This window comes from Rhopilema esculentum, chromosome 2 (genome assembly GCF_057945365.1).
Source record: "Rhopilema esculentum isolate cy_ngs chromosome 2, ASM5794536v1, whole genome shotgun sequence".
NCBI classification, from domain to species: domain Eukaryota; kingdom Metazoa; phylum Cnidaria; class Scyphozoa; order Rhizostomeae; family Rhizostomatidae; genus Rhopilema; species Rhopilema esculentum.
Genome location: NC_142816.1, coordinates 5604561 through 5890358, shown reverse-complemented (window position 1 = coordinate 5890358; position 285798 = coordinate 5604561). Strand labels below are relative to the sequence as shown.

The 285798-nt window shown below is 36.7% G+C and overlaps 18 protein-coding genes and 1 long non-coding RNA gene across 26 annotated transcripts; 10 read left to right on the top strand and 9 right to left on the bottom strand.

The window, feature by feature from the left end:
- The first annotated feature begins 1323 nt into the window (after window positions 1–1323).
- LOC135695397 (uncharacterized) lies at window positions 1324–6470 on the top strand. 2 transcript variants are annotated; one of them, XM_065214477.2, is made up of 4 exons: window positions 1324–1528; window positions 2687–2876; window positions 3765–5200; window positions 6073–6470. In XM_065214477.2, exons 2-3 carry the CDS (start codon window positions 2723–2725, stop codon window positions 5177–5179), a joined length of 1569 nt encoding a protein of 522 aa, XP_065070549.2. In that variant the 5' UTR covers window positions 1324–1528; window positions 2687–2722; the 3' UTR covers window positions 5180–5200; window positions 6073–6470. The 2 variants fall into 2 exon arrangements, with proteins under 2 accessions (XP_065070549.2, XP_065070548.2); XM_065214476.2 differs by having other exon boundaries at window positions 3765–6470.
- Window positions 6471–6601: 131 nt separating this feature from the next.
- Window positions 6602–26743, bottom strand: LOC135695396 (voltage-gated potassium channel KCNC1). Its single transcript, XM_065214475.2, has 6 exons — window positions 26590–26743; window positions 16518–17360; window positions 11748–11917; window positions 10416–11000; window positions 9270–9783; window positions 6602–8546 (listed from the first exon to the last, which is right to left on the bottom strand). The coding sequence occupies exons 2-5, from the start codon at window positions 17263–17265 to the stop codon at window positions 9280–9282; spliced, it is 2007 nt and encodes a 668-aa protein (XP_065070547.2). The 5' UTR covers window positions 17266–17360; window positions 26590–26743; the 3' UTR covers window positions 6602–8546; window positions 9270–9279.
- A 143-nt stretch (window positions 26744–26886) lies between these two features.
- LOC135695395 (uncharacterized) lies at window positions 26887–46474 on the top strand. Of its 2 annotated transcripts, XM_065214472.2 has the most exons (18): window positions 26887–28517; window positions 29123–29200; window positions 29818–29960; window positions 32095–32223; window positions 33080–33208; window positions 33624–33684; window positions 34054–34166; window positions 34805–34924; window positions 35848–35994; window positions 38062–38193; window positions 38773–38843; window positions 39596–39656; window positions 39868–41306; window positions 41483–41678; window positions 42421–42881; window positions 43478–43577; window positions 44895–44998; window positions 45280–46473. In XM_065214472.2, the coding sequence occupies exons 3-18, from the start codon at window positions 29846–29848 to the stop codon at window positions 45493–45495; spliced, it is 3594 nt and encodes a 1197-aa protein (XP_065070544.2). In that variant the 5' UTR covers window positions 26887–28517; window positions 29123–29200; window positions 29818–29845; the 3' UTR covers window positions 45496–46473. The 2 variants fall into 2 exon arrangements, with proteins under 2 accessions (XP_065070544.2, XP_065070546.2); XM_065214474.2 differs by lacking the exon at window positions 29123–29200 and having other exon boundaries at window positions 45280–46474.
- A 74-nt stretch (window positions 46475–46548) lies between these two features.
- LOC135695394 (uncharacterized) lies at window positions 46549–59993 on the bottom strand. Its single transcript, XM_065214470.2, has 11 exons — window positions 59698–59993; window positions 58409–58482; window positions 56202–57608; window positions 55413–55673; window positions 54361–54690; window positions 53437–53616; window positions 52735–52941; window positions 52435–52488; window positions 51386–51732; window positions 48750–49560; window positions 46549–48330 (listed from the first exon to the last, which is right to left on the bottom strand). The coding sequence occupies exons 2-11, from the start codon at window positions 58458–58460 to the stop codon at window positions 47906–47908; spliced, it is 4074 nt and encodes a 1357-aa protein (XP_065070542.2). The 5' UTR covers window positions 58461–58482; window positions 59698–59993; the 3' UTR covers window positions 46549–47905.
- A 3861-nt stretch (window positions 59994–63854) lies between these two features.
- Window positions 63855–67361, top strand: LOC135695393 (uncharacterized). The gene is made up of 3 exons (XM_065214469.2): window positions 63855–64275; window positions 64741–64802; window positions 65336–67361. Exons 1-3 carry the CDS (start codon window positions 64253–64255, stop codon window positions 66112–66114), a joined length of 864 nt encoding a protein of 287 aa, XP_065070541.2. The 5' UTR covers window positions 63855–64252; the 3' UTR covers window positions 66115–67361.
- A 541-nt stretch (window positions 67362–67902) lies between these two features.
- LOC135695392 (uncharacterized) lies at window positions 67903–78703 on the bottom strand. 3 transcript variants are annotated; one of them, XM_089108939.1, is made up of 8 exons: window positions 78453–78703; window positions 76709–77642; window positions 75522–75619; window positions 73399–74637; window positions 72435–72491; window positions 69581–69951; window positions 69140–69275; window positions 67903–68426 (listed from the first exon to the last, which is right to left on the bottom strand). In XM_089108939.1, the coding sequence occupies exons 3-8, from the start codon at window positions 75589–75591 to the stop codon at window positions 67963–67965; spliced, it is 2337 nt and encodes a 778-aa protein (XP_088965065.1). In that variant the 5' UTR covers window positions 75592–75619; window positions 76709–77642; window positions 78453–78703; the 3' UTR covers window positions 67903–67962. The 3 variants fall into 3 exon arrangements, with proteins under 3 accessions (XP_088965065.1, XP_065070539.2, XP_065070540.2); XM_065214467.2 differs by lacking the exon at window positions 78453–78703 and adding an exon at window positions 78083–78351; XM_065214468.2 differs by lacking the exon at window positions 78453–78703 and having other exon boundaries at window positions 76709–78042.
- A 216-nt stretch (window positions 78704–78919) lies between these two features.
- LOC135695390 (uncharacterized) lies at window positions 78920–81365 on the top strand. The gene is made up of 3 exons (XM_065214465.2): window positions 78920–79094; window positions 79711–79755; window positions 80417–81365. Exons 2-3 carry the CDS (start codon window positions 79722–79724, stop codon window positions 81121–81123), a joined length of 741 nt encoding a protein of 246 aa, XP_065070537.2. The 5' UTR covers window positions 78920–79094; window positions 79711–79721; the 3' UTR covers window positions 81124–81365.
- A 2360-nt stretch (window positions 81366–83725) lies between these two features.
- On the bottom strand, window positions 83726–92978 carry LOC135695391 (uncharacterized). The gene is made up of 3 exons (XM_065214466.2): window positions 89342–92978; window positions 87399–87529; window positions 83726–86891 (listed from the first exon to the last, which is right to left on the bottom strand). The coding sequence occupies exons 2-3, from the start codon at window positions 87460–87462 to the stop codon at window positions 86227–86229; spliced, it is 729 nt and encodes a 242-aa protein (XP_065070538.1). The 5' UTR covers window positions 87463–87529; window positions 89342–92978; the 3' UTR covers window positions 83726–86226.
- On the top strand, window positions 85104–85667 carry LOC148960580 (uncharacterized). The gene has a single exon (XM_089110504.1). It carries the CDS (start codon window positions 85104–85106, stop codon window positions 85665–85667), a length of 564 nt encoding a protein of 187 aa, XP_088966630.1.
- A 1415-nt stretch (window positions 92979–94393) lies between the features above and the next one.
- Window positions 94394–110830, top strand: LOC135695383 (uncharacterized). The gene is made up of 8 exons (XM_065214453.2): window positions 94394–94542; window positions 99476–99629; window positions 99857–105241; window positions 105757–106647; window positions 107202–107324; window positions 107813–108265; window positions 109213–109353; window positions 110177–110830. The coding sequence occupies exons 2-8, from the start codon at window positions 99521–99523 to the stop codon at window positions 110383–110385; spliced, it is 7311 nt and encodes a 2436-aa protein (XP_065070525.2). The 5' UTR covers window positions 94394–94542; window positions 99476–99520; the 3' UTR covers window positions 110386–110830.
- A 1053-nt stretch (window positions 110831–111883) lies between these two features.
- On the bottom strand, window positions 111884–132797 carry LOC135695386 (SCY1-like protein 2). The gene is made up of 20 exons (XM_065214460.2): window positions 131567–132797; window positions 131022–131234; window positions 129848–130005; window positions 129386–129485; window positions 128994–129038; window positions 128422–128553; window positions 126963–127181; window positions 126421–126537; window positions 122567–122692; window positions 120688–120864; window positions 119949–120071; window positions 118931–119044; window positions 118284–118416; window positions 117584–117702; window positions 116966–117066; window positions 116315–116412; window positions 115929–115954; window positions 114667–115105; window positions 113359–113574; window positions 111884–112913 (listed from the first exon to the last, which is right to left on the bottom strand). Exons 2-20 carry the CDS (start codon window positions 131184–131186, stop codon window positions 112612–112614), a joined length of 2910 nt encoding a protein of 969 aa, XP_065070532.2. The 5' UTR covers window positions 131187–131234; window positions 131567–132797; the 3' UTR covers window positions 111884–112611.
- A 131-nt stretch (window positions 132798–132928) lies between these two features.
- LOC135695385 (uncharacterized) lies at window positions 132929–154477 on the top strand. 3 transcript variants are annotated; one of them, XM_065214457.2, is made up of 18 exons: window positions 132929–133219; window positions 142456–142530; window positions 142822–142887; window positions 143312–143383; window positions 144026–144097; window positions 144653–144724; window positions 144822–144893; window positions 145414–145485; window positions 145942–146013; window positions 146164–146235; window positions 146523–146597; window positions 146911–146988; window positions 147732–147803; window positions 148220–148285; window positions 148885–148953; window positions 149367–149438; window positions 150102–150173; window positions 151377–154477. In XM_065214457.2, the coding sequence occupies exons 1-18, from the start codon at window positions 133035–133037 to the stop codon at window positions 153013–153015; spliced, it is 2973 nt and encodes a 990-aa protein (XP_065070529.2). In that variant the 5' UTR covers window positions 132929–133034; the 3' UTR covers window positions 153016–154477. The 3 variants fall into 3 exon arrangements, with proteins under 3 accessions (XP_065070529.2, XP_065070530.2, XP_065070531.2); XM_065214458.2 differs by lacking the exon at window positions 144653–144724; XM_065214459.2 differs by lacking the exon at window positions 144822–144893.
- Window positions 154478–154614: 137 nt separating this feature from the next.
- Window positions 154615–159021, top strand: LOC135695389 (uncharacterized). Its single transcript, XM_065214464.2, has 3 exons — window positions 154615–155863; window positions 156865–156925; window positions 157237–159021. The coding sequence occupies exons 2-3, from the start codon at window positions 156865–156867 to the stop codon at window positions 158469–158471; spliced, it is 1296 nt and encodes a 431-aa protein (XP_065070536.2). The 5' UTR covers window positions 154615–155863; the 3' UTR covers window positions 158472–159021.
- A 153-nt stretch (window positions 159022–159174) lies between these two features.
- On the top strand, window positions 159175–180224 carry LOC135695384 (uncharacterized). The gene is made up of 12 exons (XM_065214456.2): window positions 159175–161603; window positions 163077–163157; window positions 164014–166664; window positions 167093–167477; window positions 168189–168371; window positions 168578–168739; window positions 169525–169782; window positions 170354–170749; window positions 171642–171787; window positions 172745–172904; window positions 173481–173519; window positions 175228–180224. Exons 2-12 carry the CDS (start codon window positions 163121–163123, stop codon window positions 177900–177902), a joined length of 7092 nt encoding a protein of 2363 aa, XP_065070528.2. The 5' UTR covers window positions 159175–161603; window positions 163077–163120; the 3' UTR covers window positions 177903–180224.
- On the bottom strand, window positions 179433–199254 carry LOC135695388 (uncharacterized). Of its 2 annotated transcripts, none has more exons than XM_089108944.1 (6): window positions 198937–199254; window positions 185808–186133; window positions 183793–183888; window positions 183074–183505; window positions 182443–182563; window positions 179433–180967 (listed from the first exon to the last, which is right to left on the bottom strand). In XM_089108944.1, exons 1-6 carry the CDS (start codon window positions 199032–199034, stop codon window positions 180928–180930), a joined length of 1113 nt encoding a protein of 370 aa, XP_088965070.1. In that variant the 5' UTR covers window positions 199035–199254; the 3' UTR covers window positions 179433–180927. The 2 variants fall into 2 exon arrangements, with proteins under 2 accessions (XP_088965070.1, XP_065070534.2); XM_065214462.2 differs by having other exon boundaries at window positions 179433–181803; window positions 198937–199252.
- A 12121-nt stretch (window positions 199255–211375) lies between these two features.
- Window positions 211376–231357, bottom strand: LOC135695387 (sodium-coupled monocarboxylate transporter 1). The gene is made up of 14 exons (XM_065214461.2): window positions 231010–231357; window positions 228848–228913; window positions 226217–226268; window positions 224351–224418; window positions 222138–222433; window positions 220927–221056; window positions 220373–220461; window positions 219430–219542; window positions 218800–218870; window positions 217425–217511; window positions 216754–216944; window positions 216233–216333; window positions 214729–214883; window positions 211376–213858 (listed from the first exon to the last, which is right to left on the bottom strand). The coding sequence occupies exons 1-14, from the start codon at window positions 231355–231357 to the stop codon at window positions 213742–213744; spliced, it is 1884 nt and encodes a 627-aa protein (XP_065070533.2). The 3' UTR covers window positions 211376–213741.
- LOC148960579 (uncharacterized) lies at window positions 219861–233145 on the top strand. Its single transcript, XR_016143830.1, has 3 exons — window positions 219861–219982; window positions 228763–228819; window positions 229322–233145. It is a non-coding gene; the product is annotated as an uncharacterized LOC148960579 (long non-coding RNA).
- On the bottom strand, window positions 232747–240123 carry LOC148960578 (uncharacterized). Its single transcript, XM_089108923.1, has 4 exons — window positions 237632–240123; window positions 236266–237106; window positions 235488–235622; window positions 232747–234206 (listed from the first exon to the last, which is right to left on the bottom strand). Exons 1-4 carry the CDS (start codon window positions 239875–239877, stop codon window positions 233979–233981), a joined length of 3450 nt encoding a protein of 1149 aa, XP_088965049.1. The 5' UTR covers window positions 239878–240123; the 3' UTR covers window positions 232747–233978.
- A 2785-nt stretch (window positions 240124–242908) lies between these two features.
- On the bottom strand, window positions 242909–251673 carry LOC135695719 (uncharacterized). Its single transcript, XM_089108918.1, has 5 exons — window positions 251427–251673; window positions 249719–249785; window positions 246403–249291; window positions 245737–245928; window positions 242909–244556 (listed from the first exon to the last, which is right to left on the bottom strand). The coding sequence occupies exons 1-5, from the start codon at window positions 251454–251456 to the stop codon at window positions 243583–243585; spliced, it is 4152 nt and encodes a 1383-aa protein (XP_088965044.1). The 5' UTR covers window positions 251457–251673; the 3' UTR covers window positions 242909–243582.
- Window positions 251674–285798: the final 34125 nt, after the last annotated feature.

The following is a 285798-nucleotide window of genomic DNA, read 5'->3' as shown; positions in this document are numbered from 1 at the left end:
TCAATAGCCCTTGCCCTTTGAGTATCTGGCCGCCATTTCCATATGTTGTGAAAATCAAAGCGAGTTTCCCTTGAAAAGTCATCGCTTTTGCCTACCCTACTGTTGCCCAATCGTTTTAAAGTGTAAATGTCGAAAGCACGTCGTCATAAGCTACAAACTCTAAAGCAAGCAAGCTAAAGGTCGTGAGTTTATCATTACACTCTTTTTTTATAAGAACAATTTTATAAGAACACGAGCCTCAAAACTGGTCAAAAGTTAAGAACAAATTAAGAACAAGCTGAGGCTGAGCTTCTGCAAAATGCAATTTTGAACAACGAGGATTTTATCGATGTGTGGGTGCTTTTCCGGTGAATATTCAATTTTGTCAGCAAATTAAGGCTGTCTCACTAACTTTGTTGGCAAATGAGGCCTGAACACCTCCTTAGAGAGAAAAAGCTATCAATCGCACTGCTTACATCCTCCTAATTTAAATTAAGAACAAATTAAGAACAATCCAGCCTCAGATCTTCGAAAAAATTAAGAACAGTCAGCCTGAATTTAAATTTACTGGTTCTTACAAAAAAAGAGTGTTATATACTTTTTCCAGGGCCCATGCCTCCGAGGGGGGCGGAGTGGCCATGGTCCCCCACTTTTTGCGAAGCAAGTAGTTTTGAAATGTTAATATTTCAGTAAAATAAGATTAACTAGGACAGGCACGATGGAGCTAGGGGCTGTAGCCTCCCCACCCCCTCCCAAATTTTTGGTAGAAGTATGATATCAAAGTTTTAGCATCAAGATAACATAACAGTGGCAGACTACCATAAAAGTTTGCCAACTTCTCCCACCAAACCCCCCCCCCCCCCCCCCCACCACCACGACGTAGAAACAAAGTCAAATGGAACATCTGCGCCGACGCATACAATTTCACGTGCTTTTCACGTTTGCTTGTATTAAAGCTTTTTCTTTCATTGCATGGTATCAGTTTACTAAGTCGATTGTTAAAATGGAAACGTAGGGTTTCGAAGGGAAATTAGCTGCGGAGACAAGTCTTTATTAATATAAAGTGGAGGAAAGTAGCCAAGAATTTAAAACAAAAGACATCTCTGCCCCCTAGTTAGTATGCTAAAAAACCCTGGGGAATGAGCCCTCAAAAGAAATAATTTTGTTTCTATTTTCATTTTTCTATCTTTGAGCATCTTCCGCATTTTCTGAAACAAATCCTTCGCTGTGTCGATTCTCATTCTGATTGCAGACTCACACTTTTCATCATCGGTTATCGCGCAATAAAAACAGCAAAACCCTTCTGTGTTCCCCCCCCCCCCCCCCCGAGTCTAAAATACCCTTACCCCGAAGGGCCTTCCCTAGCTAAGCAAGTTAAACATGTACTGTAACCAACAAAGATCAAACAAACAAAAGGCAGACCAACGCGAGGTTACACTCCGAGAAATCACGAGTTACTGTGGTTGACAGAGTTCAAATTTGCATTGCTTTGCAGGCGTTTTTGGTTGTTGTCTAATCGACCGATCAAACAAGCAATAAGAAGACAAAGGTAAGAGCATCTTTTAAATAAGTTGGCAAGTGCAATTTTTACAGAGGATAGTTTTTTATATCGTTGCGGAAGTAAAGTTTACGTTTTGGTTAGGCCTGACGATTCTGACGATTCGCTCTGCCGATTCGCACGCAAACTACCCACCAGTTTTCCTTTAATATTTTCATAATTAAATAAAAATCCCGAAAGTCTCCGAAACTTAGATAAAAATTTCTTTTCGCAGAAAAAAGGTCAAAATACCATTTAAAGTTTAATCGATATAACACAGTTTGCTACACTGTTTTTTACAATTTACAAGAAGTTAAACTTGTTTCAAGAACACAATCCGGAGAGCTACCATTTTTTTCTTGATGTCATATTTCTAGGAGAGCGTTCCCTGCCGCTAGGCGACCTGTGATTCGTTGATGCAGTCTAAAAACCTGGATCCTTCACCTTCGCCAAACGCAATTTTCCCAAAACCGCTCTTCAGTTTTCCTTTAATAACTTTTTCAAATCTCGTTTTTTTTGCCCAAACAGACGTTTATTCATTTTTTCGATACCTGCTATACTGTTTTTTTCCCAGTCTGCAGTTGGGTTTTGCACTTTGCTATGAAATTATTTTGCGTCCGAAGTAGGGGAATTTTTCGAAAGTGCAAAATCCGTCTCAAACCACGATGTAGACTTCAGTTTATAAGTCGTGCCAGGAGCTACCCCCTGAGACTGTTTTCATTTCCACTTGTTCAGTATTCATCAAAATATTTGTTTAATTCTGTTTTTCAAAAAAATCATACGTTTTATTTGACTTGCGAGGTCTCACAATTTTGAGCCTCAATATTTGGGGCTCTTCAAAACTGTAACTCAATATTTGGGGGTGAACAAAAAATTGCTGACATGGAACCCCCATAAAGAAAAGTAGTGAGTACCCCCTGGGACTAAATGAGAGCAACAAATGGGCAGCCCCCCTATATGAATTTCGTTCCGACAGCATTGAAACGTTTTAGTCCCTTCAATCCGTAATATTATCCACGTTGTATGCACATAACAGTAATACTTAATCTCTTTTATCGGTGAAGGTCATTTAGAAAGATCGCGTTTGCTTTCATGCAAGGACAATGTTTCATGGAAATTTGCCTTTGGTTTTCATCTTTAGGAATTCGGAACTTTGAATTTTTATTTTAGGTTTACAAAACTTGTTCCAGAGGTGCAAGTATCAGGATGGGTGGAAGACAATCAAAGTATTTTCCAATGCCTATTGGTTTTGATTACATGTCAGTCACATTCAGAGGTCCGGACACAATAAGAATTATTTATGGCACAGAGAAAGAAATCAATGTTATAAGGAATGTCATCTTGGGTCATTGGAGATTAGGTAATTTTTATTTTCTATGAACATTTTCTTTGGAAATTTTAGAACATTAATACAGTTTGGTCATAATGAAGAAGGAAGATTTTCCAAGTTTGATGCAAATTTTTGCTTTTTATTAGGACCGTCTCTTACTATTGTGGTCAAGAGAGGGGTTGGGTGCTCAGGTTCCATTTGCCGACAAACTTGATAAACCATCGCTTTTTTGCTACCAACAAAGCACCCCATACATAGCAAAAACTCATCGGTTAATATGTTACAATTCCGCTGAAAGAGGCCAACTGAATGTCTGCTCTTTCTTTATGAAATCGCCACGATTTCGTATAAGTTCCAAAATCGATGAACGAGACCAAAATTACAAAGCTCAACTCTTTCATTTGCTATGAAACAATAAGTTTGCCAATGACTTGGCTGATTTTGAATGGCTAGATATATTCCATGGTATTCTTTAAGGTTATTTGGTTTAAAGAGGGAAAATTTTAAAAACAATTTTATGACATCACCCTTTTGAACGATAATAACAACTTTTCTGTCGAAAACAGCCTTTTTATAACGGGGCTCAGAGAACATGAATCAATGGAAATTAGTTTCCATTTCGAGTCTGCCCTTCAAGGGAGGCTCGAAGGACCTGGTTAACAGCACCAACTGGTTATGTATTGGTTAGTCTCCTCATTTTACAGTTTTCAAGCAAGAAAAAAATGCTTAAGCAATTCCGTGTTTCTTTATTTAAGCTATAATTTGATCATACTTCATATACCGCTGCAGTCATCAAATATTCTTTCTTTTATAACATTTTAGTAAATTCAGTAGCTTCCTCATTTTGAATTATTTTAAGACGCGTGGATATACAATCTAGCATCTATCTAATGCCACCATTGGTTTGATTTCTCAAAGGGCTGCAAAGTGGCGGAGAGTTTGTCGGCTGTGGCTATGACTTCAAACTGCGAGGTTCACCATTTGTAAAAGATTCCTCTGCAGGAGTAGCTTTCGATTGTAGGAAGTTTTCCAGTCGACTTCTTTCCCAACTTCATAACCAGGGCCTAAGACTGTTGGCTTCCAGTGATTTATCAAAAACAGCCAAGCTCACAACATGGCTATTTCACAGAGAGCAAACTCAAATATCACTCTTCCCTTTTGCATGTATTGGAATCAGCAATTGTGATAAAATACAATTCATCAACTTTCCTGTAGCTTTTTTTGAGCGCTTGAAATATGTAGTGGAACAAAATTGGCCTAAAACCATCAAAAGGTCTAAATTTATAGGAGATGATTTTGAAATCAAGCTAAGGGGTATGCCATGGCGTCCTCGCGGGGATTCGGAAAATATACAGGCAAAGACGTTGGTGAAAGCCTTGATCAATGAACTTGGAAAATGCCAGTGGTTTTTGTATGGAAGTAGCAACTTGAGAGGGAATGCAGACACTCTGTTCTTCATGCACAACCCTGCAGCACCCAGCCCATGTCTCAGCTGTGGTTTTGTGATGACTCTCAACAAAATTGACAGACTGAGGATAATTGATGCACCGCATGACGCTGCTGGTCCTGTAATGAATGCAATAACTGAATATTGGCCAGGTGGTATACAGAAAGAGAAAGGTAAGTTGAATGCATACGAGTTCAAGCTGAAGGGCCGTCCATGGTGGGCTAGTGGGGAAGATACTGTCAGTGTACGTTATTTCATGTGCAAGATGTTCGAGGCATTGCTGCGCAGTGGCTGGAGGGTGAAAATGTCCGTTGATTTGACAAGAAGCCTTAATGACAAGAGCGTGCTCCCTTTTCAGAAATGCGATCCAAGCAATGGCCCTGTATTTTGCATTTCACTTAACCGAACTGATAGAATACGGTTTATAAACGCACCACCCAATCTATTGTCCACATTGATAGCAACGGTAAGGCGTGTGTGGTTGTTTGGCGTCGCCCAAGAAAGACCTTATGGTGCCAGCATTGAATTAAAGTTGAATGGAAGACCTTGGAATTACGGTTTAAGTGGCCATGATGGAGCTCATGGGCGGGTCATGTTGGCCTACCTTATAAAGGTGTGTGCCAGTATGGGTTGGGACCTTTATCTCTCTGCCGATGTCTCTGCAAAATGGCGTCATCAACGTAACGCACCTGACATTCCGCTTGATTTGCATAGCTTATGGTTCATGTTTATTGGACAGTCTCAGCCTGGTGATCAGGCATCTGGCCATTCACAAGTCGTACCCGCCGCTGATATTGCTCCACCGCAGTATGGCTTTGCTGGACAAATTACATCTGAATTTGGGACCAGCGATTTGCCCCCTGCGTATTCAGCGATGTCCATTTGAAATTTCAGAGGACTTTTAAAGGTATCTATGAGTATCATTATTTTTCAAACATTGATCATAGTGTCGCATGTACTCTTAGGTGCCTAATTGCCGCTCCCCTTCGCTAATTCATTTTTGAAAATTTTTCCAACTCCCTCCCCGCTCTTATTAGGACCCCCGCCAATTGATTTTGGCACTTTGTGTTAACTAATCTAGTGAAATAAGCGTAGCATAAGCTAAATATTGTCGATTATAAATAATAGCTATATAATAGTGAAATAAGCGTACTGATTTTAAGTGCATTATGAGTATTCAGTATATGTAGCTTCATAATTTAGACCCCCGGTAATTGGAACCCCCCCCCAAATAATTTTGAACATAAAATCCGACCCCCCTTGTTTATTCTGACCCCCTCCCCGGCAATTAGGCACCTACGAGTAGATATTAAGGGGCCTCTGTCTTTTAGAATACACTCATCTTCCATATGAACTTGTTTTAAGACACAACTGAGCTTTGAAACAACTGGCACAACTGGGATAAAACTTCAGACCCACTGAATCAAAATATACTTACCTCATCCAAGTACAGCATCAAAACAGATGTAAATATCTTGACAGAAATGAAACAAATGTTAAAAAAACACAAACTTTGACGAGTCTTACTGTTTTGGATCTGCGAAAACCAAATCCAATAAAAAGTGCTGGAAAATTTCCTAGTATTGAAAAATGAATAAAGAGCCCAAATGCTAAAATTAATGACATCTTACATAAGAATCTCGATAGAAAAAGTAAATATTGAAATTTTCTAGAGTGTTAAGAGACTGGAGTACTCTACATCGACCTCTGTTGCTTATGAAAAATGAGTGTGCTTATCGCTTTGCTGTAAAAATGCTAACTTCAGGTACAACATTTTAGCTGTGTGATGTACCGAGTCAAGTTTCTGTTATGTGAAAAACTGGCGTTATCTTATGGCAGAAATGGATCAAATCCCTACAGACAAGAGAAATGGCTTTTGATTTCTCTCTAAAGAGCCTGCTTGCTTCTTATGTATGTATGCACTTAAAATTTTTAAAAGCGACTTTATTGCCTGTTTGGTTTAAAGTTGATTAAATACTGGTTCCCTTTGATGAGATAACGTTTCTCTCTTAATGTTAATAATTTTTGATCTCTTGATTTAACGAAGATAGTCAAAACATATCTCTAAAAAGACACTTAAATCGACAAAGATTATTGTTTTAAATCGTATCCTAGAATATTGCATACTATTGTGATGATCTTAGAGAAATAAAATGATATTATCCGTAGAATCACAATTCTCAGAATATTTTTGTTTTCCAGAACAAATCAATCTTCTCTTACATCGAGAAATCATATACAGCATTGAATTCATGTATCCATTAAAAAGCAGGTTTTCTCGCTAAGCAGGATTTCTCATTAAAAAATCGTGCTGCTTTTTTGAATATCTAGTCAAACAATTTCAAAGGGTCTCCTTTTGAACGTTTTCTCATGTGTAAGAATGAAGTCAAAAGCAGTGAGAAGATTGGACTTGCTCTCGCCCATGGGTTATCGAAAAATGTTATTTCTGAAATGGAGTGTTTCCTAGAGCTATAAATTTTTTGAAAATCCCCTATATCTGTGGCCATAAACCGCTTTGACTGCAAATTTAGATCAATATATTTTATAAAGTCGAGGAAAAAGAATAAAGGCGACATATTTCTCTGGGATATCATCTCTGCATTATCAATGCTTAACGAATCATTCAATCACTGATAAAAAGATAGAATACTGTTGTTTTAACTTAATTCAATATTTTGTATTCGAAGGCAGACATCTCTTTTGAGTTTTTTCACTACATACGAATTTTTCGATTTCCTTAACAGATAACATAGAATCGTTAAAGGATTTATGCCACCTATTTTACCCTATCTTTCTATTGACGAATTCGGTAGAAAATAGGTCAAAATTAAGCATTTCATTTTGAGGGGGCCGTAGATGCAAATTTACAAAAGTATCACGTGACCACGTGACGTAGAAGTTGACAAGAGGAGCCAGGCCTACACTCAAAAAGCATAGGCGTTTCGCTACTCGCACACAAAAAGGTAATTTTTTTTGCGAATATGAGTAATTTCGAGACAGATTTTGCACTGGATGTTGCTATGGGATGTCGTACATTATAGTTTTGAACCATGTTTTAAAAAACGGAAAACCCGGCAAATAAAATAACTTAAGAACGAATTCATCAGAGGAGGGAAATGGACGTAGCCGTTGGGAATCGTGGCAATATTTTGCAGGCATGTTCAGATAGCTTTTACTTACAATTCTCAAGAGGAAAAAATTTGGCGCCGAAATAAGTGGCATAAGACCTTCAAAGGCAAGGATGATATTGTGTCCAGTACAAAGTCCTTCAGGGGGTTCCCGAATAAAATTATTTACTCGTTCTGGAACTGGAAAACCTTCTTATACATGTAGGACTGTACATGTTTCTAAAACGCGTGGACATTTAAAATTACTGTTTCTTTGTTATATTTTTATATTTTGTCAACATTGCTGCAAGAGGCCTTCAGCTTTTCTCGTCATAAATAGACTTTTCATTTTATTTTTGCTTTTTCTATCTAGAATTTATCGCTTCTTCACGAAGCATTACAGAAAAGAAGTCTTCTTCAGTTACGTATGAAAGAGTAAACGTCAAGGGTGAGGGGGGACAACATCAAAAAAGCAGGATTCTAAAATGTAGTCGTTATTGCAAGGTGTTCAAGACCGTTCTAAGAAACTCTTAATGTATCTATAAAACTTTCAGGATTGCCTTGAATAGTTGATCAAAAATATTTCACCTCGTGATTTATTTAAGTTCTTAAGCAAAGGTATTTCAAATTGATTTTTTAAAATTTAAGATTTTTTTTTATTTTAGGATTTTTTATGCTTTTATAACTGGCCTGAATATTCCTGTTTCAATGCAAGCCTTTTTCTTCTAGGACATTCTAGTTTCAGCTGTTTCGCACATGCTTTTTCGCTCACCCCCCTCCCCCCCTTTAACACCATCCATATTTGGTCACTGAAGAAAGGAAGTGGGTGTAATTAAGGAAAATACAGATCTTTTGCATTAACTAGGTTATTTGAAAGTGGAAAAAGAACGTGTTTTGCGTGGAAACTATAGCTACGTGTTCGACTCTTTGCTTGGCCTACCGACATCTCTGTGCTATCTTTATTTGTATTCAAGCTAATACGGACAAAGATTTCTACATGGCATGCTAATGCACATGTCATCATCCGCTTGGAAAACCTGATTGGATGGTGACATCTTGACATTATTACAAGACTGTGTAGATGTCCATTTTGCGAGTAACCACTTGTTTTCCGTTGTTGCTGTTGTTTGAGTGTTCACATATAACCTACAAAGTAGAAAAACTCTTTAAGAAAAAGTTACTGCGTGGCCGATAGCTGTTTTCAGGGATTGATACGGACCTTGTTGAGAGGGCGTAGCCTCTCCAAGATAGTTCTCAAATTTTATTTATTTTAAAAATCAACTAGCTTTCTTGAGCTTTAACATTTTGAGCCTCCCTCCCTCTCCCCCCCCCCCCCAATAGTTTTCAAAATGTACTTACCGTAAATCCTCGAATTAGCCACCTGGGGGCTTATTTATTTTTGATATTTTTGGATGGGGGCTTATTCGAGGGGGGGGGCTTATAAAATTATTGTTGACATTAAGAAGACGTTATTAAATTTTAGTAGGAATTTCTTTATGAGCATTTAAATTAATTACTACCAAAAATATGAATTTGTTGTGGTAATTCAATAAAACGCCATAGACAACCTCAGATGGCGAAAATCATCAAATTGAGGGGTCCAATTTGAGAATTTACGGTAGCAGTGGGGTTTATTTGAAGGGGGGCTTATTGACAATTTGTTGTTCTAGGGTGGGGGCTTATTCGAGGGGGGGGGGGGCTTTTCGAGGGGGGGCCAATTCGAGGATTTACGGTATAACAATAAAATCAATCCCGTGGTGACACCACTGATTCCAAATCATATTATGATTCAATCCCAGTCATATTAACAGTCTTCCGATCATGTTGTGATTTGATTTGATCTGAAATGGGATTATGATTATTGATTACCTTGTGTTGGCTAATCAATTTCTGGCAAGGCAGACATCCCTGGAAGCAAGGACCTTCGTTTCTGCAAGGCGTAATTTTGCACTGTACCATTTCCGATCGACAGCCTACCGGTATCGTGGCTACTGGGTGGGGAAGTACTCGATGATCCACCGAAAAGTTTGCTATCCCGCCTTCCAAATTTCTGCAGTCTGCGCTTTCTGCTGTCCAGCTCGTTCATGGGTATGTCTTCTTGATGTTCCTCATCGGTAATCATAACAGTGCATTGCTGAACGTTTTCTTTGCTCCCTTCGTTGTCACTGTTCTCCAAGTCGTCAGTGATCTGTGTCTGTTGTAGCTCAAGTTCAACTGAGTCTTTTAAAGCATTTGCAGCATTAACAAGAACTTTTCGCTTTTTCTTTGGTAATTTTAGCCTGGCTTGGGCGTGCGAGTAATACAGATTGAAGTTATTGACAATCACAGGTACAGGTAGAGCGATCATCAGCACCCCAGAAATTGCACATAAACTTCCGATCAACTAAAATAAAACCAGATAGGTATAATTGTGTACCTTTTGTGTGTTCGTTTCTAGCATCACATTTCCATCACCTAACTTTAACCATCTCTACACGAATACACTTGTTGAAAGATGCAAGCAAATCTCTTCTTGGATCAAGGTGCTAGCAAATCTTTTCTTTAATCAAGGTGCTAGCAAATCTTTTCTTTAATAAAGATACTAGTCTATTCCCTAATGAAAATACTAGCAAATTTAATTTCTTATGAAAACGGAAGCGCATCTATGCCAATAAGAAAGCGCAGTGCAGATCAGTATAAACTGACCCCCATTGCAGGGACCGTTTGATTCTGGAACACATAATATAAAGAACAATGATGCATGCAGAAAACTTCGAACGGCACTGATATTTAGTTGTATTTTGAAATTTTTTTATGATATTTCCTGGAAACTAAATGATTTTATCCTTGCTTTTTGGCACGTTTTATGCATTTTATTGAAAAGCTTTATTTGTCAACGTTTGGACTCAATTATGTAGTTACATGCAAAACATTTTCGACAAACATGCGGGGCCTTTTTAGAGCTAATGATTATCTCGATGGTTCTAGGATTCATAGCCAACCGCCTTTTTTACTTAAAAGTGTGGAAAGTCTTACCTTTCCGGCAACGGAAGTTGGTGCAAAATCTCCATACCCAACGGTTGTCATAGTGATAACTGCCCACCAAAATGACGTTGGAATGGATACAAACTTTGTTCCTGGCTCCTCCTTTTCACAATAGTAAACGAGGCTGGAGAATATTACTATTCCAATGCACAAGAAGAATATCAATAGGAAAAGCTCCCTGAACGAGGCTTTAAGAGTATGACCTAAAATTTGCAGGCCCACATTGTGTTTTGAAAGTTTTATAATTCGAAAGACTCTGATGACTCGTATTACTTGCAAGTATTTGTAAATTGGTTCATTTGCATTGTTGAAGACATACTTCAACACGAGTTCGATAAAGAAGGGGATAATCGCCAGAAAGTCAATCCAATTCATTACATCCTTTACGAATCTCACTCTGTTCGGGCACACGATGAATCGTGTCGTGAGTTCCACGGTAAACCACGCGACACAAACTCCTTCTAAAATAAACAAAACTTTCCCCCTATCCGTTTCCGGTTGGAATGAGTCCATAGTTTCGAGACAGAAGAGCAGGACAGACAGTAGAATGAGCACCATACTGACGTAGGCCAGTACCTAAGAATAGAAAAAATTTAAAATGAAGTCGTTTTGGAATTGTGAAAAATTTAAAAAGTCATTATTAATAAGTATTATCAAATACATGTTTACTTTGAAAATCTACTCTGTGACCGCAGCACTTGTTTTTAAATAATGGAAATTTGATAATCCAAAATTTTGATAATGGAAATTTGTCACCTCTTTTTTAACATTTGAGTATGATGCCTGACAAAAAGCAGGCCCGTCGGAACCGGGGGGCTGGGGGGGCTGGAGCCCCCCCCCCCCAATAGTTGTCAAACTGTAGTATGTTTCCTTTATAACAGTGTACTGAATGAGGAGGAAAACAATGGGCAGCCCCCCAATGCTCCGACGGCGGCACTGAACCGACGGAACCGACGGCATTGTTCCGACGGCACTGAAAAGGCACACGACTATACCACAAAGTCATATGTGCTTTACATCTTTTCTGTTAAGAGAATATTTTTGACTGGCAGCCAATTTCGCCTTGCAAACTTGTCCAACTGCAGTGTCAGAATCTAGGCTCTTAGCTAGAAGTAATGAGCATTTTTCAAATGTGCGCAAATATATCCAACCATATTTTGTTGCCTTATTGATCACAAGATTGGTAATGTAAAATGTTTTATGATATTAAGCAAAATTTTGAAAGCGAATAATAAAGGAAATACTATAGTATTCAGTTATATTCAATGGGTGAACAAAGGAAAATTATTTGCTGAAATACTTAATAAATGGTTTCAAACACACCTTTGCTGGTTTAGAAGATGGATCATCAAAAAGACTCCAAATTTTCGGTCGAAGTTTGAGCCATTTTTGATATCGTGTAAGTTCTTGCTGATCGTTGAAGTCAACGTGAAATCCATACCGTGCCAAGTCCGGTTCGCTATCATCATCCGGGTTGTAATCGAATTCAATACCTGAAAAATAAAGAAAGCTTAAATAGCATCTTTCGGAAATTAGTTCTCGCATTGATTGAGTTTGTCAATATGACATATTCAAATAGGCCGAAGGTTACCACAAAATTATAAAATGGCAGAAGGCAGCAGGAGCATAACAATGCGGGATGTTTTTGCTCTTCTCTGCTATTATGAAATGTTTGATGTTCCACAAAGTTAACGAGAATGCCGTTGCGACAAAGGCATGTCAACTCTCTTTACACCAATGTATTTATTTAAATAAAAAATAGTCTGAAATGCTTGCTTAATATGGGCATGAATCTATATTTTGATCGACCGATCAGCCTAAAGTTTGACATTCCAACATTAGATAAAGTAAGGCCACTTAGACAAAAGACTTGAAAACTTCACTGCACTTCACTAGGCCCTTTACTTAAAAGCCATCTGCACCACTGTTGCAGGCTACGAAATTGTGAGTAGTAGATTCAGTCAAATCTTTACAAAGGTTAGCAGAGAAAATGAATTTTTCTGCACCCAAAAGGAAAAGCATCAAGAAACCATCTGATTCTCACTATGATCAACCCTTGTTTTGCAATCATCATGCATGGCGGTCTACCTGTGCTCATTCCATTCGTTTTTTATTTTACTGTTGTTTCTTAGCATTCATAACGAATAACCAAATCATTAAATGTAGCACATGGCTTCTATTATGATTTATCAAACAACAGTTATTAAGATAATTTATTATAATTTATTTGGCTTGTAAAAACACATATAAATTATTAATGGCTTCCGAATGCAGCGTCTGGATCCTGTTATTTATTCTTATTAAGTTTGTTAAGACAAGCCTTTCCTTTAAATACTCGCAGTTGATTTTTATTGTGGCTGAAACTCAAACCAGTCAACGTCTGTTAATTTAAACTTTCAAGGCAGAGAAGAATTTAACATAGTTTAAAAGTTGGTATATATATCTATGATTACAAAGAATTGAATATTTTTAGTAAGATGATTTAATTATATTTATCAACGAGCAGTTTAATTAAAGTGGGCGAAAACTAAATTTGTATCTCAGTTGATGCAGTAGCGCGCCACGTGGGGGACTAGGGGGACACGTCCCCCCCCCCAGTTCTCAGCAGAATCGATTTTGTATTTCGTCTTAATTTGATGAGGAAATGTCGGGGGAGGGGTATTAATTTGACACCGTACTTTTTATGATGTAATCCAATGATTTTGAAAATGCCAATTTATATATAATATATAATATATATAATATATATTATATATAATATATATTATAGTAATATATAATATATATTATAGTAATATATAATATTATATAATACGCGTTCCCTTCGGATAAAATTGGCGTTCCCTGTTGGTAAAAGGGCGTTTTCTGGTGGTTAAAAGTCGTAGCTTAAATTTTTTTGGTTTGTCCCCCCCAGAGCTTAGTGGCTGGCGCCGCCATTGAGTTGATGTATACACCCCAGTCAGCTGTATAATCTTTGACTGAGAAAATTTGATCAAAGTTTGATCATAGCATAAATTCATGATGAAATATGTCTACATAAAGACTCGATACTAGTGACACGTGTTTCTAAAAGAACCTTTAGTGACATAAATCACGAGAAGCATTCTAAATTCAGAATTTTGTTTATCAAAAAGTTGTTTATAAGTTTGCTCCCATTATATTAAAATTGATTTACTTTCAACAGGACCCATTGTGTTAGCAGTGACAATTTTCATAGCAGTGCATGATTACAGTCTATCATTAAAATATTCGCCGTGTCATTACCAATAACACGACAGAGTACCATTTTACATCATCACAAATATATTTTAGAGTTTTTTAATTTCGAGCATATAATCTGAAAGAACAGTGCAAATTCGGCAAAAAATTTTACACTCGAGTGGTTATGGTGAAAATTTCTACAAGTCGATTTTTTGATGTTGTCTCTTTTGAACCCTCTATTCTTGAGATTCTGTTATCAATGTAGTGTATTTATCAATATGTTGTTTGTTTGCCTCTGATGTGATACAGAAGATTGTTATACGTACTTTGCATGTAAGCTCTCAACGTATGTAACAAACTATTAACAGAGAACTGTTTAATAAAATCAAATTTTCACCCACACTCAAACCATTACAACGGTGTAGCAAGAATATCACATTTAAGAATAAACTTGACTTTTCTATGCTGCACTGTTAAGTTTGACATTATCATAAAAAATAATTTAAGAAAACCATTGGTAGACAGAAGGAGTTTGTTTTCTCGCTTGGACTCAAGTGGTAATTTTTCTTTCGACACGCGGCAATTATAGGTCAACTATACCGGTCTTGTGCTTGCGTTTTTCTGATTGGCCTATTTCGATGCAAAACTATTAGCAGCAAAATGGTTTTAGAAAGTTAGGGAACAGAGTCTTCTGTTTGGAGAATTGTTGTTATTATCCTGTAGGTTCCATAGTTATTGAAATTCTTTATTAAAATCAACCATTTCAACCCAACACATGCTCTGGTCTCAATGCCTTCTTTTACCGTCAACCATGTTTACTGAGTTGGAGCCGAGAACTGCAGCGAAGCAGAAAATGCCCAAACACCAGCCTCTATAGCCACATGCAACAACTGAAACTTTATCTTAATATTCAAAGAGAACTGAATTCATTATCTCTATTAATCGATTCAAATCAAATCGGGGAATGAGGCAGCCCCCCTGAACAACTCTTTTCTTTTCTTTATCAACCTGTTGCCAAGTAACAAGATCTTTGATTACTGTTGGATAATTAGCCACCTGTCGCGAGTCATTACCTTGGGCTGGTGACCGTCAACTTTTTTCATTGAAAACTCTCAAAGATTTACAAGGAATGAAATTCTAACGTAAATAGTCATCTCCTTCACAGCTGCAAACTTAATATCAAAAATCCAACGCAATTACCACCCGTTGTGTTCCAGTTAAGCAAAACTAGTGTTTCGAATCACCAGTCAAGCTTCACTGTCCAGTGTGCCTTTTGAATGAAATAACTTTCCGTGTTTCTTACTAGGAAACATTTGATGAAAAACCAGATCAATTTCGCGTGCATTTCTTGAATAACCAGAGGTTTTTTAATGAAACAAAGTTGAGTTTATGCAGTTTACGTAGTTCGCAGAGATTCCATAGCCATCAAAAGGCGAACTCGTATAAATTCATGCTCTTTGGCAGAAGGGTAAACCCCCAAGTTCTTTCTGAGTTTAAACAAGGGGACGGTTGGCCCCCCCCTGAGCTCTCAGCCCGTACCCTTGTTAATTATGTCACCGTCTGCGAGTAACTTACAACTGCCAGGACTTTGCTTAATTCTCTTCAATTCCCTATGATTTAATTTTCAGTCCCTAAATTTACCCAGAACTTCCCCAGTTTTTTACTTTCCTTCCACCTGCTAAAAGTTACCTTAACCTTAAGTCTTGAAAGCACTTTTAAAAATGATGAGAGAAAAATGAAAACGGAACTTGGATAGAGTAATGCATAGACGACCCGAGATTGAAAACCAAGCAACTTTTTTTGATGAAAGATAAAACAACTGCCAAAATAAAGCTACAAAATTGGATGGGGAACCATCACATTCTTAAGGAAATTCAAAAGCTTTTGCTATGACCTGTCAACTAAAAATCAAGTGCTGTGGAAGAATCTAGAATGGATGGGCTTAGTTATTTCTTTCATTCGATGACTCTTTGTACATAAGTAAAATAGGTTACCTAAAAAAGTGGAATACACATTTTGAGGCAAACAATTTTTATGCAATGCATATTATGCAACGTTTGAAAGAGATTCACATGAAAGTTCCACGTCCTTGCTGTCAGCTGTACTTTTCTCGCGCTTTTCTGGTTTTCTGGCAGCGATCACGTGCAATTTTAATCGTGACAAAAATACTGCACTGCTATTGAATAACTTGCTTGATATTCATTTAGATTTTTTGGCTCGTTAGAATCAAACTTCTATCTTTGCACAAATGCTTTAAAGATATTTGAAAAGTTTTTATGTTTCTTATTAAAACGCGAAAGTATCATGGTACCAACTTTGATGCACATAGCCACATCAAAGCTTGTTTCACAAACATCAATCCATCGTTCTTTAACGCATTCGCCAGTTTCTCGGTCGCAATCAGCTGAATGAATTGCCGGACCATCAGGCAGCCAGGAACCCTTAGTAATCGAATTTTGTATAAGTACTCTGCTTGTATTTCGTCAATGTTGTCATGAAAAAATTCCGTGCATTGGTGCCCACTGTGAGTCAAACAAGACATCAAGGCTATCGTCACTAGCACATGACATCGTGTTATTGTACGTGATATTTTGCATAAAATGAAATAATGAGTTTCATGCGTTACCATAATTATGTGTGACAGTTCTCTGTTTGCTTCAGCATTTTATCGACCAAAGTTCATGTGAAGTCCTTTAACTTTACAGAAGCTAAAGGGGGGTTAGTTCTCAGCTTTAGAAAGACAATACCCAGGCTCTTGTTTATCATACAGCCTCATTTGCATGAAAAGGCTCAGAAAACATGCTAAAACCTTAAGTGTTTCAAGCGCTTATTATTAAGAGGCATTCCAGCTGCCCTTTTGTACTACGGAGATCAAATTGATAAATCACTTACCTTCAAAGTCTTTAAGGGTGTCTTGGGCATCTCTGTGTTGCCTGTAGCTTATCCAACAACATGACTCTACTTGCGAATCATCAATACCCCAGTACTGTAACTCTTCTTCATAGAGAGGCCCACACACGTCGTAAGGCACATGAAGTTTCCCTGTCCGATAATAATTTAGAATGTGTGAAAAAACACTCGGGTGTCTATCAAAAAAGTATTCGCCAGTTTCTCGGTCGTAATCAGCTGAATGAATTGCCGGACCATCAGCCAGCCAGGAAAGTCTTGTGTCCGGAACATTCCGAAGTGTAGACCTGTACGTAACGTGTCTTTGGCCACCAACATTGATAATCACTTTGTCCTTTCTTTTTGTCGTCTGACCGGCCCTTGAGAATTTGATTTTCGATTCATTAGGGATCGTGTCTAACGAACCATTTACACCCGAATTTTTTGAGCCAATAGAATCCTGTCTGCCATTATCTTCGTTGTTTAGATTTTCGTTGGAGTCATCATCGATGACGGTTTTACCCTCATTATCTTCATCAGGAGATTTAGGCCTTTTTTCCTCAGCAACTGCTTCTGGTAATGGCGTCCCTTGAAGAATACTGTTTTCAAAATCTAGCAGGTTCTTTTCACTGTATCCAACTTCCGTATTTTCAATGACAGGGTAATTATCCGATATCAATGGGTCACTGTATAGAACAGGAGGTGATCTTAGCGAGTTGCCGTTTACATTGAAGGAAGCCGTTTGCTGTTGCATTCTTTGCTCCCGTATTCTTATGTCAGCCACATTCCCGCTGTATGGCAACCAGTTAACATATCAGCTATACAGACTCTGACGTCATCAGCTATCATCTGCATAATGACAAAAAATATGTCGTTAAAAGAATTCTTCAAAAAATTCTGAAACAGTGAAAATGAGTTCACTTCTTGCAATCACATCTCTGTTTACATCTATTATAATCGCGACTCTGATACAGAAATGATAGCATAAAAATTGTGAATTTGAAAATTTTAAAGATCTCTCCGTCCAAACTCCGTTTAACACCATGGTATGGATGCAAAAAGTAATTTATTCTCAAAGTAGCAAAGTAACTGGAGTCTTAGGTTTCTGATTTGCAGAGCGCGTGCATATGTAATCGAAAAGGCAAGTGCGAACTCACAACTAAGGTGTTGAATTCAATTAATGTTAAATGCATTCTGCATTTGAAGAATGCTTTTTCAAAGAGTATCTTGTTAATATTTAAGTAGGGATAGATTTTCTTGTAGGAATCTTTTTCTTCCTAGAACCATCTGTCCGAATTTGATCATTCTTGCAACTCACTCGTGGCCAGATTTGATGTACACCCTCGCATTTGCTCTTCTTTTACCACATTTGCTTTTCGATCAATTACTTCAACCTATTTAACAAGTTTTACTGAAACAAAATGAACAGCTTTGCTAATGCTGTGAAAACATGAGTGCAGAGTTAAACAGACCAAGCATTTACTGATGTTTAGCACCCACAAACAATAAGGGTTGCTTTCTTTCCAATGACAACCCCAAAACGTAATCTAGTGCATCTCAAAAATCTACTAACACTTGTTTGGACACCAAAAAATCGAAACATTGTAGCGAATCAGCCTCTTCTGCCGTTTCCTGGGAAATACTCTAGAATGATTCACATTGATATTTTCGAGGCTGTGCTTGCAAGAAAATTTTCTAGTAACAGTTAAGTTGCTTTTGATAAGGAGACAACCCCAGTGTTGTAACTGGGCAAGAATTATTATTTTCGTTTGAAACAGAGGTCTTGCCATAAGGAGGTTAGAGAGTACCTCGCAAATACCGAGGTTGTCTAAATCGTGAGTCAGTGAGTTGTGAGTCAGTGAGTCGTGAGTCGCGAGTTATGATCAGTAATACATTATACATATATTTACCTCTAGGTGAGGCTACATGAATAAACTGGATACACATGAACGCGGATATCGCATTCTTTTCTAAGCAACGCTACGATTCAATGATACACCTTTGCTGGCATCATCCCTGGACGCAGGGGTGGGGGAGGGAGGGGCACCCAGGTGTAAAGGAGCATACTGATCATAAGCCCCGAAATGCTCTACCTGGTAGATTGGCGGTTGAGCTAGGAAGGACTCAGAATTTAAAAGACAATATATATACATATTTCTAAATATTTTATATAGCAGTATAGTATATCTATACGGACACACGCCCCTTTCTAGTTGGAAACACTAACAACAAACTGGATCCCAGATCTCCTAACGACATAAGATTATGTGAGAGGGCCCAGTGTGATCTGGTTGAGGTTGGTAATACACTGTTTTTCTTAGTTTTTGACAAGCTGTGCTTGTCCTTTTTCTATGGTTTCAAACAAACATTCAAATTTGAATGTCATATTGTTATTCAGCATATGAAATTGCCTTAGGAGTTAAATCGACTTATTGCGACTCATTTCGACTCATTGCGACTCATTACGACTCATTACGACTCATTGCGACTCATTGCGACTCATTGCGACTCATTGACTCATTGACCCATGGGCTCATATGTTATCGGAGTATTAGCAATAAATCGAAGTTTAACCAAAAAACGGAATACAAAAAATGGATACAAAAGAACATATTAATTTTCAAGTCCAAAGTTTCCATATTCAGCATAGGAAATTGTCTTACGAGTTTAATTGACTCATTGCAACTCGTCGCGACTCGTGACTCCTGACTCATTGACTCATTGACTCATTGGCTCAAAAATCAGTAAATCTCGCCAATACCCTACTCTATCAGTAGGCAGCATGACAGCAGACTAAAGTCCCGTTAAAGTTTTTGCTGCTGCCAATTAGGAATTTTCCGTACAAGTAAATTTCCGTACTTCATACCAAATTGAAATATACCCACTGACTTTGACCTAAACACTGCGATTCCCGAAAAATAGACTGTGGATAATAAGAAATTCTTTTGCAAGGAACTGTCTCTATTAAAAACACATAACTCTCCCTCAAAAGCAATGTTTTCTAACTTCCCTACTTTCTAACTTTCCTATATCCTGCCAATTTTGTCCCATGTTTAAACCATTTTGTAAAACTGGTTTTATAAGGTTAACCAAGTGATATGCAGCAAAGCCTATAGTTTTAGCAACACCATCCAAATTGAAGTTCTTTCAAAGAATGGAATTTTGGGTTGGGGGTAAAAAATAACTGCATAGTTTTCGGTTTTTAATGTAGAACTTAAGTAACAGCGTTTTTGCTGTTTTAACCCGCTGATGCTGCCAAATGTCCACTAGCTTTCATTAAATAGCATACTCTCTGTTTATTAAAGAAACCATCTGATTTCCTATTAAAAACATACTTAATGACTCATTCTTTGTCATTGAATTGAAGCCAGCCCCTATATTTTGCAAATAAGGCACAATTATAAGGAAATTTTCATTAGAAGTTTTATCATTAAATGACCAAAGAGGTTTATTTGATAATATCTTTCTCAGATCAGTTGTTTTACTGAATATTCCGAGGGAAAAATAATCTGAAATAATAGTTAAATCATCTGTTGCTTGGAAAATAACTTTTCAAAAAGAAATGCTGAATCGACAAGGGGCCTAGTACTGAAAATAAGGGTTTGTGAAAATCTAGGGGGACGGGCAAGTACGAGCACTCTTTGATTCTTTATTTGAAATGTACCGGAGCAAAAAGAGAAAATGAAGAGTTTTTATCTTGAATGACCATTTTAGGTGTTTTTGCTTCAATGTTGATGAGAAACACATCTAGCCAATATATATTTTTTAAAATTTCAGATTTAGATCACCAAATATGTTTTCGAAACAGCGTCCTTACCAAATGAAGGCTAGGAAGATCATGGCTCCTGCAAATTCAACTAAGATGTTAATAATTGATAGCTAGAATGTTCAAGAAACGCAGCTCCCGATCCCCTCCGTAAAGGTACTTTCAAATAGTGGGATAGAGGTTTTCGTTCTTCAAAGCCTTCAAGATACAAAGTCTTGCATAACTGGTTAGAAATTAAATAAACTTCAATAATTTTTACGAACAGCTTATGTTTGTTTACAAGAACTGCATAATTTATACACACTGGTATTCAATTAAATGCCAATTTGCCCTTCCTTTACCTGCAAATCAAACAAATATTTCACAAGAATTGAAACACTGCTTACTCTTTCCAAACAAATACGCACTACTTTCTTTGTGCATTTTAAATTCAATTTGGTGCTTTTTTGTTGTGTGCACTTTATTGTATATAAGCAATGTTTCTGCTTGATGCAAACCAGCATAAAGTATTCGGTTTCCTAACAATCCGTCTACAAGTGGAAAAAACCTCTCAGAGCAGAAGAACCAAAGTATTTCTCTTTTTCTTTTCTTTGTCCCTATTCTTTTTTCTTTGCAATCCTTTCTTTATGATTGCTTTTGCAACAGTACTCACTTAAACTCAGTTCGATTAGAGCATCTTTAGTTTGTCTAAAGGCACTAATCACTTGTAACGGAATATAATTAATAATTTTATCGCAGTTTTAACGCTCTTTGCTATATTCAAATGATTAAATGTATGTTTGTAACTTGTAATGTAGCTATGGACCTAGGAACCTTTGGTACAGGGGACACTCAGCTTAACCTCACTTTTCAAAACAGGGGTGAAATGCCAGTTCTGACGGTGCCCCTTTTTTTTCCTAGCTATGCGCCTACATTGTAATGTTTCCTACATCTATGAATGCAGCTTTATGTATATCATATCTCTTCGTTAGAAGCTCAGAAGCTTAACGATAAAGATAGAATTAAAATATTGGCTTTAAAGATGGAAGAATTTGGTTTTTTTCTAGAGCTAAAGCTTAAATTCTTTAATGAAATTTGTTTTATGACAATTTTCTGGCTTGATGACAGGGTAGTTAGTATGCAAGAATGCTAAAAAGACAGTCTGTTCCTTAAAAATGAGTTCCAGGGTCAATTTTCATTTATCAGCGTCTCTTATTACCAAATGATACCAAAGTGTAAAATTAATGAATTGATAGAAATGTCTCGAGCAGAATTAAATCCCAACTAAATTATTGATGTTCTATGTCAATTTTTGGCCACCAGGCTGTGCCTGGTGTTGCTGGTAGTCAATCTGAGCATCCAATCATTCTTCTGCCATTTGTGAAAACAATCTAAAAAGCTGACATATATCTTTTAGACAGAATGAAATGAAATGAAAAGAACAACTAAAAATGATCAACATGCACAGTCGTTTTAGGCCAAATTCAGCAACAAAGAGTTAGGAGCCGAAAGATATTGTTTTAACTTGTTTTCCCCTTTGATGTTGCTTGTCGAAGTGCCAGGCTTTTATTTTGATCCGCAAAACCAGGAAAAAATGTGAAATGTAAAATAAGCTGTGGTATACCCAATATGATAATTTTATTAAGTATGGGTTAATGACTAGGTTCGCAGACTACAGGTCCAAGGGCCTTGGGTTCAGATCCCTGGTCACCATAGCAAGTATCTAGCTGGAACTAATTTGAAAAAGACAGCAATGTTAAAAAAAATTACAAAAACATTGATTACAAAAAAGGACGCCATACACAATGGATAACACTTACGAGAGAACAACTTTATTGCTACTTCACTGAAGAAATTTTAATGACAAACAAATCCATTTGAAAACAAGACATGAAACGTCATAGGGTCGTAGGAGCAGATGGATTCAACATAAAACCAGTTGTTCCTGACAAAATACAAAGCATTGAAAATCTGACGAGGGAAAGACGTTTATATCCAGAGGTAAGAGATTAAATGTAACTTCCAGGATATAGATTGCTGTAACCTGGCCCTTATTTGACTTTCATCCTCTGAGCAAAGTTTCCTCTTTTACGCGCTGTTATGAAATTTGAGGTACAAAAGTCCTTATTTGGTGAATTTTTTGTAGTGCTCGAAAAAAAAGTTGTCGAGAGAATTCACTTTTTACAAATTGGAAAACTCACCATAAATAAAAAACAGACTCTACAACCAAATCCATTTTAATTTTTTTCAATTAAATTTTAGAAAATTGGAATTCAATGACGGATTGGTTTAATTTTTCAAAGCCCAGTCCGTTCTGCTATATAAATATGATTATAGCTCAAAACTTAGTCAAGAATGATATGCTTTGTTTCCAATTCAATTTCTTATTTTCATTTATCATCATGATAATTTGAAGAAGAAAGACATAAAGTCACATATCTTTGCATTTTTGAACCATCTCTTTAAATTTTAATAGAATCAAAACAAGAAAAAACCGTGAGGATCTTAGCTCTGGCTTATCGTTTTCACTGAAATATCTCCCATTGCAGCATTTGCTGTGTCCGGTCACCTTTGGTTTCACTTATTACCATAGCAATAACAATGATTCTTCACTGGCCTGCAAGGAAACTGCAATAAACAAACGACCTGATGCTTTTGAAAGCTAGATCAATGTGTGTGGAAGGCGATTAAAAATAGGCCTTTAGTGCATGGATGTGCGTTATTAGCGTGATTTCTCAATCACTGACTTTTAAATACAGCACCACATTTAGCTGCTTCATGCATCAATATTTTATTATTACTTTTACGGTATTACATTAGAGTCGTGGATCACAAATGCCGTCTTGCATTGAAAGGTATTGTTTCCATGGTGATATAACCACAACCACGGTTTGAACTATCCAAGAAACAATGTGATAGTAAGGTTGTTTTTTTGTGATAATAACGAGCTAGAGGTTTTTCATGATGCTCTTTCAGGTTCTGTAATTGAAATTTCAAAATTTTAAGAGGAGTTTTGATGGCATCATCACACAAGGCCTCCACAGACTTCACAACTTGTTGGGAAAGAAAAATGGCAAATATATGTTTATGAATTTTTGAAACTGGCATCAACAATGTTATTTTTAAATGAAATAAAATCATAAGGAAAAGAAATCGAGAAGAACACAGGGAACACAGATTGGTCTATTAGTTGCAGAGAGGCAGCAAGCCTCTTTGTAATCTACATAGGAAGTGAGTTAGCTTGACTTTGTAACAGAAATCTCTAATCTTCCAAGATTTCTATGTTTTCAAGTGTGATATCAAAAGTTTTTTGTTATTTTACATAACAATGTTGTCTTTTGACCTCGTAGCCTGAAAGCATCATGAAATGTCTCCAAAGTGCAAATAAGTCAAATCTGTTGCGAAATTTCCAAAAAGACGCAAGAGAATCAACTCGGCTGTTGCTTTGTTCTGGCTCAAATTGATTTGACAAGGAAAGAGCCGGTGCTTCTGTGGTTATATTATAGCCAATTTTTAACACATTTACTTGATTTTGCACATATAAATTAATTGAAAATGGTATTTCAGTTTAAGTGGTTCAAATTAAAAAATCCTAAGAAATTATTTTATGACATCACTTCTCAAGAGCTTTTTATGATAATTTCAAAATGTTGGGAATAAAACATTTTGTACCCTGTGTACCCGGGGCTTGGAGAGTGAAAGTAGTTTCCCGTTCTCCTTCGCAATTCCTCTCCCCGTGCTTCAATCATTGCCGCTGTTACTTCCTTTGACTCTCTGAGGCTCCTGTGCCCATTGTATATGTATGAGTAAGATTACAGTAGACACGTAGAGATCAAGCAACCCCTCGAAAAATTACCCATGAATGTTCCAAAAGCGTTGTTAATTGGCGAAATTGATATCTAGGTTTTCCTTTTTACATTTACCTATCTAGTTTTACTTTTACACCGTTGCGTTTTATTTCATTAGATTAACAGTTAAATTGACTTACATCTATATATATTATCACGGTGCATGAAAAGCTACCTTACGTCACAGCCCGTTACGGAGAGCAAGTCATGCTTTGTCAAGCAGTCTAATTTGAGTCAAGCTATGGGTGAAGGTTAGATGTCTATTCAGGAGTTGTGCAGTTACCAGAGGGGTCAAAGAAGTATCGAATATCACATTCTATTGGAGGTTTTATATACTACTTGTCCCTGAAGCTGGTCTAAAACGGATTGGTAACAGAAGAAACTGATCTTCTTTATACATTATAATGTATAAGATGAAATCCACTACTTGCTTTCAACAAAAATTAAAATGTAAAAAGAAATTTGGAAGGTTTTGTAGCCAAAATGTACATCATATTTTGCTCAAACCAATATAAAATTGGATTGAAGTTTAAATTCAAATTTATGATCCTCTAAAATACTTGTTATGGCGACCAGGTTTCGAACCCAAGGCCCTTAGACCTGTAGTCCGTGAACCTAGTCATTAACCCATCCTCGTACTTAATAAATTTATCATATTAGGCATATCACAGCTTATTTCACACTTGTGTATATCACAGCTTATTTTACATTTCATATCATTTTCCTGGCTTTGCGGATCAAAAGCCTGGCACTTCGACAAGCAACATCAAAGGGGAAAACAAGTTAAAAAATATCTTTTGGATCCTTACTATTTGTTGCTGAATCTGGCCTAAAATAAGTTAGAATTTCGATATGCGAGAGACTGGTCTGCTAAACAGAGATCGCTAGAGTGCGTTTCCTACTTTTTTGCACTGTAGAAGATAACGGTCGGTGAATTTGCATGTCAAAATGCTTCTTCGATTGTCAGTATTCACTGTTTTTGATAAGACTTTGCCTGTTTGCTCGAGAATAATAGGCTATGTTTCCATGACAACAGACATCTGAGATCATTCTGTTCACGTTGTCCAAGTGATATCTTGTACGATAAAGCAAATTTGACAAGCATGTTGTATGCTAGAAACTGAAGAAGCATTGAGATTAGAACCATAGGATCGACCGAATTGAGATGTTGTGTAACTTTTGGAGTACCGTTGACGTAAATATGCAAGCCATCAGGATAAAAATATCTTCCGACAAAAAGACATTGCACCGTCTTCTTCAATATTGATTTTTTTAATATCTTATCTACAGATTCTTTAGTTTCTTTATTTTTGAGAGAAAAAAGTTAATCGAATTTAAAGCCAAAAAGTTACTGAGCCCAAAATTATTTTTTGTTTAGTGGGAATTTTTAGGTTTCCTGGTATTATATACCTTGTCTATAGCTAAGCTATTTAAACCACTCAATGCTATTATCTTCGAACTTTTATTATTCTTATTTTTACAAGCAGGTCACCAACTTACATAAGAATCATGGTGAAATCACTTTTGAAAATATGCGAATTCCGATTATCGCCCTTTTCCAATAATATTTTGCTTAGTTATAAAACCATGGAATATTGTAAGCGCATTCTATCTAAGAATATATACAACAATCTTATTTGTTTTGCATTGATGTTATGTCTAAATCTTGCTATTTAAAGATGGTATCATTGCTTAGCTATCATTTTATTGCGAGATCTTTGCATCGAGATTTCATTGACTGTATATAAGGAACTAATTTGAAAAAGACAGACTTTTCTCGATGTAGCCTACAGATTTCAGATCAATTTGAACGCATCTTGTTTGCGACTGAATGGCTGACAAAATCAGCTGTATTATAACAAACTGCATCGCTTTCTATCAAAACCAACATTCTTGTTTATCAATTCTAAAATACCTTTTTCGAAGATACATGATATAATGTCTTTCCAATATGTTGACGTATATGATGCAATCAGTTTATAGAGTTAACTTTGTTTGAATCTAGTAATCTTGAACAGAAAATAACATGCAATTATCTTTGAGTTAAACAAGACCTCAAAATTCTTCTTTTCAATTCGTAAACAACCCTGTCTAGAGAGGCATTCTCGCGCTTGCTCCTCTTGTTACCAACAACGAAGCACCAGCGTAACTTTTATGCGATGATTTGTGCAATCATCTAACAGCGAATGCATCTTTTGTAGAATGTTGATTTAAAAAAACAGTGATATTTATCGTGTTTATTATAGAGGCCAAGATACAACGAGGTCACAGCCTGATGTTCTTTTGAATGGTACAGACATCGCAATTGTCAGGCAATGTCAAAAACAGCGAGTCATATTTTAGTATACGAGGCCCTCAGGCTTCAATTCTTGCTCTTTGAATTCATCACATATTCTAAAGGTCAAAATAAAGCTATAATGTGGATAATAAAAATTATCTGCCCAAAAATCTGAAGGAAACATGATTTGTTCAAAGAAGTACTTACTGGCCAGCTTTTTCGGTATGATAAACCATCAACGTAGCAAGGCAATAGTGTCAGTGTTTTAGAGATGTGTTAGTGTTTCAAATTGGACGAATGTTCCTTCTGTTTTATGTGCTCATCTTTGGCATCAAGGTTTCCGAGATAAGAGAAGAAATCCCTAAAACTACTTCAAAGCAGTTAACTAGAGCACGAGCCGGGGGTTGAACTATCTGGTACCTGCTTTAGATTACATTGACAGGTGTTTTAGTAACTACAACTCGCATAGAAAACAACCTGTAAACACTTCTTCCTTGTTGAATATTAATGACTTTTGCAATATTTTAATGTATCTCTAAAGTGCATCGTGTTCCCTCTCAGTAAAATGCTTTGCGCAAAACCTGAACTTTTGTTTATTTTTATGATTGATAAGAATGGGGGAAGAGAAACTCCGGTTCTAGAGTCCAACCAACGATAGTAGTTTCTTGTTTATGCACTATGTTATGTGTAGAATCAGCTATAAACAAAAATCAGCTGAAGTAGTGCATCCAATTTCCATTAGTCTTAACAATAACAGGGTGTGGTATGGTGTGGTATGGGCATGGCCAATCAATTTCTTTAGTATTCAATGACCTTCCTTTCGTCGTTCACACTGTGACGATCGATTTTTCTGGACTCTAACTGAGCAATAGAATATTGTTTGACCTTAAGAATCATCGCAGCAATGTATGCGCCATTTTTCTCGTTTTAGTTCTCGTTTCAATTGATGAAAATCGCTACGTGGACAGAAGCAAGCTCCGTCAAGTTACTGTAGAGTAAAAAAAAATTGAGTTCGCTTGACATTTTTGTAGGGAAATTGAATTCAGTTAAATGCAACATTTTCCGCATTTACCAGATTTTTTAGAGAGTTAGCTTGAAAGTTTTTACTCTTTGGTTAAAAACCCAATCTTTTTCTATGGTTTGTAAATCTTTTATCATCAAAAAAGGCTTTTCTACACCTTAACAAGTGATAAAAGGGAAAAGAATAAACTTTACTCGTTGTTAATTATTCCAAATTAAAAAAATCTCTAATAATCTAAAAATGTTATCTCTATAATATCTATTTATAAAGTTTTTTTAAGAATGACTAAAAAGTCTAATTAATTTTTTACGTAAAAGCTGTTTAAATGAAAACATTTTTACATGAAATTAAAATATATTGCAGAAGCGTTTTGCTTACTGCTTGCTTTTCAAATTGAATCCATTTTGTACCAGCTGCAATCATGCGCAGTGGCACTGTTAAGTTTCATGCGCTCAGTGTTTTCAAGAAATAAACTTACTTTCTCTTATCTTATCGGTTTGGATAAGATCTCATTCGCAAGGAAAATAAGAGCTTATCTTTCGAAGCCCTGTCGTTGCTTTCGAGAAAACGAGTTTTGTGGGCCTGCTTTCTAGTTTTCTTCGACGTGAGCAATCCATTCTCTCGAAACGATAACATTATCGTCAATTTCTTTTATCTATGTGTCATCATCCAATTTGGTATGATCAGGGGATCTGACGCAAGTCGGAATATGAGGAGGCAAGGACAAATGAAAGACGTATGACAAAACACTTCTTATATGTTACTAAATTGGAAAAAGTTGGGGGGGATGGCAGTCTTGCTAATTGTCAAAGATCCTGATAATGAGCACGAATCTGGTAGAATTTTCATGTTTGAAAAAAGCCCTTTGTCATCCAATTGCATATGCCCATCCAAGAATTCTTCCAGATATTTCTATTGCTGCTTAGCATATTTTGTACTCAATTTAGAAAACAGAATTTTTACCAGGGATAGATAAATTGGTATTGGTTACTGTTAGCACAATAGGAAACTTTTAAAAGTTTACATGAAATGGAAAAGAGGTTGCCTCGTATTTTGTCTGGCGCGTAAATTGGAATGACGCGAGCAAGTATAAAGATGGCAACACTGTGATGAGGTTAGTATCTAATCATTTAACTTTTATTTCCAAAAAAGGAGTCGCAAGTGTGAAATAAGCTGTGATATACCCAATATGATAAAGTTAGTAAGTACGAGGATGGCTAAATCGTTTAGTAAATGACTAGGTTTGGGACTACAGGTCTCTTCAGATCCCTACGCACACGACATGACAAAATTTTCTTTTTGAGGGGAGTCTCCATAGCAAGTACTTTAGAGGACATAAAAATATGCCAACAAACGTAACCATACTTGCCAGCTCCTGACATCTAAAACGCTTTCCAATGGCTCTTATCTGTTGTCCTATCTGACTGTTTTATTTTATTCATATTGTTTTAGCTATTTGTATTTCATCCCTTAATTTTCTTTAGCTCTATATGGCTTTCAAAACAATAATTACCATTCTATTCAGTTTGCAGAAGAGTTACACTCAGTTCTCAGTGGTTGCCTATTTAAAGATATGACAATCATCAAAGCACTTTTAACAACAACAAAAAACAGTTTTAGTAATAATGGCTCAAAGAGCAGGCTACAGGAACTAGCTTGGTTGTTAGAGAAGTGAGCCCTGCAGATTTCTGACTGCAAAACATCCTTTTTTCCCTCAAGGTGTCATTAAGCTACAATTTGCTAGATAATGCCCCTGGACGCTCAGAAAAGATAGTGATAGCAATTTATAGAATCCAGGTGAAAATGCTTTTAAATTCTTTGACTGCAGAGGAAAATAGGTTCATATGTTTTATTTCCATGACTGGAAGTTTTATTTCCTATGATCAGTACCATCGCGTGACCATTCTTGCTGGGGGGGGAGGGGTGTGTAAGAGATGCAAAACCATATTTTACCGACAGAAATTCTTTTGTTGCATTAATATTTTGTTATAAATTTAATCCTACCGACAAGTTCTCTGAAAGTTGGGGGTGTAACCCCCACACCCCCCTCCCCCGCACTCTACACCCCTGCCTATGATACTAAGAACATTATCACAATTCTTGAATATTTTAGAATAAGTTTGTGTTAAAAAACAAAGTTAGTGTGTTGCAGTTTGGAAAATAAACTTTTCATATGAGTTTTTGCAACAAAACTGATTAGACTGTCTTTGAAAAAGCATGGCTTGTTAATGTTTCAAAATTTTATCTGATGGTCAAAGTGATTGAAGCATCATATTTTATTTTGAGGCTTAAAAGGCTTATTCTGTTGTTTAGTTTTCCTTCAGTAGATAGAGAAAGTTGAAAACCACTCAGCCCCTTATGGATCAAGATTCAATGTTTGAATTATTAAAAATGCTGGTTTTGTCTTTCTCCAGATTTTGCCAGATTGCTGTCTCTTAGATAATGGATTCAATTGAAGATGACATGAAACTCCTCTTAAGTGCTTTGAGGTTCAATAAAGATGATGTTGAGCAGCAAACACAGACTCTTAAAACCTTAGCAACGTTGTGTTCAAATGGTAAGTTTCATCAAAGTAGTGTAAGATTCTATTTTTATGATAGCAATAAATTTAAAGTTTTTATAAAGCTATACATTTTTTAACAGAATACCAAGTGTCAGTAAGTCTTCTTTCCACCAAACTGTTAAAAACTAGACATTGCCTTCTATTTGCAGTTTTTAATTATTTTGAATTGTTACTTCATGTAACTTCAACCCTTCTTTTTTCCAATTAAGCCCAATGCCTTTTAAGACCTGATAAATTGACCATGTTGCTAAATTTAGCATTCGAAAGACTTGTTAGTCATCATGGCCCACTACAGAGAAAAGGTATGCAGAAAGATATGATAATTAATGTCAAAAGTGTTTGCTCATATGAAGAAAATAGTTGCGTGAAGCGTAAAAATGTGTATGATAAGAGTTGTTTTACCTGCTATAGCTTGCTGTACTCCTAGAACCTAGAATTAATTTATTCTTTCCAATGTGACAATATTATACCCAATGAAGTAAGCATTTGTAGATAAACTTTTAAACATATTCTAAGCTTTAGGTTTAAAACAAACTCTTAGTGTTCATTAATGGTGTGAGGGCTTGAAAGTTATACAATCTGAATCCTTGATAGCATGCAAACTATATTACCAATCTTAATGGCATTGCACACTTTCTTGAAAATAGGGAGCACCTTATTAGACAATGCTTTCATTAGCGTTACTTAGGATTATCTATATATTTGTGGACCCACCATTGGCATTACCAAGATCCACAGTTTTCTCTAGCAGCTTTTTCTTGAAAATAAAAAAAATTGATATAAGTATGAGGGGTCAACTAAGGTTTTTCTTTTGAAAAAATGTTCCTTTTTGTGGTTCAATATTTTATGCGGCATGTAATTTTCAAATATTCATAAAAGATATCTCCGAAAACTATCTTTCTAAAGGGTCAGTTCAGTTCTAGAAACCTTTCTTATTAAGAAATACAGCTAAATGTTTCAAAGAAAAGTATCATACAATATACTACCAATCTCACAGATATTCCCTTTCTTCTTCTTGATCTCATTCAGTTTGGAGTATTTAAAAACGGTCTTCCAAGTTTACAAACCCCTAAAACTATCGACTTTACTTCATAATGTACACACCCATGGTAAGTAGGCAACTGAAAGCTGACATCACATTTTTCCAGTCAGGTTGGCTTCTTCTTGTCAGAAGATTGCTTTAGTAGTAATCAACTCTTCAATCTAAAGCCATGCTAGACAATGATTTGTAACCAGTTTTTCTGTCGCAATCTGAATTTTTAATGTCCATTATCACCTGCGATGTTTCCTTCTGATTTCATCTTTTGTATTTTGTTTGGAGTATTTGAAATCGTCCCTGCAAGAGTTGTTTTTTGAGAATGACAGCCTAGAAAATAGTTGTAGTACAAACCTATCATTTTCAGTATGGGTCGATGTTCCCTACTTTTAATTCAATCGCCAAGGCTAGTCTCCTTCTTAAATACTTTACATTTGTCATGGGTTTGTGGATAACATTGAAAATATAAATTGTATTCGTTCTAAGTTCTAAATTCATTCTAAATAAAAAGGGCTCGTGCATAGGGGATCCTTTTCTTCACTTTTCAGTAAATTATATCGTTACAAATCGATATTCACTCTTCTCATTCTATGGCCCCACAACTTTGAATTTGAAGCCTCTGCCCCTTTCTAGGGGAGCCCCTTTTACACTAATTGTGGTGTCAATATAGCCGACGTAGCAAAGGCAGAAGAGAGACTTTACTTTCTTTCATTGATTAACAAACGCTGCTAAAAACTCTCCTAATCAAATAATTACGCAAGAAATTGTCTTCGAGTGGTCACTGAAGCTTTTCTTAGAACGATCTCCCTCAAAATGGTCGTCTATTGAAAGTTCTCGACATCTTTACTCCTTGTGGAACAATGAGGTAGCTGATATTAGAATGGTGGGAAAGGAGGGGTTTACTGTCTTTGATATTTCGAGCAATGAAAAAAGAGTTGAGGGTGATCGCTAAAAACCATTATGAATTTGACCATCCGGCTCCTGTGCCGCTAGCTTTATTCATTTCAACTCTATATATACCGGCAAGAATAGTGTATATGATAACATCTAAACAGTGCATAAGTTATAAATGAGATTTTTTTATTATTTCAGACAGAGGCAGTGAATACCTGCATAAACTTGGAGGCCTTAAGATAATTACCGAATTATTCTGCAGCTCGTCGTCGCCTAAAATTAAGCAGTGGTCGTTATTTGTGCTGTCCAATGCAGTTAAGGATCATGGTGGGTATTTATCCTATTAGCCTTCTCAGTGCATTTTTCGATTCTACTAGAAACACCAAATCTTTAGCACCGTTTTGGTTAGACGACAATGCGACCTTATTATTAGAACTCTTGCTTGTGTTAAAGGTTAGTTCAAATCCATGCTCAGACTGTGATTTGAACATTCATCAATCCATTAGGGGATTGGGACCTAGTGGCAATACCAGCGTCGTTAATTTCGAGATAGAAACACATGCTGGGTTGCATGCATGCCTATGCAATACACATCTACGCCATTTTCACCCCCCCCCCCGTCATATGTGGGCGCATTGTACTTTAATGGCAAAATCTAAACACCGTCTTAACAAGATTCGAGATTTGTGAAAATGCTCAGGGGGTGGGCGGGGATAATTTGGGTCACTAAACTTTAAGTAATAGTTTGTTTCGTTTTTGTTGAAATGAAACAGCACGAAAAACATAGATCAGCCAGATTCATATTGGCAATCCAGTCCAGCTTCTCGTTTCAATGTAGAGTTGACTCCCAATACATTCCACTTGGCAACACTTAGCATTCAAAGGACTTCTTTTCAATGTCTATGTTGCTGTACAGCTCTCCTTAGCACAGCTTTAACCGTATCACAGTTGAAGGACAATGGATTATATTACGATTTGAAGCGTTTAAAACTTTTTGGGAGGCTTAACATGCTTAAAAAGAAAGAGATAGACAGTTTTTTTGTATAGTTTCAAGTACATTTTGAAAATTATCTCTTTGGGCTAAGCCCCCTCAGCCTCCCTTAGCCCCCCGCTTCCCGGTTCCCGCACAGTTTGTAATTCGAGACATTAATTGGTATTAGAATGACGCCATTTTCTCTTTCAGCCCCAAGCAAGAAGCTTCTTTGCATCCCAGAGATGCTGAAGAGGGTTGAAATACTGCTGAGTTATAAGAAGCCAAATGTTTTGACAGTATCTGCTGCAAATTTCCTCTTGTCACTTTGTGCCAACCACGGTAATAAATTCCAGTTTTTTCAGTTACCTTCTCAAGGCCCATAGGATAAAATTCTTATTGAGGAAAATCAAAGCAGCATTAGAGCCATTATAGAGCCCGAATTGACACTTTGTCACTTTGTTGTTCTTCCTTTATGCAGTTCCGTTTTTCCTGTACCCCTATTAACCCCCACACCTCCCCTTACTCTTTATAAAAATGTTCAAGCAATGGAAGCTAAATAAGGTGTAGAATAGTTATGGATCAGCTGGGCGACAAGCCCTTCCGAAGGAGAAAGCCAAAACTCCTGACGCGATGCACAGCCTTGTGTTCAAAATGCCAATTGAAATGTTCATATGATCATATTAAAAGTACTCTTATCTTTTGAAGTAAGAGGTAATAAATTGATGCACGTCTGCTTACTTTCGCCCTATTCCAGACGCTGCTCAAGACCAAGCACGAATTAGTGGATGCTTACAGAAGCTTCTATCTCTTTATCGGTATACTCCATATGTCTATGTATCTTTCTATGTCTCTTCTTTCATGCTTGTATCTATGATGTAACCCATACTCGTATTTAAGTCACACTGTCATCTTTTCTTGTCAAATCAACAAGAAAAATATCATTTTGACAACCTTTTGCTTATATTTTTCCTAACTAGTGAGTGATTTTTTGAGTGAAATTTCATGTATGCCTCAATGCTATGTTTAAGCACCAGGAAACAAGCAGTAGAGAAATTCTAGTGACAATTTAGCTGTTTTGACTTAACCAGAGACGTAATGTTTTAAAATTTCTATTCTTATGTCTATATCTAAGATAGAATCTTTCAGTCGCTTCTTTCTTTAATCCCCTTCTCCCCTTTTTCCAGACTGTCTTTGCCAAGACCCGATGTTTGGTTTGAAACGCCAGATGATTTCTCAAAGACTTTGTGGATTACCGTATCCACTGTGCTTGGGAGCACTATGAGCAATCCCCACAATGGTGAGATTTTTGTGAAGGGGAAATAAAATGGAGGGGAGACGTATGTAAGGGCCGATTTCCATTTGACATTTTTTGTGCGCGCGGGCGTAGCGCCCAAATCTGAGCATGCGTAGTTTAAATCAAGTGGTCTCGATTTTGCATCCGCTGTGAGCGCCAGAAAATTGACTCAACTTTTTTTTGCGCTCGGCCACTTGACAGCAGCACTTAGTTACGCATGCTCAGATTTGGGCGCTACGCCTGCGCGCACAAAAAGTCAAATGGAAATCGGCCTTAAAAGTTAGTGACACCAATAGACTTTCTATATTTAGAACATGAAATCTGGATTTTAAAGTTAATTGATTTATTGAATCTATTAGCGAATTACATAGATCTAGAACAACACAACAAGTTGCATTTTTGACTACGTATTCAAAATCTCAGGGTTTTTTTAATTTTTTTTCAGTCAACGTTATTCGTATCTAATCATAACATACTGTCTATTAATATGGTGCATGTTTAGAGTTGCATGTCAGTGGAAAGCGACAATTTTGTTGCTACTACTCTCGACCTTTGTTAACATACCCTATAATGCGTATTTTCCCCGCTCTGTCTGTATCTCTTTAAAGCTTGGATTATATTGCCTAAATTTCATTTCAAAGACAAGAATCAGCTTCGTTGTGGTGATGTGCTACCCCAAGCAATAAGCATGCTGAAAAATGCCAATGAACAGGTATTAACCACTGCACTTAATTTTATTGGACATGTGATCAGCGAAAATGGTAAGTTTCTTCTTTCTTCCCATCGTATGTTTGGTTTTAATAAGCCAAGTGAACTGTGCTTACTGACGGCTGTATGGAGGGCTCGTTTCTTGGAGCAAGATAATCGTTAAAAAATTATGAGAAAATGCAAATCACCCGAGAACTAGGAACACAGATTTTTCTTTCTAACAGCTTGCGTCATCAAGTCGTATAATAAAGGGGAACACGCCTTTTTTGAATAAGTAGACATATCAGCGTACATTTTCAGTGCTGTAGACCGATAGGTATGATATAATATGTATGATTTTATATATCGATTGTCTCAGTACACCTGTACCTTGGAATCTTAACAGCAAAACATTGTAAGCCATTTACCTCTCGTTTGCATAATTTGGCTGCTGTAGTGCCCTACCAAATCCGACCATCTTTCCAGTACTCTACTAGAAGTAGAGTGTATTGAAGACATTTTTGCAATATACTTAATGTATGAAAGAAAATGCAATAGTTTGAAAATGCTGTCCTCAAAAGGTTTAATAAGGCAGGGTTGTAGAGCTTGAGGGCCAAGGTTGGCTGGACCCCTTTGTAAACGCCATATGGTATCCCTTTTCAATTTTTGCGGCTTTTTTTAAAAAAACCTTTCGCCAGGCCTCTTTGTTCTTTTTATAGCAACACATTCCTGGGCTTAAGCCTCCAAGGATATCAGTTAGCTTTACGTTAGCAGCCAATCTGTCTCAAGTTTCCGCAATAAATTCAGCACTTTATTGACCTCAAGTAAAACTTATTGTAACCTTGCAAATAAACCTTTGGCATTTCATGGTAACATTATAAACTGCATCATATCCCAATAAACAAGTGTTTGAAAGTCCCTCCCAGGAATACTGTTATCATTTCACTGTGATTTTCTGATATGTTTTTACCTGATGTAAAAAGTGTTTTTCTTGCAGAGAACACCCAAAGAATGCTTGGCCTTGTCGGCGGTTTCAACGGACTCATTTCATTGCTCAAAAGAGCAATTGATGGCAACGAGCTTGACAAGCCAGATCTCCTTTCCCATGTACTAACAACAATCAGTTGGGGTTTGACTCATTTTGGTGAGATTTTCAAATGCTTGTTTCTTTTAATCCATATCATTTTTCTTCTATTTTTCTGTGATTTACCATCAAGGGTTTTCTACAAACGAGGACAGCTTAGATCCTTCCAAGCTCTTTTTCTTTTTCGTAACCGAGGATGATCATGAAGTAGACGTGTTGATGAGTACGGGGTTGATGATCCAGTGCTGGAGGTTATTGTTGTTAGCTGAAGTTCTAATGACTTTTTTACACCTTAGAAGTTTTGTAGCAGTTTTTGTGCCCGTAATTCCAAGCCAAGCGTCTTTGCATGATGTTGTTGATGCGGCTTACAATGAAAGGCGGCTTACATGTTTTTATGAACACAATGTTCTGCGGCTCATTTACAAGGACGGCTTATACACTAGGGTGGCCTACAATCAAACTAATACGGTACTCAGTAATCCTATGGAATATTTGATTCTTGATTAAAAACTTCATCTGCCCCTTAATTTTAAAATTGTCAATTTTTTATTAGACGGTCTTCTTATAACTTCCCTAGAGCAGGGATTTGCTACACCGAAATTCTAGATTGACAGAAATAATTAGTTTTCATAAATAAATGTATTTGTACGAGCAGCCATTTTTACCATACATAAACACTATCTATTTAACACAGTTTTTCCTGCTTTTTGGCGGTTCTTGGTATTGTTCTTTGCCCAATCATTGCAAATTCAGCTTTCTAAAGCCCAATCTCCAGTGAGAAAAAGTCTTGCGAAATTTCGCTGCGAAATACTTCACGCGACAAATTCCTTTGAATGCTTTTGTTGACCTCACGACATTGGAATGTAAAGTTTGGAAGCGTGACAAAAGAATACGGAATATGATTGGCTGTTGAAGGATTTCGCAAGCGATAAGCGAAAAAGTTAAACTCATTTTAACTTTTTTTCGCAGAGAAATTCTTCGCGAGAAATCCCAGCAAAAGATCACTGCGCATGCCTAAGACGTATTTCGCGCGAACTTTTTCGCATTTCGCAGTTTTTTTTCTCACTGGAGATTGGGCTTAAGCCCTGTAGAAAGCGGCTCACAGCTTTCTCAGATTTTCACACTTCCCGAAACGTCTCCGTTGAGACAACTTCAGACACTCTTTCGTACTTTTTTCTTCAGGCTTGAATAAAGTTCCTTTTGAATCTCTATCATAAGCTTTATCGAAGCTTTGGATTTGCCTCCAATTGCCATAGATGCTTCGAATTCTACTTAGGGAACCCACGGCTAATACCAATTTTTCCTGAATGAAATTTTTTGTTTTGAAACTGCATAATTACGAATACCTCGCAGGATTATTTTTGTATCACACGTTTTCTCCGCACATTATCTATTTTGTCCTTCCACGCACTGCGTGTGATTGCAAATTTAAGACCCGATTGATAGTTATTTTGAGATTCTACTACTGCTAAACATTGCCTTCTAAGTTATGCAACTTTATTCGTGTTGTGAGGCTGTATACCACACAATGCCTAATCATGGTTCGCTTTTAGGCAAATTGTTGATAAGTGACCAAGTCCTCTAAAGAGTGTGCTGACCCCCATCTTAGGACTCACTTAAAATGTACATTGAATGATGATAATTTTTAGATGAGAGATTAAAGATCTTAAGATTTCAAAATTTAGGATTTAAGTTGGCAACATATACTGGGGTCGCAACAGTATGGAAATGTTATGTTAAAACACGGCTCATAGTGGCGAAGGGCCTAAGTCGATCAATTTCAAAATTAAAATTATTAAATGAAAGGGCTTGGAAGAAATCGTTTATGGCGGGAAAATGCATTCGTCATTCACGTTTTGGTTATGAGAACAGGACGGTTCAATCTGAGCTTCACACTAAAGGCAATTATCAGGCAACTATTTACAGCTATTGCTCATCTTAAGCAACTGACATCGTATTGTACACCATGGTTTGCTTAGGAAATTTGTTTTAGTAGTAGATAAAATACAGTTAATATGAATAGTTTTTGTAGAAGGAAACTTTTTTGAATCAGATTTATCAATAAAATGTTAAGTTTAGATAGTAAATAATGATACTGTTATTTATTTTTTTTTTTTTTCGTTTCAGAGGAAAATAAGAAAAGAGTTGGATCGCTTGACCTAATTTCACTTCTTGTTGGCGTCTTGAATGACAGTAGAATGTCTGATAATGTTGTTTATAGCTCACTACTTTGCCTGTCACGTTGCGTCGATAACTGCGGTGAGCTTTACGTTGTCATTTAATTTTATAAGTCGTTTCTTCAGTTGAAAATGTTCAACTGGTCTTAAGGCTGCTGTTGCTGTTGTTGTCAAAACTCTAAAACACTGACGTGTTTGATAGTCCAAGAGTAGAAAGGAACTATTTCCTTCTACTCAAGTCGGGAACTTTTGTTTTGATGCAAACAGATTTTAAAACCCCTAAGTGAAAAGGCGACCTTGCCTGCCGAACCAAATCATGCTCGCCTGTCATCTTCTCATGATAATTTGTGTTACAAAGTTGCTGTTCATAACCATTGAAAACACTTTTGGTATTTCGTAATGCGGGCCAAACTCTAAGATGTAAGAGTCATGTTACAATCAGCTCTGTTGTTTCGCATATGGAATGACGAATTATAAATCTAGTTCGATCAATCCTTCAAGATCGTGATTGGTATGAACGACGAACGCTGCTTAGAGCTAACATTTATTATATGCAGATACTAAGTCCTAATTGCACATGCCTAACCTCAGTGACGTCAGTTGCTGCAATTCTTTAAATAATTTACTTTCAACCACAGTATCCATTCTGGCTTTTTATCAGATTTCAATCAAAAGCTGCTGCAGGATTGTAATGGGCCTGAGACCATTATATCAATACTGATTCGAACGGAGGTAACTCATTGTTTCTTCTCATTTCCAACTGAAAATGTGCCAGAATCTGTCCGCTAAATCTGGTTGGCAAATTGAAAATGCATTATGTATAAACTTTAATAAGCCTGGAATAAATCTTTAGATTAGTCATCCAGTCATACATATGTTGTTCTTTAATTATTCGGCTTATTTATAAGAAGAAAAAAACTTAATTATTCGGCTTATTTATAAGAGAAACAAAGGTTGCTTAAATACTTCATAGGGCGCTTATTCGGTCTCTTTTATCTTTTTCTCTATCTGTTAGAGGGCAATTTTATCTTTTTTAATTTGATTTGAATGGATCATAGTTAAGAAGACGAAACGCTAGAGACTTTTCTTAAAGAAAGATATATATAAATAACAAAGCAGAACATATTTTGACCAACACAAAAGTTTGGCGTGATACATGGGCATATCTATAAGCAATTAATATAGCCATTTGCAATCCATCACTTTCCTTTTATTTTCTATCCTCGCTTGCCTGTCTTTAACTATACTTTTCACCTTTTCAACATGTTCGTCTCTTTCTCTTTATGTTTCAATAAGGCAATATTCTGTGAAAGTTTGCAGACCAAATTTTTTGAATTGATAATTCGCAATAAGACTTTTTTTTGTAAATAGAAATTAATTTGTTATTAACAAGCATTTACTTATAAGAAATTATTTTGCCAACCTTCAAAAACTGTTAATGGATGATTGATCAACTTTTTTCATCTTTTTTCATCTTTTTCTAGAACGAGAAAGTGAGAAAAGTTACCCTAGGGATCCTCCAAGACTGTTTGCCAATTGAAAACTGTATGCTCGTTTACTAGTTATTCAGCCTTCAATTTTATATTTTAATTTTATGAGACATATTTTATCTCATATTGGTAATAACTGTTTCGATTTTTGCTATATATGTAAAAATTTCATATTTCAAAGAAGGGTTTTTTCAAGGATATTGAAGTTATGATTAATTCAAATATTTTCAAAGTTACTCACACAATATTTTGATTGTTTCCTTTAGGTAAAAACTTCCCGAGTCTAGAAAGATCCTTAGATGTTTTTCCAAGGAAAGAAGACAAAAAGCCAGTTCTTAGCCCGAAACCTTTTTTTGTTGGGAATAGTCTCAAAATGGAGAAGAATTCGTCAGAGTCTCTTAGGAAGCTAAATAAAGTGACAGATGAAGAAAACACAACGAGAAAAAACTTACGTCATGAAAAGGATAGCTTTAAGAAATTAAGCCAATTGCGATTAACGAACGAGATATCTAGAGAATCTGACCAGGTCTCTATAGCAACTGAAAAGACTTCAAAAGAGCAGGAAATTGATACAGGGAGCATTTTAGACATTCTTGAATGCCAGAACGAAATGATCAAGTCTGTAAAACAGCAACTAGATGACATAAAGGAAAATAGAATGGCTAGTATGTGCGGTAGCTGCTCAAGCTCTGTTGTGATCTCAGCACCCGTGAAAATGAGAAGAGCTTCCGATATGTTGTCAGTTAGAACTGACGTACTGCGTGGCAAAAGGACTGGTAGCAGAGTATACCCAGAGGCATCTCTGTTGAAAGGCACTCCTGCCAAGGTAGCAGATAGATCTTCGGCGTTGCTGACTGCTAATGATGACTCTGCTTCCCGTGCATGGTACCATTCAAGAGAAATGTCCTTAAGTGGGTTGTCCCAGAAAAGATGCGAGTCCGGCCGCCTCAGCAGTCGAAACAGAGCAGCTGGTACCAATGGGATATTCAAAGTTCCAAATACAAATACCCTATCTCTTTCGTCCAGGTTTTCGTCTTTGGGAAATGGTAATCAAAATCTGACGAGAAAGGCCCAAGACACATCTAAAGAGGTAGTACTGAGTTCATCGCAAAGGCGTAAGTTGCGCGCTCAGCCATACCCGATGCTTGCAAAATGCCGCAATAATAATGATGCTGATGGTGAAGAGAGTATTAAGGACCATGTCTCACAAATCGAATCTGTAGGCGGTGAATCTTTAAAAGTAACCATAACTAGAAAGAATGTACGACATGTTGACCAACTGCCACAAATGATCAAGCCAGCTAACGCTGAAAGCAATCACAATGGGTTTTTAATCGTAAGCAGGGATGTACTGCAGCCATCAGAGACACAAAAGTCTGAGTGCAGTAACAATACTTTGTGCACAAGGAATGAGAAGAAGGTCTTGATGAAGCGGAGCTACGGCGAAATGTTGCTCAGGAGCAAACCGCGAGCACTCCGCGGGATTCCCACTGAACAGCAGTCATGCCACGAGAAAGTTGAGGGATGGATTGAGAAGAATCTATTATCTAAAGAAAAATATAAAAAAGGCTCTCTTTCTGTCTCTAAAAGTTCTTCAGTTGAAGGGAAAGATGACTTTTTATCGGCCAAAGGTGGAGAAACCGCGTGGTCAGCGAAAACGAAAGAAGATGCGACAAAAACAAGAGAAACGAAAAGAGATTCTGAGGTGAGCAGTAAACTTTGGCTTGCTTTTTGTGTTTCAGTGTAATCAGCTAATTCTGAAAGATTTTTGAATGTCTTTAGATAGATAAGGAAAGGCACTTTTTGCTCATAATAGATAAAGAACTCTACTACTCAAAGCTCTATGTATATGTAATTTACCTTTCTTTTCTCACCTACAAGGCAAATGTGGAATCTTTGGCAAAGGATGATCAAATAGACAATACAATCGATGAGGCATCAACCCCCTGCAATACTTTGCTATCAAGGTCAATTAATACAGGCTACAAAGTAAGACGGGTGCTTACTTTCAAGAAGGATAATGCTCGTGGTCATGGCAAAAATTCCAGTGCTATTGAAGGCCTTTTGGACTGTGATGGTATGGTAGTAGTCTGAATTTTACTAGAACATAGTGAATGTTTTTAGTTGTGTACAAATTGTTTAGCTTCTATGCTGCCAGGGACGAAAAAGGGAGATTGGCTAGCAGTGCTGTAGGAAGGACCATTAGACTTCTTAAGGGACCCATTAAGAACAATCAGAGCAGAAAGAATTGTTATTTAGAACCAAATGATTTTTATATTTTTTTAGGAGAGAGGGGCTCGATCCCCTCCTCCCTAAGATCAGTAGTGGCTCTGTTGGCTAGTAGTGGTTTGTTTGTATGCCTCGATTTGCTTTAATGGTGGAGAGAAAAGAAAATAAGTATAATGGGAAGGGGTTCAGAAGAAAGCTGTTTGGGTCGTGAATGCAAAATCTTTAAATTCTATTGAGAAAATATAAACCCTTCTTCAGTTATCGATATCTATATTTAGAGTTGTAGCGAGTTATTTTGATTGAATTGAATTTTGGTATTCAGTGACGGTGAGGGAAAAATTCTAAGAGAATTGAAGTAGACAGATATAGAAAACGATTAATTTGAAATAGACAGATGTGGAAACAATGATGAAAGTATCCCAAAATCTAAACGTTTGTTGGTAACAGTATCTGACTGTAGAGGGAATAGGACAAAAATTATCTTGATCTTTGTCTTCGTTGGTAAATTTTAGCTACTTCTCATGGCCCACTGCTCCTCTACTCTGTATGTCCAAGGTACTCAATTGATTGAATGGTTAATGTTTTTACAGAACCAGTAGAAAAGTCAACCGCATTTGCATCAGATGATGAATTAATATCTGAAATATCGAGTCACTGCCAGCAGCTCGAAGTTGGAAATAAACCGGAGACAGCATCAGACAGCAACACAATCTTATCCAGCCACGAAAAGTCAAAAGAAAAGTGTCTCGGCTGTTATCCGTTTGACCGATTTCCATTCTTTGTCTTGAATAGCAGAAACTGCAGTGCTGCCTTGCGAAAAGATAACCATACTTGTGAGTTTCACAGAAGCATGATTAATAACGAGGCGAAACTTGAATCTCGTATTTTCGGCAGCAGCATTTCAAAAAGTTCTGCTATTCACTTATCTCCAGAGACTAGCGAGTTAAAACATTCCGAGACTGAGTCTTTCAAACAACGTGGCTCGTTCTCTGAACATTCTTCTAGCAAGTCAAGAAACGCTTCAAGACAGAATTTCATCCAACCCCGCAAGGTACGCTGTTGCGCCAAAGCTTTAGTTATTTATTGTTACGCCGTTGGGTGATCTTTCTGTCTTTACTCCTTAATTTTGCCTTTGAATGCTTGCATCGTTACTCCATCTCCTTCCTTGCCTCTCTTTGTGTTATCACATTTCATTCTATATATTTATAATCTTATTACGCCGTTACATCGTACCTTTTCTCCTTTTCGCTGCATTTCGCAAGATTGGGATTAATAGTTTTGTAACTCTTCTAAATTTGAAGTAATTTGACGTTTATAGTGCATAAATAGATTTTCAGCCTTCTTTTACTTACAGATGCATTTGCTAATGAGAAGCATCCTGAAGCTTCCAACCCCCATTATTACCCCCCCCTCCCTACTTCATTTTGATGAAACCCCACTTCCTTTTATCACTTATCCGGCTTATTACTACAACTGTTTATTAGAACGTCCAGATAACTGCCTAATAATTTAGCTTTTTTTCTCACCCCCGGTTTTTCCAAATCAGTACTCAGCGATTTATCACCCCAAAATCATTTTGACCTGATAACAAAACTGAAAGACAATTTGATTCATTTGTTATCTTTGAAAGAATATTTTTGTTTGCAGGCGCATGGAAAAGAACCAAATGTTTACACCACGAAATACGGGAAAAGACGCAGAATTAGGAAAAATTATGAAGATTATGAGGTGGAAAATCTTCATAAAGGCGAGGAACTTATGAATATTTCATTTTAAGTTTGTTTTTCTGTAAACTAGTAAATTTAACACAGAATTAACGATTAATGGGATGTTTTGTTTATAAGTTCGTCTTGGCCGCAAGATTATTATAAAAGTACCCATCTTTCCTTACAGAGGTGGTTTAGTGTCAAATTGAGGGTCGTTGTGGGTGGGAGTGTTCTCTTAGTTTCAAGCTAGGCAGCTTTTAGGCTCCTTTCTTGTAATTTTTTTCTCAACCTTAATATCGATGATTCATGACGTTAATTTAATGTATCTTTTCAATAGTCCTTTCCCCTGATTACGTCATGGCGCAATGCATTCTGGTACTTGTAGTTAAACCTGCGAACATTTGTTTATGTTTTGTACGGCGTTCGGGCGAAGTTCAAATATTGTTCAACGCTCTTTGCTCGAAAAATCAAACAACCATTGAACAAATGTTCGCGGGTTTAACTGCAGGTACCAGAATGCATTGCGCTATGACGCAATTAGGGGAAAGGTCTATTGATGAAGTCACATTGTTTTTACATGAACTGAGATAAATCGATTTGAGAAGATATACCTGAACATTTCATGCAAAAGTCATCTTTTAATCCTTTCAAAGAAACCGAACTCGAATGCCTTTGTAATCCGAACATCTCTCTCACGATTCGTTTCTCAAACCTTATAGCACGGCTGCTGTCGGTTTATCAATCGACCACGCCAAAAGAAGTAACGACGTGAAAAAAGAAGTATCGACACAGAGTTTCGTGATAGTGTAATAACGCTTTTGATAATTTAATTGATGCAGCTATGTAACTTGCCTACACTTGTGTCTTGGGATGAAAACGAAGAAGCTGCCAATAACATATTTTAACCACGAGAGAGCTGGCTTACAAAATGATTTGTTTTTGTTAGATCTTTGGCTTTAAGTACTTGCTGCATCCTCTAAATCCCTCTCTATAATTTCAACTTGGAGTAGGTCACCACACTCCCATTTTTCCCAATTTTCACAAAGACTGCTTGGGGTATTGACTTGGAAATTCTACGATTTCATGAATAATAAATAAATATGAAGAGTAAATTTTTCCTTCCTTGCCTTCTTCGTTTTTATCTGTCTATCATTTTGTATTCACAGGATCTCTAATGATTTTATGAATTCTCAAATGATAGCGCAAAAAGAAAGCATCTAAAAAGTGTTGCAATGATTACATCCGGAAAATCACTTAGAATCTTGGGTTGATGTACGTCTCTTTGAAAAATGCATCATTGGCTTTTGAATGGGTTAGTTCTGTTAAAAACGTTACTTATATTTATGCTTTGCTTTTAGGTGTGAAAAGGTTTGGAAAAAGATGGAACGCGATTCTTAATGCTTATAAGTTTCAACCTGGCAGATCTGCAAGTGATCTCAAAGACAAGTACAGAAAATTAAATGTACGTTTCTCAGTATTTGTCACTTCACTGTTTTGGCTGTCAAAATATTCCATCTAATAAATGTTTTGCGTCGACTGTCGAAACACTTCATGCTCACATGAAATATTTATAGGCCTTAGACAGTCAGAGATCTTGTCATTCTAAATTGCACTGGTCTGGTTTTTGAAAAAAACTCTGTAATTAATACGAAAACCAAAGAAATGAAACTTTAATGCTGCCGTTATTTTTATGTTCTTCATCGCATACCACTTTTTTTAAAGAGATTCATCTCTTACCGGCAGAAATCTGCGAATTCAAGTATAGAAACGCAAGAATCGTCTTATGTGAAGATGAACTCTATCTTACCGTTCACTGCTCAAGAGATCGTCAACCTCAAAGTTGGTTTTGGAAGATACGGTGCCAGATGGAAGACAATTCTTAACAATTTCAAGTTTCAAGAAGGAAGAACTGCCAAAGATCTCGAAATGAAGTCCACAAGTGTTCACAAAAAGTTGTAAATATTTAGATAGAGTCATCTTGGTAAATATATTGACAGCAAGGAAGGCTATGCAATGAGGGTGAACTTACTACCCCTTCTCTCTCTATTCTTCTATTTCGCAGTAAATCCAAATATATTTATCTTTTATTAAAGACAAATTTATCGAGCCTTTTTATTAGAATCGAAGGATTTACAGTGGGAATCAAGTCTATTGTTTACCAAGTTATATGGTAGTCCATTAAATTCAATGATATGAGGCTACATCTCATTAAAAGTTGTGACAGGGAAATCTTTGAATGTTTACAATGCTTTTAAAGCATGTCAAGCAACAACCATTGTACTTATGCCACACAATAGAGATGATAGAGAGTGTTGATAAGCTTACCCTTCTATGTTTCTAAGTTTCTTTTGCAGCAGATACCCTAGAGTCTCTCCAGCCTGTTATTTAAAGACACTCTTTTTGTCATCTCACCTCTTCTTTCATTATCAGGAATCAAATACATCGAGAATCATAAAGAAACCATTTCTATTATGCAAACAGTTTACATTTTATGAAGTTCTGATTAAGTGTTTCTAAATATGTTGCTAAGCATGTTTCTATAAATTGATTAGCTGGACAATAATTTTTTAAAATATCTTGATGAATGTTTCATCCATTATTTAATGTATCATTCTCGAACTTTAATTAATTAATTATTTAATTTATTTATTTATTTTCCAGAGCATATGTTACAGACTTGAGTTGAAGCTGAAATAATGTTGAAATAATGTTTGCATTTGTGTTGAAATTTGATTTCCATGAAATACAATTATAATGAATTCTCATGAAACGTTTTCCCTTTTTGCGACATTTCTGCTAACTAAAAAAGAAGGTTTGTAAACTGCATCTCTAATCTACTCCTGAATAATGCTGATTTACCCCCCAAATGTTCTTTAACATTTAATTACCTTTGTATTTCATCTTGCCTAGAACATATTCACACCGACTTAATGGCTTTAAAAAGGCTGCTATTTCTTCTTCAAAGAGTGCTTTATGTATAAATTCTTGAGCCTTGATATCCTAAGATTGGGGTCTTAAAGTCCTGGTGGCTGTCTCTTCCCCGACAGGTCCTCGCATCAGTTAATATGATATCAAAAATCGGTGTAAGTATCAGTCAATTTCTCCCTGTACTCATTCTCTTGGTATCCCTGTTATTTGACGCTTTGCTTGTAGCGTCTATCACCATGAACACTTAATCGTCCCTTCTTGCACTGGAAATATTATCATTTCTCTTTTAAAAACTTTTTTCTCATCAATGATTCAATATTTGGCGCTGTTTATATACCGAAAAGCCGCCGGTTCACGTATGTTCAGAACAGAACTTGAAAAACTTGAATTTTATTTATTTTTTCCAACAATTTTAACTAATCAATCCGGGATATTGTTTCTACAATTTCTATGTTGGCTGTGTCCACTTCAATTTTATTTCGCCTATTTCTCTTTAAAAATTGTTTTTGTGATCTTTTGATTCTTAAAGTTTGTTGCTTTGAAAGCCTAACGACGATATCAACTGCTGAAGGCTGTATCACAGCAGAAATTGGTGCCCTCCTACCAAATTTTTAGAGAGGTAGCGATACACAATTCAGAAATTTTAATAAATAGTTACTCATTTATTATTTTCTACAATACATTCTATTGGCTACAATTGTTACACTATATTTAGCAGTAAGTTATAAATAAGTTTAATTAGAATTTGATATTTAACAAAATTACATTGATTGACTGTACATATTAGTTATTCTAGTGAATACTTATCAACTTGCATAAATATTATTGACTAGTTAATAATCGGATAAAAATAGTCAATGACCGTGAAAACTGTACCCCCTCTTAAAGTTGAAAAATGTTGGCAAGCAAAGAAGCATATTGATATCGAGTAAAAACGTGATTTTTTTCCTCTCCCTGTTCGAATAATGCCTGTTTTTCTTATCTATTAGAGGGGTTGCTGGTGATACGACGAATGGACAGCGGCAAATCGGGTGGCAAGTCAGGAAGTGGTGAGTTCTTTTTCTCGCAGTAATTTTAGTTTAATTTATTGATCTTTTTTCAGAAAACAACCCTTCGTAATCAACCTCGGTAATAGCTTTATCTCGACCTTTTGCGTCAGCAAATGCATGGTCTGCCCTTAAAGCATTCAAAGCTGGATACAACTTTATTGATAAGTCAACTTTTTACGAGGGACGTCTAACGTAACTGTTCTTAAAAACAGTTTTAATCGTCTGGTTTTTATATTGAAATAAGGCCATATCCAAGGCTGTACTTCAATTTATAAAGAACATTGTCTTATCTCTTTGTTTTACCCTCTGGAAAATGTAAAACTATTTTTAACTAATACCAATTTGAAAACGGAGGTTTCTGAATCATCTCCTTCGTTTGCATAACGACCTGCTCAATGTGTTTTTATTTTATCTTTTTTACTGACCACATCAATATCAAAGTCCTTTCCTTGCACGGACGCAATCTCAGCTTTCTCTGTCGCCGTTTCATCCGAATCTTTCTCTTCTTTTTCTTCCTTAGGCTTATTTGCTGACTTTTCCTTCTTCTTCCCTCTAGTATGACTGCTCCTCCGGTGTGGTGACTCTTCTGACACCGTGGTCGGACCTTCACTGCCAATCGTACTATAGACACTGTCTGTGCTTGTGCTTTCCTTGTTCTCCTTCACATTATTCCTGCTCATATGCCGCAGCTTGTTTTTCATAGTCTTCATCAGTGATTCACTGATAAGATTGCTAAGCATTGGCTTGATGTTAGATGCCCGCAATGCTGTTTGTGGTTTCTTCTTATGCACCAAGCTCAAACTGTGTACCAAACCGCCTAGAATGGACAGAAGCATAGTTCAAATCAATTGCAAGTCGCTTAGAAACTCCACTCCAGCTTAAGAGAGAAAAGCACAGATTGGTTACATTTCAACTTAGCCTGATTGTTATGCTGTCAGAATAAAAAGTGCAAAGTGGGCAAAGAAAATCGATCATTTAACGCCACATTTAATATCAGCTCTATTGCTCCTGTTGACTATTTGAGATCATTAAAGTTATGAGAATATTTTGATATTAACATTTGGACTCTGCAGAAAAGCAAGCGCAACATATCAACAGTTATTCATTGGTCGAAAAAGTCTGGACTGGACTAGTTAAAAGTCTTCACAATGCTTACACACCGCTTCGAAATAGGCGCCAAAAGATTTCAACATAGAGATATCTGTATTTTTATGTATATGAACATTGTAAACTCACCAATATTGTTTTCATCGACAGCATTGCCGACTCCTATGCCTTGGTGACTCCTGCCTGTTATTTTCTCGCTTCCGACATTACCAAGATCGCTGCCCATGAAATTGATGGGAATTTTACCAAAAAACTTCTGAATTTCTGACGCCTGACTGCCTTTCTCTTCTTGCTTGTCCAAAACACCGTTTTCTAATAACTCTGAATGTGTCTTTATCTTACTAAGGATGTTTTCCTGGGCAGATTTCAAAGACTGAAGCAGCGAATTCTGTCTTACTGCATTTGCTAATACGTTGGCTTTGATTCCAGCTCCAAGCTGTTGTAAACTTTGAAGCTCTATCAATTGCTTTAGATCACTAACTCCGTTTGCATCAGAGTCATGTTGACTGTTTTGTTTGATCTTCTTTGCACCTTGCTTTACCAATGACGACAGAAGTGCTTCTTGCATTGAGCCAAGCTGCTTTAATTTTGCCAGCTGCAATGCTGTGACACTTTTTGGATTCATGGCTTCCTCTCCAAGTGCTTTTTTCAAATTGTTCAGCAACTCACTTTGTTTGCCTGTGCTGCTCATCATTTTCTCGATAAGCTTCTTAAAACCCTCATCCCCCTTGTCATGATCCCCCTTGTCACGACCCCCCTTCTCTTTCTCTGTTTTTTCTTTGACCTTTTCTTCCTTCGACTCAGCTTCGTTGCCATCCTCTTTTGGTTTTTCATTCGCTTGGGCTTCTACTTGCTCGTCGTCGTTTCCTTTATTCTTGTCATCTGCTTTATTATCAGTCAAAGAACTGCTTTCCTTGACCTCTTCTTTTGAACTGTTTTCCTTCAAGAACAAAAACAATGGTTTTCAAACAACAGCGAGATCTGAGCCTCTTTCAAGGGCTGCGGCGGACTAGGCAATGAGTAGAAGGAGGATTCGGGACGCCTCCTCCAAATTATCGATTTTTTTTGGAAGATAGCTAAACATTTGTTTGTAATATTAAAAGTAAGTTATCGTGCAATGTGCATATCGAAATTTCAGCTATATACAGAGTTGAATTATCGAATGCTATGATGTCACATTTTTTATCAATGCAATGACCAAAACACAATCATTAGCTTTTGAAGTTCATTCCTTCAAAGGGGAACGAACAGACCTTTAAAATATTGGTAATTATTTGCCTGCAACATCTTGCTTTGAAAAGTTTACCGATCAAAATTTAGCATAATAAGATCTATGCAGACTAATTAAAAACCGATCTCACGACTTTGCTAGCACACTTTGTGAGCGTACTCTTTCCTAAATCTTTGTTTCAAAATCTAGAACTTCTACTTTCACCAAATTGTGAGCAGATCGACAAAAATGGAAACCTGAATTACGATAAGACGTTATTTCAGCTTGAAAATCCTGATCTAATTTAGTAATTCCCATCCTATATAAGTAATGTAATTAAATATAAAAATCTTTATTAATAATTCGAAAGTTTATTATTAATATTTAATTATTTCTTTGATATCTTAAGCACTAAAGCTTTGGCTGAAAAATCCTGTAAAAGTTATTTCATCCCATTTTTATCGTATTTTTTTCATTACTTTCATCTCCTTGGTTAATTCTTTTCGAATTGGTCTCGCTAAATGACGTCACGTTTGTAGCATAACCTCAATTCACTCTTAAACAAATGCTGTTATCAGAAATTGCTTTCCTTAACTTTATCTAAGAATATAATGGTATTAGCTAAGAAATATAAATATAATACTATAGAATATAATATTCATTAATTGTAGAATGTGTGCTTCAAAACTTGGTCTTTACTTTAACGAACTCTCTTTATATATAACAAGCTAAATCTAGTGTTTAAGAAGATTTAAAAAGTCAAGCTGCGTATTTGCTCTGTGGATAGTAATGCTTACAGAACCATGTTAATTGATGGTGGCTGACATTTGTAGATGGATTTTAAACTGTTTGTGGATTTTCAAAATCCTTAATTTGCAGCGAATTCTTATCAATTGCGCAAGAATGGGTGATAAACTTTAAACAGATTATTTTTAATTATGAAGTATTGGACATGCTCTTAACTTCAATACTCTCTTAATGATCAAATTACTTCAATTATTGCTGGTATAATTGAACCGTTTAAAAGACCTAATTTTAATTACAGCTTTACTGGTACAGACGGGCTGTAAAATCTCAATTTGTCCTTTTTGGCTACTGTTCTTCAAAGACAAGATGATTTGATATCATATTCCAATAGTCTGTTAGACCAAGTGGTACTCGAATATTTTAATGTAAACAAAATGATTCCTCACACATCTGGCAAAATGATTTTTTACCTAAGGTCTTTATATAAAAGCGAACCAAATTATCGATTGTGTGCAGAGGAACAAGACATAATCGTATTTTGTAAAAATTTATTGCTCAATGACGTGTTGTTACATTGAAGTGTCAAAATATAGTTTGTTTATTCTTTTTACTATAAAAAATATCATAATTTTGAAGGCATTCTAGAATTATCGAATACATCTGTCTAAGTACCCATGGTGCTTTTGAATGAGATTGACGTTTCAAATGCATTCGTTCATCCTGACATTCGTTTACTCAGGTATCTGATTCTATTGCTATTTAACTAGGATATGCAGCGTTTCATAAGGTACTGAAGAGCTTCGCTTACCTCTTTCAGATTCTCATCCACCTTGCTTCCTTCCTCTGTATTTTTTGCCTCTTTTTCTTTATCAGATGTTGAGGTCTCATTTTTTCCCGTGCTAACATCTGGACCTCCCCTTTGCTTCGGTATAACTGGTGCGGGAGCTTTTTTGCCTGAGCTCTTTGCCCCCTTTGGCGACTCTTTCTCGGTGTTTTTTTCTGGAACAGCCTTGGACCCCTCAACCAAGGGACCACCTTTGCCACCCTCCTCTTTGCCACCCTCAATCATCGGGGCGCCTTTCTCGTCAGTTTTTCCTTCAAACGTCAGTGGTGACGGAGGAGGATCTTCTGATTCCATTACTGGGTGATTGACCACTAGAATTTAAGTATTTTGATTTTAGTTAGGGAGCTGGATCTATTCCATGAGATATAAGAGCAGCCTAAGCTTCTCTTTTAATTGACATATTAACAAACAATTTTTCCCGGCATTATTTTTCTGCAGCCAGCGCTCTGAACAAGAAAAGTGTCTTTACAACTGAAAATATGGACGTTTATGTTTCTACAGTTGTTTAGTTTATGGATGTTTCGCTGTACCTGCAAATATTTTACGTCTATATCTATAAATATTCTATCATATCGTATCTTATCTTATCGTATCGTATTAACGTGTATCGAATTGTTTCGTGTCGTTTCGTATTGTTTTATACTTAATCGCATCTTATCTTGTTGTATCAAATCATTTTGTTTTACACTGTTTCGTATCGTCTCATATTGTATCATACTGTAACGTATTATATTATACCGAAAGTACTATACTGTATCAGGTCGTATTTTATTGTATTATACTGGGTCGTATCGTATTCTATTGTATCGTATCGTATCGTATTGTATTGTATCGTATCGTATCGTATCGTATCGTATCGTATCGTATCGTATCGTATCGTATTGTATTGTATCGTATCGTATCGTATCGTATCGTATCGTATCGTATCGTATCGTATTATGTCATACCGCATCTTAGCTATCGTACAACCTAATATTTTATTTCATTGTGTTGTATTTTGCTGTATTCATTACCTGGCACATGATACGGGATCTTCATATTCTCCCATGGATTCTTGTATGCGTATACTGCATGAAAAGAAATACGATCGATTATAAGTACCAGGAAACCAAATTAAATAATTAAGATGGCAAATAGCCTTTGTTGCTTTAAAGACAAAATACAGAAAATGCATCTAGCGGGACGTAATGTATTTGTATCGATGGCCTTGCAAAACCCTTCTTTTCAAAAATTTCCTCATTGCTGATTACTTTTTGAATTAAGTCATATGCTTGATAAAAAGGCAAATAGATATATTTTTAATTTTTACTCACAGTCGTATCCAGTATGAAGATGGTGGCTTCCGTGATGAGCGAATGCGCTTGGGTCCATATGTCCGGCTAGTGTCCCGCCTGTCCCTCTAAGGCGCTCCTCCAAGCCATGGTATTGTGACAGCAGATTGTCAATGTGTTGCTTGTACTCCTCCTCGTGCGAGTCTTCTACGTGCACTGGGTCACCAACAACAGGAGCCAAGTTCATTCCTTGGTAAGCAAATAGAAGATCCTGTAATTGACTTGGTGCAGTTTGTTTATTGTTATAAATTGTAGTATGTTAGGTAGGGGTAAGCTTACATAAGGCCCCAATGCTAGTCGTATTCTTCGCTAATCGCTAATCACTAATCGCTAATCGCTAATCGGTTATCGTAACCAGTCTTTGATTTGGGGCGTGTTATAGACAATGTTGGTATGTAAATGAGATATAATTGCTCTTTTTCAGTTCAATTTGAGCCAATGGGTTCAAAAAACCCCATTTCTTACTAATCCAAAACCCACTTCTTCGGTAACTCCCCCACCCGCCCTAAAGTTGCCTCAACAAACAAACTCTTCTTTTTATTTGTTTTATATTGTTAATTTTTGAAGTACCGAAGAGCTGCAGCAGAACAGGATTAATAATAGGAAAATAAGACCCCCTGAAAATCTGCCCCGACTCACTAAAATACACCCCCTTTTGACTCATATCGATATGAGCATAGCTACCTCCAAACGTGTGGCCCTCTTCGTGGTGGTATCCATGCGAAGCATGATGACCATGCCCCATCACTATTCCAATCCCGTCATGAGGATTCAATTCAGCATCTATGGCAGGATCATCTTGGATTGCTTGGATCGCCTTAATCCGTGTTGGCGAGAAATCTATCGGATGACCGTCGTTATGTGCTGCAAACATATTACAGATTATTATTATCTGGTATCTCATATATCTTTTGTCGCTCGGGATTGAAATAGTTTATCATAAATTGTAAAATTCTTCTGACTCAGATATTTTATGATTTGAATGACAAATTGGTTCTCAACCCTTTTTATATCGTACCCTATTCCTTATCTTTACGGAACAACACACCTTTCTGATTTGCAAAATTGTTTGCTGTGGCATGAAACACAACCCATGATTCGTGTAGGCACGGCAACTCAAAACTTTCAAAACAATGCAGGCATGATTCACATATTTATTGCTTAGATTGCCACAGTTCTTTAAAAATGTTGAATTCAGCAAGAAAGTTCGTTATTGCTCTGATCCTGTTCCTTCCATGCAAAGCAAAATTTTTCTCTAGATGTTTACTCTAGATAAAGGATCATGATACCTGGCTGCAGAAACTCTCAATGACAGTTGCTACTTTTCTAAAAAAATTGACAATTTGTGCTAGCAAATAACAGAAAAGAAAATGCTAGAAATTGTTTTTAAGAACCGCTGATTTCTAATATGTTTAACTAAATGATTTAGCAAAGTTTTGCCAATTCATTACTCCAAGAATTGTTTTGAATGCCACTATTGTGCTTTGAGTATGTATGAATAAATCTCTATTATGCCCTGGCTTTTACAGTGACACCAGTTCTGAGGGCTAAACAAAGTATTAGTACTTGCGCACTTTAGCCTGCTTCTAAATTGTTCTAGATCCTTACAATATTCAGATGAGTGGACATGCGGTAGATGCCCCGTCCAATGTGTATCGATGCCATCTAATGTCTCAGTTGGTAACATTATTCCGGGTGAGCGGTGGCCTCCGAAATATGACTTAATCTTGAGACCATGGTGTCTCTCGACATGATGTCCACCTAAATGATCCTCACCAAGATCATGTTCCCAGATCGAGTCTATCAAATTCGCAGTGTGGTGATCTTCAGGCGAGGCAGACTCCTCCAGTGACTTGATCCCGTCGTCGTGGAGCATCTCATCAGGACCATGACCGAAGTAATCGCCAAGGTAAGCATGGTTGGGGCCTTCTCCGTGACCTGCAAAGTATTTTTTTGTTTGTTCTCAATTTTTCTTTTCTCGAAATGCTTTCTCAATGGCTAAGTACTGATTAACTTTTATATAACTTTGCAGTAATGCATTAAGATTTGTCTAATGTAAAAATGTTAACATAGAGGGGAATGAAGATAAGCGTAATAAAAATTTTAGGCCTAGTAAGAGCTGGATAGTCTCAATTGAAATGAGGACATTAAAGAAGGGCCACATCTTGCCGAATTGCAAAAGAAAAGCACGCCCGGATATTTTCCTGACAAAAAGTAGGTCGAGGTGTTTTCTTGCCGGAATGTAGATCCAGATATTTTCCACTTCGGAATGTAGAACAAGGTATTTTTTGCTGGAATCTAGTCCCGGATCTTTTCCTACCGGAATGTAGTATATTTTTTGTACCGGAATGTAGAACAGGGTATATTTGCTGGAATCTAGTCCCTGATCTTTTCCTACCTGAATGTAGGATATTTTTGTACCGGAATGTAGATCCAAACATTTTTCCCAAAGAATTTCAGTGTTTTTCTACCGGGTTGTAGGTTTAAATCTATTTTCTACTAGAATGGAGGGTGCGTTTTTGTGCATAAATTCGACTCATGGGACATCAACGTCAAATATCAAAAACCAAATATCAACCAAGTCGAAAAAATATTGTCTGCAAATTTAAGGTTCTACAAAGTGATAATAATAATCTAAAAGACATCTCATGAGACATTACCGGTGTAAAATCCATTCCCTGGTGAATGTTTGTTGCTCCAGAACTTATTCGCATCTTCTCTGTCATGCTGTGCGATTTTCATTAGCAATGGTGTCGAATCATGCGAAAGCTTATCGTCCAAGTTGTCATGTTCACTATCCTCAAGAATACCATCATCTTCTTCTGTCCCTCGTGAGGTAGCTGAACCTCCTGCATAATGGCCAGTTAACGATCTCCCTGCAGCTGTGCTTGCAATTTTCCTTGCGTGTAGAGTTGATTTTTCTACAACGAACCAAACAAATCTTTCTAGCAAGGTCTATTCCTAGATTTTCGTCATAATCACGATTAATCAATGATTTTAATCTTAGCTTGTTGGCATATGATTGTGAAGGTTCATTATTTCATCAAATTGAAGCCTTTCTCCCCATTTCACACTAAAGTGATAAAGACACGGGAACTATATGCACACCCCTTGGACTGACTGACCCTGTTTCTCTTCCTGCATAAAGCTTGGGAATTTCGTTATTGGTAAAGAAAGGTCTCGGAAAATTATCACTTGAAAATATTCTTTTTCCCTTTCTAGAAAAGACACTTACACACGATTATGTGGAGAATTCATGTTTCTGTGTCGATATTGCAAATGAAATTTGACAACGGAACATTTAGGAGAAGTTGCAAAGGTTTCATAAGGAAAAATATTTTATATGAAATTTTTCTTATTGTAATAGGGCTTTTCACTATGAGAGCAATTGTCAAATCAACGTTTCTTGATGATAGCAGTCAGCCAATGTTTGAAGGTAAGCAACACACCTTTAACTTTCTTTGCTATCGCATCTGCTAGACTTCGCTTCTGCAACATCAACAACGACCGTCTATGCCTCATTAGGCGATGCGCGAGAGTCTCGGGTGACCTGTGAATCGAATCCCTCACGTGGGCACCGTCCGGTGATATCTGTATTATACCGCTGTCAGTTTGCTTTGGATCTTCTTGCTGTATCCCAGCATTATCAAGGAACAATGATGGTGTTGAACCGTGGTTAGGAGCTGCTACGGGCGGCATAGTTAGATCTGGTGTTTGCCCACAACCTGATGCTCTCTCCCCGTTCAATCTGAGCAATGATTGATCCACATTCTGGCCGATTTCTCCGTAGGCATCAAACATATGCCCTGTTTCTCCCAAGGAACCTCCAAGTGATCTACCAACTCCCATTACATTTCGCTCGTCCTCTACTGGCAACCGTAACTTGTTAACCTTGCTCCTTCGCCATCGCTTCTGTATGTTACCCCATAAGTGGTTTTTCTGCAATTTAAACTCGGCTGGCACGTCTCGTGTTTCGTATTCATCAATCAAATTATAAGGCAATTTTCGATAGAATTTCCTGTCATTCTCTTGTGAACCGAGGAACTCTGATACAGGCAAAGCTAATGTATCATATGGGTCTGTTATCAGCTCCTTTTTATCCCCAATTTGCTGGATCAGGTTATTGATCTCTTGATGATCATCATTATCTACAGGTATCTCGTTGCGCAGATTTCGTATGCTTTGAATCAAGCTATTTCTATAAGGTATATCGTATCTTTTATGCCCATTATCTTCAATCTCAGGCTCTTCAGTATCCACGTATAGGCCATCCCTTTTTGTTCCAGGCACATGCACAAAGCTCCTTCTGCCATTCAGGTTTGCTTGCCAATCATCACTCGGAAGGCCAACGTTGTTTTCGTTCGTATCTCCATTTTGCCCAAACATAAACTGCTTTATCTCATCTTCGGCATTCGGCCGACTCCCCCCTGGCAGTGAATGATATATTGGCTTGGATATAAGTGAAGCAAGCTTCAATTCTGGGCTTCTGTCGTCTTCGTCTACTTCATCTTTGCCAAAAAATGTCTCTGCTTCATAGTTTGATTGCTTGATGTGAGGTTTCCTGACAGGCTTAGGGTTTAAGGCATTTCGAAGCGCAAATAGTGCCGGCCCGTCAAGCTCACTTTTTCGATGTCCCAAAAAGTCTAATTTACCCAATTGGAAGTTCTCGTTTCCACTGAATTTTTGTGGATCGTTTTGCGACTTTTCATCTCTACCGTACTCTGGAATTATTTTCGATGTTTTCCACGCATTCAAGAAGGAACTTATCACATCCCTCGCCTTTTTATTTTGAATATTGTCCTTCTTAAATTTTAGTACGCTTTTATCTACAGCTGTCATACCATCAATGAGAATGCCTGCAAATACCAAGAAAATGCATTTTATCAACACAAAAAATCAAATTTTTATGAGATCCCAAACAAAAAATCAAGTCATTACCTTTACCATTATTGCTTGGAAACATATCCAATCCAGCAGTTTTTAGTAATAAACAGGGACGGACATTTGATCAAATATTGGGGGATATAAGCCTTTTGTTTTAATAAGATGTTTTAAAAAGACCATCATCCTAAAAAATGTTGGGGTTGACCGACCCCTTCGCCCCCTAGATGTTTGCCACTGGTTATAAATATCAGCTCCATAAATGTAAAGCAGGAGATGTATTTTGTCGACCTTTGGTTGATATGTATTTATTCTAGACACCGAGAAGCTATGTTTTTCGAGCAGAATTTCCCGGTTCTTTCTTTCGATATGACTACACTTTGTGATTCCTACGCCAGGAATTGTAGAGAGCTGGTGACTCCCCTCACTCTGGGTGAAAGTTTCCTCATGTATCTTGCTCGTGTAGAGGAACAGTAGTACGGATAATTATTCTCTTGGACTCCAGCGGTAATCGTTCTTTAGGCACGCGGCATTGTTGGTCAACTATACTGGTCTTTTTCTGATTGGCCTATTTCCATCTACAACTGGGTATATATTTTTCATCGTGTTCTTTCGGACCCTTATTCTGACGTTTTATTCTCCGAGGAGTGTCAGACGAAAAAGCTTTTAGCTAATATGTTGTAAAATGTTTGCTTTTTTCAAAGCCTTTTGTAAGTTCTGTACCGCCAAAAAACTGTTCAGATAATTATTCTGTAACAAATGAATCGTTACTTACCAAAGACTAAAACCGATAGGACTGTTGTGGCCTTCACCATTGTGTAATACATATTTTATCATCTACAGTAATACCTGGAATAGATTTGTATCCATTATTTGTACAATACTGTACAATTACACATAAAATAAGCTTTTTATACTTCAAATTTCAAAATGGCTCGAAAAGTATAAACGCAAGTTATGGTTCCGGATTTTATCTTGTTTGACGTGACGTCACTATTTCCTTGGAGTTGAATTTTCTCAAGAGACTTATTTAATAGGTGAATATGTTTGTGTACCATGTTTGGTATCAGTAACTGGAATTATTTGGGATCTTGTTGTGCCTAAACTTGTTTGGGTTCTCTTGATTATATGCTTCAATACTCTTTGGTGTTGGGTATAATGTTGTGGTCAATATCCTGCCAGTCATACGAATGATATCAATCATATTGCCTTATATGCCATGTAATATCATTCCTGGTCACGTTACGTGATATTACCACATGACATCAGGTAATATTACTAGCGCCAAGTACTAGTAATATTGTATCGATAACACTAGATAGGCGGTGTCAAATCAATCCTTTATTAACCATTTCTTTTAAGCCGTATAGTCTCAATAATTTCTTATCAACCATTTCATATTAATCATTTAATATCAATCATTTTTTATCTGTTTTATATTTACCATTCTACGCAGTTCGTTTGTAATATAATATTAAATGATACATATAATATCTATCATATCATAGCAACAGCTTCGTATTGACTACTTGATACCAATCATATCTTATTAATAACCTCATACCAACAGTTTAGCATCAATCAGATCTTTCCCTTTCTTTTGTATTAGCCATGCAATATCAAACATATCGATATTTTTATTTCAGCGATATCATTTTAATCGCAGTGTGTAAAAAATTGGAAATTAAGAGATATTACAATGTAATACCAGTCATTTTCCCGGTTCACTTCTCATATCAAGCAGATTCTTGCAGCCTTGATAATATAATTTAATTTTTCCTTTTCTTGGACTATTATATTTTTCAGTCCAAGTGATATTTTCCAGTCGGCGAAAGTTTTGTCTAGTTATCCTGTAAAAAGATCTCAGCTCCCAACAGTTAATCGATATTGCCTCAAAATGTTTGTGCAAATAATTTATAGAATATATTTCTAGCTTATAAGAAATTGCTTTTTTTAGCATCTAAGTGCGACGACAATTTTCATAAACTGATCGTATGCTATTTTTAGGCCTTCTTGCTATTTTATGCTTTTAACGTTATAGAAATTCAAATACATAACCCAAACCTGGGCTTTTTGCTTCCCTATCACCGCTTAACCATTCTCAGCCTTGTCTTTGTTTTCATGCAGTATGATAAAGTTAATCCTTCGGAGTAAATCTTTTTGGTATTTCCAGTAGTTTGATCCTGCTTCCGTAATTGCTCTTATCAACTAGATTGCATTTGGCATGGTAGCTAATACGATTATCTCATTTGTTTGCCAAAACTGTATCCGAAGACCAGCCGGAGAATAAAGCCGTAATTCATTCACTGGGTTTTCCAATAAACAAATCTTGGTTTATACCATGGCTAGCCACTCACCCTGACTTCTGTTCACCAGCCTTGAGACTCTGTTTATAGCTACGATTACCCGAGTTAAATCTAAGATAATTTTTTGAATGTAATTAACTATAATTATCACAGAGGTCATTGAAAGTTGGCAATTGTCTTTGGGTGGGTGGGGGGCAGGTTGATGGATAGGTGAGTGGAGGGGAAACTTCTTGCTTAGCAGCAGAAGAGATATCTTAGAACAGTGCTAGGCCTAATGATACTCAAATTATCACCATCCTTTTTTGTCCCTTTTGATAATTTTTGTTTAACACGCAAGTTGACTTTTACACTTCCAATAATTTTGTAATGATTAAATTAACCTTAGCTATTAAAAAATGAAATTAGATTAAGAGATCGAATATTTGTTCACGTTTTAACATTATATTTTTCCAGCTGTAACAATAATCGATAAAATTTCATTACAATGTTTTCAGTAACGTATGATTGTTGAGTTTTCTATAACTACTAAGCAGCTGGCGAATTTCAAAATCTTTTATTAGCTTCCAAACAGCTGGGTTAGTGAATGAGCTTTCTGAAGCTACCAAAAATCGCGCTTTGTTAAGGGGAGCACCTCATTTAAGGAGGGTATGAATCATCGTAGGAGAGGCTTGCAGATGATTGGAAGCACCCCTAAAGGATATGGTATCTTTTATCTAACATGACACCCATTACATTGCGGCTACGCTAAATTGTTCTACAATGACGTATGTTCTACAGTGACGTCAGTTTGAGTGACTGATAAAAGAATACGATGTAAATGTTTTTGGTTCAAGAACTTCAAAACACTCAAGTTTTTTTATATCCTTTTGAATTTATATTTTACAATTTGACGAATGTTGCAGATTATTCCATCTTTGCACTAACTTGTTTTACATTTGTAAATTTTATACAGTTTTTGATTATTTGCTCTAAATGCTATAATGTAAAAAATAATTTTGATGAACATAGAATCTCTTGCGGTTGTCTTGAAGTCGCAACCAACGGATTTTACAAATTGTCTGATATTTTTTTTAATACATTGCTGATAGTTTTTATAAACATTTCCAACTAGGTTCTAAATTTCTAATAATTTTATGCAGAAATTCGATATCCTTACTCGCTTGATTTGCGATACCTTTAAACATGTTTTATTATTTAAGGTTTGATACTTGAACATTTGCTTCATAAAGCCACTTTTTGGCAGATGAATTTTAGTGAATAATTCTACCATTACAATTTCCCTCTATGATGATTAGCAGCTCTGTGCACACAACACCTCGAAACATTTAAGCACTAATTTTATATTCGCTAAGGTCTGATGGCTAGCTAGCAAAATTAAGTTAACCGAATCTTCTTCTCAAACTTTCCTTTTACTTCACAAATTTTGCAAGCAAGAAGTTTAGAATAGCTTAAAGATTTATAAAGTTGTTTATAATGAGGTAACATGTTAAGATTGAAAACTATCATTTTATTTGTTTTAATGCACCCTATCTAGCCTGCGTTCTCTATTTCAAAATATTTTTAATCTGCTTATTTGATTCAATCTGAGTAAATGTAAACAATGAGTAAGTAGCCTAGTTTTTTCATCTGCTCTCTATCTTGAACATTGTTACTCAAATCATTGGTTTGTTATTTTTGATCGTTTAAAAGCATTTACCGATATTTAGTTTATTAGTATCCATGGCTAGGGATGTATTTGCAATCCAACTGTGAGTAAGTGATATTAACGATCAACTTACTCATGAATACTTAATCGTACTTAATCGTCTGACATTGTTTGTGTAGTTTGTTCAGTTGTATGATGACCACTCATTCATTTAAAATGCCTTCGCGTAGTCTTTAAATGCCAACCTCTTCTCGACCTATAAAGCTTTCAACTTTCTAAATTTATTTTGAAAAAACATTCACCAATTCAAAATACCAAATGCACTTTCTCATCCCTTTCAATTATGCCAATGGATTGATTCTCCTTATCTTTCTTGTTTTCTGTCAGCTCAATTTTCACATTCATCCACCTCCATCTGTACAATGTACTGCATTCAACTGAATTTATTTAGTCCCAGGAGAAAGAAAGAGAATAGAGTCTTTAAGAAGGTTACAATAGAGGTGTGTTTCAATCGTGATAGTGATTTCAAGTTGTTTTACACGTGGAAGTGTGTCAGTATAAATAGTCTGTACTGAAATTTTAAGTTCACACGTCGGTATCTATTTTGCGGATAAGTATTCCCTCCCACCCCATCCCTAAGGATATCAGAGCATCTGTACTGTAGTGGATATCAGAGCATCTTTTACTTGATGACAAACTTATGTCTACGTTTTCATTTTCTAGCTAGAGTTATTAGCTTTAGCAATCTTGTGTCAAGCTGATGATATATTTTCTTTTCGTACTCTTTGTAAATTGATTTATATTTGACATGCCGATGTTTATTCGCAAAATGCTAAACTGACTAGTACTACTGTTCGAAAGACTCTAATAAGTAATTTTAATTAGCTACTGAATAAATTTTATTATTTTCGGTTAAATGAAATGAATTAGAAAATAATCACTTTTCCTTTCTTACGTTTGACATTTTGTTACATGTTCCTCCATTCTTACATTCACGCGATGTTGCAAGTATCATCATGATTGCTTATCTGCTTCATTTTGCAACTACAGAATCAACTTATTCATTAAAATTTACGATCAACAGTTAATTTATCATATCAATTTATTCTATTCAGAGTGATATCTTTTAGCAATAAAGTACACTATTTTCTACTTTGTACATTGTACACTATTTTCAAACATAATCATCATCGGTTATCTTCTTCCGGCTCTTCTTAAAAAGGCTGAAAAAATTGTTTCAAGTTTTAAATATAAGGCCTACTGTGTGGTTGCTGCGTCATACCTACAAACAGCAGACAAAATTTATTTTTTGCTTGCAAATCCTTTTATATTTTGCCCCAAACTTAAAGACATTTCTCCACAAATGTCATATGGAGGTTTTAGTTTCAGATCAGTTCAGTTTTTTATTTCAAATTCCACTGTATACATACATTTGCTGCAAGTTGGCATCAATCCAATTTTGAAAATTATAAACAATGTAAAAGGAAGTTTAATAATATAAACATCACAGAACAAATTCAGAGTAGATAAACAAGTTAGTATTGCACACAGAGAATTATTTTAATCGTAATCTTCCCTGTACATATCGTTTTCACACAGCAAATTTTCGTCTGCTTTCTCAAACAGTACTCAATATATTGCGGGCATTTGTAGTCAAAGTGTTGTTCAAAGAACACCTTTTACAAAGATTATGCTATTTCAATTATAGGATGCCTGGATAAAAAATTTATAACATAGGAAGCGAAATATAGTTAATCTCGATGCATTCTCCTTCTTCTTCAGGTGCCATGCCGAATTGCTTGGGCGATCATGGGCCTCCATTGTTCTCTAGCTCGGCAACTGTGAATCACTTCGCAGCTCCTGTCTAATTGTAACCAACCTCTGATGTTGTCAAGCTGTTTTTTGTCTCCCTCTGTCCCTGGTGCCTTCAATTCTACCTGTTGTAGTCAGTTCTCTATGTTTCCTTCTCGATGCATTAACAAGGGAATACACTGCAATTTCAAATGAATTTTGCCATTACAATATTTGAAAATAGAAATAATCGAGTATTTCAAATTTTGATAACGATATATCAAAAAATGCAAACATGAGGGAGGGGGCATACCCTCCCCTCAACACAATATTGCGGCATTAAGGGCGATGAAAATACTGTATACATATACTTTTATAATCGTATATTTATCGCTCAATTTGTTGTGTAAAGGGGGAAATGGGGTCGGTGGCGGGTTAAACAATTCCTTAACTTAAGAGGGGGTAGAGCTTGGAAAAAACTCTTTTGTAATGAAGCCAGTGAGAGTTGCATTTGTTTTGCTGTCAATGATCTGTCAGTGCTCTTTCTCACAATCCTTGCTATCATGTTCATTGTTTGGAGAAGGCCCAAGCTCACACGGCGTATAATTTGCATGTGGGCCTGAATTACTGTTTGTAAGTACGATAACCACATACCAGTCACCTACCTGTGAATCGAATCTCCCGTTGGTTTTTATCGTTATCACAGATATATCGAATAGAAAAACCAATTTAATACAGTGTTTTGATATAAATCTAACTTCCATGAGAAAATTTATGTGTTTTTACAAAGTATTCAATCGTTTAGATAATATTTCAAGACAAAATGGAGGATGTTAGAGCTATGGCACACTGAGAATCTTTTGTTCAATCAAAGGTGATGTCAACGATGACTGTAAACAGGCAAGATATGATAATTTCTTTATGATAAAGCATTGAATAGTTACTATAAATTTTGTTCGAAGGTGTGAATAATAATCTGATAATGCTGAAGATATTATTTTGAACAAAAAAAGAACAATAATTTTAAACATGGTTTTCGTATTTTTGAAATGCGCAGCTCAGGCGGCCATTGAAATTTTAGTCCTGCATTGATGAACTATTCTTACTAGAACTGTGCTCGAAGTAAATCTTATTAATTAGAAATTTTTTAAGATCTGGCCGCCATTATCAAAACGGCTATGATACTATTCAAAGCCACAATTTGATTGTCGCAAATCATAAAAAAATATTGCACCTGAGTATTTGGAATAATGATGCTATTAAACACATCCCATATGTGATGCAGTAAAAAATATGCGCCAAAGTTGATGCAATGGGAGATCTTTACTGCAATCTTTGATTTCGTCGTATACTTTACCTTTTTAGACTGAAAAATGGCCTCTTTGGCTTAACGTTGGTATTTGCACTCTTCCAAGGCAACGTCTCTGGTAAGTTCGTATTCAAAGTATATGAGATACAGTAATCTTTAAGCGACGCAAAAGCAACGCTTCACACTGCATCTTTGCATATTTATATATTTATGTGTATAAAAAGTTTTTAACCGAAATGATAATAAATCTGGTTTTGCAAAGTGCGATCACAACCTCTATTTGACTGTGCTATGCCTTGCCGCTGCTTTTTTTGTATCAAATTACGACATGGTTTAGCGTCACAGTCTTATTGCAAAGCTTGAGTTTATCCCTAACACCAGACTGTCAAAAGCTAAAAATAGTTTAGGAAGTCTGTAAGGGTATTGTGGGTAGTTGGGGGCTTAGGATTCCACCCCTTCTTCAAAATGGGTATTTTTATTGAGTCGAGAAGAGGGTTATCCTTGCCCCCATACCCTCTTTTCTACGGGCACGAGATGAATGCTCTTTTTCCTCTCAAGATTTTGCTTGATCTTTTCGCCTGCTGTATTTTACCCTGTGTTTGAATTTTCTGAACAGTGAAAGCTATTTTGAAAAAAAATTGTTGATCCTAGGAAAATCAACAGGCATCCAAAAGAAAGGACAACAACGAAGCTACATCGATATCGATGTTACAGATCCTTTCAAAGTTCCGAAAGCCTCAGAATACATTGACCAACCGATTCCTACATATGACAGTTATGGGAATAAAAAATCTGAAGAGAATGATCATACTATCAATTATAAGATTGGAAACGTGAAAATCCAGTCAGAAAACAAAGCTGAGGTTGAAGAAGGACAGAATCATGGGTATGAAGAGCAGGCCAGGCCTGAAGAAGAAGGCAAAGAACAATATGGGCATGGGTTTCATAATTATATGCCTGAGGATGGCCCAGAAGTTCCAGCTGATCAAGAAGAAAGTCCTCATGATGTCGAACCAGAGCCTTTTCATTCAAATTATGACGATGACGAACATATGCATGGTGATAGTAGGCATAATGTCCCAAAAGGGGAGTGGGGACACGAGGATAATGGACCACGAAATGATGAGAGACCTCGCGAAGAATCTGGTGGACATTTAAGAGGAGATTATGGCCCAGGAAATGGGGATTTTAGAAGACACGAAGGTGACGAACAAAGATTTGATCACGGTGACGAAGAAAGGGAGAATGGCGACCATGTAAGAGAGCACGAAGAGGATCATGAAGACAACTGGGAACGTAGAGGCGATGGTGAAGATCATGAACGGGAATTTGGACCACGCGAAGAAGAACCTAGAATGGAGAGAGGCGATAGTGATAGAGAAAATGCTAGAGACAGAGAATATTACGAAAAAGATGATGGTAAAAATTGACTGCAATATAATGGTAATACAACTAGAAAATTCGATGATTGTCCCAAGTGTTAAACACTTAATTTTAGTGCAGGGTAGAACAGGGTTTGCTTACATGCCTTGAATTTAGACGAGTTCTAACATGCAAGACCCGTGTATGTAAGGCACAATAATAGCCTCACATTCAAGCCAGTATGAATGGAAGAGTGCTTAAAAATGATATGTAGAATATTAAAAAGATATGACCAAGGGGTTATGGTATATTTTGGAGCGCAGTATTTGGAATAAGAAAAGTATCCTGATTGTATTTCGAAAGCTCTTTTGGTAGAACGAGGCTAGAAAATTGCGTTCCTACTGAATTGGAAATTTCTAAGCAGATTGCTCTCTGTTGAGAAGATTGCTGCAAAAAACTCCCCAGTTTCAATAAAATGTATAATTTCCAATCTTATTTCATGAAGTCTATTTTATAATCAACACCTTTAGGTTAAAATAGACAAGCAAATCTATTCAGAATTTGATTTGAAAAGGGTTTAGTTCTATTTAAAAGTGATCCAGACCTCTGTTAAAAATCTAGAGGCAATCTTGATCTCAGCTGGCAATTTAGAGGCAACCCTCATGTTTAGATTTCTTGCAATAGCTTTTCATAGCACAATAAATTGTCTATTTGCTTGCACAAGTGATCTGGTTCTACAAGTTCAAAAAATATTCTTTGTCTCATGGTATGGCAATAAACTATGTCAGCCGGAGATGGGTCCTCGATTTATCATCACCAAATTGTGTATTGCCATAGAGGGGATATGCTGTTCTCGATAAATGCTCAAACGTGTCAGTATTGCTGTATTTAATACAAGAAAGATTTTGATTCAATAAATAAAATCCGGAAAGATATTGGAAGTGTGCATTTATCGATCGTTAGAATAAGACGTTTTTGAATTTTAGTCATACTTAATGTTGAAATAATCCAAGATTTAATATATGTTGTTATAGATCTATTCACGCCCAATTTATCTCGTCACTGCCCAAGCCAAATAACTTTATTTCCCAAAAGAAACAATTGATTTGAAAAATTTCAGCTTTTTTTAAAATTATTCGCAGAAATTTATCGCTCTTTGCAAGCTTGAGGCTGCGGAGTACAAAACTGTTGCTATTATCCACTGTTTTAATTGACTTTGCTAAAAATAATTTCTTATATAATCTTTGTGCTGGTCAAACAAGTGATAGTGTTTACTTTCAAAAAGCGTTTATTTGAATCATGTTTTTCGCAAATATTTTACTTAGAAGCATTTCTTCGAATTAAGTTAACATACAATTATTAACATCAGGGTAGGGAGATTCCCGCAGGAGCTCTACATTTAACTTAGTCACTGCAATCTATTAAATGCCTCTCCGTCTATGGAATTTTTTGCAAGGATGCAGCCTCTCTTTCAAGATAGCCTCGTCAACCTGCTTATAACAAAGAGTAGGTTATTGTGATGCTTTGATTTTGTCTGCTAAAAAGAAACCGCTGAACTGATTGCAGAAAACAATTTTGAGCATACTAAAAGCACTTGATTTAAGGAGTTGTCATTTATTTAGGAAAATTAGTTGCATTTGATGTATTCTACCAGCATCAAGATGCCTGCCAAATCTTGTACATCATAACTCTGCTTAGTTTCCTTCTTGTACTATCGATTCCAACCAACACTATTTAAGAAGAAAGGGGATGGGGTATCAGGAACTGTTATCAGAATACGTTACTTCTAAAAGCCATTGCTTAAAAACAGGTCTTTTCAAGAACTTATCGTAGGGAATGTAATTTGTTATAGTGTATTGTTTGTCTGATTACGGAATACACGAATGTTTAGCTACACTCTTAAATGATAAAGCTACTCAATTCTCTTTTAATACAGAAATCCCCTTGTTCCATATGTATTTTATAACAGTAGGTTGTTTTCTTCTGATTCGCATTGGATCAGAATTCGACGATCCTAACTGGTTATCTCCGAGCCTCCCCCGTTTCTCTGCTATGCCTTGAAGATCTTTCATCAACTGGCCTTCAGATGCAAGTTCTGCTGATTTTCTTCCATTACTTTTCTTGCTTTCTTCTACGTCTTTTACTAGCTGCTCCGCAATGGATAGTTTGTCTACGTTCAAGTGCTGTGCAACATCGCTCAGGAAATTCACAAATTTATGTGTTATGTATTTGCCGGAGTTGACGTTTACTTGTTTGGAATCTTTAAACTGCTGCTGATGAGCGCCAGGCTCCATATGCCATTGTTGTCCTTTGCGCATTTGAGGCTTGCCTCCGAGTTTTGAGTATTGGCTGTTGCTCTCTTGTTTACTGAATTTTGGTCCTGGAAAAAAGTATTTAAATGAAAAACCTCAGCTTGAATGATTTCATTTCTAATATTTAATGCCATTTTTACGATCACGATATTCGAAGGATACTTCGTTCGGATAAGGATGCTCATTTTGGATAAAGATGATTGGGTAAAATAAAGAACATCTTTATCTGTAAAAAAATCTACTTTATTACACATGTTCGATTCCGAGACAAAAGATGCTGCTCAGAATTCCTATTCTGACTAAGAGTTGCTAACATTAAAAGCCTTGCAGGATATGGTGCTATGTTTGGAAGCTGGGGAGGTCTGGGTTCTAATGACGATGCAGCTGGTTTTATACCAAGAGCATCTGTCTATTGTGAAAGTTGCGTGTCATGTAGGATGAAAAAGCAATGTAAAACGTCAAGGATGAATACGCAATGTAATGTTGAAGATAAAAAACGTCAAACTCTTTCTTTCATCACATCTTGTAGAAAAAGCGTTTATATTTATCGCTTACAGTAAGTGGGTTCTAGTGAATTTTGAAAGGCTTATTCTCATGAATAGGCGCGAACCCCCCTCCGTTTTTTGCAGTTAAAGAGCATGCGCGATAGCCGTTGATTTCCGTTTGGGTACAGTATAATCCGGTTATAACGTACTTTAAGGGACCAGTGTATTAAGTACGTAATAATCGAGTACGTTATAACGGGATTCTACTGTAGCACTAAAACTTATAAAAAACATACCTTGGTCCTCATCGTCTGTATCTGTTTGGACACGTGATTGTTGAATCTTCTTACTTTTCAATTTAAGCATTTCACCAGCATTTTCATCGTCATCTTCTTCGGAATTTTGCTCTTTTTGTTTCAAGCTCGGTCGAAACTAGTAGGAAATGGGAAAATTTATGTCGACAATTCCCCTTTTCTATATGGAATAGCAAACTTTCTGATCACCTGCAAATGCTAAACCTGCCTGCAATCCTATGCCAACAACATCACTCTATATATCTGTTCTTTGAAGAGCAATTTTCAATATTTTTGGTTTTCAATACAAATATATAGATTTACCTCTCTTGCCGTTTTACTTTTGCTACATCGAAAATATACCATTTTGCTATTATTATATCGGGGCTACTTGTTGTAGCAAACATGATAATGTGCGCTAAAAACACAAAAATATATAATCACCTTTCTTTGCTTGTAATTTTTAATCTTCCTATCAATCTCCTTTTCTTCTTTTTCATCGTCCTCCTGATTTTGATTTCTGCCGAATTTTTTTCCTTTCACGAAAACAAGACCTGGCTTTTTTCTTGCGCTCACCCTGAAACTTTGCTTTCCACCCTTGACGTCTTCATCATCTTTTTTTTCATCCTTTGATTCCACTGCCTTGCTGACCTCCTTGGCTTTGAATTTTTTCCCCTTTACCTTTGTTAATGGTTTTCCAACTGATTCAGTTTCTTCTTCCGCCATTTTCTCACCTTCAACTGCCGCTGACCCTTCGCTGACTGACGATGGGGTGCTCGTCTGTTCGTTCATACTTGCGAGTGGAAAGTTGTCGTCTGGAAAATGAATGCTAACAAAGTCAATCACATACAAGGATGTTACTGGGCACTTGAATACAAAAGTATCTTTAGTATTTACTCTCCATAGCCACAGTTTCTTATTTCTATCTAGCTATTAAATGACGCAAACTTAATCGATACATCTTTCAACAAAAGTCGATGTTTGAATAGCAAAGAAATATAGCTTCATAAAATGTTTCCTTTCCATAAGCCTAAGACCGCGTAGCGAAAAGGAGTTTATAATATGACCCGGTGGAAGTTCTAAATCACTACATTGTAACTCAAGTGAATATAAGATACTATGCTTATAGAAAACAAGAAATGAGACATATTACCGATATGATATCAGTCGTTTAAACTCTTATCTAAAGATTTTTTGACAAAATCTTGCGAAGACTGCATGTATACCGAACATCCTAGTCATGAACATTTTGATTACATCACATTTTAGATTCAATTAGTATAAGATTGCATTGTGAAGTTGGCAGAAAAGCTAAAACACAATCCAGTAAACTTATTTGGTTTCTTGTAGCGTGTAAAGGTTGCAATCTTTCTGAAACAATAAATCTTGTTTATTGACGCTGGTGGCCTGGGGAGAGATATTTCGGCGGGAAAATTACGGCTTTGTTCTTCTGCTGACGTGATCGAAGTATTCTAATGGCAGATGGCAAAAATATTTTTCACGTGGAATATGGAACGAGTTTTCACATGTCTGTTCACATTTATGATGTTTCTTTCCCGGGAAGTCTAAGACGATTACTCATGGTAAATTTATACCTTGTTTTTTTCAATTTTTGTTAGGACCTTTTACTTAAATCACGTAAACATTCAGTCGAAATATGAAATAGAAAATTAATATTGGATTGTGAAGGAATTCCTATGTAAGTTCGAGGGAGGGTCAAATTATAGATTAATTACAAAAAATAGAGCAAGAAGCATTTTATTCATTTTCCAATGAGTGGGTGGCATGTCTCCAGAATTTTTTTTGTCTACGACCCCAGCTGCTCTACGATAAGCAAACCCTGAGGGCATACACTCATTTTTTTAAGGAACTGGCTATTAGAAACGAGTACTGGACAGTCAGAAAAAATTAAGAAACTTATGTATTCGAAGCAAAAAAATTAGGAAACTTTTAAATCGTGATAAAACTGAGAACAACGAAATTTTGTAAAATCCAAGAACCTGATTGCCCTGATGGCCTAGAATTTAAGACACAAGGAATAAAAAAATACTTCCCTCATCTAAATGCAGCATAAGAACGGAAGCGAATCTCTTGACGCGATCAAAAAGGTCATGAACATTTCATAACATCATTCATGGCATCATAATTAAGAAGCACTTAAGAAACAAGGAGTATTGAAATTTCCAGAACATTTTGAAACTGGAGTACTCAACATCGATCTTTGTTTCTTATAAAAAAATGAGTCACTCCACGAAAATCCAGTACGCTTTTAACAAAATCCTTTTGTTTTTAGAAAAATCCTAAATTCCTCTAAAAAATTTGGTAGGCTATTTGGAAAGAGCTATACACCCCTTGACCAAACCATTGTTTCGATATAAGTTTTCTTTGTCTTGATTCTCTCTTTTGAAATTTTCTGCATCGTGGACATTTTTTGTTAAGCTCTGGTGTTTTAAGGTCTCTCAGGAATATCAACACGAAAATTGAACGGAATTTGGGAAGCAAAATGTTTTGCAAATGCCCAAGCAAATTCAAGCGGCCATTCAAGCTTTGAAATTGGAATGAAAATATCCCTGCATCATTTTCGTCTTGCAACCCATTTAGTCAATACTAGACATACTTCGAAAGAACATGGAACCATTTAAATATATGTTGCTTGTTCAAACAGGGTGTCACAACTTATATAAAGGAACAGTATTGAGTACTGAGATGGCTGCGAAGCTGAATTACCGAACCTGCAAAGCTGATGTGCTTTCGGCACTATCTCACAAGCTATTTTCCGTGAGTAAATTTCAGTATTTTATTCACCACTATGATACCTAATTGGAACCAGACACGCAAAGTTCACGATAAACTAGCTTTTCGGCTGAGAATACATTTTCACACAAATTTCCGTTGCAATTATAGGAACCACGAGGTGTGGTCACATCGAGAGGAATGGCCAGGATACCGCTCGATAAGCACAGCTTCTCAGTGTCCTAAAAACTTTGCTAAGTAGCAAATAGAATACAAATATAAACTAAAATACAATTGATATGTTTTTAGATAGTTTTCGAGTAATATGTTAACAAGTAGTTTTTAAATAGAGCAGTGTCGTGGCCACCAGCGAGACAATGGCCTCTTGTCAATCTCCGCATCACTCCGTGATTTTGATAGCAACATTATTTGATTCAATCTCTAACCTCGGAGTACCCAGATTTCACTTAAAAGCCTACCTTTCCTGGCTGTGTGCTGCTCATAACCCATTTATCAGAATTTTGCAGAATAATTTTTTGAAGGTATTCAGAGTGACTATACCAACCTGCATGATCATATGTGGTTTGTTTCAGATTTTTCCATGGATTTCCAACAGTTTGCACTGGAAGAAAAGAAAAAGAATAAATTGAGGTAAATAAAGATGATAAAATTGATTATCAAATATTGCCAAATCTTAAACATGTTGCTATCTAGTAACAGTCTTTTTATTTTGGGGTTGGGTGTATACAAAAAACAAAACCAAAATTAGGAAATTCCTTTTTTCCATATTGCTAGATGCTGCTTAAAGATGTTTTAGGTGTATTTAGTTTTCTTTATAGTCTTTCTCAAGGATTTCAGCAAGGGATCAAGACTTGGTGCTTAAAAAGGGTACTACTTTCTTTTGTCCTATACAAAATATGACACATTGGCAAAGGTTTACTTTCAACCTCTTTTTAAAAAGGTACAGTTCTGCTTTGTTTAATACAGTTTCATAAAACATTTCCTCGTTTATGATAACTTTAGTCGGCCATTATTCACTTGAGTAAGATAAATATCCAAGCTAGATGAGTATTTGGGGTTACTTGGGGGTACTATATGAAAATGTCAAATGGGATTGCAGTATACTGTTTGGCATTTTGTTCGGATGAGGAATCATGCCCGTCTTCCAGACATGCACTAGCCCCTGTTCCAGGGTCATTGCACATGCGCATTATCACTCGAAGCCTTGGCGGGAAGTTCAAAAGTTGTGTGGTCCCAGACAGAACAGCTGTGCGAAAACTGTTATCAATGCGCATGTGCTATGACCCTGCAACACTGATTGGTTTAAGATGGTATTGTGTCGAAACAAAGAACTGAAGTTTCGTGTCCCAAACAAATTACCGTTCCGTAAAACATTTTTCAGGTTGCTTTCAGTTTGTTAGCAAAGCTAATGAAAGGCATTTTGAATTGTTTCTTGCATATACACTCCCTACCAAACCTTTTTATATAGCCATTCATGATAAAATATCTTAAGGGTACATATTGCTCACCAATAGCTCCACCCACATTTAGCGCATGGCCATCAGCGCTCCCTTGGGCCATTGCCTGACCTGCGTCACTTTGTAGATTTTCCAGTATACTTGAATGCATATGATGGTTGGCTGGAAGATATGCCTGTCCTACCGGGATGCCATCTGGTGGCATCATTTCTTTCTCTATTTTGGTCATTGGCATCTGCATTGGTATCACTCTTTGGCCATGCTGAGCAAGTATCTTAACCTCCATTGCGTCCCATGCCGGATCAAGCTGAAGCTTGTTTATCATATCATGTGTCAGAGGCTGATCGTGCATGGCACTACCAAAAAGACTGTGTCCGGGTAACACTTCGTTACTTAGGCCATGGTTGCCATCGAGAACTCCAAACTGGTTCGGCATAAATCCTACAAATCGTTTCTTGTCCTTGTTTTCAAGGGCTTTGTATATTTCTGGCTTATCTTGTGATGGTTCTGGCTGATTCTTTGCCACATTTGTCTCTGTAGTCAACGAATCTGCATTGGGATTCAGTTCATTTAGAATTCGCTCAACATTTTCTGACCTGTGGACTTCATTTTTCACGTGACCCCCTTCTACACGATACGAGTTGGCACCTTGCCTGATGCTAACAGATACGGCATCAGGGTTTCGCTGCGTCGATACACGTTTCGACGCTGTACTATCCCCTCCTTTGATGAAAGTTGATGGAAAATGTCTAGTATCCATTGAGCCTCCTTGTTTCTCCCAATCCATAAACTTTCGTCTTTGTTCATTTGATTCTGCCGTTGACGTAATTAGCGCAGCCTGTTGAGGTGAAACATCTAAGGGTAATGTCCCTTTTATAGCAGATAACTCACTGCTCCCCATTTCTGGATGAGTCACAATTTTTTCCAGGCTAGAACTCTCATCATTTCTTTGTTCGTTTCTATTTTCTTCTTCATCCGCCAACCATCTTTGCCTCGACTGGCTTGGAATAAATGATCCTTTTAGGCCTAACAGCTCTGAAAGGTGTCCGAATGGATTTGACTGCATTCCGCTTTCAATCAAATTTTTGGGTGAGTTTTTTCTAAAATTAATATGATACTTTTTGTCCTTGAAACCACTTTCTATTTCGTGCTTTTTAATTGTTGATACGGGATCTGTTTTCTGCGAATCTCTACCTCTTTTTGCAATGGCATGCTTTTCTTCACTCACTGTATGTTGAAATTTTGTTGATCGAGTCTCAAAATTATGGACCAGATGTGATCCTTTTTTAGCTACGGAATAACGACATAAATAAATCCGGGAAGCTAAATATTAAGCTATTCACGATGAAGTATCAAGAAAAAGAGAATCACTGTCACAAACAAACGGCACAGAATTGGAACAATAGAATATCTAGGAACTTTTTGGGGTGTTTTCTAGAGAGTCAAATAATTTTTCCCACATGCGTACGGAATTTGCCGCTGCTCAACTTCCTATACTCAAGTTTACAGTAGTAAATTTGTATTATTAATACCGTCATTTCAGTACTCCACGTCTAGAACTATCTTTCTGACAAAGCTTGTTTAAAACAGAAGGATTGCAAATGTTTAATGACACTGCATGCCAAACCATAGTTTTATAAAGCAATTATTATTTTATGATGAAAAAACCCTCCACTTTTGTGCAAGATCCCTTTTTTCATTTTGCTTTCTTCCTGGCAACCGAAACTGCAAAAAATCAACCTTGTTATTTTTTGGTGTACTACATGGCGCTTCTTCGACGTGAATTCCGTCCAGTTTATTGCAAATTCAAAGCATTTGAATCAAAGAATCAAAAATTTAATTCAATGATCTTTACTGTGTTGGTGCTCTGAATTTCTAATAAGGCTCTGCCGAACCTCTATTATGCTTTTTCTTTTATTGAATTTTCATGATATAAAATTGCTGTTTCTTGTCTTATTTAACAAGTTATCGTTGTTGCCTTCTCTTGAGCTGGTAATTTGGCTCATAGTCCCTATTTTTATTTTATTTCTAATACGAACTACAAGAGAAACATATTAGCGAGTATTTCCTCTATACATGAAGATATTATATGAAATTTACAGCTAAACAATGAGCAATGCTCCTGTATGTAGCATTGTTTGTCAGTAGTTTTATGTTTTTGTCTACCGTCATACCTTTTCTACAAAAATGCACTTTGAAACTCTTGATCAATATCAAAAGAAAAAGAGCTGTCTGCAACTTCATCTTTAGTTCTAATGTGTGCTTGCTTGTCCTGCAAACAAATCGAATAATCTTAAAGTTAATAGTGATGAGAAGTAGATACAGGGCCTGTTGCCCCCAGTGGCGTACCCAAGGGGGGAATAGAGGGTCCGGACCCCCCACTTTTTTAAAATATGATCCTTGAAATTTGCCCAAAAATGATGTAAAACTCACTGGGGGGGGGGGGGGTTGGTGTAGTATACTGTATGCTTATGTCAACAACAATTGTAAAATACTTTGCTATTTACCGTAGCTAACATGAATCAAATAATGGGGGGAATTTTGCAAAAAAGGGCGTTTCCCCGCATTTGCGAGTGTTTGAAGGGCGTGGCCCAGACCCCCACTGCTACAGCCCTGGGTGCACCACTGTTGCCCAGAAGATATGGGGCAGCTGTGTTAAGCATGTTTCATGAAGTACATTTTTTGCTGGTGTAAAAAAGCAGAAATCTAAGAACTTGAAGTGCCTTAGGTTTAACCTGGAAACTTCTTAACTAAACGAAAGCCTCAGAGTTTTAAATACTATTTTAAATCTTTGAGATACCTCATCCACAGCTGTAATCTTTCTGAACACCTTGATGTAATATGCCTTAATCTTATTTGCCTTAATTCAGTTTTTTCAGGCTTATCGTTTATCTAGAAAGCGGAAGTATCCTGACTCCAATGAAAAAAACATGTTCACCTTAGTATCATAAAAGTTCACCTTCGTTTGTTTCTTCCTTTGAATCTTTTTATACTGCTGATTGGTAACGCGATTGCTAACTCTTTTCGAGCTGATAGGAATATATTTATTTTTTTCTAATATACTTTTTGAATGTGTTTTAAAGATTATTTATCAGGAATGTTAATTGCCTTCTCTTTGTGCAAACTTGGCAGGTTAATTCATACGCCAAGCTTCATTCGCTTGGCCTGTTATTCTTCCACTGTTTTGTTCTAAATACACAATTTTTTGCTGTAAAATGCAACTAAACCAAGTAAACTTCTAGCTCTGAAATAGAAAATGAGATTGTTGATAGTTCAGTAACCCACTTATCTTCTGTTCGTATGAATGCGCTAAATGCAAGAGAACTCCTTTGTCAGTACTCCTATATGAAGTTTGTCTTACCTTCATGCAATTATTGCAGTGTCTCAGTGTGTCAGCATATTATCGTTTTCACAATTTTTTATCGTCATGGATGGGATCTCTCTTTGACGAATGTTTCCTCTTTTATCAAAAATTTGCGATTTTATATAATAAGCATTTATTGTATTTCAGAGCAATATTTTCCTTCGCTATCGCTACCGATCCAGGCCCAGAATCTAGATGTTCAGCGACCTTGTCGTAAACAAAATTGTTTTAGCGCAAGCAAAGTCATAAATAAATTTCTTCTGCAATCGTCATGCTTGTCCTTGTAATCTATTATTTATGTTCTTTCCTGGGTGGATCACAAATGATATCCACACATTTCTGAAGGGTTAAAATGAAATCAGCGTTATCTATTGTAGCTTCAGCTCACTGCCATTTCAGCTTACCGCCATTTCAGCTTACCACCATTACAGTATACCGCCATTTCAGCTTACCGCCATTTCAGCTTACCACCATTACAGTATACCGCCATTTCAGCTTACCACCATTTCAGCTTATCACCATTACAGTATACCGCCATTTCAGCTTACCGCCATTTCAGCTTACCACCATTACAGCACACCGCCAGTTCAGCTTACTGCCATTTCAGCTTACCACCATTTCAGCTTACCACCAGTACAGCACACCGCCAGTTCAGCTTACCGCCATTTCAGCTTACCACCATCTCAGCTAACCGTAATTTTAGCTTACCACCATTAAAGTTTCCTGACATTTCAGCTCACCGCTTTTACAGTATACTGCCATTTCAGCTTATCGCCATTAAAGCTTATCGCTATTTCAGCTTAACGCCATTTCAGCTTACCGCCATTTCAGCTCACCGCCATTACAGCACACCGCCATTTCAGCTCACCGCCATCACAGCGTACCGGATTTGAGCTCACCGCTATTTTAGTAATGTCCGGCTGGCATGGGACTGTCAAATTAGAAATCATCAGTTTGATTATCGAAGATGATGTGGATTGAAAGTTATCAATAAACCCTTAGTTACTTCAAAACCATTGCCAATCTCAAAATCCAATAACACAACATAAAGATCCTCTGTAACATTCTGCAAAGCCCCGATCAATATTTATTCTATTCCTGCATTGCGATCATAGCCCTTGATTTTCTCTAATATATTTGAGTGTAATCTTGGACCCAGGAGCCATGGCCAAAGTGTCGAATCTCTCTTATTTCTTTTGCAAAATCAAAAATGCGTTAGTGAAAGTCATTGAAAAAGTATAAAGCAAGTGATATTATCAAACATTCCTTATTTGTATCAAAATACGAACTCTCTACGCTTATATATTTTAACAGACTGTGCTTAATAAACTGGCAAGGAAAGGAATTAAAAAGAGGAACTAATCAACTTACTTTCAAGCATTGTATCTCACATTCTAATACCACTGAAGAGAAGTTTTTCAAGGCTTATAGATTAGCCAACCAATGACATCAACCAGCAGGGTTTCAGGGACTGTGAGGCCCCTGTTTTAAGGTACAGGGCCCCTTCAGGCTATTATATGCACATGGAACTGGGACCATGCTCCCCTGGACCCCCATATGCCGCCACTGACATCAACGCTAAACTATATTTTGTAACTTCTGACTTCTAACTAAAAAATCTGAAAGAGTACAAAAAAGTCAGTTTATTCTGTTGCGAACTGGCTAAGATATGAATAATGAAGGACTTGAAAATATTATCTTATTTTTGACTCGGTCCCTTTCTGGGAATTCATGTACTTACCAAAAATTGTAATGACTATCTGGAAAGGAGCACGTATTTTTGTGGTGTTTCTGATTTTGCATATTTTGAGGCACTCCGTAAAAGATCTCCTAGACCATGCTATTCAAATTGAAAAATTCTAGAAAGAAACTTTGTTAAAGCTGCCATGCAATTCTAGCAAGCTTTTAGGAACTTTTTTGGTAAGCTTTAAATTCAGCAAGTGGAGCCCAGCAGCTTCTTCTAGTCTAGAAAAAGAACGCTGTCTCGTTATACAGAAGACTGTCCTTCTTTGTCATTGCTAAAAAGTTCTAATCAAGGTAAATAGGTTTCCACTTTGACTATCTTTATGTCTGGTTATCAACCAACTTTTCAAAGCATGGCGCTATATGATGAATACAATAGTTGAAAGCACAAATACCAGTCTGTAAAGATACGGTATATCAGGGGTCACGAATAGCTTCAAGTAAAGATACGGTATATCAGGGGTCACGAATAGTTTCACGTAGAAGAGGTGTGCTGGGAGACCAATGAACAAATTGTAAACAGAAAGGAAGTGCGTTTCAAACACCAGCATGCTTTGTGATGCTTTTTAATCAAGTCTTAAAACACAGACAAGCTGATAATGGCTTTTACATGAACATGCTTTTTGTGATGATATTAAATGTGAGTATTCATATTACCAATAATTTAATATTATGCATTTATATGTATTGCTTTCTTGATATTCAGTATTTTTAATTACTTTCATATCATAAGTGAAAAATTGTACAATATTACTTCGATTACACATTCTACAAGAGACACCTCAGAGACACACCAACAAAGATCTCATCGTAGCATTCTATGCTTTCATGACCATACTTTTTAGAATACAGCATTCAGAATTCAGAAAACAAAAGTTTCAATTTTGTCTTATGAACAGAAACGTTAATGCAAATATTATCATAATATTCACTAGAAAATTATCAGAAAGGTATATTTATGGATTTGACAGCAGCAAAATAAATGACATATAAGTATCCTACAACTCAGTCTTTGTCTGTGCTTCTTTTCCTTTATCAGTTTTATAACTTCTAAATTTAAGTTCTCGTAAATAATAAAGATGCCATTTTATCCTGTAACATTCTGACTACTAACTAAGAATTACATCTAAAGAACGCAAATAGTTTTCTCTACATCCTATCCCTTTTTGCTAGAGAAAAATTTAATTACAATTTCAAGCATTCATTTATTTATTTATATATTATCGATAACATCAGCATCAATTCTTTGTTTTAAGACACCAGAAGAATGACATCCTTCCCGATCTTTCTTTGCTTCTTGGGTAAGGTTGAGACACATTCAATCTTTATTGCTTAGTTGTTTAACGCCTACATTTTAGGATTGTATCTCGTAAAATATTGAGTACAACAAGTTTAGGATTACTTTTTTATTTACATGAATAATGGTGCTTGTATCTAAGTTTGGCAGTCATAACTGTCTACATTGAATATCTACAATTCTAACTCATAAGAAAAAACATATGTCGACAAAAGGGCATCATTTTATCGGCAAAAGGGCTTCATTAGAGCAAAAGTGATGAAGCCCCGTATGCCGGGGCGAAATATTAGCCATCGCTGATTTATGTGTTTGTTGTTGTTTATTCTCGTCGCGTTGCGGTGTTCCTTATATACTACTATTTTATCGATTTTTCGCCGCAAGATTTCCTCCGGAATCCGTCGAGCAGCCTGCTATCGTGGCCTCTCTTTTATTCGCACACATCATTTTATCATTGCAACATGCAAGAGGGGCATTTTTCATTAAAAAAGGGACACTTTTCACATAAGGAGAAGCCTAGAATTAGCATTCCCCCGGTTTCTAAGTCACGGCTGACTAGAAGAAAACATGGCGCTATGTAAATGTGCGTGACGCGTGACAAATCGTAAAATTCATTCGACTGATACTACAATAGCTATATCCTAACATCATCTTCTTGCAACTTTCAGAGTTCTTCGCTTATTCTGGATCAGTGAAAGTTATTTATGAATCTGGAGTTCCCAAGATTTTCCACCCAAGAAAAGAGTTCCAGACAAAATATGACACAAATTCAAACCCAAACCTGGATGGCAAAGGAAATCAAGCCTCAAGCCAAACGAAGAATGTAACGAAGATAGTAACAAAAGATTTTCTTGTAAACATTACAAAGAGTGGCGACAGCAAAGCAAGTGCAACAGTGAAACAATTAGATGCTGATGCGAAGATCGATTTAGGGTTGCCATTGGTGAGAGAAATTAGTTTAGAGGACAAAAGCATTGTTGGAGAACATGTGCCAGACAACTTAAAGGAGACATTGAAGAATGTTCTAACTAGAGAAATTGTTAGACGATTGTCGGGAGGGAATGTGGGAATTTTTGAAGGTGATGCACAAAAGGAAGAGACTAATAACGCAATTGAGAGTCCATTGAAGAAAAGAAAACTCACAGAAATGTTTGTGCGTTATATGGAACACCTAGCTAACAAACTAAAGGTGGACGTTGTTACTGTGGCAGAACAGCTGATATCGAGGTCTGGTGAAACAGAGGCAGAAAGCACAATGGGGTTCACTCGAAATATCATTCCTGCTGTGCCGTCGAAGTTCAGGTCGATTTTGAAGACGATGTCTAGAATCATCAACACTGAACTGGCCTCTGCGGTTGTTTTGAAGAACAATTAAGAATTTTTAATGTTAATAGACTTTTTGTAGGTTTAAACTCTTTAGATTTTTGTTTTGTTATTAAGTCTATGTGTTGTTACTAACATGTGCTCTACAAATGCAGGGAAAAATTCGCCTGCGACTTCCTTACAGTTATCTCCTCTAAAGTTTCCTACGACAAATTGACAGTCACGATACACGCCATGCATATGGATATACAGAGGAATAACAACGCTATGTGAACAAAACGGGTTTTCGCCTCATATGATTTTTATTTTCTTATCTGAAAAGCTTTCTTACCATTGTTTTCTTATCTTATATTTAATACCAAGGATATCCCGTTTCTGACAAACTGTAAGTGAAAAACTGTTGGGTTGAAATTTTCCAAAAAATGCGTTGCTCTCTTCTTGATATTTTGTCATCGAGATGAGGAAAGTTCTCAACTCAGCGTTTAGTCAACACACGTTTGCTTGGCCAAAAGTAAGAATCTTTGGCCTGCAGAAGCACAATTTTTCCCTATTTTTTCTTTATTTGTAATTAACAAAGGCGGCCTCTAATTTACTACTGTCACTGAATCCAAAAATGTATCTGATTTCAAATCCTAGGTACATCCACTCCTTCTTTCGCGTGCTTGAATAGTTGCAATACAAAGTATAGATATATACTCTCAAAATGTTTTAGGCCTGGTTCAAACGTCGCACTTCTCATGTGCCGAACCTAACTCTGTTTGGAGCGACACTTGAGCATGTTTAGCGCGACTCCCGTTTCAAACGTCGAACTTAATTATGTCGCGCCAAATGGGTTTTAGGATTGTTACATGAAGTATCTTGGTTAAGGCTTGCAATCTCAAATATTTGTTTGAACGCATGCGCCCTTCAAGAAAGAAATGAATTCTGAGAAGGAAAATAAATTAAATATAATTATGCATTGAGTTCGGTACATGACAAGTTCGACGCTTGAAACCGTGCCGTGCTGGAGCCGTGTAGCTCGGCAAGCTCTGCCGATCCAAACTAGTCTGCCGCTCCTAACTAAATCTGCCGTAAATCTGCCGTACCAAATTGATTCAAACGTCGCGTCCCTCATGTACTTAATTCTTGAGTTAGGTTCGTCACATAAGAAGTACGATGTTTGAACCAGGCCTTAGATGGCTCATAATATGAACGCAGCAAGTATATATTTCTTTCTGGAGTAATAACAAGACTTCATCAGATATTGGGATGTGTTATAGATTGAAATTTGCATCTTTTTGAGTCTGAACTCAAAACAAAGCTTTAATTAGGATCGTTATTTGCTAATCCAAGATATTCAATTCCATGATTGTTCTTCTAAAGACGGCGCAGTTTTGTTAGTTCTCTCATTTATACGTTCAAATACTACAAACTTTGTGAACCGCGCTTCCTGTTTCGGTCTTTATACACGGTAACGCCAACCTAAAAGCTACCAGTCATGTTCAACATTCAGAGAATATGACAAATCCAGTTTTAATGATTTAATGTTTAGTCAATAATCGGATTTACTCAATACTAACTAGGTGACATTGTTTGCATGGAAACCAGGTATCAGGGTGTTTAATGAATTGTACCATGTGCACGAAAGGTTCTATTTTTTCTTTTTAATTTCTATTTTATTTCACTGACAGAATCAATCCCTTAAAACAATCTCTTAAAAACTATGCTTACAGCGGAGTAAAACTAAAATATTGCAGAAATTTGATGTCAGTCTTCCAGCATTCTCTCACGCATGTATTTCACTTCTGATGACGTTGTTGTCTGTACAGACTGTCTGATGACGTCTTGTTGTCTGTACAGATAAGAAGCTACGAATTTGATTTATCTGTTTTGTTAAAACATCTATGTGACTCATTTTGGTTCATTCTCACTCTCTGCCTCTACCTTCCCGCTTTTTGTCAATTCTAGGATCGCGAGTATTTCAATACCATTATGCTGAAAGGAGTCATGAACAACAATGGATAAGGCAAAAGACATGCAATAAATGGTAATTTATTATATATGAAATGTAACATTGGCTGCCTGTGTTGCAAAATAAAACCATATTATTATTATTGATATAAATATTAAAATACAGTGTAAATCGATATTCTTAAAGGCGGCACTATTTGATCATATCCTGCTCCAGCCTCCAACCCCAGCCTTCCAGCTTCTATTTGCTAAGTCAGGCAATATGCAATTTTTACATTGTGTTTATTATTCTGTTACTCATTACTCTCTTACAATTTTGCAACGCTTAAAAATGACTACAGTGGCCATCTAACAGGACTACTGGGAATACAGTGTAAATATGTATATATGCATATCACTACTGAAGTATTATCCTGTATAAATATTCGAAAATAATAATGGAAACATTTCATTTTCAATTCAACTTAAACTACAACTACAAATCTCACTATTACAAGGTAATTTGCAATTGGCTAGCCTGGTTTTACAAGAAAAAACTATAACAATCGTAAGGTAAAAGGAAAAACTGAGAAAAATAAAATAAAATAAAACAACTAAAGTTAAAAAGGATGTAATTCCGGATTTGTCCATGGCTTATTTTTGCAACAAAATATGTAGTACGTAGTACGGATGGCAATGTTGGAAAGTTTAGAAATGAGATACTGTTTTTGTTGCTGATCGATGGAGAGAGAGTCACACATTTTGAAGAATGAATTGCAGGAATTGCCGAAGATGCCAAGAGAGCTCATAGAAAGATTAACAAAGGAGACACATTTGAACTGCCGCTGTAAACCAGATAAGAGAGGAGCATACTTGCTGTGTTTTCTTGTAGCATTTGTCTCAAGATTGGATTCGAAGCCAACAGTTAGCTCTAAAATGTAGAGGTAATTGTTGTTAGTCCTCAAGAGAAGATCAGGGCGAAGGTTTTCTCCAGTTATGATTGATGGTGAAAGAAAGCCAGGTATATCAGCGTAGATGGTAGATTCATTGACAGCTTTTAGTGACGTAGCTAGAAAGTTTAGGATAGAGTTATGTCGCCAGGTGTATCGGCCTTGTTCCAGATATGTTTTGCAGCCAGCAACAACATGAAGGAGTGTTTCTGGCAGAAAACAGAAAGAACAGTCAGAGGTCTGGCTCAAGTTCCATTTTTTCAGGTTTTTCTGTGTGGCAAGGGTATTGTTCAGGTACCTTATGGTGAAATTGAAAATATTCTGAGGCATGCTACTTTGCACCTTGGACCAAAGTTTGTTTATTTGTGGAAGATTCTGGTTAAAGAGATGTGATAATAAAGATCCTTGGGAGGTTAGGATGTTTTGCAGACGATCTTTATGCTCATGCTGGACAGCCTTTAATGCTTCTTTGGTGTTCCTATATATATCATATTGTATATTTGTGCCACTGCTGGTATTTTTCCATAAAGAGCGAATGTTATCGTTTGTTGAAGGTTTCAATGCGTTTCGTAAAACTGTTTGACACTGTAGGAATTTGGTGGATGGTAAAGTTAGGCTGAGTCCAAACTGGTTTTTAGAAAGAATAATGCTACTCAAGGTAGCACTTATTGGGAGGTCGAGCCACTGGCGGATGTATTTGGATACAAGGTTGTCAAGATTCTCGACAACCCACGTCTTTGAAAGATCTGCTACAGTAAGGTTCCAGGAAATTTTAGAAAGAACGAAGTTGTGATAAAGACGTAGCTTATTTTTTGCATGAAGAGGCTGGGAATCGATTTGTTTGAGCATGTTTGACAGTGATGATAAAAGGTCAGATTTATGTTCTTGGTTTGTCATTTCAAAGTCAAAATGACGACCGAGGTACTTGAAAGAGTTTCCATTCGAGACAGATGGGATAGGTTTGTTGTTTATGAAAAGCTTAGGTTGATACTGAAGAGAACGTGTGGAAAATTTCTTTATTCCAAAAGTGATGCATAATAATAATAATAATAATAATAATAATAATAATAATAATAATGCACAGGAGCAGGCGCTGCGCACTAATTATACCAAGCACTACATTGATAAAACAAGTGATACGCCTTTATGTAGAATGTGCGGTGACAAGGGAGAAACAGTTAGCCATCTGGTGAGCGAATGTGCTAAACTGGCACAGACAGAATATAAAAGACGACATGACAATGTGGCAAGGTATATTCATTGGTTGTTAGCGGAAAAGTGCGGATTTGAAAGAGCCACAAAATGGTATGAACAGAAACCTGAAGGAGTTTTAGAGAATCACAAGTTTAAGCTACTGTGGGATTTTATGATTCAATGTGATAGGGTTGTTGAAGCTAGAAGGCCAGACATTGTTGTCGTTGACAAGGAAAAAAAGGATGTGAAGATAATCGATATTGCCATTCCTGGTGATAATAGGGTAAAAGGTAAAGAACAAGAAAAAATTGAGAAATATCAACCATTAAAGGAGCAAATCGGAAATCTGTGGAATATGAAGAAGGTGACAGTCATCCCTGTTGTGATTGGGGCATTAGGGTGTATATCATATTGTTTTGAAGAGCACATGGAAAAGATCGGAATTGATGTAAAGTTACAGGTGATACAAAAGACAGCACTGCTAGGGACAGCCAGGATTTTGAGACAGACATTGTCTATGTAAACTTGAGATGACAGAATGGGACCTTTGTCAGCTTGTTGCTGACTGCTCCCTCCTATATTATCCGGACCAATTAACATCTAGGTGTCTGTGAATCACTTAATTAGCCATAATAATAATAATAATAATAATAAAAATAATAATAATAATAATAATAATAATAATCTCAAGAGACTCTTAATTTTTGTTCAAATGGGTAAATATAAACATGACCATGACCAAAGGGTTTTCTTCATCGAATGTAGTTACAAACAAGGTGCCAATAATTTTTCTAAAATTTTCAAACTGTGCGCTTCTTTGCTTGAAGGCGATGCCCTGGAATAAGTTATAACTGAGCAGTTTTATTGAATTGGCAGCCCTAGAATAATAATCCTTTTATGAAAGAGAAAAATATCCAAATGTTCAATTATTGGTTGTTGATGTTTGCCTTCGAATTTGCAGAAAGAAATATTGCTCAACTTAAAGTATGTCTCTTCACAGCAAGACTCACTGCTACCGTTTAATTAAATATTTCTTATTAAGGATAATTTGACAGCTTTTCGAGATTTTCTCGTTCTTGTTGTTAGTCACCATTTCCAAATAAAAACATTGGCGGTTTGCCGAATAATCCTCTTGAATATGCATTGTCATCTTCTTCATCATTATCATCATCATCATAATCATCTTGTCTCTCTCCTTCCATCTCATAGACGACAGGCGGAGCAAACGCAGCCCCCCTATTATCCATTGCCTCGTCTTCAAGCGTTCTAACGTTATCCCTTGGCCCCAGCCTCTCTTCCTCCATGGGCATCCTTTTCAATCCTAAGAAGTTATTAATCACATTACGGCCGATTAAACTTTGTTTTCCTCCTGGTCTAAAATTATAATCTTCTTCTTCGTCTTCGGAATTATCCTCATCATCATCATAGTTAGTTTCATCATCATTAAAAAGAGGATTCCGGTATCGCATTCTTGACAGGAATGGAGAGAAGAATCTTTTGTTAGCATTAGAGTAATCTAGGACAGCCATCTTGCCCTGTGTTCTTTTTGCGAGCTTTTTCAGCATCATAAAGACTGGGTCGTAATGTTGCTCCATCGGAGCGTCGTCTTCAATCGCAACTATGTAATCCTTTCTCGATCGGTTATTTCCTTGGTAGTTTTCATGGTAAGTTAGGTTTCCAGTATTAAAACCGCTTCCTTCTGTTATGGTGTCGTTGGTTTTAGTGTGTGTACCATTAGTCACAGCCACTAAAAAAGAATTTCATTTTACAATATCATGTTGACAAAAAGTCGGATCAGTGGAAACATATCTTTTTTCTTTGACTTGGGCACGCTTCAACTTACTTCTCCTACAAGCATAGAAAATCAAGCATATCCAATGCGTACATTTTCCTTCAGATTTGCTATTTCCTAACCCATTTATTCAATACTAGCCTGTCAAAGGGTATACTAGTCTATCAAAGCAAAGGTTAAGAAACTTAGGGGTTTTGATAAATCAAGGATTTGTGTTATTCCCTTTCGTTTTGCCATAACTTGCTGAAAATTATTATCCTAACACAACACAAAATCTAAAGCTAACAAGCTTCTTCCAAATGTGCGAAGCTTGCATTTTTCTAAGGGCTATTCAAGTTTGTAATCAGCCTATTTTAAGAAAAGATTAATTTATTTACATCTAGCTGAGCTTGTTGCACCCTTGTGCAAATTTTCCTAGTGATAAATCTGAGGTTCGCATGCAATGAGTATAAAATTGATTACCCTTTACTGGTGACATCAGTGAAAGCAAAGCCAGAAATGAAATACCAGCTTTAATGCAGATCATTTTCAGCTAAGGGACGACTCTCATTACATACGAAACTAGGCATTTTCAGCCATTTCGAAGACATCTCCTAAATGCAATGAAACAATGTACATAAAAAAGAAGTGCAATTAAACAACATAATTAAGTATCAACGAAAAAAGGTTTCCTATGTCTACAGGCAGAGGGAGGGGATATAAAACTTCTAAAAAAGGGGGAAAGGGCGAATGAAGTGAATTGTAATATGGACTGATATTACATCAGTATAACATCTGGACGGAAGAGAGAGGATCTGAAAATTGCGCTAAGCCAAATTCAATTGTCCCTATCTTCGAAATCGGATATAGTCATAATTAGATTGTTTGTCGTTAGATAGAAAATAAGCTTTACATATTACAGTAATGTAGTGAACTGGACACGGATGTACTTAAGATCTACTCGAAGACAGTCTATTCTTTAAAACTATTCTACGCCAAATGTGTACATTTTAGCTTCTTACTTGAAAATACGACTCTCACTTGCAGATCTCTCCTGTTTCTAGGTTTCAGAGCTAGCAGGCAATTTGATGAAATGTAGGTAAGTAATTATCAAATGATGTGTATTTTTTGTTTGAGTTTTCTTTAAGGTTTTCTTTAACAATGTTCTAATTCGTGCTTTTCGCATTTGGTCTGGGGATGCAATGACTGCACATTTTGCCTTTTTAAGAACTTCAATATATCACACTTACTTGTACCGCACAAGAACTTACTACTCTATTTTGTTTATCCATTGCCCGATATAGCAAAAATTCTAAATTAATACATTTGGATTTTAATACACGCAAACGAATACCGAAGGAGCTGAGTTGGAAGTGAAAGGGTGCTTAATAGTCAACTCTCTTTTCTGCCGGTCAATTCCCTTCGTTATCCGGGAAGCCTGCAAACTTAACAAGGTTTCTTAATAGATTTATAAAGGAGCAAAGGAAAAGGGTTTGTGAAAATGTTTTCAAATTAGAAAGTTCTAGTGTGGAAGGTTCTGCAACTGTTACGAGCAAGACCCTTGAAAACAAAACAAGATCTACTTAAAAGAAGAGCTTTTGTACATTTCTAAAGCAAAATAAATATCCTGGAATTTATTTTTATTGGCTAGACAGAAGAGAGATAATTTTATGTGCCTAGTCAAACAAGCTATGAAGGAAAACAAAATCATATTCTTTCAAAGAAAAGCAGAGGGATAGAAGAGGGAGACTGTTGCAAGTACATGTGATTAACCCCTTTTATATTTAGGATGTTTCTAAATATATTGACAAAATGAAAAGATGTTTCTTGTTTGTTCTAAAACAATAAAAGCGGTTATGGAAGTCGTAAATTTTAGTTAAAGGCTTTTCTACGCTAGAAACTATATTTCTTGGCTACTAATTTGAGTACACTTCCCCCACTCCTTTTTCAACTGTATCTATTCTATGGTTGCTGTCATAAATAGAATTCTTGAAACTTCTTCATTCAAGACCTCTGTTTACTTTTATGCATGAATTATTTCAGTCAAATATTTGCAAAAACTGTATTGGACTGTTTTCTAGTGTTTGGGTGTAAGCTACCTTGCGGTAACGTGAATTTGAGACAGAAAAGGTAGTCTATGGCAAACAATTTAATTGGGTTTTATCATGTTTTCTTGAAAATTTAACTTGGTTTTCTAAGATAACTTTTCAAGCCTTTAACTTAAACATTTTTTTGAAAGTTCACTTCTTGTTGCGTTTCAAAGAGAGCAAGAAAATTCAAAATTGTGCATATGGTATGATTCTAGCCTTTTTGACGCCTGCTTGAAGGGATCTAGAAAAATTCAAATTTGATATACATGTAACACTGTATCAATGTCACACTAACTATTTGCTAATGCTTGCTGAAAAATATTTTATTAAGCATACCTTTTACACCAAAAGATACCATTGTCTGACCCATACTTAAAAACGTCTATGCATCTGATTTGTCCACTGTTAAAAACTCGCAATTCTTGACAGTTAAATTGATTGCGACATAGAAGTTACTGTAAAATCGTGAGAAAGACAAAGTTTAGCAAATTATAGCCGCTAGTAAGCTTCCACAATGTACGATGCGTCGTGTAGTTGGAAATCATAAGTATTCCATGAACATTCACTGTTAAACTACACACTTTGAGAAAGTGCAGTGGAGCCTTTACGTGTTGACACCAGTTTTGTTCTGAACCATCAGGCACCAATGACTCCGCGTTAACATGCATTCATCCCGCAAATTATGTAACAGGCCAATGACCCAATTACATTGCAGCCTAAACGATGATTTGGCTCTTTTGAAAGTTACACGGGTCGGGTAATTGGTTTAACAAAAAGTGCATTAGAACCTGGGAATATGGTAAAGCAACGTCTAAGTTCACAGAAGCTGGAATTTCCAATTCAGTTCAATTCAGTTAAAAACATTGAATTGGATTGCTCATGAAGCATGCGTTAGCTTTACAAGCTTTATATTACAAGCTTCCATATGATGCTTTATACTTCTAGAGACCTAGAAATTAAATGACAAACATAAAAAGTATAGCGAGCGGATTTTAAGGTTAAAAATATTGATTAGAGTTAGAAAATATCGCAACACAACAACGATGATAGCAACGATGGTAGCAACGATGCACAAAGTTCGGGTTTAGTTTCACCGTTTTTTGAAACCTTCATCATATTGTAGGGTTCAAAAGAGTTTTCATCCATCCTCAGGACATTAGGCGTAAACGCTCGGAACGTGCCACCACACTTTGACAACAGAATTGGTTTTCGCCTTGGTGCTATTTTTAACGCGCCTTCCCCGAAATTCTGCTATGTTAGGGTGTGGCAGTCGGTTGAAGTACAAAAGACGATCCAAAAGGACGATCCTTTAATCCCTAGGAGATTCGTAGTAGCATCCTGTCCTTTGAAACGTATGCACTGAATAGCCTTGAAAATTTGCTGGAGATTGGGCTTTAGAGACACTGTACTCCTCGTCTCCAATTAATGTCGGAGGAAGGGCTTACTATCATCTCTCCCTTAAAAGCTGGATGCCATTGCTAAGATGAATGCAGGCTTATGAGCGAGTAGAGCGTCATAGTGTAACTGCTACCCTAATAATCACTCCGGAGTAAAAGTTACTCAGCTCTGCTCCGCTCCGATAGCAATCCGGTATAGTGTACTCTAGCCTAAAGTATATAAATATGCACACAAATGTTAAAGACCATATAGATAACATTATTAACCGAAAGAGAGGACGGTTGCATTCAAATCTTATAGCGTAGTCAATCAAGAGAATCGACAGGTATTGCAGAAGTCAACTATAGAAGGCCTGGAACCAACTCCTCTCTCATTGGTCCATGCTAAGCTAGTAAAGGCTGTTACATTGTACTCCTCCTTACAGTAACTCTTGCATTATTTTAAGCTACGCATTAATTGCGTTTATCGACCCATGGAGTCCTTGATTGCCAAAGCAGTGGGTAGTGACCAAGCGGGTGTGGAAACAGGTGAGCTGCAGTGATGCCTTCAAGGCATCTGCTTTCCACTGAAGCTCACTCATGCATTGTAGATACCTGATTCTGAATGCAGATATTTTATGCTATGCGCGCGCAATACGTCACTTTTATCTTGCTTTTATCCATCATTACTGCATTAGAATACTTGGCTACTATAATCAGATTACTGAATGAAATATTGCACTACAAATCTGGATATGTGAAACCCTGTCTGTTAAGTAAGCAAACGTAAAATACAAATATTAACCGTTTTATTGGGCGATAAACAGCAATTTTATGTTGCTCTTGCATCCAATGCAGGGTTCAGAATGCAAATCTGCCTCGCATTCAAACTGTAATTCTTTGACAAGTGAGAGGCCATGTGAGAGTGCGGGTGACATTGATTTTCCCCGTATCATTTGAAGAATATCCAGCTGTAGTTTTGCGCAACATACTAAGACGCAGTAATAAGAGCAGCATTCTGGCTTATTGCTAATGCTGTGTTTCTGATCTTACTTTGGACTTTAAAAGTTTTCTTTGAGTCTACAGTTTCTGACTATGAAAAGAATATCCAGCTGTAGTTTTTGCATTCTGTAACGTCCTGCTTTAGGCTAGAACAGCTTTTCGATCCTACAAAAAAAACTAAAAGAGGGAACAATGAATGAATTATTCTATCGCTGTAAAATTTCCACAGCGCCTCGATACGTCAGAAGTTATAGCCAGATTTGCGGGCTTTCAGTGCATAGGAATATGACACAGCAGATAACACGTCTTTGCGAAATGTTCCAAGACTCTGACAAACTTCTTCAATACCTGAGAACAAAAATAGGTTATGTCAAAATGATTTGATGTGAATTGGTCGACTGTAAGTGAGACTATGCGAGGCTAAAACATTGAGCATGTTTGATTTGATAATTATAATGACGTTCGAAAGAGACCTCTTGCTTATAATTTTGGATTTATATTTTTGAACTTGTATCTTCAATTCACCTGTCAATGGAATTAAAAACATTGTACATATTTAAGCTGCTAATCTTAGTTTCAATCATCGTATTTGCAGTGCTGTTTTTGGCTTTTCAAATATCCAATTGGCTCGTTACAATTTGCTTTTCCAATTATGCAGTAATGTGATTTATATTTCCTTATCAAAGCTGGATACCATTGCTGATTGTTTTGATTCTTCTTTAAGCCTCGGCACAATCATTTGCTCACAGTTGAGTTTGATATCTCTATACAATTGTGAAAAACGGGAAAAAGCTCTCGCGGTAGGTTGCTCCAAGAAAACGCCAAGAGAATTCAAATCCTGGCCACCATCTACGAAGCTACGCAAACAAAAGAAATCAATATTACAAAGGTTTAGCAAGCATGACGTTAAATGCTTTCTATTCTGAGTAATCGAATAATTATTCAAGGTATTTCCAAGGATCGCTCCTTTTACGTCGTATACTGGGTAGGAAAACTGATTCAACATTTTTGATTTAACAGCAAAAACGTCTTTCACAGTTTCAAACGAGTGCATATAGAGCTTGCCAGTGGCTTTACTGATATGGGCCTAAATAATAATCATTTTAGTTGACGATAAACTGTTTCGTGAGAATGCTTGAATTGAAGCTCTCCAGCTCTTCACTTGAAGAAATACCAAAATCTGTGATTAGCAAATCCCTTTTGATGTTTTGTAATTTCATATCGTCTTAGAATCAAAGTAACAGAACAGGTACACTCTTTTTTGATTACAAGAACGCACTTTTTAATAACACCGAGGCTCAGTTTGGATGTAAACTAATGTTCTGGTCCACAATCTAAACATGAAGTTAAATATTAGATACAAAAAAGTTTTAAAGTATTTTCAAAACGAAAGGGCCATAATTAACGAATAGAAATTTTGATCTAACACGAAACTAACTATACATCCAGTGGTGTCATACAACATTGGCAAAGCTGATTAAAATTTTATCGTCTGATTTATCTTCTGGACATTTTGCCACCAACAATCAATCAAGCCTTGATGTAAAGTTTGTTTTGGTGTTAAAATACAGCACGTATCGCAGATAAATCAATTCAAAGTTCCTGTGCACTGTGAAAGACAATACAAAGGGTAGTATTACAACAAACCAACCGCCTTATATTTGGTGGGAAAACAAGGGGTTATTGGACAGCCGCAGTTGCTTACTGTTGTCGTCAACTCCGTCTCGATAAAAGTGCTGTGATTCCCAAATTCGCATATCAGCAAGAATCTTGATTCAAGATATGTCAGAATAATGATAAACTATTTTTTTTAAAAATTCCAAAGTTTTTAATTTTTTGTTATTGCTTGTTATATCTATTGACACTCGTAAGCCAGATTTAAATGTAAATCAAAGAAAAGTTTGATAATAATTGTCCTTAGTTTAAGAAATATTGTCCTGAAAAGATGTTAAAAAAGTGTCTATTAAATACGTTAAAATAAATGGAAAAAGCAATTTCCTAAACTAACTTAATGCATTGTACAATTTATAACGGTTAATTTCAATTTAACGGTATATGCCAAAAAAAACAGAAAGATCATTATTCAACACCATCAGAAAGAGGCAATTAACCTATTATGGCCACATAAATAGAGCAAACAACAGTTTAGAAAAACTGATAATGCAAGGAAAAATTGAAGGGAAAAGAAGTTGAGGGAGATCTGCAACAAAGTGGTTTGACAACATTAAGACGATGACAACAAGAAATGTTTAACAGCTCAACAAAGACGCTAAAAATAGAGCTGAATGGAGACATCAGGTTCATAACATCACCAGGGGTCGAACGACCTGAAGGACAACTACAACATTTAAATTTATTAAAAACGTTGCGATTTTATTCTTTAAAAAAGTCTTTCGACGATGATACAAATTTACTATATACAGTTCCTTATGTTTTCTGGCAAAGAATTGAAGAGTCTCGCTGCATTATCCTGGAAGGTTCTGGTTTCTTTTCGTATAATTAGTTTAGCAACATGTCTCACAAATTTTCCAAGCTTGTCTGGCTATTTCATCTGAAGCCAGAACTGTATGATGGAAAATGATGAGGTGTGTTACTTCGCTTCTTCAAAAAGTGACTGGTAATTCCTTTTATCAATGTTTTACATATAAAAGTACACAATTTCACGACAGCCTTTTGTATAATCGGTCTATGCTTTTCTATAGCAACTCGAAATACAAATTGTTCATTAATTGTAATCCAATCAAGGAAAATTTATGTTGTTATAGATAAGTATATAACTCCTTGCGGAAGAACCATTTTGATCAACCCAGTTTTTATTTTACCCTTCTACAAACAGTAAGAAGAAAATAAGAAATTTATTTACCGACACTCGCAGACTGGACAGGACATTTATAATAAAAAGTATATAAAAAGAAAAATTTTGGACAGAGGTCATGAAAGTTACATGCTGCAAAACCTTAGTTCTGATGTACAGATTTCTGCGGTGAATTCAATTGATTGCCCTGGGATGTCCGCAATCGCATTGGAGGCTGCAGAGCGAAGGTCATATTACAAGGCCGCAGGTAGCAAATCAAGCAGAACAGACAAACACAAGGCTTCTTTCACCACGCGATATCTCTTTATGCAGCAGTGTTCTCAAAGTTGCACAGTTGACAAAAGGTAAGAAGATATTTTATGATTTTGCTTATACATCGCTTTTTATGAAAAAGTAATGTTTCTTGAGCCTTGTGTATGCTAAAGTTTAGCGAAAGGTCAAAGGTCGGAAAATAATTTAACAGTTCATAGTGCACAGTTCAATTTGGTTTATGCTTATGATAGAAGAGTCCTTACCATGTGTCTCTTTACAACTTTGTAATGCCCTCATTGTTTATCAATAATTTACTTATAAACTTTTCAGTATAAAATAATAAATCCGTCTACCTCAATCAAATGCCAACTTTGCTTGATTTGCCGAAGATTTTGAGCAAACGAAGCATGTCGCTCAGTATGCAGATGCGGGCATTCAATATGATGTGACGTCTGCGCTGAAGATTTGCTTCTTGAAATGCTTTGTGGGCTTATAGCGAAATTTTACTTGCGCAAAATATAGACCACCAATCATAGCAAGATGGAAATGTTCGCCAAAAATTGTTTTACATTTATGACAATGTTTTTTGCCGGCTTTCTTCCAAAATTTACCCTTTGAAAAAGGGAGCACATTCTGGTGATTTTAGAACACGTTATGACAAAGGGAGTGAAAAGCCAGTGACGTGGTCACAAGGGATATGATGGGCCAGTTACCCCGTATTCAAAATTTTTCTTTATCTCTTTGCCTACAAGGCATCACTAGGAACTTTTTCCAAGGGGATTTCACGTCCTCCTGCCCTCTATAGTGACGGCCGTAATTCTCATTTCACTTTTATGCATGTGCCTGATGATATTCTCATTATATTCTCATTCAATTTTAATCACACAATATCGTAGAGCCCTATGTAATATCTCTACATTCTTAAAATCCTTTAATTGCCTTTTTAAAAAAGAGTGTGGTGAGTATAGCGCATGTGTGGCCTTGAAAGTTGCATTTTACCAAATTTTGCAATCTGTTTACCAGCAAGGTAAAGTTGAGAGGTGTCTGCATCACACCCCTCAAACTCACCGGTAGCCACATTCATGTATGTTCCAAATATCTAGCTCATTAGTGTTTATCACTAATTAGTCTTTGGGAACCCGCTCTAACATTCATCGACCAACTGACCATAGATAACAACATGACCGAGGAGCAACTACCAGGAGATATGGACGACCTTAACTTACGGAGAAACTACGTCATGCATGTTCTACTGCGACCGTAACTTATGGAGAAACTACGTCATGAATGTTCGACTGCAGTCGCCATGATTATGAGTGTTTATCAGTATATGATAAAGCTGAATATAGAAGATACTATAAAAATATAATAGCAACTCTCTAAATTGACTTAAAAGTAACTTACCCCTTTCGAATAAAGAGTTCAATTCTAATACATACTCTTGACCAAAAGCATAGCAATATCTGCCTGTGTTTTTCCCAGCGTTCTGTTTCCTTTTGCAGCGTCCTTTAGAGGGATTTAGGCCAATCAATGTGTCTCATTTGAAATGCAGAGGATTCAAGTGTCCATCATTTATTCCGCGTTTTACTATTGTGTTTGGTTACGAGTTGTAGTCAAAACAAGCAGAAAACATAAGTCAAGTCATCAGCAAGGAAATAAAAATTCCTTATCCCGAACTAAATTTAAAGTTCAAAGACTGTATACAAGAGGTACATGGTCTTTAAAATCTAAACGGAAATGATAATGCAGCTAAATCTACAAGCATGATTAAAAAAAACTTTTAAAAATGAACGCTAACAGTGTGGTCGAACGATCGAACATTTAAAGTGGGATCAACCTCTGTTAGGCTAGCTAATATCTATTCTGCTTTTAAATTTTTCTTTTAAAAATTATTTGCAATAGATAAAATGTTGAAACCAAAGTCATGCTTTTGTGCAGACCTACATTTATCATAAAACTGTGATAACTGCAAATAAATTGACCAAGTATTTAGCTACTTCGAGGTAGTAGCGTACCCAAGGGGGGGGGATGGGGGGGATCCGGACCCCCCACTTTTCTAAAACATGGTCCTCGAGATTTGTCCAAAAACGATGTAAAACTCATTGGGAGGGGGGGGGTAGTATACTGTATACTTGTGTCAATAACAATTGTAAAATGCTTTGCTATCTACCGTAGCTAACATGAATCAAATAATGGGGGGAAATTTTTCCAAAAAGGGCGTTTCCCCACATTTGCGAGTGTTTGAAGGGCGTGGTCAAAAAAATTCTGGGGGCTGCGCCCCAGACCCCCCTACTACGCCACTGCTTCAAGGTTATTTTTAAAAAATTTAGAGGAACTAAGTTCTCTTTGCTTAATGCTTGTTACCGTTGCTTTGGGTATACACCATATGCAAAAAGTGCTTGTAATGTTGATTTCATTTGTCTTTTTTACCTGGGATGGCCTTACTTAGTTCGTTTCGAAGGATCATTACATAGGAATCCCAAACCAAAGGTTTTAAGAATGAATCATATTTTCGTTTTTCAATCCGATTTTTCAACTGGCAGTGAGAGTATATCCACTTCAAAATAAAATTCCAAACTTTGACAGAGTAATACCAGTGGGGTACATTTGTCAAAAAATAAATGAGTTCAGGCTTTTCAACTTTCTGACATTCAACGAAAATTGATCGTAGCGGCAGCTGGCCCTGAGCCGTCGAAGATAAAGGCAATATTTGAACTTGCCGGCATTCTTCGGGCTTTTTCAACATGAGTTTTTCTTTTCAATATTGTGCTGGAAGATGCATTGTTTGTGCTGAAAGTACGCTAATCCACAACAATAGCTAATAGAAAAGCATCCTGAATGGAAAATTGAAAAGCAGTAATACCCTTACTGTGTATTCTTGTGGTATATTGATATCGCAGAACGGGAATACGCGGACTCAAGGGTGGAAACACTGTGGTTGTTGGAGTCATAGATGTTGGAGTGGAGTCCAATGTCGATCACGAAATTTTTCTGTAATTATGTATTTGGACAAACTGATCAGTGATGAAAATTTTTAGCACTTAAAAAGGCTCCGCTAATGAATTAAGACAAAGAAATTACTGACAAAAAATCATTGCATTAACAACGTAACCCGTCTCCAAGAAAGAGCGAGCACAAATGTAGTAATTATAGGCAAGGGTTTCCTAGCAGGCAGAAACTGTGTCAGCAGTTTCCTTAAATGCGAAATGATGACTGAGCAGAATTTTGACCGGTATGGGGAAGTCTTATTTGTAAACAAATTCTACTGCCTCAGCAAATCTTATAAATGCGGACTTTAAGGCAATCGGTCTCGTTGTGGATTGGTTAACGAGAACAATAGCTGGAACAATAGCCTAAACACGATTCCAGTGCTCCGCCATATTTTTTACAATGCGATAAATAAAAGGGGGACTGGTAACAATAAAAAATCCCTTTGTTCTTATAACCAATCAACGTCGTGACCGATTGCCTTTAATCTTGAGACAATTCGTCACGCATGGTTGCAAATGCGCTATGCAGATTTTCCAGCACCGATATTCTAAAAAATATTCGCTTTGAGCCTGATAACATTCTTAAAACAATCTTCTTGTCTCAAAACTGATATAGTTCTAGGGGAACATCGCCTGCGCTTGAATAAAAACCATGCTTTTTGAAAAACGAGATATGTCTGTTGTGCGATTCCCTTTTATGAACATCGCATAGCCGCAACTGCTGAGGCTGAGCAATATTTTTATAACATTCTTGATAATTGGGCGATTCTGCGCCTGAAAATTCTTATAAACAATATTCTTATAAACAATATACTTATAACTTTAAAGACCAAAGTAGAATATTTCCTGGGAGCAGTTTTCCTTTGGGTAGATTTATGCAATTTATGCATTTACAATTTTGCAAACGATGTACTGAATACTTCTAGAAAGACCTTTTCTTAACTACCATGTTTCATGTCTTATAATCTTTGCCTTATAATCTTTGTCCTTTGGTTTTTATCTGGTTTGAAGAACCTTAAAGGGAAGGTGAATTAGTAAGCTGACATATTGTATGTAAATCAATAAGTGGCTTTGAAATAACAATCATTTTACGACATATTTGTTAAAAAGCTTTTTCGTCTGAAACTCCTCAGAGCATAGAACATCAGAATAAGGGTCCGAAAGAACACGATGAAAAGTACATACCCACTTGTGGATCGAAATAGGCCAATCAGAAATACGCAAGCACAAGACCGGTATAGTTGACCAATCAGTGCCGCGTGCCTAAAGAAAAATTCCCACTGGACTGGAGTCCAAGAAAGAAAACGAACTCCTTCTGTCTCCAAAATGGCGGCTTTTTCTTTTTCTAAAATGACGTTTTTGGTATGAGGAGTGTCAGACGAAAAAGTTTCTAGCCAATTTGCTATAAAATTTTTGCTCTTTTCAAAGCCATTATTAAGCTCTGTAACACCAAAAAAACTGTTCACAAATGAATAAATCTTGAAAATATGTTGAAGGGTAGATAAAATAATGTAGATGGAGGGAGGCACTTGATTGGTCACGTTATGGAATAAGAGGAAAGGGGGTCTTTTTACAGATCTCGAAAAATTGAGCGGATGGGGGATGGGTCCTCAAGCACGCCCTGGCATGGCTGGCAGAGTGATTGTTGCACTCGTATGCGTAATGGATTCCTTATCTCAATTGGGTATTCTGCCTTTTAGTTCAACTCATTGTATTAAGGCGATTCCATAATTGGTTGTGCTAATTTTATCTGGCACATCTGCACTTTCCCTCTTTTTTGTTGACCATTCTACAACATAATGCCAGTCCAAAGTATGATGCCGGACATTGGGGATCTTGTCGTTATTTAACTGCTTCAAACAGCAAACAAACAGCAAAATCTCAGAGCGAATAGAAACTCTGTTGACAAAATTGACAAGTGTTAGAGGCGGAGCAAATTCCCGTTCCCCTTGTCAGAACGACTTTACATTTGTCGATAATAAAGTTATTGGGTGATGCATATAAGATATCAAATTTCAATTTTTTTCTTATTTAGAGCAGCGCGAAAAGAAATAGATGTTTCTGTAAATTTGATGCCAAAATGACCCGCAACTGGTACATATGGTTTGTCTTCTTCATTGGCCTGGTCTTGTTCGTCCAAGATGGCGAAGCCTTTTTCCTCAATTCAGCTGACATTACAAGATTGGAAGGTAAGAGAATTTTAGCTACTTCTAGTGTCAAAACATCATTGAAAATTTCTTTGAAATCTTAGTAAACCAAAAGGTTCCAGGAAAGTTACAGCAAATTTGCGATAAATATTCTGATATTCAAGTCATGAGAGTGTGAATAAACTGTTACATTTCTACATATCCAAACCAATAGAAATGAAATTTGACGTCATTTACAGTACTAATGTTTCACTAACTCTTTCTTGCAGCAAAAACGAAACTGCTGATAAAAGATTTACCTCATCCTGCAAGAAACGTAACGATGTATGGTTTGCTTGGCATTAACCCTACTTTTCTACGTCCAGATGATCATAAAGCGATTCAGCGCTTGTTTAACGCGACATTCGCTGAAAAATCATTATTCAACGTTTTTACGATTGAAGATATGATTACTGCTCTGAATATATCCTGGGCAGATGCTCTCAACAAATCCGCGCTGCAATTATTCTCACAATTTTGGAGTCAGATTGAACCTGGAACTACTAAAGGAAAATACCCGATCATATATGCAGCTCATCTTAAGGGAATCACCGTAGCGCAGTTAGCTGGTTTTCCAATAGTGAACCTGGCAGTGGCAATTACCGGACTTTCGGAACAAATGATACAAAAGATTTACCAAATACCGCTCATGGATTTCTACAGGGCAAAGAATATGTCCTTTGGTCAATTACCAGCTTATATGAATCACTTCTTCTACAACGGAACAAGTAATAAAACAGAGCTCAAAATGTATTATACAATGTCTTTTCACTCGATAGCAAAGGCCATTCTGATACATAAGAATGCAACTGAAGCCACAGAGGACTTTCTCAATGATTTCAAGTATATAGTGAACAACATCAAGATATCCGACTTGTTAAATATCTTTTCCTTTGTTTTCCCATCCGGTTACATGACGCTTGATACGTTTAGCATAGAAACGCTAGCTGGCAATTTGTCTGGCCTTGATCGCCAGCAGACGAGGATCGTGTTTAACACGACTTCAGATTACTACCTCAAACAACTGACAATTGATTATTTACGATTAATGAATGTATGGGGTAGTTGGTCTGGCCGTGGTGACATAACACTTGGTCGTTTTTTTAAAGGCTCGGTGGTTTTAATTGAGCAGTTTTTTATAAATTTTGATATGCCAGTCCTGTATCTTGAGCACATGAAAGGGGTTTTGATAACCAGACGTGACTGGTATAGACTTTATCAGCTTGTTTCCAATCTGTGTCGCTGTTTTGGGTACTACTGTCGAGGAGTTCTCCAATTGAATGTGGATACAAACCATAGGAATTTCACTGATGTTGTGGAAACTGACGTATGGAAAATCCCAGCACTTTTCACTAAATTATTTGGAATGAACTACACTTTGAGACATTACGTAACCATGACAACCAGGTCACTGTATTACTCGGCGATATTTAAGAACAGATCTGTTGCAGAAGATGGTATCGTTAAAGGGTTTGGTTACCTTGCAAGGCATGCAAATTTATCGCTGATCATGACAATGTATGGTGTGACCAATGAAACAATCATTTCAGGGACATTGGCTGCCATTGGTAGAAACATATCTGAAATCACTCTTGCACAATTGAAACAGGCACTGGATGTGACGTCAGATGCCTATGTAAATGAAACTACGGTTGGCTCGATGCTTGCTGCTATTGGAAGGGATTTCTCAAATGCAACGCATCTCACACTGCATGGAATCTTACAGCTGTTCTTACGAAAGCTTGCTCCTGACATTGCAAGATTCAAACAACCTGTCATTTATGTCTCATTCATTAAAGGCATTTCAATGCATCAGATCTCGAGCTACAGCATCTATGACCTAGCCCTGGCAACGACTGGTTTGTCCGAAGTTATGATGAGGAGAATATATGGCATATCGTCTTCAGAAATGCAAAGTGCAAAGGCATTGAACTTCTCTCATTTACCAACGTACATAAAACAACATTTTGGCGTTGATTACAGTCAAAAGCAGGTTCATATCATGTCGTTTCAATTTTGTCTAGTGGATGTGCTTCTTAATGGAAATATTACAGTAGGAGCAAATTACCTGACAGAGGGAGTCAAGTTCGTCATAGGAGAAGTTACCTTTAAGGAAATTAAAGCAATGTACAATCGTACCCAGATGTCAGTTTCTTCGATGTCTGTTTGGAGCTTAGTATATGACATTTCAAATTTGGACTACGCATCGTTCAGAAACATAACGAGTTTTGCACCTGAGTCTTATGTGAACCAAACCACTATTGGAGAGATGTTTTCACTCATGAGTTTGAATCAATCTCAATCAGATCTGCTTACTATGAAAAGTCTCTTGATGGGATTTTCGAGACACGTGACCTTTGGGAGACACGGATTGACACTTCCAGTTGCTTACAACGCATTTAGAAAAGGCATCTCGATTACCAATTTGTTGAATTTCACTATGCTTGAAACAACGTTGAAGTCGTCTTCATTGTCTGAAAAATATATTCCAAAGCTTCAAAATATCTCAAATGCGGACCTAAAGCTGCCTTTTGGTCATCTTCGAGCTTACGTCAATCAAACATTGGGTGTCAACATTAATTCAAAGCATTTCCGCATTATGTCACTCAACTCGATTTTTGACGCAGTTTTTATTAACAAGAATGCCTCAGAAGTAACACAGAGGTTTTTGAACGACTTCAGGGTAATTCTACGAAACGTGACCTTCGGAGATCTCAAGAAGATCTTTGGACTAACAAACTCGTCTCTCTTTCCGATGACCGTTGCTGAACTTGGATTTTCCATTTCTGGAATTGATTTGCTGTCATTGAAAAAATTGATGGGACAGAGTTTGCTGCTAAACGAAACAAAAATTGGCGCAATAGCAAATACCATAAGGTCCCATGAAAAGCGTTTTGACCATTCAACAATACACGAACTGCTTGCTATTTCCGCAAGAGTAAAAGGTCTTCGAGTATTAAAAATGCCAGTTGTCTATGCATCACATCTAAAAAATATAAGTATCAATCAGATTGCTGGATATAATATAATGAGCCTTGCAATCTTAACTTCTGGTTTGCCAGAAATGGAAATAATGGAACATAATCGCATGCCATCCACGCCTTTTCAAATTGCAAAAACATTGTCATATGGACAACTACCAGCTTATGTCAAGTTTAAAATGGGAATTGGCTTGGACATAAAACACTTCTACACATTGTCATACAATTCAATTGCTGAGACAATCATTATGGATAGTAAGTCGACAGAAGATCAATTTTCGGAAGACCTTGGCTTTATTGCGACAAATGTGACATTTGGAGAAATCAAACAGATCTTTGGCATGACCAATTCTTCTCTTCTTCCAATGTCTTTTGCCAATCTGGCATTTTTCATTTCTGGTGTTGATGCAAAGTCATTGCAAAATATAATGGGACCAAGGCCATGGATAAATCAAACAAAAATAGGCGAAGCTGCAAAGTTTGTGCTGCCTAAAGATTTTGACAAGCTGACAATTGATAGCCTAATTGGTAAATACGAACAAAGTTTGAAAGGCTTTGAATTGTCAAAACTGCCAGTTATGCACACTTCTAGTCTGAAAAACATTACAATGGCTCAGATTTCTGGTTACCAATTTCTTCACCTTGCTGGACAAGCAACAGGATTGTCAGAGATCGCGATCAAAGAGCTCTATCACATGTCAGCTGCGGACTTTCAAAATGCAAAAACATTGTATTTTGGACAATTTCCATCTTTTGTCAAACAAAACATTGGTGCAAATTTAAGCATTAAACACTTCACTACAATGTCGTTTAACACTATCCTTGAAACGATTCTGATCCGTAAAAATGTGACAGAGGCAAATGAAAGGTTTATGAAAGACTTTGGGTTCATTATAAAGAGCGTTAAACTGGGACAAATCCAAAAGTTCTTTGGTTTGAATACCTCTGCGTTATTCTCAATGACAATTCCTGAACTTGCGTTTTTTATTTCCAACATTGACCCGATGGCGCTCGGGAAGATGATGGCACCAAGCCTGTCGCTCAATGCAACCAAAATTGGTGAAATTGCAAAACTGTTTGACCCCACAACGTTACCCAGCTTATCAATATTCGATTTATTAAGTTTGTATCCGAAGCAATTAAAGGGGTTGGCATTAGCAAAACTGCCTGTTATATATGCTGCCCATCTGAAAGGTATCAACATTTCTCAGGTTTCTGGATACAGCATCATGGGCCTATCTGTAAAAATAACAGGACTGTCTGAGATCGTAATCAAGGAGCTACACCGCATGTCGAATGCAGATTTCCAAGCCTCGAAGACATTGCTGTTTGGACAACTTCCAGCGTACGTCAAGCTGCATATGGGAACACTTTTCAGCATAAACCATTTCTACACAATGTCTCTTAACTCTATTGCTGACGCGTTGCTTATTCATAAGAATTTGACGGAAGGAACGAAACAGTTTTTGACAGACTTTAGATTTGTAGCGCAACATGTGAGATTTGCAGAAATCAAACAGATATATGCAATAAATGAAAGTCTGTTGATGAGCAAATCTCTTTGGGGTCTCGGCTACACAATTTCAGCCATAGATTTTATGCAATTTAAAACGGTATTGAATGTTAAAAACAATGCTTTCATTAATCAAACAACGATTAAAGAAATCATTGATGAATATGGCTTGCCTCCGGCTGCTCTGAACTCGCTCACGATTGTAAACCTTCTGGGGATGTTTGCAGCTAAAGTTACACCAGGCATTGAGAGATCGAAACTTCCAATCATATATGCCGCATTCCTCAAAGGCATCTCAATACACCAGCTCTCAAGCTACAATATCATTCGCCTTGCTGTTGATACTTCTGGACTGTCAGAAACTATGATTAAAAGGCTCCACTCCATACCACCTAACGATTTTATAGCTGCCAAAAATCTTGCTTTTGGCCAGTTGCCCTTATATGTAAAGCAACGCATTGGAGCTGACTCAATTTTGAAGCACTACTACACAATGTCGTTTCACTCAATCGCAGAAGCTTTTCTGGTTCATATCAACGTTATTGAAGCGGCAAAAGATTTTGTGCAGGACTTCCATATCATAGCATCTAATTTGAGTTTTCCTATCATTTTCAAAATGTACAACCTGAGAGAAGATGACGCTGTGCATATGCGTTTCCCAGAGCTTTTGAAATATATTGCCGATGCCAACGTGACTCACGTTTTTAGATTTGGACCGCCCGATTATCGAGTCCTTGGTGGCTTAACAATTCGAGATTGTCTCATCTTTTTAAAATCTCGTAACAATTCCATTGATCTCAAAAGAGGCACTATTACCCAGCTTGCAATGGGTATCGTTGCCAATTGGAGACATGTCCCTGGATTATTTGATACTCTTGGGAATTTAAGTAAATCAAGCATGATGGATATGTCGATGAATGATTTTATAAGACTAGCTCATGTGACTCCTCAAACAGTACAACATCTTTTAAAAGCTGGTTTCATATCTTCAAGACATTTCCAGAGTATCAACAATCTGCCTTTGAAGACGTTAGCTGAGAGGAGAATCGTGCCTTTGCCTGTAAGAGGTGCATCTTCAATCATGTTAATCAAGCTGCTATTGTCAGCAAGAGATATAAGAGGTATGTTGTTTATTTCTAATCACATATCATTGATTCATGATTATGCCTAGTCACGCATGATAATAGAAACTAAGCTGCGAGGTTTATTTCTAATCACATATCATTGATTCATGATTAGGCTAACTCAAGCATCATAATAGAAACCAAGCTGCAAGGTTTATTTCTAATCACATATCATTGATTCATGATTAGGCCTAATCGCACATCATAATAGAAACAAAGCTGTGAGCTCTATTTCTAATCACATATCATTGATTCATGATTAGGCTTAATCACGCATCATAATAGAAACTAAGCTGCGAGGTTTATTTCTAAAAGCTTCTAGGTTTATTTCTAATCACATATCATTGATTCATGATTAGGCCTAATCACGCATCATAAAAGAAACTAAATGCACATGTACATCAATATTATCATTCAATATTCAAATATTCTTCGCAACCTTTATGATAATTATCAACTGCATTGATGTTAGTGTCTATCATTATCACAAAATATAACTATTTCATTTTTAGGTTGGTCAACAATACCCTTCATTGCTGCTGGCTTCTACAACGGCTTTACTGTATCACAAATTGCCTCTTCAAATGTGCTACAGATAGCCGAAAGAGTTTTCGGATTCGATGCGCGCTCGATAATCTCTGCGGTTAGGTTGAACTCGTCTGCAGTTATGATGATAGCAAATATAACATATCGTGGCCTAAGCCATATGGTTCAACGCCACATAGGGAAGATGGTGGATTACCGGCAATTATACCACATGTCCTTTTACGACCTACTCGATGCTGTTCTTTTAAGAAAGGATGCATCTGCCACAACAAAGGCTATCGATTCTGCAATACGCTTTATTGCCTTACGAATGTCGCTACACGAAACCAGAGTAATGTATGAGATGAGCCATGGGGAATTGATGAACACAACACTGATTGATTTGTCACGTAAGCACGTCAATGTCAGCAGAAAAGAAATCTCTACTGCCTTGAACTTAACGTTACAACAAGAGCTTCTCTTGGAGAGAGTGAGAGTCATTGATGCTCATATTCTGCTTGGTGCTGGTCGCAGTGTTATGTCTTTGTCCATGGAGCGAGTTGGGCATCAGATAATCACTCTTGGTCTCGAAGCCGTACTCTTTTTCACTCCTATTGATGCACTCCTGAGAATGAAAAGTCTACAACTCTCCGTTCTTAGCAACACAAAGCTCCTGCAACTTGCGCGTCTGTTCTCAGTGCCCGTTCTTAAAATAGAAGATACTTTGCGTTCAATGAACATCACAAAAGATACAATAAATTTCATCTTTGCCCACCCATTGGCTGATTTTGCTTCAGTGTGGTCGCTTTCTTTGGCCGATTTTGCAAAATGGGACATTTTCAGACTGTTTTGGCATCTAAAGACACTGGTCACAAGAGGTACGAATAACTTACTTAGTATTTTTCTCACTTTTTATGAAATCAAAAAATTTGAGCAGTTACGCTTATAGTCCTCACTATCGAGTTTTAGCCTTATATCTAAAGCATGTTGAATCTAGCCTTGGCCAAGTGAATTCAACTTTTAATTGAGCAGCACCTGGCACAATTCGTTTAGTGACATAATTTTGTCAATAGCACCTTGAACTTTTAGGGATGTTTCACTCAAGTGCCTGCGGCTATAATCCCATCATTGTAACGAAAATACCTCAATTTTTGCTATGTTTGAGTAATAAAAATGGCAATGGTGACGCTTTAGAATCAAGCTCCTTCCTGTCCCATATGGTGTTTGATGTTTTCATAAAGTAATCTGGTAACAAATGCTTCATCCCTACCTCAAGGCCGTTGCTACTATTACCCCCTTCCCAACAAAGTTATAAAAATCCTTTGTATTCAAAGAACAATTCCATTTGCCATATTCTACAGCCTAGTAAATATTAGTTGATGCCAAGTATCATTATTTCTGGTCATTATAATCGCTTTTCGTTATTTTGCAGTGCCAGAACCTTGCGCCAAGTTCACGCAGCCATGTACATCTAATGCGAATTGTTTGAATCCAAAAGGCAGGATTTTCTGTAGATGCAATGAAGGATATTCTGGCAATGGAACTTACTGCTACGGTACGCATTTTGAATAATGCCTGTTTAACCCATAATAGCAAAATCTCCTTACAATGTCAATGGTTTATCTTCCATTCATGTTACTTTCGTTCCTCATCTAGACCTAAACTTCTGCTTACCATTCGACGATTATACGCGGTATTTGGTTGTACACGAGCCCTTAACTACTCCTTGAAGATGCGTCCTTCTCTCTCTCCAATCAGACAAAATTGATTACACAGATTAATGATGATTAGAAACAAGCAGTATTGGTACAAGTCTTTGTAAAACTATATAAATACCGTTTTTGTTTATAATCGTTGCTAAGAGGGACTAAAAATAAATCTTGAACCACTTTTTGCAAAGATACCAGAAAAAGACACGTATTTTGCTATTTCAAATGCTAGTAGCTTATATTTAGCGACAGCTTGTCTTTGCTTTTCTTAATACATTATTTCTTTATTAGTCAAACCAATTTGGTAATTGTCTCATTCTTCTGTTGTCTACAGATGGATGCACCAATGTTCGTTGTGGCACAGGGGCAGCTTGTGTAAATGTGCCTGGAAGTGGAGCTACTTGTAGCTGCATCAAACCAGGTCATGTTATTAGAAACGGCAAATGCATTAAGCAGGATGGTAGAATAATCAAAGTATCAGGGATGAAATTCAAGCAGGTATTCAAAGATGCCTATAAAAACTCTGACAGCAAGGAGTTTAAAAACAAGGCTGCAGAGATCGAAAATATCCTAAAGGTAGTTGTGTGTCAGAAAATATTTGGATGTATTGGCATTGAAGTATTATTGATAAGAAAAGGTAGCATTGTGATGGACTTCAGTGTCACTATCGATAGTTCATTCAATAATGTGACAAAGGAACATGTGCTGAATGTCTCGAGAGAAGCTCTCAAGGACGAGAAAATGATTGATCTTGGAGCAGACCTTGGAAGCAATTTGGGCGCAAGCAGTAAGTTATTGATTGTGGTATTGTTTAATCTATGCACTGCTTACTTCCTCCATAAAGATATTTTTTAACAATAATCAGGACACTGGCAACAAAGGCAACAAAAGCGGAGGTGATTTCAAAGGTGACGATCCATCGACTGCGTTCCAAATACGACGTTTTTGAAAGCTAGAGGCATCATGTAGAGTGTTTTTAGGTTATGGGGTCAGAATTCTTAAGTTCTAAAAATTGGCGCCATACTCAGCCCCTCATTTGACTGTGACATTGACTATGAGCACCAAGGGATACTTTTAAGGGCCTGTTTATATGGAAGAGGGCTAGCCCTCCTAGAGGCCGAGATCTCACCTCCTGGCATGTTGACCAGTCTGCAGAGTGTGGCTGACGCACGCGCGAGGTCAGGATAGTGCTGCACGCCAAAATTTTCTGATTGAACACCAAATTTTCTATAGTGCTATTAAAAAAACTTTGATTTGCACGCAAAATGATTAATAAAGAAAGGTTTGCACGCAGAAAACATGGCGTGAATGAGTACTGCACGCGCGAGATCTCGTCCAGAACTGCCATACTCTGCAGACAGGCATGTTGATGAAAGACCAACAAAAAGGCGCGAAATTGCAACTCTTTGACAAACGCTACGCAGGAGCTTAATTTCAGCCTTTCTTGGAGGGCCAGAAAATCTCGTGTAAACGCATGGTGAAATTCAGCCCTAAGATGGCTAGCCCTCTTCATATAAACAGGCCTCGAGGTGACAAAAACGAAGGTAGTGGCTGATAAAAAGAGTATCATTCTTACGATTAATTTTCATCTGGATATATTTCTTCAAAATCTAGCACACATCAAGAAGACCGTGTCAGATCACCAGCCAAGAATATAGAATATAGAATATATTTTTAACGATTCAGACTATAGAATATATGTTACTTTGTTCATCTTTTTTTATCATTTTATAGAAGGCGATGTTTGCCAAATGGGTTGGCACGACTGTGGCGCAAATTCTAAATGCGTTTCAGGAAGTGATGGCTCATCTTACGTTTGTGAATGCTCAAATGGATACGATAAAGACGGTAATGACTGCAAGAAGAAATCAAAAAGTACGTTTTTTGTCTATTCTGATACCTTGTTTCCATTTCTTGGAGCCGCCATATTGGTTACATTGAGAATTACATTTATGTTAATATGAGCCACTGTAAGAAATTGTATGGTATGACGTACTCCTCAATAGTTGTTGCTGTAGTCACTGAATCTACACGTTTAAGTATGCGTTAGAAATAAGATTTGAATGAGATTAGATAAGACAAAAAATTAGAACGGATCGAACTTGGAACCTTATTAGAATTTACAATATGATTTATCAAAGTTATACGGTCCTCTTTTGGAATTAGAATTTGAGCCAAAACAATAAATCGTTTTTTTTCTTATCCTGTATCTATAGTACTGAACTTGAGCCACCAGCATAAAGCAATTTCGCAAAGCCACCTTGATGTGATGATTTATTTACCCTTTTAGAGCTAAATGAGAAGACAAAGCAATTTTGAGAAAAACCTGAATTTTCAGCTTACTTTCGGTTATTATCCGCCGTTTTTACTCTGACGGACGTGTGTCGGACGAAAAGTACTTAAGTATGCTTGTTTCCGCTATTTCCTGCCATCTAGAAAACCTTTTACTTGCACCATTTTTGTTTGGGCAGCTAAAGATCATTGCAGTGTTTCCAAGATCTAAGATCACTGTCAAGTTTTCAGATGAAAAAGTCATTCTTTCTTTATCAAACCAACTCTTGTACAATGAGATGTAATCCAGTGAAGTTTGACAAGAGCTTGACAATCTGAACAAAAACTGACTCCTTGCAGCTATAATTCCTAAATACCTATGAATTTAAAAACTCCCTCTTAAAAGTCTCTTTTCTTTCTTTTCTAGCCGGGCTCATTGTTGGAGTGACTGTCGGTGTTGTGTTGTTTCTATTCCTTCTTGTTGTCCTTCTTCTTGTCAAAAAGAAACACAAGAAGGCTCGGATCATTTCAAACGACATACCATTCTCGTTATTCAAAGGCTCAAGATCAGGTTCTGTTATTACAAATGAAAATGCAGAGGAAAGGAAAGATCAGTACATGACAGAAAAAGCGTAGAGATGGACATTAAGCGAATTTGTTTTAACAGTGTACATTTTACATAATTTTTTATCTTTGATATGATGTTTTTATAGCTAAGGTTCGTTACTTAGCTCAATCTATATTCCACAAACTACACCACTTAACTGTTAGTAAAGATCGTTAACAACAGAATTACACGTAGAGATTAAAGCAAAGGGAGTACATCACGCTGCTGTTGGTTGCCGACATGTAACGGCCTCTTTAAAACCTCTACGAATTCACAATAAGTTGTATTTCAAGATATGCATTCAGTTTACTCTCGTTATTATGCATCTATCTATACAGTAATGTTTATAATTCATTGTACTAATTCACAATTCTACTTATTTCCTATAACATTTAGTTCATCACACGTCATTGCTGAACATAATTCACAAACGCTGGCGGATATGGTCATTATTCATGAAAATCCTGCGGTTCATCGTTGTCCATTACTGCCTTTAATTCTGTGCAGGGCAATCGTTAGCTTTTGTGCTCAAGGGGGTGTTCAAGTCCCATTTGCCAACAAAGTAGGCGAGCAAATCTTAATTTAGCACTCTTACAAGGCAAAAAACTTTCGAAATTTGTTTACTCTTAAGCAAGCTCAAACATGTGTTACATTTGCCAGCGAGAGCATCCGAAAATCTTTTCAATTTGTTCGGAGACAGAATTTTTTAGGGAGTATCGACAAGATCAGTCCCGATCGCCTTAAATAACTTAGGATGACGTAGTTATGACGTTTCAACAACCTAATGTTGGAATTCATCAATATGAATCATAAATTCCAAAGAACACAACAGCAACTTCTAAATATGCCAAATGAGTTGAATATGTTAAAAATTGGCTGGGATATGGCCAGTAAAAGATCCGAAGTTTGCTAAGGGAGAATGCTTGTATATCCTACAACAATTTCCTTGGAAAATTAATCTATCTTATGGAAATATACTCTTACGAAGTATCGCACATCAAGAAAAGAAAGTTGTGCATCAAAATTGTCAGAATACTTTGAAAACCGCTACGGCATAATGCTTATAAATTTTGTTTCCATGACTTGTGTGAATAGTTTGTGATTCTTCGACAAAAAATAAAGTAAATATACTGGAGAAGTCGAATTTATCTGCAACTTTTAAGTTTCGTGCGCGGCGATAAGCTTTGTGCCAGGATTACAAGGCACCAATCAAGCAGCTGGCTCTGTGCATAGACAGTACTTTGGCATTAATTTTGCCCCAGTTTAATTCTGCTTTTACTCGGATATCATGCTGAATTTTACTCTTCAAGACGGTTCTTTGAACTTCGAGTAAATCCTTACTCAGAATTTTTAACAATTTTCAGGCATAATGTAGCTCATTGCATCTTCATTCATGCGTTACATTCTAAAACTGATTTTTCATCCCGTAATTATCATTATCATTGAATTTCTCACTCTTGCCAGGAGATCTCTGGATGTTTGCAGGCATTAGACGATGAGTTCAAGAAAGATTACAAAGAAGGTATGATTTTCATAATCATCAGATTTCAATTTGCAATCAAAATAAATAATTTTGCAACTCAAAGTTACACCGAACCTAATATTTCCTACAAATATATCGAACAATACGATGACAGAATAACCCACGATCTTGCTCTAATATAAGACTGAAAATTCAACTATGTGCAGTTTTTGAATTTTATAACAATTCTATAAACTGACTGGCTGCTATCTTAAAATAGGGATATAAGATATTATATTTGCAATGGTTTACATTTACGGGTGGTTGCGTTATTTAACTCCGGAAGCCACGCCACGAGTCTAAACTTCTTTGATATACCTTGCGTTTTCGAATCTACTCTCATGGAGCGCTGTAAACATTAATAAACCTTCTTGCCTTCGACTCTTGCATGTTGTTGAAGGGGACTTTAGATCCAATTTTTTCAGTAAAACAACCGGATTCACAGAATCACAAAGATTCTAACTGATAAACGTCCATCCAACTTGGCTCTTGCGTCGTTTATTGATAAAGTGAAGCAACATTATCCATAAGCCAGAAACGCTGGATAAAAGTCCATTCAATTTGGCTCCTTCGTAACCATTGACCAGCCCCTCCCCCACTTCATCACATCCCTACCCCATCCAAAAATACATTACTTTCCACATATATTTGGTAGTATTTCATCTCTAGAGAAAATATTAACCTAAAATTCTTTAAACTACACCAAAAATTTCTAGAAGGGCAATTAAAAGATTCAAATTAACAAATCTTGGAATTCGCTGTTGCTCCCTAATAGACTAGTTTGCTGGCTGTTCCGTTTATCTTTATTGTCCATTTTCTGAGGCAGAAGCATCCCTGACGAATTCTGACTTGAAGCTGTGTGGAAAGACTGTCCATGCATCGAATACGTCATTCCATTATGCGGTTGACTTGATAAAGGTGTATTGTTATACATCCCTCCCAGCAAACCCTGTGTTTGATGCATACTGCTTGGCATGTTTTGACTTTGGCCTTGTATTTTGTGGCCGTCAAAATTCATCATTGAGCCGGGAAAATCTACAGTATCATAATAAATTCAATATTAATTATTCAGTATTATCAATGTATCAAATTTGTACCACCTGAAAGGCTTGAATATTTTCATAAAAAAAACAAATTCAAAATAATCAAATTGGTTTCGATTTTTCATGCTGTCAGGCATTGTTGCTTTTGGAATGGACCCAGATGCTTTGCAAAGGTAGCTCTTTAAGCAAAATCAAAGTAAAACAATAACTGTTAAGTGTAAAAATGTAGTCTTTAAACAATATTCCTCTTCACCTTAAAAAAAGCACTAATCAAGAGGCAAGAATGAATATAACTTTTTTAGAAAAATTTTTTTATCAATGTTAGATAAAAATTTCATGTGGGTATACATTTTAATTTAAATTTTTTTTGTCAAAATCATAAGAGGTTAAGGGATCCTTTGTTATAGAGATTAAAATAGAAATCGTACAACATGCACCTTGTTGGCTACTTGACGCAGTTGAAATTTGACTAAAAGGATCCAGATTCGAATTTGAAGATGACATTTGTGTTGGAATCGGCTGGTGACCCATCGTGTTCTGGCCCATTGTGTTTAGACCTGTTCCAGCAAAAGACATGCTACTCATCCCAATTCCAGAGTTAAACTGGCTGTTGCCATATCCTCCTTGGTAATTAGTGGTTGTTTTACTGGTTGCTGAAACAATAGAATGAAACAAAAACATTTAGATGTTCATCGTAGGTTTGTGCAAAACAAGTATGGATATTTAGGTACCAAGACCACCAAAAAATTTGAGCCATTTTAGAAGCCTCAAAATCTACTTCAACCATAATCTAACAAATTTCACTAATGAATGTGAGCATGGCAGGGAAACAAACAGTTGGGTCGAAGCAAAATGAAACCCTCATTAACAGACAACTCCCAATAAGAGACTCTTCCAGACAACGGACACTTGCCAACAACGGACACTTGCCAACAACGGACATTTCTCAACAAGAGACACTTTCCAACAGCGGACACGTCCCAAACAACGGACACTTCCAATCAAAGGATACTTGCTTACAGTGGAAACTTCCCAAACAACGGACACTTCCCAACAACGGACACTTCTCAACAAGAGACAATTCCTTACAGCGGACATTTCCCAAACAACGGACACTTCCCAACAATGGACATTTCCCAACAATGGATACCCCTAAACAACGGACATCTTCAAACAGAAACAAAAAAATTATCGTCTTTGTTCAAAGCTTTGTTGAATTTCAAGGAAGCATATTGTACCGGAATCGAATAGAATTTATGAAATAGCAGCCAGATTTTAGGTTCTTCAGCATAGTGACTGGGGAAGTAAATTGCTTCAAAAACCAACTTGAACTTCTTTTTGTCAAATTCAAAAGGAAAAATTCAACTACCCCTATTCCCCCCGTAAACACATTGTGGTGGTAGGAAAGATGTATGACTCTCTGATACTTACCAGATCTATCAACATCGTTTTTGGGGGGAGCGGAAAATGGAAAGCAAAATAGAGAAACAAGACACAATCGCTGGATACTCTATAAGAAAATTAGGTAGGCATATAGCTTTCAGAAGGGTCGAGATACTAGTGGATTCATTTTCAAAGGGTCCCATCCACGACCAAAAGCGATTTATTAGATACTCTATAGGTACGCTGGGGAGCAAATCATAATCAGTGTAATTTTATTGAGCTGGTTTTCCGGTAATTTGGGTATATTCTGTCGGATTTTTTAAAGGATTTCTCAGCCTTGGTTACATGGTAAGCACACCTACCCGATGTTGTGTTAAGCCCCGCATTTTTCATCATTAAAGAATCTAATGAGGCTGCATTCGACCAGCTAGTTGCAGGAAATGACGACTTTTGTGGCTGTAGCACTGAGCTGCTGCTGGAAGGAACCGTAGTCCGCTTCGGCAATAGACTGTCTGACTCTGGTCTGCTTGATGTATACGACTGCGTATTAGGTGCAGTCCGGGTTTTCGAGCCACCAGCTATGTTTGTTTTATTCGACGATTCTACGGGCATTGAGGTGAATGGAAGCGGTTGAAATTGTTCTACGCCACTCGGCGTCGGCCTGTTCGAGGTCATCGAAGTTATGGCCGTTGGGTTGGGGGATGGTTTTTTCTTGTCCTCTTTGACATCCATTAGTAACTCAGATGATTGCTTTTTTCCACGTGGAGAATCTTCAGTCATAATTCCAAAGACTTTAGAAAACTGGAGAAAAGAAAACAGATTACCAAAGTCGAAACTAACATAATTTGTCAACTTTTCACGCGCAATTTTACAAGTCCTTAATGCATCTAAACATATGAAAAATTGCCTTCAAATTTGTTCATTTTGTTGGAAGAAATAAATTTTTTATCTAGCTTACGTAGATTTTGACAGTTTTTGGTAAAACCTTTACCGCACCAAGCAAGACGGGACTTTTGCGAAAGAAAGAAAAAGTTTTCAATTTAACTTTTCTTTCTATGGTTGCAATTTTCTCCAAAAAAGTAGAGGAACATTCTTTTTTACTAGTTTTCTCAAGTAAAGCGTGAAAAAAGATGCTTTTTCAAGAACCGTATTTTCTTGAGCTTCGTTCTAGAAGTGCTTAGAGGAATTGCGGGGGCCAAGGTTCCGGGAACAATGTCAGGCGAAGAAGTCTCTCGAAAACATGGTTTTATCAAAGAAAGATAGCCTGTAGGTTCTTTAGTTCTCAGGTTCTGTTTTGTAGGGATTTACTGTAATAGGAATACTTTTCAAGAACCTATTATGAATAGGAATCTAATGCAGAGTCTTGGATCCAGCAACTCCTATGGGCAACTTTAAAAAAGACCCAAGGACAGTCGATTCTTGAAAAAGCAGCATCTCCTTTCCATGGATTTAGCATAAAGTGAAGTTTATACAAAATAAATTAATAACCAGGGGCATAAATTGTGCATCTGATCGCAATGCTAGTTAGTTGTTACTACACTGGAAGGACAGTTTTAATGACCACACATTCGAAGCATTTAAAAGAGCATCATAACATTGAAGCATAAGAAGCATAAGAGCTTACCTCTGATGCATTTGATGTGCTTGGAGCTAGGAATAAATAGCAACAGAGCAAAATTAATGCCTTCAATCTGTTAGAGGCAAAACTATAATTCCGTGTTTACTGGATGTTGCTCAAAATTAAATTGATTTCATTTATTCAGGGATTCCATTAGAAGCCGGCAACCGACGAAAGTCCGCCGCTTACTCACTAAGCCTACGCCGCCTACTTTTACCCTCACTTTAGTAATACTGCACAAACTTTAATTAACTTACAGACATCTACTTTAAAGTGTGAGCGTTCAATTTCAAAATCAATGAAAACCCTAATTTATTACTAGCCAAAACAAGATTTTAGAATTACGGAGTAATATCTGACTTATTGGACTTGGAATTCAAATTGAGACTCACCTTTATCAGGACTGCCGAGGACAAGTTTATCGACTTTATCAAGCATTTCTTGCATATCACGTGATTCTTCTACAGCCTTTGAAAATTCGAGTGCCGATCTAGGAAAAAAGTTGAATAGGAAGATCTGCTCAGAGAAACTTAAAGTGTGAAAAAAGTGCAATAAGGATATCATGTAATTAAGCAAAAGGCAAAAAGAGACTTTGAATGCGTTTGATGCAGCTCAATGCGGCTATGTTCAATGCTTGTGGGCATCACCCAGGGTTTTGGTATGGTTCTGTCGAGTTGGGTCTCAAAAAGAAGAAAAAGGTGTTCAGAAACCCTCGTTTTGGCAGTGTCAAAGTTCTTCACTTTAATTTCACAATTCATGTGGTTTTGCTCCTCGCATCTAAATTGTTGTCTATGTATTTTATCAGCAGAGTAAAAATTAAAAAGAAATATATTTGTAAACTAGAACCTTATGCACGTATGGAAGCACCGTTAAATACTCCATTAATATTGCGCCTATTGCCACCTATTGATATTGCGCCCATGTACCCTTTGTTAAGTTTCTGTTCGCTTCTTCCATGTAAAATTTGTAAGAAATTGAGACTATTTTAGTGCAAATGTAGAGGCAAGAAAAATAAGGAATAGTTTGTATCTGCACAAACTCACTTTTGCTGCTCTTGCATTTTGCTGAGTTGTTCCAACTTCGTTCTGTGTTCTTGGTCAATCCGATCTAGCATCTCCCGGATTACTGACATGAAGTTGTTGAACTGGGAAATTCAAGAAGAAAAAAGACGTCATTATTGTGGGACAAAACATAGAAAGAATTGCACAGAAGATGACAGAAATAGGGTGAGAACCTTATGTATGTCTAGTCAAACTTTTGATTGAATTTCCAGGGATGGACTGAATAGCAACCTTATTGAATCAAACGTTCTCAATCGCCTTATTCATACACACGTAGCCGAAAAACGGTGACATTCAATGTTTTCCCAGCTTCATCCGCCTTTCTACGACTCTCTCATATTTCCTATTTTTTTCAACATTGCGTTTTATTCACATTCCATATGATTTTCATTATGCTTTATCTCTAAAGTGCTTTAAACCTTTTCACAAAGTTTCCTCGGCCAAGTTTACAGGTGCAGCTTCAGAATACTTTCATGTGGACTTGAAAATGCGATGAAGCAAAATGATAATTAACTTCAAAGCTCATATTTGAATGCTTTTGTTTAAAAGTAATGAAAATGGAGGTTGTATTTGATTTGAGCGTAGAAACGAGGAAGGTACCTGGGTGACATTTAGGCCTGCATCAACTGCCAATGGAAGCAGAAACGGAATGACTTTTGTCGCCAGGTAATCTGTCTCGATGTTCATCTTCTTGTGCCCCAGCGTTTTCTTGTATATGCCTGCAAAAAATTTTCTTTATTAATATATACAACCTGAATATTACAGATAAAAGAAGGACAACTAAAGAACGGAAATCTTGCGTAATTGTAAATTGTATATTTGAAATTATCATTTCGCCTTTCGTTATAGATATTTGTAGTAAAATTAAACTCAAGTTAAAAAAGGATTTATTTTAGATTGTAAATATTTAATTGTAATTAGGATAATTTGTTTTTTATAAGAATTTCTATAAGTATTTTAAGTGGAGGGCCCCTTGAAAATCGGCATTTCTGAAGGGCTACCCTCCTTAAACATTTGAAATAAATGAATGAATGAATGAATGAATGAATGAATGAATATTACAAGTAAAAGAAAGACAACTAATGATTGGAGAATTCTACTTTTATTAAACTTTTACATTAATGCCACACCAATAAAAGAGAAAACACAAAAATGCACAATTATTAAAATAATTAAGAAAAAGTAGTAAAATAGGATGTAGTAAATGCGTAAGAGCCTTTGTATATTCTTCAAGGAACAAACAATGTACATGGTTAACATATATTATGTCCAATTTGAAAATGTCATAAAGCTCAAGTACCTAATATGGCCATGAGAACTGCAGGTTCTTTTGATGGTATTTGAGGTAGAACTGGAAATATGTCATCGATCATGAGAAACTTGTCGAGGTATTCGATGATCTTGCCGATGCATACCAGGGCATTCACTCGCACCTGCGGCGATACAACATTATGCACTGATAGCTTGGGATACTGACTATGCGAAGTCACCATTCTTTGGCCACTCAAAAACGTGGGTTTTGGCACGTGGCTGTTGTTGAATCTTATTGGTTAGAATAAACCTATCAATCAATGTTGATCAACAAAACACACAAAAGTAGACGACATATGATGTCCACGAACAGTGATCCTCACGTCCGAACATTTTATGCAACATAAAGTCTCTCTTAAGACAATTAAAGAGCCAATTATTAAAATATTGTTAGAAAAAGATAGTTGCTTAAGATACAGTTGGTACAAGTGTGTCACTTAGAGGTTGCAGAGATGGTGTATGACAGAAGAGATGCAGAGAACAAAAAATAGGGTGAGGGGAGACACGCATTCTGGTCTGATACAAACTGAGGAAAATGATTATAAACATGCAAATACTTCCCGTGAAATTCAATGAGAAAAATTTCTCCACTAAGAAGAAAATAAATCTAAAGATTGGAGATGATTTGACGCTCACCGACAGCACTGATGTCTTCAGAACGAGGTTTTTCACTCTTGGAATAATGGAATGCTTCAGAGACGCGTAGTCAATCATATGAGCGAAATTCGGGATTATACTTAAAACCAATTCCTACAAATAAATTAGGAAATATAATATTAGATTCAGCACTGAATGAAAAGGCCTAAATTACGTGGTGGGTTATAAATTATAGTTACTTCCTCTATCGTTATTTTTGCGATCTATGGTCGAATTTTTAAGAACCCTAAAAGGGGGAGAATCTGAACCTCCCTTGTCACCCTTAAAAAGTGTCATCTTTTAAGGATATTAGAGAATAAGGGTGCAGAGTCGCTTGTATAGCCTAAAAAGAAAAGCTCAATTTCTTTGCTGCAATTTAATCATTTTTTGCTACCTTGGTTCCTTTGGCTATCATTTTCGGCTAAATTGCCTATTTCTAAAACTTGTGGAAAATTATCTAGCTGCAGGAGAAGTGTGGCTCCGGTAAGAGGCGCAAATGGTTTCAGAGGATTCGATCTCGTTTTTACGATCTTGCTATGATGGCTCGGATACGATCTTGCTATGATGGCACTGTTAGATTCATCGTCGACAATTCAATACTACGACACTCGAGTTACAGTATTTAGAGACAGTAATGAAAATTTAAGACGATAATTCCGATTTATTCATAGCATCAGCAAGCTGTTTATAAGTGTGACATCTGAAGAGGGTGGTCGAAAATGGCGTCATTTTGAGCCAGCCTCAAACCACGGGAATCCTTCTGTAGCTTTCTTGGTGGCATAATTCTCTTCACTCACCAAGCTAAGGCAAATCGTATATCCTCACCAAGCTAAGGTATTAGATATAGCTGGAGGAGAAAACACTTTATATGGGCAAACGGTTGGGAAAGGGGTGGGGGAGACCAGTTGCTCCCTCGTTGCATTTGGCCTCCCTTGACCTGCCATTGTATACCCATTAAATACTTGATAAACAGTTCGAAAACATCCCAGTCATGGGCTTCTACGTAATTTCATCTTACCTGAATCTGCGACGATGAAGATTCAAGAGCCCTAAAGACCATGGGAAGGACAGAGTTCTTGACCTCATCTTGAGGTGTCTTTTTAAGTAGCAGCTCCATCTTTTGCATAAATATAAGTAAGACCTGAAATAATGAAAATAAAGAAACTAGAGGCAAGCTTCTTTTCTTGCTTGACGTTGGGCACGCGTACATAAAATGTGGGGTTCCCTTTTTTCATAATACGTTAAATCTTGTTCTTGTACCTATATTGATTATTCTATTATGGGTAGTTTTATCAAATAGCTGGTGATATCGATAAAAAAATGATATTCAATAGAACATGGCAAAAGGCTACACAGGCGAGAGAGTGTCTTTCTCGCTATAAATTTATACAGTTGGAAATTCACCTAATTCTTTTGCCCATGGCCTCCAAACTTTACTATAATATACCGAGACTGATTTGCTTTATTTGCTAAAGACAACATTTAACTTATAAAAGGGAGAACAACAGCAAAAAGTTACACAGAAACCTCATAATCGCGGACACGAATAGCTAATGTCTGTTAAATGGGTGTTCTCATTTGAAGAGAGATGTTCGTTTAAGGTAGATGTGCGTTTTAGGGAGATGTCGATTGAAGGGAGGTGCCTGTAAGGGGATGGGTTTGTTGAAGGAGGGGCCCGTTGAATTGGGGCGTCCGTTAAAGGGTGTTGAAGAGAGGTATTCGTAGTGATGATCATGTTGTAACGTGTGTTCACAAACCTGAACTGGCTCTTGAACCGGAAATATTTTCTTCAGCTCTGGTAGTATCAGATCGACATACTCTTTGTCCGTACAGTTTTCAGCAATAAGTAACACATTTGGTAGCACGAATGGAATCATGGGGTGGTTTGGAAATTCCAAGAATAGATGAGGAAGAACTCTTTGATGAAGTACCCTCTAAAAGAAAACTTGGCGTTTACAAAAAGTACAAAATGAGGCCAATATGATTAATTCAAACAATACCAGAGACAAGTTTACCCCAACAAAATGCTTATAATATTAAAAATGTTTTTTGAAGTCCATTTTAAGTTTAATTCTGCCGTTGCATAACTTTAAACCCGATTGAGCAAAATTCGAGGGACTTCCATAGGGTAATTTACTTTCACTATTTCGCATTTATGCTGCCTTTATAGAGTACTTCTCACAATGTATGCTTTTCAGAAACTTCTCAAGAAAACAAGAACGAACTTAAAGATTATGCTGAGAAATCATTTGAAATCAAAATAGCAAACAGCAAATATTAGCAGACATTAGTAAGCTGCTTGATCTGTCAACGCTACACACAATTTAGCACCACTGGGTTTTGTATCCTTGGCTTATACAAGGAATTAGACGAGTAACATAAGAAGGGCCTTGATTAGGAAACGACTAAAAAGCTTCTTTCACTACGAAATTAAGGTTTTAACTTCAATAAAGGAGACCAACGTATGTAAATGCTCAATGCAAGCTTACAGATTAAAATTAAGCCTAGGATATGAACTGTGTGGTCTGAAATATTACATTTACGAGAGATGGAAAAAGGGGAGAAATCCAAGTTTCGATTGTAAATCGAAATGAAAGGGTTAAAATACAGAAATATTGATATAAGAAGGTTATTTCTAAGTCAAAGAGAGTTATCTGGAGTGTCATTGCCCCTATGGTTATGGTCTAGTCAATGCATAAGATTGCCTAGAGGTGTAATTATCTGGAGAATTTCTGAACGGAAAAGCTTCCAATGCATTGGAATATTGCAAGGTTTTTCAAAGGGCAATATAAAAGAAACGAAGAAAAAATTCAAGGAAAATCACTGGGGGAATTGTCTTAATTATTACTTTCTGAAATAGAGACGACCCTAAGCATTCAAAAACATACGTCTCTAATCATAGGCTCTCTTCTGTTCGCGGTAACAAAATAGATGCAAGTTAAGTTGTTCACATGGAAACATTATGATAAGCAAGAGGCAGCATACAGAAACGAAGTGGCCCAGTGAAAATTCTAAACTCTAACGTAAAGGCAAGTTACTGATCTTCTAGTGATAAAACTTTGATTTTAACTTGACATCCCAAAGCTTTTCACCCATTCTGCTTTAAGAATTAGTACCTCAGGTTTCTCACGTTAGTGCTTGCATCAAAATAGTTAAAGGCTTAGCAACATATTCAACTGTATTTGAAGTGCAAGTGTCCAAGATCTACTGTCATTTCGCCTCCCCTTTGATGTTACAACTGGGTCAACCTCAAAATATTCACCTCAGCAACTTATCAATACTTAAAAAGCAACTTCTAAAAACAATGCTAGACGTTCGGAGAATCAAATGATTTTGCATATTGTAACCTTAGAACTGTTTTTGAACAAGTTCCTAGACAGAATTTGAGCTTTGACGTCGCACAGATTCGCAACGTGACTTGAAACAATCCAATTCTTGTTGACAGTACTGAAATAGATTTCATGGACTACTTTGAGCCTGCAAGCAACGTAAAAATGAATTTAATAGTTCAACAGCATCCTACGTACAATATTTTAAAAATAGTTTAGGCATTGGTATACAAGCCTTGCCACTAACTCATATTTATTACAAGTCACCACCAAAAACATGTCTTCGAGTAGATGACAAAAAAATTACCTTCGGGAGCTTTGAAAGAACTCGATGCAAACTTTTGAAAAATTGTGACTTGGTCATATCATCACGCTGCACAAGTGTATGCAAATACTTCAGGGTCATTGCAGCAACATCATCAAAAAATACATGCTAAAATAAATAAGGAAACAGTATTAAATGCATCTATGACGAGATATCGATGCCATCTTAAATTGCCGCATACCACACACAGCCCAACCCCCCCAACCCCCCCAACCCCATACCAATTTGGATAACCTTCGCCTAAGTATATTCTGATGCACCCAGTGATCAATAAATGACTTAAAAACACGTTTTCGAGTTTGATAACAGTGAAAATCGGAAGAAAGGAAATGCTAGGTCGTTCCATGTTATTTTCGGCAGGCATTTCTTCTAGAAGATCTCAAGTCCTTAACACCAAAACCTCTGCAGCATGGGCTGAAAATCGCAACCTTTTAACGAAATATTTTATCTGTCTGGGGCTCTCAGGAACAAACAACGATCATTTGTCTTCAGGCCATACCTTGTATAGTTTACATGCCTAGATGATTGTACGAAACGTATATACAAAATTTCCACAAAGAGTGTCCTATCCAAAAGAGAAGAGAAACTTTGAGAAAACCTGAATTCTACAGAAGGTTGGATCATACCTAATACAAAATATATGATTCGGTATTGTTTTCTGAGGCAGCCTTTCCACTAACCCGGCTGAAAACAAAAACGGATGGAAAAACTAAACCCAGATAACTTTTAATCCACTTACAACAACAAAAATTATAAAAAAATTAAGGACTATTGTTGTGAATACTGACTTTCTCACAGCTTTGCGTCCTCTGGTTTCTGTTTATAATTATTCAAATCTGATTTACCTAAAGTGTAGAGGGCTAAAGATAAATTTTAAGCCTGGGTACATTTTAACCAAGCTTAATGGAAGCGATCAAAACGGATCAGAACGAGTTTGAAGGTAATCTGTCTCGTTGTGGATTGGTTAAAGAGAACAATAGCTGGAACAATAGCCTAAACACGATTCCAGCGCTCCGCCATACTTTTTACAATGCGATAAATTAAAGGGGGACTGGAAACAATAAAAAATTCCTTTGTTCTTATAACCAATCAACGTCGTGACAGATTGCCTTTAAAGCAGACTGGCGTTTCCATTGTCTCACTTTAAAAACGAATACATTTTAACTCGCTTTTGTTTGAACTCGGGCTCGTGAAAAGGCGGCGTGAAACGAAGCACCCTTTTGATGGATGGCAATTCGAGAGCAGCTGGCGGTTTTCTGTACACTCGGCTAGATGAGCAATATCCGAAAGCTTTGATCAAACATGCATTAACAAAACCTGAAATAAACTGAATCAAAACAACCTGAGTAAACATGTTTAAAAAAGTATCTACAGAACAACTGAGCTAGTCGTTTTGTATTTAACAACCTCAATTCGGTTCTTTCAGGTCCTCGGTTTCAAATGATGGAGACTATGTTTACTTTCAGAAGCCGTCATATTCTACCCGCTTTGACAAAGAATTCAACCAAAGTCTAATATTTACAAACTTAAGCCGCAAGACTGAGTAAATGTTGAAAAGGGTGAGGGTCAAAAATTTGTTGGCCATACTAAGTCAGCATTGGCTAAATTGTTTAAATATTTCCATGTTTTTACCGAGTCACATTCCTTAATAGGGTGTTTTATATGGCTGTTCAGGTGAGTAGTGCCTTCCAAGTAATATTTCAGTAAATCAACCTGTCAACAGCTTTTTAAGACCATATGAGAGTCTTAATCTGTGACGAATGCAAAATGTAACCCAAATCGCGTAACTTACAACCACAGAATCCGCAAAAAATGTTGCACAAGCTTAGATTTGGTGCAGTTTGGCCTTGGGTCTGCAAAGAGGCACGCAACTCGCAACATTTGACAAAGTCAGAGAGGAGAAAGAAGAAAATCGAAAACGACGTCATTGCTAATAAGTATAGGGCTGGTAAAGGAAAATTCAATTCACACGCTTTGGTGCAGTTTAAGCATTCTTCTAAAGAAATTGAAAATGAAATGTGAAGATGTAAAGGAAGTCCTTCAAACTCGCTCCCCAGCAGTTGAACCGAATATGAGTTCATCTTATATCGTGTATGGATGCTAACTATGGCAATCAAAAACTTTTCTTTAAAATTTTTCTGATATTCGCACAAGTGACACTGTTTATAGTCACTCCACTTACACTACCGTTTACTGGGACATGCAATTTAGACCTGAATACGCAAATCTATTCAATTTAGCTCCGTTTAAAGTCACAATCCGCTTACTGTCACAGCTTTTCAAGGAACATAGGGTCACTATAACCAGGGTCTACTACTGTGAGTCATTCCTGAAAAGGAGGCAATCGTCCGGCGAAAAACCGTTAAAAAGTCTATGAAAGAGGATTTCAGCTATAAAAACATGCCACACCTAGGTTCCTTTGTTCTCCTTTAGTGCTGGCGTTACTGGCCGGAGGCAAGATGCAAACTAGGTGTCAAAAAGCTTGGGGCAATCTGCTAATTTTGAAAATGTTTAATCAAAATCAGAAGTTTTAATTCAAGTTACTTGTTCTCCAAGGAAAGAGGAACGATAAGCCTGAACGCATGCTTAAAAGGCCGATGGCTAAGGTTCAAATTTTTACATTTTATAGACTTCTGGAGACCATGCTTCTACAGAATGTTTCAAAACAACGCAATAAGCACCAAAGTGTGGTCACTTTCATAAGATGTAGCCAGCTAAACTGCATTCTCTTTCTACTGATCAAAACAATGCATCTGGGAAAACTTAATCTAAAGATTATTCATTCATGGGAAAGAACGGTTAGGAATTATTTTTCAAGTGCCGAAAGTAAAGGGCGCATCTGCTTTATGGATACATGACTATTTGCCTAAGAGCCAACAAAGCCTTTGATAGTTTTTCAGCACTGGCAACTTCCTACAGCAAATAATTGTTCAAAATGTCATTTTTGTAGGTAGCTGCCTTTGAATTGGGTACTGTTAATAAAAATATTGTTCGCTGACCTTTACAGGTACCAGTGATGTAACGCAGTTCAGGGCATCTTAGCTCGATAATTGACTTCCCCAAAGATCAGAAAGGGTGCCAAGAGACCCATGTCTTTATAGCTCGTTCAGATTCCCCTTGTTTTCAAAAGCTCTAAAAGTTTTTCGCATCTTGCTATGTTGTTTGACATGCCTTTACTCTTGAATGGGGTTTTCTTGCAGTCCGTAGGTACCTCTGTTACACCAAACAGTAGTCAAGAAAAGAGATTCTTCGTCGCCTCTTCTCTGCATCGAGGCAGTCTGTGCATAACACAACTTATTACGGACGGACTCGAGATACTGTTATATAGGGTATTCCAACTCGCTATATAACATCAAAAAAGGAGTATATCAACCCGTACACATGACCAACCAATCAGAATATCCGCCCTCTCGCTGATGAGCTGAATCATAAAAAATTTTCCTTATATAAACAGGGCATAGCATAGAACACCCCAACACGACGAGAGTGAACAACAACAAACACATATAAATCAGTTATGGCTAATATTTCGCCCCGGCATACGGGACTTCATCAGAGCAAAAAAAGAGTGTTGTATATAGGATTATTTCGTTTTCATTGGCCTTGGTCAAGGTGGTCGGCCGAGTGACGTCAAGTTTCTAGTCTCTAACATATCATATAGTTGATAGAGAAGCGATTCTGAGTAAGATAACATAGCCGAATATTCTTTTGATTATAAACAACCAGTTCTCCCTTCAAAAGCACAACGACTACTTTGGGTCTCATCCATCCTACGAGGCGAACAGCAATGGGTTGATTTATAAACAAAGATCTTAATGAGAGTCTGGAGAACATACCTTGATAGTTTGGTTAGCATCTGGTCTAACGCCAGGTGCAATATTTAACAGTGACTTCACGTGGTCTCGTACGACAACTGGAATTTCCTTCATATAATCACTCCCAAGTCTACAAAACTGCAAGAAAATAGAATAAGAACAGACACATTGGAGGAGAAGGCCTGGAGCTGGTCATATATTTACAGATCAAAAGCACCTGTGCCTAATTCAACGTATGCTATAAAACTAGCAATCCAACGATACAGTTGTGTCTGTATATTTTTTATGAACTCGTCCCACTTATATAATCTTTTACAACTGAGTGCAACAAAGCATGACAAGATTAAACGTTATAAATGCATACTGAAAAGGCCTGTTTCTCAGATTGTAAGAAATATCGAGGAATAACAAAATTATGAAAGAGAATTTATATCCAGATGCAAATTAGAGTAACTTGGGAGGAAGAAAGGTGTGGTTGATTATTACCACACTTGTCTCCGCTTACTAAATGTCACTACTCTAGCTTTACTCGAGCTTTTCTTGCACTCAAATGTAACACATACCTGTTCAATGCACTTTTTATATGCTTCCACGCTGTTGCAAGCATCAAAAGGTGTCTTTAGTCGGTTGTAAACTGCATTGATTAAGCAACCAAAGGAGAACATATCGCTAGCACGCTCGCAAGACTGGCTAAGCAGGTATTCAGGAGCTAAGTAGTTCAATTCTGGTTTGGCAATTACTGGCAAACGACATTCCCAGTTGAAGGCTTGACTGGCACCTTGCTGGAATCGAAAAATACAGTTATCAGTGACAATGTCACAAAATCAATGGGTGTAGACACAAGGCAACTCGACTGAGGGTGGGTTTAGTGGAAGGCATCGCTTGATAACAAGGGTTTATAGCTCCCTTTATACCACGCCTGGTAATCAAGGGTCTGCGATTTCTAGTTTGCAAACAAGCACCCATGTTTCTTTGTGGAGAAATTACAGGGGTTCGATCAAGTTTGAAAGCCCCATAGAATATCCTTTGCAGATGATAAATGCTAGAAAAAGCCCTTATCTACTGTACGTTCAGATTGATATCTGCCACTGTGCCAATGATTGGTTAAACCAGTTTTGAATAGGCCATTGTTTCAAAAGCACGTTATCCACTTGGATTTACATTCAAACGTGAGCCGTGCCACATTTTGGCAGTTAACAGTCTTCAAAACATGATTTATAAAACTAATAAGTTACCACAACCCTTAATGTAAAATGAATCCGAGAATACAAGGACCATTTCACCGCCAAGTAATGTCTTTTTGCTTTACTGGCAATTTAAAGAATTGGTTCACTATGAAGTGAGAATATGCTGTTGAAAACGGACAGCGACGTGGAAATAAATTTGGCTAACAGAACTTAGTGTTTAAAGGAAGTAAAAAACCACAGTCGCCATCGAGAAAAAAATTAATGCAAACAAGTACAAATGTACTTGTGATTCATTTAAGCTACGAGAATAAAAATTAACTGATCGTTTTGAAGTCATATCGGATCCTTATCTGTTAAATTATGTAGATGTCTCAACCAAGAAGAGAAACAGAACGACAATGGAATTACAAGGAATGCTAAAAACCCTGGTCAAAGGAACATTTTATCTTATCAAGAAGGCCTAAAAATCTATTTCGTTTAACTTCACTTAGAATTTTGCACACAGTTGACCATCCAGTTATGCTGATGATGCACGCCTTAAAATACATGTTGATATTGGCTAAACTTTACATTGGACGAAAGTTAGGAACAAATTGTACAAATTGCAAAATAGCTCTGTCAGCTGTTGAACCTCTTCCGCATTGGCCTTTAAAAAACAACTGTATGTCAATGAAAAGGAAAAATATCCCCCCTTTCAATCTTCCTAACATTTTCATATTGCTTTCATAATCTAAAATTGTAAGCAAATCTACATAGAACTAGCTGAACGGTCTAGAAATGATAGTAGCTATTAGATAGTAAGTCGATTTGTGGTGGCGATTTGCTTCTAGCTTACCTCTGAAGGCAATGAAAAACTGAACCCAGCCAACTTCCATTGACCGTCCTTTGTTATGACAATATTGCTTGGAGTGAGGTTGCCCTCTAGTAGCTTGACATCATTGTGCAAGAAAGCAAGCCCTTCTGCGACCTGAATAAGTAGATCAAATGATACTGAGAAAGATCTTCACAATTACACTTCTCTTTTGATCAACAATGTACAGAATTTTACAGAAATAGAGAATCAAAGCACAATTGTGCGTATATATTAGCAACTCAAAGCAGAGGTAAATTCAGAGAAAGTTTCCAAGCTTTTTGGGCACAGATAGAAAAACAAGAGAGATTTGAGTGTAAATTCATACAGAACTTATGCCAGTGCTTTTCTTTGCTTGATTAGCAGTTCAGAAATAGTGATAAAAGATGTTACATATATACATCACATTACCAAAATTAATCATCACAAAATTTAGTAGAAACTAAAATATTTCAAATGCTTTGTTTTAAAACATCCAACATAGTGACTCAGTTATGTTTCTTGAAGTAGATTGCATGACAAAATCCAAACTGGCAGTTCTAGACATGTTGTCTTACCTGTAGCAGACCATAAACCTTCTCAACATCAAACAGTTCATAAGTCTGAAAAGACAAATCAGATATCACAAAATTACAAACTATCAATAAAATATCTTTTCATTGGAAATTATAGCCTTAATTACTGAGACCAAATATATCAAAATGGTCTAACTAATGTGCATCTCTATATAGATTACAATTTAAAAAACCAATATTAGTAGTACATTTTTTACTGACCTATCTGGTCATCAAGAAAAACTTTTGGAAGCAGATAGGGAGTACACTTGAGCTTGAGTAGTCTTAAGACAAACTGTAGCATTCATTCTTGTATCATAAGTTGACTTTACGCTAAAAATTAACTTAACAGAAAAAGCAACAACTTCAATGGGAAGTAAAAAATAAAAGCTTACACGGAGCTCTTCGATGGCCTGTTGTGGAAGCATCTCATGTTTGCCAAGGGCATTTGCTAAGCTTGCAAAAACTGGCTCAGTTGCAAATGCAAGCGAATCTCTGAAAAATGAAAACATCCCATAGCCCAATATTTACCTTCTCAAACAAAATTGTTTAGAACAAGAACACAGTTCATCAAAGGTTATTTTTAATTGCTAATTAAATCTATATTTACTTGACAGATTGACATATTACTTGGTGCATCTGCGGTAACAAACAGGTAAATGGTATCATTACACCACCATGAAGCCACTCTAGCATGAATAGCCAAACTGACAACTGAATTGTAGCCTTACAAGTGAGAAACAAGATAGTACTTCCCTAATAGTGACAGGTAAGAAATCATACTCAAATCTGTAAAAATCTATTATTTTAACTCTTTTGTTGTTCCAATTAAATCCTGCAACATATGATTTACTTGCCTAGACTCCTCTATTGTGTGCTGAATGGTCAAAAGTCTTGGATGCCTCAGTTTTGCAAGTTGCTGAGGACCTTTTCTGAACATCTCAGTAATTGGGTCCCGCTCTCTTTTGTCATAGCTATCAATCAACTTCTTTTCCAAAACAAAAACTGAGACTTCCTAAAGAGTAAATTACATGTAAAGTCAAATCAAAACAATTCAAATAAACAGATAACAAGAAACTTTTGCTCAGACGAAGACCCGTATGCAGGGGCGAAGTATTAGCCATAACTGATTTATTTATGTTTGTTGTTGCTCATGCTCATTGAGTTACCGCATTACTTATTTACTACTATTTTATCGATTTTTCGCCACAAGAATTCAATCAGAGTCTGTCAAGCAGCCTGATATTGTGGCCTTTCCTTTATCCACACAAAAAACTATAGGTATTTATCAATTAAAAATTAGCGGATCACAGATAAGTAATAGATTGTCTGATTATAAATTATAAATTTATAAAACCATTGTGAGAAATAGGCTTTCCTAAGCATACCTAGAGATTTCATGGGTCTACCACAAGAAGATGTTACTTACTTACTAAAATATCAAATATATTTTTTAATATCCTTGTATAATACATTTTTATTCATTTAAAAAATAATTAGGCAAAAAGTCTAACAAAGGCCCCAATGCATGCCATTCACATCATCAGCTAGCCACTATGCTTCAGTAGCCTTTGTGTAAACTCTTCCACACAGTTTGAAGATTATGTACACCTTCTTCAACATAATGGGTAGTTTTCAGTTGAACATTTGCCTGATAAACGCTTTAAGCATGAAACACAGAGTAGCAACTTAGACAGCGTTTACATGAGACTGATTCTATTTGGAATGATACTAAAATGAGCACTGTTAGGCCTTCCATTTACACAGGACCCATCAGAATTGCTCCAAATGGAACTGCTAGCCGTACCAAAACGGACCCCTTAGTTCAAATAGTTCAAATTAAGTCCAAAAGAGTTTGATTTGGAACCATTCTAAAACTTCTCATGTAAACACAGCCTTAGGACTATCCTGTTCTTTACACCAAACAATGTGTACAGCTTTGCTTTTATGGCATCAAAAACTTTATGACAAGCCTGTAAACAGTAATTTTTAATACTAATAGATGTAAAATTTCAATAATGGATATATTACCTGCCCAGTTGTCTTTTTCTTCCCTTCAAATACTTTCCAGCACAAGCCTGGACCAAAGCTTGCAACTTGCTTGCCAATTTGATACTCTCTTGTAACTGGATTTCCAAGAACGGCATTTTTAAAGCTGCCAAAAATTGAAGATGCTGTCTGCTGATACTTCTCCATCTTTCTCTTAAATTGCCAGACTTCTTACATGATTCATTTGATTTTAACCTTTAGAAAAAATTATTCAAAAGCAATCCTGCTTTTTGACAACTGAAGGTTACTTCAATTTAAATCATAAAATCGTAGAAAATCATAAAATTAAAGGTTGCTTTTCTATAGACAAGAGATAACAAATAATTTCGAATCTTTATTTGCAAAATTTTCAAAACTGAGGTTGAATAGCTTGAAAAAAGAAGACGGACCTTAACAAAATGAATAACTGTAAAAGTTATTTCCTTCCATTGTTTTTATTTATGTGTTGTTATTTACTGTCATTCGTGTTTATTCACCTTAAAAATTAATAAACCTAAATGATCGAGCGATATAAGAAAAATATTCACCTTTGCTATTGTTGCAAAACTATTTGTTGCAGTTATTCACATCAATGTGGGCCCAGTTATGGTAAGAAACAAATCGAAACTTCCAAAACACCCGACCCTTCCACTTCACTCATGCCAACCATTGTTTTTCTGCCTCGGGAGAGAAAATAACTCACCTGATAGTGAGGCGATGTTCTACGTCACCACCACATGTTACCAAAAAGCACGTTTTATTAAAACTCCAGTCACTCCTTACTCAAGCGTCGAAGGAACCTAATATAATCAAGCTTGCTTCTTTTACAGCGAAAATTTAGTTAAATCTTTCCAGTTTTGGATCTTTTTGAGCTCAAAAAATAATTAAAAATCTCTATTCTCAAGGTATTGTAAAAAGCGGTTATTTCTTGTAAATTGTTAGTTACAAAACAAAAGTTCTAAAGTGATGACGACATCTTTTACACTTTTTGGTTAGAATTCAAAAATTCTAAAAATAGGTTTTTGATGACGTCACACTTTAGAACTCTATTTTTACTGACTTAAGAAACCAGCAAGTTATTGTGTTTGTTATACAACTTTTTTTAAAACCTGTGCTTGCTATGTGTTAACAGTTTTTTCAGGTTTTCGATTTTGCAATGCATGATAGAAAATAACCAGCTACTCCTCTATTTGAGTCAAATTTAAATTCATGTAATTCAACAGCATATTTACAATTTATCGAATACAAGTTAACCAAAGAGATATTAGTAAATGATACAAAGTTGAACCCGAATGGTGCTCCCCTCCCTGGTCCCTCTTATCCGAATGATGCCCCCGTCCCGGTTTGCAGCTATACACTATACAACTCCACTCCAAAACAGTAATAAACACCCCATCTGTATTTTTACTGAAAAGTTTCCATCGTGCCAAGGGGCCTAAGCCAAGTAGATTCCCGTAGATTCAGGGCACGGTTGTGAATATATTTTGGAAAAGCTGCGGAATCGGGGACTCACGTCCCCTCAGATCTCTGCCTCTGCGTTCCCTAACAGAAATAACATAAGATGTTATGCTGGTTTCTTTGTTGTCTAACTAAAATTAACCCATCACGAATAGGGGAACGTTGAAATATCGCCAACGCTTTGTGTGAAAACACCATTCTCAGTTGTTTTGTTTAATGTGAATCGCATGACAAAATTCCCACTCGCAATCTCAGACTTCAGTTATCCTGGTCCTAAAATATCACAACATGAAGGTTTCATGCAGGGATATCCACTGCAAAACTATCAATTTTCAGGAAGCTATAGGGCTACAACTGACAGCTGTGATGTAAACCTATTGGTCATAATTTATCCAGATGTCAATCAAACTTTTGTATCAACCAATCAAAAATTTCCTCTCAAGCAGCGGGATCTGACACTTTACCATGGCTCAACGAAACCTATGTGAACTCAAAGCTACAACTGCGTGAGGAAAATTTTGAAATGCTTGGACTTCAAATAAAGGCTTATTTTTCATAATGGCCTGGTTAAAATTCTGCCTATTTGTGTTGTTATTCGTAGAAGTGCAAAGTAGAGGAAACAGAAAGTTTTGTCCATCTGAGTGTCATTGTAAAGAGAACAAGATTGATTGCAGCCGGCTCAATTTCACCGAAATCGCTCGAGAGGTATTACGATACAATGGAACAATACGTTGTAACAAGTTGTAAGTATGGCATTGCTAATTCTAATTTACACTCTCTTGTTATAACCTGTAATTTTAACAGATCTTTACCGCAATAAGAGCACTTTTTTCAAAATGTTTCTACTCTTTGGAAAGCGCGACGAAATATTTTTGCGATTGTGGTTACACAGGTCACTCGATATTGCTGCAAAGGTTTCTGATTTCCCGTTCAATTTTGGATCGCCAGTATGTATTTGCCTATTTTTAGTCGAAATTACTTCGCCTTGGATCGGTAATAGCCCAATCTGTTGTGCCAATGCCTTTTTTGGAACAAAAGGTTTTCGATTCAATTGCCCTTTGAAATTGAAACCGTTGTCTGTGATTGTCAAGGAAAACTCGATGAAAACGGTCCAGTTTGCGTAAAGTTGACGAAGATTTGAACAAATATACAAATACTTGATTCATGAAAGATAAACCGCGGATGAATTCTGGTGTTTTGTGCAAAATTCCACAACATATTTCACGTGGACTTTCCATCAGTTGATTTAGCACCAAATTGTCATTGATAATGCGCTGTGATTCATAAAGTGTCCGGACAAAACAGAAGACTTGATAAATGCATTTCGACGCCTTTCTTTGACAATAACGCTAACGATATCCACAAACTGTTTAGATGTCTAACGAAAGGCATTCTCATTTATCGAGAATTATGTGAACCTGAGGCTGTATCTTCGAAAAACTTCCACCATCATCCATCGGAATGCGTCCGGTGCTATAATTTCCGGACACCAAGTTAAGGGGTTCATGTAAATACATGGCAGACAAGTGACATATTTTAGGAGCAATCAGAGCAGAGTTTGTTGAAATTCTTTTTTCAGGACTATTTCATGTTCGGCTACTGGCTGCATGGAACAACCACGAAATTTCTTTAATGATCTACGTAGCTAAATTTTCGTTATTTCGTTGGGTGAATTTCCCAAGCGTATTTTCAAACGGTTTAGTGTAAACACAGTGAAAGTCTTTTAAAAATTTTGGACCATCCTGTTTCTATATATAAAATACATATGACAGATCCTTTTGTGTTATGAAATGTAGCTTAGGAGGAACCGTCAGTCAATTAGAACATATTTAATCGTTACAGCACAGGCACCAATTTAATCCATCGCGGTACACAGATACGGTATACCAGATGCCACAAAATTACCTTTAAAGAAGCGGTTGTTTTCGCGTCTGCATCTTTCTCACAAAATTTCAGAACTAGCGAAGGATTTTCTCAATTTCAATTGTTATTATCTTGTGTTTGATATGGAAATCTAGAAAAAAGTGGACGTGGTATGGCCTAATTTAGACACACCCAAACTACATACATATCTTCTCAACTGGGAAAGTTACTTGCATGGAAAGCGAAATACTGTAAAGAAATGGAAATATTGATTCAGGAGAAGAAAGCATTCGAAATAGTCACTTAAGGAATTCCCTTCATAAAACAGCACTTGCCTTAACAAATCTTAATGTTGCAGGCTAAGATCTGTGACCAGGGAAATGATACTTACAGTTTATACAGGGAAATGATAAAAAAGATTGGCCCACATACAAGTTTGCCTGGCATAATAAGAGGGGAATAAGATTTAGATGTTGCTGTTTGTTGTTGATTTTCACCATGTTTGAAAGCATGTTTCTACCAGACATTAATTTATTAGGTACCCCACGAAATCTTTACCCCATATGGTGTTGCAAAACTTGTATAACCCACCATTATTATCTGTGTCTTTATAATTATAACTATCATTTCTTTTGCCCTGAAGATTGGATCCTTTTCCTCATAAAACTCCACCAAAAAACTCTGCAAGATTTTTCAAAATAGAAAAATAAAACAGTGTAAGAAATCTCTCCTTAACTGCCTAAAAAAATACCTCAAGTCTTATTGTCTCAATTTGCGATACAAAATTGGATGGCTGTAGTTTCCGATAAACATTGGTTCTGCAGTTCACATATTTCCAGCCACACGGTGCTAACACCTCCGCTGCGAAGGCGTTGAATAATGAAATGTCGTTATTGGCAAAATAAGGCTTTGTTCTCTTACCTAAAAGGGAAATTTTGTCACCAGCAACCAAGCTGCGATTTTTTAAACAATAAAGTTATAGTCATTAATCAATATTTGCCAAGTTCTGTTTTGGAGCGGTGAACAGAAGAAAGGACCGTTTTCTTCTGGCATAGTGCCAAGCTATGGCGAAGACGGTTGGAGTCAACAACGCTTCACAAAGAATTCTGCGTGTGTCAAAATAAATTGGCGACGACATTTGGTATATTTACGTTGGCTTTTGCAAAGGAAATGGCGATGAAATTTGTTTGCGATTCACCAGATCACAAGTTTTGTTGTTTGTCACAAAGAGTTTCGCCTTCGCACGATTTTTGGCCTTTGATTTCCCTTTTCAGAATCTAGACACGACTTGTTAGTAAAGCGCCCAATTTGAAAAGTATTTTGTGAAGCGCCTGATTTGAGGAAGTATTTTATTCAAACTTACAAGCTTAGAACTTCTCTTGTGGAGCTTAGAACCTACAAGAAAACAAAGTAAACAAAAGCTCTTCAGCATCCTTAATATCAAAACGAATGCGTCACCAGTCAATGCTGCATTGTGTTTAAAATTTGTCTTTTTTCGATTGGTCATCATGATCACGTTATTCATGATCAACATAATCATAATGACATGATCATAATGATTATTTTTAGTCACAACAGGTAAAATTAACAAGTTTTAGAAGGTCTGAATATATGAATTTACTGTGGGGAGCTGTGCCTTGTAAAGTTATGAGTGTATTTATCTATCATCAACAATCACAATCAATCATATAAGGTTGTCAACATGATCATGATGTATTATAAATTTTATATCTGCACTGTGGCCCTCAATCATTCTTGTGAGCTGATTCATCATCATCATCAGCATCATCATCATCATCATCGTCACCATCATCATAATCATCATCATCATCATCATCATTAATAATTCAGTTCAAAACAAATTTTATTCGCAGTGTAAATAACGCAATACATCCAAGAACATGATAGTTGTTAAAGGGGCCTGTGCAACCAGCATGCTTTTCGCGCTCGCATTTGTTTTGTTTTTCTAACTGTGTTCTTCTATGCAAGACAAAAATGGCGAGGAGAATTCAATGGGAAATTTCTCTAATCAATTTAGCGCTTCAGATTGCTTTTGACGGCTTCTATTTGATTTCATTTTGCGCGCAGCTTGTGCTAACAGCTCTTCCACCATTTTCATGGACCACGAAAATGGCCGCCTTCCCAGCTTACGCCCGCAAAGGCTACTGGTTGTCCACGCCCCTTTAAGTAGCTGTAGGGCATTGGTAAAATTTGTGGCAGCTTTTGAGCTGCATACCCCTGTTTCAGGTGATAGGGCGATTATTTGTACCATTCTTGAAAGGACTAGATGCTTTTTTGAGAAACCCTTCCCCTTAAGAAACAACTTAATTTGTTTCCAAATTTTATTGTGGGATTAAGCAACACAGGGTTGTTTTTTGTCTACCAAAAATTTAATTGTCAAGATTAACATCCAACATTCTTAGCCACTTGCTAGGCCTGCTACAATGATCAAAAGTCATCATTGAATTACCAAGCTTCTATTGGTTTTTTTATGTTAGATCATGGTTTTGCTAATTTTGCAATGCAGGCCCTTAGGCAGCTAAACTGGATTGGGGGTATGAATAGAAATATAGCTTTTTCTATACCTGCCTTACGAGATACTGTCAGATCAAGCTGCGCTTTTAAGAACTTCAAACACAATTTTTGCAAATTATTGTCTGTCCCCTGTCCCCAGTGTCTTCGGGCCTTTGCAATGTCGGAACACATGAGGGACATCATACATGCTTGGTACTAAAACCCAATACCCCTTTCAAAGTTGGCAACATTAAACTTTTGCGAGGATTTGCTAAACCTCCGAATACTCTGTCCTTTAGAATATACCTATTATAAGTAAGATCAATTTTCCATAATATCTAAAAAGATAAATAAGTAAAATTTTACATTTTCCATTAATTAAAATCAATTGTAAAATCGCCGTATGCCTGTGACGTCCGAAAGGCAACTCGAGGCGAATAAGCATTGTTTTCAAAGATCTTTTTCTTGAGAGAGCAGTTATTGTCTTGAATGCAAAATGTTGTTTGGCCACGGATCGCGTTATTCTCAAAATAGGATCATTCTATGTTTAGCAGTTCGATATTTCTGACCTCGCCAGACATCTTTTGACATCAAAGAATGCATAGCTAAAAATAAGTGACAATTGTCGTCATGTAATGGAGGAAGACGGAAGGTTAAAATTTCTCCCGGAAGTAAGTCATGTCAGCAAGCATTCAGTTAACTCGTCGCATGCAACTTTGCTTTCCGTGTTCTCAACTTTAGGAAAATATTTTTAGCATTGGCAAGCCTTATTTGATTTTTAAGGATTTGGATCGGGGCCTTTGGAAATCTACTTCCAACGCAATACGGGATCTCCTCTTTCAAGACATTCCACATCGCTTTTCCTCAAAGTGTTTTCCTCGAATTTTAAAACAAACAACGCTACAGATTTCCATTTAAATAATCACATTTCTCAGTAAGAAAACTTAGGCCGTAGGCAATGTGGTATTGTATTATGCTTCATATTTTTTCCCATTAGAATTGAAATAATTCTTTTCAACTCTTACGCCCCTAGTTCTTGTTCAATTGACACTGCTATTAAAGAGAAGATTTCTATGTTAATAATTTATATCCTATTTCATGTTATGTTGCTTTTTCGTGTTTCTTAAAAGCAGCTCTTGTTAAGTCTTAAGGACTTAGTTTAAGAAACCATCAAGAAACGCCAATCAAAGAATCCAGAAAAAAAAATTAAGAAACTGAGTACTATTGCTGACACAAGTCTCTTTAAAAAAATTGGCGTAGTTTGATTATATTGGGTTATTCTCAAGAAAATGAGAATCTGGAGAGACGAAATTTTTAACTTGAAATGCATCAGAAGAATAAATGAAGTTCCTTTACTCATTGAAGTTCCTTATAACATTAGAATTAATACAAGCTCTTAAATTCATTCTGTTTTGTTTTTACAACCAACTTTTATTTGAGGTATGATATGCCATCCATAGACCTGGGCCTTAATTTTGAGCTTTTTTGTAAACTTTCTACAGCTCTACGGCTGGAAAACACAGGTTATTCATATTCTTCGGTCTTATCCCTCCTCCACACATATAGGCGTTGGGTGCTGTCAGGGGCGTAGCTAGCGGGGGAGGTGTAGGGGGTGCGACACCCTCTCCTCCCAATTCTTCATGGATTGGTAGGATTTTAGGTGGTGCAAAAGTTCCCTGGTTTGTTGGTAAAATCGTCTACCGGTTAGTGAAAAAGCACCTAAATTTCTCTTTATCTATCTCTTCGTCGGTAAATTTTCCTACTCATGGCCCACCTTCCTCCCCTATTCCTCCCCTAGTCTGGAAGATTAACCGGAAAATTAACCCTGAGCAATACGTCGGCATTCAAGCAATACGATTGCCATGCCTTGTTTTAAATTTTCGAAAGCTTATTTATAGGGTTTGTTTCTGTTGAAGGTGCTCCCAAAGCTCCCAAAGGATAAGTTTCCAAGAGACTTTCATGTCATCCCAAGCAATTGCTAACCTATTACACCATTAAGCTAAAAGGATTAGGAATGAAAATTGAAGCTGCTCCTGAATAGAATAGTTTTAAGCTAGAATAATTTTAATGTGTTTGTGATTGGCCATCCTTGCAAATATTGATCACATGAAAGCAATACGATGCTCCCCATTAGAACAGGTTTGCACAGATTGATACATTCATGTCAAAGGGTAAAAAATGTTGATGAAAAGTGCGCCAAGATATAGGATACCGGTTCTATTTTAGCCATCTTTTTGCGTTCATTTCTCTTACCAGTGAGCGTCAGGTTTTGTGGCAAAATATATTTCTTTACCAAGTTCTCGAATTTAAATCCGGTGGTTAAAATGTGTAATCCTTTCCATATTTTTGGCTTAATCTCGGTTCCTGGACCCCATTCTTGTCTTCTAACTGCAAACAAAATGCCATATGGAAAGCCATTAAAGTGTTGATTTACATCCTCTAGATTTTCTGTTTGATTTTGCTTTAAATTCTCATGACTATCAGTCCAAGTTGTACATCTGCCTCACAACCTTTGAACTAAAAGTCAAAACTAATTAAACTCTGCTTCAAACCAAATCTTTCCTGGATCTTTCAAAGGTTCTTTCTCTGTATATGAGGCTCACCGTGAATTATCTTTCGAATTGTCAGACTAGAACATTGTTTCTCATTTCTCTTCATTAGTCTTTAAACTGAGGCACGGCGTGAGGCCAAGAGCTCTTTTGTGTTGGCTTAGGCTAGTCGAGAAAATATTATGGGTTAGGCCACTTCTTCACTGGTAGCAGACTTGTGTCCTAATTGCTAAACATTGTTATGTTTGTCCCTTTCAAAAAAGGCTTAATTGGAAAGTAAAAGACCGTTGCTTTCCCCAGAGCCTCTTCCCCCCCCCCCTCTCGGAACCATAAGTGCAAATTTTGACCTTCTAACAGTGACCCTAGCTTAGCATAAGGCTTTAAATGTATAGCAGTAACATACTGCAATAGGCAAAGAAAACGAACGTTTTTTCCATTAAAGCCCAGCATTATAGGAAATTTCGTTACCTTTTGAGTCGGGTTGAAACTCTGCAAAAGTGCCTGGTGGTGATGTCATTTCCCCAAACCCAAGGATTATAACTAGAATCGATCAATTAACAGGTTAGCTACACTCTATAATTGGACAAAACCTTTCTGATCGCCAGCAAAAAGGGATGCTTTCTAGCACTTTGAAGGCCTTAGAGCAAAAGTAACATACAGGGTATCTATCACGACCCCTGAGGCCGAGGGGTAAACCACTCTACAAAATCTCGTACACCTTTGGTGGAGATCCTATTGTTTTGTCTTAAAATCCCTAGAAATCTTCACGCTATTTGCAATAGTGAATTGCTCCTCGCCCTAGGCAGTCGTTGGATTTCTTCTTATCCAAACACAAACCATCTTCGAAACGTTGGACAAGGGGAGAGATAATAAAGAAGATATCACCCAGGATCATTTTGATCCCTGACTATGACGCTGGGTAGCAACACAAGTGGGTAACAGCACCCTGAACTCCCAGAATCATTTATCTTCCCTTGTTATTCTTACTAAAACTGAATTGAAGAAACAATAGGCTTTTCGGCAACGTCTGTTCCTTTATCCCAGGCTGGTTTGGCTACCGGACCGATATCCTTTTGACTCGCGCGGAATCTTTTAGGAATCCTACTTTGGTCCAAAGTAATCCGTAGTCAAACTTAACAATCAGTCAATACCAAACCAATGACTCTGCATGCACGTCACCATTGCTGTTTTTCTTCTATTTCCGTCCTAGATTGTATTCAAGGATTGACCCATGCAATCCAAAGCATAGTTTGGTCAAATAGGAATTGCAAAACATACTCATGACTGGGCCTATCTGAATGCAAGGCTGTGAATCACATGACATTGAAAATACCCAACTTTCTTTCAAATGCGCTCCGAGATGCATCGTTGTTTGACAGTTTTGTACTATGGTTACAGAGATTTCGAGTCATTTGGGCCCTGAGCATCGATAAAGCAAGCTATTCAGTGAATAGTTACATAAAATGTTTAGTTCATTTCTTTTGGGTCGTGATGATAGCGTTCCAACATCACAATTATCTTTAGAACATCTCAACATCAGAACTCTACCTGCTAGATTTTATTAAGACAAGACATTTGTGGCTATTTGCCATTTGCTCCATGAGTGAGAGTAACTTTCTCCAATCAAAATAGGTTCAAATGATTCCAACCTCAAGTCGTAACTTAGGAAGCAAATAACAAGACGTAGAAATATTCAATTATTTCTACATATTTTGCATGCAAAACCAAGGCCGCGTTTGTTTATATCTTTGCAAAACCAAGGCCGCTGGCTGGTGCCCAAATTTCTTTATTCTAAGAGCTCAGTAGGGTCTTCATCTTTCATCTAAGAGCTCAGTAGGGTCTTCAATCGTTGCCCCGGCGCCATAGAAGCTTTCGGTTGCTCCGTCGATGGCCTAATTCCGTGTGTGGTTTAAAGGAGGTGAAAATAATGTGTGGTTTAAAGGAGGATTGGAAATTTGTTTTTCTTGTATTATGAGAGTTCCTCATTTTATGAAAGAAGCCCCTCCGCGTCCCCTTATGTCTTTTTTGAAAACTTACCCAGAATTCCATTCATAATTTGGAATCTGTCTCCATGTTTCACGTCTCGCAGAGCACTTAATACTAAAACAACGATTTACGTAGATGAAGTGAGCAAAATTCTGGAATTTGACACATTAACCTAATTTATGTTCTTATGACAGAAAGTTTAGCCGGTTCGCATCTGTTCTCCAATTTCTTTGATTTATTTCTCCACACATGGAATAACCAGTCGAATCAAAACCTTGAAGTGTGGCAGAGCTTCTTTATAAACAGAACAGAACAGAAAACTGCCTTGATATCTCATTACGCCAAACTGGCAATCTGATAAAAGGCTCGATATCTAGTGTTTAAATAAGTGGATAAAATCATTTTCTCATTTTTAACAGAGTGGAAATTTTGTTATCATCCTAAGTTGTTATTTAATTCCATTTCCAAAGACAAGTTGAATTGAAAATGTTTCTCATTTATTAATCGCGATATGGAAAATGCATATGCGCAACTTTTTAAATTGTTTTAATAATATACAGTTAAATACCCGATTAAGGCAGATGTCTTTGTTGTTTAAAAATAGCTGCAAGATTATATCTGTTGGATACTTGGCAGGATTATCGCCTTCACTGAAGATTTTCTCAAGTTACAAAAGCCAACGCGCCCTTAAGCTTTTCCGCCAAAATGTTTTCATATCCTCACGCGAGAAGCTATTTTAAGTCCATGTTGTTTTTGTTTTCTTTCCTGTGGGTGACGACAATCGCGTGAGCGTTGTGATTTCGCGAACTTGAGCTCAAATGTTGATTTTATCTATTTTTGTAATCATGACAATCGTAATTACCCGGTATCGCAATTATATCTTAATCAAAAATCAACATATTAATCAACATAAGGGGATCAATCATTATTTTCAAAACACTTTTAAAAGCCATTCAGAGGTCGCATCACGTGGTCTGTTCTCGTATTAGCCTCGATCTGGATAAACCCTTTGGCGCAATTTCTAACTTAGTTTATGGAAAATCAAGATGATGAATATTATTTTTCAGAAATCTGGAAGGATGTGGTATCAACGGAGAAATTCCAACAGGCTTCTTGAAAAAGTTTCCAAATCTTAAGTTATTGTAAGTATAAAGATTACAAGTTATGAACTTCTAGCCTGCTTGGCCTAGCATAAGCTCTAGTAACATTTTTGTCTGCTTATAAGAAACATGCTGATGAAAAGATTGCTACATGAAATTAGTGATGCAGCAAAGTTACAAATGCCATGTGCTCAAATTGAGATATAAGCAATATACACCACATTTAGATAAATCGCTAAAACTTTGATTATAACCCCCATTATTTTGGAAGCAAATATCTAAATTTTTGAAGTTATTTATCACTGTTTGAGATTCATTTTCTTGTTTTTATAGACGACTGTCCAACAATCATCTAAGAAAGGTTCCAGATCTGACAAATTTGCCAAACTTGGACACATTGTTAGTATTGCTAGATTTGTTGGTAAAATTTTGAACAGAAAAGCTAGCTGATAAATAATTGACTATTTATCTATGAAAATACTTTCGTTTTCTGGTATATGCTTACTTTTTTTAACAAATAATTTGAAAATATACAGAGTCTCACTTGGGAAAAAAGATGGAGAGTGGTTCCAGCAATTAGCAAACCAATTAATGATAAAAGTTTGTTGTCTCATCTGTATTATTGAATTATTTAATTTGATTTTAAGAGTGTGGCAAATTACTACAGCAGAGTAATCAAAATCACAATTACACGGCAACCTATTGTTAGGTTTGCTTTTCATAATATCACAGCAATGCAACATCATAGATAAGACTTAGATATAAAGTTCCATGCCATTAATTATGTATTTTGTGTACAAATACTGCTTATTTGTCCTTACAGATTCTTGTCCTCAAACGATATTACAAAATTTGATTCAGATGCATTTCAAGGACCAAGAAAGCTCAAATACTTGTATGTGTTCAGCCATTTTTCAAAATATTATTTATTTCTTTATCTGCAGCCCAATTTTTCTAAACCTGCAATTTTTCCTTTCTGAGAACTTTATTTAAGAAATGTTTGACCTGAGACTCTTTGGATTACAGCATGTTTCCCTGGAAGCCATGGCTCTGAATTTCCATAGGACATTGCCTCTTTTACGATTTTGAACAAATAATGTACTGAGGGCTGAAGAGGCGATTGGTCCCCCTAGGCTAATATCCAATATCAAAGGCTAAAGAAAGGACTGCTTTGTGGGAACTTAATTTAAATCATGTTAATTCAAAACTCTGGTGCCTTTTTCTCATCAAACTGCTCTGAAGAAGTCAGAAGATGTGTCTCTTGGGTGCAACAACACATCAATGACATTTGATATGAATGTAACTGTAAACATGCAAAAAAGTAGCAACCTTACTGAACATTTGACTCAGCATAAAATGTTTATAGGTAAACACAAATCTTTACACTAGTTTGTTTGTCAAGGAAGGTTTTTTGTGTTGGAGATTTGCATTGAACAATTCTTTATTGTTTGTACCTAGAATTTTTCACCAAAGAATCAGCAACATGATTATGTAATCTCACTATACCTGATGGTTTTGTAATGTTCTTCCTTTGCAGATATTTAGATAGAAATGGAATTGTGGCTGTACCATCTGCTGCCCTGTATCCTCTGAAAAGACTCCAAACATTGTAAGTTTATTTGTACTTAGATCACCAGAAACCAATAAATGAAAGTACTGCACTTCCTTTTCAGGAAACCCAATCCAGCAGTTATCTGTCTCGAAGCTCAATTTGTGCTTTAAATCACATGCATAAGAGTATATTGCTGAAAATCTTATATTGTGGCCACCTTCAATTTCAAAGAGACACAAGTGGAGAAATGCAAACAATAATTTTGATAGTATCAACATTTTACAAGCATTTTATATTTTAGGAAAGGGATTATTGTATTTGAGAGGGAGTGAGACATTCATTTTAAAGTTCTTGCACATTTATGTATCACAAAATTAGCCCATATCTGTGATAGAAAATGTAAAATTTCAACAAAATGCATCAAAGTTGCTTGATGACCACGTTGAATTTAAAAGCAGCAGCACAGAGCAATCCTTTTATACCCATCATAGCATGTGAAGCCTTTTGAAAATAATATCCATATGTGAAATAGGATATCACATTTATATACTGGTAAATTATCTTTATGAATTAAGATAAACTCTAGGTAGCTTTTTCTCTGCATTCCTCCAGGTCATTGAAGGGAAACAGAATTAAGAAAGTGAAAAGCAGATCATTTTATGGACTTAAAAAGCTTTATCGATTGTAAGTTGATATTTGTCCACATACACATTCTGGACTTAACTGTAAGTGATTTATTTATCTTCTTTTCTGATGTTTTGCCTTTTCAATGTCTGTTTAGGAATTTGGACTCCAATCACATTAAGAAAGTTGCAATAAGAGCTTTTCACGGCCTACTGTCTCTACGAGCATTGTAAGTTTTAATTAAATTGACTTTGTTTTGGTTTTGGACAATTTCACATGTCTAATAGATAGTCACACACTCACACACTCTTTGTATGTGAAATCAAATAGATAGTCCTGATTTATCTGTTATCTATCCCATGAGTTAATTAAGAGAATATCATAAATAAAATTAGTTCACTAATATCTCTAATTGAAATATAGATACCTTCATCAGTTATCAGAAATGGGTTGTAATGGCCATAGTTAAAGATACTTTTATTTTCAAACTTGCCTGAGGAATTTGTATATACAAGTGTTGATTTTATTCTTACTTTAACCAGGGCAAGAGGGATGATAAATTGTGTCTTTATTAACTAAACAGTTATTGTTCTCATTCTCCCCAACAGTAGCTAGGTCTTGAGTTTGAATTGAGTTTCAATGTTCTTGGCATAAACTCACAACAGAGTTTCAATGCTGTTATATTTATATGTTTTCTTCGACCTAAAATAGTACATATATACTGACATCTATCAAATATATATATTTAGAAAATTGAATGGAAATGCAATCAAAGTTTTAAAGGATGGTTGTTTTGCTGGACTGTCTTCATTAACAACATTGTGAGTGGCATCAACATTTACAGTTTCAGAATTCATCTTTTCAAGGTCTTTGCTTTATTTAAAGGTAATGTGTCCCGCTAAAGCAAGCGATTCTGCGGGGGTTTTTAGAAACATGTGATTTTTCATGTCATCTCCCCAGTCATTACGGTCGTTCTGTTTATCTATCCTGCTGCGAGGTCAGCTTCTCATGTGAGCAGTTTTGCATCGCAAGAATACTAACCAATCACAAACCGTTATTTTGATGGGTGGCTTGACAAGTTGGGTATGCGCAGTCCTTTTATATGGACACATTACCTTTAAATTTTTAGCAAAGAATCTCCTTTATGCCCAGTTTACTAAAATATGTCTTTATTTCAAAAGATTACCTTTTGAATATTTCTTTACTTTTATAGTAGTTATAGAAACTGTAAATTTCTTCCAATCCTCAACATTCTTTCACCTGCTTTACTTTTTTAGAAATCTCAGAGATAACAACCTCTCTCAGTTTCCCAAAAAAGTACTCCAAGATGTGAAGCAAGTATCAACACTGTAAGTCAGTCATATAGCATAAAATTTTTTCATTGCAGATTTTTCCAATTGTGCAAATTTCTTATATTTTTACTTTGTTTGGAAACATTGATAAATCAAACTTGAGGCATAAATTTATTTCATCATCTTGTAAATTCAATCCCTTTTTAGGGTCCTTGGCAGAAACAAGATCTCATCAATACCTCCTTTTGCATTTGATGGATTTTCCTCTCTCAAAGCTTTGTGAGTATTTTTGTATGTGTAGTGACAGTTAAATCAATGTTGAGCCTTCCTATAAACAACAGCAATCAAAGCTTTTATGAACAAGTAGAACCAGCATCCACCTGCATCAAAATTTAGACCCTTTCGTTATGGGCAACACTCAAGAGCCCCATGCTTGCAGTTATTAACCCTGTTTCATACCATCTATTGCTTATAATTTTAATGTGCTAAATTATTTCTTTCAATTATATGATCATTAATAATTTGTTGAGTTTTTTAACTCAGTGGGCATTTTTTATTGTTAAAAGGGATATTTGGAATCAAGTTCATCTGAAGACTGTGTCACATACAGCTTTCAGAAACATGGCCTCATTGTCAAAGCTGTAAGTTGAGTTTCATTCCAAGTACTCATTCTTATCACTGGTGTCTGTCTGTAATAATTGGTCCAAATCATTCCTGTGTGTGTCATGACCATGTGAAATAGATCTCCATATTGTTCTGTATTTTAATTAAGGCTATTGTATGAAAAACTTTCTTCTAAATTCAAAGCATGACACATGCAATTGGCTCTCAATAAAAATGCATGCCTTTGTTGATTGTTAGAAAAATGATGACTTTGTTTAATTAAGAGTGGTACTTAGGAATCATGAGGTATGTAATTCAACCTATGGAGTGATGAACTATTTTTCAAATTAGAAAAGTTCATTGCAACAACGGAGCAACAAAACTGACCCAGTTTCCTGATCTAAAAGGAACTCTCAAGCTGAAAGAATTGTAAGTATTATTTTGTACATTTTTTTTACAAATTTACATATATATATCAACTTTGTTATTTATCATAGACAGTGGCAGAAATTACGCAGGGTCTGAGGGAAGCTGCAAAGCTGGTGAAAAATTATTAAGAAAGCCAAAAATGGATGTAGTTAGGAAAGACTGTCCACTAAAAAGGCTCAATTTCTGCCACTGAGTTTAGATCAGATCGTTTCAGTGTTTACTGCAATGTTAATCCTGCTTATATAGCAATATAGGTGGAGTCTCTACTACATTAGGCCCCATGAACTGCTAGAGGTAGCAAATGTATGCAAACTAGCCTGTATATAACCAGAGCTTAAACGGAAGGAAGGATATCGCTTTTGTATGGAATGTTATGCCGTTTTTTTCACTTTGCAAAGTTTTGTATCATTAGGTCAAGAGTTTAGATACGTTTCCATTGTTCCTAAAGCCAACACCAGTATTTGAAACCCTTTCATAAAAAACTAGGCATTGTCTTTATCACGTTACTGTATGCTTCGTTTCCAGTTAACATCCTGATCAGTCAAACCTTTTTCTGGAGTCTTTTTGCTTATCATGTTCATCACCCTGATTCAGCATGACTTTTGTAGCTCCCTTCAAAGTATTATGCCATCAGGAATATTATTGAACCCCCAGAATAATGTAATGTTAATTTTTTAGATAACCATCATTATTATCCCTACAAATAACTGTTTCTAAAATGCTGCTTTATTCATTTTTTTCAGGGATCTCACGTACTGCAATCTTCAAGACATGCCTGCTGACTTCTGCCAAAATCGAACTCATCTGATAACACTGTATGGATATGTATACATTTTTCCAATAACAATAGTATTTGAATTTTATCCTGCCATCAATTTTATTTGCCTACTTTTGCCATCAGGATTGTAACGTAAATTCTATCACACAGTCAGATATATTTGTCTACTGTCGGACATTAATAATGAAAGGTAGTTCTATTGTAATATTCTAATCGCAACCTGTATTTATGAGGGCTTGTCGTTGTGAAATTAATAACCATCTGCCACAGATGTTCTGGCAACTAACTTTGTAATATAAATCTGACATTTGAGTTGATTGGTTGTAACGAAGTCTTAATTGGACTTCTGCTCTAAAGATATTTGTGGACCAATCTCTTCTTTATTAGAAAACTGTATATTGAATTAAATTTGAGTTGTTAGTGGTGTATATAAATTTTATGTTAATTTTGCAGAAATCTTTTATGGAACAAAATCCATACATTGCCAAAGATGCAGGCGTGCAAACATTTGAAGTTCCTGTAAGATTTGTTACTCTATGTTAAATATTAAATCAAAACTACCATTTTTTGTCCTAGAGTTGAGATGAGATCCTTTCTTTGTCCATAGATTATATAAGCAATATTATATTTTTAACGTTTCTAGCTTAATACAAATAAAATATCCAACGACTTAAGGATGATATTGTAAAATGGAAACTTCCATTGCTTTTCCTCTTCGATCCAAAATTTTATAGTATGAAAAAGCAGGTTTATATCCATTAGAAAATGTGTAATTGGATCAATGTACTTCGATTCTACCAGAAAAAGCACCCCCCCCCCCTTACTCTATCAAGCATTTCCTCATTAAAACCTTTACTGGTTTGTATGCAAGACGTATTTCTCTCATTATCTCTAGAAATCGTTTTTTCGCTACTAGCCTGTTTACACAGCTTTCTCTGTTACACTGGTTTCTCTAAAGGCTATCAGTTATCATCTAACTCCTGCACTTGAGCTGCTCATTCTTTTATAATAAGTAAATAAATGACAGAAATTCATCCTCTTTTCCAAATTTCTGTTCCATTTTTGCCATGTTTATCTCAGATCATTTAAGGTTATAAAAATTTTGTTTTGAATTTCAGTGATCTGAAGCATAATAGAATCGAATCTCTTGATGGGGCTCTTACGAATGTGAAAACGTTGATGGATCTGTAAGTTCATCTCAATCGTTTGCTGTTAATTTGAATCAGGCCTAGAATCTAACGCTAGTGATTTTTGTTGTTTTTGATTGCGACTTCTGTTTCTTTGTGACGAAAATTGGAGATATGCAGGGGAGAGAAATTTTTCGCTTGTCAGATACTTGATTCTGATCACAGACCACTGAAACAGGCTATTTATGAAAAAAACACATAAATGTGTGACTTGTCATTTGATATGTTTATCAGTGTTTTGAAGGCCTAGTTAAAGGGCCTTAAATGACAAGTCGATTTTTAAATTGTATTATAGATTTATGTGTTTATATATCTTGTATATACAACTATTTATGCAACTTTATCTTGTGAAAGATTTTTTCTCATTTGTCATTTACATAATTTTTCTACTAATCAAGAACATCAATTTTCAGGGACTTGAGTTCAAATCACATCAAACGGATCGAAAAGGATGACTTTCTTGGTTTGAAAAGGGTTGATAAACTGTAAGTGTGATTATATTTCCATAAATGTGATTATTATTTTATTTTTAAGTTAAAGGGATATATATTTTGTACAAAATTATATCAAATTGAAAAATTAAAATTGATGTAAAGTTTTGAAAGGGTTTTGAATATTATTTATTCTCTCAATTTTTGTGGGCATGGTTGGTCAAGGTGGAATATATTGTGAATTTTATTGATGTACTTATGTTTAAAATTCATATGTTTATAATCATAATTCCACACCAGTTGGAATTATGTTTAGACGATCCACGTGGCGATGTTTGAAAGAAATGAAAGCTGCTTGCAGCTAACAGATTCAAATTCAAGTCTCACAGACTAAACGTGTTCCCACGTTGACACCCAAGTTCCCTTACACCCACACAGCGTCCCTAAATAATTTGCAATTCGAAAAATTCAGTAAAGTTAGATGAAAAGTTGAGTCACGTTTTGCAACCATTGTGAAACTTCATTGTGAAAGAAATGTTTAAGGAAATGTTTCGCTTGCCAGGGCTTTAATCCAACTTCTCAGACGTAACTTATTCCCACATTGACACCCAGCAGAGAGCAGGAGATTTTCGCCAGTTTGATAACAAATATGAATCTGGTTAATTCTCAGCCGTTTTGTTCCAGCTGTGACTAATGGAAAATTTTATTCTTTTGAAGTGACCTTTCGCATAACCTTATCGAAGATATCCACCCTGGTGCGTTTGAAAGCTTCCACAAGTTGGAAGTATTGTAAGTTCTCTCGCTACATTTTAACCGTTTTTCTAATCTCTTTCTTATGTTTAATTCAAACACAGTCGTGTTATTGCAGAAACGGAACTTCTTGAATTCAGTGTCACACCCTCCGATTTATGCTTCCGGTGACCGAAAAAAGCGCTAACGATCTGCATGATGACTGCCGAGAGTAAATGCATTAGCTGAATGTCAATCTCAACACTGTCTAAGCACAGGATAGGCACATTTCATTGTTGACCTTTTCTCAATTAGCTCATATCGAGAAACCCAATATGAAATACTACACTACTATAAACTGACTATTTTTGTGTGCCAAATATAGCTTCGCTGTTAAAGTTACCTTTAACCTAGTTTATCAGCCATGGTATGACACGCAGCTCTGTGTCTTAGGTAGCTCGAAGATTTAGAGATTTTCCTCTATGCCTTTAATCAATCTGGTTTATTTTTTCTTGTGCTCTGGTTTTAAAAAAGAAAGAAAAGAGTTTCAGTATTTTTTAGCAAAATGAGCGATATTGATTTCAAATGAAGATATTGATTTCAAATGAAGATATTGATTTCAAATAAAGATGTTTATTTTATATTTGCAATGTTCAGTCACTCTGCTAAATAAAACGTGCCATTTTTAATGTTCATATTTTCCTTTCCGCTGTGACATATTTTAACATCTTTAAGCTATTTATTTGGCACCCTTAGCAAACACAAATCTAATAAATACAATTTTCCCCAATTTCATGATTTATTTAATATGATGTACAATCTCATAAGAACATGGAAAGAAATCAGTCTATTTTTGGTTCTTATCTTTGGGTGCTATTTTCCAGAAATTCAGCCTGCATGTTCTTTTTTCCTATGTTCTTGTTTGCGGGGTTTTACTGTATCTAAACTCACCCAATCAAAAGGGGCAATAAACATTTTTTAATGGGATTGACCTTTTTGATGCCCCTTCATAGGGTACCAGATTGAATTCTTTTCCTAAAGGCCAAAGATGCTCATGGTACGCCACAACCAAGCCCTTTTATTTTCCATATTGTCTTTAGGAACCTTTCGGGAGAGCGAGGGTCTAATAGTGGAACTCTTATTGTATTCTATAAAATCCTTGGAAATCCTTTTGTTTTTGTGGAATTCTCGTATGTTATTTGCAAGAGAGAACTGCCTTCGCAGAAGAGCATGCTGTGAAATTGTCTGTTCTATTTCTTACAGATCATTGGAAAGCAATAAGCTAAAGAAATTCCCGACCAATGGCCTGGAGGCACTGACTCTCATCAATACTAAGGGTAACCCTGACATGTTTGACTTCCCATCGCACAGTAAGTTACCCAAAATTAGAGCGCTCATCGTGCACTACCCGTATCATTGTTGCTATTACAGAGACAAGGAGCTTAAGGAGGAGGACTCGGTAGTTGTTAGAGGCTTGTCGCAATGGAAGTTCAATTGGCTTTGGGATAGTGGAAACGAGACTGTTTCTGATGACGATGACGAATGGCCTACGGATATTCCAGATCATGTCGAGGAGGAGGATCTAGAACCATTAGTTAATATTAACTCCACTAACGGAGATAAAAATGATCACGTGTCTATACCTGTTCTTAAGGATGATCCAATTCCGCTGAAAAAGAAGGTTGAATGTCAACCAAGACCAAACGTATTTTATCCCTGTGATAATTTGATGACGAAGCAGTGGCTGAGAATCTGCGTGTGGATCGTGTTCCTGTTGGCACTCATCGGCAACAGCGTTGTGCTTTTTGTAATTTTTGCCAATTGCTCCAAGTTTGACGTCCAGCGATTTCTGACTCTCAATCTGGCCATTGCAGATTTGTTGCTTGGCGTTTACCTCGGATTTTTAGCAGTTGTTGATATCATGACGTTTGGAAACTTTCGCGCCAAAGCTCTTGAATGGCAGTTTAGTCCACAGTGCAAAGCGGCTGGTTTCATCGCAGTTCTATCCAGCGAGTTATCCGTTTACACTCTGCTTGTCATTACAATAGAACGTTTCATAACCATTAAGTACTCTATGTATATCAACAAGCAGATGAGCGTAACCAAGGCTGTTGTTATCATGATCTTTGGCTGGGTCTTTTGCATAGCATTAGCAGTGATGCCAATACTGCAATTCAATACTGAAAATGGTGTTCTCCATTTTAGTGGCTACACAAAGTACAGTATTTGTCTTCCATTTGATGTCCCAGATGAGTCATCTATCTCTCACACGCCTTCAATTGTTTATCTTTCATTCGTTTTGGTTTTCAATATTTTCGCATTTACCATGATCGTGTTCTGTTACGTGAAAATCTTCCTCTCCGTTCGTGGTTCTGGTGCTTTCAACTCTGGTGACTCGCGTGTTGCAAAGAGAGTCGCGTTGCTTGTTTTCACCGATTTCGCATGCTGGTTTCCAATCTGCATACTTGCATTGGCGGCTATCCATGGCGCACCCCTTTTCAAAGATCTCTGGTTAGCCAAAGTGTTCACTGTTTTTGTCTTCCCCCTGAATGCCTGTGCCAATCCTTTCCTTTACGCCATATTTACCAAACAATTCCACAAAGATTGCTCTGCCATGTACCGCCAGATGAAGCAATCAGACATTCGACTATTTGATCGTCTGAACAAGAAATTGCACCCAAGTAACTGGAAACTGTCGCCAAGTTACCAGGCTTTCCGACGTGGATCATCCTGCTCGTTTCACATAGGACGACGATGCTCGACACGCGGCGATGAATTACGAATGAGCTCTCGCTCTACGTATAGAACACCGATGAACACCGATGATGAGCGAGAGCGTGACAGAGAAGATCGTTGCGATAATCGCATAGAAGAGATTCACGAGAGAGAAACATGCCTGTAGTCGGACATGTTCCACAAGTTTCCACCGTAGCAGCGCATCTCAAGAAATGAAGCACTGTCGTCACGATTCCAGAGCTACATTTGTACCATATACTGCATTCATTCGATTTATGAAGATAATCATAGTGATATAAGGATCAAATGTGGCATTTGGATCACGTGACAATAAGGCCTAACCAAGCGACAATTGCCTAATGTTAGCCCTTTCGTTGTGAAAGGGCTATTCTTGAAGTTCTTCACCGCCCAGGAGCCTTTTCCACCACCCAGGAGGCTTTTCCGCCGCCCAGGAGCCTTTTCCACCGCCCAGAGAGGCCTTATCCTCATAAATTCAAAGTTGTCGAAGTTGTTTGTATTGCCTTTTTGGTTAAATTGATACAATGTTGACATGATTTGTTGATCAGTAACATGGATAATCGCGAATTTTGCCAGAAATAAGAGAAGTTACGTGCTTCCATTGCATCAGCAAAACACAGCAAAGAATTTTTGATGACAAATGGACCGAATGGATGGATCCACCGATGGAAGAATCTTTTGCTTGTACCAGGAATTATTGTTTTTCATTTATAAGGTATTCCTTATACGATAACACTGAACCGGCTTCCATTGTTGGAAAGAACGTAATTGATATAGAAAGAGACCGGAGGATAAGCGGGATCAAGGTTTTCTCTGGATTGTCCGCAGCCAAAGAGAATAACTGTGATATTTTAATCGTCTCTAGAGAAACACTAGTCTCAGATTTGAATTTTTTGAATCTAATTATTGAAATTGCCTAGCTCCGTTATAGTGTAAAATATCTTTGTCATTGCTATTGCTAATATCTTTGGTATAAAAATCTATCGTTGCAGTTATATAATTACCAGAATATATTGTCTTTGTGTAAATATGAAATATCATATGTTATCTTATAGCCGTACTGTATATATAAGGTATTGCGACTGTTTCTAACAATAATCTTTATATTGATGTATACACGTATGTCAACACAATATCCCCCCCTCCCCAGTCTGTAACGCTGCCTCGCAAAAGCCTTATCGCCGTATTAAAACTTTTTTTCTCATGATTTTTTTAGGTGCCATTTCAAGTACTTTTTCCCCAATTCCTTATTCAAGACTATTGACTTGTATTCATTTCTGACTTTAGTCCTTTAAATAAACTTTTAAACAATTATCCTTGCCTGTCTCGGTTTTTTACATTCCCATACCAGAAAATAGGGATGGAAGACCCTCTTCCCCTATAGGGCACGTTTTTAAGATATTTTTTGTAAAATTTCTATGCTCTACTTCTTGCTAATATATAGTGTCCAGGATCTGGTTTATTTGTCAAGGGTGCCCTGACCGTTATTAACACTTTGCAGTGCTTTTACCAATTCCTGTATTGTACAGACTTGAAGATAATCAATCGTTAAATTGTGAGTTAGTTTATTTCATATTTTTTAAGAATTTAAATAATCAGATATAATTACATTACGTTTTAATTACTTGTCCCTTCTCCTTTTGGGAATTACGACTAGCAAGATGTGTAGGATGCACATAGTGAAAGTACTTGATTGTCCCATACCTTGATGACAAAAGGATGCCCCCTTTAAGGTGGGGGCGAGTTAAAGGGAGTATCCTATTCTCTACATTTTGACCACGTTTTAGTTATTCGATGATCAAATCCTTGCCTACAATGCCTTACCTACAAAGTACTTTGAGCATTCAGCGATTTGTGTTGCAGTTTATATCTTTCATTGCTTTTCAAATTAGAAATTACTAATTCCGCCCCTTCCCCCTAGAACAATGTTGATAATTTAGAGAAATATCTTAAAAGGAGCGCAAAAGTAAAGTGCTTCCTAAATTCCTAACCCGTTTCATAGTAAACCAACATTGTGCCGTGGGGAAAGGGGGATGATTGGTTTTGACTTTGCAAACTGACGTCAGTGTTCCAAGACTTTTGACAAGCATTGTAGTTTAGTCTGTTTATTTTTCCTTATTTAACAGTAGTTTGCGAACTCGAAGCGGCCGGTACAACGCGAATAACAAATTTAAAAGGTGAGACGTCACGTAAGAAAGTTTAATATCGCAGACGAAAAATGACACCACGTGACTATAATATTGCCCGATGTAAGACATCTGTTGACTGTTGGCTTTTGTATCAAATTTCTTTTTTCAAACTAAGGGCAATCTCAAAACATGTCACAAGAAGCCCAAGTGGTCTTCGTTCTAACGAGACATCATCCACGTCTTAATTGGATAAGATCTTAACTGCGTTTCAATTATTCACTTAATCGTCTTTCCTCACACATTTTCTTTTGAAAGAACCTTTTTGATAACAAATATTTGATATGTATTTTTTCAAGCTACATGTTTGTTTCTCGAAATAACCACCCAGCAGTACTCCCTCCACCCACGCATCCTCTGATTATTGCCATGCTGCCATCCAAGCTTTGTAACCTATGGCTAACAAGGATTTTATTCGACATCAAATAGAGGCTGTGTCTCCTTTGCAGTTTAATTGTGTACATAAGAGCAACTATATGATGTCTGGTAGTCAAGCCCCCAGATGAAAGTCCATGTAGCTAACGCTGCCTCAGTTACTGGTTATTCTTTATAATTTATGGTAATTGCATTTCATTTATGGGTCGGTTGTTTCTGTCCAAGTTTGTTTGTGATTTTGATGAAAGAATGGTTTCACAATTGATTGCCTGTGATTACGCGCAGCTACAGGTGTCGCAGGGTTGGAGTTACTAATCAAAGATGCGAGGTCGACAAGATGATCGTTTCTCGACTCATGTTTTCTTGATATTCGCATCAAGATATCTATAGACCCAGTGAAACATGGCTAGTGAAGTTTTCGAAGTAAATTAAACAGTAAGTACATTATTCTGATATATCTGAGAATAAAAGATTTACTCGTTAAAAGTAGCGGCTAAGACTTTTGCCGTTTTAACCTTTCGCCAGGGAAACTGTGCTTTCCTAAAACTAGATTACATAACAGTCGGTTTCTTCAAACCATATATTAAATGTCTAGCAAAGTTTTTTAATAGATAAGGGGCCAAAGAGATCACGAAAAGCCTACCCGGATTTGAAAACTTCATCCTTGTGAAACTCGGAGTAATTGCTTGACCTCCCCCCCCCCCCACCCCTCTCTTTGATAGTCTTAAATGTATCGCATTTACGCCATTGAAGTGAACGTTTAATAAAATGCCTCCAAACGTTTTTAAGCGCCATCCAATCAAAGACTTACTGATAATTGTCCCCTAGAAGTGTGTTTAACCCAACAGCGCATGTGCTAGATAGGCCTATTACTTTTTACTAGTGAGATTATTAGGGTACGCCGTAATCACCGTTTTGCAGTATCAAAAAGGAAATGATTTAAGCTGGAGAAAAACATCTAGCAACAACCATAATCATACGATTCGTTATAGAGACCCAACATTCAAATGAAATATGTTTTGAAGCAAGTATCAAAATAACAGATAAAAGTCACACCACACTTTGGGGTTTAGTGCTGGACAGTGTTAAGTTGCAACTCCGAATTTCATGCCTTATGCAAACATCGGAAGAACTAACTATATGCATGATGCCGTAAAAACACAACAAGGGCACGCTCCATGAAATTACATCGTCTCAGACTTTGCGTTAGCACCAAAACAACCATACATAATATCTGGCTTTTCCAGCTGGCTCCAAGTCTATGTTGTAATGATTTTAAAGATCACTTTGAAAAGATATGAAACTTTAAGTAAACTTTTTTGTAGGAGCGTTAGCTAAGGCAAATAGCAATAACTACTTGAAAAGGCTTTCTTTATTCGAATTCCGCAAATTTTCTGATTAAACTTTGTTATGAGAAAAATGTTTTTATTTCCTAGATGTTGGTCCACGTCAAGAAGATTACAGTTTTTCTTTTAGCATTTCATGTGATATGCGAAGGTATGAGAAGACATTTTGATGAGGTATTAGTTAGTTAAAAGTTCTATCAAGGTTGGGTGCAGCTGATAACAATTGTTTTTGATCATAATTGATGTACCTACTTCCTAGCTTTGCTTCCCCAGCAAAATTGCCCTCTAAAATCTATTTCTTTCTAAGTAAATTTTGTTTTGTATTGAACCATTTTTTATTGCTAAAGATCTTAGCAAGGATAGTTATAAACCATAAGAGTTTTTGTTTGAGTTGAGAATAAAACAACGTATCCGGCAATCGAATTGTACGCATTAGTTTATACCCAAACAATTTTCTTAAAGGTCGCTCATTGAAAGAATCGTTTCGAAAGAAGAACGCCAAGCTTGAAAGCAAAGGAGGCCATGCCTTCAGCCACAATGAACGACCAAAAAAACAGCCTGTTAAGAACGCACGCGGAAAAGGCAAAAGTTCTTTCGACTTTGAGTATGATGACGTCATATCAGAAAACGGGATGAGAGGAAGTGACCCGAAAGATTTTATGAACTTTTACAATCCAGAAACAGCACTTGAAAAATTAAAAATTAGGCCTGTAGATGACAGTCATTCGGTCAGTGTGAAAGGGCCGCATTTGAATTTTGACTACTCTTTCCGCGATACAGATCATCCTGCGCATGAGACTCGCAAAAGAGTCGATTCTTACGCTGGTGATATGATAGATGATGAAAATACTTTATCAAAGTTCATTGCACCTCCGGTCTTTGAGAATCACAAGAAGAAAGCTCACGAGGACGCAGCTACCAAGATGCTTTACGGCACACCAGAGGCGCAGAGTGCTGAGAACGCTAACACGAAAACTCTGCTAGCGAGCTTGAATTCGCTTATGTCACCATTGGGATTCTCGCGTGATGAACAAGAAAGAAATGACGAAATGGAGGGTGATCAAAGGGGAAGAAATGTTGAGTACAATGGCAAGTATAAAGTTATGAACAACAACAACGACCAAGAAGGTAGTGAGACACGTGACTATAAAAACGATGATTATAGCAGATTCTACAACGAGGATAAAAATTATGGAAAAGAGGACAAAGATGAAGATAGACATTATTTTGAAAGACATGATTATGATGATAGCGCGCGGAGATATAACGAAATTGAAGATGAAGCACGTGATAAGGATGAAGCACGAGAAGCATCTTATCATAAACAGTGGAAGGGAGATTATGATCACGATAGTGAAGATGGATATGATAACGAAAATGAGAGAAAGGCATTTGATCACGAAGGTGAGAATTATAATAATGCAGAGACGAGATCACAAGATAATCATATAGAGAGATACAGGGATGAGGAAGAACGACCAGATGGTCATTTCAATGATCGGGAGAACGAACACTACTCTAGGTATAATGAGGAAAATCATAGCGAAAGACAACAGAGTGCAGATCAGTTGGGAGGGAAGCCAATTGAGGTTGTCCAGGATGATAATGGAAAACTGCACCCAATGTCGAATGACATTTCAAAGGAGGAACTTAATAAAGAAGTTCAGCATTACGTGCATGGGCCACATGGAGATTGAAGTTAATTAGTAGCACTATCATTGAAGTGACGATGATACCAAAAAGATTGTGATGATGATTATTATGACCCCTACTTCAGTTAACTAGAGGGTTCTTGAAAATCTATAACCCTTCTCAGAAATGAACACATAGATCAGTGTTATAACCATCTTAAGGCTATCCTCGTGATGACGAACTTGCGATCATGACAATTATTATCATCACAATACAGTTTTCGAAAGTTCTGATTTACTCTGTCGTTTTAAAGTAAGGATATTACGCAAGGCATGCGAAATTCAGTTGTTTAATTGTGCTTGTGTATTTCAGGTACTTAAGAAGATGCCTTATAGTTTTAATAAAAGGTTCATTATAAATAATGTGAAACAATTCAAGTGGATTAGATAGAGGTAATTGTACTAAAGACTTCAGGATTAAGTGATTTAGATATATAGGAAGATATATAGGACATGGTTGTCAATATAAGTAGTTATTTTTGTTTTCATGTAACGTAGTTATTCAAATAGATAAGAACATATTTGATGGCATACATTACCTTAAAAGTTCATTGAACATATTCTTGAATCTCTTCTTTGCAAAATTCATAATCCAGTGGGGTTGTCCGATTTCTGAATAATGCGTGGAAATGCCGGTAACAGCATCATACGTAAAAATTTAACCTACAAAGAAGAAAGGTTCACTTCCACACTCGAAACCTTTCTATTCATTTTTCATGTAACCAGTTAAGGACTTGTTCTTGAAACAATTTGGCAGGTATTTCGATAAAGACATTTTTTATCATATCGACTTTTAAAAGCAGCTTGCAATGTTGTCACAGATACAGGATTACTTAAAAGAAAACTTAATTTAACGGGTCTTTTTGTCTGCGTTCAAATCTGAGTGATTGTACTCCATCTATCGCATGCGCCGAAAAAGGGAGAGGGGTTGACGGATAGCAAGTGTAGGCATTGTGAAATTTCTGGCTCCTATAGTTTCTATTTTGCTTATTGCGGTTGGGCTAACGTGTATGGTTCTGATTGCAAAAATTATTTACTTTATTGTAACCCGCATTTGTTTCTTAAATAAACTGCCAGGATTTTTGGCCAGATCTACCACCCTACGTATTTCCTCTTCTTCATCTCCTCCAAAATTTCCTGTCATTGCCATTGTCATACCTCTGCTCCACTATTTGTTCACCCTGTCCATACCTTGAAATCGAAGAAATACCAGTAATACAAGTTATACCGGTAGTGAAACGATTAATTTGTTTACAAGAGAATAGATTTTGCCTGGTCAGGAAGCTGAATTATCCAATGTTATCTACCCCGAGGCAGTTTTTATCAACCATTTTTGATCCACGGAACATTATTTAATTGAAAAAATCACGAAGCACAGCATAAACAGGCAATTGTAAAAATTAAATTGTGTGGCCCTAATTCAAAGTGTCTTGAATAGGAATCAAATAAATTTAAAATAATTTTTTTTCATACAGTGTGAAATCTGGGTCTGTTTTTTAGACCTGAAATTAAAGGACGAACTTGAACCCATAAAGTGAAATTGAAGAATTTTTCACAGCACACCAGATGATTTCTCACTAGTGTGCCGTGGCACAGTGGTCAAAACACTGTTCTGAGGAATACTTGGCAAAAAGGAAACTCCATTGTACAGAAAAAAATCTGCCCAAAAATGCTTGAATTCATTAGATTTTTGTTTGCATCTGTACATTGCATTGCGTAAATCCAGCAATTTGTACATTCTATCATTTCTTCAAAATTATGAATGAATTCTTCAGTTTCTTTACTTCGCAGACCTTTCGTCAGCTCCATGGTGATTATTTCAATGCTCACAAACAACACCCTTCCTAGATGCAAAGCTTGGAATTTCCCATTTATCTAATGAAACGCCTTTTAGCTTTGCAGCTTAATTGTTGTATAAAGAAAGTGTTTTCATATACTTCAGTAGTAAGATATGCTAGCAGGCCAGTGGCGGGGCAACAGCGGTTTAAGGGGGAGTATAAGAGGGGTAAGGGGCCGAATGGTTAAGACGTTCGACTGCCATGCTAGCCCGGATTTGATCCCTGCTCGCTGAAGGCCCCTCAGTTTTCTCTGTGGTTACCTAGTTGAAACATACTAAGGAAGTAAAAAGCAGCGCGGAAAGGAACTGGCCACACAACCACACAATGCCGTGTGTAGCTCGTGAAGATGCGCCCCTTAAAGCACATTCCCCAACGTACGATATGAAATTCTCGATATCTCATGACGATATTACAAACCTGGTTATATTGAAAATGGGTGAAATAATTGTTGCGTTAAACATTTATATGTTCATATGTATATTTAGATATATATATATATATATATGCAATGAATGTTGAACTGAGAGGGTCAAGGTCTCTTAAAAAAAGGCCCGGTCTGTAAATTTTCTCCATGGACTACGCGTGCTGTTTTGAGAACGTTCACCAGAATCTGCTGCTGTAAACAGAAAAACAAACTGGATGTTTGTTAACTGTGTCTACTCAATTAATTTGCAAGCGCTGCAAACTTCTAGCACCGAAATGGCTCCATATTGTAGTTGGGAAGAAGTGGACAGGTGCGTTGCCAATATCACCGATCCTTATACACTCTTTTTTCATATGAATATTGTTTATAAGAATATTCATCCAATATCTAAGAATATTATAAGAATATTGCTCAGCCTCAGCTCGCGTATTTGTCTTATTTTTCAGCGATCGCCTTTTTTGCGATGTCGACAGCAGATAATTGTGTGACAGAATATCTTGTTTTCTCAAAAAGCATGGTTTTTTGCGAAGGCGGGCGATGTTCCCCCGAAACCGGACGTTTCGCTAAGTTGTACTTAAACCTTTTTGGATTCCTCGTATAGCCCGGATCCGGATGTTTAGATCTAATCCTGGTATCTTCCATGGGTAAACGCATTATCAATCAAGCTATTCATAACACATTCATAACCACTAAACATAGTCATGGGTCATTGGTCATGATTAGGTAAGAGCGTGCAGAGCAGATCCCTTCGGAAAAATATCTTTACTAAAACACAAGTTTTTATATTAACGATTTTCTCTACTTTTTGTTTCTGTTTACGTTCAGCAATGTGTTAGCTGCTCTTTGCAGACATTCTAAGGATATTTTGAATCGCAGGTGAGTGATTTTGTTTTGTAAATTTGTTTGCAAATGCGTTGACTGTTGCAGGTCCTTGTTTGTGCAAACAAGTAATATAGATATGCAATTTCTGCAAACACTCGTTTGAAACAAACCCTCTGCTCTTTATCTTATGAAATGATCCTTTCGATGTACAATGCCTGCCAAAAGTCTTGGAACACTGACATCAATTTCCAAGGTCAAAATCAATCATCCCCCTCTCCCCCACGGAACAATGTTGGTTTACTATCAAACGGGTTAGGATTTTAGGAAGCACTTTCTTTTGCGCTTCTTTTATGACATTTCTCTAAATCATCAACATATTTTTTGGGGAAGGGGGCGGAAGTAGCAATTTTTTTCATGAAAGGAATGAAAGATATCAAATGCAGCGTAAATTGCTGGGTGTTCCAAGTACTTTTGGCAGGCATTGTAGTTTGACATGTTCATACTGAAAACTATATCTAGCCATTCTACAAGGGTTTGAAGGGGTAAAGCAGGGTGTGTACAAATCAGACAAATCCCTGGAAACAAGCACGAGCCTTGCTTGTGTTTTATTAGCTAGAAAGTGTAAAATTTTGAAAACAACGGCAAAAAGCAATGGAAAGTTGCAATAACTGGAAGTTTTCTGCCGAATTGAGCTTACGATTAAGCTTCTTAAAACTCTTCCCTCTTCTGGGAACATTATTAATTAATCCCGCAATGCATCATTATCTTCTATTTGAGAGATTTGCTGTTTTGTCAAACTGCTTATCAATTTATGTAATCTTTTACGCATTTATTCCTAACTGAAGTTGCCAGTGTACATCTTTAAACGCATGTCTGGTATAAGTGGACTATTCAAACTCGAAGGTATTACTGGCATATTCAAGCACTTGTGTTTTTGAGTTGATTTGATTGAAGTCGAAAGAAAAAGTGAAAAACGAGATTTAAAGATGGCTCGAAAAGGGAAGCAGCAATGCTACAATGCAAGAAATTATTCGTTTTGTACTGCAGACTGTTAAAAACTTACGCTATAATTCCTTTTTTCGATCAACCCTGCAGTTCAAAAGGTTACTTTCATGATCGAGCTGCTGGTTTCCTTAACAATTATCTTTCTGGTATACACTAGAAATAATGAAATGTTCCTTTGCAGATTTCAGAATGTAGGAGGTCATTGAAAGCAAGATTATTCTAATGTTTCGCTTTGTTTAATTCTAAGGAGGGTTTTTAATACTTTTAGCCGGTCTGCTCTACTGGTTCACGTGACATAAAATCATCTGTCTCTAGGTCGATATAAAACAGTTATGAGAAAATGTACTGGATCTTGAAACTTTTCCATCAAATGGATTCGTCCAACATACAGTCATTATTCCATTATAGATTACATGAACTTTTTCAACTAGAACCACGAACCAGTGTAGTGTTAATATTGTAGTTTTAGAGTTTCTAAAGACGTAAAATTCTTACAATTTTTGAAAAAATCTACTGTTTTAGGTGCAATGCAGCAGAAGTGATGTGAAACAGTTTTGGTTAAAGCAATGAGAATTCAAGCTCTGTTTACGGTGCTGCTTTTTGGTAAGTATTAAAAAAATTATCATTTTTCCTGCTATTATGCAAAAATAAACTAATCCAAGGATTGACCAGTGACTTCTGGTGATTTTTTTCTATTGCCGTGGAAAAATTAATAACTTTCCGCAACGTGAGATCTTGCTGAAGCAAAAATGATAGAAGGTTGCCAATGAGTCGTTGTTTTGCTCAAAAGACCTTCCTCTTTGTTCTGCCATATTTCGTTGCATTCTCAAAGTCGAGTCAATTTTTTTAGCGTTACATTTTAGCTTAAAAAGAGAAGACCATTTTCGTAAATCATTAAACCTCAACATGCTAATAGAATCAAAGTAGTTTTTAGGAAGTATGCTCCCCTTCCACTTTTTGAGTATCTACCCCCGGAAAATCCCAGCAGAAGTTTGACTTGATGCCGAATGCTCTGATTATATGAACGTCGATGCTTTCTACCTAATTGATTTAGAAAAGTAAGATAACGGTTTTTCATGGGATGTCAGAACTTTTGCTTTTGAATAATCTCGACAGTTGCATGTTTTATCTTCAAAGTTTGATATGCCCTTCGAATATGCCTCCGTTTTGAATAACCCCCCCCCCCCCCCCTATTTGAATAATCTTCCTTTTGAATAAGACCTCCTCAACCCTCGTCGAAAAAGACTCTTCCAATTATTCTTTGTTATGATCAGATTCCTAGAGGGGTGGCTTACTCGAGAATTCGTGATACCTTTGTTTGCTGTTATCAATGCACCCATCAGGAAACGAATTTTTTTATTTTATTCATGCTCTCCTTAGATTTTTGCCTTTCATAGAGAGCCTTTTGATATTTGTTATATAACTTTCTTATGGTAGTATTGTACGTTTCAATTTTCAGCTTTCAGCGTGTCTGCTACAAAGTTGCCGGAGCAAGGTAAGAAGCTAAATCGAACTGGTATTTCGATCAGTCCGCTTGAAAAAAAATCGAATCCACCTTCAAAGGATCTGAACGCCACTTTGACGGCGAAGTCAAATGTACAGGATGCTCCACAACAGGCAAAGCGTAAATTGGCTGCTGCTGGGCATCATTTGCACAAACTAGCCAAAAATGCCTCGCAAGCGGCATCACAGAGGCAACTGAAGTTAGAGAACTTTGTCGATAGCCACAAAGGTGCAATTGTCCATTTACTTAAAAAACTATTGTTGCCAAAGCTCAAAGCAAGGGCTTTGCAGCATTACCATGGAGCTTTGTCACCAGGGCAACAAGGAACACCTTCCACTGAGCCTTCGAATGGTAATCTCGATAAAGAGGCTATGAATTATGAGCTTGGGTATTTCCTTGGTCTTCAAAAGGCGTTTAAGAATAGACAGATGTTATTGGGAGACACAGGAGAAGAGAACCTTGTCCCTCTTAAGCTGACCAACCACCATGGAACAAAAGCTGCTTTAAGTGACAGTGGTGGCCCTTTGACTGGTTATACGTCAGTATCATTGCCATTTCATAAACTAAAATCATCTCCGGTACACGAGAATTTACAGACTTTGTTTTCTCGTTATGGAATTCAGGACCCAGGTTTCTTGAAAAAAGTCACAAAAGCTGACGAGAGAGATATTCTACAGTTTGCTGGAAAGCACAATATGGATGTATTTGCAGAGCGAGGTGACTTGAAGGGGATATCAGATTATTTATCAAAACGTGCACACATCAGTAGGCCGTCAAAATATGAAGAGACAAACGAAGGAACATCGCAGAGGATAAAGAAAGATGATATTTTTGCACCGTCCGTTGTTGCAAATGAGCCTGACCGTCAAAAAGAAGATGAAGAAAACCCATCAGCGATGGTATCATCTGGGCCAAACCCCCTGGAAGATGTACCAACTCCTCTTCACAAAATAGTTTCGCAAGCACACCATATCTCTTCTGGTGAACTTCATGATCTTTTGCAAGGAACAGGAGGGCATGTCAACTGGGATGAAATATCTGGGCTGATCGGAGAGGATGAGGATAAAATAAAAGAGAAAGCCCAGCAATTTGATGATAAAACACCAGAAGTCGGTACGGTTTATGGAGAGGACACAAATGTCTTAACCGAAAAAGATTTTGACGGTAGGCCTAAAGAGCAAGAAGTCGATGGGGAAGATATCCAGAACGCTGGCTATGGGAAAGAGGATCATGAAGTCGAGAAAAGGACATTCAGCAATTTCTTGAAGTTAGCCACACACAATGGTTATGAACAGAATAAAAATGAGCTGCGAGACGTTTTGAAACGAATCATTAGCAGATTGTCCGAGATTCCCGAAAGTCATGAAGAAAAGCGCTTGCCTCTATACGAGGTACCATCGTATAGACGAGGCTACGTAAGCCGTACACCATTACCAAATTACTACAGGTCTGTTTATTCGGACTTCCCAAGTTACCCAGTCGAAAGGCTGTACCGACGAAATACAGTTCCTCGGCCTTCCTATGCAACGAAGCGGGCTAACCTGCCACAGCAGTATTCAGTATCGACAATTCCCGTGCCTGGTGAAGAGCAAATGAATGGAGAATACGGTTACAAATCAGAACAACAGAAGCCAATTACTGTTGAAACGTCAGGTGGCGTGGAAGCCTACGCTTTGCAAAATGAAGATGTTAGTCCAGTCCCTAAGATCGAGAATTACATGGCTGCTCCAAAGGATGAAACATACGCAAACGCTATTGCTATGCTAAACAAAGGAAGCTCCATTGATGATAGTCTTGGTGACCATTTGCAGGCAGGATTTCTACAGAGATTTATTTTGCCAGAATCACCAAAATTGTTCAGGAGAAGTCCTTTAAGTCGTTTCAGTTCGCCAATGCTTCTGAAATACCGAATGAGGCTACGCAGGTCGGACTCTGAGCCAAAGAAGAAGCCACAAAGAAGGGGAAAAACATCACCAACAAAGGTTTTTTCAAATGTAAACAAGGCATCGAAAAAGAAACAAAAAAAGTTGAAATCGAAGAAATATTTGAAGGCAGATACGCGAGAGAAGAGCCAAAAGAGCAAAGCAGCTCCAGAGGTAACCAGCAAAGGGTCGAAAAAACACGAAATTATGAGACAAAGTAGCATGCCTTTTCTACCTCAATTGGATAACTTGGTTTCACCGCCTGTTTTCGAGAGTCAGTCTCAGAATTTCTTCACTCAAGGGGGCCACGATCAATCCAAACTATTTAGCCAGCTGAATGGCAACACAGTTCTAATATCAGGGCCACAATCTGGTGTGGGGACAGCTGCAGGAAAGCATTTTTCAGGTGAGCACACGAACAGACCTGCTTACCACCACAAACCGTTGCCTCAGAACCCCAAGATGCTGGAACAAATAATTTCAAACCCCAGCATGTCTTCACTGCGTACTGACTCGATTACAAGAGGTGCGGGAAGATCAAAGCTTATTGGTAATAGGCGAATTTCCCCAGCTTTAGATATTTATCAAGACCATTCTGTATCGTCCAATGGTGACACACCAATGATGGAAATCCAAAGTTTGAGGGCAAGTGGTGCTATTCAGGGAAAGGACAGCATGAAAGGGGTACGTTTCTTTCAGCAATTGTCAAAATGGTAAAGTTTTTATTCCGTTTATGAACCCTGAGGAAAGCGGGTAACTAGGTAGAAGTGGGCTTGCAATGGCAGTAAACAATAGAAACAAAAAAAGGCAAATAAATGAGTAATATATTGAGCAAAGCCTATACTGATTCCACATTGTTGTAAAAATTGATAACACTTCCCCAAGTAGAAAGAGGAAATTTTAACAGTTGCGAGTGGGTTCAAAACATTGATTTATCACAGGCATGGCATGTTCGACTTTATATATTGCCCTTCCCTATAACCCCCTCCCTTATAGGAAATGAAAATTGCCTCTGAATGCCACGCAAAATTTCGACATCTAAGTTAGAGTAAGAGCTGTTTTGATATGTCATTGGGAATTGTTCTTCATCAAAGCAATTGTTTTTGTTCTAGTTTCAAAATTTCAATGGTGATATCCGAAATGGTGCTGAAACAGAAGGTCAGGGCACCATTGAGATGAGCAGTAACTATGAAGTAGTCAAACCTCCTTCAGCGGGAGCAGAGATGGAGGAGGGTGGCATGCAATCTATCAATGAAGATTTTGTTTCCCAGCAGAATAATCGCTTCATGGAAGAGCCAAAAGGAGATGACAATACGGGAGCAAGTGCCATTAGCATGGAGGATGTATCTGGGGAAACAAAACAAGCAATTTCAAACACATTAGCTGCTATGGACAAGCAGGGAATTGCGGGAGCCAAATCGGAGCTAGAGAGTTGCTGTCAGATTGATCCAAAAGCACCTTGCTGTGACCAGAATGGAAATTTTCGTTTATTCAACAGTAAGTTCTTATTTAAGAAATTATGCTATATGTATTTCGAAAGACCAACTTTTCGAGGGGGGGTTGGCTTTATTACTTAGAGCATTAGCCGTATTAGTGGAATAGCCAGCGTATTGAAAATTTGTATTATCCTTCAAAATCAAAGAAACAATACATTGATTTTATATTGATACAAAAGATAATTTTTGTTACCAGATAGCTCTGCATATAGAGTGTTGGCATCTCTTTTACATTAAGCAAAGGTTTTTGATTTCGAAACCAAATCAATGCCTCCTCAGAGAGAACGGGATGTTGATGATTAAAAGTAATTTGAGAGAATTGAAGAATTGATATCAGGCTTGCATTATATATTTAAGATTGTACTAATTTGTACTGTGTCATAGTGCCATCTGTGCCAATGTGCCACTTTGCTAGTTTACCACCATGCCAGAGCTCCATTGTTCCAATGTGCAACTATGCTAATGAGCTACTATGCCAGCATACCTATGTATCAGAATACCAGTATGCATAGGTATCACTATGCTAATAAAACATTGTTCCAATGAACCACTGAACTAATGTACCACAGTGCCAATGCGCGCAGTGAAACACTGTTCAAGTGTACCAATGTGCCAGCAAAAGGAATTTTACCAGTGCAACATTGTACAATTGTACCACTGTAGCACTGCGAATTTGATTGTTGCTCACAGAATTTTTGGAATTCTTTTTCAGATCATAACCAGCCATCTTTCATGGGTGGAGCCACATTTGGGCAATCAGTTGGGGGATCCTCTGTTTATGATACACGTCCGATGTCAGATCATAGCCTTGTTCAGACAATGACAAGGGCTTCTCAAGGGCTGGACGAAGAACTAGTAGCTGGGGGAGCTAACCATCATGGATTGGAGGATAGGGGTAATGCCTTCTGATCCTTCTGTTTTGTTATGATTCTAAAAGCATGTTTAAATCATTTGTATGCTTAAAAAGCTATTGATATCACATTGTTAAAACCAGTCATAATCAGAAAAGGGAGTTACGTTTTTAATCAGCTGGCCAATTTAGAGCCATCTCATGTAATGTTTTATATAGCAAGAATAAATGGGACTTTTCCCCTTTTTTAGTTGTAAATCATGTGTATTTGCCAGACGAAGACTTTGACGGCATAGATTGGAGAAAACTTCACCAGCCTGTCCATGGACTGACGGGGTATGATGCACACAGTAAAGAGGATATTCAGTTGCTTTCAGATCCATTCTTTTCTCTGGGTGTTGGTGAACCAATAGGTAAGTAGGCCAACAAAGAATACTTTGCAAATCAATTTTCCCCAATTCACGCCAACTTTTTCCACTTAAGCTGACTCTGACGTACCTTGTAACACTTGAGTAGAGTCGAATGTCCTTCCTAACACTTACCGTAAACATAGTTAATCAAAAAGCTTGAGCCTCGAACACCCGTTTGAGTCGATCGTTATCACAATTTGGACTCACTCTTATCTGAAGCTTAATGGTAATATATGGCACACAGTCAATATTGATTCCACATTTGTATAGAAATTGATAACACTGCCCCATGAAGTAAGTAGACATTTCAATAGATGCCAGTGGATACAAAACGCTGATTTATAATAAATGCTCAAAATTATTTTGAGGTAAATTTGGGCTACCCTTTATCTGAAGCTAATTGTGAACCAGTATCAAATCCAGTAAAAGCGAGTTTTCTCGATTTCACCTTTTTGTCCAGCCACTCTTTGTTAAGTTTAATACTTTTCACAATAGTATTAAACATACTTCTAACATTTAAACATGTTAGAAACAAAAGTTAGCAGCGTTCCTGATATTTAAGAAACCCAAATAGGAGTTGTTGCGACAGTGCAAGCCTTATAAATATTGTTTAGAAGAAGAAACCTCTCTCGATGTTGTCAGGGAGCATGCTTTCCAGCCATAGTGATTTAAAATTGCTCATTCTTTAGATACATGCAGTTATTTTGCTTACCTAAACTTATATACCAATGTATACAAATTGGCATTCTAGAAATTGCAGGCCAACTGTTACAATCCTTTCATTTTAGGTGACCATTCCAAACCATCGATTGTGTCACAGTCCCTGCTTGGTCATCCAGTCAACCATTTCACAAAACCCGATAACGTTGTCTCTTCGCAAACTGTAATCACAACTCCAACAGTCACTAACGCCAAAGATGCAGCGCATGCAGTTTTGACTGCAGACGCAGTCAATACCGCAAAAGCAATTACAGCAGCTGGAGCGGTACATGACATACCAGGCGTGGCTGCGAAAGCAGAAGCATCTCCAGGTCTTCAAGCACCAAGTATGTCAATTTTTATGCCAGAAAGGAAAAGTTCTGATTAAAAGATTAAAGGCCTAACTTCTTCTTTTAGGCCATTTTAAATCGGCAGCCGTTGCTTTTCGCCTGAAATAATTTTAAACGCCGTTATAGATGTTTCGCAACTCTCGACCAAAAACTTTGCTCCATCTTTCCATTTATGAAATATCTGGTCTTTTTTAAAAATTTCACGACTGTTAAAACAAAATCATAATGAGAACAATTACTTGTAAGTACTTTTCTCCAACATTTCAATAATTGTGGGTACGGCCCCATACCTCCTCTTAGAACCCTTGATTAGGATGCAATAATTCTACCTTGAAAATAAACTGACTGCCAATTCGAATGGCAATACCACAAGTGCTTTTGGGAGTTTGTACAAGACCCTAATAAGCAAAAGTAACGTTTACGCAAGACAAGTTGACCTCTTTTCATGATGCACTAAGGATTGTCGTCTGACAGTACGAAGAGTATTTAACGTCGGAATAAGCCTTTATGGATGGAAATAGGCCTTTCAACTATCTTGTAAAGCCTTTAATTTCTTGATACATTTCAGATGCAGTCCAAGGTTCCTCAGTTGCCATTGCCGCAGCTGCCGCAGCCGCGTCTAGTAATTCTGGAAATAATACATCTGGAACACACGAGCAACAACATAATGCGTATCTACAAAACGTACACAATTTGCATAAGGAAATCGTTGCAAACGCAGAGCAAGCCGCCTCAACTGTAGGAACCGTTATAGCAAACGACGTTAAGAACACTACGCATACGCACTTCATTGCGGATGTCAAAGATGCTGCCTTAGCCAAGATAAAAGACAATAACGCGCATGCTGCGGAGCTTCAACAGCTCGCAAACACAATAAAGAGTGGGAATAGCAAGGTAGCTGCGAAGGCAAATAGCCTTGTAAATAATGCTGCTGTGATGGCAACCCAGAACTTGGAGGTTCCAGGTAAAAGATTTATAATATGAAATGAAATACAATCACTAGACCGCTTGTAAGTGGGTGAATACTTTTTGAAATTGCTGGTACGGCTTAGAAGACAGATGAAAACGAATTCTGACTCTAGGTCAGCGATAGCAGGAAATTATGCGCTTTTAGCTCGCTCCTTCGTTTTTCGCAACCGTGAAGAATGAGCTGAAAAAATCTCTGTGAAACATTGTGATAGATCTTGGGTATTCTATAAGCTAATGAAATTAGAATTCTCGATGCACAATTCTATTGGGAAAGAGCTGTGTGCTTCTAAAAATATTGTCAATGATACTTTTTAAAAATAACTGCATGCAGTTAAATCGTATTTAGTAACAGTGTTGTTTCATTACGGTATTAAGGGAAAAAATTTTATTTGGAAGAATCACCATAGCAGCTTTGCTTCCAACCAAATTTCGCTTATCGGAGTAAACTTCGTATGGTGCTCAACTGCAGAGCTTACTGTTTGGCTCGATGATCATTGATGTGTGCATAATATGTCGTTTGCTGAAAGATGCAAAACATTATAAAGTTCAGCAAAATCAGTGACATAATGAGAGGGAAGCAAGAGGCCCCCCTCCCCAATGGCAAAAGATCTCTTTAAAATGGCGTTCATAATGGCTTACACCCCTGGTTTTTCCTTGCTCAACTCGCCTCCCTCCCCTCCCAATCTTACCACCCAGGCTACGCTGTGAGCAAAGTTCTATAAATTGTGCAGCGATTTATACCAGAAATCTGTAAAAAATTAGCAAATTTGACAATCCAGATAAACCCTTGATAGGTGCGCATATCAGAAGTAATATTTCAACTTGTCATAGCAGAAGTATTCTTATAACTCATAATTCGATTTTATTCAGTTATCTCTCCTTCGCAGTGACACCACGGCTAGCAAATGTGACCAGCAATATAGCAGGCCATGTCTACTCATCCGAAGAAATGATTCATTCTCTCCAAGACCCTCGTATTAAAGCATTCGATGATCTTGAGGTGGAGGCTAACAAGTTGGAGGACCTTCATCATGTAAGCACGATTTCTTCCCTTCTCAACCTTTTAAATGAAAGTTTTGTGCACAATAACCTTACAGGTGTTTTTTGAATATCTTTATCCATGTGCTTCGGACTGTTAAGCACCTTTTGTCTTTGAACATGCACGATTGAAAAGCTACAGTATGTATCTTTATACAAACATTGGACCTGATTAAAATATGTAGCTTGAAAGAACAAACGAACTACATCGAAAGTCTTTAAAAGGGTCAAATTCACCTTCAATTAAAAAGGGTCAGATTCAAGTTCTTTCCTCTCTTTCTTGTCACACTCAAGGTAAGGTGATAATTTAACATAACTTCAGGAATGCTGGTCCTGAACGCACTCTGCTTGAAAACAATTTTATTTTAATCACATCGAAGCAATCATTCCAATGTTCTGATTATATACAGCTTTCAATTCTGAAACGAGGTTTTGTTACTTTTGGAATCTCTTATCTCAGTCATCTTAATTTAAAGCAGTTGCATGCCATTACAACTTAAGCAAGGATACCGGGTTAAATCCACCATTTGCCAAGCTTTCGCAAATCAAAGTGGGACATTTGACGCGAATGACCTCGACGAAACATCCGAAAAATGGTGCAATTAAGGGGCTAGATCATTTTGATTCATGACAACAATGAATACGTTTGGAAGGCCCTTCAATTTTGAGCTATGAACAGAGTGTAATTCACGTCATGATTTGTCAGAAAGGTCCGAAGTCCCAAGGCAAAGAAAGATTTGCTTTGATAAAGCCCCATATGCCGAGGCGAAATATTAGCCTTTACTTATTTACGTGTATTTGTTGTTGTTCATTCTCATTGCATTGCGGTGTTTCTTATTTGCTACAAAGAAAGCTTTCTCTTTCATTAGATCCGGCAATTTTTCTCCACGCCCCTGTGCAGAAAGATCCTGTTTTGCATTTTGCTTATCTTTTAAACTCTTCATTTGACCAGAACTCGCTGCACATGGGGACTTACCTCGATCAAGATGCATTGCATTCAATGAACCCTGTCAGTATCAGCAAAATTCTATCTCACGGCCACGTTGATGCCAATATGCATGTTCCGGTAGTATATGGGAATTGGCACGCGCCTGCACAAGATCTGGAGCATGGTATGTCTCAAAATTTATTTACCTGCATGCTTATGCTATGAAGCAAGGGATATCCAGATTTGAGACATCTTGAAACATACTATCTAGTCATAATATATTTTATAAAATTAAGTGGTGTGCCAATTAAGCGTTCTTTCTTTGTCTTTTTTCGTGTAAGTTTGTGTCGATTTAACCAAGGACCGATTTGAGACAAAACACAGCAGGGAGGGCTATGGTTGTTTGCATTTTTCTATTTGAAAAGTTATCAGCTTTTACGTGGATTCTTAAACGAGGATAAAAACTATATCCTGGTAAAACGAAAGATATTGATATCATAAAAGCCCTAGATGTTTACTTCCCTGCTGGAAGAACTTTCTGAGTGAAAATGTTACTAAAGCATTGTTGTAACTAGAAGCCTAGAACTGATATCTTGAGCTTGATAATTTAAAGAAGCGTTCATAGATGAACCAATTCATCGAAAGGGTAAATTGCATAATAACAGCTTTAAATCTTTAATATCCTCATATTGAAGCAAGTGGATGTCTTAAATCCTTGAACACAATCTTAAGGAAATTCACCATGTCATCTTTATCGCAGGTCACGATTCATATTCATCTCATTGGAACCAGGTCCAACGTGAGTTTAAACCTTTAAGAACATTAACAATTCGTAAAATCTTTTAAAAGTATTGAATTCCAAAGGGCAATCTAATAGGTGACAACATCAAGGCTTGTCCCAGATCCGAAGAGGGATTTCCAATTGTCACATCAGTTGCCTATTTAATTATAAAGTTAAGCTTCGTTCTAACTTTTCTTATTCAGCCATTCTCAAGAAAAGCCCCTTTGTGGTCGCATAATAGTTGACAAGAAACTAAAACCTAGAAGCTAAATTTTTGAATGCTGCGAAACTTTTTTACCTGTGAGAGGGGGATGTCATTTAGCAACGAAATGAATCATTCGAGGTCAAATAGTAGATCTGGAATATGCAGACAGCTAATTTAATAATAATGATAATAGTAATACGACATTTTTACAGGTCACCAGATCTAGCTTAATAAAGCTGCTATCAGTCTGGGACCTGTATAAAGCAAAAGTAAAAATATAGGTATGACTTTAAAAGGTAACCAAAACTTGTCCTTGGTCTATGAGTTAAAATGTTCACCTTACTTAATTTTATAACGTAGTAATGAGTTTTCAGTGTTAAGCTCGATTGGCAATTTGTTAAAAAGCGAGGCCCCTTGAAACTGAATTCCTTTTCTATATACGTCAAGTTTTGTGTTTGGAATTTTCAAGCTAACCGCATCCCCTCTGGTTCCTTTCCCATGGCTTATTTTTATAAAGTAATCTTTAAATATACGTGGTGTTAATCCATTTACACATTTGAATGCAAAAATGCTGCTATTTTTTATCTTTCCGATCGCAACGACCCGAAGAAGCGAAGAAGATTTCCTAAATACACAAGTTTCCGCTCGATCTTGGAGCTTCTCCACCTTTTTTATGTTTAAAATCGATAAAAACAGCAATACTAGGTCTGAATATGTAATCAATGGCCGTATCATGCTTTTGTAGATTGACTCTGCTGTTTGCTTTGTCAGTTTTTGTCTCACGTGCTGTAAAAGATGCACTCTATTTACCCCTTTGTGCTAAACTTTGTTAAAGTGTTCCGAGAATGACAAGGATCTGTCCACACTTACACCAAGATACTTAAAGACCTCACTGCTTGAAACTTCAGTGAATTAATTATAATTTTTACTCCAAGTGCGCCTTTCAACCTCCAATGGTTCCATAAAGAACAAACTCTGTTTTCCCTTTTTTTAGATTTAGCACCAACAAATTTTCTTGAAACCAGCCTGCAATTTTGCTAATCATTTTATTTATGGAGTTTTCTATAACCTTGCTGTCAGAACTAGCATAATAGATGACGGTGTCATCTTCATACATCATAATAATTCAACTTTCAAGTGTTAGATGTAGATCATTGAAGTAGATAACAAATGACAGAGGTCCTAAGATTGGACCTTGTGGGACACCACATGTAATATACTGTTTGCTGGAGTAGGTGTGCTCAAAGCAAACATTTTGTTGTCGATCGAATAGATGGTTCTGAAACCATAGTAATTCCTTATTTTTTATTCCATACAACTCCAGATTTGACAGCAACTTTCCATGATTTACTCTGTCAAATGCTATACGTAAGTCCAGATATAGTGAACCAGTAAGTAAGAAGAAATTGATCGTGTCTGGTGAAGCCTCATCGCAAAATATAAAGTAGATAATGTTTTTAGTACAACGGAAATGTTTTCATTTTTCTATCTTCTTCAACAACGAATCATTTCTTCTTACAGTTGACTCTCATCCAGAACAGGTGGATATGACGCCTATGACGCCCGGCGGAATCCAATTCACAAATCCAGCAACAGCGGATGTCCATGGCTTTACAGGTGTGGGTCTTCCAACTAATGCTGGAGTAGGGACAGCTGGTGGTGCTGTTGGTATCGCAGCTGGCACCGCTGCAGCTAACGCGGTTGGTGCTGGTGCGGGTAACGTGGCTGGTGCTGGTGCTGGTGCTGGTGCTAATGCTGGTGCTGGTGCTGGTGCTGGTGCTGGTGCTGGTGCTGGTGCTGGTAACGCTGCCGCTAGCAATGCAGCTGCTGCAAACGCTGCCATTAGCAATGCCGCCGCAGCAGGAATCGCAGCTAATGGTAATGGTGGAGCACCAAGTGCCGGTACTGCAAATGCTGTTCCTAATATCTTGGGAAATGCGGCTGCCAGTTCTGGTGCAGGTCCCGCAGCTAAAAATGCTGCTGCCGGTGCTGCCGCAGCTGCTGCTGCTGTTGCTGCTGCTTATCCAGCAAATGCTGCAGGAAAAATGGAATTTGGTGCAGGAAAGACGGCTGCAAACAACATTGGTAACGTCGGGGGAGTTATGAAGCAAGGCACCGTTGCTGCATCTACAGCTAAGGCAGTTTCATCTTCAAAGGACAAAATTGTCGCAGAAGGTGGTCAAGGAGGCTACCCTGATCTTACAGATAGTGACAGTGATAAGCGGACTACCTCTACTGAAGAAAGCTTTGACGATGATGTATCCAAGAAGAGTGACAGCAAGAAAATAGCTAAAGATAAGCAGGAAGAAACTGGAAGCGGCGAAGGCTCTGGCCTAGACGCGTCGACAGCGTCAACCGCTGAGGTTGAAGAGGGGAGCAAGATTCAATTCAATTCAATAAATAATGACGATTTTCAAACAGCTCAAGATGGCCAGAGTCAACAAGAAGATACATTGGACGGTAAAGCAACAATGGAATTCAACCAGACCAACGATTCTGGCCCGGGTGAAGAGGAAACTGAGAAGAGTATCGAAAATTCACCAGCAGGTAGCTCCGGGACCCCTGAAGAGTCTAACGTAACTGCAGATGATAAAGCTACCAGCCTGGAAATTGGGAATTTAAAAGAGACAAAGGTGAAAAACTTCACGGAGGGCGCAGCTCCTGTAGATAACGGAGACGGTTATAAAAGCTTTGTCACAAATGCAGACGTAAAGAACAGGTCAGCTAAAAAGAAGAGTCCTAAAAATGGTGAAGACGAGGGTTTGAACACTGATAATGAGGCTGGCGCTGATGATGAAGGAAACGGGAAGAATAGTCCAGAAGAAAAGGAGAGCGAGGATGCGAATGCAGAATCGAGAACTTCCGAGAAAGCATCAAAGCATGCGGATAAAGGAGAGACGTCTGCAGAAATTGGAGAGAATATAGCTAGTGATGAAGCCCTTCGGGGGAACAAGACACCAGTGAAGATGAGACGTCCCGCCAAAACAACTAGGCCACGTAAGAAAATAACATTTCTAAGAAGAAAAGGATCATTGCACAAAACTGGAATAACAAAACAGCATACTCATGTAAATAGAGTAAATAAGGTGGTTCCAAAGGTTAAGGTTAATAAACCAGCAGAGAAATTAAGCAATTCATCTGAATTCTTTATCGGAAATCGCAAAAATATCAAATCAGATCTAAAGAAGGAAAAAGACCAAAGCCAAGAGTTCTTTACTCCAAGAAATTTCAGCAAGAAAGTTGACAATGTCAAAGTAAGGAAGAAGAATTCTTCAGAGTTTTTCTTGATTAAAACTAATAACCTTACCAACACAGATCCAGTCAACGACGAGGAAATTTTCACGAAAGGCAAGGAGCAAACGGAATTTTTTAAATCACCAAGCTTGAAAAGCGACAAAGAACTGGATGACTTTCAGCTCTCTGAATCAGCAAGGAAGCATCTGTTGCCGGGAGATCTAGAAAAATTATCGAAGCTTCACAATATGTTATCGATGGCACAAATTAATTTGCTAAAGAAGCAGGAAACATTGGAAGAAAATGCCATAACTCGGATGCTTGGATCAGTTGCAAGCCGACACCACCCAGTTCAAAACCGACTGAACAGAGAAGAGGTTGTGCGAGGCAAATATCGAGATGCGATTCATGAAGCACTGACGCAAATCGAGGGTGTGAGAAAAAGCTTAACTAGCCAAGAACAACAACAGTTGAAAGGAAGGCAGCCTAAAAATGAGCAGTATAGCAAAGCTATTCATGAAGCCTTGAAAGAAGTAGATTCTGTGAAAAAGAGTCTAATGCAGACAACAACATCGTCGAAGGCCTTGACTAGTGCATTGGCAATCTCAAACCTTGCCAACTTGTTAAGGGAAAGCACAAATATATTCAACAAAGCATATGGTGTCATGCATGATACCTTACCTGGCTCACAAGTGGCAGGGAATATGGTGACAGGTGGTTTGCTCAATCCTGGTGCATCTGGAGTGCTTATCAACCCAGCAGGGCCTATGAATAAGAGCATAAAGCCCAAACGGCCATCGAATGATATTTATGCGGAGATTGGCACGCCGGCTACCAATGAAGACGAATCTTCGGAGAAAAAGTCTCTACATCCATTGAGAATTGCGAATCATTTTAAACCCAAAAATAAAGGATATAGAACCATCAAAGAAATGAAGAGAGGATACATCGGAAAGGCTTAGTACTGTCATAATTTTTTCAGTTCGATAAAAAACAGCGAGTGTTTCTTTGACCATATTTACTTAGAAGAGTTTGTGAATGTAAGAAACATATCCTAAGCTCATGGAAGAGATGATCTAGAAAGGTACTCAGTGTTTGTTTCTGTGAAACGCAACCATACCAGTAGTTTGGAAGGATTCTCAGTTTATTATGGCCTGAAAGACTCTTTGTTTGAAAGCCTCCTTTAGCAAGTTGCTGTTAGAGGAATACTCAGAGATGTCTCTGCTCCTGTTCTCTCCAGAAACTCCCGCATACATTGATTATCTCTTCAAAGCCTTTTCATAGATTCCGTGAATGCTCTTTTTCACTTATAATTATTTATTTATATCCCTTAATGGAGATATTCGTGTTAATTTTAGTTTGATATGAATCAATATCGTTAAAGGTGTTAATTACTTAATTGGATATATTTTATTCAGGTGCAATGCGATGTTTTCTGGCCTGAAAAAGCGTTATGAAATACCTGTAAATGAGCACATTCAGTTAAATTTGTCTCAAATCGACTGAAATATGGCAACATGAGCAAAGACTATATCCCCATTAAAGTCACTACAATCTCAATCTGATCTTAGTTCTAAAGTCTATGAACAAGGACAAACCACCAGTACTTTCACTTGCTATTTCTCAGTCACATGGCAACAGACTTCTACCCATTTTGCATTTTCAAAGGTATTTTATGGTGCTCTTTTAGGCATTGTAGTCAAAAGTAAAAGATTCTAAGGATATATTTTCTTATGACGTCACACTTTCAGGCTCTATTTTGTGCATAAGAAAATTCATATGTTTCTAGTACATGAAATATAGTTGAATATCTCATGTTAACGCTGTATTGCAATGGTGGAACCATTTATATGAATCGAATAACTTTTCAGAGAAGTAAGGAATTGTAAATTTTAATTTTTCTCTATCTGTTTATAATGAAATCACTATATTGCAAAAATTGTTTGTGAATGTCTCCAAACATAATCCTTTCGATTTAAGAAATTTATATCCTCTGTCGTTGCAATTTGATTCTACTGGGGGCGTACATTTATGTTGTATTGCCCATTATGGAAAGAAACCCAAAAAACCCTATTATTTCTTTACTGCATATTTGCGACACATTTACTCCGCGTATGTGCGGAGGCGCTTTCCCATAATGCATAGTTGGCTTAGAAAATTGCGGGAAGGACGAACGAAGGGCACATGCACAAGTTGTTTCTTCTGAATTCGCATGTTAGGTCAAATATCAAGCAATTAGAGGCTTGCTGACAGGAAATACAATGAAATCTGGTAAGTTCCAATATAATTTTTTTCTTTTAATTCACTTGGCAACCGTTTTGAATTGAAATTGGGAACACCAAAATCAACAAGGCCTTTTTGTCGAAGCTGATTTTGTGATTTATCTGCAATGATTGCACTAGAGTTGCAATTTATTCAAAATAAACTAAACTCGGTACATGTGCTTACTAGGGCTTTGCTACTCATGTAACGAAGTATCAAGAACCACAAAATAATTTTTCTTGTCATACTTTGATATTACTTTTCCTTAAGCTTATTCACAAGTGTAATGCAAACTCAAAAAATACAATACTTTACCATAATTAAAAATGCAACCTTTTTTACACCACATTTGTACACTTCATTTTTACAAGTAAATTGGAATCTTGTTCAACACTGCAAGTGTTGATTTGTGGGAAATGCATCTTGTCATTGGTTTCTGAACATCACAAACCTTTTTACACAATAATCCTATTTTCAAGGTAGTTCATTTGTCTATTTTTAGAATCTAGCCTTTGTTGGTAAACAACAAAACAACAATAATAAGGGGGAAACAAGCAAATACTTTTGTTTTAAAAAGGTTTCAAAGTATGACGTCTATGCCAGAATATAGCTATGATACAAGAGGAAAATGGGATTCTTAGCAATATATTTTAAGGTGTATACTTGTGTGTTTAGAATTTTAAAGAAATTGAAAACAGGTTGCTAATAAAGTGGTTTCTTAAAGAAAATGAATTTGATAAATTCGAATAGGATTCTGTCTTTTATTATGATAGCCATCTAGAAAAACCAAAAGGTGATCATTGCATAAAAGTTATCTTGGCTAAACCCAATTTTTACACCCCTAACCAGGTGTGAAAACTTGAAGAGACTGGTAGGAAATTCTGATAGAAAGGAATTTAGATTATAATTGTAAATGGTATTTTGTATAGACAATTTGACAACCCGCTGCTATTTCTGTTGTAAACATTTACAACAAAACGCTGTTACGAGTAAATCTAAAAAACATTATGGCTTTGAAAAAAGCAAACATTTGAGTAAACTAAAGCTTTTCGTCTGATACTAAAATTTACGTGCCAGTGCGATTCTGGCTACATAGGACGCACTACCCAAAGATTGGAGGATAGTATAAAACACCATGTTCCGTCTAATATTAGAAAAAAATCTCATCTCCAAAGAGAACAGCCACCTCAGTCTTGCAGATCTAAAAGAGTACAGCTAAAACCTGAAATTCTGCCATCAGGCAGCATTTACTGGAAAACCCAGATTGTGCAAAAAAACTACAATAACAACATGTTTTGGATCATCGTTTCATCTAGCAGTTTTGGAATCTATATACATAAGCAGGAAAAAACTGCTATTATGTAGACAAAAGAAGTTCATTTTCACCTTAGGACTCCATTGGTAACATTCTCAATAGGCAAGCAGCACTAATTGGTCAACCTTAACAGTCATTTGCTCGTGTTTCTGATTAGCCTGGCATATTTCAATCCAAAACTGGGTATATATTTTTCCTAACGTAGGGTTTCCAACCTATGCTCTCGCATTTTATACTCTGAAGAGTGTCAGATGCAAAGCTTTAGTATACTCAAGCATTGGCTTTTTTCAAAACCATTTTCAAGTTTTGTATCTACAAAAGATTGTTTAAAAAATATTTACATTGAAAACCAGATGTTTGACTCAACACCAAAAACTCTTCCACTGTGCCCACTCCAAGTGGACATTAGCCTACATTGTAGATCCCCCCTCCTTCCAAACGAAGATGGGTCTACGAATTAATGAGGCAAAGCTGGCTACAGACCGTTCTCAAATTCTGGACCTTAATTTATGTGAGAGCATTAATACTTGTATAATTAAGGACATGCAAGTCGATATGACAGTTCGATCAGGTGTGGCAGAGTTTGATGAAACATTCGCAGCGGCATTGGGTATTGCATGTATACCTTTGCAAGGTGTGTTTCAAAACACAAGATACATCAATCAACATTTGCATTCCCCGCTATTAGTTCATTCATAATCAATAGAAAGGAGGCCTTTCAATTAACTATGGTTCATTTAACATGTCATTGAGCTTGACAAGGAAAGCCCCAATGAGGTCTGGTAATGATCAATTATTAAAAAATATTTATGCATAAATTAATAACAGCCTCTAGCAAGCTTTGCCCTAATTAATTCGTAGAACCTTTCTTCGTGTTAAGGTCCACAGAAAAGTCAGGGGGCCATGGAGGCAGATGTAGTGGATTAACATGTCTCATCATGTAAATCACTCATTATCCACCCAGTTCTGATTGTCTATGGTCCTGTATAGTGTATTTTACTTAGACCTCCACCCCAATTGGTGTATTTTCCACAGAAACTCCAGTCGTGCATGTGGATGTTGACTTTCCACTTTCATTAGAGTAAGTTGATATTTGCTGCATGATTTCATTGGGCTTATTGAGATGTGTATGGAATGTTTTGCTGTTTATTGATAGTTTAGTTTCTTCAGATGAATCAGAGCATTGTCTTAAAATTGGCAGGCTGTCAATTGATTGTTTACTTTCTTCAGATGAATCACAGCATTGTACAAACATTGGCCTTTCAGAATCTTGATTTTTTTGCGTCCTGCAAAAATAATAATAGACCATTATAGATTTGCCAAATTTAACTACAACAAGAAATGTTTATTGGTTTTTCATTGCCCAAAACAAAAAGGAGCCCAAAACATAAAAAGTGAGTTTGATTTTTGTTCATCTGTTTCACTTCATATTGGCAAAATGTGTCAGAAAGTGTAACAGCTGGCAGCACAAAATATCTTGGATTGAGGGCTTAACAGCTAGGGTCTCAGTTGCAGCGGCACATAGGTCAAATTTTTCATTTTCAAGTTAATACATCCAACAACTGGAGAGTACCATTTCTTCTAGTTTTTGGGCATGTTACCCAGCTACCTCAGCTGCACCATGTTTGCAGAAACCCATTTGTGATACATCAGTATGTTTTCAATCAAATCAGGAGTCACAAAATTAAAAAACAACAACCAGTGGAGTTATTTGCATTGTTTCATGAAGTCTGAATAGAAAACTCATCCAAGTTTAGATTATATTGTAAATAAACAAGCATGTATCTTGCTGAGGATTCCAATATGGCTTCTTGGTATCACTCTTTCCCCTAACCGACGAAACCTTAGCAGATCCTGGCAGCAATGTCTAAAAGCCAGGTCTGGCTAGAATGTCAAAATAAGTCATGCTTAACTTCTATACATACCCTGAAAATCCTTTCATCTTCTTGCAAAGAACTAACTTACATATACAGCATAACAACAGCAATATGATTGCCAATGATGCGAAAAACATTATCTCAAATAACTTGCTGCTTGAGTGAGAACCTAAGGTGAGAAATTGATATCAATATACTCCAAAAGATGATAATGAAAACGGAACCTTACTTGGTCAGATATATCTGTAATTTGTGGTATTGTGAAGAACCTGACTGATTGACACAAAAACAAATACCCACAGATAAAATGCAAAATTTCCATGCCTTTGCAAGAAAAAAGAAGGGGTGCTTTTGGTCTAACTCAAAGCCAATCCAGGCAGTCAATGATGAGAAGCTGATGATTAATAAATAAGTCTGGCTGTACATTGGCATCTAGTGTTTTGAGTTGCAATAGTGACTTAAAAATAGGTCTTAATGTCATAACTTATCCATGCATCAGTGCTTACTTGCTCAATAGGCCAAATGTGAGAAAAATAATACAAATGTGAGAAAAATATAAATAGTACTTATGAATCGTCGTTCTATTATATAGATGTAATGAGAACCTGATGATTATTAATATTTGTTATTAATATGATTATATAGATTATTTGTAAATAGACTAAAGGTTTTTTCATACCATTCATTGTGTTTTTCTGGTTCTGGGCTGAAATTGTCTTCACAGTGGTTAAAACAGATGGAATTGTTAACTTTGGTGAAGTTTTTGCAAATTCTTTGCCCAGCTTTTCGTATTGGCCTTCATTGGCTGGAATGGTAGTAGTTATCACTGGCTTTTGTTTTGTAACCATGGTTGGAGTTGGTTTTGACGCCCTAACTTCAACATCAGTTCTCTCTTGTTTTGATTTTTTGTCATCTTCTGGTTTATAGAGATCTTTTTCTTGTTGTATGACAAGGCTCTTTGACATTGTTTGTGTTGTCTGTAAAGTGGTCTGGACAGTGGTTGGTATGGTGGTTGGTGTGGTGGTTGGTGTGGTAGTTGGTGTTGTTGTTGGCGGTTTGGTAGTAGGTGGTTTCTCACAGCACATATCTTTACAACTATTACATGTGCCACCTTAAATAGCAATATTTTAATTATCAGAAAACTTGCTGGTTTTAGAAACTTATTTTGCTATGCAAATTTGTATTTGGTAGTGCTTTATGGAGAAATTTCCAGTATGGCTGAGTGTCAAATGAACTCTGAATATATTTATTTTGCAAACTTTTAAAATAAAAATGATGTGTGACAAACATAAAAACTTTTTTAATAAAATTCATGATTTGTGATTTTATACTTAAATAAATCTCCTTAATGAAATTGAAATAGATTTTATTTGCAAGAATAGTTCATGCTTTGCTTACTTTCTGGGCAAATTGTAACTTTCAACTTCATGTTATGTGTGAGACACCTCCCTCCAGACTTGCTGTTAAGACCATTCTTTGTGCCATTCCCTGTATCTAAAGAAAAAAAATTAAGACCGTAAAATATTTGAATACACTTAATACATAGCATTTTATACTGAATATTTACACTTACATGACAAAAGTATTAGGAGGATGAATAACAAAATGGCGGCTCCAAAACTAGCATTCTAACATTGATTGGACAAATCTTGCTGTTTTGGTGGGGTTCTAGAAATAGCATCAGCAAAAATGCAATTTGTAGCAAATTCAATTTATATCCTACCTTTCTATGATAGAAAGGTAACAAAATGTCAAGGAAAAATGGAAAATATCAATGTTTTAGTTTCAAAGCCGAAAACACAAAAACGACCAGAAGGAGAATGAGAAGCAATAAAAAAAATGGGTCTAGCGAGTCATTTGTTTGCTGAAACTTCAAGAAAATTTAGTTGCAGCAAGTCTACAACGCATGTAATTCACAAGGACAAAAAGTTAACAAGGCCTACTAAAATTCAAAGAATAGTAGGCCAGGGCAGGCTGACTATTGATTGGGTCTAATGGCAGCAGCAAGCTAGTGTTGTGTGTGTAGTCAATCAAGCTGAATATTTGTTCCAATTATTTGTGGAAAGCCAACAGGCAAATACAGAAATAAGAAATGATTCTTTGCAAAAACCATTTATTTTTAATCAAGACAATAAACCTAGCTATGTTGCAATTGTGACAAAAATTTCCAAAAACAATAACATTGTGGTCTTTTAATAACCCCATCAAAGTCAAAGCCTTGATGTAATTGAAACCAACTAGTTTTCATAAAAAATCCAAGAAATGAAATCTTCTAAGACCAAAAATAAGCTCTTTTAGAATTTTCTTGAGATTTCTTCCTGTATCCGAAGATATTTCGTAGCAACATTATTTCAGTGAGTTCCAGTTCAAATGGCAGCTGCCTAGATTCCTGGAGGCCATCCGACAAAACATAAATAAAGCAATTGTCTAAAAAGTTTATTCTTTAACAGTTTATTGAATATATGTTTATTTTTACAATTGGGTAAAATTGCAATTGAAAATCTCAATCAGCAATCTTGTTATGTTTCACCAATTTTTTATGTTGTTCTTTGAGCATATGGTTAACCACATTTGGTTTGAGGCGATCCTTCTAATACTTTTGTCATGTAAGTGTATTTGTCAGACCTTTAGGGTCTGATTATTTAGGGTTAAGCAGGTCCCTGTTTACATCATTCTCATCTCATTGTGGTTTGTAATCTCTCATGGAAATTCTTGATGGAAAGCCAAAAAGGAAAGAAGAGATATATCTCAATTCAATGGCTTTCCTTTTCTAACAACTTTCTATCTTTTGGCATTAATCAACTGATTGTAGTCTTCCGTACTCTGTGAAACTTGCTGGCTTATGTCACATAACTTAGATTATTACATTTGTACAGGGATTGAATATGCCTGTGGCACAGATACATACCCTGATAAAGAAATACTTCTAAATGAGAGAAAAGACCCTGATGATGATCTTACCCACTTTCTTCCCTTGATTTATTAGCCAAATGCAGCTTTGCTTCTGAGCACGAATATTGAGAATGGTGGAAAGACATAGAAATTGCAAAGTTGCCATACATATATATATACTATCAACAGCTCTAACTCCAAGTGTAATAAAAATAATTTAGATCTTCAAGAAAAACCGTCTCATGTAAATGTTCCGACCGAAGTCTTCATCAGTCAATATATATATATATATATATATATATATATGTGTGTGTGTTTACTTTTTGTCAGGGCGTGGTTAATGTTACCTTGTGGAGTAGCATCACAAAGCCTTTTCCATGTTGGTCGCTTTTAAGGTAAGTAACTTTTTTCAATTTTAGTTTCAGAGTTTCCGTTTTGATTGGGGTTTCTGATTACCCTGATTTGGTGGGGTCGCTGGGGGTATCATCTCTATTCTTCAACAAGATATAAATGTGACTTACTTATAAAATAGTAGGTATTCCCTGGCATGAATGACCATCCATTCCAATTGAATACATTGAAAGTGACCTGTTCGAATTTGATGCGCGACGCTCTTAATCCACGATCACATTTCAAAAGCAGGCTGTTGGGAAGATCCACCGTACATGAATCGAACCCAGCTTTGGTCACCATGTGGATATTTTCATAGACCTGGTAGGAATCTAAACGTGAGGTAGCATGAGCAACTTTCAATATCACATGCGGGCATAAGAAGAACATTTGGGTGTCATAGTTGAGGAAGATGTGGGCTGGCTTTCTGCACAGTTTATTTGTGTTGTTCTGGAATCTGAAATGACAAAAAGACTACTAGTTGAGAAAAATGACAAAGGCAACAATTATGTTAGCTAATATCAACTGTTTAGCAAATGGGTGCATTGGACTCACCTTGTAGGAGGCACCGCGGGGCCCCCACTATAGCCCCCACTTTTTGCCAAAAATGCAAACAATTTACTAATTAATCACCAGTGCTAGATAAAATGAAATGCAGATCTAGTTTTAAACATTCACCAAAGGCTTTATTTAGACTGATGTACTTATACCTAGTCCACTGTTGGCTATCGCACTAAAACTTTATGACTAGGCAAGTTGTACAACTGAAACTTTGTTCTCTGGTGAAATCTGACGTGCTTAGTTAGATAGAGTATATGTCCAGTCTGCGAAACAAAGAAGCAAACTACCTAAATACCTATAAAATATATGTTTGGAAATAACTTGATGCGCTAAATACTTTATAAGAACTTTTGGTTTGATTTTTGGCAGTTGAGCTGTTGATCGCTTGCCACGTCTTTTTAGGTAAGCTTTGATGAGAAACACTATAATCAGGGGCGTTGCTAGCGGGAGGTGTAGGGGATGTAACCCCCCAATACTTGATGAATTCGTCGGTAAATCTTCAGATTGTTTATAAAATTATTAGTTTGTCGGAAAAATCATCTATCAGTAGGTGAAACAGCACCTAAATTCTTCTCCACGGTAAATTTTTCTATTGATGATCCTCCACACCCTAGTCTAGAATGTCAAGCTTATAATTCATGGAAATTGGAAAGAGGTGTGAAGGAAATTGCTGAGCATCAACACATAAATTCTACAAGGGACTATGAAAAGTTTTCAGAAATGAATAACACTTCATTCAACAAGTTCTGCTCTTTGCAAATCGTCAAATTGGTCATTGGGAAAGCCAAAATCGTATGATCACATCACAAAAATACGTTGCCAAAATATTACCACTCCCCAACATTTTCTTATCGAATATGTCCTCTCCAGTTCTCCGCGTGGCGCCGCCAGTGGCGGATTTAAGGGGGGGGGGGGGGCAACTAGGGGCAGTTGCCCCTCCCTCAACGAGTTGAAGCAAGTCTGGCGCCCTTTTTTTGGAAATTGTGCGCCCCTTTTGAAGAATGACAATCAGGTGAAAAAGTTTCTGAGACAGATAGGTTAATTTGCTTCAAGGATTACCTCAGAGTTATGTTGTATATTCTGAAAAGGTATCTGAAATTGTTGTATACAGCGTACTCTCGTTACCAATTTTTGAAATTTTTCAGCGCCCCCACTACCAACTGCCCCTCCTTCAAATTTGCTCTGGATCCGCCCCTGGAGCACTTCAACAATCGTCAGGGGAGTCACAATTGGAGGGGGGCTGGTAAGTCTAGATTGGGTTAGAAGTTGCAAAAAGAAACATTGTACAAAGGTTTAGTCAAAGCCGCAACCATGGTTGGCGGCAAGAGAAATTTAATGTTCCCAGGGCTTAAAATGATCAGTGGCCTTTACTCTTGTGATTTAAACTTCAAAAACTTCTGTTTCCCAGTTTGCTAGATTGTTATGCAAAATTCCCTGTCGGTCATGTTGTTTTTTATGGTTCTTTTTAAAAATTAGTTGTTTACTGTCAAAAATTTGTTTTTCACTTCTCGTCAGGTAAGTTCTAGAATTGGGCTATTCTGCTGTCACTGTAAACAATAGTAATTAAATATTTTTTCGTTGCTTTTTTCTCGTTCTTGTACGTAATGTTTATCACTCATCGTTTGAAAAAATTGTTTGCAGTTTTCACAATAAAAAACATAGAAGGGGAATACACAACGGGAAGGAACCATGCTCTACAGGTAATCGTTGCGCCAGGGTAGATCATGAAGGGAATGGGGTTGGTCAAAACTTCGACAACACCTGAAACTGCTCTACGAAATTAAACGACAATGGATCAGGATGGTTGAAATAAGAGTTGGGTGGCTGGGAAAGTGTTAAAAAATCAATAATCTGGTTTTTCATTGGACGGAGATTATGTGGTTTGAATATGGTCAAACGAGACACTGCCGCAATATAATTCTGCAAATAAATCTGCCATATACAATACAGTGTGTTTTATCACCATGGAAACAAGGCAAAACAAAATGTTCGGTTAAATGTATAAACCGTTGTTCTTTGAAGTCAGATTTGTGTGTGTTATTTTTAGATACAAATCATGCAGCGGCACACAGTACATTATTGTTCCCAGTTATAGACGTCGATCCAAGTTATAAAACTCATAATTTCTTGCCTAATGTTACGCTGACAACAGTCAAGAGGTTTGGAGCTTGGAACTTCATCCTATTTGGGAATGGGATTTTGTGGCCATAAACACAGTCTTAGAAAAAAAGCGATGCCACACTACACGATTCCGCGAAATTTGGTGGGATTAGAAAATTGCTGATAAAGCAAAAATTGCACCCTCATTAACAAGATATCTGGGCGGAGTAAAACAAACCTTCCAAGATACCCTTTCAAGATACATTTCATTAGGTTTTCAAGGGCCTAAAATATGGAATTCACTCCCGGAATCAATAAAGACAGCACAAAATACTAGACAATTTAAGAATTTGATTAAAACTTGGTCCCTTGAAAACAAGTGCACTTGCTCGTTTTGCAGTAAATGAGCTGTCTTATGCAATCGTTGAAATTGCTTCATGTTAGTCTTAATTAGTGTATATTCACTATTGTAGAAACTAACGTTAAATAATCTACAATAGAATACAATACAATACAATACAATACAATACAACACAATACAATACAATACCTTCTTCACCAAAAACCCCCGAACACATTCCCAAAATTTTCGCGATTTCAGATTATTCTTGTGTAAGTTTGTTTTGACTTCCTAGTAAAATAACCCCCTTTTCATTTTGCCACTACAAATAACATGCCGGGCATCGGGGCTTCCGGGCACTTTTATTCCCTAAATTCAAAGACCCCCTTGCAACAGGAGAAGGCATTGTTTTATATAGAATGCGAAAAGAGTCAAAAGAAGGCTTGTGCTTCGAAAAGTTCTTTCATAACGGTATGTAAACAAACAATAAATAAAGGATATCCAACCGATTACCAGAAGCTCGCATCAAGGAGCGATTTCCTGCGATTGTTGAGTCAACCCGTCTCAAGCTTTAGGCTTGGAGGTAGAGAAAAACAAAGGGACACAAGATCAGTGGCATAGCCTGACCCTCCAAAGTAAGGGGGGGGGGGGGGGTCATCAATAGAGCAATTCACCGACGAAGACACGGGTGAAGAAAAAATTTAGGTGCCATTCACCTACCGATAGGATATTGTACCTACCGATAGGAGATTGTAACGGATGTTGTGGACCAGATGAAGATCTACGAACCAACTCATGAAGAATAGGGGGAATCACACCCCCGAAACCCCGAAACCCCCCCCCCCCCCCCTGTTACTTACGCTACTGTACAAGATAGTAAAAATATTCATCACATTATGCCTTTCTTTTGCACGCCAAAGGGTCTGGGTGCGAGTCAAAGGGGCACCCCACGTGAGCAGCTAGGTTTGTCAAGTGAAAAAGGTTTATTTTCACAATTTAATCCATCTACACAAGCAAAAAAGCTTTTCAAGAAAAATATATGATAACCCAAGGTTCGAATGCAGCTTAGGTGCACTTGCGACATAACCCTGCGTTTGCGGACAATTGCCAGTAGGAGGAGATGACGTAAATTGCATAGGCGATAACATAGATTGAATTCATTCGATAAGGAATTCGAAACGGGATGTTTAATAGGAAATAAAATAGAAGCAAAATAAGAACGCTTTCTTGTGGAGGGCTTCTGTTTGATCAACATGTTTACGCCCTCCCGTTACTGGATTTTCTTGTTATCAACAGTTTTCAAAAAGAAATCATCTCCGGAAAGTGGAAATAATGAAAGCGGTTAGAATTCAAGAATTTGCATTATTTTTCTCATGGCAGTTAATGATAAAGATTACAAAAGTTGATAACGTGACAACTTGCGTGTTTTGAGAACAAAACAAGTGATATAGCAACCGATTTTAACGCGAACATCCATAGAACATATCTCTTCAGGCCAGACTATCTAGTAGCCAAATAAAGTCCTGTTTTGTGTCCCTATTTGTCGAGAAACCAATAACATTTCTGGCAACTAAACTGCTCCCACCGAAATTAAACTTACATACGGAGTATAAGTAGATCCAGAGTTTTAGCTTATAGTGAGAAAACAAAACTGGGCGAAACATTAGTCAATTTTCATATCACTAAGCCAACCCTTTTGATAATCCACACTACTTTTTCGCTGATTGGTACTTCTCCTAACCTAGGACCGATTCACAGCCTTTTATTCATTTGGATACGTATGTAACTTCGTCTTAGATCAAACGAACTCAACTAATCGAAGGTTTTTAAATTGTAAACACACATTTAGAACATGTGTTATGTATTCAGACAGCTGCAAATTCACAAGCAATTGCACAGAAGAAAGGAAGATACTTCAATTCTTATTTCCAAGAAGCAAACTTATTCGAAAGAGAAAGATGATGTACGACTGCCACCAGCACACTTCCAGAAAACATTGATTTCGTAGTGTGTTAAAGGCCACGAAAATTGCGAGATTCCACAGGAATTTTTAACAAATATCGCCTGTATTATCTATGATCCGAGACAACAAACTCACCTTTATAGTACTGAACTCAAAGATCAACTAAACAAAATTCGTAAAAGATATGATATGAGGGTCCCCCTCGTCATCCCCATTATCTTTCTTCCCGACTCAAGCGTGTGGAAACCTGGTATGTCTTGTCAGTAATAAGAAAACTAAGTAATAAGCAGTTTATGGTAGCAGTCTTTGGGTTTATGGTTTCTTCTTAAGACATGCAAACAGTGCTGTGGATTGCTGAAACTGCGTGTGAATTTGTTCGCATCTGAACAATAACAGCCACCAACTGCTTTACAAACAAAACGCCTTGTAGCAAACCCAGCTAAAAATTGATACAAAGCTATTCAAAGAGTCGAAGATTCTTTGCTTTGATCCAAAAACTGTGACTAGAGTGAGAAGACTGCTACTTTTGACCTTGATACAGGATGTAGCTTTTAAAATCTCTCATAGAATTACAGAAAGAGGTTATTAGGCCTAAATAATCAGCGGGTGCCTTCCACTTTCGTGGGTGTTTTAAAACTCGGACCGCCTTCAATCAGTGGTTAAATTTGCAACAGAAAAAATATTTGCTATAAATATAGAAATAATGAAACATTGTTCTTTTTCTCGTCTCGGAAATAGTGACCTTGCAATTTTTATCGCTGGTAGCCGAACACAGTTTTCTATCAGTACTGTTAATAAGGTTCTAGGCGTAAAGTGAAATTGTTCCAGAACCAACATGACTCTCCCGACCAAAATGACTCCAGGGTCATATCGGTCCAGACAGATATAACTCCCAAATGAAATTCCAATGAAATGAAAAGACCACGACAGCAGAGCTGCTTCACGGACGAAAAACAAATAAATACTTTCAGCAAGTAGATTTTAAGAATAAAACCAGGAACTCAACAATGCGCAAAGATAGAATGCAAAATGGCAATATAATGTCTGTTAAAAATTCATTTTTGTTATCAAAAATTGTAGGGCCTTTAAAATTTAATGTCTTTGGCCTTGTAAATCCAGACTTGAGAATACATGTTCAATTGATCTTATGGCACTATCAAAAGCGATTCAAACTGCAACAAAGAACACCATTGGATTGAATTTTTTTGTCACCTCACTTTCTTTGTTTTACTATACAAAGGAAACGCAAAGTTCTCAAAGGAAATGATCGACAAAAAGGTGCTTCCTTAGAGGCAATTAAGCAGAGGAATAGCAAACGAAACAGCTGCTTAAAAAAATTCAAATATTCGCCCAATTTGGAAAATTATCCAGATAAATCTAAAATAAGCCAAATTTTTGGCTTAGTCCAAAACATATTTTGAAAGTTAAACAAGCTTTTACACATTTAGATTAGTGGAATTTGGATTTGAAAATTCAAACCAGCAATTGAAGGCCTACTGGAAACTAAAAAATATTTACGTTTGTAACCATTGTTAAGCCTCAAATTCATTTTTCTTGCCCAGGCCGCCCAGACCAACATGACCCTCCTCTGGACCGGTATGACCCTGGTGTCATATTGGTCCAAGACGTCATATCGGTCTGGAACAAAATGACTGCCAAACAAGAAGAGCAATTTACATCGTATGAATCTGATACCAGCTCTCAGTTTCCTTCTTAATGTACGGCCAAGTCCCAGATCATATTGCCTAGGTTTCTTACAGATGGAATTAGGCCACTCATGACCTTTTGCCGGTGGCTCGAAAACAGTGCCTTATTGCATGCGTAAGAACAAAAGGCAAAGTCATTTCTCGATTAGCATCAACAACCGGGACCGCGCCTTCCGTGCGTGAACCTTTATGGGGCCTTTATGCCGTCCGCTTATCATTCAGCCTTCAACAAGCCACAATATCAAAATATTTTTCCTAGTCGAATCTTCACTTTAATTGACGCGGTATTATAGATTTATTACTGAAGTTATTAGTGTTTAATGCTACGTAAAGCAACATATTTTGAAGGTTAAACGATTAGCTGCGGATTTTCAATACTTCATCCATGCAGATTATAGGCCCGTCCCACACGTGCTAGTCACGCACAACCGCAAGTATTGCAACAACAACGGTGCCCTCCTCCGTCAATCCAGCTAGTAAAGAATCAAAGTAGGTTGAAATCACAAATACCCTTCGAGTATGGGGGCGGGGGTAGATCGCGTGATAATCGACTTGTAGTTGCTGTTTGCAACCAACAAGCAGATCTAAAAACACGAAAAAAACTGGCAACATGAAGTTCAGCCTTCAAAATTCCGGTAACAAGAAGAACGATTTAGGGCATCGTACTTAAATTTCTAAGTACTTGCGTGAGATGTCGCAATTAAGGAATTTAAACAGGCAATAGATATTTGTCGTTTGCTACTATTTGACATGGTCTAAGGTATTGCCACGCAAGCATCGCATTAATCCTCCAAATACGATCCTGTCTAAAGACCGATTATGTCGGTTATACAGTACCAACATCGAAGGGGTGCTGAGTCAAGAAAGATAACCTCTGTTCCATAGATGGCGACTGCTCGAGGCTTGGAGCATTGCTTGTTTTGGAAGTGAGCCTCCCTCCTAGATGCTGAGTTACCCCCTACCCCCTTGTTGCCCTCTTTGTTAGAGAATGCAAGGAATTGGCTGAGACAAAATGTCATTAAGGACACCTTTTGAAAAGCTCGCCCTGTAGTCAGAGTTTCTACTCAAAATGATTTCGCGCGAAAAAACGCGCGCTTTAGGGCGAATAAAGACTCTGGCGGTAACTGACCTGCCCCATTGTCCCCGACGCTACACCCCTGCAAAGACCAACATCTTCTGTCTTCGGACCTTTTATCGAGAGATTTGTATCAAGGGCAATCACGGTTAGCGTATAGCGATCCTTATTTAGTGCTTTAGGAATCTTTTCTGTTGTTTAAAAAAAAGACGACCCTTCCTTCCTTTCCTTTTGATATCCTTTTGAAATCGACGTTGCTAAAACGAGGAACAAGCGGAACAACCTAGTAACAAGCGGAACAACCCAGTAACAACCCAGTAACAAGCGGAACAACCCAGGAACAAGCAGAACAACCCAGTAACAAGCGGAAATGTGAATTAATTGTTTAGTAAATACCACATGGGGGCGTTTATAATCCAACTCTCTAAAGTTTGTGTGGGCTAGAACTATATCAAGAGGCCGTCAATCATGTTTTCGTCTGTTTCGGAGGCTTTGTGATTTTGCCAACGGACAGAGAGAATCTATCGACCCCGGATCGGGACGAAAAATAAATAGTAAAGCATGCCTAAAGGGGTATGGGGAATGCTCCCCCAGAAATTTTTTGAAAATGGTGGCTGCTCTGGTGGCTATTTTGGTTGCTAAAATAGCTATGCTGGGTAAACTGCTCTGGCGGCAGTGGCTAAGATAGAGGGAATCAGAGGGGGGCAACAAAACCCTGTAGAGCTAGACCGAGGGGCAATTCACTCTTGAAAATTGCGTACAAGATTTTACCAAAACAAAAGGATTTCTAGGGATTTTCAGATAAAGCAATAGGATTTTTATAAAAGGTGTACAAGATTTTCTTGGAGTGATTTGCCCCTCGAGCTAGACTCCTATTTTGTCGGAAAACCTCTGGTCTTCTGGAAATTTTCTATGTTTATCTACTTGCCATGTTTTATAGGAAAGAATTTAAAGCAATGAAAATAAGAATATCTGAATATGTCAAAATATTTATTTATTTCAGTTCTGATGTCGTTATATTTTGTGTACTTAGATATGATTGTATTTAGAGTGTATTATGGCTCTTCAACTAATTTTATTTAGATAAATAAATTTTTTTATGATGATGATGATGATGGAAACGCCAAACATCGGTTGCGTGTTTGTCACCCTACCATCAAAATTTCACGATATTGCGCCATTCAATCGCCTGGGGAGAAAAATGACATTGATGTGCCTACAAGAAAAATCATAACCTGTCGTGGGATAAAAGTCGGAAAATCCAGGAACCAGGAAACTGATGGTTTGCCTAGAATCATTTTTATTGAGGCGGAAAGTTAACCTCTTCTTTAATCCAAATTATAAGTTGTAAGAGGCTGCCCATTGTATTCCTTCCCATGCAGTACATTGTTATAAAGGAAACATACTACAGTAAGACAATTATTGGTGGGGCTTCAGAAACCCCCCCCCAGCCCCCCGGCTCCGACGGGCCTGAAAAATGTGATTGCAACAGGGCTACATGTACAGATTTACACTATGGCATGCACATCTATTTGCAACAGTGTGTCTGTTGTGATCGAATGTATACGCATGCTTTACTATTTATTTTTCGTCCCGATCCGGGGTCGATAGATTCTCCCTGTCCGTTGGCAAAATCACAAAGCCTCCGAAACAGACGAAGACATGATTGACGACCTCTTGATAGTTCTAGCCCACACGAACTTCAGAGAGTTGGATTATAAACGCCCCCATGTGGTATTTACTAAACAATAATTCACATTTCCGCTTGTTTCTGGGTTGTTCTGCTTGTTCCTTGGTTGTTCCGCTTGTTACTGGGTTGTTACTGGGTTGTTCCTCTTGTTACTGGGTTGTTCCGCTTGTTCCTCGTTTTAGCAACGTCGCTTTTGAAATACTCTAAGCAAACGAAAGGGGTTACTTGTTGACCTTCTCTAAGGAAGGGCAAGGCGCTACGTATTTTACGCGTTACTGCGGAACTTAACAAACACAACAAGGAACTGATGAGTAAACGTATCGTGAAAGACAAGGATGTGTCGGATAGAACACCCCCTCGGGAAACCTTGCCTAAGGTGCTGCGGAAAGCGATAGCGAAAACCGAGGTGAAAACGAACCGAAAGCCTGGAAAAGAGGTGCAAATTCTGCTTTCCTTTATTCGTAGCATGATGCATTGTGCCTGGTGTTTGCATCATCCAAAGAGAAAGAAAAACCTCTGAGAAAAAAGCTCTCTTCACCTTCGTAAGTGTAATTTGAGCTTCTGATGAAACAGTTATGGCTAACAGATGATTTGTTCAACATTCAAATAAAGCCAATCCTGTGACATTTTGCAATATTGGCACTTGATGTGCTGATAAGAAAAACGAAAAACTTATCAGAAATACCTGAAAAATGCTAAATCTGGAAGCTCTCAGAAAAATCTGACTGAAACATCGAATCTCATAATACAGTGCACCCCCCAAATGAGTTTTGAGGTTGACACAGATTTCTGGCACATAGATATGGCCTTTGGTGCATTGACAAAACTCCATTATATTTATAGATACGGTTTCCTTCACTGAGGTTTTGTATAATCCTAGTTTGACTACATCATGTCGACCACAGACCTTACAATTCTTTCGTTTAACCCTAAATGATTTGTTATTAATCCTATTCCGTTGAAAGCAATTAAAAATCCACATGAACTTCGGTATCATACCATGAACGTTATCAAATTTATAAACTGCATGACTTCCAAATAGTACGAGGTGACAGCAAGTCATATCTCGAAACGACAAGTCCATTCATAGATTCTTTTCTGGCCTGGAAACTGGACTGATCCAGATGCGGTATTTGTTAGGTGTTCGATGGCATTATTCCTAAGTAATTAATGGTTATTAAATAGAAACCTTGATGTCAAAGATGGGGCAGCCTATTCAAGAGGGGGCATATTCAAGAGGGTAATTATAGGTGGTAATAAAATTATTACAGTATGTTGTGACTTTAGATGACTGAAATAAAAGCTTTTTCCTTTAACATGGCTGTATAATAATTTGGTCCTGATCTTTGGTCCTGGTCAAGCAGCCGTTCATGATCCAGTCACCTAGCCTCCCCTGAGCCCCTTGGGATTACACCCATGATCCAAGGGGTCAGCAAATTTTTAGAAAAGTGGCTTACTATTATCGTTTTGTATGCATGAGTAAACTTTCTTATTAGAGCTTTTCTAACTTTTTGTTTCATACAACCATCTTTGAGAACTTAAATTTGGTGTTTGAGAAGTTAAAATCCAAGTAATTCAAGAAGCAGTTGTGAAAATGAAAGCAATGTGAGGTTTTCTCTAACATTTTCACAAATTCTCCTGACATCCTCATTTTATTTCTTTGGTCCACTTCAAAATTATCATTAGGCTTCTAGTTTTGATGGATCAAGTTTTTTCATAAATGAATGAACAAAAAGAAAATATTACAGTTAGCAGAAATAGTGTCTTTGCTGTTTCAATATTGATCAGCTGATTCTATATCAAACAAAGGACAGGTGAACTCCTTTGCCTGGCTTATTTTGGAATTAACAGAAAAAGTGATTGACAGCCACCTGGCTTCCTATGAAATTTTGCTTCCTGGAAAACAATACTCTTGTCTGCTCTATCAGTTTCAGCACAGAAAGAAAGAGTGTGATGTTTTTCCATGATGGAGGTAGGGACAGGGCAAAGTATACTATGATCTCCACAACATTTCTTGAAAGAATGAAAGAAATTACCATTTTAGAAGATCTTGGATTAAATCTTTAGATTTCTAATTGAATCCAAAGGCTACATTTCAGAAGTTCTAGTTAGAATAAAACGTTTTCTGGTGGTTCTACTTATCACAAATTATAATTGCAAGTTGCATGGCTTAATTATTCCAGAACGTTTATAGATACTCCTTTGCTCATGAACATGAAGTAATTTGAGACCCTGTGAGTAACTTTTAAACAAGTTACCTTATGTTGATAATGCCAAAAACAGAAAAGTTGGCAGTTGGCATTGTCTGCTGGGAAGTATATATGTTACCAAATGTGAATTGGACAAAATTGGATCTACACCAATGTCTTACCTATATATTAACATTTTCGACAGAATGTGGGTATGACCTAGTGTGATTATGAACAGTTTAAGGATGCTACAACCTTTTTCGGAATGGAAAGAAAGTTTTCCCCTGCAGCTCTCTAATCCTTGATTTTAACAATTTACAACTGGAAAAATGAACTTTCCAGAAGAATAAAGAGGGGCACCTACAATGATGCCACTACTTAGATAGCACAGGAGTTAAAGAACAAATATATATGAGCAATCTGAATGACAAAACTTTTTACAGGATTGCATTACGCTGTGAGTCTTAGAACCAGGAAACTCACTTTCAATATAGAAATAAGGCTAGGTTTGAGGAAACTGACAATTTCACTGTCTGCATCATACAATTTCTGACAAAGTTTTCATTTTCATCAATTTTACTGTTTACGTACCAAGAAATTTCATAACTAGGTAACTCTTCAAGACACACAAAGACGTTTCATCTCTACATTGTTCTGAGAGCTTTATGCTTGGTTTGGGACTTAAGTTCCTGAGAATGGTGGATTTTGGCAAGTATTCAGCAGATATATTGCAACTGTGCCACAAAATTTCTAATTATGACAGTCGCATTGTAAATTGTTGGAAACTTGTTAACAAACTATATTTAGTCTTTCTTCCCAATATCATTCTTTGAAAAGTTAGTTGAGAACGGTCATGGAAGTAGTATTGACAATAAATCCCAAAATATCTGACGGATTTCGTGTGCGGAAAGCTTGCCAATAATCTCTTGCGTGTGATCATTTCATGAAGGCGCGAAGTCAATATTTTATTGTTAGCAACGAAAGGCCAATCTTCACGCTCGATGATTAGGATCAAACAAACTAGTAGTTCGAAATGTGTTGACATTAGGAGGGCAGAGGGGTACTGAAAGAACAGAAATACGACTATACAACTTGTGTTGAAATGGAAGCTTAAAATTTAAGGGAATGCGAATCATCCCAAGATACTTTATGGATGGTATCCATTTAATCGATAATATTGTAGTTTAATTCATATTTTAAGTCCAAATCCGGTCCTGAATTTAAATTTCAAAGGGGGTTACAATTTCAGCCCCAGCGTGTTACCCATATTTCTACATTGCTATTATTTTGGTAATTTTCTATATTAATATCTGAATCCTTTATACAACATCTGATTATCTGTGTAATTTTCCCAAACCAATTTCAATTATATAAGGCCGCTATTTTGAGTGTACAGAAAAAAACTGGTCTAATTTTACTCTAAAGGCATCTTAAAGTTAATTTTCATTCTTGATGCATTACGTTTTCTACGGAAAGGATGAGTAATAACATGAATGATAGGCGTAGTAACGAATGTTTGGGCAACCATTTGCGGGTTCGGCACATGGCTATTAAATCAAAATTATCAATGCCAAATTGAAGCAAACTTAATATTTTCTTTACAGAAATATGTTTATAATAAACGTTGAATACTTACATCTCGTTTCTGATGTTCCAATTTAAGCTTGGGGCGTATGATCTAGACAGTGCTAATTTTAAAAAGGAGGCAAACAATAGCAGACGAAGGCCGATCATTTTGAAATTTCAAACATCAACAATCTGACTTTCCGTGTAGAATAACCTTACTAGCTCAACATTCAGTCTTTTTGAGCTTTCAGTTAACTTGCCCAAGTCGCCTTCTTCCGCTTTCGGTTTTCCAATCGGTAACTTTCAATCCGTTCTGACGGTTACAACTTCATTTGACCGTATGTGTGTGGCGTATCGTACGTTCGTCGCCTCCGCCTTCGCAAGACAATAGATAAACACATGTTAAATTATGCTAAATTATTCACTTTTCATTGATAGCCTTTGATTGTAAATTCCATTGTTTTGTTTGCTGTTGTTACGGTTGACTCAGCATTTCTATAATTCTATAATTATTAGTTGCAGCATCTCTCACGGATGCAGCAACTAAAAAAATTCAACATAAAAAGTTGCAATTAGAGTGATTTTGAAAGTGTAAAAAACAAAAGCCACAATTGGGATGCTTCAAAAAGGAAAGGGGGATTGACCCAGAAATTTCTCAATTTAATTTTGAAAACCATATACCATATCAACGAAAACAGTTACTAATCTGCATTCTATCAAATTTCAAATTTGATCAACCGTCCAAACTTTGACGTCATTTTCGGCCGATGGAATTACATAATTAGGACCGAATCTTTTGTTTCGTGGAACCGAGGCCATCCCCTAAAGTTACGCCAGGTTTGTCCCAAAATTGTTTCCTATGGTATACACTTGGTAAAATACCCGTGATACGGGTTATTGGACAATTTGGGACAATTTGTCTCCAACCAAAGTTTATGAATTTTCCATATACTTTTTCCTTAAAATGCGTGGAACTATCATATGTGTAAAATAATATCGGCATAAACAATTAATTTCAGTAAATAAAGATCTAGGAACTTGTCACTGCTATTTCCAAGAACTAAAAGCTGACACCCATTGCTGGTGCTTGTTACGCATGAGTTCTGTTTATGGTCCCTGTCAATGAGCAACCATGCAAATACAATGGCTTCATCATTTGTACCATTGATATGTGGCAGCTGTAAACAGTTCCTATTTCGGGTACCAGTAAATTTGGGTACTGTATCTTTAATCTTAATTAGCAATGGGACTTAACCCTCAGCCCCCATTTTACATTACTGGCAGTATTCTTTATTATGAATGTGGACCAATTCAAGGATGAAAATGGGGAGCGTTATCCTATCAACAACTATTCTAATATAAACACCTAACTCTTTGACACAAGGATAATGACTATTGCTTCCCGTTGGGAACGTTGTTCTTCAGTAAGATTTCACATACATCAAAGAGGCCTTTGCTGAAATGGAAATGAAAAAATGGATAAATTACTATACAACTTTCATCTTTTCATTTTTCAGCGAAATAACAAATATTTTCATACTTGTGATCAGCTCTTGATAATTAATTGTACCCTCAAGTTCAATTGCTAGAAGCTTGTCAAAAGTAAGGCAAAGGTAATGCCGACTTACGCCTCCGGGGCTAGCTAATCTTACTGTAAAAAATCAATGTAAACGTGAATTTTATTAAAATTAGCGTAGCAAGAATTTTATGGGTCCTTATGGGTACAAGGAAAAACAATAGCCCTCCCTAAAGTAAACTGTTCTGATTGATTCTGCCATAAGACCTTTGAAAATTTGAGACTAGGGGCTTTACAACAAGCAACACAGAACAGATGTGGGTCTTCTGTGAGTTTCAGAGGTATGAAATTATGAAAATCATAGGTCAGGGCGTTATTATTGAAGACAGTAGTCACTTGTGCTCTGAAATGTCACTGGGGCTGGAAATGATCGTGTCCCCTACAGCTCAAGGGATAATTTCTCTTGCTAAATTCATTATCTTCTTTCATTTTTGTTTTGAGACTAAAACGAAGTCTTGTGAAATTTTATATACACAAAGCAGAAGTCCTAATGGAATGCAAAGAGAGCTGGAAGTCTTTCAACTGAAATCGTTTTTGCGAAAGAAAAAAAAATATAAATCATGAAAACCATAAAAAAGCCTGGCAGAAGGGGTCTCTTGGGCTGATAGGTGGAGCGAAAACAAAGACTATTTAGCGTCTGTCTCTCGTACCCACTTATTGTTGTTTGCTACCAAGCTTTTGGAGGTAGTAGGACACTGAAAAGCTATGCTTATCGAGCAATGTCCTGGTTGTTCTTCTCGATGTGAGTACACCTCTCGATTCCTACGCATAGAATGTCATGTCATAGATTCGAAAAACAGGCCCTTGGATCTGTAGTCAGCGGCCCTAACCATCAAACAGACTGATTGCTTATTTCCATGAAATTGGCCTATTCAGTGATAATCTTCTTGTAATTATTATGATTATTTCGCAGCACTTGATATTATCAAATTTATCGTAACAGTTCAAAGGATTAACAGCCCGATGACTTTCCAGAAACTTGGGTCATGTGACCCAGTTGATATTTTTCCCTAACGTCAAGAAACAATAAAGATTCTGGTAGTTTCATTCCCATTGACCGTTTTAAAGATTTCCTATCAATGAAAAGGAATATTTTGGTCTCGAAACTATTTACAACCATCATGCACAACGCGGAAAATGGTCAATTTTTGTTCACTTTCTATAGAAAAATTTATATTATCTTGAAGCCCCTAAATTCGATGCGAGATAGCCATGCCGGAAGGTAATAAAACAACTTTTTTTCTAACATATTAAGAATCAACAACAGACTAGCAGTAACTATATTCTAAAAGAAAAACTACATAGTCAAAGACCGAGATAAAACATTTTTGTTTCAAGGGGGGTGGCAGCCCTGATAAATGAGTGTAACAATAGCCATTTTTAAGAATATAAAAGTATCTTGCCCATTAAACTGAATATTTGTTGCGAGGGGACAAGGCCCCCCTGTATCTCGGTTTTTGTATGAAGTGGCAAGGTAGATTTCCTTTTGTTTTATAAAGAGCAGCTGAATTAAGTTACTTAATCACCTCTTTCAGAATAAAATGATAAAAAGGCAGACAGGAAAATATTTAACAAAATGATGCCCTAAAGTTGAGCACCCTGAATCATCTTTATACAGATCAGCAAGATATTTTCGGTAATACGTCATAGAAACTTCTAATTAATGTCTAAACAGAATTATGTTTGTAAATAGTTTCACAGGTACCTTGTAAACAGAAGGTTTTAATCACTATTCTCACAATTATGCTGGTGGATACTATTCTTCCGAATTTGATGGCTAATGGCTTATAAATGTCATAATTTATTTACAAAAATTATGAGATTGTGGTTCCCCAGGCTGCTAAAAACCGAGTCATAACCGGGCAAGTTCCATCTCCAGCAATATGGTCCCTTCTCTTTCTTGGATTTCTTTGTCAGAGCTGCATATCAATGTTTTTCCTTCAGTGCCAGGAAACAGTAGATCGTTTCAGTGCCAGGAAACAGTAGATCGTTTCAGCACTGAAAATTTGTTGTTTGCTAATTTCCCTTCCTTGTTGGAAGCCTAAAGCCCGTATATCTGCTTCTTGATTATTTTGAACGATATAGTTGCACTAAAAGAGTAGCCTCTGCTAACTTAGGGGTCTGGGACACAGTATACTTATGAGATGACACCAGTTACCCTTTTTCCAAGGGATGTAGAGCTAGGGGCCCAGGAATCTCAAGAGGGTCAGGATGCTTAGTTCCTATTAGGAATGCAAATAACCCTTTCCTTATTTTAATCCTGTTTTTTGAGAATTTTTTTGGTAGAAAGGTAAAGAAGAAATGAACAGCTCTACGCGTTATGCTATTAAACTTCAACAGTGCAGTTTAGGACTAAAATCGAAATAAAGGAACAGCTTATCTCGTATAACTGTTTGACTATTGAGTAGTGGAAAACAAATATGAGCCTAAATCTAATCCCATTCTGAATCGCCTTGAAAAAACACGCAAAGGCAGGCAATGGCCTTATTGAACATGAGCCAAGGTCAATGTCCAGAGGAGAATGAATCTGTTTGAACAGTGTCAAGACATGTTTGAATGACAACTAGGTTATTTTTCTACTGTCAGATCAACAAGGAAGAGGAAAAGTCCAGATATCCAAATATATTTCCGTAAATAGATATTTCGCAATATTTTTCTTAGTTACGCTTGCTGATACAATATCATGTCTTCTAGGTGAACCTCCGTACAACGGACAGAAGATTGCCTAAGTTTTCCACAGCAAGAAGACAGCCCCCCACCCCCCCCCCCCTCACTAACTTCAGTCAAAAACTCAAATGACATGGACGGGATGTTGTGTCATAGTTTCAACCAAAAAACTGCAATAATGTAACAGTGAATTCTACTGTGGGCAAATACTCTATGCTCCTTTAAAGCTAATACAGACTGAGAACGTATCTTCGTAATAGAAGAGTCAAATGCTGCTTTGAATAATCAATTTGTTCAAAAGCAAAGTTAAATGTTAACGCAATTCTCTGATAAAGTGAAGGTTTGTTATTTAGTCTTTCTGTTTTTTGTAACTACGTCTCCTATAAGTCCAATATCAGATTTTTGAGTCACAATACTAAATTCACGATTTTTTTTATCCAAATGTACCGCTGTTACCCATTATCAGTAGCTTTCAGTGGTTGGGTATATTCCCTCACGAGGCACTGAATCGAACCGCATTTCGAACACTAACAATTTATAGCGTTTTATGTCGACAGTACACGTGCTTGCCTATAGACGCGAAACCGATATTGTTTGAGCCACGCAGAAATAATATCAAAATGTGCATTGAGGTTTACTTCGGTTATTCGCCTGCTGAGTTTGTGGTAAACAACAGGTCCCGTACGATGCTTACACGACCATACCAGTTCAGTTGTTGGCTAAGAATAAGTAGGGGCATCGCCAAAGGGGGTACAGAGGTGTGCGGTACCTCCCCCCAACATTTTGTTCGTCGGCACATTAAGGATCTTTGCCGGGCAAAATATGAACTTTGTTTACACACTCTGTTACCTTTTTGCAACAATTGTATCATGTTAACATTTTTGTGTAGTTGAACTTTCAAAGTATGGCGCTAGAGTATAAACTTTGAAACCAAAACGCATAAAAGTAGTATGTACGAGTATTCATCTTTTGACCACACCCATAAAGAATGAGACACGCCCTTTTTCGGCAATAATCACCTCTTCACCCCTCCAAACAATTTTATTGGCTCCGCCCCTGAGAATAAGGGACTGGGAACGGGTTTTGACGAATGGAGACGAGTTCTGCGGGCCTGCAGCTGCCAACGCAGTGGCCTGCGACAAGGACATTTTTTAGTGGCTTGTCGATCAAATGAGTCCAAGATTGTCGCAAAGTCTGCATCAAAGAGGGTATTATGACTCAAAGTCCGTGAACATCACGAGATAGCACTCTGGACACTTTCATTTGATGGGACGATCTACGTCAGAAAGTCGTTTGGAAAACTTTCATTTTCAAAGGAGAAAATATTTTTGTTCTTATTTAAACTTTGAGTCTAATTCTACTGATATTACCCTGTCATATTGAAGATTATGCAAACAGACATGTTTTCAACGTTCATTACAACTCCCTTCTTCCCCTTATCAATCGTTAACCCCCTTTCAGTTAGGTTTGTTGGTCTTGGTTCAAGACTTGTTTTAACATGACCATTCTCTTTCCAATAATTTCTAAGTCAATAACAAGCTTTTTATGGATACAACTTTTTTAGAGTATGAGTCAGAAGAATTTTGAGCGCCAGTTTCATTGACTAATAACAGCATTCCTGAGAAAGTTCCAAAACATTATCTCGGCTGATTTCTTTAATGATGCTATATTCAAGAAAGCCTTGAACTTGACAAGATGATCTGTGAAAAGCAGCCATTTCTGTCCAAATCTTGGTCCAAAGTAATAGATGCAGTGATATTATGCCGTTTTGATTCGTCTGCCAGACGTCAGATAGAATAACATATTTAGGTTTTTTGCCAGAAAATCTACATTATTGATGGCGTTGGGATAATCTGAGCATAGTTATCATTGAAAAAGAACTTTTTCACATTCATCACTTGATCTTAATCTACCCATGCAATTAGATCTTTAGGATATGAACGACATTGTTGAAAAACACAAATCGTTCGATCTGCGAAACACCTGCATAACACTTTGAAACAGATGTTATCTTGATAAAATTGTGATGTCCCACGCCCTAGATAGGCCTAGATAACATTGTATACACTTCGAGCAATTCTTGTTTGAAATCTCTGTTTTATCTCAAATCTTACTGTCATGGTTTTTATAAGCTCAAGGCACGAGTTATTTCACTTTAAGCATCTCATACTTAAAACGAATGTTACTGTTTTACCAGCCTGTCAAGTCATGAACTGCTCAATGCCGTTAAGGCAGATCTGTACATGCTTTGGGGTATAGGAATGAGCGGTTCTAAGTTGCAATCCACTCATTTTTTATAAGAAACTGGCTATAAGAAACGAGTACTGGACAGTCAGAAAAAAGTAAGAAACTTCAGTACTCGAAGCAAAAAGATTAAGAAATAATTAAATTGTATTAAAACTGAGAACAACGAAACTAGAATGTAAGACACAAGGGATAAAAATATACTCAGAACGGAAGCGAATCTCTTGACGTGAAAAAAAGTCACGAACATTTCATAACATCATTCATGACATCATAATTAAAAAACTCTTAAGAAACAGCGAGTATTGAAATTTCCAGAACATTGAGAAACTGGAGTACTCAACATCGACCTTCGTTTCTTATAAAAAAAATGAGTGTATGTGTCTTCACATGGGTGATCTCACAGATACTGCGACGGCTAGGGCGAACAGGCGAACAAGGAAAAGTCTTGAATAATTTCGACAATCAAGGAAGAGAGATTTCTTAAAAAGCAGCGAGCATTTTTAATTTTCGGGGCCTCAGGCAATCATGATAAACTTTATATGCCTACACCTGAATTCCTATTACTTCACTTCATTTTGGACTCTTGTCCCCAATCGTGGTCGTGGTCGTTGCTCGTTCCTTCCTTCTGCTCTGACGCCTTTTCCTGTTATTATAGAAAATATCCTACAACGTGTTGGAATGCAAATGAAAAAATGTTTGATTAAGAAAAGCCTTTAATTATTTCCTCAAAAAGACAAATTATATGGACGCGCTATTATTTTTGTTTTTCTTCTTCTTTGCAAATTTCTGAACGTAAGAACACAGCCTGTCTGGATTTTTCTAGAATTTTATAAAACCATTGATTCTCTCATTTTCTTCCCTCTTTGGCCTTTTATTAAGAAAAGATAATCTAGCCCTGGGCACCTGTTACTTCCCAAAGCTGTTCCTTTGATCTGTACCAAGCTGCTACCTGCTGTACAATGATCCTTGACTAACTGAGTAAGCTGTCGTTCTTTATACAGAATAGTTCTTTTATCATAGCTACAATATGTGGCACTGGTCAGGGCCGTCGAAAGGGGCGCGAGGTGGGGGGAAATTGCCCCAAAGCATCGAGGTTTATGGGGCCTCATTAAGTTGTGATGTGAATTGCATTTTTAAAATTGAATCAATAAAGTAACAAAATTATGCTTGAAAATAGTACAAGACATTGTAAACCAGTGAATGAACTTAAGCTAATCTAAAGGGCGTGGTCCCGAAAATTTTTGGTTTTGCCCCAGGGCCCCCAAAACCTCTCAGCGGCCATGCCTCTAGTATCCATGGTAGCCAAATTTATGTTGTTAAAAAATGTCAAATTTTACTGCAAGTTACAGATGCATTTGGAGTGTTTCGTAACCTTCTTTAGCAAACATAAATCAGAATTTCAGCTTGCTGGAATGTTTTTTATATTCAATTCCCTATTCTAATACCCTCTAAAATATATTACACATTGAATCCCTCGAGTTTTGGCGTTAAACTTATAGATTATATTACAAAAATTGAGTAGTTGAAGTTTATGTCCGATTTTCTTATTTTATTTATAATTTATTCATCATATTTAAACACAGAAACCCTATCAGCTACTAAGTGCGAAAAAAGTAAAGATTAATTTATATTTAATGCTGGTCTTCCTAGGGATCGTGTTTCGGGATCGTGCTTCGGGATCGTGTTTCGGGATCGTGCTTCGGGATCGTGCTTCGGGATCGTGTTTCGGGATCGTGCTTCGGGATCGTGTTTCGGGATCGTGCTTCGGGATCGTGCTTCCTATGGTTGATGTTTATAATGCATTGGCTCTATATGCGGCGACGTCTGTTAAGAAGGAATTCAAATTTGGTGAATCGCCAAGAAATTGGTTTTTAAAGTGACGAAATGGCTAAATTTTGCAACCGCGAGGAGATAACCGCCCCCTCTCTGTGCCCCGTAGTTAAGAAGTTTTTGAATTTATGCTTAAACTATCTGTTAAATTATATACTGAAAATATGCAGAAATAATATGCGAGATCATTTATGTATATTTGATACTTCGCGAGGAACAAGCACCTAAAGGGGAATATTACTATACTTGAAAACTTTAGTCAACAATCATATAAATATTTCTCTTTTAGTGTATGCAAATGCCTAAACATAAAGCTTTTAACTGTATTTTATCAATTGTGAAATCCATAATGCATGCAATCTTATTATTAAAATAAGATTTTAATATAAGATTAGCTTTTTCGCTTACACAATAACTGCTCAATGTTTGTTTAAATATTTGCAGATTTCTGCAAAATAGAAACACCTTCTTTAAGATGCTTTCATCGACAAAAAAGAATATCATTGTCCGGTGTAGAAGGTTGTGAATAAGAGAGTCCGAAAATGCAGCTCGTATCGGACATGCTTAAAATCTCGATTGCTCCAATTTCTAGGTTTGCTTAAAAAACTTGCGATTGTTGTCAAAGTCACTTCGCTCCCAATTTGACGGGGGTGACAGCGTTTGTAGTAGATTTTTGTGAATGACATTTTTGTATAATATGGCATTGCCTACTATCGCAGAGATTCCAATATCCATGAGAAATACTCCCCCCTTACGTCAGTGTTCTGTTGTCACCATTATTCTCAAATGAATGACCCATTTATTCCAAATACATTGTAAGAAGTTGTTTATCCTTTTTTGAGAGAAGTTTATTAGAGAATGCGGCATATTTTATCGTATTTATAAAAGTCTTAATATCACTTATGCTATTTAAATGTGGGAAAATGGCTGCCGTCGATATCTTCCCGTCTTTAGATAACATTGGAGACATAAACCTGAATGAAAACCTCAACTCTAGACATTGCTACCGATGTAGTTGGGTGTGAATGTTCTTATGTTTTTCTGATTTGTAACCAACATTAGCAAAAGTCTGATTTTGTAACAGATTTATTTGCGCCTAAGATAGATCGTTATTTACAAGGAAAGGAAAACTAAAACTTTGTTAACTATGTATGTTGTGATTCCAGCAAAAATAACGGCAATTTTGCATTTGATTAATTAGATCGGAAATGGAATAATTATCTAATTTATGTTGAAAATAATGTTTATACTTTATGGGTTTAGAACAAAATTATTATAATCATATTGATAGATTCAACTATTTGATAACGCTTTGTTTTGACAAACATAAACCGTAGCTTTGGTTGAAACTAATCTCAAAAATTTTTTATACAATGGAGTCGATCTTGCGTAATATAAGTTCTAAAAGTTGATTTAGTTGCGTTTTCTGAAATGAAAATAGTTGGCTATCTGTTAGAAACATCCACAATATTAGTTTATAATTCCAGGTCTCATGGTTGAATAACTTTCAAGATAATAAAAATACTGGTGCACACATGCTTCATAACAAACGTGTATGTTCCACAAATGTTTTATTAAAAGAAAATCTTTTTAATCACATACTATGTTTTCATTAGAAGCGAGTTCCAGCAACCTAGTAGACTGGAAATGAAGTTTTTTGCGAATAAATTTTATTTTTATAATTCAAAGTAGCAAATATTTATTGAAGTGGAACTTTATTGGTTCAAAGTGAAAATGGTTTCAGTCCCCCTTTAATTTATCGCATTTTAAAAAATATGGCAGAGCGCTGGAATCGTGCTTAGGGTATTGTTCAGCTATTGTTCTCGTTAACCAATCCACAACGAGACAGATTGCCTTTAAAGAGTTATCAAAATTTGTTTTTCAAAAGTTATATACTTGCCGACTAATTTTCAATGAAAGGTCGTGTTTCTTTTCGCCAATCAATAACTAATTCTCGAATATGTTTGTTCCTACAGCTCCCTTGCAACAATGCCCAATATCTTCCTATGTTTATCAAGTGTTTGCAGCTTATTGACTTTCATGACAAAAATATGTTCAACTTTTACTTAAACATTATTTCATATAATTTTGTTTTGTTTTAAGGGTTGTTACTGTCAATATGGAGCAAAATTACCAACATATCCCTAAATAAGTCGCTGTTTCGTTACTACAAATACATCGAAAGACCACCAAGGGAAACATAAGAAAATCCAGTAGTAAGTAATTTGGATACCTTGTCTGTTTTGTTTTCAAATCATAGAGCCTGAATTCTGCATATTTTTACAGAGCCCAATGCACAAACAAGCACAAATGGGTATCAAAAGAGTTCAAATACAATTTCTAACATGGCCTTCTTTTAACTTCTGAGCTCTAGAGTAAATTCGGCTTTGTAAGTTATATTTTGAGTCTAGCAACATTTATATAAAGTATTTGGTCTTGGTGAAAATGATGACATCATTCTTTCATTCATTTCATTTTCATTTTATAATATTTATACAGGTTAAAAGTTCATACATATGTTTTTCAACCTGACCTGTTTAAAAGATTAAAATAAGTTATATATAATGTTATAATACTAGTAACAAAATAAATTTTCCAATCAAACCTAATTTACAATATTTAATAATACTAAGGCTATAAAACGATAAATGGCCAAAAGGCTTTTTCTTTAATCTGGAATGCGTGAATTTCGTTAGGTCTAACATAGACACTCCTTTAATGCCTAAGAGATTGTTAGGCTGGAAAAAAATAATCTCGAATAACTGGAGAAATAAATAAATATTTGCTCACTGGAGACACACACTTAAATCTTACCAAAATAATGCAATTTCATTGTCAAAGTGAAATAGTCCTATGGCTTTTTTTCAGTCCGCGCCATTAACGCGTTAAACCCGCGTTTTAACCGCGCCACAACTACGTACATGTTAAAAAAACTTTGCATTATTCTCTGATTTTTTCTCACGATTAAAAAGGTCAATTTATTTTAGTCTCATATATTGCAGCAATGAATTTCAAGCATATCCAGGCATTAGAATTTTAAACACAATTGAAAGAGCATTATATGCAACCAAGGGAAAGCCAATTAAATTGACCCTGGGCCACTTCAAATTTACAACACGTACGAAAACATCAACCAAACATTAGCTGAAAAAAACTTTCACTTTTATACACAACATGCATTTACTTTCAAAATTTCAGATAAGGCAAGATAAAGTCAGACAAAGGGCTTTTGGCTCTGGGTAAATCTGAGTTAATCTATATTAAGTTGAGATCATTCCAGAATTCAAGGTCTTTGCACCTAAATTTTATTTGAAGTGGCCTGATCTGATGATTCTTGAATGCTTCTTCCCTTGAGTTTGATTGAGCTTTTGTTTGTCAGCATGAGACCATTCTGGGAAATCCTTTGCTGGATCATTCTCTCACACAGTGTGCGCCCCCACATAACAGACCAGCCATTTCTGCTCCCACACCCGTTGGGCACAGACTCCTGCTGTCCATAAGAAAGGTATTTTTTCGCATGGATAGTTTTAAATGCTCTCTAAAAAGCTTAACTCAGAGAAGAAATTTTAAAAAACATTCGTCAGGTTCAGCTAATTTAGAAAGGAAAAGGAAGTTTTCAGTAAACTTAACTAACATATCGCCCTGGAGACAGAAAGCATGAAACTCACATAAATTTTCTTGAAAAAAATTCAATATTACTGTCTTCAGCAATTAATTTCTTTAGAAAAACCCAAGGTACAAGACATGCTAAAGAATTAAAGGGTACAAAACACCCGGGCCGTCCTCGATTAACGTGTTTCCAGTATAAAAAAGCCAGCAATACCAAACACTGAAGTCTTAAATGGATAGTGTGGATCTTGTTATTAATGTAGCAATTTCAGTTTCATCTGCAGTAAGATAACTACTATGCTTATGAACATTGACTGTCCACATTTATTGCTAGGGATGATCGCAGATTTTTCATCAAGACCTTCCGATTTAAAAATGCCATGAAATACACGTGAAAATCACTAGATTATTCTTTCTCCATTTGAAAGGCTACATCAAACAAACAAAATTTTTAAAATTCAACCCATAACTATCAAATCAATACTAATGTAACACAAAATTGCCCATATCTGTCCTCAAAAGCTGCACTAGTTGCATATTTTATTCAGCAAAAAGCAGAGAGTCAAACAGAAACAACAACTTCTTAACTACTATCTAAAAAGCAATAAAAATGCTCAATTCATAATTATACCCACAACGATTCCACAGATAGAATATTAGATCACGTTAATAACTCTTAGAATATCAGCTTCATTACTAATAAGCTATATCGAATACAAAACAAAGTAACGCCGTGGCGCAATTTGCGATTAAAACCAAATTCTATTTAAATCAAATCAGTCATGTGTTCAGAAGAATGGTAGGACGTGTGACGTCACGCCGTTTACATAAGTATATTTCAATCTAATATATCTCAGGAGCGTAGTGTTAAATCACCAGCATTTGAAGTCTTGCAGCCCCAAACAATGTGAAGAAGGAAAGGCCTATCTAAAAAGCAGAGGAAATCGGTTGGAGAGTTTCAGAATGGGGCGATTTCGGAACCTTAACAATATGAAGGCCACACAAATATAATCAGCTTAGTTTTCAATTCACAAAAAGCTGCTCAAAGACGGTTGCTTATGCATTCTTTGATACCAAATCCTAATAAGTGCTACCTAAAGCAAAATCGATCCTATTGACTTTTAATAAAAGTCTTAGGATCCTTACAGTTGTTTCTACAATAAAGGTCGTTGAATGCACTTGATAGTAGAAATTGCATAAAAAGGAACATTCTAAAACCATGTTAGGAGCATGGGGTGTTACCAAATGGCGCCTATCGTGAGGTTAAGCTGAGTTAATCACCACCCCAAGTAGCTTATCGAAAAACTCTTGACTCCATGTTGAAGGGAAGGCAAAGATAATACATTTGCTCCACGGCAGACTTTCATCTTGCCATGTCTTTAAATGGCCAGTTTTCTTTCATCCCACAAGAATCTTCGCATTTATTTTGCGATTACTAGCTTAGTTTGTCCTTAATATCATATGTACAACAACAAGCATTTTTACCAAATCGTGACGGTTACAAGCTTCACAATTATATCTGGTAAGGGAATTATATCAGGTAATGCCAGCATGTGTCAATGAATTTCTCTTTTGAGGTGCAATCTACCTAACATAGGATGGTTTGGTGATAAACAAAAGAGGTATTGCAGCATCTTAAACACCCCCTAAGTACTTCTCGATATTTTCTTCAATTATTTATATAGCTATAAAACGAAACTTATGTTTAATATAAGTATAATGCTCTACACAACAGACAAGATTAAAGTTCAATAAGATGCTTTATCATATCTAAAAACTCGATTAAAATTGAAAATAGAACTCTGGGTAGCCATTAAGATATGTCAAGGTGTGAGCTAAAGATTTTCAGATCTTGAATAAGTGGAGAGTTGAATATGTGCGAGGGGATTTGAATAAAGCTTAAAACGGTGTGAAATCGTTTAAGAATAGAGACAGCATTTCAATGTGAAATTGATAAAATGTCCACAATAATGTCATGAAAGTGTGGGTTCAATGGCATGGGTAGTCAGAATAATGCTAGACAGAATGTATGGTCATATTTTGCCATTCATTGAATCAAGGTTAGTCTATTGCTATATAGGCAAACAGTATCAGTAGTATACGAATCTTACCTTTAAAAAGATATACTCGCGAGCCTAAATATGCAATGTTCCATGTCCTTCAAAACTTTCACGATCTTTGACAAAGGCCTCATAAATGTGCACTTAAAGCGTCACTAAATCATTTTGACTGTAATACTAGAACAACACCAAACTACGGTATTTGATAACCTCTTCAAGTTATAGCTGCGAGACATCATCCCAAACCCCACGTGCTAAGTTTTCTACTTAATTGATAAAATATTTGAACTTAGCAACCTTTATGTGGGAGAATTGAAAGGGCAGGGATTGTTCAAAATATCAAAATCTATACGATTTAGCTAATAAAATGTGTAGACGTTTAGGGTGCCTAACAGGTGGTTTTTTATGCTAAAAATGTTCTTCCATTATTGTCTTTTAAGGTGTGAAAGAGTTTTTATACGGGAAATTTGCTAAATAAAAAATACTTACAGTAAGGGGTGAAAGGGAAGTGATTTGAAGGAAATCTTCAGGGTTGAATCCTGCTTTCTGCTTCCACTGAAAAGATCGTTCAGTTGTAGAATGTCAATGAGTGTATATTACGGCATGCTAGCTGTTGATAATAGAACTCCACCGGACCTATGGCTATACACAAGAAATCATGGGCAAATTGCTATGCTATCTATGTTAATATTTGATTGACAACTATTATGATTGAACCTAACCAAAATTGAAACCAAAATGCAAATCATGATGATATCAATAAAGTGAGCAGCATTTTGCTGCAGTAAAAACAACCAGTATTTGTAAAGCACGAAGTCCTTGCTAGCAAGGTTACGAGAGTACAGCGAACCTTATGAAGAAGTTACCATCGCTTCGTCGATAGATGTTACTCAAAGTGTTCGTGGTTTATGATACCAGGCTCGTCTTTTTTCGATAACTTTCTTTCCTTTTCAGCTTCCTTCACCTTTGCATCTTCTTTATCCGTAAGCGTTACCAAAACAATCTATGGGAAATAAACAGACATAAGATTTAACCTCGCTCCTTGCCCTAATGTGTCCATTTTGATGTCGTTTCTGCAATTTCGTAATAAGCAGCGGTGTTATAACTTTCGCGTTATAAAAAGGGATTCAGATCAAAGGAATCTTTTATGTCAACAGCAAGTTTCTCAACGAATGAAATGCTTAAGTATTAAACATCGGATAGGGTATTTTCAGAACACACAATTGTGATCGTGCAAGGGTGGCTCAGAGCTTAGGGTCACGGGCTACAGATTCATGGTCTTAGGTTCGAGTCCTTGACATGACCAAACTTCCACTTCAAAGTCAAGAGATTCGCCAGCTCTCTGCAAATCCAGGCGTAGAAATCATTAGGTGTGGTCACATTAAGAGGAAGGCCCAAGGCACTTCTCAACAAGCATCTGTAGCTTCTCGGTGTCCTAAAAACTACCGTCTGAGGCTAGATAGCAGTGGTGGATTAAAGGAGGGGGGGGGGCAACTAGGGGCAGTTGCCTCTCCCTCATCGAGCTGAAGCAAGTCTGGTGCCCTTTTTTTGGAAACAGTTTGGCACAATTATTGTGAAAATTTCCTTTAGAATGTGAATTGAGAGTCTTCTGTCATACTCTCGTCTCAAATTTCTGACAATTTTTCAGCGCCCGTACTACAAACTGCCCCTCCTTCAACTTTGCTCTGGATCCGCCCCTATAGGTAGAGCAAATATGGAAAACGTTGCCTAATGGTCGATACTAGTTTAGCGAAATGTGAACTATATAGCGGTATATAAGTTTAAAGAAAAAAAATCATTTATAGTGAGAAGAAAAAGAAAATATAACGAGAGGATGATAGTACTGACATTATTAGCGTATAGGAATACATACCCCTCCAGAAGGTGACTTCATTTCAGCTTCAAAGTCTTCTGAGCTCTGCCTAAAGTTGTACCTTGCTGGGCGAAATTTTCGTGGCAGAATTGACCAGAAAAACCCTTTGTAATCAAAGAGAAGCTTGGGGTCGACATCGTCTGGGTTACCGGGACCTAAAAAACCAACAAAATCTGTTTATTTGCCATTGAAGACAACAGATTTTACTCAACTCAACATGCAAGGTACAGCTTCTGGCAATGAGGTAAAATTATTTAGGTAGAGATACGTACAATCTAGCACGTGTATAACGAAGGTCGTGGGCTCTAGAGATTCACCCCTGGTGGCTCCTTCGACACCCCCAAAAACATTACTGCACATAATGACTAACAAGTACGAGGATTGAACTGTGATTTGGGTCGTGGACTGCAGACTGTGTGTCATCCGGCACCTGTGTGTCGAATATGACCAAACTTTCGCTGAGAGTGATGACAGTGGCCATCTGCCTATAAATCCGGGCGAGCGTATAATCACTTCGAAAGGAAGGATCGGGACATTGCTCCCTATAAATCCGGACGAGCGTGTGGTCACTTCAAAAGGAAGGACCAGGACATTGCTCCCTATAAATCCGGGCGAGCGTATAATCACTTCGAAAGTAAGGATCGGGACATTGCTCCCTATAAATCCGGGCGAGCGTGTGGTCACTTCGAAAGAAAGGATCGGGACATTGCTCCCTATAAATCCTGGCGAGCGTATGGTCACTTCAAAAGGAAGGACCAGGACATTGCTCCCTATAAATCCGGGCGAGCGTATAATCACTTCGAAAGGAAGGATCGGGACATTGCTCCCTATAAATCCGGGCGAGCGTGTGGTCACTTCGAAAGAAAGGGTCGGGACATTGCTCCCTATAAATCCGGGCGAGCGTATGGTCACTTCAAAAAAAAAGGACCAGGACATGGCTCGATAAATAGCTTCCCAATGACTTAAATCTTCCTTCGGAAGCTAGGTAATAACAAATACAAATGACCAACCCGTTTAACCGGTAAGAGTAACCCTCCTTAGTATTAAGAGCCTTCACAATACTTGTTTTTCAATGTTACTTTCCACTACAAGTTTTCGCGATTTTGCAGCACAATGTTTGCAATGTTAGACTAATTTCCTTCGTCTAAAGATTTGTAAATGAACAAAAATTGATACAATAGAATAACGATTTTGTATAAGAAATGAATATTTATTACAACGTTTCGAGCATAACTCTTCATCAGGTAAAGAACTGATGGTAAAGAAAAGTACTGACCTGATGAAGATTAACACTCGAAACTTCGTAATAAATATTCATTTCTTGTACAAAATCGTTATTCTATTGTATCAATTTTTGTTCATTACTTCACGTACAACACACACAACTCCATTGACTATCAATTTAAAGATCTGTGACCTGGTAAGAAAAACTTCAGACACTCGACAAACTAACATGAAAATACAGCGTTTTGCATCCGTATAAGAAAGAAAAAGCGAGACTTACCGAACACCCAGCTGAAGATGACACCCGCGACAAACGTAAATGTGACTCCAATAGCTGCGTACCACAGATAGGAGATGCTGTAGAAACTGGCTAGGTTGGTGCTGAAATGAAGTGCAGGATTTGATAAAACTCCGAGGTTTCTCAACAGATGAATTAAACTACTCCCTTGACACCTCACGTTTAGAGTAATAAATCTTTTTTGCAAAACTTTTCAAATCCAACCGTCATATTATTTGTAATTTCTGACCTAACATTGGCGCAATCGGGCCTGGGGGAGGTGGGCCTATGTGGAAATAGTAATTCTGAATCATAAACACGAGTTACTAAATGTCAGCTGTTGATTCGCTATTCTACTCATCTTGTTCCCTCGCATGTATGACACTTAGTTAACTGAATTTTCTGACGGCGGTGACCTTTCAAGCTAACCAGGATTTCCAACCATTCAACAACGGGGCAAACAATCTTTGACAGAATTGATAAATTTCAATCATTGAAAAACACATTAGATAGTTAATACTTACTCGTGTGGCGTGAACTTGTTGTAGAAAACCTTAGTGAAATTGGCTGGGTACACGTATGTTTGATTCACCAAAAACCTTGGGCACTGTTCCACTGATATTGGGGCGTGAAATTTATTTGGTGGGTAGACCTGAGCTCCGATTGCCAGCCAAAGCGTTGTAGTCACTCCAACAAATGCTCCACAATAAGCTCCCTGAAGTAAATCATATGGTTATTGGAACAGGGCATGTTGTTCATAGCTCAGTATTGCATTAACGCTATCGCAATAACACTAATGTATTTCCTTTGGTCCCACTCTCTGCAGCTTTAAGTAATCATGGGGTTTCAGGTACAGGGAATGTTTTAAAAACTCTGTTTTGCAAGACAGATTTGGATAGTGCAGAAATATATCTCAAGTTTGTTGATAAAAGCGTTAAACCTCGTTAATAAATCCCATTGGAGGTGACATCACAAAGTAATAAAGGATTTATCTGTTAGGAACATGGGCCTAAGATTTAAAATTGTTGATACAAAAGGCAAATCAAGTATATCATTTATGAATAGAAATAAGCACCGCACTACATCAAGAAGTGCGTGTAAGCTTCGAATGGCGTTTCATTTTTCCAAATTATGTTGGTCTCAACGTTTATGGCCTGAAAGAGACCCACGTTTAGTCGATTAATAGAAGACTCACTTTCCACGTGGCTGATGGAACCAGCATTCCAAGTGCAAAGATTCCAAGACATGGTCCACCAACGATTCCAAAAATGCTGTAAGCAAGCTAGATGGAAAATTGAATGATTTGAGTGGAGGTATCAACAGAAGTGCCATGATATCAATTTACCATTTTATGTATGCCTATATCACCTTTAACAATTACAGGCAAATCAACCTTTTAAAGTCGTTTCAATGAAAGTTTATGTCACCTATTTTGTAGGTTTTTGGCCACCAGTATAAGTGATACTTATCTGAATTTATGCATGTTAATCTGAACTTATCTGCATGTTAATCTGAATTTAACGACTACTTATCCCTCATTATACCAAAGAGCCAATGCGAGAAAACGATCATCTACAGTTAAGTTCTTCTAGCTTAAGATTCAAAAAGAACAAGGATTTTTATATACTCCTTGATGGTTTAATCACGTGTAAATTTAATCACGTGTAAATTTAATCATGTGTGAATTTGCAACACATAAGTACATGTTCGCTGTAATTTCGAACATCACAATTTTCATATATAACAAATAAAGTTCTTTTTACTTAAAGCCAAATACTATTTAGATGCATTTTTGCTTTACGCTGCAAATTTTCTTGCATCCTGTGTTATTTATGCTATGAACATTATTTTTTTCAGTCTGCTTTATTGCTTATAGTTTATCTGTTACAGGGTATCTGATTGGTAAGCTACTGATACTGTTTGCCTTTATAGCAATGGACTAACCTTGAATCATATCAATTTCACATTGAAATGCTGTCTCTTTTCTTAAATGACTCCATACTGTTCTAAGCTTTATTCAAATCCCCTCGCACATATTCAACTCTCCACTAATTCAAGATCTTAAAATCTTTAGCTCACACCTTGACATATTTTAATGGCTACCCAGAGTTCTATTTTCAATTTTAATCGAGCTTTTAGATATGATAAAGCATCTTATTGAACTTTTATCTTGTCTGTTAAGTAGAGCATTTTACTTATATTAAACATAAGTTTCGTTTTAATGCCATATTGACAGAGCTGTACACACAAATGCATAGGGCGGGGGCGGTTTCAAGTACCCTATAAATACCAATGCCTAGAGAAACCGGGGAAATGGTATTGTAGATCGATATGGTGGCGAAAAAATTCTGGGTATAGATTTAAACTTTATTCATGAACTAAATCGTGGAGAATCAGCATCCAGGGTACATTCTAAGTTGCAGCTCAATGTTTCACACTCAATGCGATCATCGGTTGTCGAGTATCTGATCAAACAATAAATTTAATTTATGTTATGTTATTGATTCATGTGAGTATTAGGCTAAAACAGGTTTAGCAGTGACAGAAGGAATAATCGATAAAATATTTACCTGTAAAACCATTGTTCCGACAAAGGAAACCAAAAATGCCCCACCAATAATGATCATACCAAAAGTGCACGCTAAAACAACACAAATTAGAATGCCTTCATACAGGGGCTTGGGAACGCAAATAGTCAGAAAAATATACAATATTAAAAAAGTAAAAAATAAAAAAGTTTGAAAAGAAAGAAATTCTAAAATTCAAATTTTTAGGGCACCGTAAAGCCTACAAATTTGGCTATAATCACAGATAAATTAAATATTAAGGATATAATTATTGGCTGGGAGTATTGATTACTACAAATAGGGTTAAGATGATTGGGTTAAGCTTGAGATCTTTAACATTTTTTAATGAAGGAGTCTACTCTTTTGGCTTAAGGCAAAAATAAACTGGTATCCTACTGACAGGATACTGCATTTAAACCCCCATTGCATCTCTGCCCTCAAAATACATTCCAAAAATTGGCAAAGCTAGTTTTTATATTTCTTTCAACTTATTGCTGACTTTTTCTTTAGGGTCATCATGACAAAGAGCAATTGGGGCAACTCCCTATGACCTTTGCACCATCATCATCATCATCGTCATCGTCATCATGTGAGCCAACGATGACGAACAAGACTATCTTCGCAAAAACTCACCTATAATTTTTGAAATTCTGGTTGACCATGCATCAGACAGTCCAGGGTGCACTCTTTTCACGATATCTTCTAAGGTAACAGCAGCAATTGAATTAAGTCCAGATGATGCAGTGCTGTTTGTAATAAGAAAGATAAATTTAAAGTTCAAGACATGTAAAAAATGAATTAAGAAAAGATCCTTATGAAATTATGATATCAAAATGGACCTTAAAACAAAAAATTCTTACAAATTTCAACGAACAATCGAAGGTTCATTCTATTTTATTAATATTTGTAATTGACCCTTGAACCCAATCCGAATTGACCTTTGAACCCTATCCAAATGACATGATTTTTGACCTCTAAAGTGCAAGATTTGCTGTTAATTCAAGTATCTTAAATGCTATTGAGCAGCAGAAACATTTCATCCCTTTTGTATTCTCTGTAGCAATTCCTGGAGAACCGGTCAAAAGACCTTCTGAAGGTAGAGAAACGAATGAATGATCAACAACTAAGTGCTTCATTCAACAACAAAATTCATAGAAAAGAATCACGTGATTTCATTAGAAGAACGGTAAGGCTATCCTTTTCATATCTGATTATATTTTAGCATATTTTAGCATATTTTAGTATCGCTTAATCTCAAGTAACTTTAGTCGAAAAAACTTATATGTCGAAGTAAAATAAGGTCCATTGATTTTCCTTGATATAAGAAACTTGAGTATAAAATAGCTATCGGATGATCAGAAGAAATACTGCTGGTCCTAAATAATTTTGCTTGTGTAAAATTTTCTGGCTTTAGCATTTACTCACAAAACGAAAATTTAGCGGACACAACGTGACGGACATTTACGCGAATAAAAAATAACCCAACTAACGAATTTTGCCCCAGTTTAGTTGCCAATGATAGAATTGTTTAAATAAAGTTGTTCAAAAAGGAATAAACATAAAGATATGAATTCACCTCAAAGCTCCACTGAAGAGGCAAGACGTAAACAAACCAGGAATGCCTTTCCAAGCGCCAAGGTGGTCGATGATAAAATAGGGCAAAACCTTTAAAAAGAAAGAATATTCATAAAAATGCACCTCTGCACGAGTAACATCGGCTATTTTATCAGATATATATTTTGCAAAAATGTATTACTATAATAGCACTGAATGCATTGTCTATTCTAAGCTACAATCTGTGTCCATTCCTTGGGAAGGCAAAATGTCAAATTAACAACTCTCGAGTAACAAAATGTTTTAGGTGGATGAAAAGGAGAGGGTGAAGAAAATAACATCTATAGATTTAACAAGAAAATGTTAACAAGGAGAAGGAAACTATTTAGATAGAGGGCTTAGAGCCACTGATAAAGAGCCACTGATAAAGTTGTATATTTAGGGGTATTTGATATTGCTATGCTTCAAAAAACAGACAAACAATGACAATTTTGTATCTTGCCTTTAGAAAGGTACTGAATTGCGAGTAGCTGTGTTATACAAAAACATTCTAAAATGTGAACTTCTCACAAGTACCTGATCGTTGCTGGTTATTCTGCCGTCTGTTTTTAAATCACATTTGTTGTAGTTGGCGTAGATAACTAGGCCATCCATGACGCAAAGAGTTACTATGACAACCAAGCCAAGGATACACAAATAGAGAGACCTGGAAAATTCATTGAAAATGAGATTTTGTGAAGTGTTAAAGACATCTCTTTGCAAGTAGACTATACAAAATAAGAGATCCCAACAAATTACAGTCGCGCTGTTGTGAACCTCGAGAAAGGTGAATGGAAACGAAATTTTAGAAAAGGTACCCCACCCAAACCACGCCCTGTTTTCATAAGGTTTTTTATCATTGGCCTGTCGAAGTATGAATACTTTTCTGGACTATAAAGGCAGACTTTATTTGTATTCGCAAACAAGCTGTGCTCAAGTCCCTTTCCGCATTTCGCCACTGTAAACTATTGTCCTCAACGAGCATCAAAGTGTTGACGCATTTCGACGTTTCGAGAGTCGTTTTTGAAAACCACTCCTTGTTTGGCACGTATTCGCAATAGTCACGGAGATTGAGATTCATGGCGTCTTCCGGTGAGAGATGGGTTTACGAAAGGAGGTTGGGCACGACCGTTGCTTTTCAGACAGTCAGTTCAGAGGTTAGTTAGATAGATCTAATCAGTTCAGAGGGCTATGAGGGAAGAAATAGCAGCGATTTTCAATGGAAGTTAAGTTGAATTTTAAGTTGAGGAAGTAAAATGAGAACAGCCTTTTGCGTAATCTATGCTTTGGTCTTCAGTGGTAGAGCTTCATACACTGAAAATTCGGAGATCGATTTTTATTATCTATCTGTTATGATTATATCATTGTCATAACATTCTTTCGACATTCTTTCGACATGACATTCTTTCGGGAATGGTGGACGGAAAGAGGAAACGAGGAAGACCACGAAGGAAACTGGAGAACGACGTGGAAGATTTACTGGGAATGACCATGGCCGAGCTGCTTCGGAAGGCGCAAGACAGGGACACTTGGCGGACAACCATTGCGTGTGCCACGGTGGGTCAGCCTTGACCCTTCCGTTACTGATGATGATGATGATGATTATATAAATTAATCAAGTGCAGATAGATATGAAAAAATACATACATTAATTGACTGTGAATAGGCTTTAAAACAGCATGACGTTAATGTTTAAAATAAAACGACAAAATTAAGGTTTTTAAGCACAAATATATAAACTTACAAACCTTTGAGCTGTTCTCAGTGATTTAGCAGATAAAAATCTCTGAACAGCTGTCTGACTAACAGTCCACACTGGCATAGCTGTAAATGCTCCACCAATTGAAAGGGTCCAGAATGTATTCCTGACTCTCGGATCGGGATTGAAATCGAATACCTTGAGTCGCTGGCCTTTCTCAGCGCGATCGAAGACTGTCCCGAAACCGCCGACTTCCATTGTCCCGACAATCAGTACAACAATCAAGCCAAGTAACATTACACCAGCTTGGAATACATCGGTCCAAATCACAGCTTTCATCCCACCCTAGAATGATCATACAGAAATATCACAACCACGAGCTTGATTTAATAACATGAATAGTAATAATCATCATAACCAAAAAATCACTTCATACCACCCTAGAATGACAATTGAGAACATCACAACAATAAGCTTTGTTACGTTGCTTTGTTTAGTATAAATAAAAATATTGCTACACTAGCTTATAGGCAATCTGTCTTGTTGTGGATTGGTTAACGAGAACAATAGCTGGAACAATAACCTAAACACAATTCCAGCGCTCCGCCATATTTTTTACAATGCAATAAATTAAAGGGGGACTGGAAACAATAAAAATCCTTTTGTTCTTATAATCAATCAACGTCGTGACAGATTGCCTTTATCCAAGCCACAGGCATGACTAAAACTACAAGAAGCGCAAAAATCCTGACACATCTCCATGCATAATGTACCTCTTATGAGAGCCCTGAAGATGTTTCAAAATAGCTGTAACTCGGCAATGACCAGAAATCAATAAAATTGACGAACAAAGAATCAAGGAACAAGATGGAATTCTATGCAGAGAATTACGTAAAGAAGAAAACCCACTCCATTATTAATAAATAATCGAGGCAAGAACATCCCCTAATAGCTAGAGTAGAAACATTTTTAGCTTGAATCATCCAAACCGCCTTTCACCTGTGTAAGATCGTGCACAGATGAAGATTGTCAAAAATACCCTTATTTTCCAAGACATATTTTACTCTGTTAGTAATCCAAGGAGTTACGTAAGACAAATTTTTGATTTTATCGCAAATAGGCCAATCAGACAAACGCGAGCACATGACTGGTATAGTATCCAATCCTATGGGTATTTCTATCCACAACTGGGTACATATATTTTCAATCTTGTTTTTTCAGAACCGTATTCTGTCATTCTATACTCTGAGGAGTGTCAGACGAAAAAGCTTTTTGTATGATTGTAAAATGTTTGCTTCTTTCAAAGCCATTTTCAGATACTTGTTAATGTATCACCTGAAAGGTTCGCTAGGGTGACGGGCTACTTCAACATTAGATTTTCATCCAGGAGAACGCATATAAGTGGATTTTTTTTCTGGTTAATGTGCTTCTAGCCGATTGTGACTTTGATACTTGACTGAAAAGAGAGGGTCTGATGGTTGGAATCAAAGGACACGGGATAGGAAATTGTAAAATAGCAAGGTTCTATAGTTTGTGCCATTTGCTCATAAACATTGTAATATCTAAACTTTGAAGTGATAATTGGAAGTGCGCCAATATCTGCGAGGGTAATTCCATTTGCGCTGATAAGCTATTTATTATGATATCTTAGATTAGTATATCTCATTAATTTATCATCCTGTCGTTACGGTCATGGCTTTGATGTCATCGATAACTTATCATTATTTTTTCATGACTATCATTGATAATAGATAAATACGTCATACACCTAGACATTGCTTTTTTTTAATGTTACGCTGAAAGAAAGCACTGTTTCAGTTGAAAAACCACTCTTTTGTGGAGATTTGCTCAATGAAAAACCACTCCTTTGTGGAGATTTTTCACGGAACATTGCTCAATGTAAAGGGCCCTGCGATCGTGGGATAGCGTGAGCAATTTTCCATATTCCACAAGTTTGCGATAAAAAACATTCCTAGCAGTTGTTACCAGAACATGCATTTTCCTAACTCCACCATAACTTTCGATTTTATTACAGGAAAATTACTCTTTGAAACGTTATGAACTGAGAAAAATGATTGCTTTAATTCATAACGAAGGAATATTCTAAGCAGTTTGATTAATTCAAGTAAAAAAGATCCACTAATTGATTTAATGTTGATTCGCGACAGCCTTGCGTTCCTCGACAAATTGATATTTGATTGGGAAGATAGCCGTTTCGGTTAAATAAATCCAGTCTGGAGAAAATAAAAAGTTTACGCTTACCAGTGTGGTGTAAAAGTTACAAACAAGACCAGTTGTGATAATTGTTGCAGTGAGAGGTACTCCAGCCACTAGAAAAATTTAAAGTTACTTATTAAGATAAACAATATGAGGTTGAGTTTGGGGTCGAGTTCCAATAAGAGTTTCCTACGAAACTCGACCTTAAAAAGAAAAGTGTTCTTCGCCAGTGAGGAACAAAACTTATGGTACACAGGAATGCAAATGAATAAATCAAATGTCCCGATAAAACGATGCCTTAAACGGAGGGGGACACTAGTTTTAGCAGAAGATTAAGTACCCTTTTGCATTGAATTTTATACCCATCCGTGATAAATGACGATTACTGCCAAGGGCGCCTACACTAGGGGGGGGGGGGGGGTTGGCTGGAGGGGCAGCTAACCTGAAATATAAGAAAATATGATCTTATCGATATTTGATGACCACTTTGATCACTCTCGTTATGTTAATTTCTATTAGAAAATCTTAGAAAAATGATAACACCAGCCAAGGTATAGATGTACACGCTTTGGTATGTAGTACAGGGATATTTATATTTGTAACTACAAGCTTTACCCTTAATGTGACCATCAGGCACCTGTTCTGGATTATGCGTTCCTAGACTATATGGTCCTCGATTATGGACTCTTGATTGATTGCGCAATAGACACACGCTAGACAGAAAGCTTAAAGGCTTTTGCGCAACCGGTACGCTTTGCGACCATGATTCAAAAGACCAGGCCTAATATCGTACTGCATGAAAATACAAAACACATTCAATTTCTCAAATCAACCAAGAGCCTTTAACTTATTTCATTTTTACATGTTGGGCAGCTCAAGAATGCAGTCAAGCATCAACAGAATAAACATGTCAATGCTTTTTCCCACGATAGAAATCACTGAAATCTCTCAACCTGCATGAAATGAGTTCAGCAATTATGAGATTTTAAATCTTATGAAGCTTTAGGGAATGGTCACATTAAGGGTAAGGCTTGTAGTTACAAACATAAATAGCTTGTAGTTACAAATATAAATATCCCTGCACTAAATACTAAAGCATGTACATCTATACCTTGGGTGTCAGGGCTGCACAAAATGAGACCGTATAAATGAGATCTGTGGAGGCGAAGGGAGAGAAAGAAAGCCACTGTTGTTTCCTTTACCTTCTCTCTGTCTCTCGATGCGAAACCGGCGCCTCTAATTTTTGCGGTTTTTTTCTGCATTGCAACGAATCCCTCGCTCCAAAATTTTAAAATGAAATTTATGACCTTCCATTACAATTAGGCTGTAGGCAATGCCATGGCTAGCTTTTGTGTCCGAGAGCAGTGATCAGACCCTATTTGCCAACAACGTGAGTGACGCCTCTTTTATTTGTCGAAAAGATAAAACATTAACCGAAAAAATTCCCCTAGATGACAAAACCTCTTTAAAACAGAGTATATTCAGTGGTTTTAGACTAATTACCATATGAACTTTTTGCAGCTTTTTGCATTTAAAACTGTGCACCAACTATTGGCCTTGTGTGTTTCTTTGTAATAGTGACATAAGGCAGTACACATTTTTTTATAAGATAACCTAATTTTTTTCTGAGCCTCAATATTCTTAAATTTTCTTTATTTTGAGCCCAAAAGTATTCATAAATCATTCTCAAGCGACACAAGGCGACTCCAAGGCCAGATACGTCTATTTCAAGACCTACGTATAGCGTGAAACTAGCAAGTGTTTATTTAGAGAACTCGAACGATAGGACCAAAGTGGCACGTAGAGTTTACAGGATACATAAAGAACTAAAAGAATGGGGCCTACGATTAGTGAATGGCTGGTGGTCCTTCGTTTGTTTATCGGTTAGAAGAAGAAAGAATCTGTACATACCTGCCTCCAACGCAAGACTTGGTGCGTAAAGTACAACTGACAAATACAGCAACTGAAAATGGGATACATAATCAAAACATTGTTCTGACTTGAAAATAAACATTAACTAACACTACACGATTGTAAACAAAAAACTTTTGTTTTAAAATAAAGAGTTCAAAATAATAATCTACATTTTTAAGTGTTTTACTTAATTTCAGTCTTATGCTAGTTCTTTATCATTAAGTTTTCTATATTTTTTATTTCTTTCTTGGTCCATTATTGATAAACGAAATATTGTAGATGAACAAAGCATCGCCTGTTTTACACTGGTGTTGCTTTTTTACACTTGTGTTGTTTTTTGGTGAAATAACACCTCGAGTAGAGAGGCATTTTCGTTGAATTTACAGATTAATATCACCAGTAACTACAGAGGTGATCCTTTCACTTTCAGGTAACTCAAAAACGTTACTACATCTAAATAAATTAACTATTAAAAAATTCAGATAATATGGTGCTACACTATTAAGGAATCATCTTTGAGTCCCTTAATTTCAAAAGATAAGTTGGTTTGGACAAAAGAATCAGCTTCTCTGATATCTGCCATAACTTCCTTTTTGGAGAGAAAAATGCTATGTTTTCTTATTCTAGTTTAGCTTTCAGAAGCATGCAAACATTAATGGTTTCTAGTGCTAAAATCGGAAATTTGAGACATTTAGTGAATTCAGCCCAAGGTTCTTGCGACAGGGGTCATGTAAAACTTTGTATGTCATGACCCCCTTGTCAAACGAGAATAGAGAAGCCATGTACAGATCCTCAAGGACCGCAGAGCTTATAACGGATTGAGGGGGGCTTAAACGTATTTGTGGGGGGGCTTAAGATGCTAAAAACCAAGAACAGGGCGATTTTTTGTATGGTTTTAGCCCTCCCTCGCTCCCTGGGTTATTTTTGTATTGGAGAGAGCACCTAAGACTAAATGTCCATAGCAGAAAACGCTTTCAAAAAGAGTTCAATGTATTTGTTATTATCTCCAGGTTTATCTACATAAAATAGCGGGCCAATGAAGGTCTATGTTTATTGAAAAAGTGAGGGGGTACTTTTGGCTCGCCCTGTGTTATTCTTCTCATTCCAGTTTTGCAAATCAAATACCATCAGAATATGATTTGTATGTTTTCACTAATAATGGAGAATTCATTATTGTTTCACTAGACGTTCAAATTGCCTGGGCCAAACGCTTATAAAATTTCACCAATCAACGGCCAAAATCCTTTGAGGTAGAATTTTGCGACTTTTTTGCCATCCCATATTGGCTGATCTTGGCACGTGCAAAATAAGTACGTGCCCACTGTAACAAATCTGCTAAAAGCCATTTATATTACTATGTAAATTTGTAGACACTGAGTAAACTGCATTTTAAGAACACTTAAAGCCTTCTGCTTGTTACTTTACCTGTTTTGGATTACAATTGAAAGAATCTACTAAAATCTCGTCAGAACTAGTTTTATTAAAACAATATTTGACTTCAATCATCACATCTTTCAATCATCTTCCAGTAAATGACCATATTTTAACAAGACGGTTCAAGTATATATCAAGAAGCTTTTAAGCAAAAGTACAGCTTTGCAAAATCAGAAAAAAATTGGAACGTTTCTGACATAGTAAGAGATAAAATTATGCCTTTACACCAAATTCGTTAGCGAACTACGCCGATTAAAGAAACTGCCTACAGATACGGCAAACCCTAAGCAATTTGGGACATTTTAATTCAAAAGAAGACAGAGTTTAAAGTGTCAGGATTAAATCCCAGTGCATTTTTGTATAATTCTCAAGCAGGATTGCCGCACTGAAAAATTAGTAGGGGGGCTTTTTGTTATAAGCAGATTCTAGAAGCAACATTCGTGAAAACATCCATTATACTGGTATTTATGTTAAAGATATTCTGCTCATAAAATCATTCAAATATTTCGCTTATGTGATCTACTTCTTTTTGGAAGCAAGGCTTACAACAAGAAAGCAAATGAATTGATACTGAAATGCACCGCTGAATGCGTCAAGCAAATTAAACGATTTCAATGAGTTCTCTTTAGTCGTTGCCTGCTATATTAGGTAGATTGAATCCTGTGGTCCTGAACTAACATGGTGACCTATACAAAGTTGCATTTTGTAACAGTGTTGTACTGAATTTGTACTGTATTTGTACTGTATTCTATTGTATTGTGCTGTGTTGTTCTGTATTGTGGATTTATAGTGTATTTATAGCGTTAAGTTTCGGAATATTTGTAATGTTGGGTGTGGAGGCAACTCGATAACGTTATATTTTTTGCCTCCATCTCAACAATGATCAACTTGAGTTTTTTTTGTATTTTTTTTTATTATGATAAAAAAATATTTCACTGACGGGTTGCCAATGCAGATTAATCCAACCAAACGTGTGCTCACTTGCTAAGAGGGCTTAACATGGGGGCTGAGCCCCGAAATTCGACACCCCCTTCCTCAAGACAATGAAATCTGTTAGCATAAAAATCTTCAGTTTTTATTATCACTTATTGTTGCTTTTGGTTTTCTAGGGCAGAATAAAGTTGAGGGGTTGCCAGGTTTGCAAGAACGCGTTTAGAATCAACAAGGTAAGAGAAGCTTAAAATGAAAACTTACGTATTGTAGCATGAATAGGAAACACCCTAATGATCGTACGCCAGGAGAGAAACGCATTTCAAGGTACTGCAAAGAAAATTCAAATTTTATTCGATAATATGAATCAAATAATAATAATCATCATCATCATAATCAACTTCAGTATTATTCACGGTATGCGAGAACTTAAAACATTGTCGCAAAGTTGACAACAAAAACTGAATTTGATACTTTTCAAATAAATTAATTAGGATGGAATGAGACAAAAACATGTGAACAGTTTATGCTCCGTGTAGTTTTGGCGACAGAAGGGATGAACTTAAGACGGCGTAAATATACAATGAAAGGCATTTTCTGGAAATATAAACAGATTGTGTTATAATATAGTGTTTTTGGCAAACGTATAGATACTTTAGAGTCGACTCTGAGGGGCCTCCTCTAAATACAAAGGCTCATCCTCTGAAATACGGCCCGTAACCAATCTAATCTTTACAGCCAACAGACAACGAGAGTGGTATAACCGCAAGATCTGGAGTTTCAAAAATGTCAATACATCACTGAAATTGGAATACAGTACTTCGGCAAAAGTGGCTCTATAGGTGTGTGGAAGGAGTGTATGGGGGCCCGTTATCTACTGTTAAGGTTTGAAGTTGTCTTCTGGGCCCATCATCATCATCATCATCATCATCATCATTACATTTACATTTAACAACCCTTTTGGGTCATACAAATGTCTGCCCAGTCAACTGCAACATTAAAATTTACTCAGGCGCAGGCTTGTTGACTCAGGCTTCAAAAACAACAAAGGAACCGTCGAGAGTTACCCTTCTGCCTATTTCCTATTCTGTGGTTTAATGCTCTTTCTATATATACTGTTTTACTAATGTTCAAAATTCGGGGCCCGAACAAAAAATCCCTATGAGGCCCTGCTGCCTCAGTTACGCCATTGCCCATTGGTCAGGCGTTGACAGCACAGTGTCTATTTTGTACTAATTAACTGTGAAACTATTGGGATGACGTCAGAGGTGGTGACAGCTGGTATGAAAACAAGGAATTGCAGTTGGAGATCACGTAATTCTAGAAGCGAAAAATGCGCGTTTTGCTGTAGCGAAACCCCTGCCCACGGAAAAAGGAAACCAAATCAGGCTATTTGCGTAATCTGTCGTGTAATTTTAAACTCTCAAAAATGTTTTCACATGAAATCTCAGCGTGCTCAACCAGTTGGATTCAACGGAAGTCATCGTTTTCTTTCTCTGTGGTCTAACAGGGGTGCAGTGCTATAACTATGGGGGGGGGGGCTTTCGTAAATTTTATTTTCTTCCAAACACAACGTAGTAGAAGAGTGCAATTTTCGGCATTAATAAGGGGACCCTGTCCCCTGAGCCCCTTGTTCCACATCCAATCACACTGAGGAGGTGAATCATTATGTTCTCATTGCTCAGGTACTACGCTCTGAAAGACAACCTCAAAATGCAAAAAAGAAACTTGAAACTAGTCCAACCGGTTTTTGGCTTCCCTCCGCAAAAAGTTCTGATCGATACAACGCGCATTCAAATGATACTAGTACATCGGTTCTAAACCAATAGTCGCCATTAATTTTATAATGTCATGCACAACGTTGTGGTAGATGAACAATAAACACAATACCAATCACCTCTAGGGAGATGATGATTGTTTTGGCACTGTATGTAGGTAATTGCTTTGCAACTTCCTAACCCCCTGTTCTGTCACCCATATGGCCCTTGACAAAATCCACAGAAAAGAGATGCACAGTTCACAGTGACTAAATCCACACAGTAATCTCTATTTTGTGCAAAATCCCTACTGGATCTATCTGAAAACAAAAAGAGTGGTTTTATTTTCGAGGAGGTGCAGGGGGGGCTGTTTGGTGTCGAATTAAGCGAGTGTGACAACAAAAAGTAAATATTTAATCTTATTATAGTTGCTGAAATTGAAAAAGAATACTTTTCAAAAATACTGAGGAGGACACCCCCCCCCCCCTTCCCCCATTTGTTGACTTCGCCTAAAAAATATGTATGCTTCTTTACGTATACATTTGCACTGGTTTTGGTATATTTTCAAGAAACATCATCTCTCCACGTGTTTGTTACAGTCACACTTGGCAAAATGATCTTTCTCCGTGGAATGACATGTTGAAAGTAAAGCAGGAATAAGATAATTACCTCATGTGCGCTAGTGATATCGAGTCGGTAAAATATTGGGGCGTAGATGACGGCAGCAACAGTGCATAAGATGAAGTAGGACAAAAGGAGAACACAGTATTGTACACCGTATGTGTAAATCTCGGAAGGGACACCAAGCAAAGTTATGGCTGACAAATAAGATGCAAGTAGTGACACGAAAATCGGGAAACATCCCATTCCTTTGCCAGCCATAAGATACTCTTTTGTGGTAGATTGTTTTCCACCGTATGCATGGTAGACGCCAATAGCGCTTGAAATCAACAACATACACGCAAAGACGATGTAGTCAGCAACACTGAATTCGTTGACCGTCATCTTGTCTCGCATAAATAAAACAAAAGTACTCGTTCTTGTCTTTCTTCTTGCCCTGGTCTCAACCTTTCTTGTCAATCCTGTCTTCAGATTGAGGTTTTCAAGCTTCACCCTTCACAATAGTCCGCGAGTAACCAGGTGAGCAAATGTTTACCCTCCTTTCTCTCCTCTCCTCGATCTTCGTAGTGTTGTGGTCTGAGATTCTCTGTGTTTTTATTGTTCCACTTCATCAACTCTTGTGCAGGAACAAAGAGAATGAACAGCATGGTGTCTTTTATTCTCATTTTCAATCACACAGAATGATTGTCCGGTTTGTTTAGGGACACGGGCCCGGATTAGCAACACTGCATCCTGGACGCCTGCTAGTATTGTCCGCAAAGTGTAATGGACATGACGATATTACCAGTGGATATTACCAGTTTGACGCAATTCGCAACAAGGATTTGGAAGGTCTTTGCAATCCAACAGGTTGTTACTTGAAAAGGGGCGTGACCACTATTCCAAAAGAAAAAGAAGAGAGGTGGGGCAACACAATAAGAACTGTTAACTGATACAATAAATGATAATTTGTGATTGTGATATGCTCGGTGATATGGATTTTATGTTAATATGATCGGCGATTTTTTGTTCGGTTTCTTTTGCGGAATTATACAGCCCTGCCAAATATAATGATGATGTGATGAAAATTGAAAACAAGACGCTTATTTTGAAAAAAGAAGCCGTTTTTCATGTTTCGCAAACCTTTTTGGCGTCACAAGCACAAAACCTGGATTAAAGAGCTATCACAAGATCGTGACTGCTAAACTTCCCTTGATTGAGTCTATTTCGTGATCGAGACAGCAGCCCTCGCAGCAGCCCATGTTTGTTTGTCTTTTGGATCTCCGCCTGTCCTACGCAGAGGTCCACAAAAACAAAACAAATCATAAAAATAACGATAAAAGCACTGATATTGCCCCATATATCCACAGGGCTCATAGGCGCATTACAATTGAAGATTAAGTCTAATTTCACATGTATGTTATGTTTTAAAAGGGGTAAAAGTTTACAAAGTTTTCATTAAAATCTAAGCTAGAACAATTTATTCAATAAAATACTTTCTAGATAAATGTGTTTTCAAATAAGTTTTAAATTTTCTAAAGTGTTGCATGCTCTAACTAAGTGTCTCACCCACTGGTGTATCATGGGGCAAGCAGATCAGAACCTCGTTGATCAAATAATAATAGCAAAATGTCACGCCCAATTTGGTTGGATATTACGGTATCTTTGAACACCCTAGCAAACATTAAACATAGAGATGAAACTAAATGACCAGTTTTGCTTGCAAACATTCAAAATCCAGACACTTACGACCTCAACACAGTCCGCACTCTTTATCCGTAGTCTGGAGGCAAAATAGACAAAACGTTCATCTTCAAATATTATACATTATCTGCAACTTTTAATCGCATTGAAAATACACAAAAGCAATCCGTAACTCATGTTAAAAAGGAAATTATCAGTACGAACACCCAAGAGTCAAAATGCCTAAGATCAGATTAACCTATAAGAAGTTGTGCACTAGCCTTGGAAAAGCGAATCTGCTTCCACAAGAAAATTGCAAGTTCAGGTGAAGGGAATTTGCTTCTCAATTTTATAAATTAAAACGGTTTTCGAGACACGTTGCCTCCTGTGACATTCAGTTTTGATGCTGCGAAATCTGTGTTGCAAAAACGGTTGAAATGTAAATGATGAGGAGGTAGCATGGCAGAAGTAATGTCTTATTCAAAATGGGTGGGTGTTTATTTATAGGTGGGAAAGGCAATTTATTTAGCAGAAATCTAACAAAAATTTAGCAGAAACATGAAACAAGTTATATAGAAGCATGAGCTAAGCCGAGTGAACCATAGTGGCAGTTGTACAACTAACTCATGGTCTTAACAGTGTGATGTTACAGCTAAATACGAAGTTGTCTTAATTTCACCTTGGGCAAACATAGTTGAGGTTGAACTCAATAGGGATTATGGTTAGAGCCAGCACCATAATATATCATTGTTAATAAGTTAGTTGGACAGTCTATCTGTTCACCTTTATGTTTATCTAGATAATATATCACATTTTTCATTAAGGAATGTGCTTATGGTCCTATCTCGAAATTTCCTGAAATCAAGATTCCCTAACTTGTTACGCTATCTGCTGACTCCCATGGTTCCAACTGGCATCAGAACGTCTCAAATGTACTTATGAATTCGATTTTACTTAGAAAAAAGCTCCAGTTAAGAATACAAAAAAAACTACAACGACATATATACAGCGATAAAGGCCAGGTCTAGACATTGCATTCAACCCCTGATGAACTCACTTTAATAATATCTTTACAGAAAGAAACAAATCAAATTCTATCACTTCAGAAATTGGTAAAATATCTTACGTAATGTGTATCACATACCTATCTTACTGTGACTGAATGAAATGCGAAATCAGATATGTCCTTGCCCGAATATTATTCATAAACATTTAGTTAAAAACATCATCTCGGGCCATGTAATCTAAGCATGGGGTTTAGGTTCTTTATAACTCTGTTAGAAGTTAAAATGTTACGGCACTTTGCGCCATATCGTTGGTTTTTTGCCGAAATATCGCAAGTCCGGTTTCCCACATTACAATGGAGGCATTGGTAGGTCCGGGTTCAGATACCGGAATCTTTTTTCTCCAGGAAAAGTTAATGAGTGGCTGAAAGACTGGGAAGATGACGAACGCGTCTTTGACTTGCTTTTATCTCTCTTTTCACTCCCAGCCATCAACCTTTGGCCTTTGCTTTTACAGACAAACTTCTTCATCAACGATCTTATTTTCTCTGGAATAATAGGGCTGTTAGACATCGTAACCTAAAAGGAATAAAAGCATGTATGAAACTGCACGATTAACCAGCTAAATAAAATCACATGTCATAGGAATGTTCTTTTTCGAGCAGGCCCGTAGACAGCCAAACTGGATTGGGGGTACGGATAGAAATATAGCTTTTTCTATACCTGCCTTTCGAGATACTGTCAGATCAAGCTGCGCTTATAAGAACTTCAAGCACAACTTTTGCAAATTATTGGGGGGAGGGGGCATTACCTGAAGTGTCTACGGGTCTGTCATGTAATGAAGCAATAACTTTGTGCTTTTGCATTTAAAAGATTGTCGATACCTACAATTAATGCAACAAGTCCTATTCATAGTTTAACTCTTTTAAAAATACTTTCTTCTTAATTTTATCTGTATCTTCCAACATTTTATAGACTTGTCGTAGTTCTTTCGCATTACATCGCTTCAAGTCCTTAAAGACGGAAGACTGTGGTAAAGCTACTTGTTAAAAATAGCTCAGTTTTTGAAACGTTTTGGAACAACTGCTCACATGAAATGATCGGTTCCTGCATCTCCAAAAGGAATCCAAAAGTTGCAAAAGCATTCATATATAAATTCTAATCACCAATCCTTATTGTTTGTCTATATTTTAGCCCGCCCGAGCCCCTGGGCTAAGTCATGTATATATCCGATATGTGTCTTTAAGAACAGAAACATTTTATACGACACTTCAAATACAAAGGAAAAATATCAATCTTTGTGTTGTGATGTGTTGTAATAAAACGGAAAAATTGAAAACCAGTTGACGAAATTAACAATCGATTCACCTCAAAAATTATTTTGAAATTGAAATATAAACATCTATCTAATCAATCTAAAAACCTCTTCAAGGTCTCGTGGAAATCATTACCCTTAAAAATTTATTTTGTATGAGAAGAAATTGTTCATTGGCTATAGTAATTTATTTTAACCTCTGTGTCAAAGGCCCCGGGGTAGTCATAGTCTTTTGCTCCTCGGGGTATCGTCCAAGTAGTATTGTAAAGTAAATTTGTAAGTAGCAAAGCTTGTATTTAGGTATTGTATCATTTTAAGTGGATATAAAGAAAAAAAGTTGTTGGGCAGAACATTATAAGGATATTTTCTAGCATTGAAACACTTTGGCAGATGGGTGCACAAGGGAATTTAATGGAATAATAATAATAATAATATGAATATTTCAACTGGATAAATGCTTCAACAAAAATATTGCTGATTTCAATGCCTGTCCTGCTTAAAAGAAAAGAAATGTACTATCTACTAAAGAATTAAGGAAGGGTTACCTGAGGGACAGCTTTCCGTAAAATTGATTTGTATTCCTCTTTGGTTATTTCTTTTGATTTGTAATACAGCTTCAAAACTTCTTTACATTCTTGCTCCACTCTTGATTGTCTAACCAACATGTCAACCATCTTTTGCTGGAGAAATAAGAGCATTGTTATAAATATTTCTCAAAAAGAAAGCTAACAAAAATTGTTCAAATGGATATAATATAAACAGATTCACTGAGAAGGGTGGGAAAAGAGGGATTCCCTTAGGCCCATTGCCATCAAGGACCCTGTTTAAATGTGAAAACTACTCAGTTTGAATCTGTAATGGTTTAATTTGTATACACCAGCATGAAGCACAATACAAAACATTTTATGTGACATCTGTTGTTATCAGCTATCTTTAAACAACAACTTTACTTGTTCACAAATAGTACACTAGCAAATCATGGTGCAGCAAATAATGATGTATTTTAATCATCATTTGAAAGGAACAGGGTCAACAATACTTTGGCCCACTCAAGTGTGCCAAGCAGTGGTGTAGTGCTATCTAAAGAACAAGGAGGGCTCTTGCACAAAATGTTGCAAAAAACAATAGCAAAAGTCAAACTTTGCTAATTTTTGGTATTAACAAGGGGGGCTCAGCCCTTTCTGGCAGGGCTTTGCTCTTCACCAATATTTTTATAAAATTAGTGATATGTAGTTTTTTGTGAAATGATATATAAAACTGCTGATTTTCTAAATGTTAACTTGATCATGGTTGAAAAGCTGAAAATCATTAAAATGATCTAACCTGTTTTGATGATTGGGGCTTTGCAAACCCTTTAATTTTGTGTTTATCATGGCCTTTTCTACTCTGTCTTTTTACCTCATGCCTTGATTTAGCTTCAATAATCTTTTGCCAAGTTGGGTTTTCATATCCAGAAAAGGGTTCTTTCAGTCTCAATTCAACAGCACCTTTAAGTGCATCTTGCTGGAGGTTCTTTGCATCAACAGGTGATAAACCAATATCCATAAGTGTCAGATCTTCTGGATTGTATGGGGAGTCATCAGCCTCAAGATGGTAATATCTATCTGTTTGATTGATTTCTGCTTCGTTCCCTATTCCACTAAACTCTTCTGGAGGTGTGTAAGGCTGTTTTCTTTTTACTGCTTTTTCTTTGGGTGGAGAGAACTCTGGTGTTTTTGGTATTCCTAGTTTCTGAGCTGGTGCTTCATCATCAAACAAAAGTGGGATTTTAGATGGTGATTTTTTAACTTCTTCTTTCTCGGACACTTTTTCTTTGATGCTGCTTAGTTCTAAACCAGGGATAGATATCGGCTCTAGTCCAGGGATTACCATCTCTCTCGGGCTCCTTAATTTCTTATCCTTAGGACTTTCTCCTTTTTTTCCATCCAATTTGCCATCTTCCAATTTAAGCTTTGGAGTTTTTCTTGCAGACTTTTCTTCTCCCTTTTCATTGTTAGGAACTACTTCCTTTTTCTCTTGCAAAGGTATCTGTTTTTTGAATGACAATCTTTTTGGACTAGTCTCCTCATCCTTGCCCAACATTTTAGCAAGTCCATCATTTTCCCTGTTTTCAGAGTCGTCTTCTTGAGCAAATATGTCATCAAAGAGATCATCTTTTGATTTTCTGTTTCAAGAAAGAGCAAAAATGTTACCTTCCAGTTACCTCAGTGATGCAAGCAAATAGGCATGCTTTAGCAAAATCAACAAGCAAAGTCATTTTTGTTTGAGTATGCTGACCACACATTAAAATAGTAAGTGAAATCTTTTACTATTCCCACAAGATTTGTTTAGTCATTTTAAACCAATGCAACAAAAGACTCATTTCTGTAAGAATACTGGAAGAGGTACTTATTCTTGCCAAAAAAATCAAGCATGTTTAGAACTTCAAAAAAGTTCAATTCAAAAGCAAACAAGAGCTGACTTTGTTTTCAGCAAAAAAGCAGCTTTTAGACTTAAAAGAAATGTAAGGAAAATAAATTTACTCAAAAGAATATTAGCTTAAGTGTTATAAGTAAAATGTGATATATTTCCTGCTTTCTTGACATTTTAAAATATAAATTAATGATTACCACTAATTTAAACTAGGCCAGAAAAAAATTTACAGCAGACAAATTTTGTAGGAAAATACAGTTTTTTAAAAAAAACTCACTGTAAATTCTTTGTTGCTTTCCCATCATCTCCAACTTCCTCTTGATCTTTCTCTACTTGCCTCTCATCAACTTTCTCTTTTTCTGATTTTGGTGGCTGTTCTGATTCAACTTTTTCAAACTCTGCTTCATTTTCATTTTCACACTCTACTTTCTTTGTTACCTCTTCCTTGACATCTTCATCAATCATCTTTTCATGATCTATAGCACCACTTTTAACCAGAAGTTCTTGCTTCAATTTTTTTGTTTCCTCTTTTGAAAATAGCTTGAAAGGTCTTTTCTCTTGGTTCAGTTTAACAGCTTCCTGTTTGCTAACAACTGATTCTGAAACCTCTTGCTCACTTTTGCCATCATTAACAGTTTTACTGGTCCTTTCAATAACATCTTTTTCAGAAACATTGTTGATTGCATCTTTTTCATTTACTTTCACCTCAACAGAATCTGCACTGTTTTCTTTAGACATTTCATTTTGCTCCTTGGCCTGTTCACTATCCGGACCTTCTTTGCTAACATTTTGATCAACAAAATCTTGGGGTTTTGCAACACTGTCTTTGTCATTTCCAATGCTACTCTTTTGATTTTCAAAACCCTTGTCAAATGCAGAATCTTCTGGTGCACTGTCTTCTTTTTCCACTTCTCTCTCTATATCACTCAGCCTTTCAAATTCACTGTCAGTATCAGAACCATCTAGTTCATCCTTTACTTCTTCTTCTTTTTGAAGTTTGAGGTTTTCACTCTTCTTAGAAATACCTACTTCCTTTTTAATCTTTGCTTTCTCAATAACCTTTTTACGACCATCTTCAATATCTAAGTTGAATTTTTCTTTTGATCCTTTAGAATCAAAGGTTTGGGGGCCTGTTCCTTTATGCCTTGTGTGTTCCTTTTTGTTATCCTGCCCTTCTCTTTTATTGTTGTCTTTCTTCTCACTTTTCTCACTATGGTGCTTTTCTCTTTTATGATCACTATGTCTTCTTTCCCTTCTATTGGGTTCTGATTTGCTTTTCATTTTCAAGTCAACTTCCTTCTGCTTTGACTTCTCTGAATGGCTTCTGTCTGAATGATGCCTTTTATGGGGGTTGTGGCTAGATGATGAAGATTTTCTCTGTGTGTCATCTCTTTCTTTGCTTCTTGGCTCACTTTCTTCAAGCTTTTTGCTATTATCTTTCTTCTTGTGTTTCCTCTCTTTTCTCTCAGGATCATCCTCATCTGAGTGATGCTTGTGCTTCTTTTTATGTTTTAAATGCTCATCCTTCCTTTCTTCATCCTTCTTTACACTACTCCTTTCCTTTGATTTTTCTCTGTGTCTATTTTTTCGCTTCTTTTTATTTTCAGGCTCTGCATCTGGACTTTGAGATCTTTTGTGACTACTTTTGCTTCTCTTGCGTTTGCGTTTCTTTGCCTTTTCTTTACTTCTATGTTTTTCGTCATTTTCTCTACTTTCATTTTTCTCATGCCTATTGTTTGAACTTTCCTTAATATTTTTACCATCTTTACTTTTTGACCTAGAACTACGTGGTGTTTTTTCCTTGTTTTCTAATCCTCCATCTACAGTTTTACTCAAGGGAAAATCAGCCAAATCCTCTTCCAACTCTTTGACAACTATCATGTCAATGTCATCATCATCATCTGACCCTGCTCTAAAGCTATTCTCACTTTCATTTAAACTGCTAGAAGATCTCCTTGACTTCTTTTTATCCTTAGTAACTTTTGTCTGCTTAGTAACTTCAAAAGACTTTTCTACTCTTTTGTTGCCACCTTTGTGAGATTTCTTAGAATCTAATTTCTCACTATTGTCTTTTTTATCATTTGATAAATCTTTGTCACTTGAAAGCTCCCTTGCACTCTTCTCTTTTCTATAGGTGGCAATCTCTTTCTTTTTATCTTTCTTTTTCTTTTTCTTGTACTTCTTATCATCAACCCCATGTTTTTTCTCTTCATTCTTTGAAATTTCATCAGCATTTTTATCCTTATTTATGTCTGTTGTAGCATCACCATCATCATCAGAAAGAAACCCACTCTCCCTTAGGCAGTAAGTGAGTAGTTCTTCATTATCGTCCTCAAAAGCAGGGACAAATTTTGTATCAGTTTTTTCTTTGGGCTTGCTAGAGGCTTTTAGCTGCATATCCAGCCCAAAGTCGATCCTTGAAACATGTTTCTGTTGCGATTTCTTCCCAAGTATTTCATCTTCAATACTTTCCTCATCCGAATCTATCAGTAACGGGCATGCAGGGTCATACGGCACATCCATTATTTATGTTGCCCTGGGCTTTTATTTTAGGCCGTGGCAAGATTTCTCACTCCGGTTTTTTCTTTCACGCACAAATCAAACTCATCGAAACAGCTGTAAACGTTGTCTTTTGGGGAACTTCTCACATTCGTGACAAGATAATTAAATTTCTGCTGATCGTCAAAAATGCAGGTTTTGTTTGTGATGTGCAGTTCATTTGTCTGCTCCGGATAGCTTTAGACCGTGGCAACAACAACCACATTTGACGCCTTGTGCTAGCGCCTCGTTTGTCAACAAGAGCCTCTTTACCAGGTATACCTAGCAACCGCTCAATTGATACTGGCAACCAACACAAAAAAGAGATGTACCTGTCAGTTTTCTTGTAAACTGTTAAATCATAGATTCAAAAACTGCAGGAGCCAGTGCATTAAAACAGAGGTAAAATATAAATTTATCACAATTAATTTGATCCTACAAGGTTCCTCTAAAAATGTTCTTATCCGGTCCGGTTGGACGACTGCACTTTAGCGACCCACTTTTTTGTTACCTGGTCGGAAATTGAATTGAATTACAAACCTTTCGACCTAGCAAGGTTTCTAAAACAATCGAAAGTTCGAATCTAAGATGTTCAGCCAGTGAAGGATTCACTCTCGCACATTTGCAACTATACATCAGTTTCAGTTTGAAACCTTGTTTGTTCATCTAATTTTAGCCTACAATCGATATTTACCTTGAAGATTTATGTTTTTCCTTCAACCCATGATCACTTGGTGCAGTCTTACGTTTTTCTGTAGAACTAAGCTCTTTGTGTATTTATTTTATATATATTTTATGGATGCTCTCGTATGTAACTTGTTCGTATATCCACTTACGTGACAAAAGTATGAAGACGGTGAGTAGCAAAATGGCGGTTCAAAAACTAGCATTCTAACATTGATTGGACAAATCATGCTGTTTTGGTGGGGTTCTAGAAATGGCGTCAGCAAAATGCATTTCGTAGCAAATTCAAGTTCTACCTTTCTATGATAGAAAGGTAACAAAATGTCAAGGAGAAATGGAAAATATCAATGTTTTAGTTTCAATGTAGAAAACACAAAAACGACCAGAAAGAGAATGAGAAGCAATGAAAAATTTGGATCTAGCGAGTCATTTGTTTGCTGAAACTGCAAGAAAGTTTGGTTGCAGCAAGTCTACAACATATGTTATTTACAAGAACAATAAGTTAACAATGCGTACTAAAATTAAAAGAATGGTAGGCCAGGGCAGGCCGACTTTTGATTGGGCCTAATGGCATCTGCAAGCTGGCGTTGTGTGCGAAGTCAATCAATGATGAATATTTTGTCCAATTATTTCTGGAAGGTCCCCAGGCAAGTACAAAAACAAGTAATGATTCTTTGCGAAGGCAATTTATTTTTAAGCAAGACAATAAACCTAGTTATGCTGCAATTGTGACAAAAGTTTCCAAAATAATTACATCATGGTCTTTCAATAACCCCGTCAAAGTCAAAGCCTTGATGTAATTGAAAACAACATGTTTTCATTAAAAAATCCAAGAAATTAAATCTTCTAAGACCAAAAATAAGCTCTCTAAAATCTCTTGAGATTTCTTCCTGTATCCGAAGATATTTCGTTAGAAAATTATTTCAGTGAGTTCCAGTTCAAATGGTGGCTGCCTAGATTCTTGGAGGCCATACGACAAAACATGAATAAAGCAATTGTCTAAAAAGTTAATTCTTTAATACTTTATTGAATATATGTTTATTTTTACGATTGGGTAAAATTGCAATTGAAAATCTCAACCAGCAATCTTGTTGTGTTCCACCGATTTTCTATGTTGTTCTGTGAGCAAAGGGTTAATCACATTTGCTTTGAGGCGATCGTCCTAATACTTTTGTCACGTAAGTGTACAGCTAGCTCTATTGACACAAAACCATTCTAGGCAGGACATTGCTTGAATTACTTCCTATTTTGCCTGCTCCGCGAAATGCTATTGGACAGTGTGGATGCAATCCTAGCCAAATCCGTGGTATTCCCCCTTCTATTCCGTAGCGACAATCCTACAAAGTGAGGCAGCCTTTTCATTAGCCCGGGTTACAACAAAAGTTTGTTATAATGTATCCGTTCCAGGTTGAAATAAATTAGCATTTAAATGGCTTTGAAAAAAGCAAACATTTAAATGTTTTCATTTAAATGTTTGCTACTGAATGTTTGCTTTTTTCAAAGCCATTTACAAGTTTTGTACCACCAAAAGATTGTTTGCAAATTTGCATTTGTGGCAATAGTCCTTGAATTTACTTCTAAAACGCTATTGTTGCTGTTGTTGATAATGATGTTGTTGTTTTTGTTGTAATTGTTGTTGTTGTTAGTTGGGTCAATAGTTGTCTGGGTTTGCTGTTTCCACTAACTCATAGGCGAGTTAAAAGATAGCCGAGTTAAAACTGATCCACTCTGAGATAACTATGCCTTTTAGGTGAATAACCTTGCCTGCCATATGTCTTGGTACACTAACGTCACGTTTCAAAGGGCAAATTTAGCCATTCCCCTTCCCAGCTTTGAGCAATGGTGGTTTACTACAAAACAACAAAGTGGATTAGGAAGTACTTTTTCTGCGACTTCTATGATATTTTCTAAATTATCAGCATCGTTTAGTGGGAGGGGTGCGGAAATTGAGGTATTTGGAAAAGAATTGGATAATCTAAAAACATAGCGCAAATTTATTGGGTTTCCAAGTACTTTTAGCAATGATTGAATACATCTTTCAGGTGGATAGCATTTAACAGGTTTTTGTTTTACCTCGGAAGAGTGTAGAGGCTGTGCGAGTATACAATATTACAGTGACTTTTGTTCAAAATTTTCGATAAGCAATTTCTTTCTTGATACACAGCTTTTCTTTGAGGAATCACACAGCTTTCTTCGCTTGCAAGAACTGTTGTGCACAATTTTCCTCATTCTTATTTACAATTCATTGCTCGCATGACGTGAATTTGATCTGCTTGTGTTTCACGCCCTTTTCCTAATAAAGTTGCAGAGATTCAGAAAAGAGTTTAAAAACTTTTAAAAACAATATTTATATTGCTCATTTTGTTACTATGATTGGTATACACAAAGTTTGAAGTCTATAACAAAAATAATTGTTAATACAAATATGATAATGGATGCTCTGGTATGATACAAAGATAAAACTAAACAAATTGCAATCCTAGAAACTCTCTCTAAGGATTTACTCCTGGTGACGTCATCTATGGTATCAGGTTTGCTTTATCGAGATCGTGAGTGCCAAAGTATGTTTTATGACGAGTTTATGCACTATATTTACCTAAATTTCAATGCACTGCAGAGAAACAAGTTTACGGTTCCTACAAGATTTTTCATAAAGTTATTTGTGTGTCAAAGACATACGCTGAAATTTTACAGCAAGAAATTGTTTGTTGCTGCCAGAATATATGTTGATAAGAGAATTGAGGAAAGAAGAAATTTAAACAATGAAAGCCTATGCATATCCCCCTAGCAGATAAGTCTGTTTCCGAAGCTAGCCAGCAACCTTTGCACAATGCCCTTATGAAAAGAAACCTCCAAATTTCTGTAATCGCAGCTTGTCGTTAAATATAAAAACTACAAGGTCCCATTCTCGATTTGCAGAAAATCACGTCAAATTTTGTTGCCCAAGCGACATCAGTTGTTAAAGCGTCTTTCTTCTGGCATTAATTGAATGTCCTGTTAATCTTTTCATTTTTTCTCTTTGATGTCAACAGCACTGCCTACATCTGCATATGGGTCCTTCCTTCTGTGTTGCGCCACTTTTTCTTGTGTTTTTGTCGAAAATGTATTGCTTTCTTTTGATTCAGCCATGCCTGTTACCGAATTACCGGAGATCCCTTGCGCAGGAGTATCGCTAGAGCCTGTTTGTAAATTGCTTTTTGGCTCGCTCGTAGACACGTCAAATTCTTCTTCTGCTGTGCTTGTGTCGAAATCTTTCTTTGATCCAGGTAAACTCTGTGTTGTCTTCTTGGTTAGCGACCCTACGTCTGCATATGGATCTTTAATAGCTGTCGTTGAATTGCCTTTATTAATCTTTCCTAGCTGACCGTCTTCCGTTTGTTGGCCCTTAGAAATCTCTCTCGCTTTCTCAAGTAACTTATTAAGCTTTTCAGTAAGTTCAGCAACATCTGCTTTTGATTTCAGTGGCTCTGTTATTGTCTTTTTACTTGAGCTGCCTTTATCGTTGTCAAGAAGTGACGAAGACCCCAAATCTGCATAAGGATCCTGGTGCTTCATCAACATTCTTCGTTCTGTAACAGGGGCACCCACTAACATCGCATTAGTCCCTTTCCCCTCTTTCTTTCCATTAGAGTTGCTTTTCTTCTCTGGAAAATCCACTGAAACACCCATCTCTGAGTAGGGATTTCGTTTGCCTTCAGAAACCCCCTGTCGCTGATCGGAGGACACCACAGTGCCATTGCTATGTTGTAGTAAGATAGATCTCGAGGATACCTGCGACGACTTGGTGTCGTGAGCTCTCTTGTCAGCTGTAAGGACAGGTGTCCCCATATCAAGGTACGGGTCTTTCTTGCCCCCAACAGCTGAAGTGCCACCTTTCGGCTGTGAGATTTTCTTAGTTGGGTTCGTCAACGGAAGGCCATTTACTGTGGCCTTCTTTGATGGTCTGTAGCCTGGATCTTCTGTTTCAGCCACAGGTATTCCTGAAATAAACGAAGAGACATTTTCATGCTTTGTATTTCTATTTTACGCCTGAAAATAAAACAAGGCACTTGCAAGCTATTCGTTTCAAGAAGTACTTTGGTCTTTCTTTTGCAATGTGCGAGGCCAGGATGTCTCATTGGTTAGGGTTGCAGACTACAGACTTAAGGGTCTGGAGTTCTGGTCTCTGCAATGAACGAATTTTCATTTAGATTAAGGGGAATTGATCGTTGGTTCTCTGTAATTTCAGGCGTAGGAATCACTGGGTGTGATCACATCAAGAGGAAGCACCAAGACATATCTCTATAAGCATAGCTGTCAGTAAGAACTCCAATACACACACAAATACAATACCATACTTTTTAGTATGATCACGCACAGTGATTTCTAAATGCTTTGAATAAGGGCCTGTAACTACCTTCAGCCTAGAGGTAGGCGTAGGTACAACCAAGCTATAAAACATTAACATATGACATTTGTGTTTCACAATAGTTCCACAAAATGTTCCCTAGTTTGGCCACAATGCAGGTAGTCCGACAAAATTGATCAAGAATTTGTCACAAAGATGTCGTATGATAAGTTTGCGTGTGTGACAATATTACTTAACTTGAGAAAGGTTTTGCTTTTAGCATTAATTTTCAATATCAGAAGAATAAGGTAAAGAGCAGTTTGAGGGTTGATCAATTTATTAAGTATAAAGTTTTATCTCTAGAAAGCTTCTCTAACAGAATATTCTCTAGTGATCCCCAGTCAGAATTTTCTCTATAGAAGGCAGACAATAATTTGTAGACGTAGATGTAGATCTGGATGAAACAGGTTCTGATGGAGTGCACCCCAGCTTTTCGTCCAGACATGCACACTGTGCTATGTATTAAAGGACTTACAGGAACAAGCATAAAGAAATTGTAACGCATGTCCCCTATAATGGAGGGAGGGAAATTGCTCCATCAATGATGATCATTGGACGCCTTTTGTTTGTCTATATAGTCGAAGACGAATTTGAGAAAAGTCGACGATTTAAAGCCCTTAAGCATTTGAACAGTCAGTAATAAATGGTTGGGTAGGGGTGGTTTTACTAAAAAGATGTAAATAGATATGGCTTGAAAGGAGAGACTATCCGTTCTAAGGGCCAACATCCCTGTAAACGTTTTAATCAGCTCCGTAAATTGGATTCTCACTTACCCATTGAAGCGTATGGATCGCTTCTACCCTTGCTTCTTTCTGTACCAGCAACATTTCCTGTTGCAGCTGTTTCACTCACAAGTTCGCGTTGGCTTTCTGATTCCATATGTGTGTTTGTAGCAAATTCCTTCTCAGCATCTTTTGACTCACTCTCAGGTGCTTTTGGACTATGAAGTGCTTCATCTGCTAGGCCTAAACAAGGTAAAATTTGTTATTGTAAGCAGTCAAGTCTAATTGAATACTTTTATATCGAAATGAATCGAAAATTTCCCTCTTTTACAGAAACTAGAGACTCGAGCATTTGTGGAACTCGTTGTAGAAACCCTCACTCATCGTTACACATTTTGGGTATTATAAACCTTTTTTTATTGATAAATGTTTAAAGCGAGAGAGAGAGAGATGTTACCAATTCTCCTTCTTGTTCAGTTGCAAAGTAGCGCAGTTTGGCAAAACGTTTTCTCCAATGAAGTGGAGTATATTGTGGGATTGAATTTAACTATTGAAGTTCAGGGCATCGAAACAGAGGGCTAATGGGAATGAACACTTCCTCCCTTTTCAAAAGGGGGCATTTTTTTTATTTTGCTATTTTTTCTTGTATAATTGAATCCTGGCCGCATAATTGGCCTCATAATATCGGTAGTGATTAAGCCAATATACAGAACATACCAATTTCTGTGTAAGGGTCCTTGGGTCCGTTGACTTCTGCTTTGACGTCACTTTGGCCTTGGACGTTCTCAGCGATAGTGGAAGGAGTGTCGTCTGGAGTATTCAGGCCTGCTGACATTGTGTTCTCCTTAATCACTGGGAACGGCCTATTTTTCGCTGATTTCTTCCCTACTTTCACTTTCTTATGGTGGTTTTTTCGTTGTACCTTTTGGCTTATATGGTGTCTTGCTCTCGCTTTTTTGTGCAATCTACCCTTCTGCATCCATTTATGAAATCCCCTCTTCTTTCCGCGTCGATTTCCGATCATTGCCCGCTTTGCATGCGGAACCTTATTCCGTTTGATATCAGCATATGCATCTTTGTTGATGTCATGGCTCTCATCCTCTGAATCCTGATATATCGATTTTGGAACGGAAACGCTAACGCCCGGGCTTGTTCGGGCCACTATCTCTGGAGTTGCATCTTCTTCTGACGACGGTCGTAGATCAATCTGGATAGGACGTCGTAGCTTTGCCAATGGCCCCCTAGGATTAAGTGTGATCCTCACTGGAACCTTTGGTAGCTTGCCTGCTAGTTGAACTATCGCCTCTGGATTTTCAACCCCGGAGGCTTGCGTTAATGCCTTAAAAAGGGTGTCTCTTAACAAGGCATTCTCTTCTTCGTCATCTTCTGGTGTGGGCCTTTTACTTTTCACAAACCTAGATTTCCTTGAAGATCGTTTTATTCCTTTATGAACATGATTTGAAGCTGGCTCTTCTCCCTTGTAGAACTTCTCGTATGGTTTCATTGCCAATGCATCTAAGCTACCGAAGTACTCGTGTGCTGTCTTGATCATCTGCTTTTGATGCCTGCAGGTCTCATCGACGCAATCATCATACGACGGGTCGTCATTCGAAGAACTCTCATCCACCTGGTAATACGACTTCTCATCGTCAAAATCTCTCTTTTTCAGCTCTTCGATGAGCTTTCTCAGCTCAGGGACAGCTGTTTTCGACCGCTTGTCGATCTGTGACGTTACGTCATCAGTGGTTTCGTCCTCGTCCCCAACTGTAATCTTGTTCAGGTACCCTTGTATTTTTGGCAGATATTGGTTATAAGTCACCAAGCTCCTAGTTATTCCTGGATAGTGATGCTCTAGCTCAACCTGTTGCTTCTGTAACCCATTAATTTTACCCCTGATACTCGTCACTGATTCAAGTTTGTTTGAGCTTCGCAATCCCAGCTCACTCATTAGATCCTTAATTGCCATCTTATACAAAGACACCATCATATCCTTATCAAATAAAGACAGCAATTGCCTCTTCAATTGATCGTCGTTGCTCGCTTTTTCACTTTCTTCTGTTAAAGCTTTCTCGAAAACTTTTGCATCGGAGAAACCTTGACTAAAGCTTTCTGGCTTTGTTGCGGTGGTTTGCGGACTTTGCCCATTTGTTGTTGCAGCTGTGTGTTTTTTCTCTCCCGAATTACCATCAAATGTTGCGTTATTCGCTTGCCCACCGTTCTCTGATGTATATGACTCAATATTCTCTGGCAGTTTTAGCTCAAATTCTGTATTACCAATATTGCTAGTGAATGCAGCTTCCTCGCTTGATTCGGTGTCGCTGTTCTTCTCTCCCTTTTTGTCTTCACTTGCGTCCTGCTCAGCTTTTTTCTTTTTGTCATCTTCCTTTTCTTTCTCTTTGTCATCTACTTTTGCAGCTTCTTTTTTGTCCTCGTCTTTCTTTTCTTTTTCTGCACTCTTTTCTTTGTCATCTTTCTCTTTCTTTGCTTTTGTTTTATCGTCTTTTTCATCTTTCTTATCGTCTTTTTTCTCATCGGACTTTTGCTTCTCTTTTCCTTCCTTATCCTCTTTGCTTTCTTTCTCATCTTTTTTGTCTTTCTCTGCCGCTACTTTCACAATCTTCTTGTTTTCATCTTCACTTGTGTTTTTCTCATCATCAGGCTTAAGAGCGTGCATTGTAATGGGATCGGGGTCCTTCTTCTTATCATCGGTAACAAATATGTCTTGCTCTTTCGACTTTGAGCCTTTTTCCGAAGACTTTTTATCCGTACATCTCAAGAATGCGTGCTGGCCTTTGGGTAAGCTGACCGTGACACCCCTTTTGTATGCAGCCGCTGGTACTAAGAGACTTGGTATTTGGACCTTCTTCTCTATAATTCCAATTTCTTTGATAATTTCATCTCTTTTAGCCCCAGTAGCTGCACCAGCCTTTTTATCCTTCCCTAGAAGCGTGAATCTGAAATTTGGATACTCAAGCACTGTTCTTGCTGCAGCCTTCATTACATTTACAGGCCCGATAGCATCCACAGTTTTGTCTTTATTAGCATTGAACTTCATCTTGATAGCTAGCTGTCCCTTCAATTTTATAGCCACTGGGATAGTAACAGTGCAAGGAGGGGGTGGTGGTGGAGGGGGCGGAGGTGGAGGTGGGGGCTGAACAATAGGTATCGGAATATATACAGGCTCAGGTGGGGGTGGGGGATGTTCGTGAATCACATGCACGGGTTCTGGATGGTGGTGATGGTGATGTATTTCGGTTTCGTCATGATGGTACTCCGGCTCGTGATGGTACTCCTGCTCATGATGGTACTCTGGCATTGGAATATGGTAATCAGGCTCGGGATGATGGACAGGTGGCCCACTGTGTGGCAAATGTATTGCGTCAAATGGATTATCTAATTTCACGTGGTACTGATGATTGTTCACTATGTTTTCCAACTGATTTATAAAAGGCTCAGTTGAATCTGTTTGCATTGAGTTCTCGTTGCCGATACCCGGCATCGTATCGATCTGCCCACCGATCCCCAACCCTGGAATCTCGACCGTGTCTCTGTTTTTATTCTGTTCATCGTGCTCTTTTGCTTGCTTGTGTTCGGTTTTGGCATTATCTGAAAGAAGGAGGTAATTAGCAAGAATCCGCATTGGCCAGACAACATTTCTAAGAACGGAACTTGTTCTGCTCCAAAATTCAAGTTCAGGGTGCAGTACTTTGTTTTGTACCACTTCCATGTCAGTGTAATTTATTGTCAACGAGTTAGAAGTTAAAAAACATGCACCAAATCCACCAGGGTGATGGCAGATAATACAAAAGCTCTAACTTATAAAGACAATCCTAGACTTATGAATAATGCATCTAAACTTTGATAATCATTCTTGAATAGTCTGTGATTTCTATCAAGATACGTGCCCTTTATATGAGCAATTTGATATAGCCTGGCAAGTGATCTTTGCTTTCCCCTTCGAAAGCCATACAATATCTCCCAAGCATCCTTCCATTCGACTGACATATTTGAAGAATTATAACTATATCCTCACCTGCGTTACATTCAGTTGATAAAAAAACCAGCACCGCCAGCAGATACAAGGAGAGCAGATGCTTAATCTAAAATGCGACAAAACATAAAATCTTTATACTCTGTGATTAAAATCTACCAAATAAGAGGAATGTTTATGGAGGAAGTTTGGAACGATCGTTCGACAATTTTTAGACAGTCATATGATCTTGTAGGAAGTGAGAGGCCGTTGGGTTCCGAGTGCTAATGACAAAGTAACAAGCTCGGATTATCTTTGCAACTTATGGTCAAGTTTGAATTGAAGAAGGAATTTGAGTAAAATATTACGAGCATTTACTCTCGTGTACTTCTGAAGTTGGGCTTCATTAAAGATCTTTCTAAAGAAAGGCTTTTAATTTCAGTTGCTTGAACCTTTCCAAAGAGTGCCCGATCCGTAATTTTAACATGAAATTGATGCTTTGAGCTTTAGTATGTCATAGCTGAAGTCACTTTATCTTCACACAGTCAGTTAAATTGCCACTTTATAATAGGTCGTTGGAAACTTTGTACAAGTAAAAACTTGCGCAGTTTTTTATTCCTATTCTACTTTTTGGAGTAGGCTGCATAAGGTTAAGATGGCTAAGCGGCATTCTCGGTAGACTGGAAAATGAGCTCTTCCAAAAACCCCTTGTTTACATTATTATCTTATACACCTCCGTATTTCCGCAAGGTTCTTTACTAGGCCCGTTGCTTGTTTAATCAAACTTAAAAGGCGGTGCTGTAGTGTAGAAAGCTCTGGAGATCATGGCACTATGTTGTGAATACTGTACATAGGCACAGCCCAATTTAAGTTGCAGATTTAAACATCACTGTCTCATTAAAGCATCGAAGGGAAAGTTTGTAGCGGTAATAGTTATTGAATGATTCCAGATCAAAACAGACCTGAAAATATCAAGCATTAATCGTTGCTTGCAATCCTGTTTCACATCGTTCAAAGTTTTGGAGAGAGAGCTGGGGCAATCAAGGTAATAGATGAGAGTAGTGATGCAAAAATTAGCGATTTCGGACAGGTCACGGATCCTGAAAAGAGATGCCGGCTCGGTTTCTGGAGTTTTCAACCCAACCTAGCCCTTGTCGGTGCTCGCGGAGAGGTCTTTTGCGACTGATATTATTATTAAGGATTTCAGCAAAAACAAATTTGCGTCATTTCTCATAACAGTCGAACCCTCTGTTTCTCTGTTGCATTCAAATCTGAAGCTGCCTTGAATTGTTTGTCTAGGCAACATTTAAGGTCATAGATCGTTTGCCAATCTTTCATCTGGTGCATACTGTTCTTTCAATGGCTTGAACAAACACGCTCAAGGTTTCAAAAATATAGACCCTTCCTACTCCATCCGCTTTTTGTACGATTCAACGATATTGAAAGTCAGGTTTAGTTACAATTATCTTCCAAGACTAAGAATAAAGGAACTAATACAAAAGAGATCAAAGTTCAAAATCAGGAATCTCATATAATCTTATTAACTCATATCCAAAGAAAATTGCTGTAGGGAGATTAGGTAGGGAAAAATCTTAGTAAAGGCTTCCAGGTAAAGAATATATCGGAAAGGTGAAAATAATTAAGGACGATCGCCTTTGGGACACTAATTAGGTTAAGCAAACAGTAGAAGAAGTTCGTATCTATTGATATCGCCTTCTAAGTAAACGGAAAGGTATTTGTAAAATTCAAGAGAGATATGCCACACACTTACCTGTATCCGCTTTTTGAAGTCTATAAACATTTTATCTTTGTTTTTTATCGACTATGTTCATGCATCCATTCTCAATCAATCAATCACCATTTTAAATATTTTTACGATAATAACAGCCCTTTTTTTCTTTCGAACCTCTTTTCGAAACGTAGGGCTGGAAAAACAAAATATCCTTGAAAAAATGAGGAAAAGTTTTGCTACGCTTGGACGATTTGAAGTGAATAGCTGAGCAACGCTGGTGTCAAACACTGGTTCGCCGGAGCTTTAGAATACCATGGATACCCAGTGACCCGTTACTTGCTTCAGTGCCTCTGCTAGCTGCCTTTGATATTAATGATTGTTAGCTATCTATAAACAAGTCTTGTTTAAGAAGATACAATGCAAATAAACACTGCGCTGAATTCAACTCTGTATTTTGTCATTCCTATCAGACGTTGAACCATCTAGAAAGTATTTGTAAAATAAAAATAAATGCTAATATTGTTTATTGTTTACTTTATAGCAGGTGCTTACTGATTTATGATTTGAGGTTCACGTGATTCAATGATCTAATTTCAGCAACAGGTTCACTCCAAATTGCTTCAAAATGTGAGCTTCCAGGAGTTTCACTCATTTTGTTAGAGACTTTCCATTAGAATCTCTAGAAGCTGTTTTTGAAAATTTCATCCAGGAAGAACCTCTGAGTCTAAGGCACTCTTTTATTGTTACATCTGTATTTAATTGTGTTGCGAGTTTAGCTAAGATATGAGCAGATAATGTTGAAAAGCTAATCTAAAATATTTTCTTTCTTTACGCATATTCTTTACTTCCTGATCACGAAAACTGTTCTTTATGAAACCAAGTGCTCAAGCTTCTGCCATTCTATTGCTCTAATCTCATCTTCAGAAGCAATCGTTTTCTATCAATATGGGAAAGCATTTTCAAACCTTGTAGATTGTTATATGGAGTCCCTCAGGGATGGAACCCTGACACACTTTTCTTCTTTCTGTACATGAATGAGATAACACGGACGGTTTGCTGTGACCTGCTTCTATGTATGAAATAGTCCTATTTATCTCAATTTACTGAGACATTGAGAACCTAACCTAAACTTATTGTGCAATTGATTTGATAAAAACAAACTAAGCATTCCCTTTTGAGGAGAAAAATAAAATCAATTATTTTGAGTAACAAAAGAGCAAAAACCAAAAGTAGTGCAAAGTTTTCACATACCTGCAGAGACATAAACTGGGAGATATTTTTAGGAATATATTTTTCATACTGACAATACGCCAATTGTGATTTTGTGCTAAAAATTGTATCAGGCCTTTACTTGCAGAAACTTATAATTTTACGGTTCTGTCGTTTCCTCCTTAAATTAAGAGAATTCTCAGCATTAGCGTTTTGTTTTTTATTGGAATAACAACTTCGATTTTCCTTCACTCTCAAATTTTTAGGCTAATTCAAAGATATTTCAGAGATTCTGACATCCCCAAAAGACCCTTTGCATTCACTTGCTGGCGTTTTGTGGATGTGTTTGAGATAAGAATTTTTCGAAGAAAGCAATGACAACTGAAGTACTTGACAAATAAATAATAAATTTAATTTTTTGCGGTGAAAACGCCACCTGCTGGATAACACCATTCACAAGGGCCCGCGCCTCAGATCCTAGACTGGATGGGCCGGGTACCTCATACCCCCTCTTGCCCCAATTATGGCAAACATTTTGCAGACGCTGGTTGACTTGTGGATTTTGGTTCAATTTTGTTGTTGTAATTTACAGGTTAATCTATATAAATAACTTGAGCTGATTTTATCTAACAACAATTTGAGCCGAAAACGGCTATCTTTTTTGGGCCAGCGATGTTTAAGAACCTACCTTTTTAATGAAAATCCACAAAAGAAATAAACTCATTTAAACATAAAGTCAAAGAAGATTTCTTCCTAAACATATAGAGAGAAGAAAATGACGTTAATGTATTCCGTGAAGATCCCGCGCTCTCTTGCGTCCTCGTGATTCGTACCAGAAAAATTTTGCAATTCGCAACAACGTTCCTTTTCATTCGAGCTTTTTCAGTTTTTTTGCAACCAGCATTTAGAAATGAAAGCAACATGACTTTTTATTCCATTTTTGTTCGTACAGTCCTAATAGAGAATATTTTATCTTATTTCACACAAAAGTTTGATAAGTTGTTGTCTACAAACTCATTTTCACCCGCCATGGAACATTGCTAAAGTGTTTCTAAATGACGTATTTCTGCATATTGCATTTCTACCGGGACTAGACGCCAGCTATTGCCAAGTTGGACCATTCCTATTTTGTATTTCACCCACAATATCAAAATATTTTAACCAAGGACTGAGATACAGGCCAAGCCCCCCCCCCCCCCAAAAAAAAACTTAAGTTGTATACGCAAAATACTTTTATTTTGTAAAATATGTCACCTTTGCTTTTACCATATTCCTCTCGAGCACAAATCTTTATTTACTCCTCTGCTCTTCTATCCCACTTTAAACCAAAGTTTTCAGTAAACCTACGAGTCTTTATTGCAAGACCTAAACATGATGTCCAGAACGGAATGAACTATTAATTAAAATCATCTTAAAAGATAAACTCCGTTTTGGACTTCTAGTTCTTAAATTTTTCATCCGATCCCCCTCCGAGCACTCTGTCCAGATGCGGATTGACTGTGGCCTATGAGGAAAAAAGGTTTTTTTTCGCTCGAGTGGTTCAAAACAAGACAGCTTTCGTGTGATTTCAGCAGCTGTCTAGGTGCAATTTTCTTTTTTTAAAGCAAATTTGATTCCTTGTTATTCAATTTTATATTGTAATCAAGTTTGTATCGGATGGCCATTTAAAAAAGTTGGGTTGGCAACTTCGTTTAAGATAATGGAATGAAGAATCTCTGAAAATGTATTGCAAAACTGTTATGTAGCGGTCTAAGAAACAGTTTATAGTATGTAGTTGTAGAAAAGACAATGTTTAAATAAGAACAATAAAATTACAACATCGAACCACAAGAAAAATTATCTGGTTCTTACAAAAAAGAGTTTAAGAAAATTGATAATCATATACCTTTCGTTTGACGATCCTTTGAAATATTTTTTAGATTTGATATTTGATATTTTTGAATTTTCGTTAATTGGCTGCACCTACAACGTTCTACGTCCGAGCGTGGTATGGCCCAACGCGTTTCATTTAGGTCTTCATTTGTTCAGACATTTTATTGAGAATTGGCTTTTAATTCAAGCTACTCTACGCCACATATTCGGGCTATATACACTACAATTAAGGTACCATTTGCGAAAGAGAGCAAAAGAACCAGATTGCAATAGAAAACATGTTATATTTTATAGTAAAAGCCCTCCTCCCTGCCACGCCGTGTAGTGATTCCTCTGTAAAAAAGTAGTATTTTACACTATAAAAAAGTCCTTGAACAACCTTTCTATGGTTCCAGTCTCATTCACAATAGAAATCTTAAATGATGACGTCACAAAAATCTGTTTTTAGAATTTTTGAATTTGGATCCAATAACCCGAAAGAGCAGTTAAAGGTGTCACGAATTGGCTGGGATAAGGCTCTTGCCCTATCAAATCACTATAATTTGGTCTCGGTTCAAATCTTTATGAACATAGCCAGAATGACAATAACCATATTCCACCTGACATTTGAAAAATATTTAACAGATTTTGCATATTTAGAAGTATATCATGGTAATCTTTCAAGTTTAATGGTCAAAATTAAAGAAATCTAAAACTAGAAATTTTACGATTTCGATGTCACACTTAAGCACCATATCAGTCCATTTCAATATTCGTCTTTGTTCCCTTATGGTTTTCTCCTGTGCAGCAACCCTACTTCGACACAACCTGCAGCACTAAATCGACACTGTTAATTGCATGGTTAAACGATTTTGCCTGTTCCCCCTTTTTGCTTCATGTCTTCTTCGTCGCACTTATTTCGCCTGAATCTTGAAAATGTAAATGTTGTGGATTTGGACAAGCAATAAAGGCCTCCTCCTGCAAATGATCTCAGTGTCGTGAGTTCGCTTGCCTTCTATTCTTGATCGCAATTACTTCCCACTCTTCCCACTAGCCAACAGCTAACTAAGTTCAACTTAGCTGTTCATGTTTTTGTCTTTGGTAAATGAGAATCCAGGGCATTTGTTCTAGAATATCGGTCTTCGGAGAACACCTCGGTCCCACTTCAGCTACAAGTTTAGGGAACTAATAACTTTCCGTAGTAGGAAATGCAAAGTTTGTTAAGGAACTCTGGTCGCTTTTCTCGGTGGACCATATATAAGTCCCTATGCCTCTATAGTTGTCATGGTGCATTCCCTTAAAAACTGGTTTTCTTCTTCCTAAAGATATTAGGCCAGTTTTTTGTATTATAGTCGCAAAGCGTGCCGGTTACACAGGAGCCTTTAAATCCAAATGCCCGTTTGAGGCTTTCTCTTTGTTAATTGCCCTCTTATCCTTTTGTCGTTATTTTCTCTCTATTTAATGACTAGAAACATCTGTTTCGTTCTCTCGAGAAAGAAGCCAGAATCTTCATTTTAACGATTCAATCAATGTGCATGTTTGGGAAACAAATTTTTGACTTCAAAATAGCACGGAAAAACGAAGACCTGGCATACTAAAGTACTTACGCTTGAATAACGATAAAAAATTAAAGCGAAAGATTATGCTCAGAGTCAGACATATGTCAAATACGACGTGAGAGAAAAAGCAAAGCGTTTGATTTGTTCCCAGCGTTTGACGAGTCAGCAACTGCTCTACCCCTCAATAACATGAATATTCCAAAAATCGGAACTCTTTAGTAGACACTGAAACATTGCAAAAATTTAATTCAAAACCTGTTTTTGGAATTTTTTATGTTCGACCACATTATCTGAAAAAAACAGCACAAAATAACTCTCAATATACAAAATCAGCTCATTATGTTCAAAATTGGGTGTGATGATGAAAGATTTTAGGTTTCCTATTGGTTACTGTTATTCTGGCCTACTTCGTAAATTTATGAACCAAGACCAGATTTCAGCGATTTGACGGTGAAAGAGTCTTTACTAGTGTGGCCATGTCTCAGCCAATGCCCATGGATGTAAACTGAATTCAACGCACCTGGCTGTGAAACGGTTTATTGCTCATCTGCTAAAAAGCTAAAGCCTTCCTTTTAAATTCCCTTACTTGAATAGCCATGTATGTATGCAGATTTACAGCTCAGGTTGTGAAATCGCCACCTAAACGCAATCAAGAAAAAATTTAACGTTGTACTTGAATTTGAATGACAAAATGCAAAATTTTACAAATTGCTGATTGATATGACAATAAGTGATAGCCGAACCTACATTTGTTGAAAATCTTTAAGGCTAGTTTACACGAGCAAGTTTTCTATGACAATTTTTAATTGACAATCTTTTTTTGCTCCTGTAGATGAGGTCAATTTGAGCTCATATGACAATTTTTCATATGACAAGTCTACTTTTTCAAAAGCTGGCATGCCAGCTTTTATTTGCCATATGAAAAATTGTCATATGTGAAGCTTGCTCGTGTAAACGCTTTGACAAGTAAACTTGACAATTATCTAAAATCTTATGTTTCTGGCGCGAAATTTATTAATGAAAGTGAAGCTAGCCTACAAAATTGAGCGAATACCGCTGGCGAAATCCATTGCCTTCAGAACGAAAACGTGTCAAAGAAACTTGCTGCTCATCCACACGAGCAAATACATTTGACAATTAAAAACTTGTCAAGTATCCATCTACACGAACAAGAAAACTTGTCAAAAAAAAATTGTCATAGAAAATTGCTCGTGTAAACTACGCTTTAAGGATAGAAGTATTTTAAGACTAACACACTTTTAATGTTTGCGTAAAGATAAGTGGGAATATTGATTATATGTACAGTATAGAAACAGACACTTTAACGGTGTCATTTATCAATGTTTAGTCAAAGTATAAAGAGCCTGCTAACAGCGGAATAAAATTAATACGTGCCTGCTGATAGCATTAACAGTGAAACACGGAGATGCAACTTAGCCTGTTTACATACTAAAACTTTTGTAAACATATTTAGATAAACAAACAAGATATTAAGATGCAAAAGGAAATCTACTATTTCTGATTGCTTCTTTTGGCAATGTTCCCTTCTCCTGCCCCTTAATTTAAAGTTTGCTTAAAAACTTTCAGCTCTTTTGACAAATAAGAAAATGTACTGCACTAGAGAAGCGTAAATGTTGCTTTGAACATGGTGTTATTTGCACCTAGGCCATGAAAACTACAAATGCACAAGATCAAAGGTTATCTCCCTAGCAACGCGCCACCACAGCTCTGCTTATCCGCGCCTTCGGCACGACCCACTTCTAGTTTACGAAGACATCATAAATTGTTTACTTTTATATTTTAATGGTAATTGAAGCTTATAGCAATATAAAGTAATTGCTGTTCAGTGCTGACAAAGAACAAATCCAAGGAAATCCGATGCACAATTCATTCCACATTTTGCTGGTGTTGCTATTCGTCTTTATTCATCATGTAACAGGCCATGGTCGCACAGGTAATCATTTTGAAGCTTTTTTAGGCCTAAGGCAACAATGACTTGTATTATGTTAAATGATGCACATTAAAGTCCCGATAACTCGAAACCCCTATAACTCGAACTCGAACTGTTTTTGTTCTCCCCTTGAATCTTACAAATTTCATATGAAAGCGATATTTCAAGAGCATCCGTTACTTTGAACCATTTTCATCGTTCCTAACGAGTTTTTAGTTACAAGTATTATACTCACTTCTTGATGCTTTATTTTCATACAAACCTAACTAGTATAGTCTGTACTGCTTGAGTTTCGAAAAAGGCATGTAGCCATCTCATGAAGGACCCAGCAAAGAACAAGAATATTCATACTTTTTTCCAAGTAATCATTAGCATCTAATGAAGATTCCATTTAAAATTTAATTCTGAGGCGTTTCCTCGCGAAAAATATTGCATCTAGCAATTTTGAATTTCAAAAGCTTTTATCTCCTAGACCTTATAGATATGAACCCCTTGGTTCTGAACAGTGCTCATATTTATTTAGACTTCGATTAGAAATGATTAATCACTAACTGTACTGGCGGATGCGCAAGTGGAAATTTGGCATCGTGTTTTTCTCCCGAACAGCACAGATATTTTGATCGTTGGTCAAATGAAAAATCTCTGATGGCCAACTATAAGGCAATCAAAAAGGGATTAATTCTTGCTGCTTCGTGCAACCATCCTGATTTGCAAAGCATATTTCTATAAGATGAATATATATATAGAGATCTGCTTTGCAAACCACGATGGTTTGCAAATCGGCAAAGGAACCTCTGTATTGAAATTTTCAATACTATAGAAAAGGTTAAATCCTGAATTCATGCAAAATATTTTCGAACAAAGAGCCTCTGATCGACCCTCACTTCGTCTACAAGACTTGCAGCACACCCGCAGCACTACAGGCCCAACCAAACAACTTTCGGTACAAACAGCCTCAGGTCCCTCGGACCACAAATTTGGAATGGCTTACCACAGGAAATAAAATCTGCAGCAAATCTGATCCAATTCAAAAGATTAATTAAAAATTGCGGCGGGACAACCTGTACATGCAATTAATGCAAAACTTAACGATTTTATTGTAAATTTGCATTTAAAAACTATTAAAAATTGTTAATTTATCGAATTAGACAAGTTACGGTTGTGTAGCTTAAGATTTATATATTCGATTTAAAATGAGATTACAACAACAAATCGTGCAACTTTAAGCAAGTTGTAAGGTCGTTTACACGATCAAATTCTGTGATCACATAGAAAATGCGAAGTGAATATGATGGAAATTTTACCTGAATATGACCGTGCTTACCGGCCTTTATTCGATTAGAGTGATTGCGCGTATCACAATGAAATTGTTGAAGCACCACATTAAACTAAGGCTTCGCTGTTGCTTTGACCATATGAGAATTATTCGATAGGGAAATAGTCTAATGACGTCTTAACTATATTCAAATGCTTCTGTTCGCAAAACAACAGCGTGTCATATAGAATCCTTGGTTCAACGCAATTTCTTATGTTAAATCGTCGACCACTCTGCCAAGGCTACCCTTTGGGGGGGTACTCCCATTATGGCCAAACGGGAGGGGATCCAGGCAAAGCCAAAGCTAAAATGCCAAGAAAGTATCCTCAAATGGTAGTCTTTTTTGACAATAACCCTCATATAGTAGCATAAGAACCGAAATTATGCCCTTGGTAGCATCATTTCTCTGTGCTCGCCTGGTCCTACTTTGACAAATTTCTTCTCCATTAACTGTTGTTTATCCAAGAAAGAATGAATCTTGTTCCTTTTCTATAATAAATTAAAAGTATCGCCTTAGAGATAGCAACTACTTAAAAAACCTCCAAACGCTTGTGTTATTATCGAAGCTTGGTCATTTGGTAGCCATTTGGTAAGACCCTCAAATCGACTTGGCCTCCCGTCAGACCTTAATGGGAGCACCCCACCTCCCCCCCTCCCGCTGTCCCGCTGTCCCTGCTTATAACAATTTACTTTGTTTGCATATATAAAGAGAAGCTTTTTACGTTTTTAGGAAAACAAAGAAAACAGATAGCTATAACAGTCGTATCGGCAAGTAAAGAGTATTGGGTTCCCAAAGTTAAAGTGACTTTGCTGGCGAATGTTAGTAAATCAATCAAAGGACTGATAGATGAGCTGTGTCTTATTTTCCATCGCTCATACGAAATGTCAAAGTATAAGGAGAATTATCCATGTCACAAGAGATCAAAGAAGATGTTGCTTTTTGAGAAAAAGCACATGAGAAGAATGTATCGGAAGAAAAAAAATGGAGTTCTTATGAAACTAAGTGATTATCGGATTAAAAATGGTACAGAGTTCATCCTTAATTATTCATAAAACACAGAGTTCATCCTTAATTATTCATAAAACAGCCTTCTTTCCTCGATTGACTAGATTTTGTGAAAAATTTAAGTTTTTGCCAGAGTCCTTATAGCGCCCTCAATTAAAAAAAGTATTAAAGATTGAGAGTATCCGGTTGTAAATACGAAAATTGTACTTCTTCAGCCCAGAGACAATGCAGGATAGGCAATACATCTAGTTTAATGGGTGAAGCTGCAAAAATTGTCTGTTTGCTTTTCTCGCAGGGGCCTCTACTTATAATTTTGAACCACAGCCTCCAAACACCTGTAACAAGTTGATCTACTACATTGAAAATACTTAATGGATTGGCTTTCATCTGCTCTGAGTGAATCCTGCCTTTAAAGGGTGAATAGCTCAAGCAATATTATGATTATTTTTGGAGCTCGAAATTTTTTTCTTAGAATAAGCGCTGGGCCCTCACATCGTCTTTATCCTGTCATCTATTGGTATCACGGTACCACATTAGCCAGGAACTTAAACAGCATTCTAGATTGAGTGGTTGTCTTGCTAAATAGCTGAGCGGATGAGTAACATTCTCAATATTTAAACCAGGTTATCTCAGGATAGTTTTGCTGGACACACCCATCCCTGAACTTAAACCCTGGTCAAACGATCCAACATTCTTTAGTTGCCTCTTTAAGATCTAGTGACGAAAAACATTTCCTATCGCACCTACGCTGAGTTGATTTCTTAGATAATAATCTTTTATCTTCTACTTTTTCTGTTAAAAGTACATGGAAACACGTATCAGCTGCACATATGAATCAACTAATTACTCTTGTTGCAAAGCAACGCACAGTTATATGTCAAGCGACACCCCTTGTATCTTAAGCTTGATATTTTCATCCCATTGCAGTGAAATTTGGATACATTTTCCGACCTTGTTTCATTCCTATTCGCGGTAATTAGAGTAATATATTTTATATTCGTATATTCGAATATTCTTTTATTTATATATACGTTCATATTTGTATATATTAGTGTAGTTTCGTATAAATTGGCATGCCTTGAATTGAATTTGGGTTATTTTTATAACAAGTTTGTGTTTATGATTCTTGTTTGAAGCAAACAAGCAGGTAACACACCAATGAACACAACCAAATTACAAACTTGACTCCAATAATTCCCAACTCACATCACAGTTATTTTCAAACTGAACAATATATACAACTGACACTTCGTCACAACTCATTAAACTTTTCCCATTAGGCGAATATTTTCTAGCGATGCGAAGCGATCTAGTTAACGCATGCGTGTTAAACAGTTCACGAGCGAAATCCATCACTGCGGCATTTTACCGCGATCCATATGGCGGCTCGATAAGTTCAGCGATAGGCTTTGCTTGTGAATGCATGCGTAAACTCTAATCGCTTCGCTCCGCATGAACAGATTCGCCTATTTGAAAACCACCTTTTTAGTTGCTCTTGCACCTTATAATGGCTTTTGCTCCTTATAATAGCTTTTGTTCCTTATCTCATTAGTGGATCTTGTCCTTTCCATTGGCTTCTGAGTGTTCCATGCACATTTTAGTTGTCGCTGCCCTCAAACAGCAGCACGTGGTTTTCTGTATAAATTAGCAGAGCTCGATGTTTCAACTCTTACGATGAGTTCGCATTATAGAGCGGCAACTGACAGCCAAATCCTATTTATTCAAACGAGGCAGCCTCGTAGTTAGCGTTAGTCAATGTGCTCCACTGCAAAATATATATCTGATGTTGCTCAGATCAATTCCAATTTTGCTTACCAATGGAACATAACACCCAGTGAATCAATAAAAAGTCGAAATTTGAACGGAATTGAAAGTGAAGGAGCGTTCCATGCATATACGCAGCCTATCTGTTAATCGACCCTTACTAAACAATTATCAGGGCAACTAAATTCCATCGACTACTCTTCGCCCTGACGCATCACACTTTTGTTGTCGTTTACCACAAATTTCAAAAATTTTCAAGTTGTCCATGATCGACTTGCGAACATCGGCACTTCTAAGGATGTAAATAAATGGGTTGAAGGAACTGTTCAGCTGGATCAATGTCTCTGGTATTCTTGCAGCATAAAGGAAGGTACTGTCCTTTACGCCAAAATAGGATATACATTTATGAGTGATTTTGGGAATATAAAATATGATAAATGCAGTTATTATTATCATTATTGTTTTGTTACGTTTTACTTCTTTCTTCATCCCAACACTCATAGTTGAAACTACCTGGTTTCTTCTCATAAGAACTCGTCCGATCTTAATGTAAAAGATAATTACCATCCCCAATACAATACCATAATAGACGATGGTAAATTTGTAGAAGCCATCCGTAGGCAGCACACCAGAGTATGCTAACGTCACTATAGCAAAAGAGACAAGGTAAAGTGCTGCAGATATTGTGACCCAAGACCTTGTTTTTCTATCAGCTGCCTTGTACCTGATGGGATATTGGGTACCCAACCACCTATCAATGCTGATCAGCCCTATCATGCCTATTGTCGTCATTCCAAATAAGAACGAGAGGTATCCATAAACTGTCTTTAGCGTGCATAAATGTTTTCCCATTGCTTCGCTTATTCTAAGAACAACTGCGCTTGTCTGGGCCGTTGCCCCAACGAGACAGTCACTAAGGCATAATCCTGCAAGCAGATAATTCGAAGCCGATTGGTTGATTGATTTTCTAACGAATGCTTGAAGTACCAGCAGGTTTCCGACTGTTGCAAATATTGCTCCGAGTATGTGTAAGCTGGCAGAGAGTGCTGCAATGGATACAACAGCTTGATTATAGACAAAGGGAACAGTCTGCAAATGGAAGCATACCGTTTTCGATGTGTAATTGGCCATTGTATACCTAGAAAAATAGTTGATATAGAAAGTATCAAGTAAGGCCGATTTCAAACTCAATTTATTCTGTTTCAAATTTCTTGTTTTCACTTTATACCTCACCTTTCTAACAAGCTTTATACCTTACCATTATACAGCAAGGGAAACAAAGAGGGGGCAAGGGGTAGATTGCCCCAGGTCCCGACCTGTGAGGGGCCCAAAAAAATATGATTATGGGTGATGATTCTGTAAGAGAGACTAGTGGCTGATGATTTTATCAAGCCATGCAGCCGTGTGGATTTCTAAGTTCTGCCTGCTTTTTTAGCACGGAAGTTCGCTGCGTTAGCTCCTCGTCATTTTAGAGCTTTTTCTCAAATCGTATGTTTATATGATTGCATTTTTTTAAATTGGCCGGCATTAGCAATGTCGTACTTATTTCAGTGCGTTTAAGCTAATCTAAAACTAAGAAACCGGTAGCTTCAATCCTCAGCATATCACAAAAAGTTACAGTTTCCTTTGAGACTTGAAAATAGCAGATGGCAACGGCAATCTTGAGTTATCTAGTTCATTTGTATTCATTCAATTGGTAGCAACCAACCGTCCCTTTTAATGTTCCCTTGAAACCAAAGTTCAAAAAAGTTTTTCTCACCAAAAAGTGAAAGTAGGTTTAAAGCGCTGCTTTCCTAAAAATTACGAACATATTTTCTTTCATTTGTAATTGATCTATTGCAAAGCATTTTTTATGAAATCGATCGAAGAGATGTTGCAATCCAACATTAAACGAAAGAATATTTCTTTATCAAAACATGCAAGATAAGCAGTGAATTAATTCTTGAATCCTGTGCAAAATATAGCGACCATTGTAAGCGAACTTGGATGATCCAAATATCAATCGCTATGATAACAGCCATAATCTTGAAATAGTTACGATTGGCGAACTTGCTACAAGGACAAGGTTATAAATACTTTCTTGCTTTTCGCGAAAAATGAAGCAAGTAAAAACCTGGTTTTAATGCGATATGGCGATTGGTATTGGTTACACTTATATACAGGTACTTCCTTGAAAAGCTGTTTTTTAAAATAAAACTCCTACAATACAAATCTGAAGTCCAATAGCACAATGATTCTATGTTATATGATATAAGATAAAATAGTATTAGGTATTTTACCTTCTTTTTCGAGCCGAAGCTGGTACAGAAACCAATATGTCTTTCTAGTTGTAAGAATCTCATTTATTTTTTAACCAGGCAGGTCATCGAAATGGCAGCTTTCGCTGATGTGGATCTAATTGTTTTATCGAAAACGCGTTCTTGAGTCTGTTGTATCGATTGACTTTTCGCAACGCAGATGTTTCTAATAACGGCCAAGAAGAAAAAAGGTCATGATTATAGCGCCATATGGCAGCATAGAACATGCAATTATTGATTATCTTTGGCATTTTGTGAACTCCAGGCAATCTACAGGCTGCTATGGACACCCCTCTGTAGCAAGCCCGGTGAAAACCTTTAAGTTGAGACATTTAAGTTCAAGTTTTCATATTTAAAATTCCACTACATACAAAAGTCTGAGAACAATACAACTAAAAACAACAAATATAATAGTAATTAAATACAACACAAATTATACATACTACTGAAATGGACTTTTGTAAGGAGAGGAATTTATTTGAGGAGGAGTTCTCAAATAGATAGACTAATCGAGGAGAGAGCACCCCCTGAGCAAAGAACCTTATTATTCATCAAATTTTAACTTAATTAGAATTGATCAGAGAAGGAAGAAAGTTATTTGATAGAGGGGAGTCCCCTTTCAAGAACTCGAATGACCCTGGCATTTTTCCGTTTCCAAACGTCCCCTACAAGCTGTGATTTTCTTGTCACCATTTAGTTTTAAGTTCCTTCTTTGCCACGACATACCATCCCCTGCCAGCTCAAACAAATTTTGCTGCCTCTGCTCTTTTTACACGCTTACATAAACAGGCCCTTACTAGAACTATATCCAGAATTGGAATAAAGAAAATAACAGTTTAATTCGCGGATCAACTTGTATTTGCTTCAATATTCTTCCTGTGTTATTCACACTCCCAGATATCTCTTTGTTCAGTCCTGACACAAGACATGAACAGATACTGTATTTCATTTGTTCACACTTTCTACTCGTGCTTAGACAATTAGATTATTTTTCTTCATATTCATAAAATCGCTCGAACTGGATTTACATGATAAATGCTCTTTAGTCTTTCTAATTATTAAATTCGATAAATCCTAAAAATCAAATTTTTCTGTGAGCAGATTGCAAAAAAGGGTCCTCACTTTTATTCAGGCCATTTCAATCCTGGCGATGCTGTGAATAAAGTAACAATTTTTTGCAATGCACGTTACCCTTTCCCATTTTCACTGTCCTTGCCGAAACATTTTTCGTTAAGAAATACAACAGATAATTGAAAGCCCAGTTTGCTCTGTTTTCAACTTGCATAGACAAGGGAAGTCAGAAAAAACGGAGAGGGGTTAGAATCTCAAGAAAATTTGAAAAGCAATGTGATGGAATAAACGGGGTGGTTTGGAAGGGCCCAGAATAAAAGCGAAGTAATATTCTCTATTGGAACGATGGGCGACACCACTCCAATCACTTTTGTAGCTTATTATTGTAATATTTGTGTCTCTATGTTAAGTGTAAGTCTTCAGGTTGTTATGCATTTCCATGCTCCCTAGGCTTTTGTATTGTAACTGATTGTCGTTGTAAACTTTATGAGAATATATAAAAAAAAGTTACACATGCAAAACACAGGAGAACCTCAATTAACAATCAACAAATATCTGGTGGGCTTGAAAGACTGGGAGATTTATAACATGGACGGCGCCATAGGAGGGCTAGGGGGCCTCAGCCCCCCCCCCCCACTTTTTGCAAAAAGTTTCTTTAAGAAGATGAAGAGAATAAAATCAAAGGAATAGAAGAAAAGAATAGTGCGATAAATCCTGTTATTGCTTAATTTTCAAGGAATAAGAGGTCTGTGAGGCCTTTATAAAATAATGAATTCCATTTTAAGGCTAGAATTAATCAACAAACTAAAGCATGCCTTAAAAAAAGCAAAATATTTTAAATTATTGCAAAAATAATCACTGTGAGAAATATTCTGAGGTGCATTTTAAGCTTATCTAAAGGGTGTGCTCGCAAAGATTTTCTCTTCTTTTACAAGCCCCTTCTTTTAGAAATACCTAGGGTCTCCGACAACTTCTCGCCGGCCCTTCCAGTGTACCGCTAGCATAGTCTAATAAAGTGAACAACTTTGAAGTTGATAGCCCCCCGCCCCCCCCCCCTTTGAATTTCTTAGCGTCGCCCCTGTGTAACAATTTCAAGGTCAATGCAAGGTCAATGAAGTTTTAAAACCAAGCACGTTGGACGGGCGTTTATAAGGCATGCTATAATAGGTCACCTGCTAGTTGCTGATTAATACTTCGATAAACGTTGACGATTTTGTCACGTAATAAGTAGAATAGAGCGCAGATGGAGACTTTTTGATGTTGAAAAACCATGTAAATCGCGGCAGAAAGGCAAAACACCTTCTTAGCATAAAACGACTAGAATAGAAAACTTGGAAGTAAATAACAAGCAAAAACCAAGGAATGAGAGTTAGAAAAATCTGTTATGTTGTGTCACAAGTATTTCGAAAAACAAGTTGGAGATGATCTACAAAATAAAAACAGCCGTTAGGAATGAAATACAACAAGTTCATAAAAACAAAAAAGTTTGAATTTCCTCATGAAATTTATCTCAAAAAGTATTTTGGTAAAGAATAAAGGACATCCTACACAAAAGATCAACTACACAGTAAAAAAGACTTTGAATTGCCAGTAAAGCTAGCTCCTAAAAAGAAAATAGGAAAAATTCTCTAAAAATGTTTTAGCAGATTATCGACCAAAAGAAAGACTATAGGCTTAGAAAATGATGTGAATTTGAGCTGAAACTTTCTTTGAAAAATCAAGCTGGAGAAGGTCTACCTATTCCAAATAGACCTTAACAATATTTTTGAACTGATTCCTAAGAAGAAAAGGGGATGACATTTGTCGAAACCAATTATCTCCTGTCTAAAGCATGGCCATGAGCTTAAGAAAATTGGTTGGCTTTTCCTTAAAAGATTGAAGCTGGAGATGATCTACAAACTCTCGACTCTATTTCAGGTTTTGTTTTGATCTAAAATAGCAGTATTCTTGGATAACGATTTTTGTAAAAAAGGCAAGGCTATAGGCTTAACAAAATATCCAATTTTGGACAAAAAGTATTTTCATCAAAAACTTGGCTAAATATACTTTGAAATCGAGCCATGAAATCGTTTAAATCAAGTTTCGACTCTATTTCATGTTGCTTTTTATCTAAAATAGCAGCTAGTTTCAATTGTCCCACTTTATGATTGAATTCTCGAATCGTGCCGCCCACCCAAGCCCCGCCCCCCACTCCCCAGAAAAGAAACACATCCGGGATCCGAGGCATATCCGGGACATGAAGCTCGTACGGGGTTTTGGCAATAGAGGACAATAGAAAGGGAGTGAACCATGGCATAATCATTTGTGGAAGGTGTGAAATGAGCAGAAAAACAACTCGAATCGAAGAGGAGAGACAGAAAACAACTGGCGGAGAGAGGAATGAAACTGTCAGAGGAAGATACATTGAACTGTTGAGGCGATAGAAAAGGCTGAAGCAATGGGAGAGAGCAGATCGTATGAAAGTTTCTTCTTATCGAGTTTTGATTATGCTAGGACCATTAAGAACCTTGATTTTCGTTCATGTTTTGGATGGAATTTGCATTGAAATTTGCCTTGCGGTACATAACACAGGACATTGAATGATTCGTTGCTCGACGTGCGACTAGCAATCAAGATCAGAGAATCAAGATTGGTTTATTCGAAAAAAGAACTCGGAATCACATAATGCTGCATTCAAAAGCTTATCATTTGTGATATCGATGCCGATTTTCGTCAAAAAGGCAAGGCTATAACCTTACCAAAATATACGATTTTTGACCAACAATTTTTTCATCTAAAACTTCGCTAAAAATACTCTAAAGAAGATATTAAATCGTTTAAATTAACTTCTGACTTTATTTCATGTTGTTTTTTATCTAAATTAGCAGCTTTTTTCGAAAACGTTTTTTGTCAAAAAGGCAAGGCTATATGCTTACCAAAATATCCGATTTTTGACCAAAAATTTTTTCATCTAAAACTTAGCTAAAAATACTCTAAAGAAGCCATTAAATCGTTTAAATTAACTTCTGACTCTATTTCATGTTGTTTTTTTATCTCAAATAGCAGCTATTTTTGATGCCGATTTTCGTCAAAAAGGCAAGGCTATATGCTTACCAAAATATCCGATTTTTGACCAAAAATTTTTTCATCTAAAACTTAGCTAAAAATACTCTAAAGAAGCCATTAAATCGTTTAAATTAACTTCTGACTCTATTTCATGTTGTTTTTTTATCTCAAATAGCAGCTATTTTTGATGCCGATTTTCGTCAAAAAGGCAAGGCTATAGGCTTACGAAAATATCCGATTTTTGACCAAAAACTTTTTCATCTTAAACTTCAATAAAAATACTCTAAAGAAGCCATTAAATCGTTTAAATTGACTTCTGACTCCATTTCATGTTGTTTTTGATATAAAATAGCAGCTTTTTTCAATACAGATTTTCGTCAAAAAAGCAAGGCTATAGGCTTACCAAAATATCCGATTTTTGACCAAAAATTTTTTCATCTAAAACTTAGCTAAAAATACTCTAAAGAAGCCATTAAATCGTTTAAATTAACTTCTGACTCCATTTCATGTTGTTTTTGATATAGAATAGCAGCTTTTTTCGATACTGATTTTCGTCAAAAAAGCAAGGCTATAGGCTTACCAAAATATCCGATTTTTGACCAAAAATTTTTTCATCTAAAATTTCATTAAATATACTCTAAAGAAGCCATTAAATCGTTTAAATTAACTTCTGACTCCTTTTCATGTTGTTTTTGATATAGAATAGCAGCTTTTTTTGATACCGATTTTCTTCAAAAAAGCAAGGCTATAGGCTTACCAAAATATCCGATTTTTGACCAACAATTTTTTCTTCTAAAACTTCGCTAAAAATACTCTTAAGACGCCATTGAAACGTTTAAATTAACTTCTGAATCCTTTTCATGTTGTTTATTATCTAAAAAAGCAGCTTTTTTCGATAAAGATTTTCGTCAAAAAAGCAAGGCTATAGGCTTACCAAAATATCCGATTTTTGACCAACAATTTTTTCTTCTAAAACTTCGCTAAAAATACTCTTAAGACGCCATTGAAGCGTTTAAATTAACTTCTGAATCCTTTTCATGTTGTTTATTATCTAAAAAAGCAGCTTTTTTCGATAACGATTTTCGTCAAAAAGGCAAGGCGATAGGCTTACCAAAATATCCGATTTTTGACCAACAATTTTTTCATCTTAAACTTCGCTATAATAACTCTAAAGAAGCCATTAAATCGTTTAAATTAACTTCTGACTCTATTTCATGTTGTTTTTGATATAGAATAGCAGCTTTTTTCGATACTGATTTTCGTCAAAAAAGCAAGGCTTTAGGCTTACCAAAATATCCGATTTTTGACCAAAAATTTTTTCATCTTAAACTTCGCTATAATAACTCTAAAGAAGCCATTAAATCGTTTAAATTAACTTCTGACTCTATTTCATGTTGTTTTTGATATAGAATAGCAGCTTTTTTCGATACTGATTTTCTTCAAAAAAGCAAGGCTATAGGCTTACCAAAATATCCGATTTTTGAACAACAATTTTTTCTTCTAAAACTTCGCTAAAAATACTCTAAAGACGCCATTGAAGCGTTTAAATTAACTTCTGACTCTATTTCATGTTGTTTATTATCTAAAAAAAGCAGCTTTTTTCGATAACGATTTTCGTCAAAAAGGCAAAGCGATAGGCTTACCAAAATATCCGATTTTTGAACAACAATTTTTTCATCTTAAACTTCGCTAAAAATACTCTAAAGAAGCCATTAAATCGTTTAAATTAACTTCTGACTCCATTTCATGTTGTTTTTGATATAGAATAGCAGCTTTTTTTGATACCGATTTTGTTCAAAAAAGCAAGGCTATAGGCTTACCAAAATATCCGATTTTTGACCAACAATTTTTTCTTCTAAAACTTCGCTGAAAATACTCTTAAGACGCCATTGAAGCGTTTAAATTAACTTCTGAATCCTTTTCATGTTGTTTATTATCTAAAAAAGCAGCTTTTTTCGATAAAGATTTTCGTCAAAAAGGCAAGGCGATAGGCTTACCAAAATATCCGATTTTTGACCAACAATTTTTTCATCTTAAACTTCGCTATAATAACTCTAAAGAAGCCATTAAATCGTTTAAATTAACTTCTGACTCTATTTCATGTTGTTTTTGATATAGAATAGCAGCTTTTTTCGATACTGATTTTCGTCAAAAAAGCAAGGCTTTAGGCTTACCAAAATATCCGATTTTTGACCAACAATTTTTTCATCTTAAATTTCGCTAAAAATACTCTAAAGAAGCCATTAAATCGTTTAAATTAACTTCTGACTCTATTTCATGTTGTTTTTGATATAGAATAGCAGCTTTTTTCGATACTGATTTTCGTCAAAAAAGCAAGGCTTTAGGCTTACAAAAATATCCGATTTTTGACCAAAAATTTTTTCATCTTAAACTTCGCTAAAAATACTCTAAAGAAGCCATTAAATCGTTTAAATTAACTTCTGACTCTATTTCATGTTGTTTTTGATATAGAATAGCAGCTTTTTTCGATACTGATTTTCGTCAAAAAAGCAAGGCTTTAGGCTTACCGAAATATCCGATTTTTGACCAAAAATTTTTTCATCTTAAACTTCGCTAAAAATACTCTAAAGAAGCCATTAAATCGTTTAAAATAACTTCTGACTCCATTTCATGTTGTTTTTGATATAGAATAGCAGCTTTTTTCGATACTGATTTTCTTCAAAAAGGCAAGGCTATAGGCTTGCCAGAATATCCGTTTTTTACCAAAAATTTTTTCAACTTAAACTTCGCTAAAAGGACTCTAAAGAAGCCATTAAATCGTTTAAATTAACTTCTGACTCCATTTCATGTTGTTTTTGATATAAAATAGCAGCCTTTTTCGATACCGATTTTCGTCAAAAAAGCAAGGCTATAGGCTTACCAAAATATCCGATTTTTGACCAAAAATTTTTTCATCTAAAATTTCATTAAAAAAACTCTAAAGAAGCCATTAAATCGTTTAAATTAACTTTTGACTCCTTTTCATGTTGTTTTTGATAAAGAATAGCAGCTTTTTTCGAAACCGATTTTCGTTAAAAAAGCAAGGCTATAGGCTTACCAAAATATCCGATTTTTGACCAAAAATTTTTTCATCTAAGATTTCATTAAATATACTCTAAAGAAGCCATTAAATCGTTTAAATTAACTTCTGACTCCTTTTCATGTTGTTTTTGATATAAAATAGCAGCTTTTTTCGATACCGATTTTCGTCAAAAAGGCAAGGCGATAGGCTTACCAAAATATCCGATTTTTTACCAACAATTTTTTCATCTAAAACTTCGCTAAAAATACTCTAAAGACGCTATTGAAGCGTTTAAATTAACTTCTGACTCCATTTCATGTTGTTTTAGATATAGAATAGCAGCTTTTTTCGATACTGATTTTCGTCAAAAGGGCAAGGCTATAGGCTTACAAAAATATCCGATTTTTGACCAACAATTTTTTCTTCTAAAACTTCGCTAAAAATACTGTAAAGACGCCATTAAAGCGTTTAAATTAACTTCTGACTCCTCTTCATGTTGTTTTTGATATAGAATAGCAGCTTTTTTCGATACCGATTTTCGTCAAAAAAGCAAGGCTATAGGCTTACAAAAATATCCGATTTTTGACCAACAATTTTTTCTTCTAAAACTTCACTAAAAATACTCTAAAGACGCCATTGAAGCGTTTAAATTAACTTCTGACTCTATTTCATGTTGTTTATTATCTAAAAAAGCAGCTTTTTTCGATAACGATTTTCGTCAAAAAGGCAAGGCGATAGGCTTACCAAAATATCCGATTTTTTACCAAAAATTTTTTCATCTAAAACTTCGCTAAAAATACTCTAAAGACGCCATTGAAGCGTTTAAATTAACTTCTGACTCCTTTTCATGTTGTTTTTAATATAGAATAGCAGCTTTTTTCGATACCGATTTTCGTCAAAAAAGCAAGGCTATAGGCTTACCAAAATATCCGCTTTTTGACCAACAATTTTTTCTTCTAAAACTTCGCTAAAAATACTCTAAAGACGCCACTGAAGCGTTTAAATTAACTTCTGACTCCATTTCATGTTGTTTTTGATATAGATTAGCAGCTTTTTTCGATACCGATTTTCGTCAAAAAAGCAAGGCTATAGGCTTACCAAAATATCCGATTTTTGACCAACAATTTTTTCATCTAAAATTTCATTAAATATACTCTAAAGAAGCCATTAAATCGTTTCAATTAACTTCTGACTCCTTTTCATGTTGTTTTTGATATAGAATAGCAGCTTTTTTCCATACCGATTTTCTTCAAAAAAGCAAGGCTATAGGCTTACCAAAATATCCGATTTTTGACCAACAATTTTTTCTTCTAAAACTTCGCTAAAAATACTCTAAAGACGCCATTGAAGCGTTTAAATTAACTTCTGACTCCATTTCATGTTGTTTTTGATATAGAATAGCAGCTTTTTTCGATACCGATTTTCGTTAAAAAAGCAAGGCTATAGGCTTACCAAAATATCCGATTTTTGACCAACAATTTTTTCATGTAAAATTTCATTAAATATACTCTAAAGAAGCCATTAAATCGTTTCAATTAACTTCTGACTCCTTTTCATGTTGTTTTTGATATAGAATAGCAGCTTTTTTCGATACCGATTTTCTTCAAAAAAGCAAGGCTATAGGCTTACCAAAATATCCGATTTTTGACCAACAATTTTTTCTTCTAAAACTTCGCTAAAAATACTCTAAAGACGCCATTGAAGCGTTTAAATTAACTTCTGACTCCTTTTCATGTTGTTTATTATCTAAAAAAGCAGCTTTTTTCGATAACGATTTTCGTCAAAAAAGCAAGGCTATAGGCTTACCAAAATATCCGATTTTTGACCAACAATTTTTTCATCTAAAATTTCATTAAATATACTCTAAAGAAGCCATTAAATTGTTTCAATTAACTTCTGACTACTTTTCATGTTGTTTTTGATATAGAATAGCAGCTTTTTTCGATACCGATTTTCTTCAAAAAAGCAAGGCTATAGGCTTCCCAAAATATCCGATTTTTGACCAACAATTTTTTCTTCTAAAACTTCGCTAAAAATACTCTAAAGACGACATTGAAGCGTTTAAATTAACTTCTGACTCCTTTTCATGTTGTTTATTATCTAAAAAAGCAGCTTTTTTCGATAACGATTTTCGTCAAAAAGGCAAGGCGATAGGCTTACCAAAATATCCGATTTTTGACCAACAATTTTTTCATCTAAAACTTCGCTAAAAATACTCTAAAGACGCCATTGAAGCGTTTAAATTAACTTCTCACTCCTTTTCATGTTGTTTATTATCTAAAAAAGCAGCTTTTTTCGATAACGACTTTCGTCAAAAAGGCAAGGCTATAGGCTTACCAAAATATCCGATTTTTGACTGTAATGTATTAGGCATAAACCATTTTATATTAGCCTCGGATTGGAGTTGACAGAAGAGATTAGATCAGGGTCGGAGTGAAAACATGGCGTCTTGTCTCGTGTGCTCTCTAGGTCCAGCGTTAGGTCGCAGCGGATCTTAGGCATCGCGCGCGCATACACAACATATTATGGCGACGAGTTATCTAAAGAACCCAAAGAAGGATTAGAAAGTAATAATTTCGACAAGAGAATACGAAATATGGAAGAAAACGATAATCAAATAGGCCAGACGCAGCAACCTCAACCAGTATCGATTCAGTTACCTCCAGTTAAGGAATTTGATCCAAAAGGAGATCCTTCCACGGTAAGTCAAAGATGGCAAAAATGGAAGAAATCGTTCGTTTATTTTCTGAATGCAACAGGTATTCAAAATGATAGCCAAAAGAGGGCAGCACTTTTGCATCTTGTAGGAGATGAAGTGCAAGATATATTTGAAACATTAGGTGAGGTAGGCACAACATATGACCAGGCAGTGAATAAATTAGATAGTCATTTTGATATCAAGAAGAATATTCCATTTGAAAGATGTGTATTTCATGAAACAGGTCAAGAAACAGGAGAGAACATAGATTCATATGTCACTAGGTTGAAAAAGTTAATCATTCATTGTGAATATGGTGATGCAACACAAGATGAGATAAGAGATCAAGTAATAGCAAAATGCAAATCAAGTAAGCTTAGAAAAAGATTGCTACAAGAGCCAGATCTCACATTAGATAAAATTCTAAGAATAGGAAAGCTCATGGAACAATCAGACCTTCAGACAAAGAAGATAGAACAACAAAATGGTGCAGGCTCATCAGCTGACACAATGAAAGAATCTTTCTCAGACCTGAATAAAATAAGGCCAAATAAATACCAGCACAAAGGTAGGCAAGCAAACAGAAATCAAAAATACACTCAACAAAGGGAACAATGTGGAAGATGTGGAATGAAGAATCACAACAGTAAAGACTGTAGAGTGACAAAAGGAAGAAAGTGCATGAAATGTGGAATTATGGGACACTTTGCAAAATGCTGCAAGACCAAAAATCCAAAGAAACCAGAAAATCATCAAGTGAGAGCAAGTAAAGTCACAACAGAAAGTTCAAGTGATGATGAAACATCAGTATTCAAAATTGGAAGCAAGGAAAGACCAGTATATCCAGTCTATATAGATGGCACACCAATAAATATGCTCATTGACAGTGGATCAACATTGAACATCATTGATGAGATATCATTTCAGAAATTGCCAAAAAAACCACAACTTGAAAGCAGCAAGACTAAGATATTCACTTATCTAGGCAAAGAACCATTGAAACTAAAAGGAACATTCAGAGCAAAAGCTGAAGCATTTGGAAAAGAAACCCAAGCAAAATTCTATGTCACAAAAGGTTCAGGGGGAGCATTGCTAGGACAAAAGACAGCAGAAAAGCTTGATATTTTAAGAGTAGGCCCAGTTCTAGGTTCTAAAGCAGATCCAACAAATTCACTTCACAAATCAGTAAATGAAATCAGTCAAGAAAAGCCAACTGAACACAAAATAGATCCTAAGATTCAGAAAGTTTTGGACAACAACAGAGAAGTATTTGAAGGCATGGGTAAATTCAAAGACTACAAGTTAAAACTACACATTGATGAAAATGTCATTCCGGTTCAGCAGCCAATCAGAAGATTACCATATCATACAAGAAAGAAAGTTTCTGCAGAACTAGAAAGATTGTTGAAAAATGACTGCATAGAGAAAGTTAAAGGCCCAAGTACCTGGATAAACCCAATAGTAGTAGTACCAAAGCCAAATGGAACCATAAGATTATGTTTAGATATGAGAAGAGCCAATGAAGCCATAGTAAAAGAAAGACACCAGATTCCAAAAGTTGAAGAAATCCTCCCAGAGTTGCATAATGCAAAATACTTTTCAAAGATTGATTTAAAAGAAGGGTACCACCAACTAGAGTTAGCAGAGGAATCAAGGCACATAACAACATTTCTAACACATGAAGGTTGTTTTCAATCAAAACGTCTTGTGTATGGAGTCAGTTCAGCCTTTGAGCAGTTTCAGAAGGTTATTGAGCAAAGCATTGCAGGTTGCCCAGGCACAAGGTCAATATCAGATGACATTCTGATATGGTCATCGAGTAGAGATGAAATGGCAGAGCGTCTTGACACGCTATTCAAAGCATTGCATGCCAGAAACTTAAAGATCAATCCAAAGAAATGTGTATTTGGAACAACAAAGCTCACATTTGCAGGATATTGTCTAACAGACAAAGGAATTCATCCAGATAAATCCAAAGTGGATGCAGTCAACAATGCCAAAGTCCCAACAAATGCAACAGAAGTAAGAAGTTTCCTAGGTCTAGTCAACTTTTGTTCACACTTTATCAAAGACTATGCTACACTTACAGAGCCTCTGAGGAAACTCACCAGAAAGGAAACTATATTTGCATGGAACAAGGAACAACAAGCAAGTTTCACAAAGTTAAAGGAAAGCCTTACAAATGCAAGCACAATGGCTTATTACCAGCCTCATGCAGACACAAAAGTTATTGTAGATGCTTCACCAGTAGGACTAGGAGCAATCCTTACTCAGAAACAACAAGATGGACAATTCAAGCCAGTTGCTTATGCATCACATGCATTAAGCCCAACAGAACAAAGATATTCTCAGACAGAAAGAGAAGGCTTAGCCGCATTTTGGTCAACACAGAAGTTTCATTACTATTTGTATGACAGAGAATTTACAATAGTAACTGACCACAAACCACTTGAAAAACTATTATCAGCAAGAGGAAGCCCTACACCAAGATTGCAAAGATGGTTACTAAAAATGCAACCATACAAGTTCACTGTTCAATTTGAACCAGGACACACAAATGCATCTGATGTACTATCTCGTTCACCTTTACCAGCTACAGGAGAAAAGTTAAGTGATGATACAGAACATTTCATCAACTCAATTGTTTATGATGCTATTCCTAAATCAGTCACAATAGAGGAAATTCAAGAAATATCAAGAAATGATGAAATATTGAAAAACATCAAAGAACAGATCAAATCAGAGAAATGGTCAAAAAGTCCACAATACAAACCATATTTTCTGAACCGAAGAGACCTCTGGATCAAAGATGATATTATTTTAAAAGGCACAAAGCTAATAATTCCCACAGATCTAAGACAAAGAATACTTGCCACAGCACACCAACATCACTTAGGCATTGTGAAAACTAAAGGATTACTTAGAGAAAAAGTATGGTGGCCAGGAATAGATCAAGAAGTGGAAAACTTGATAAAACATTGCCATGCATGTCAAGTAACAGGATCCAATAAAGTCAATTTTGAACCACTTGAGGTAACAAAGATACCCTCAACAAATTGGCACACAGTAGCTTTGGACATTCAAGGACCATATCCAACAAAGGATTACTTAATAGCACTCATAGACTACAGATCAAGATATCCAGTAGTTGCACAAGTCAAAACTATCAACACAAAGACGGTAATCAAAGCATTGGATAAGATATTTTCTATGTTTGGTTACGTGCACAAATTAGTTGCTGACAATGGAAAACAGTTCATTTCAGACGAATTCAAACAGTACCTCAAACAACATGGGATAAAGCTAAGGAATGTGACACCGTATTCACCATGGGTCAACGGTGAAGTTGAAAGATTCAACAGATCACTCAAAAAGGCAAATCAATGTGCACACGCAGAAGGAAAAGATTGGAGAGAAGAGCTGAACAAGTTTCTACTTCTCTACAGAACAACCCCACATGCAACAACAGGACAGTGCCCAGCTACAGTATTTTTGGACGTGGTATCAAGAATGACATACCAGAATATGCAAAGGATGGATCACAAGACACAGAATTAGATAGGAAAGACAGAGAAAAGAAAGGGAAAATGAAAAATTACACAGACATCAAAAGGAATGCAAAAGACAGTGAAATTCAGGAACAAGACACAGTGCTAGTAAAGAATCTCTGGAAAAATGACAAATTATCTCCAAATTGGTTAAATGAGAAATTCAAAGTCATCAAGATCTACAGGAAAAGTGCTTTACTAGAGAATGAAAGAGGAAACAAATTTTACAGGAACAAAGCTCATCTCAAGAAATACAATGAGAGTGAATCAAACAGACAAGCAGTACCTCAAAAGGAGAACACACACAACACAGATGAAGAGGAAGACATCTTAGCAGAGGAACTCTTAATTGACAATGCGCAAAATGTCGCAAGGCCAACGCGTTCCGAGCGCAGACCGAACAGAGCAATCACTAATGCTAATGACGCCAATAACACTCCACACTTAAATGAAAACAATAATTCTAGTTTGCATGAAAGTGATAATGCTGACATGCATCAAAATAGTGAAAATAGGTTTAAGGAAGGAATTGTTGAGGATCATTGGAATAAACAAAGCAATGAAGACATACAAGAAGATATTGGCAACAGAACACCAGTTTTTGTACCAGATTCTGTTCCAACAGCCATTCAAGAACAAGTACAAGTGAAGAAATTTCCAATAAGAAGGAGTCGTAAGAAGAAAAACTGAATAAAAAGGACAGACAGGAGGTTGTATATATTTATATTGATTGACTTTGCACAAGTTGATTGAGCAACACATTGGAGTTCTACTAGTTATGTTCATTATAATCAAGAAGCTGGAACTTTGAAGATTATATATTTGTTTTGTTGATGGATGAATATCACATATACTTTTGCTGACACTGAAGAACAATCATCTACGCTGAAGGACTAAAGCTGAAGAACATTGTTTATATTAATTGTTTGTTTGGTTACGTTTACAAATCATATAGAAGCCGTAGAGGACAATTTCAAGAAAAGGGAGAATGTAATGTATTAGGCATAAACCATTTTATATTAGCCTCGGATTGGAGTTGACAGAAGAGATTAGATCAGGGTCGGAGTGAAAACATGGCGTCTTGTCTCGTGTGCTCTCTAGGTCCAGCGTTAGGTCGCAGCGGATCTTAGGCATCGCGCGCGCATACACAACATAGACCAACAATTTTTTCATCTAAAACTTCGCTAAAAATACTCTAAAGAAGCCATTAAATCGTTTAAATTAACTTCTGACTCCATTTCATGTTGTTTTTTATATAAAATAGCAGCTTTTTTCGATACCGATTTTCGTCAAAAAAGCAAGGCTATAGGCTTACAAAAATATCCGATTTTTGACCAACAATTTTTTCTTCTAAAACTTCACTAAAAATACTCTAAAGACGCCATTGAAGCGTTTAAATTTACTTCTGACTCTATTTCATGTTGTTTATTATCTAAAAAAGCAGCTTTTTTCGATACCGATTTTCGTCAAAAAGGCAAGGCGATAGGCTTACCAAAATATCCGATTTTTGACCAACAATTTTTTCATCTAAAACTTCGCTATAAATACTCTAAAGAAGCCATTAAATTGTTTCAATTAACTTCTGACTACTTTTCATGTTGTTTTTGATATAGAATAGCAGCTTTTTTCGATACCGATTTTCTTCAAAAAAGCAAGGCTATAGGCTTCCCAAAATATCCGATTTTTGACCAACAATTTTTTCTTCTAAAACTTCGCTAAAAATACTCTAAAGACGCCATTGAAGCGTTTAAATTAACTTCTGACTCCTTTTCATGTTGTTTATTATCTAAAAAAGCAGCTTTTTTCGATAACAATTTTTGTCAAAAAGGCAAGGCGATAGGCTTACCAAAATATCCGATTTTTGACCAAAAATTTTTTCATCTAAAACTTCGCTAAAAATACTCTAAAGAAGCCATTAAATCGTTTAAATTAACTTCTGACTCCATTTCATGTTGTTTTTGATAAAGAATAGAAGCTTCATTCGATACCGACTTTCGTCAAAAAAGCAAGGCTATAGGCTTACCAAAATATCCGATTTTTGACCAAAAATCTTTTCATCTAAAACTTCGCTAAAAATACTCTAAAGAAGCCATTAAATCGTTTAAATTAACTTCTGACTCCATTTCATGTTGTTTTTGATAAAGAATAGAAGCTTCATTCGATACCGACTTTTGTCAAAAAAGCAAGGCTATAGGCTTACAAAAATATCCGATTTTTGACCAACAATTTCTTCTTCTAAAACTTCACTAAAAATACTCTAAAGACGCCATTGAAGCGTTTAAATTAACTTCTCACTCCTTTTCATGTTGTTTATTATCTAAAAAAGCAGCTTTTTTCGATAACGATTTTCGTCAAAAAGGCAAGGCGATAGGCTTACCAAAATATCCGATTTTTTACCAAAAATTTTTTCATCTAAAACTTCGCTAAAAATACTCTAAAGACGCCATTGAAGCGTTTAAATTAACTTCTGACTCCTTTTCATGTTGTTTTTGATATAGAATAGCAGCTTTTTTCGATACCGATTTTCGTCAAAAAAGCAAGGCTATAGGCTTACAAAAATATCCGATTTTTGACCAACAATTTCTTCTTCTAAAACTTCGCTAAAAATACTCTAAAGACGCCATTGAAGCGTTTAAATTAACTTCTGACTCCTTTTCATGTTGTTTATTATTTAAAAAAGCAGCTTTTTTCGATAACGATTTTTGTCAAAGAGGCAAGGCGATAGGCTTACCAAAATATCCGATTTTTGACCAAAAATTTTTTCATCTAAAACTTCGCTAAAAATACTCTAAAGAAGCCATTGAATCGTTTAAATTAACTTCTGACTCTATTTCATGTTGTTTTTGATATAGATTAGCAGCCTCATTCGATACCGACTTTTGTCAAAAAAGGCAAGGCTATAGGCTTACCAAAATATCCGATTTTTGACCAACAATTTTTTCATCAAAAATTTCATTAAATATACTCTAAAGAAGCCATTAAATCGTTTCAATTAACTTCTGACTCCATTTCATGTTGTTTTTGATATAGATTAGCAGCCTCATTCGATACCGACTTTTGTCAAAAAAGGCAAGGCTATAGGCTTACCAAAATATCCGATTTTTGACCAACAATTTTTTCATCTAAAATTTCATTAAATATACTCTAAAGAAGCCATTAAATCGTTTCAATTAACTTCTGACTCCATTTCATGTTGTTTTTGATATAGATTAGCAGCCTCATTCGATACCGACTTTTGTCAAAAAAGGCAAGGCTATAGGCTTACCAAAATATCCGATTTTTGACCAACAATTTTTTCATCTAAAATTTCATTAAATATACTCTAAAGAAGCCATTAAATCGTTTCAATTAACTTCTGACTCCTTTTCATGTTGTTTTTGATATAGAATAGCAGCTTTTTTCGATACCGATTTTCTTCAAAAAAGCAAGGCTATAGGCTTACCAAAATATCCGATTTTTGACCAACAATTTTTTCTTCTAAAACTTCACTAAAAATACTCTAAAGACGCCATTGAAGCGTTTAAATTAACTTCTCACTCCTTTTCATGTTGTTTATTATCTAAAAAAGCAGCTTTTTTCGATAACGATTTTCGTCAAAAAGGCAAGGCGATAGGCTTACCAAAATATCCGATTTTTTACCAAAAATTTTTTCATCTAAAACTTCGCTAAAAATACTCTAAAGACGCCATTGAAGCGTTTAAATTAACTTCTGACTCCTTTTCATGTTGTTTTTAATATAGAATAGCAGCTTTTTTCGATACCGATTTTCGTCAAAAAAGCAAGGCTATAGGCTTACCAAAATATCCGATTTTTGACCAACAATTTTTTCTTCTAAAACTTCGCTAAAAATACTCTAAAGACGCCACTGAAGCGTTTAAATTAACTTCTGACTCCATTTCATGTTGTTTTTGATATAGATTAGCAGCTTTTTTCGATACCGATTTTCGTCAAAAAAGCAAGGCTATAGGCTTACCAAAATATCCGATTTTTGACCAACAATTTTTTCATCTAAAATTTCATTAAATATACTCTAAAGAAGCCATTAAATCGTTTCAATTAACTTCTGACTCCTTTTCATGTTGTTTTTGATATAGAATAGCAGCTTTTTTCCATACCGATTTTCTTCAAAAAAGCAAGGCTATAGGCTTACCAAAATATCCGATTTTTGACCAACAATTTTTTCTTCTAAAACTTCGCTAAAAATACTCTAAAGACGCCATTGAAGCGTTTAAATTAACTTCTGACTCCATTTCATGTTGTTTTTGATATAGAATAGCAGCTTTTTTCGATACCGATTTTCGTTAAAAAAGCAAGGCTATAGGCTTACCAAAATATCCGATTTTTGACCAACAATTTTTTCATGTAAAATTTCATTAAATATACTCTAAAGAAGCCATTAAATCGTTTCAATTAACTTCTGACTCCTTTTCATGTTGTTTTTGATATAGAATAGCAGCTTTTTTCGATACCGATTTTCTTCAAAAAAGCAAGGCTATAGGCTTACCAAAATATCCGATTTTTGACCAACAATTTTTTCTTCTAAAACTTCGCTAAAAATACTCTAAAGACGCCATTGAAGCGTTTAAATTAACTTCTGACTCCTTTTCATGTTGTTTATTATCTAAAAAAGCAGCTTTTTTCGATAACGATTTTCGTCAAAAAAGCAAGGCTATAGGCTTACCAAAATATCCGATTTTTGACCAACAATTTTTTCATCTAAAATTTCATTAAATATACTCTAAAGAAGCCATTAAATTGTTTCAATTAACTTCTGACTACTTTTCATGTTGTTTTTGATATAGAATAGCAGCTTTTTTCGATACCGATTTTCTTCAAAAAAGCAAGGCTATAGGCTTCCCAAAATATCCGATTTTTGACCAACAATTTTTTCTTCTAAAACTTCGCTAAAAATACTCTAAAGACGCCATTGAAGCGTTTAAATTAACTTCTGACTCCTTTTCATGTTGTTTATTATCTAAAAAAGCAGCTTTTTTCGATAACGATTTTCGTCAAAAAGGCAAGGCGATAGGCTTACCAAAATATCCGATTTTTGACCAACAATTTTTTCATCTAAAACTTCGCTAAAAATACTCTAAAGACGCCATTGAAGCGTTTAAATTAACTTCTCACTCCTTTTCATGTTGTTTATTATCTAAAAAAGCAGCTTTTTTCGATAACGACTTTCGTCAAAAAGGCAAGGCTATAGGCTTACCAAAATATCCGATTTTTGACCAACAATTTTTTCATCTAAAACTTCGCTAAAAATACTCTAAAGAAGCCATAAAATCGTTTAAATTAACTTCTGACTCCATTTCATGTTGTTTTTTATATAAAATAGCAGCTTTTTTCGATACCGATTTTCGTCAAAAAAGCAAGGCTATAGGCTTACAAAAATATCCGATTTTTGACCAACAATTTTTTCTTCTAAAACTTCACTAAAAATACTCTAAAGACGCCATTGAAGCGTTTAAATTTACTTCTGACTCTATTTCATGTTGTTTATTATCTAAAAAAGCAGCTTTTATCGATACCGATTTTCGTCAAAAAGGCAAGGCGATAGGCTTACCAAAATATCCGATTTTTGACCAACAATTTTTTCATCTAAAACTTCGCTATAAATACTCTAAAGAAGCCATTAAATTGTTTCAATTAACTTCTGACTACTTTTCATGTTGTTTTTGATATAGAATAGCAGCTTTTTTCGATACCGATTTTCTTCAAAAAAGCAAGGCTATAGGCTTACCAAAATATCCGATTTTTGACCAAAAATCTTTTCATCTAAAACTTCGCTAAAAATACTCTAAAGAAGCCATTAAATCGTTTAAATTAACTTCTGACTCCATTTCATGTTGTTTTTTATATAAAATAGCAGCTTTTTTCGATACCGATTTTCGTCAAAAAAGCAAGGCTATAGGCTTACAAAAATATCCGATTTTTGACCAACAATTTTTTCTTCTAAAACTTCACTAAAAATACTCTAAAGACGCCATTGAAGCGTTTAAATTAACTTCTCACTCCTTTTCATGTTGTTTATTATCTAAAAAAGCAGCTTTTTTCGATAACGATTTTCGTCAAAAAGGCAAGGCGATAGGCTTACCAAAATATCCGATTTTTTACCAAAAATTTTTTTATCTAAAACTTCGCCAAAAATACTCTAAAGACGCCATTGAAGCGTTTAAATTAATTTCTGACTCCTTTTCATGTTGTTTTTTATTTAGAATAGCAGCTTTTTTCGATACCGATTTTCGTTAAAAAAGAAAGGCTATAGGCTTACAAAAATATCCGATTTTTGACCAACAATTTCTTCTTCTAAAACTTCGCTAAAAATACTCTAAAGACGCCATTGAAGCGTTTAAATTAACTTCTGACTCCTTTTCATGTTGTTTATTATCTAAAAAAAGCAGCTTTTTTCGATAACGACTTTCGTCAAAAAGGCAAGGCGATAGGCTTACCAAAATATTCGATTTTTGACCAACAATTTTTTCATCTTAAACTTCGCTATAAATACTCTAAAGAAGCCATTAAATCGTTTAAATTAACTTCTGACTCCTTTTCATGTTGTTTTTGATATAAATTAGCAGCTTTTTTCGATACCGATTTTCGTCAAAAAAGCAAGGCTATAGGCTTACCAAAATATCCGATTTTTTACCAAAAATTTTTTCATCTAAAACTTCGCTAAAAATACTCTAAAGACGCCATTGAAGCGTTTAAATTAACTTCTGACTCCATTTCATGTTGTTTTTGATAAAGAATAGAAGCTTCTTTCGATACCGATTTTCGTCAAAAAAGCAAGGCTATAGGCTTACCAAAATATCCGATTTTTGACCAAAAATTTTTTCATCTTAAACTTTGCTAAAAATACTCTAAAGACGCCATTGAAGCGTTTAAATTAACTTCTGACTCCTTTTCATGTTGTTTATTATCTAAAAAAAGCAGCTTTTTTCGATAACGATTTTCGTCAAAAAGGCAAAGCGATAGGCTTACCAAAATATCCGATTTTTGACCAACAATTTTTTCATCTTAAACTTCGCTAAAAAATACTCTAAAGAAGCCATTAAATCGTTTGAATTAACTTCTGACTCTATTTCATGTTGTTTATTATCTAAAAAAGCAGCTTTTTTCGATAACGATTTTCGTCAAAAAGGCAAAGCGATAGGCTTACCAAAATATCCGATTTTTGACCAACAATTTTTTCATCTTAAACTTCGCTATAAATACTCTAAAGAAGCCATTGAATCGTTTAAATTAACTTCTGACTCTATTTCATGTTGTTTATTATCTAAAAAAGCAGCTTTTTCGATACTGATTTTCGTCAAAAAAGCAAGGCTATAGGCTTACCAAATTATCCGATTTTTGACCAAAAATTTTTTCATCTTAAACTTCGCTAAAAATACTCTAAAGAAGCCATTAAATCGTTTAAATTAACTTCTGACTCCATTTCATGTTGTTTTTGATAAAGAATAGAAGCTTCTTTCGATACCGATTTTCGTCAAAAAAGCAAGGCTATAGGCTTACCAAAATATCCGATTTTTGACCAAAAATTTTTTCATCTTAAACTTCGCTATAAATACTCTAAAGAAGCCATTGAATCGTTTAAATTAACTTCTGACTCTATTTCATGTTGTTTATTATCTAAAAAAGCAGCTTTTTCGATACTGATTTTCGTCAAAAAAGCAAGGCTATAGGCTTGCCAAAATATCCGATTTTTGACCAAAAATTTTTTCATCTTAAACTTTGCTAAAAATACTCTAAAGAAGCCATTAAATCGTTTAAATTAACTTCTGACTCCTTTTCATGTTGTTTATTATCTAAAAAAAGCAGCTTTTTTCGATAACGATTTTCGTCAAAAAGGCAAGGCGATAGGCTTACCAAAATATCCGATTTTTGACCAACAATTTTTTCATCTTAAACTTCGCTATAAATACTCTAAAGAAGCCATTAAATCGTTTAAATTAACTTCTGACTCTATTTCATGTTGTTTATTATCTAAAAAAGCAGCTTTTTTCGATAACGATTTTCGTCAAAAAGGCAAAGCGATAGGCTTACCAAAATATCCGATTTTTGACCAAAAATTT

Bases quoted from the DNA above. Each gene is read 5' to 3' on its own strand.
- LOC135695388 (XM_065214462.2), bottom strand. From the start codon at position 199,034: ATGATCGGCCTTCGTCTGCTATTGTTTGCCTCCTTTTTAAAATTAGCA. The intron at 186,134-198,936 runs GTAAGTATTCAA...TTGTCATTTCAG, and splicing joins TGGAACATCAGAAACGAGAT to ATTCCAGAACAACACAAATA. The intron at 183,889-185,807 runs GTAAGTCACATT...TTTTTTCTTTAG, and splicing joins GAATACCTACTATTTTATAA to ATACAGGGAATGGCACAAAG.
- LOC135695393 (XM_065214469.2), top strand. From the start codon at position 64,253: ATGTCAACGATGACTGTAAACAG. The intron at 64,276-64,740 runs GCAAGATATGAT...TTACCTTTTTAG, and splicing joins TCAACGATGACTGTAAACAG to ACTGAAAAATGGCCTCTTTG. The intron at 64,803-65,335 runs GTAAGTTCGTAT...TGTTGATCCTAG, and splicing joins CTTCCAAGGCAACGTCTCTG to GAAAATCAACAGGCATCCAA.
- LOC135695384 (XM_065214456.2), top strand. From the start codon at position 163,121: ATGAGAATTCAAGCTCTGTTTACGGTGCTGCTTTTTG. The intron at 167,478-168,188 runs GTAAGTTCTTAT...ATTCTTTTTCAG, and splicing joins AAATTTTCGTTTATTCAACA to ATCATAACCAGCCATCTTTC. The intron at 172,905-173,480 runs GTATGTCTCAAA...TCTTTATCGCAG, and splicing joins TGCACAAGATCTGGAGCATG to GTCACGATTCATATTCATCT.
- LOC135695387 (XM_065214461.2), bottom strand. From the start codon at position 231,357: ATGCGAGACAAGATGACGGTCAACGAATTCAGTGTTGCTGACTACATC. The intron at 224,419-226,216 runs GTATGTACAGAT...AAATTTTTCTAG, and splicing joins AAGTCTTGCGTTGGAGGCAG to TGGCTGGAGTACCTCTCACT. The intron at 216,334-216,753 runs GTAAGTATTAAC...ACTTCATTTCAG, and splicing joins AACAAGTTCACGCCACACGA to CACCAACCTAGCCAGTTTCT.
- LOC135695391 (XM_065214466.2), bottom strand. From the start codon at position 87,462: ATGATCTGCATTAAAGCTGGTATTTCATTTCTGGCTTTGCTTTCACTG. The intron at 86,892-87,398 runs GTAATCAATTTT...ATTCTTTTTTAG, and splicing joins ACTGATGTCACCAGTAAAGG to TGGCTGTGACTAATGGTACA.
- LOC135695385 (XM_065214457.2), top strand. From the start codon at position 133,035: ATGGCCTGGTTAAAATTCTGCCTATTTGTGTTGTTATTCGTAGAAGTG. The intron at 142,531-142,821 runs GTAAGTATAAAG...TTGTTTTTATAG, and splicing joins TTTCCAAATCTTAAGTTATT to ACGACTGTCCAACAATCATC. The intron at 147,804-148,219 runs GTATGGATATGT...TTAATTTTGCAG, and splicing joins CGAACTCATCTGATAACACT to AAATCTTTTATGGAACAAAA.
- LOC135695719 (XM_089108918.1), bottom strand. From the start codon at position 251,456: ATGTTTATAGACTTCAAAAAGCGGATACAG. The intron at 249,292-249,718 runs GTGAGGATATAG...TCCTTCTTTCAG, and splicing joins ATCAACTGAATGTAACGCAG to ATAATGCCAAAACCGAACAC. The intron at 244,557-245,736 runs GTAAGTGAGAAT...CGTTTATTTCAG, and splicing joins CGATCCATACGCTTCAATGG to GAATACCTGTGGCTGAAACA.
- LOC135695390 (XM_065214465.2), top strand. From the start codon at position 79,722: ATGACATCCTTCCCGATCTTTCTTTGCTTCTTGG. The intron at 79,756-80,416 runs GTAAGGTTGAGA...TGCAACTTTCAG, and splicing joins GATCTTTCTTTGCTTCTTGG to AGTTCTTCGCTTATTCTGGA.
- LOC135695392 (XM_089108939.1), bottom strand. From the start codon at position 75,591: ATGAAGTTGCAGACAGCTCTTTTTCTTTTGATATTGATCAAGAGTTTC. The intron at 69,276-69,580 runs GTGATTATATAT...ATTTCCTACTAG, and splicing joins AAAATTACAAGCAAAGAAAG to TTTCGACCGAGCTTGAAACA. The intron at 68,427-69,139 runs GTATGTTTTTTA...ACTTTTTTCCAG, and splicing joins TACAGACGATGAGGACCAAG to GACCAAAATTCAGTAAACAA.
- LOC148960580 (XM_089110504.1), top strand. From the start codon at position 85,104: ATGTGCGGTGACAAGGGAGAAACAGTTAGCCATCTGGTGAGCGAATGT.
- LOC135695395 (XM_065214474.2), top strand. From the start codon at position 29,846: ATGGATTCAATTGAAGATGACATGAAACTCCTCTTAAGTGCTTTGAGG. The intron at 41,307-41,482 runs GTGAGCAGTAAA...CTCACCTACAAG, and splicing joins AAACGAAAAGAGATTCTGAG to GCAAATGTGGAATCTTTGGC. The intron at 41,679-42,420 runs GTATGGTAGTAG...ATGTTTTTACAG, and splicing joins AGGCCTTTTGGACTGTGATG to AACCAGTAGAAAAGTCAACC.
- LOC148960578 (XM_089108923.1), bottom strand. From the start codon at position 239,877: ATGGATGTGCCGTATGACCCTGCATGCCCGTTACTGATAGATTCGGAT. The intron at 237,107-237,631 runs GTGAGTTTTTTT...TTCTTGAAACAG, and splicing joins AAAGCAACAAAGAATTTACA to AAAATCAAAAGATGATCTCT. The intron at 235,623-236,265 runs GTTAGATCATTT...TTATTTCTCCAG, and splicing joins AGCCCCAATCATCAAAACAG to CAAAAGATGGTTGACATGTT.
- LOC135695389 (XM_065214464.2), top strand. From the start codon at position 156,865: ATGTTGGTCCACGTCAAGAAGATTACAGTTTTTCTTTTAGCATTTCAT. The intron at 156,926-157,236 runs GTATGAGAAGAC...ATTTTCTTAAAG, and splicing joins ATTTCATGTGATATGCGAAG to GTCGCTCATTGAAAGAATCG.
- LOC135695383 (XM_065214453.2), top strand. From the start codon at position 99,521: ATGACCCGCAACTGGTACATATGGTTTGTCTTCTTCATTGGCCTGGTC. The intron at 99,630-99,856 runs GTAAGAGAATTT...TCTTTCTTGCAG, and splicing joins TGACATTACAAGATTGGAAG to CAAAAACGAAACTGCTGATA. The intron at 106,648-107,201 runs GTACGAATAACT...GTTATTTTGCAG, and splicing joins AAAGACACTGGTCACAAGAG to TGCCAGAACCTTGCGCCAAG.
- LOC135695386 (XM_065214460.2), bottom strand. From the start codon at position 131,186: ATGGAGAAGTATCAGCAGACAGCATCTTCAATTTTTGGCAGCTTTAAA. The intron at 130,006-131,021 runs GTAATATATCCA...TTTACTCTTTAG, and splicing joins AGAAAAAGACAACTGGGCAG to GAAGTCTCAGTTTTTGTTTT. The intron at 117,703-118,283 runs GTACTTGAGCTT...AATTTTTTGCAG, and splicing joins AGTTCTCATGGCCATATTAG to GCATATACAAGAAAACGCTG.
- LOC135695397 (XM_065214477.2), top strand. From the start codon at position 2,723: ATGGGTGGAAGACAATCAAAGTATTTTCCAATGCCTATTGGTTTTGAT. The intron at 2,877-3,764 runs GTAATTTTTATT...GATTTCTCAAAG, and splicing joins CTTGGGTCATTGGAGATTAG to GGCTGCAAAGTGGCGGAGAG.
- LOC135695394 (XM_065214470.2), bottom strand. From the start codon at position 58,460: ATGTATTACACAATGGTGAAGGCCACAACAGTCCTATCGGTTTTAGTC. The intron at 53,617-54,360 runs GTAAGGATCTAG...ATATGTTTGCAG, and splicing joins TGTCCACTCATCTGAATATT to CACATAACGACGGTCATCCG. The intron at 52,942-53,436 runs GTAGCTATGCTC...TTGCTTACCAAG, and splicing joins AGAGGGCCACACGTTTGGAG to GAATGAACTTGGCTCCTGTT.
- LOC135695396 (XM_065214475.2), bottom strand. From the start codon at position 17,265: ATGCAACAGCAAACGGCTTCCTTCAATGTAAACGGCAACTCGCTAAGA. The intron at 11,918-16,517 runs GTAAGTGATTTA...TTTATTTTTCAG, and splicing joins CACCCTTAAAGACTTTGAAG to GTATTGAATTCGATTACAAC. The intron at 11,001-11,747 runs GTGTGTTTGAAA...TTCTATTCTTAG, and splicing joins CATCTTCTAAACCAGCAAAG to GTACTGGCCTACGTCAGTAT.